This window comes from Maylandia zebra, linkage group LG11 (genome assembly GCF_041146795.1).
Source record: "Maylandia zebra isolate NMK-2024a linkage group LG11, Mzebra_GT3a, whole genome shotgun sequence".
NCBI classification, from domain to species: Eukaryota; Metazoa; Chordata; class Actinopteri; order Cichliformes; family Cichlidae; genus Maylandia; species Maylandia zebra.
In genome coordinates this window covers 20,984,024-21,262,075 of record NC_135177.1, presented here as the reverse complement: position 1 = coordinate 21,262,075, position 278,052 = coordinate 20,984,024, and the positions used below count along the sequence as shown (strand labels likewise).

General features: G+C 42.4%; 18 protein-coding genes and 5 non-coding genes across 41 annotated transcripts in view; 15 read left to right on the top strand and 8 right to left on the bottom strand.

Annotated features, from left to right (window-relative positions):
* Window positions 1-6,871: 6,871 nt before the first annotated feature.
* Window positions 6,872-31,793, top strand: ptpn3 (protein tyrosine phosphatase non-receptor type 3). Of its 2 annotated transcripts, none has more exons than XM_004541355.3 (27): window positions 6,872-7,037; window positions 7,728-7,784; window positions 8,312-8,453; window positions 10,965-11,099; window positions 11,259-11,301; window positions 11,491-11,572; window positions 12,759-12,803; window positions 12,886-12,938; window positions 13,147-13,264; window positions 13,369-13,456; window positions 13,560-13,648; window positions 17,610-17,673; window positions 18,048-18,250; window positions 18,338-18,463; window positions 18,584-18,745; window positions 18,867-18,960; window positions 19,059-19,136; window positions 19,237-19,293; window positions 20,788-20,944; window positions 21,079-21,254; window positions 21,572-21,662; window positions 21,886-21,947; window positions 23,480-23,626; window positions 24,325-24,453; window positions 27,944-28,089; window positions 28,205-28,340; window positions 31,126-31,793. In XM_004541355.3, the coding sequence occupies exons 3-27, from the start codon at window positions 8,385-8,387 to the stop codon at window positions 31,198-31,200; spliced, it is 2,625 nt and encodes an 874-aa protein (XP_004541412.1). In that variant the 5' UTR covers window positions 6,872-7,037; window positions 7,728-7,784; window positions 8,312-8,384; the 3' UTR covers window positions 31,201-31,793. The 2 variants fall into 2 exon arrangements, with proteins under 2 accessions (XP_004541412.1, XP_012780676.1); XM_012925222.3 differs by having other exon boundaries at window positions 7,728-7,788.
* Window positions 31,794-32,967: 1,174 nt separating this feature from the next.
* epb41l4b (erythrocyte membrane protein band 4.1 like 4B) lies at window positions 32,968-57,134 on the top strand. 2 transcript variants are annotated; one of them, XM_004541354.5, is made up of 23 exons: window positions 32,968-33,892; window positions 36,105-36,209; window positions 36,303-36,345; window positions 36,857-36,935; window positions 37,170-37,214; window positions 38,669-38,721; window positions 41,981-42,101; window positions 42,818-42,905; window positions 43,001-43,089; window positions 44,536-44,605; window positions 44,694-44,863; window positions 45,743-45,852; window positions 46,637-46,670; window positions 46,924-46,957; window positions 47,069-47,172; window positions 49,899-50,038; window positions 51,122-51,243; window positions 51,317-51,430; window positions 51,533-51,588; window positions 51,675-51,827; window positions 51,986-52,106; window positions 52,298-52,431; window positions 56,118-57,134. In XM_004541354.5, exons 1-23 carry the CDS (start codon window positions 33,617-33,619, stop codon window positions 56,179-56,181), a joined length of 2,325 nt encoding a protein of 774 aa, XP_004541411.3. In that variant the 5' UTR covers window positions 32,968-33,616; the 3' UTR covers window positions 56,182-57,134. The 2 variants fall into 2 exon arrangements, with proteins under 2 accessions (XP_004541411.3, XP_014267598.1); XM_014412112.3 differs by lacking the exon at window positions 52,298-52,431 and having other exon boundaries at window positions 32,970-33,892.
* A 4,177-nt stretch (window positions 57,135-61,311) lies between these two features.
* On the bottom strand, window positions 61,312-75,250 carry esrp1 (epithelial splicing regulatory protein 1). Of its 5 annotated transcripts, none has more exons than XM_024799028.2 (16): window positions 74,883-75,250; window positions 74,324-74,482; window positions 74,089-74,205; window positions 73,596-73,707; window positions 72,567-72,710; window positions 72,144-72,198; window positions 71,948-72,055; window positions 71,668-71,800; window positions 71,543-71,585; window positions 70,600-70,919; window positions 69,699-69,923; window positions 69,345-69,597; window positions 67,836-68,016; window positions 64,544-64,685; window positions 63,995-64,084; window positions 61,312-62,656 (listed from the first exon to the last, which is right to left on the bottom strand). In XM_024799028.2, the coding sequence occupies exons 1-16, from the start codon at window positions 75,012-75,014 to the stop codon at window positions 62,522-62,524; spliced, it is 2,349 nt and encodes a 782-aa protein (XP_024654796.1). In that variant the 5' UTR covers window positions 75,015-75,250; the 3' UTR covers window positions 61,312-62,521. The 5 variants fall into 5 exon arrangements, with proteins under 5 accessions (XP_024654796.1, XP_024654795.1, XP_024654797.1 ...); XM_024799027.2 differs by having other exon boundaries at window positions 71,948-72,058; window positions 74,883-75,249; XM_024799029.2 differs by having other exon boundaries at window positions 69,357-69,597; window positions 71,948-72,058; window positions 74,883-75,249.
* An 817-nt stretch (window positions 75,251-76,067) lies between these two features.
* virma (vir like m6A methyltransferase associated) lies at window positions 76,068-91,555 on the top strand. 4 transcript variants are annotated; one of them, XM_024799017.2, is made up of 27 exons: window positions 76,068-76,197; window positions 76,639-76,751; window positions 78,611-78,697; window positions 79,635-79,683; window positions 79,773-79,935; window positions 80,076-80,195; window positions 80,993-81,214; window positions 81,764-82,494; window positions 82,690-82,827; window positions 82,918-83,144; window positions 83,241-83,768; window positions 83,874-84,028; window positions 85,242-85,324; window positions 85,545-85,638; window positions 85,768-86,156; window positions 86,245-86,400; window positions 86,488-86,723; window positions 86,818-87,067; window positions 87,153-87,370; window positions 87,507-87,639; window positions 88,332-88,472; window positions 88,568-88,722; window positions 88,938-89,034; window positions 90,037-90,203; window positions 90,297-90,646; window positions 90,855-91,001; window positions 91,113-91,555. In XM_024799017.2, the coding sequence occupies exons 1-27, from the start codon at window positions 76,135-76,137 to the stop codon at window positions 91,370-91,372; spliced, it is 5,472 nt and encodes a 1,823-aa protein (XP_024654785.2). In that variant the 5' UTR covers window positions 76,068-76,134; the 3' UTR covers window positions 91,373-91,555. The 4 variants fall into 4 exon arrangements, with proteins under 4 accessions (XP_024654785.2, XP_076746100.1, XP_024654784.2 ...); XM_076889985.1 differs by having other exon boundaries at window positions 80,993-81,244; XM_024799016.2 differs by having other exon boundaries at window positions 80,993-81,244; window positions 82,690-83,144; window positions 91,161-91,555.
* A 386-nt stretch (window positions 91,556-91,941) lies between these two features.
* rnf41l (ring finger protein 41, like) lies at window positions 91,942-96,108 on the bottom strand. Its single transcript, XM_004541364.3, has 6 exons — window positions 95,704-96,108; window positions 95,396-95,602; window positions 95,096-95,235; window positions 94,225-94,387; window positions 94,019-94,139; window positions 91,942-92,699 (listed from the first exon to the last, which is right to left on the bottom strand). Exons 2-6 carry the CDS (start codon window positions 95,599-95,601, stop codon window positions 92,295-92,297), a joined length of 1,035 nt encoding a protein of 344 aa, XP_004541421.1. The 5' UTR covers window position 95,602; window positions 95,704-96,108; the 3' UTR covers window positions 91,942-92,294.
* A 1,267-nt stretch (window positions 96,109-97,375) lies between these two features.
* On the top strand, window positions 97,376-115,633 carry rad54b (RAD54 homolog B). Of its 3 annotated transcripts, XM_004541366.2 has the most exons (16): window positions 97,376-97,500; window positions 98,391-98,548; window positions 98,687-98,873; window positions 106,322-106,534; window positions 107,436-107,735; window positions 107,845-108,007; window positions 108,145-108,370; window positions 108,809-108,895; window positions 108,986-109,106; window positions 109,191-109,330; window positions 109,421-109,711; window positions 109,828-109,991; window positions 110,100-110,361; window positions 110,882-110,948; window positions 111,038-111,235; window positions 111,328-115,633. In XM_004541366.2, exons 2-16 carry the CDS (start codon window positions 98,402-98,404, stop codon window positions 111,546-111,548), a joined length of 2,787 nt encoding a protein of 928 aa, XP_004541423.1. In that variant the 5' UTR covers window positions 97,376-97,500; window positions 98,391-98,401; the 3' UTR covers window positions 111,549-115,633. The 3 variants fall into 3 exon arrangements, with proteins under 3 accessions (XP_004541423.1, XP_004541424.1, XP_076746098.1); XM_004541367.2 differs by lacking the exon at window positions 97,376-97,500 and having other exon boundaries at window positions 98,404-98,435; XM_076889983.1 differs by lacking the exons at window positions 97,376-97,500; window positions 98,391-98,548; window positions 98,687-98,873 and adding an exon at window positions 102,415-103,288.
* On the top strand, window positions 103,282-106,019 carry LOC101478626 (fibrinogen silencer-binding protein). The gene is made up of 2 exons (XM_004541365.3): window positions 103,282-103,791; window positions 104,449-106,019. Exons 1-2 carry the CDS (start codon window positions 103,385-103,387, stop codon window positions 105,002-105,004), a joined length of 963 nt encoding a protein of 320 aa, XP_004541422.1. The 5' UTR covers window positions 103,282-103,384; the 3' UTR covers window positions 105,005-106,019.
* Window positions 115,634-120,666: 5,033 nt separating the features above from the next.
* gem (GTP binding protein overexpressed in skeletal muscle) lies at window positions 120,667-123,266 on the top strand. Its single transcript, XM_004541368.3, has 4 exons — window positions 120,667-121,552; window positions 121,914-121,990; window positions 122,074-122,278; window positions 122,366-123,266. Exons 1-4 carry the CDS (start codon window positions 121,126-121,128, stop codon window positions 122,647-122,649), a joined length of 993 nt encoding a protein of 330 aa, XP_004541425.2. The 5' UTR covers window positions 120,667-121,125; the 3' UTR covers window positions 122,650-123,266.
* A 1,256-nt stretch (window positions 123,267-124,522) lies between these two features.
* cdh17 (cadherin 17, LI cadherin (liver-intestine)) lies at window positions 124,523-139,340 on the top strand. Its single transcript, XM_024799037.2, has 19 exons — window positions 124,523-124,609; window positions 126,090-126,146; window positions 126,614-126,709; window positions 129,682-129,819; window positions 129,921-130,056; window positions 131,039-131,197; window positions 132,571-132,723; window positions 133,233-133,438; window positions 133,542-133,673; window positions 133,763-133,910; window positions 134,063-134,272; window positions 134,362-134,438; window positions 134,530-134,718; window positions 135,121-135,365; window positions 136,932-137,062; window positions 137,314-137,541; window positions 137,654-137,764; window positions 138,289-138,405; window positions 138,546-139,340. Exons 2-19 carry the CDS (start codon window positions 126,099-126,101, stop codon window positions 138,635-138,637), a joined length of 2,616 nt encoding a protein of 871 aa, XP_024654805.2. The 5' UTR covers window positions 124,523-124,609; window positions 126,090-126,098; the 3' UTR covers window positions 138,638-139,340.
* A 2,767-nt stretch (window positions 139,341-142,107) lies between these two features.
* On the bottom strand, window positions 142,108-153,746 carry pdp1 (pyruvate dehydrogenase phosphatase catalytic subunit 1). 3 transcript variants are annotated; one of them, XM_004541370.4, is made up of 9 exons: window positions 153,625-153,746; window positions 148,202-148,530; window positions 147,954-148,121; window positions 147,098-147,309; window positions 146,101-146,182; window positions 145,460-145,554; window positions 145,199-145,367; window positions 144,896-145,114; window positions 142,108-143,951 (listed from the first exon to the last, which is right to left on the bottom strand). In XM_004541370.4, exons 2-9 carry the CDS (start codon window positions 148,451-148,453, stop codon window positions 143,571-143,573), a joined length of 1,578 nt encoding a protein of 525 aa, XP_004541427.1. In that variant the 5' UTR covers window positions 148,454-148,530; window positions 153,625-153,746; the 3' UTR covers window positions 142,108-143,570. The 3 variants fall into 3 exon arrangements, with proteins under 3 accessions (XP_004541427.1, XP_076746097.1, XP_004541428.1); XM_076889982.1 differs by having other exon boundaries at window positions 148,202-148,466; XM_004541371.6 differs by lacking the exon at window positions 153,625-153,746 and adding an exon at window positions 153,527-153,618.
* A 1,648-nt stretch (window positions 153,747-155,394) lies between these two features.
* Window positions 155,395-173,037, bottom strand: tmem67 (transmembrane protein 67). Its single transcript, XM_012925151.5, has 28 exons — window positions 172,814-173,037; window positions 168,395-168,483; window positions 168,189-168,279; window positions 167,765-167,864; window positions 167,377-167,440; window positions 167,188-167,259; window positions 167,012-167,074; window positions 166,602-166,756; window positions 166,405-166,513; window positions 166,146-166,232; window positions 165,455-165,520; window positions 165,211-165,364; window positions 164,723-164,843; window positions 163,115-163,220; window positions 162,883-162,939; window positions 162,666-162,764; window positions 162,478-162,576; window positions 158,830-158,916; window positions 158,617-158,716; window positions 158,394-158,533; window positions 158,159-158,299; window positions 157,950-158,030; window positions 157,749-157,865; window positions 157,547-157,663; window positions 156,208-156,315; window positions 155,985-156,087; window positions 155,755-155,897; window positions 155,395-155,672 (listed from the first exon to the last, which is right to left on the bottom strand). The coding sequence occupies exons 1-28, from the start codon at window positions 173,016-173,018 to the stop codon at window positions 155,592-155,594; spliced, it is 2,955 nt and encodes a 984-aa protein (XP_012780605.2). The 5' UTR covers window positions 173,019-173,037; the 3' UTR covers window positions 155,395-155,591.
* On the top strand, window positions 170,272-176,720 carry rbm12ba (RNA binding motif protein 12Ba). 2 transcript variants are annotated; one of them, XM_004541373.4, is made up of 2 exons: window positions 170,272-170,429; window positions 174,766-176,720. In XM_004541373.4, the coding sequence occupies exon 2, from the start codon at window positions 174,800-174,802 to the stop codon at window positions 176,513-176,515; it is 1,716 nt and encodes a 571-aa protein (XP_004541430.1). In that variant the 5' UTR covers window positions 170,272-170,429; window positions 174,766-174,799; the 3' UTR covers window positions 176,516-176,720. The 2 variants fall into 2 exon arrangements, with proteins under 2 accessions (XP_004541430.1, XP_004541429.1); XM_004541372.5 differs by lacking the exon at window positions 170,272-170,429 and adding an exon at window positions 173,034-174,584.
* A 226-nt stretch (window positions 176,721-176,946) lies between these two features.
* On the bottom strand, window positions 176,947-185,936 carry si:ch211-197h24.6 (uncharacterized). The gene is made up of 12 exons (XM_012925165.3): window positions 185,829-185,936; window positions 181,921-182,008; window positions 180,395-180,425; window positions 179,438-179,515; window positions 179,203-179,342; window positions 179,000-179,125; window positions 178,676-178,721; window positions 178,418-178,483; window positions 177,965-178,311; window positions 177,760-177,864; window positions 177,404-177,494; window positions 176,947-177,265 (listed from the first exon to the last, which is right to left on the bottom strand). Exons 2-12 carry the CDS (start codon window positions 181,990-181,992, stop codon window positions 177,222-177,224), a joined length of 1,146 nt encoding a protein of 381 aa, XP_012780619.1. The 5' UTR covers window positions 181,993-182,008; window positions 185,829-185,936; the 3' UTR covers window positions 176,947-177,221.
* A 405-nt stretch (window positions 185,937-186,341) lies between these two features.
* tex10 (testis expressed 10) lies at window positions 186,342-200,920 on the top strand. Of its 2 annotated transcripts, none has more exons than XM_004541379.5 (16): window positions 186,342-186,521; window positions 186,770-186,966; window positions 187,459-187,646; window positions 187,740-188,066; window positions 188,157-188,369; window positions 188,483-188,735; window positions 188,836-188,948; window positions 191,472-191,719; window positions 191,800-191,935; window positions 193,678-193,847; window positions 196,917-197,094; window positions 197,870-198,092; window positions 199,610-199,690; window positions 199,909-200,093; window positions 200,173-200,383; window positions 200,482-200,920. In XM_004541379.5, the coding sequence occupies exons 2-16, from the start codon at window positions 186,784-186,786 to the stop codon at window positions 200,602-200,604; spliced, it is 2,832 nt and encodes a 943-aa protein (XP_004541436.2). In that variant the 5' UTR covers window positions 186,342-186,521; window positions 186,770-186,783; the 3' UTR covers window positions 200,605-200,920. The 2 variants fall into 2 exon arrangements, with proteins under 2 accessions (XP_004541436.2, XP_004541435.2); XM_004541378.5 differs by having other exon boundaries at window positions 186,767-186,966.
* Window positions 200,921-200,958: 38 nt separating this feature from the next.
* Window positions 200,959-242,518, bottom strand: invs (inversin). The gene is made up of 19 exons (XM_004541380.5): window positions 242,332-242,518; window positions 241,687-241,792; window positions 235,140-235,239; window positions 234,686-234,852; window positions 233,036-233,209; window positions 232,298-232,465; window positions 232,002-232,182; window positions 230,094-230,203; window positions 229,468-229,639; window positions 228,560-228,715; window positions 228,324-228,445; window positions 226,219-226,326; window positions 226,006-226,112; window positions 225,706-225,915; window positions 223,770-223,981; window positions 221,762-222,329; window positions 220,787-220,938; window positions 201,790-201,876; window positions 200,959-201,707 (listed from the first exon to the last, which is right to left on the bottom strand). Exons 2-19 carry the CDS (start codon window positions 241,687-241,689, stop codon window positions 201,592-201,594), a joined length of 2,913 nt encoding a protein of 970 aa, XP_004541437.1. The 5' UTR covers window positions 241,690-241,792; window positions 242,332-242,518; the 3' UTR covers window positions 200,959-201,591.
* Window positions 202,083-202,155, top strand: trnat-ugu (transfer RNA threonine (anticodon UGU)). The gene has a single exon. It is a non-coding gene; the product is annotated as a tRNA-Thr (tRNA).
* trnat-ugu (transfer RNA threonine (anticodon UGU)) lies at window positions 203,347-203,419 on the top strand. Its single transcript has one exon. It is a non-coding gene; the product is annotated as a tRNA-Thr (tRNA).
* On the top strand, window positions 207,393-207,465 carry trnat-ugu (transfer RNA threonine (anticodon UGU)). Its single transcript has one exon. It is a non-coding gene; the product is annotated as a tRNA-Thr (tRNA).
* On the top strand, window positions 211,201-211,273 carry trnat-ugu (transfer RNA threonine (anticodon UGU)). The gene has a single exon. It is a non-coding gene; the product is annotated as a tRNA-Thr (tRNA).
* Window positions 215,037-215,109, top strand: trnat-ugu (transfer RNA threonine (anticodon UGU)). The gene has a single exon. It is a non-coding gene; the product is annotated as a tRNA-Thr (tRNA).
* A 54-nt stretch (window positions 242,519-242,572) lies between the features above and the next one.
* Window positions 242,573-252,999, top strand: erp44 (endoplasmic reticulum protein 44). Its single transcript, XM_004541385.4, has 11 exons — window positions 242,573-242,737; window positions 248,022-248,094; window positions 248,689-248,728; window positions 248,912-249,027; window positions 249,695-249,879; window positions 249,978-250,093; window positions 250,187-250,361; window positions 250,513-250,624; window positions 250,871-251,012; window positions 252,302-252,404; window positions 252,495-252,999. Exons 1-11 carry the CDS (start codon window positions 242,666-242,668, stop codon window positions 252,603-252,605), a joined length of 1,245 nt encoding a protein of 414 aa, XP_004541442.1. The 5' UTR covers window positions 242,573-242,665; the 3' UTR covers window positions 252,606-252,999.
* A 1,724-nt stretch (window positions 253,000-254,723) lies between these two features.
* Window positions 254,724-268,482, bottom strand: stx17 (syntaxin 17). 3 transcript variants are annotated; one of them, XM_004541382.4, is made up of 8 exons: window positions 268,289-268,481; window positions 267,932-268,052; window positions 265,229-265,437; window positions 265,067-265,132; window positions 260,315-260,641; window positions 259,485-259,535; window positions 257,675-257,761; window positions 254,724-255,591 (listed from the first exon to the last, which is right to left on the bottom strand). In XM_004541382.4, exons 3-8 carry the CDS (start codon window positions 265,349-265,351, stop codon window positions 255,322-255,324), a joined length of 924 nt encoding a protein of 307 aa, XP_004541439.1. In that variant the 5' UTR covers window positions 265,352-265,437; window positions 267,932-268,052; window positions 268,289-268,481; the 3' UTR covers window positions 254,724-255,321. The 3 variants fall into 3 exon arrangements, with proteins under 3 accessions (XP_004541439.1, XP_004541441.1, XP_012780730.1); XM_004541384.4 differs by lacking the exon at window positions 267,932-268,052 and having other exon boundaries at window positions 268,289-268,482; XM_012925276.5 differs by lacking the exons at window positions 267,932-268,052; window positions 268,289-268,481 and adding an exon at window positions 267,765-267,921.
* A 3,438-nt stretch (window positions 268,483-271,920) lies between these two features.
* The window catches only part of nr4a3 (nuclear receptor subfamily 4, group A, member 3), a 20,886-nt gene continuing 14,754 nt past the window's right edge, over window positions 271,921-278,052 (bottom strand). For both annotated transcript variants that reach the window (XM_012925368.5, XM_004541388.6), the window contains 2 exons: window positions 275,613-275,791; window positions 271,921-273,860 (listed from right to left, as the gene is read on the bottom strand). In XM_012925368.5, the coding sequence (XP_012780822.1) occupies window positions 273,598-273,860; window positions 275,613-275,791 (442 nt within the window). In that variant the 3' untranslated portion in view covers window positions 271,921-273,597. The remainder of the gene's footprint in view (window positions 273,861-275,612; window positions 275,792-278,052) is intronic.

The window sequence follows — 278,052 nt, the reverse complement described above, 5'->3', positions numbered from 1 at the left end:
AGAGGTCTATAACTGTTTTTCATAATGTTTAAAGGAGATTTTCCATTTCAGATCAACAACCCCATTTCAGACGTGTCACCATTATGTCTAACAAACAAAGCGAAAGACAAACTCTGACTATAAAGTAAGCAGTGCTTTACATGTAGCTAATAGTCCCAAATGCAGTTAACTTACCACAAATTAGCCAACATGGAATTATAGCTTTATTTTGAATGAAGTTACTGATGCCTCGAATGGGTATTTTTCACTAACAAGAAGTTAATTGTTGATATCAAGAATGGACTTTTTTAATGGCTAAAAATTAAATGTAAACCCTTTACTGAGTTGTTAATATCCACATATGTCAGCTGGTGTTACATTACATATTAATACTGCTGATGTACAAAAGTATTGGGTCATGCCTCTTAATCGCTGGATTAAATAATGCTGTGGGATTGTTTTTCTGGGGGTGAGTATCTGCTGAAGGGAAATCTTGAACGTGAACAATCCTCTGCCTCCAACTTGGTGGGAACAGTTTGGGGAGAAGGTTTTTTCCCTTCCAGCACGACTGTACCCGGGTGCTCCATAAATGAGTGGATGAGTCTGGTCTTGAAGAATATTATTCGCCCACACAGGCTGTGACCTCAACCCAAATGAATACCTTTAACATGATCCAAAGAGGAGAATGTGGTCCAGGACCAACATCAGCATCTGACCTCACAAATGCTCCTCTGAATAATGAACGTCCAAAAATTCCTCCAAACATACTCCAAAATCTTGAAAATTCTCTCACAAGAAGCTCTAAGTGTAATATGTCGGTGGCCCAGTATTTTTGTCCACATAACATGCTGTCAAAATAAGCTCCTGGCACTTGAATGCAGCACAGGGGAATCGTGCGCTCTCAGGCTGACCCTGCAGGGCCCATGTGGTGATGTCAAGGGAACTTTTTAGTAACTTGTAACATTTTTTTATGATCCCATTTACTGCTGTATGGAAGCTTCCTAAGAAATTCCAGCCACCAACATTTAGAAACCACCAGCATGTCATAGAGTGGGTGACAACACTAGTACTGCAACAGTGTTGATACTGTATTTAGAATAGGATAAATAATGGCAGTTAAACTGTGAACAAACTGGTTCATGTTACTCCAGAAGGGCTTTTACTCAGAGACATAATTTTTTATGAGAGCGGAATAGTTGCCCTCGGTTTCCTTTTCAACATATAGTAGCTCAGGGAAACTATACCCCAGTATCATGGCAGCTTTCCAACACATGGCAAGTCGGTCATTCTGTCTCGTGGCTGCTTGATGTCTGAAAAAACTGGCAAGGCCTGCTATGTCGTTAAAGAGTTTTATGCTTGTGATATCTGATCAAACCCATTTCACATTCATAGTAGCTGCTTGTTCCAGATATGATTTACATACTGAGGCTGTGTGAAATTCAAATCTTCCTGTCTGAATTACATAATCTAAATTGATATGAACACGAAATTATATAATGAATGGAAATAGCAACCAGGTGGGTCTGGCACAGGTTGTGGTAAACAAATTCTTATGGAAGAGGCAGAGAGATTAGAAAGAGATGATAGAAGAAATTTAAAAGTGAGAAATCTTTACATGGTATGCTACACTGTAGTACTTGTGAGATGATTTAATAAATCCCGCAGTGTACAGTTACCAGATGGAAAAGATCAAAAGAGTCGTGTCAGCAATGAGAATAAGAGGGTGTGAATTAAATGGGACATGAAGTTCAGATACTGAAATAACTTCGAGTTTGTCCCTCTGTCTCCAGTGTCTAAATTTGGAGCCGTGGGGTTCGGAGTAGAGCTGGTACAGGGTGTCTTGATTGCTGTTACAGAAAGTTGATCCTGGGATAGCAACAGGGGGAGATTTCCTGTGGGGTGGGGGGAGGAAGGGGAAAGCTAGAAACCCTGTCACCCCAAAGTGAACCAGTCTATGCTGGTCTGATGGACTGCCCTCAGTCTGAAACCTCTTGTCCCATCACTCTGACGGCATCGGAACTGATCAGAGCTGGTTTTACCTTTCCAGGTCACACTGAACGCAGGTCACACATCTCAGCACTCCAAAAGCAGTCCTAAAAGTGCGTAAGCCCACAGCACAGACTCCAGATCAGCCTGCCCAACTGAACAGAGGAGGGTCTCTGTGAAGCAATGGAACCGTGAAGCCAGGTGATCATGAAACCAGATAACAAGTTAAAACAGGCATATGCCTGTAACTTGGGAATAAGTTGTGGGAGTAAGTTGTGTTTCCTAAAGTGTATTTGAGTACATTTTCCCTTGGTTTTCTCCTTGGCATTTGCTCTTTAGTACAACACTGAACATCTGTTAATTTTAGGTTAAGTCAGCTTGCCACATGCTGTATGACAAATGTACCAAAAGTGGACACAATGTAAATATAAATTTACAATGAATATACATACAGTTACAGTTAGAAATTTACATCCAGTCATTGTGGTATGAATGTCATAACAACTCTGGTCTCTTAATGATTTCTTTGAACCTTGAGAAAAGAAAAGGAGAGACTGGGTTAATTTATACAAAAGGTAATGAGGGAAGTGGGAGCAGGTAGGGAACACAGCTCCAGGCAGCTAACCAAATGAGACAGGGAAGTAAAAAAACACAAACACAGAGCAGCGCTTACCAAAATAAAACAGGAGGGAAGACAACTGAATGGGGAAATGGGATTAACTTTACACAAATAAACATAGGAATAAGGAAGACAAAAATAACTAACACAACGATGAGATTGAAGGAACAGAACAGGAATGCTAACAGGAACTAATAAACCCAGAGTCCTCTATAACTAAACTAAGAACATGAGGCTAAAAGATAAGGAACCTATACTAAACATGGGGTGATCGTGGCTCAAGAGTTGGGCGTTCGCCTTGTAATCTGAAGGTTGCCGGTTCGAGCCCAGGCTTGGACAGTCTCGGTCATTGTGTCCTTTGGCAAGACTGTTGCCTACTGGTGGTGGTCAGAGGGCCTGGTGGTGGCAGTGTCCAGTAGCCTCACCTCTGTCAGTGCGTCCCAGGGTGGCTGTGGCTACAATGTAGCTTGCCATCACCTGTGTGTGTGAATGGGTGGATGACTGGATGTGTAAAGCGCCTTGGGGTCCTTAGGGACTAGTAAGGCGCTATACAAATACAGGCCATTTACCATTTACATGAGGACATAACAAAACTTAGGCACAAGGAAATACAAAATAACACTATAACAAACTATAAAATAATAGAGAAAATGAACTTCAATAACTTTGCAAAACCGAAAAGAAAATAAAAAAACTCAAAACCAAGAACCTAACGCAGAGGGACCATAATAGCTCTTCTTCCAGGGTGGAATGATTGCAAAGCTTTAATAACTTACAAGAAGCAAAAGTTGGGCCCATAAGTCTGGATTTATTTTGGATTTTCCCAAATTCACAAAGGTTCAAATTATTCACACAGGGTCAGATATATACATATACCCCCATTGTTTGACCACTCTTCTTGGCAGAATTGGTTCATTGAGTTCATTTCCTGGCACAAACCCAGCTTTTAAACGATCCACAAATTTTCAATAAGGTTGAAGTCGGGACTTTGGGAAGGCCATTTCAAAAGCTTAAAGTTAGCCCGTTTTTATCGATTCCAAAACCAGTATTGATGTGTGTTTGGGATCATTGTCCTTTAACTGTCCAAGTTTCAACAATCTATCTATTGATTTAAGGTGAAGCTGAATAATTTGAAGGCAATGCTCCTTCTTTATTATTCCAACCGCTTTGTGCAGTGCACCAGTATCACTGACAGCAAAACAGCCCCTGATCATGGTGCTACCACCACCATGCTTGACAGCTGGTACAGCGCTCATAGGTTTGAAAGCCTCACCTTTACCTCTCCAAACATGCCTCAAGGTATTATGATCAGACAGCTCAAGCTTTATCTGGTCTGACCGTTATACTTTCCTTCAGAAGGCATTTGGATGGATGGTCTATGCAGGAAGCTGAACATTTCAGTCAAGCTTGAAGGTTTAAAATTTGGAGCTTGGAATTTGGCTTGTATTTTGGTTGACATCCTCTCAGTCCATGGTGGTGTAAAACTCTCTTCACTTTGGACAGTGACGCTTGACACATCAAAATAACAATTATTTGAACTGATTGTAACTGTCCCTGAGACAGTTACAATAAAGGTGTTGGTTTTATATGTTTCTGTAATAGATTCATGTTTAATTTAATTCATTTATTTGTTGGAAAGGGTTAAAATTTATTAAATGAGATAATAAAAGTGTAGCATTTATTAAATTACTTGTCTATAATATGAGGTTACAAAATAAGGGTTTGTTAAAGATGTAAAGTGCTGTAAAGTTTGTATGAGGAGGTGTTTGTAATGGTCACATGGCCAGAGTTTGGCTGAGAGCACAACCATGGCATTGTGGGTCAGAACTAGCATGGATACAGAGCTACAGATGCGGCTACAGCCACAACATTAATGTTATTCTGCATGTGGTCCAAGAGGCGCACACGTCTTCACGGTGGCTGAAAAGAATAACAGAGAGAGAAATAAACTTATGAAGACATCAGTATGAAGCGTGGCCATTCTTTGTTGGACGCCTGTAGTTACACTGATGATCCTGGAATGTGTAGATGTTTAGAAATGGCTCCAAGAGACCTTCATAACTTGTGTAAATCCATAATTCTCCTTCTTAGATCTTTGCCAAGATCCTTGAAGTTTCACATTGTTCAGAGTATTCTAGCGATGGCTGTCAAACAAATCCTTTTTTATGTTGGCAAATACAAACTAACTGTTGTAGTCAATCATGTCAATAACTAATGAGAAGTTAATAGGTCATGGGCTCATCAGCTTAAAAGATATTGTAGAACATTCAGCACCGCTTATAAAAAGATTTGAGTCTGTGTATGTATTACAGCCTGTGTATATATCTTTTGACATGTGTGGATTACAGAAAATCCGAAATTAACTGAAACATTTTTATTTTTTAACATAATTAAAGATATCGTACAATCATTCCACCCTGGAAAACAAACAAATAACATTCATGCCCATGCGTGAGACCACCTGCATGAGTTCGTTAATGTTGACTTATTAAGCTCTGCTCTACATTAGTAATCTACAGATACTGTAAACACACACACACACACATATATATATATATATATATATATATATATATATATATATATATATATACTGTATACTGTATAATCACACTGATACTGAATATTGTATGAGGCGCTATTGGTGGAAGTCTGCCCTGAGAAAGAACATATGGTATACAATAACATGGCAAGCTTAGTTGTGCCAGTATATAGTAATAATAACTTGAGTTTAGGTAGAAGTCAGTGAGTGTTGTGGTGTTTAAGTCATGAAGTGTAATAAAAGAGGTGATGAAACATGTATCAAACATATTTAATTCATTAGTTTCGTTGACAAGGCTGCCTCATCCAACTATGAGTCATCTAGTAGCAAAGGGCTGTCAGCTAACATCAGAGGGTGTTACTGAAACAGCATGCCGCTTGTGGTCAGCAGTGTTATTGCTTTGATTTGTGTAATACTCACTGCTGGTGAACAAGCACCTGGTTGACACGCATCTCATCTCTGCCTGTTTCAGCTTACATACAGTACAAAGAACAATTAAAATCACTATGCTGGAACATTTTAAGACAGGTTTTCACACTGTGTGCCATCATTACTTTTTAAATCTCTGTCTGAAGTGGGAATTTCAAATATTTTACACTTGCATATCATTACCATCAAACACTATGACAGTTAAAGACAGTTTTGTTTTTACATGTCTCTCGGATTTGGTCAGTATCAGCTATTGGAAGTGTATTTTTGTTATTATGTATTACTATGAGAGGACATGGAGGAGAGAGCCGCAGTACTTCAAGTGTCCTGTAGATGGTGACATCAAGCCAGAACATTTCTTGAAGCATATAAAGTCTGATGAAGAACCTTGGAGGCTTTTCTTGTTTTTGTAATCCTAAAGTTGGACAAAAAACACCTTTTCCTTTTCCTGAGCGAACAGCTTTATGAAATCATCAGTCTGCTGTCAGAAAAAACGATATATGTGTTTGCACATTGCTGCAGTGCTTCTCCTGTTTTGAAACTAGAGCACTTCATTGAGCTTTAATACAGAATATTCTCAGAATATTTCATGAATATTCTGAGAATATTCATGAATATTTCATGCCAACATGATCTTAAACTTCACATACTCTGAATTACCCTCAGTGGTGCACCTGTCACAAACGAAATAAATTAAAGATTAAAACTATTAAAGCTAATATTGAGTCCTGGATAAATAAATGGGAAGAATAACACTTCTAAACATATAATATGTGATTATGTATAATGCGTTATTTTATTAGGTGGCTGTCTGTCTTAATTTGCGTATATATTTTTAGTTTTTGTGTCTGGTTTGAAAGAGAGATCTCAGACTTAATGAGACGAATATATTATTATCTTATTATTATTATTATCATTATAAAAATAAGACACAGTCACCTTTAATAATCACAAAAAAGGTAAATTGTAAAAAATGTAATCTTTGAGTAGAGTAAAGTGCAAACTTAAAACATTTCATCGTGTATTTTATTTTCATGTCACTTTAAAATTTTGCGATAACGTTTGTTGTTCTGCTTTTAATTAATATCGAATTAATTTTATTTTGATTGTTAAAAGATTTTTCAAGGCAATTATTTCATGATTCAGGCTTTGAGGGGTTAAAAAGATAAAGTAAGATAAGCTTTATTGTTACTGAAGCACAAGCATACATAAAACTGCAAGCTTGTTAATGCAGGGCCTTGTTCTTACAGGCTGTCTTTATATACAGTCTATGCTCCAGACTTCCTCTGCTTTTCCTGCGCGCCTCCCAGCGTGGGCGCGCAGAAAGGGGCGGGGCCGCGCGGAGTCAGCGCAGGCAGGGATGAGAAACTTGTCCCGGATATTTACCTACTTTACCTGGCTCCTCCGACAGGCCCCGTTCCGAGGTTTTCTCCGCGCACACTCCGGAGGGATATGACCCGTCTCTGAAGCGGCACCACTGAGGTAGTAAAGCCTTTTTTAATGTCCTTTAAACCTTTCTCTTCCCAGAAAACACGAACTTGGCCGGGCTTTAGCGAGGACTGCGGTGGTTGGAGGAAAGTTTGCCAGTACTGTGCGTTCCTCCTGTTGGGTGTAGCAGCAGAGAAACTTTAGGCTGTCAACAGGTTCCTTGTTCGCGCTGTGGTACAAAGTACAGCGAGGTCACGACAGAGTTTATTATCGACAGGCTGAGACAGACGGAGCTCAGAAATGCGGGCCTAATACACTGAGACAGGCCCTGTTTGTTAGTGATTTATCAGGTAAAGCAGCACAAACCGGGTTGTTTGAACTTTATCGTCTAAGTTTATCCACAGTACACGTTTGTAACTTGTGTGCTGGTAACGTTATAGCATAAGTATGCCTTATTACCACAATAAAATAGGCTAATTCTTCCCCAGTTCCCTCGTTGGTACGATTGAGCCACAACATATGAGTAATAGGTACAAGATGCAAAGGACGCAGTGAAGCCACAGTCGCCACATGATGATGAATTTGCCTTTAAATCTAACATTTACTTGTTAATTCATCAGAGGTCTGCCTGTGAGCGGGTTGTTATGGAAAACCAGTCATCTGATTGACATCAGCTCTGCTCTAATATATTCAGAGTGTGTCACTGTGTTCAAACATTAACTCAGACATTGTGTGTTCTTTCAGAAACAGGCCTGCCAGATCCAGTAATCGGTTCACCTGGAAATTGAGGACTGCACACATGTAAGTATGTACATACACATGCAATGCTTGCACATGGAACGCAGTGTCAGAGTTGTTTTTACCTTTGAGCGTGCGTGCACACAGACATGTATGAATACATGGATGCATGCATGTGTGCATTTGTAGTGCATGTTTTTGTGTTCATGCATTCCTTCTCTGGTTGGTCTGGGATCAGTGTAGCACTGTCGATGGGGCGTGTTCAACTCTGAAAATGTTTAACATTCTTATCATTCAGCTGCCTGTGAAAGGCGGGGAGATGCAGAGAGAGAGAGAGAGCAGCAGGGAGAGGGAAGGGACATGTTCAAACCCAGGCCAAATAATAAGGGATTACACAAACCATGCACACATACACTTACAGTCACTCCTTCACATTCACAGTGCATTACTCACTGCAGTCTGATGCTCCATCAGGCACATATATTACTCACCACACAGTGTCATCCAGAAGGGAGGTGCTTTCTGTGCAAGACAACAGGCTGGAAACCTCTGACACTTTTGTGTGGTTGTGTGTGATTGTGTGTTTCCAGGTCCCCTCTCGGTGACAGGCTGAGGGCAGGGCGTTTGTCTTGAGAGGGAGGCAGAGTTACCCTGGTAACAGACATGCCAAAACCGGACCTGCTCTGCCTGGTTCAGCTGCTGGACGGCACTATCGAGACCTTCAGAGTCAGTGTGCGTAAGACACACACACACACACGCAAACACACCCATAAACACACAGACACATGTCCTTTCTGAGCAGATTACATGTTACTTCTCTCTGCCCGTGCACTCTATTAATGATTGTTGCGTCACACGTGATGAAGTGGCAGACTATTCTTTCCTGTTCCCATTGATCCACATCTCTCACTCAACAATGCGACGTTGGTTCGAAGGGCATGCTCATCTCCTTCTAGTGATCGCCACACTTGAAGCCTTTAACGCTGTCGGCGTATCACATTGGCCTCTGATGGCAGTATACACACTGACAGGCGTGATACTGCCTTCCAGGACAGGCTCTGTGCAGCATTTTTATGTGAACAATGGGAGAACAGTGAGAGTGCTGTGGTCATAAAGAGCATCCAATTCCAACTCTCCATTACTGTCTTTATTTGGCTCCTGTGCTGCTTCTGTTTGGATAAGGTTCGCCGACTTTCACTGAAGCATTTCTAAGGGAGGCAGAGGCGGTTTAAACTGATCATCACCTGGATTTTGTGTCCAGATAGTGTGCATTGCTACAAAAGAATAACACACCTTGTTTGCCGCAGTTTCTAGTAAACAAGGTCCTCTGGTGATGTGAATATGCTTCCTGTAACAGAAAGCGGGAAGAAAAAGAGAGAAGGAAATGCAGATGAGCTGTAGGGTTGTCCCTCAGAGGGATTCATAAATCAGTGAACAGCTCAAAGTACAGAATGTTGTGCTGCTGATGGGCTTTCTGAAGTCCCTGGATGTGTACATTATAAACATTATCTGATTTACTAATACATGCCAAGACACTCCACAGCAGGGGTCTGCACATGGTGTGCTAAGTCACGTTGGTGTTCAGTAAAAAAAAAGAAAAGCATCATAAAAAAGAAAGAAAAAAGTCTGCAGACACATTTTGGGCTGTGGTTGCGGAGCTCAAAATGTCATGAGCTGTGGCGACACAGGCTATGACAGGTGCTGGGTGTGACACCTGACATCTGGCCCATATGTGGCAGACCTGTGGCTGAGCTGTGGCAGTCATATGCCTCAGTCAATTCTGTTCGTCAGTGTGAAATGTAGCCTAAAGAAAAGTCAGATGTGGGTTGTGTATGAGCCAAGAAGACAGCGCTTTCTGGGTTATGGCTTCAGCTGGACCGGGGGTGACAGAGTAATTTTCTCGAGAAGGGAGTGTTGTAAAACAAAGATGTGTTCTGAGGAAAGGTGGATCTAAACCAAAACCATTGTTAGAATTTGTTGAAGTGCCTAATATGGTGAGAAATAAGCTTGTGGAGCTTGCTGCAAAGCAAAACTTAATAGATCAAGATGATTAATAGTGCCTTTGCCTGATAAGATCAATGGCATGCCTAATATTGTGTTAGCCCCACTTTTTGCTGTACAAAGAGCCCTGAGCTACTGAGACATGGACTCCACTAGGCTCCCTGTAGGTGTGCTGTGGTTTCCAGCACCAAGATGTTAGCAACAAATTCTTTAAGTCCTGTAAGCTGTGAGGTGGAGCCTCTATGGATCGAGTTTTTCCAGCACATCCCACAGATGCTTGATTGGATTTGAGATCTGGGGAATTTAGAGGTCAAGTCATCACCTCAAACTCGTTGTTGTGCTCCTCAAACCATTCCTAAACCATTTTTGCTTTGTGGCAGGGCGCATTATTATTATTATTGAAAGAGGCATCAGTATTTACGGTTTCCATGAAAGGGTATATGGGTCTGTGGCAGTGGTTATGTAGGTAATATGTGTCAAAGTAGCATCCACATAACATAACATTGCCCAAAGCATCACACTGTCTCCCCGGTGTTGCTTTCTTCCTATAGTGCATCCTGGTGCCAGGAGTTCACCAGGTAAGTGACGCATATACACCGGACCACGTGATATAAAATAAGATACGATTAATGAGACCAGACCACCTTCTTCCATGTTGTTCTATGGTCCAGTTATGATGCTTGCATTGTTGGTGCCTTCAGTGATGGATGGGGGTCAGCATGGACACCATTACTATGTGTATTCTGACACCTTTCTATCAGAACCACCATGAACGTTTCTGGTAATTTTAGCTACAGTAGCTCGTCTGTTGGATCAGACCTCCCGGGCCAGCCTTCGATCCCCACACCCATCACTGAGCCTTGGCACCCAACACCCCCGTCGCTGGTTCACCACTTGGTTCCTTCCTTGGTTCACTGCAGACCGGGAGCACCCAACAAGAGCTGCAGTTTTGGAGATGCTCTGACCAGTCGTTCAGCCATCACAATCTGGACCTTGTCAAACTCGCTCAAATGCCAACGTTTGGCTATTATTTCTGCTTCTAACACATGAACAGCGTGTTTACCTGCTCGCAAATAAATCCCACCCACTAACATGTGCACTGATGAAGAGATAATCAGTGTTATTCTCTTCGCCTGTCAGCCGTCATAATGTTATGCCTGATCGGTGTATTTTTGTGTACAGATAAGCAACCGGAAAGTTTGGCTGGTTGTGATGCTGTTTGTTGTTGTTTCCATCTTTCAGAAGCAGGATGAAGGCGTGGTTCTGTTGGACCTAGTATGCGACCACCTGCGCCTGCAGGAGAGGCAGCTCTTCAGTCTGCAGATCAGAGAATCCAGCACAGCCATTGCCTCTATCACAGCCAACACACACTCTCCAGTGAGCTCACTGTTCCTCTGCTGCACATTGCAACTGAGATTGTAATGTACTGCACATGCTGATTGCTGTTTAGTTGATGATAACCACGGGGCATGCTTACATAAATGGTTTTATTTAGCCCCAGTTAGCCATTATACTTAATGAATGCCTTTCTTACAGAGATGGTTGGAGCCCGAGAAGCCCTTGAAGAAGCAGATAAAAGGTATCTCAGTTGTTTTGCCTGCAGAGAATTAACTGTCTTCAGCTGGAATTATGTTTCTAGCCATTTTAAATATAATTTAAATGCTTAGATAAAGAGAGAGTCTAATAGAAAAGAGGAACAGTTTAAGATTGAGGTGAACTTGTGCCCATGGATGTGTTCCACTTTTGATAAGCTGCTATTTCTCTGCAGGCCTCGTGTCCCCCTTTTATCTGAACTTTAGAGTACGATTCTTCATCTCTGATCCCAACTCTCTGCAGGATGAACAGACAAGGTTAGTACGTGACGCTTCTCATAGATGGCTTTCTCATTTTTTCGACTGGGTTTTAGTAGTTTGGCTTACTCTTAAGTTGTGATGATTAGTTAATACTTTTATAATCACTGGGATACAAAGATATGTGATAAACACAACACAAAAGAAGGAATGTAGTGTAGTTGCTAAGAAAACCTGCCAGACAGAGAACATTATATTTATACCAAGAGCAGGATAGGTAGCTAGCAGTGGCTCCCTGGTTTGGTCCTGGGAAGAGATGCAGATCCCTTTGGGGGTTGCGTCAGGAAGGGCATCCGGTGTAAAAAATCTGCCAAGTCAAGCATGCTGAGCTACCTGCTGTGGCGACCCCCTTGTGAATAAGGGAAAGTAGTTTCAGCAGGATAATAGCGAGTGGGAAAATGAGAAAACCTCCCACTGCCTGAGCATTACAACAATGTACCTTAGCCTCTCAGAAACTAAAGGAAAAACCCTTGTTTGAGCTGTTACATCTTAAATGCACACTTAAGTATTTGCTTTTTTTGTGTTATATTGTCATTACAGTATTATACAGTGTTACTGAATAACAGATTTTCTTTGCATCTTGCAGGCCTACTCCTAGGCCAAATAACTAGTTTCATGTGAAGCAGTGGCTCCTCCAAATGATGACTGCACGAGACGAAGAGTCTTGCGGTATTCTAGCAGCTCTGTGAAACTTTGAACTAAATGTTATCGCTGACGGCGCTTATGTGCTCTGTTCGGCGTGAAGCGCTGGATAGAAAAGGGACCAGTTCATCAAAAATTGTTAGGATTGATCCTGAAGGCAACACGAATGTCTGAAAGTCGATTTTCAGTAGCCTCAGCAGTTATTGAAATATTCAAAACAAAATCTGCAACACCAGATGATCCAAAATAACAGATATTTGATGGTTATTTTCTGTGTAAAACGTGTGCTGCCATTCCCATTTGATCCTCAGTGAGAGATTTTACAGCGTAAGCGAAAAACCTGGAACAGTCGGGGGTATTTGTGTGTGAGAAAATCTTTGTTGAAATATTTTAGTGTGACTGGACCTTCTGACTCGTAGCCAGTAAGGCTAGCCTGCTGACATATTTAGCAGTAGCAATAGGTCAAACCGCTTCAAAGGGTTTTCTGTAGGCTACAGAACAAAGGTGTGGGTTGTTAAAAGTTCCTCTTGTCCTGTTCCTCCAGGCACCTGTACTTCCTCCAGATCAGGAGTGACATTAGAGAAGGACGGTTAGTAACAGAAAATCAAATTCAAGTATCCTCTCCCTTGTGCACAGCTTATGTTTAGTGTAATCATCGAATATGATTGCAGGTTGCAGTGCCCACTGAGCGCAGCTGTAGTGCTGGCTTCTTATGCTGTGCAGTGTAAGTCTCACGATCTCTTCCTAGAAAAAACCCAAATGATTAATGGCTCAATAATAACCTTGTGAGTAATTATTCCTGTGAGGATGCTCTCGATCCTCTCAATTAGCAGCTCTTACAGTACACCAGATGTCAGGATACACGGATGTGTGCTGCTGGTTATGTTGTTCTGTGTGGATGGATGCTCAGTGTCTCTTACCAACATCTGCAGCGGAAATGGGAGATCATTGTCCGTCCTGGCTCCCTGGTTACCTCTCAAAATGGCACTTCATCCCTGAACAGGATGAAGACTTCCTATCTAAAGTGGAGGATCTGCATCCACAACACAAGTAATTAAGACAGTTCACTACATCTAGCCGCCACTGAAATAATAAAAATGGCTGCTTTGTTGTGCAGTTAGTTGCTGTTGTTATATGTGACTGCATGTTCTCAGAGGGCTTAAGAAGAGCGATGCAGAGCTCTGTTTTCTCAACACAGCACGGACGCTAGAGTTGTACGGAGTGGAGCTGCATGCTGCCACGGTACTGTGACTAAACTTTTAACATCTTGTGTCATGGTTTGACTTCTACTTCTTCTTTTTAGATTTGATTGTTTTTGTCTTTTTCCTCATCTTCTCTTTCCCAGGACACCAACAATGCCCCTCTCATGGTGGGTTTGGCTTCAAGTGGTGTTGCAATATTTTGTAATATGATTTGCTCCAGTTTCTTCCCGTGGTGAGTGATGGTCCTGCTTATCTTATTTTAATCAAGCTTTTAATTTGGAGTACTATTACAACCTAATGCTGCAGCTTTTATTTTGTTCTTGTGTTTGTTTGTTGTTTTGCTATGTAAATCCAGGTATTTTTGCATTCCCAAAATTTGTTGAGTCAACCCTCGTTTCTTTATATGTTGCTAAGAAAATGTAACGTGTGAAACATGTTCAAACCTAAAAAAAAAAAAGCCAGTATTTGGTACAGCCACCTTTATTCTTCATCACAGCCTGAACTCTGTTGGGCAGCTTCCTTGTAGTCTTCAGCAATAGTTCTCCAGGCTTCTTGAAGGGCATTCAAAGCTCTTCTGTGGATGTTGACTTCCTTTTGTTCCGTTCGCTGTCAACATGATCCCACACTGCTTCAATAATGTTGAAGGTCCTGGTTCTGGGGAGGCCAATCCACAACTCACTGTCATGCTGAAAAATGAAGCTGTGGCCAATCAGACCCTTTCCACATCATATTGCATAGTGATCAAAGTTGGATTGTATTTTTCTGTGTTCATAATTCCTTCAATTTCAACAAGATCTTCAACAACACTGGCTGAATTTCCCAAACCATGACAGAGCTTTACAAATGTCTGCAGACACCCACTGACTTACCTCTCCTCCATATACAGGGAGTGCAGAATTATTAGGCAAGTTGTATTTTTGAGGAATAATTTTATTATTGAACAACAACCATGTTCTCAATGAACCCAAAAAACTCATTAATATCAAAGCTGAATGTTTTTGGAAGTAGTTTTTAGTTTTAGCTATTTTAGGGGGATATCTGTGTGTGCAGGTGACTATTACTGTGCATAATTATTAGGCAACTTAACAAAAACAAATATATACCCATTTCAATTATTTATTTTTACCAGTGAAACCAATATAACATCTCCACATTCACAAATATACATTTCTGACATTCAAAAACAAAAACAAATCAGCGACCAATATAGCCACCTTTCTTTGCAAGGACACTCAAAAGCCTGCCATCCATGGATTCTGTCAGTGTTTTGATCTGTTCACCATCAACATTGCGTGCAGCAGCAACCACAGTCTCCCAGACACTGTTCAGAGAGGTGTACTGTTTTCCCTCCTTGTAAATCTCACATTTGATGATGGACCACAGGTTCTCAATGGGGTTCAGATCAGGTGAACAAGGAGGCCATGTCATTAGTTTTTCTTCTTTTATACCCTTTCTTGCCAGCCACACCGTGGAGTACTTGGACGCGTGTGATGGAGCATTGTCCTGCATGAAAATCATGTTTTTCTTGAAGGATGCAGACTTCTTCCTGTACCACTGCTTGAAGAAGGTGTCTTCCAGAAACTGCCAGTAGGACTGAGAGTTGAGCTTGACTCCATCCTAAACCCGAAAAGGCCCCACAAGCTCATCTTTGATGATACCAGCCCAAACCAGTACTCCACCTCCACCTTGCTGGCGTCTGAGTCGGACTGGAGCTCTCTGCCCTTTACCAATCCAGCCACGGGCCCATCCATCTGGCCCATCAAGACTCACTCTCATTTCATCAGTCCATAAAACCTTAGAAAAACCAGTCTTGAGATATTTCTTGGCCCAGTCTTGACGTTTCAGCGTGTGTGTCTTGTTCAGTGGTGGTCGTCTTTCAGCCTTTCTTACCTTGGCCATGTCTCTGAGTATTGCACACCTTGTGCTTTTGGGCACTCCAGTGATGTTGCAGCTCTGAAATATGGCCAAACTGGTGGCAAGTGGCATCTTGGCAGCTGCACGCTTGACTTTTCTCAGTTCATGGGCAGTTATTTTGCGCCTTGGTTTTTCCACACGCTTCTTGCGACCCTGTTGACTATTTTGAATGAAACGCTTGATTGTTCGATGATCACGCTTCAGAAGCTTTGCAATTTTGAGACTGCTGCATCCCTCTGCAAGATATCTCACTATTTTTGACTTTTCTGAGCCTGTCAAGTCCTTCTTTTGACCCATTTTGCCAAAGGAAAGGAAGTTGCCTAATAATTATGCACACCTGATATAGGGTGTTGATGTCATTAGACCACACCCCTTCTCATTACAGAGATGCACATCACCTAATATGCTTAATTGGTAGTAGGCTTTCGAGCCTATACAGCTTGGAGTAAGACAACATGCATGAAGAGGATGATGTGGACAAAATACTCATTTGCCTAATAATTCTGCACTCCCTGTATACTGATGATGATTTGAACCAAAATCTTCCTACTTTGATTCATGACAATACAAGACCTGTTGCCACTGATTTTCACCCTAGTTTGTCGTACCTCAGCCTTTTCCTCCTGCTTCGATTTTTTACAAATGGATTGTCTGCCACCCTTCCACTGTGGCCATTTCTGATGAGGCTTCAGTGAACAGTAAGTTGATGAAATGAAGGGTCAGATGTATGTCTCTGGATGTTTTTCTTGTTTCGTAAGGACATGACTTGAAAATACTTTTCATCTGCTGCAGTTTTTCAGACCTGTCATTTCTTCTTTTCTAATCCACCTGTCCAGTTTCCTCAACAATTTTAGGCACACAATGTACACTACACCAAGATATGTCAAGTTTTCAGCTAATATGTCTTTGGGAAACAATTTTTTGGTGCAAAAATACTATTTTATGCCTGTCAAACTTTATCTTTTTCATTTTTCATAGATCCGACTAATAAAAATTGGAACAATTCACATGTTTTTGCAACAGCCTGCTAGTAACAAAGAGCCTAAAGATATCACGTAAACTGGTTCTTTGTTAATTTGGCTGTTATGATGAAATGATCATCACATAACAGATGATTCACATATGATTCATAGTTCACTGTTAAGTGGCTTAACAGATAAAAAAACATTGTACCAAAAATGGTCAGGTACAAGAACACGAATGAAACTAAGTGAAAAAGCAGCCAATGCCCAAAGATGTTTACAAAGCCTGGAGAACTATTGCTCAAGAGCACTTTGAAAATTACGACAAAGTCTGGCTGCTTGGAGGTGTCATCCTAGATAGTTCACTTTCCTATAAATCTCACATCAATAATCTCACCCGTTCTGCCTACTTCCATCTACGTAACATTAACAGATTGCTTCCTTCTCTTTCCATCCAGTCTACGTCCATTCTTGTCCTCAGTCTTGTTACCTCCCGTATTGACTACTGCAATTCTCTTCTGCATGGTCTCCCCCAAAAATCCCTCCATAAGCTTCAACTGATTCAGAACTCTGCTGCTCGCATTATCACCAGAACCCCCTCCTACCAGCACATCACCCCTGTTCTTCAGGAACTTCACTGGCTCCCTGTGAAATTCCGGATAATTTTCAAACTTCTACTGCTCACCTTCAAGGCCATTCATAACCTCGCTCCTCCTTACCTTTCTGACCTGTTAACCACCACCTGTTCTGCCCGTTCGCTTCGTTCTTCTTCTTCTATCCAGCTTGCTGTATCTTCCTTCCGCCTCACTACCATGGGGAGCAGAGCTTTCAGCTGCTCTGCTCCCAGGCTGTGGAACTCTCTGCCCCCTGAAATAAGAAACATTGGTTCTCTCCCACAGTTTAAATCCCAACTCAAAACTCATCTGTTCAAATCTGCATATTCACTGTGAATCCACTGTTTGTTAATTTTATCTTGTGCTTTTATTTTATTGCTCCTATTCTGCCATTGTTTTACTAAGTGTTTTATCCTATTGTGAAGTGTCCTTGGGTGACTTGAAAGGCGCTCATAAATAAAAATTTATTATTATTATTATTATTATTAAGTAAAGTTGTTGTTTTTTTAAACGTGTGGTGGCTCAAGACTTTTGCACAGAAGTGTATATGTTACGTTTGCTGTTTGGTGTTGTTTTGATCTTGTCATGTGGCACTTTTTGGGTCTTATGTTTCTATGAAAGCTCATCTCTTTCTGTCTCTCTCTCTGATTTTTCTCGTGATTCATCACCTTTCGACCAATCCCGTCCTTTTGTTTCCACGCAGGGGGAACATCATCAAGATTTCTTTTAAGAGGAAACGCTTTGATATACATCTGAAACAAAAGCACGTGAGTTCCCCTTTCAGTATTCCTTATTAATAGTTTGGAAATCTGCCCTCAGCAAACTCTTGCTCTTAATTACACTACACTCTTGGCTGGCATATCTGTTTTCTCTGTGGCACATGGAGATTTATGATTTATTTTTATTCTCCATTGTGTGCACAGACGCACAGAAATATGGCATTGATTTTAATTTCCATAATTTTGGCACATTTTTCTGCATTTCTCTGCTTGACAGCTAATAAATCATTCAGAAAATATGGCGATAGAAGATTTTATTGCCAGTTAAAACTACAACCTGAGCAGCATAAGTTGATGTGACCTTGAATGCTACAGTTTACAGTATAGAGACCAAGTTAGAGCCTAAACTGTGCATGTTGCAGGGAGAAACCCAGGACTGTGAGATGTCTCTGCTTCTGCCCTGCCCCAAGACCTGTAAGAACTTGTGGCGATCCTGCGTGGACCATCACTGCTTCTTTTCCTCTAACCGCTCTCCCAGGAGCTCCAGGCTGAAAAACACCACACTTCAGTCCTACAGAAAGCTGATCACACAGCACCTAGGCCTGGGCAACAGTAAACCTGAAAGGTGAGGCCTTGGACATCCATGCAATACTTATTCACAGGAAGGCAAAGAAATTTTAAGTTGATTTGTCATTTCTGTCTTCGACTGCAGTGGGCCAGTCTGCCAGCGAGTGGTCGGGGGGATGGTGTGGAACCCAGTCCTGAGGAGGTCGCTGTCATCGGAGCACCTGGAGACCAAGAGTCTGCCCTCCAGATCGCCCCCGAGCACCCCCAACTGGTACAGTCACCAGCACTAAGTTTTCCGCTGCGCTTCATATTAAACCTTTCTTCATTCCTCTTGTGCCATTTCCTGTAATGTGATTTTAAAAAAGTGACTGCTCTCTCCTGTCTGCGGCAGGCGAAGTCCTCGAGTTCGCCACGGCATCCGTAAACCTCGCCCGTCCTCGATGGAGCTGACCACTGACCTGAAAGACATGTCAGAGGGGGAAGATGTCTTCTACACATACCGGGCGTCTGTGAGCAGCTCCAAGACCAGTGAGGGGCAGGGTTCACCTCAGCAGTTAGTATCTCTTATAACAGAAACGCTGTCTAATAAAACAGACCTGCATCAGTAGGAATGTGTCAAAGCTTTCGGTTCATCCAAACTGTTAAAAAAATTCTGTTTATTTAATGTCTTTCAGCATTTCTGGCGATTATAACCCAGCGACAGATGACATTTCACTGCAAGCCGATGACAGCATAACAGACGAGGATAGCTTACCCCAGTTCAATAAGGTCTGTTATCTTACCATCAGCTCTGTGTGTTTTGGTGTATTTATTCATGTGTGTGTATTCAGTATATGTGTGTTGATTATGAGTTATCATCTATGCAGGGTGCTCCCGGTGACGGTGACTTGATGCTAATATGCATTGCCCCCGATAAGGAGGGCAAGTTTGGCTTTAATGTTAAGGTAGGTCTGTGCTTGTTATTCACGACGCACACTCAGAGTTTTATGTTTATTACTGCTGCACTCTTCCTCGGTTTAATTTTCTGATGCCTCCTCCTGTTAGGGTGGCGTTGATCAGAAGATGCCTCTAGCCATATCGCATGTTAAACCCGACTCGCCGGTAAGAAAGCACTCAGATTGCTCCACAAATTTACATGAAAAAACAATGAGACATAAACACGTAATAAAAAATCAGCTTTGGCTTGTGGTTATGTATTTGTAATGAAATAGAGCACTAATGATGAGCTAATTCATCAGATGAAATCTACATTGGGAATATTCTGGTGCCAACTTCTAAAATGTGTTATTAAGTGACATTTTTAATGATCTTTGTCATACCCAACAGAAAGCATAAGGGACCCTGTTATGTTCATTTCTAGTTCCATGTTTCTATCCTGGGAGTTGACAAGTTCTTCTTCCTTGTTATATTGCCTCTTAAGATGACAATATGACAAAATCTGTGCCAAGCATGAAATACTTTGGATACCGAGTGTTACAAGTCATCTCACTCCTGTGTTTTTATCTCATACGGCTACTTTTAAACACGCTGACCACGGTCTTTGAAATGCTGGCCATGTTTAATATGAATGTTTGACACTAACTGTATCAATATGACAGAAAAATATAAAAATGTAATATTTTAGGGACTAGGTCCGAGCTTATATCTATCGGCCAAGTCAGCCGAGAGATATAATCTCTCCAGCATGTCCTGAGTCTACCCCGAGGCCTCCTCCCGGTGGGACATGCCCGGAATACCTCACCCAGGAGTCATCCTTGTAAGATGCCCGAACCACCTTAACTGGCTCCTTTCGATGTAGAGGAGCAGCGGCTCTACTCTGAGCCCTTCCTGGATGGCTGAACTTCTCACCCTATCTCTAATGGAGAGGCCAGCCACCCAAATGAGGAAGGTCATTTCTGCTACTTGTATCCACAATCCCATTCTTAGGGACGTAGATCGACCTGCAAACTTTTACACTCAGCTTTCTCTCTTCGCCTTGATGGATTAGTGCTGCAACCGCATTTCCCGCTCTCCCGAGATACTTGCACTCCTTTACTTGGGGCAGGAACTCGTCCAGTGGGAGCTGGAGTCCGTCACCCGATGAAGCCAACAGAAGCACATCATCCGTAAAAAGCAGAGATGAGATTCTGAGACCACCCGAGTGAAAGTCTTCCACTACTTCGCTACGACTAGAAATTTTGTCCATAAAAATTATGAACAGAATCAAAGGGCAGCCCTGGCGGATCCCATCACACACCGGGATGATGGTATTATGGCACAGAGAACTGCTGCTCCCTGTATATATATTTCTTTCTTTCTTTTTTTTTTTTGAATATTTGCTGTAAACGCTAGAGATGGTTGGGTTGGCTCAGATGAGTAGTTTCTGATATGAACACACCAGCCTGTCTGGCACCAACAACCGTGGCATGTTTAAAGTCACTTTAAGGATCTTTCTCCCACCTTTCTGATGCTCAGTTTGACCATATCTACATGTCTAAATGCACTGAGTTGCTGCCATTGCGCGCATCTCTTGTGGACAAAATGTATGATAGTAAGAATGTTTTTAAATCACTTCATAAGTCAAAGTTTGCTTACACGACTCTCTGTTGTTTGTAGGCAGATCGAAGCGACCCCAAACTCATGGAAGGAGACCTGGTGGTGCTAATCAATGGTCGAGACATTTCTGAACACACACATGACCAGGTTGTCATGTTCATACGAGCCAGCAGAGAGTCGCACACCAGGCAGCTGACCTTGCTCATCAGACGTAAAGGTTTGTGTGTGTTTGTGTGTGCGTGTGTCGCTGTCAGACAAAAGTGCTGAGACAGCATGTGATCCAAGTGTGCACTCTGTCCGTCATGTTTCAATGAATATTTATTACAGCCTTGAACTGTCCTTCTAAAACAGGTCCTGGCCGGGGTACACCCCTGCTGCATTCGCTGCCCACCCTCACGCTCAACATCCAACCACAGGAAGAAAAGCCACGCTCACCTGGCCCGTCAGAGCGCCCCCCCACACTGGAGGAATCCATGAGGCAACTAGAGAGGGGGATACAGACAGGCTCACTCTGTTTCCATTTCGAGGTATTTAAGATGCAAATTGGAGCTGAATACTGGATTATTATTTTAAGGTGTACTATGTTCATAGACGTGAATGAATGACAAGCGGGCACATTTGTGTTATTATTTTATTATTTTAAGCAGGATTTAGTTTGTCCCTCTCGGTTATGTGAGGGATCATAACAAGCTTTTAAGTGTTTGTGTTTGAACAGATGCTGGCCATAATCTTCACTTGAATTTGATCCATGAAGATTTAAAGCCAAGACACCGTGATTGGCCTGGAATTTGTAGTTTGTGTTTGTGTATGTTTCTCGGTGTGTTTATGTGCTTGTATTTTCTAGAATTTATACAGGAGGAAGCCCGGTTTGACACTGAGCTGTGCTCGGATCCCTGAGAACGTGGAGAAGAATCGATATAGGGATATTTTGCCTTGTAAGTGCTCCTGTTTCTTTGTTTATGCCCTGCTGTTGGTCTCATCACAGCCGGGTGCTTCCCCATCCCTCAATTCCTCCCACCACCCACCTCCGTGCTGCCTTTCTAACCTTGATCTGCAAGTTTCTCCTGTGACTCCTCATGAAATTTAATTGGCTGAAGCTGGGGTCTGCTGACAGCTCTGTTGTGACCCTCTCACACTGCTGTCCTCCTCTACTTTCAGATGACACTACCAGAGTGGTGCTACAGGGTAAGGAGGATTATATCAATGCCAGCCACATCACGGTAAATATTACTGATATGAAACTGTGTCTTGTTCATAGATTATATATAAAAAATTGAAATAGCCACTTCCAAGTCTTATTTTTAATTCAAAATTGTGTCTGCACACTTGTTGATTTTATGGATGCAGAAGCGACCGTACAGTACTGTGCCAAACCCCTCATTTCTTTAGATTTTGCTAGGGAAATGGGAAATATGTGCAGTGATTTATTGAAACATGTGAAGCATACATGAAAATACAGTATGTAAGGCAAAAACAGTTCAGTCACGCTTAAAAGTCAATATTTGGATATGACCACCTTTATTCTTCAACACATCCTGACCTCTCTTAGTAAAGATGTCTTGCTATTTCTTTAAGTAGTGTTCAGAAATAGTTCTCCAGACTTCTTGAAAGACATTCACTTTTCAAATGATGGATAATGTGTATGTTCTACCCTATTTTCATTAAGATTCCCAACACTGCTGGCTGAAATGCAGCAGTGTTCATGACACATTATGCTCTCACAGTGGCTGGAGACACTGTTGTACATCTCTCCTGACCTCTTCCTGATTTATCACTGTATCAGAACTGTTGCCACTAACTTTCAGTCCAGTCCTTCTGTACTTTGTCATACCTCAGCCTTTTCTCCCTGTTTCCCTCCCTTAAGAATAGGTTCTTGACAGCCAGCCTTCAATGAGACCATTTCTGATGAGGCTTCAGTGAAGAGTAGATAGATCAGCTAAAGGTCCAGATGCATCTCTCAGGCACTGTGTCAGGTCTTGGTGGTTTCTTTCCTGTTTCTGAAAGACATGACTTTCAGATACTGAACATTTACTGAAAATATTTTTTTAGACCTGTCACTTCTATGCTATTTTATGTCTGTCAAACTGCGCTAACTTTAAATGGGAACAAATCATGTGTTTTTGCAACAGGCTGCTAGTAACAAAGGTCTAAATATATCATTTAAAATTGGTTCTGTTTCTGTTATGTGTAGACACAATACTGGTTCATGTTTTGGGTTATGTCTTTTAGATCAGTGCTAAGTGGCTTCACAAAAAAAGTTTTACTCTCAAAGTGGTCCAGGACTGGATTAAAGATGAGTGAAAAAGAAGCCCATGTCCAAACAAAACCTTTGAATGACTTTCAGAAAGTCGGGAAAACAATTGCTCAACCTCAAACCACCTTAAAAATGACAAAACAGTCAGGCTCCTCAGAGGCGGAAATATAAAGAAACTCTATTGGAACATATGGTTGGAGCTCTAAGTTATGAAATTCATGCCTTGTACAGTTTAGCTTAAACTGACTAAAGAGACCAAAAGTACTTTAATGCTGTAAACATGATCATTTAAGGAGGGGGAAGTCTGTGTGGACTGACTCACTCTTCGAGCAAGCCTCAAGTGGCCACTATAGGAATTGCAGGTTGTTTGGCACTTCCACCTTAGCTTCTTCCATTCGTCCACAGACGTTGCTGCTTGGGCTTGTATCTGTTTGATGTTTTAATGTAAACTCATCCACTCTGTGTGTATATGTGTGTGTTTCCTTGTATTTCTCTCAGGTGGCGCCCCCAGTGTCTGGTGTATGTTTACGTTACATTGCAGCTCAGGGTCCACTACCACAGACCTTCACTCACTTTTGGCAGACTGTTTGGGAGCAACAGACACACACCATCATCATGCTTACGACTCTAACAGAGAGGGGACGGGTATACATCATTTTATGCTTTTGAGCTTTTATCCTGTAACAGCCACCGTTGTAAAGGAGTAAAGAGCGAACAGAGAGGGGAAACGCTTGAAATTACGCAACTCACAATCAGCGGTGCATTAACATAGTGATTACATGCTGTTTCATGTTTAATTTGTCACATGATTGCTGTAATTGGAAGGTTCCGCGTTGATGTTGGCACACAGAAATGATCTATTTTGCACTGTTGTGAGTAATTACAGTGTTTCGCGGTATACAGAATAGCTAAATATAAAGTGCGAGCGGGATGCCAATGAGATAAATAATTCGAGGGTGAAGGCGCATCCACGCCAAGGCAGCGAGATATCAAGGTCTTGCTGAATGCACATGTCTCTGTCTCAGCTTGCCTGTTGCTTGGAAACCAGATGTTCTCATTAATTGATCATTTTCCTGATATTCATCAAGTCTCCTGAGTTTCTTTCTACTTGAGGATTGCACAGACGCACACACGCACACATATTGACTCTCAGTTTGCATCCTGCTCCTGATGAATTGCTTTTGTTCCTCAGATTGCCAGGTGGAACATAGCATACTGCTAATATGACTTTGATTTCTTGAGAGCAGAGCGCAGCTGATGTAGTAGCAGTAGTAAACTCTATCCTGATTCATGACTCATGCCAGAAGTAATTCAATTTGTTGGTGATGTCATACACTTTGCAGACCAAGTGCCACCAGTACTGGCCGCATCCGCCTGAAACCAAGGATTATGGGCCCATGCGAGTGAAGTGCCACTCGGAGGAGTGTAACCTGGCGTATGTGACGCGGCAGTTCACCCTGACACACACAGAGGTACAGTAGCAAAAGCAACTGCAGCGGTTAATCGACTAGTTTTTCTTTTCTCTGTCCTCTCAAACTGACTGGCCCTCCCTGAACCTGCTTCTTTTTGGGGGTTCTTCCTGTTAAAAGGGAGTTTTTCCTTCCCGCTTTCACCAACCCCTTGTTCGTAGAAGGGTTACTTTGCTGTTGGAGTTTTCTGCAGCATCCTATGGGCTCTTTATTTTGGAGTATAACTTGTCTCGATTGTCTTGGCACTATGTATGTAAACCTAGATTAAGTTGCAAACAGCACATTATATGTATTCTAAGTGTTTGTTTTCTATTTTTAACTCCCTAATTACGTTTTATTACACAGGCAGGAAAACAGAACAAGCTAAAAAACACTACTGCAATGTACGAGAGCAATCCCAAAAGTAAGGTCTCCTATTGTTTTAGAAATACAAACAACCATTTATTTTCCATAATATTTACATCATTTTAAAGCTTGAAGACTTATTTATTTTTCTACATAATTGCCATTTCGGTCGATGCATTTTTGTAGACATTGTGGCAGTTTTACAATTCCCATGTCATAGCTGCAGTTTCGCCTTCCGGACAAATGTTCTTTCAACTCTGGGAACAGGTGGTAGTCACTGGGTCCGGACTGTAGGGTGGGTGGGTGATGAAGTTCCAACCAAAGTTTTGCAGGAGAGCGACAGTTTGACAGGCAACGTGTGGACGCGCCGTGTCGTGGAGAATGCTGACACCCTTGCTCAGCATTCCTCTTCTCCAGTTCTGAAATGCACTTCTGAGTTTTTCCACTGTTTCACCTGTCAGTGTTTATTGTGGTCCCAACAGGCAGGAAGTCAACGATACTGTTCGTATTTCTAAAACAATAGGAGACCTTACTTTTGGGATTGCCCTCGTATTTTGACCCTAGATTGTACATAAGGCTTCCTTTGCCGCCGGCATCCTCAGTTCATTGATAAACAGCAGTTTGTTTTTATCGTTTTCTAGTAAATATTTCTGCTGTAGATCTTAGTTCCATCGTTATCAGTGTCCAGTCATTGTTTGAGGCTTGATGATTTGGATTTATACCAAAAAGATTTTGCAGGCCACTAAAAGTATTTTACAAACCAGTGTTTTTAACCACAGAAGACTGAAAGAGAAGACCTCAAGAGTAATGTGGAACCCATATTGTAGTATTTTACTTAGCAGCAAACAGATGTTTCTCCAGAATAACTTTATTTTGGGACAAAACATGTGCGAGTGATTGGCGTCCAAGTCTCAATACTCCCTCCAACATGGCTCTAACAGCTTGGAAAATTTGGTTCTGATATGTGGGATAGTAAAAAAAAAAAAAAAAAAGAAATCTGATATCTCTTGCCAAAAACTCACCACTTCCTTTGAGCCTGTGGATTAGTGTTGTGCACTTAACATTGAATGTCTATCCTGTATTTTCTATGAATGTCTAACTTGAAACGGTGTCCATTCTCTCAATTATTCTGGTTTAGTAATGATGTAGATAGATAAATATTTACTTGTAGCCACTTGGTGTTATTGCCACAGGCTAATGAGGGAAAAGTCACCAGCATCACTAAAGGGGAAACTTTTGCTGTTTTAGCTTCACGGCATGTGTGGCTGGGGTTTTCCCCCCATAGCTGAAAGGTTTGGTGGACAAAGATTTGAGGGAAAATCTCAGCTTGTTTATTTGAAGTTTATGCTTCAAAAACTGTTTAACAAACAACTGTTTTGTAACATAGTTCGTAGTGATGTTTGCAGAGAGTGAAGTTAAAGATAGCAAACACTGAAAACATTGGAAGGTCAGCTTGTTCTTCATTGCGTCATTGCATGGCTGTTTTTTTTTTTGTTGTTTTTTTGTGCACAGTTGGGATTCTCAGTCCCTTTCTTTGCTTTTGAGAGGATCAAGTATCAGTAGTAAATTGATTTGCAAAGTGCCAGCATAGTTTCTCAGTCAGTTCTCAGAGCTTGGAAAGAAGGTGGATGACTTCTTTCAGATTTGTGAAATCTAAGAGTTCTGAAAGCAAATGGTAGAGAGTCCCAGGTATTTAAACCCTAATGGGGGTTGTCCCTACTATTAATGATGTGCCTCATCACATGAGCCAAGGTTTAAATAGAGGTATGGGTCAGTACCACAAGAGGTTTCGTGTGAAACCACTACGAGACTCCTTGAAAGGAGAGTAAGAGGCCATGTATGTCCAATGTGAACGACCACCATGGAACCGAGGGGATGGCTTATGACACCAACTGTCAGACGTCTACAACAGTTTTGAGATACCTTCCCAGGCACCTCGACCCCCACTCACATCTTCCATTAGGTGACTAATAAAAATGTCCAAAAGACAGCTCCAACTCAAAACTTTAAGCCTATGAAACATTTAAACAGGTGAGTTATTTAAACATTTTACTCCGGTACAGTTATCACAAAGGGACAAATTAGCAAAGGAGACTAAAACTGTTTCTGTACCAGGCTGAAGTTGGTCATTTTAACATGGGTTTTTACAGAGATTAACTCACTTTTAGTTGAAGCCTCAAGTGGCTATTCAAGGAACTGCATTTTATCCACAGCAAAGTTCCCACCTGCTCTCGTGTGCACGTGGAGCATGGAGAGGCATGACCTCAGTGACCCAACACATGGCTTTTCTCTTTATATGTTGCAGTAGCATGTATCATGCTCGTGCCATATGCCACATAACGGAGCTCACCACAGGGAGCTGCCAAACTTATCTGCAGCCAACATACAAGTCCCTTCCATGTGGGTGGTTTGGTCTGTATGTGTGTGTGGGTGGGTGGGTGGGTGGGCGGGCATGTGCATTAGCGAATACAGACAAATTACATGGCCCCGTTTGTGTCGTTGGGAGTGGGCAGCTGTGCTGACGTGAGGATCCTTGCGAGAAGTTTGTTTGCTTGATTGTAATATGGCAGATTATCAGATTAAAGGCTTTCACATCACCTTTCTGGGCGAGCAGGTAAATAAACAGATAATGCTCAAGGAGGCATGAAGTATGAATGCACACACATGCGTACACAGATACTGCTGCGTGGGCCCATCTGTTCCTCTGGCGGAGCGAGTTAATCCCTGCATGGAGTCACAGGAGTCACAGGCCACATGCCCATTATAAACTCTCAGCTCAGCCATTCTCTTCCCTGCCTTCACTTTTTTTCCCTTTAGCTCTGGTCTTCTGTGCTCTCTACTCTCCACCTGTTTTCATCTCTCTGCGTCCCTCCCTCGCTTCCTAATCTCGGTGTCACCTACTGGCCACATGCTTGTTTTGCTCTTCTTTTTTTTTTCCACTGCTCTCTCTGTGGTGTTTTGTTTCCTCTCATACTGAGTAATGTCAGAGTATTTGAGCCTGCAGCCCCGTGCCGTCTAATGTGGGCATATTTCCCAAAAGGCTCCATGTTTATCATATTAAATACTGATTATGCGACGCTTTCATTTTCATTTCTCTCATTATCTGTTTGTCATTTGTGTGTTCTGTTTTTTGTACTCGTGTGTTTAGCTGGGAGAGGAACGTGCAGTCACACACCTGCAGTATGTCGCGTGGCCGGACCACGGCGTACCGGACGACCCTTCAGACTTCCTGCTGTTCATCAGCTCGGTCAGGGAGAGGAGGAAAGGTGAAGAGCCACTAATGGTACACTGCAGGTAACACACAAATACACACACACACACACACAAGGTATACTTAAACTGCCAGCATGCCCTGCACCTTCATCTCCTCTAAACTTAATGCCGTGTTTGTTTTGAATTACATTTGCAGCGCTGGGATTGGGCGGACAGGTGTTCTGATCACCATGGAAACGGCGCTGAGTCAGTTGGACCAGGGTCAGCCAGTGTCCCCACTGGACATTGTCAAAACACTGAGAGATCAACGAGCCATGATGGTTCAGACCACGGTACAGAGACAGAACAAGGATTTGTACTCTGTGATTGTTCTCTGCCTCATTAACCTCCTTATTTTATGATTTTATTATTATGATAATCTGTATCTGAAGAGATTTTCTAGCTGCTTTCTGTTTTTCTGTCTTTTCATTGGCTGTTGGACTGTAGACAGCCTAAAAGGTGTTCACAGTACTTTTAGTCACATTTCCATTCAGTTCATTCTGGAGGAGCTTCTGAAGGTTGAACATACTGTTCTCCTGTAGCTTCTGTATGCTGCACATAGGGCAATATGGCCAAAAATATTTATCATGATATATATTTGAAAATTTGCGATAACGATATAACTGACGATATAACTGACAATATAATTGACTCTAGACAAAATACTTTACAACTTCACAACTTTATTAGGGCAATAAACCCAATATATTCAATATATTTTCACTTAAACAAGCAGCTGTTTTTATGTGCACGAAAGCTATATAAAATTTTAACAGTGCAAATGCAAATTCCTTGCTGTGACAGTTTAACCAAAAAGCATGTCCAGTGGAAATAGGCCAACATATCCTGAGCATAACCATGTATAATATCCACAAAACTTAAAAAGAGGTTACACACACACAATACGGTGATATTATGTTGAAGCACAGTACGTATCACTCCGCAAGGCTCCTGACTATGGTAGCCGTAATGATCAAACGGTGCAGCTTCGTAGCTTACCAAAGTCGTATTAAAACTAGTGCTGTCAGCGTTAATCTTGTTAAAATGACATTAACGCCATAACCGCGTTAACGCCCCAAATCTCCGTTAGCGAGTTAACGCGGATCACCCCTTGTGTTGACGCCGTGCAGCCCCAGGTTTTTTGGCCGCTTGGATGTTCTACCAAAAATTGTGTTTTGGTGGGTATCTGACGGACAAAAACCAAACCAGTTCCACACCACTGAAGTTGGCACCCTTTTTTTACAAACCAATTCTGGTTTATCTGTTACATTCAACGATCAGCTTTCGGCCTTCTCATTCTCCATCGCCACCATGTTTTTTCCGCCATGTGTGTATGAAAACAAAAGCACTGCGCGGCGTTTTACACATATTCTATCGCAATATTTCATTTCATACACCGGTATTACCGTGAACAGTATGATATGGCCCAGCCCTAGCTGCACGTGTGTTTACACCTGTGCTGCATCCCTTCTTCAGGCCCTGTGTACTCCTCTGATTCCAGCTCTTATTGATTATACAGATAGCTAAACAAAGCTGTAAGGTAAGGACCCTACAGTGTTACAGAGAAAAGGGAAAAAACTCAACAATCATATGACCCTCTATGAGCAAGCACTTTGGCGATAGTGGGAAGGAAAAACTCCCTTTTAACAGGGACAAACTTCTGGTAGAACCCGGCTCAGGGAGCTGCAGTCATCTCCTGCAACCAGTTGGTGGTCAGAGAGGAAGACGGGACAAATACAAGCTGTGGAAGAGAGCCATAGATTAAAAATCACACTTCCAGGAGGAAGTTCCAAACCTTGATTTCCTCCCCAGAGGGGCCCGGGGTTAATTCAGCGTCTCTTTCTGGTTGCTACATACCTGTAACTCCTTGGCAAGCAGCTGATAGGTGATCGCCAGGATCATCCGAGACACTCCAGTTGGCACATTTCAGCTCAAAAGGACCTGGAGCAGCTGTGCTCCAAGTTAGAGGCATTTAGCTCATTTCTACGTGAGGGTAAAGAATGGGTTCACATTACACGTGCAGATATTAACTGGAAAATAATATTGAGCTTAGCTAGCTGATTTGGTTTATTAGAACCTTTTCGAATCCTGAAAGAATTAGTTGCATGCTTGAAAGTTTTCTCTTAAACCACCTTGTGCAACTCCACAGGAGATTTTAGAAAGAGAGAGAAGACTTGCTGTTTCCAGAATTGCCCTTTTATATAAGCCCACTGTCACAGATGTGGACATCTGCTGGTTTCTGCCATCTGTAACTCTAATTAAGAACCTTGTGACTGCCATTGTATAATACTGATGGCGGCTTATGAGAAGCTTCACTAGCACAAGCTGGGGTTGGAAGCCGTGCTCTGTAGCACCTCGGTGGTAGCTGTCGAAGGAGAGGAAAGGTGTTACTCGTTGCTTCAAGCATACTCCTGAGCCTCTGATGCTACCACTATCACCCTTATTTTGGAAAGGAGAGCCACTCCCTGAGGATTCATCTCTGTGATGTTTTTGTGCTGATGGAGCACTTCCTCAGGTTTCCCCCATATGTTTGTGTATCAGTAATGGAAACATTCAGAGGACGTCCTTTAATGTTGGGAGAGAATGTGGCTGTTATTCTGTGCTTTTGGGGGGGGGGTGTTCTTAAAATCCCATGAAAATCCTCATCTTTCTGGTCTTTGAGGCTTCTTAACCACCCAGACAGACTCTTACTGGTAATGCAGTTCTTTGAAAACAGGACGGATATGAATTTCTTACAAATCAATTACACTATCAGGCGTCTCAGTAGCTGTTTGAGAGCTTTTTATCAATCTCACCGCAGCGCTGTTATTTTACTCACAGTGACATTGTTCTCTCGGTTACTCTTCTGATTTCCCTCTAATGTCACACATGTGGGTTTGAGTTTAATATCTCCTTCCTCTGACTCTTCGTCCTGGTACCATCATCATCAGAACTGCAAACTCACTGAACTGTGTCTTTTGCTAATGCGCTCTCTACGTGGAGTTTTTCTTGAAAGTTATTATTTTGCCAGTATTATCACATCAGAAACTGCTTTGTTTTCTAGTAACTAATAATATTTTGTGTTTTTATTTGTTGCAGTGTCAGTTCCAGTTTGTGTGTGAAGCCATTCTGCGAGTCTACAAAGAGAAACAGGAGAAAGCTGCAGCACCGTAACCCAAATCAGCGCCAGGACCAGACAACCGCACTTTTCTGCCTCTTTTCATAGCAGACGACTTCCACAGAGAGATCTACAGAGCTAGAAAAAAAACAAACAAACAAAAACAGATAAGACTCTTATAGGACAGGAGCACAGACATGGATAATGAGAGTGAACCTAGCTGCACAGCTGTTTGTGATCTGCCTGTCTGTGCAAGAATATGAATCTTACACCTTAGCCGGCCTTAGTTTCTGCTGAAAGTGCATTAAGTTTATAGAGGCTCTGGTCTCCATAGAGACTGATGTAAGACTGACGTGAGCTGCTGCTAATTTCTGAAGAAGAGGCCACTCTGGTTTGGTGCCTCTGCCTATTAAGCTACATGTGCCTTAGACTGATGCTTCTCAGTCAGTGGATCAAACGGAGGGGGGGGAGCAGAAGCTGACTGGGATCATTGTAATCTGTAGTCTGTCCGTGAGTCCAGAGATGAAGATTAAGGCTGACCTTAGATCACTACAGCAGAAAAAGTCATGGTGGTGCAACACGCCAAGTTGAGCACCGTCCATCACTATTAAATTATTAAAGACACACAATAAACACTGATTTATACCCATGTGTCTGCTTTTGTCCTTTACTGTAGCTGAAGAAATGTCTTGTGCACATCTTCCCACAGAATGAATTTGCTCGCCGAGGTAAAAAGGCGGCGCTCTCATTTAAGCTTCAGCTGGCATCACATCAGGGAAGCTATCTCAGCATCACAAATCAGCCCAAATGGTGTGGTTATGACAAAATATTAGCAAACTGTATCACTGCTGGGAGGACTGCGGCATCTCTACTGGTTCGTGATGATGATGATGATGTTTTAATGGGATGTGCCATTCACCGTGCTGTGTTTTGTTTTTTTCTTTTTTCGTGGGGATTCAGTGCGATGCTGTTTTAATCCCCACTAATGAACATAATGCCACAGAATCTGTGAATAGTGTAATCAGAGGATCGTTTCATTCATAAATGCATTCAGAGCCAACAGATCGACTCACAGAACTCATCACAGAAGAGGAGGAATGAGTCTGGAGCTTCCACAGGGCTCATATTTTCAGTCTGCTGTGTAAAGAAATGTATATATTTACAGCAGAGGAAGCTCCAGGGTGACAAAGTGAGGGAAAGTATAGAACGAGGTCATGTTTTAGGAAGTGTAACAGGAATAAAAACACTTGAAAAAGTAGAGCATGTGCACTTATTTCATAAACTCGGAACATGAGAAAGAGTTAAGCAGATTTTGGCTACATTTTGTTCCTTTTCCAGATTTTCATCTTAGCTGTGCAGATGTTTCACAAACCCTGCATCTAATTATTAGTCTAATTAGATAAATAAAATAAAGCAGGTTAAATAAAAGCGTGATGGAGGGTGTGTAATGCCACTGGCTCTTTGCAGATCTGATCTCTTATTTGTACTTGTTGCGTGCGTCAGTCTCCTAATGTGTAACTTATTTGCATTTGTTGGGTGTGTGAAGCACTTTGGAGTTGCATTACACTGCATGACAGATGCTGCACTAATAAAGTTTGATTGAAACTGTGATTGAATTACTTGTAAAGCGGTGGGTAGGACTCTGAAGAGCAGAGGGTTATAAATCACCATCATTATGCTGGGGAAGGCCCCCCCTGGAGCACCGCGGACCCCACCTTGGGACCCGAGTAATGATCTGCTCTGATTTATTCCCAGCCCTGGCGCGTCCATGGCAGACAGGTGGCGCTGGTTCGCCGGTGTTGATGGGTCGGCCAGTCGGGAGGAACAGAAGTTTGTTATGTGCTGTGTTTTTACGCAGGCGCAGATCACGCTGTTTGTCCAGTTCTCGCTGGTTGACTTTTACCTGTGAGGTAGACTAGTTTCGCTTCGCCGGTGGGAATAATCAGCAGCGACCGCCGCCGGGTCAAGTCCGGTCCAGAGGTGGTGAGACTTCCCTCCCCCCCCCTCTCGGCCCCTTGTGACTCAGGGGTCCCCACTGCGGAGCGTCGGACGGGATTTCTCCGGGATTTTAGAGTCGGTGCGCAACAGCGAGCGAAGCAGGAGGCAGGTGCACGGGAGAGGACAGGACAGGAGGAGGAAGAGGAGGAGGGCTGCTTGTATTTCCGCGACTCCTGCCGTTCACATAGGGCTGGATGATTGGAAATCAACTGGTTGGCTGCTCGGTGGTCGATCTGTGGTAGTTTCATTAGTATGCGGCTGGAGTCCCCCCCTGCTGCCGACATCCAGCCCGAGGACTGATCGGCAGCCCTGAAGTCTCCTCCGTGCCTGCTGAGTGACTCCTCGCCCCGGGGAGGAGGAGGAGGTGGAGGTGGTGAAGGAGGCAGCAGTGACAGGACCCCGGCTGCAGTGACTGTTGTGCGGAGCAGTTTTCACGGACGCGGCGCGGACCTCCTCTCATCGTGGATCAAGAAGATGATGGGCTTTCTGCGCCGGACGTTCAGCCGCCGCTCCCTGAGCCGCTTCCAGCAGAGGGAGAGGGATGAGCGGGACGGTAAAGGAGGAGGAGGGGGAGCAGGAGGGGTATCCGGGAACCCCCTGCTCCTGGCCCACCAGCAGCAGGTCGTCCACGCTCCCGCCGTGGTCACCGGGGGGTCGTCGGTTCACATCCCGGCCGCTGGGACGGCGAGGACCACCATCACCTGTCGGGTCCTGCTGTTGGACGGCTCTGATGTCAATGTGGAATTGGCCGTGAGTGGCTCAAGTGGCAAGGCACATCAGTTGTGTATTCCCCCCACCTCCTTTGTCGTGTCTTTGTGGATCTTCCTGGGGGTCCAAGCAAAATAAATAAATAAATAAGAAACGCGAGGCAGCTTTCCTGTCCTGAAAATGAACGAGCCTGGAGTCAGAGCCGTTTGCAGGTCCAACGCCAGCCTCTTAAACGATCAGAGCACAGTAGTAGTTAGAGGACGTGTAAAACTGAGTACTTATTACAGCCTTTTACCACTCTGTTTGTCTAAAAGGCATGCAGGACAAATTAGGACCCGGGCAATTAGTCTTGCTGATTAATCCATGAGGGGGAGAGCAAGATTTTTTTTATATATATCTCCCCTCAGTTTAATTAACTGCCCAAATAAACGTGAAGACACTTTAATTTCTTTTCTGGCTCCTGGTGACTTCTATTGGATTTAGACTTCACAGGGGTCAAGGAAATGAGAAGCTCTGAGACCTCATGTTGGAATGTGGGGCATTGTTTTTGGCACTTTTAACTACACAATACAAAAAACATGACCACAGAATAACATTGTCGTTAGTTGTGCCCTCGGTTCAAACTGAAAACAGTGCGCTCTGCACTTCTTTGGATTTTGGCACAAACCCTTTTACCAAAGTTTCAGTGCCTGTAGTGTGTGTGTGCGTATCTGTGAGCACGTCTCTTCTTATACAGTGAGTGGTTGCAGCTCCAGATGGTGTTATGATCATCCGATTCATCGCATTGCTTCCCCATTCTGACTGTTGGGAACTAACTCAGACCTGAAGCTGCCCCCTCCTGTTTGCTCTTTTGCACGTCTTCCTTTCACTTTCTTTTCTCTCTATTTGCTTGTATCTGATCTTCCTCAAGCAATCTCCCCTTTCCCCCACCTCCCCTCCCCTGAGCCATTCTCCCTCCTAATCTCCTTTTACACTCCCTCTGCTGCCTGCTCCCTTGCTCATCATTTTACTCTTTCACACTCTGCCTCCTCACTCTTCTCCTGTTCTTTCCCTCCTGTGCATCCTCCACCTCCTTCTGTCTCTCTCCATCCATCACCTTCTTCTCCTTTCTCTCTATTCCCCGACTCCCTGATCTGATTTACCACTGTGGGGACGCTGTGTCACAGACGAGTGCTACGAGCTGTGCGAGGGGGTAGGTGGGATGATGAGCGAGCGTGTGGGCCCTTGTGTGCGTAAGTGGCTTCTCATAAGATGTTTTCATTTTCAAGGTTGCGTGTGTCAGCGAAGCTGTTGCGTGCGTGCGTCACCTCCGAAACGCTCGGCCATTGCATTGTGGCGTGGAGAGCCTTTCTCTCGTCCTGCAGCGAGATTACAGCTCCAACACAAAGCCGCCACTTCTGCCAAGGCATTACAGTTGAAAATGACACATGGCTCGACGAGCTGCCGGCTTAGTCACAGGTGTGTTGGAACAAGTTTGTTCATGTGCTCTTGTTGTTCCTACAAGTGCACTGAACGGGGCTGAAATTCAACTAATAAGGCCTTTCAGTGTGTCACCTGAAACTGAGCGTAGGCCCGGAGACAACAGGAAGAACGAGCTGTTCACCTCGCTGCGCGTGACTCTGCGAGGCGCGTGATTGCGCGTCCTCTTGATGGAGGTCACAATCAGCCCCTGTAAACGACGCACGCTGCAGAGAGAATGGGCAGGAGCGATTTCTTTCTGTCCCCAATCCTTTAATACCACTGATTTCCTCACTCATTCATACACCCACCAGGAAGTTTAGGCTGGTTATCAGGATCCAAAGTACAAGGCAGTCATCTTCCTACACACCCACTGTGTTTTATGTGGGTCAGACCAGGGTTAGGTCTTCATCAGGGGATGCTCGTAAAATGCTCTGATAAATTTAACGGCAAACGGCTGCAGTTTGTGCTTAAGTGCACCGACTCGTTGTCTTGGTTGTGTGTTTATAGGAAAGGCCTCAATAAGGGCCTTTCCCTGTGGGGCTTGTCCTTCTCATTTTGACCTGGACACACACACACACCCACTTACACGTCCAGTAAAAGTCATTTCTCCTCCCAATGTGATCACCAGGCCTCTTTCTAATTCACTTTTAAGCCTGTGCTAACAGGTTGACGCCCCCAACTCAATTTTAAAAGCTCAATCCATCCACCGTGGAAGATCCGCTCACCACGACAGGAGAGATAGTGTAAGAAATAACTAATTTCTCCTCCTGTGTTCTACTTTTGCTTTTCCCAGAGCAAGTCCAAAGGCCAGGACCTTTTCGACCAGATCATGTATCACATAGATTTGGTTGAGACAGACTACTTTGGATTGCAGTTCATGGACACGGATCAAGTTTCAGTGAGTAACAAGCTCTCACGTCCATCAATGTGGAAAGCAAGCTGATGAAAATCATTCTCACCTCTCTATTCTTTCTGTCACTCTCTCTCTTAGCACTGGTTGGATATGTCCAAGCTTATAAAGAAGCAGATCCGAGGTAAGCTCAGGTCGCCTCGGGCTGTTTTTCTAATTAGGACTATTTGCATGTGTGTAGGAAAATGTGCAGTGCGTTGTATGCGCATGTGGTAGCAGGTGAGTGGGGAGCAGGTGGAGCATTATCAAATGTTGACACAGTGATTACTATGTGCATTAGAAGCCGTAGCCTTGTTTGCTCACTGGCTTGTAACAGGGGGCCGAATGGTTCACGGGAGGTGGGGAGATGGATGTTGTACCTGTCGGCCGGTCGTTTATTCACAGGGTGGTAGGTCTGTAGCCTGAAAGTAACTCTGATCAATGTGGAAGGGAAGCAGGGAAGAAATATGAAAGTAGGTTAAAGTCAATTGGGAGATGAAAAGATTTCGGACCTCGTGGCAGTGATGGATGCAGCAGATGAAAAGTCGACGAGACTAAACGTATGAAATAAATTCTGAGAAATGTTATTTGATTGAATTATTCTCCGGCCTCGGCTCTTTCTGTCACACTCACATATCTTTTAATCTTTCTCTCAGACGGTCCGCCGTACAAGCTGTTCTTCAGGGTGAAGTTTTACTCTTCAGAGCCAAACAACCTGCGTGAGGAATTTACAAGGTAAAAATACACACACACACACACACACGGTTTTCTCTTGAGCCTGGTGTAAAGGTCCAAAGGGGACGTGGGGCTAATTACTTTGCTGCTATGGGCAGATTTAAATCAAGGACAGAGACTTGTTAAAACAAATTATGTGTCAGACATGAGGAGCGCCTTTGATACATCAATTGATTTATGTTGTCTACAGGCGAGAGTCTCACTTGTTTGTTTTGCGGTTTTGTTCGCCAACAGGTATCTGTTTGTGTTGCAGCTTCGACAAGACATTCTGTCTGACAAGTAAGTTTCATCGTCACAGTTTATGCACACAAATAATTCCAAATAAACCCAGGACGCGCGCGCGCGCACACACACACACACACACACACACACACACGACATATTAAGCACACCTCGTTAGTGCCAGGTTGGGATCCCCATGGCACGGATTCAACAAGGCCCTGGAAACATACCTCAGAGATTTTTGCTCCATATTGACATGATGGCATCACACATTCTGCAGATTTGATATAAAGCTCCTGTTCCACCACATCTCAAAGGTGCTCTGTTGGATTGAGATCTGGTGACTGATAATCTTTGTGACATGGTGTGTAATCCTGGTCGAACCAGAGGATGAGTACAGTGTTGTCAAAAAATGATGGATACGGTCAATGAGAATGAACCATTAGTACAAAGCAGGATGGATCCATAATTTCATGTTGTTCACGCCAAATTCTGACCCAACCATCGGTCCGAACCTCGCAGCAGACTCATCGGACCAGGCCACACTTTTTGTGGGAGCCTGAAAAGGATTATAACCTCGGTTTTCTGATCTTAAGTGACAGAAATCACATCTGGTGCAGTCTTCTGTTGCTGTACGCCATCTGCTTCAAGGTTCGATGTGTTGTGCATTCAGAGATGCTCGCCTGCATATCCTCTTAGTTATTGGAGTTACTGTTGCCTTCTAGTCAGCTCAAACTAGTCTCACCATTCTCCTCTGCTCTGAAAGTCACTGAAGTCACATTTCTTCCCCATTCTGATGCTCAGTTTGAACTTCAGCAGGTCTTTCCCTAAGTGCGCTGAGTTGCTGCCATGTGATTACTTGCAAGCAGTTTAACAGGTTTACCTACTAAGGCATTGTTTTCTTTACACAGGAACAGCTGAATATTTTGTGAATTCTTTCTTTATTGTAGAGAAGGTGAGAAAAACTGTTGCCACTCCTGTTTCGGTTAGCTCAGCTCATTGTTAAGTCACAAGTCATTTGTAGGCACTTCCTCTCCATTTATGAGGACATCCGGCTCTCATCAGCAGCATTAAAACTGGAGTAAACACACTCACCTGTAGCGGCACGCACACAGGTCACCTACACTGGAGTTTGGGAGACTTGTGCACAGTGGCATCTGCTTCTGAGTCACAAACACAGACCTGCCTGCACAAACACACACTTCAGACAGTGTGTTCCCCATCTCCCTCCTCCTGCCTCTATCTGGGCCATGGATCCCTGGAGTCCAGCTCTATTATATAGCTCAAGATCAAGAACAGCAGAGGGCTGCTTATTTTAGCAAAAGGGTTGCGCCTCTCCTCCTTGACATGTTCACACACACACAGCGTAGGGTATTCATCCACTTTTATGTCTCTCTGACACATGATAACGAGTACACATCGCACCATCGGCAGGACAGTGGTTTTGATTTCATGCAGTGTGTCACTCGCACTAAAAACCGCTCACCATCAGCATCTCTCTCTCTCTCCAGGTTGAAATGTCCGTATGACGTGGCTGTAGAGCTTGCGGCATTTTGTTTACAAAGTAAGTAGACTTTGGAACCTCACTCTCAGTGTTTATTTATACTCTTAAGCAGAGATTTATGTTCTCCAAGAACCTCATAAGTTATTCCTCATAGTGTTAACAGTTTTCCAAACCCTGGCGTAACCTGTTAGATTGATTTGGACTGAGTGCAAAGCCATTAATATCCATTTATTTCACTGTGATAGGAAAACTGCTATATATTTGTGGCATAATGCACTTGTGTTTACTTTGACATACATGATATGCATCAGCAGAAGCCCTGAGAACAGTACTACACTAAGCTCCGAATGATTTTAATAATAATAATAATGATGATGATGATGGATTGCATTTATATAGCGCTTTTCGAGACCCTCAAAGCGCTTTACAGTTCCACTATTCATTCACTCTCACATTCACACACTGGTGGAGGCAAGCTACAGTCGTAGCCACAGCTGCCCTGGGGCAGACTGACAGAGGCGCCTCTGGCCATCACCAGTAGGCGGTAGGTGAAGTGTCTTGCCCAAGGACGCAACAACCAAGACAGACAGAGCTGGTGATCGAACCGGCTTCCAAACCCCCTGAACGGTCGGCCCCATGGTTCAATGTGAGATTTTGTGGCTTCTCACATTAAATAAGTCCCTCCAGATGCCTGTCCTCTCATCTCAAATGCCAAAGCTTTTTTACAGAAGCTAATAACCTCAAATATTTCATGCTACACCTACACAAGGGCAAAGAGTGGTTGGAGCAGTTTGACCAAAATTACTGCGACTGTGTGCGACAAACTTGTGATTTTATTGCTTTTCAAACGGTCGCTTCAAAGACGGGGCTTAATCTATGACCACTCGTAGTCAGTCGCTGTCTTCAAAGCGACTGTGGTGCGTCTGGAGGACAATTAAACTGCAATAAGATGCAGTCACTCTGCTAAATTCAGTATATTCGAGTACATACAGTCATTTTGTGATAATGCATTGAAACAAAAATGGCAAAAGTCAATTTGCTGCAATCTGTTGTCGTCTAGTTCCACAAAAATTCACATTAAGTCCAACGAGAACCTCAAGAATGTGAAACAGCCGTCCCTCTGCCAATAGTGACGTCCCATTATTAAAAAGAAACTGAGCTCATCAGCTCAGAGTGACTCAGATTGATTGCAGCGTGTTTGTAATTTGGCTTTTTATAAATTAGACGTCTGTTAGTCAAAAGAGCTTGCAAAGAAAAGCGTCTGGACTTCTTTAAGTTGTTTGAAGACGTTTCACCTCTCATCCGAGAAGCTTCTTCAGTTCTAAGGTCTTCAAGCAACTTAAAGAAGTCCAGACGCTTTTCTTTGCAAGCTCTTTTGACTACGATGACCTGGATGACTGAGAACCTTCACAGACATAGACGTCTGTTACTTAATTAGGAATCGGTCTTAGTCAGACTACAATTGTTTGGAGACAGATTGCCTCCCACCTGTGCAGTCACCCTGCAATCTAAAGTGGTCTCCACACCTTCATGCAATTGATTACTGATAAGCCAAAAAAAAAAAAAAAAAAAAATCAGTGCGGTTACCAGGCAACCACTATTTTTTTTCTCTCATCACAATGAGGTTACCGTCCTAATTTTACCCTCATGGGAGCCAGCCAAGCTAAGTAAAGTCAGTTAATATTAGTGTTGATGAGCGCTCTCAAAAAAGACTAATCAGCAAACTGTGGAGTAATGTTTATGGAGTAATCCACAGTGTAACAGCACCACAGGCATACCAGGGTCATTTTAGGTAAGAATATTTGTATATGTTCATATGTTTGCATCTGTGCGTCATTACTTTGTAAAATAAATCAAAAAACTTTTTAAATTTGAATCAATTTGCAGGGTAATTAATAATATTATGGCACAATGTATATGCTTTTATATTTTGGTTTCTAATACTCCAAACTGGCAGGCGGCACATACGTCTGTTTAAAAATGAAAAGACTAAGAAGGCTATTAAAAATGGTGTTTAAATGCTAATAATTCCAAAATAAAATACTCAATATACACTTTTTATTGATAAAATAACCAAAATGTATAAATACTAACAGTTTAAAAGCTGTTGAGATAATTAAAACTATGTTGTCCAGCAGTTTGTATGTTCACAAATGCCAGGGTGGCACAACCATAAACATTTTATTTTGAAGTAATAGTAGTGAAAGTGATATTTAATTACACAGAGGACCCCTTGGACTCTATGTGGCTGTCTGAAAAGGCTTGTAGCTCTCTCTTAAACTGGATAAGAAACGTATCTCTTATGCAGGCTGGTGCACTTTCCAAGTCAGGTGGCACAACCAATGTAAAAATAAATGAATAAATCTTTATTTCTTTTAAAAATGGTGCTTTTGCTTCCAAATGCAAAAGTTAATATAGGTGTCCAAGCAACAGCCTATTTAAACTGAAAATGGTTCCAAAAGTCAGGCGGCAAAACCAGTAAGTCGAGTGCTGCAGCTGCAAGAAATGCCATGTAATTAAATGATTGATTTTATTTAAAGCTCTAAAATTAGATTTCTTATTAGTTATATTTAAAAGATGATACTTTATAGAATCAACTTGTGCAAGTCATGATCAGACTAAGTGATTTTAAACAGGAATGATGCACTTGGACACAAAAATATGCATTTCATGATCCAGAACCTCCAAAATTAAAGTCCCAAATTTTTGTAAGAGGGGAAAAAAACAGCTGCAGTGTGTTATGGGTGTTCAATGAAAATCAAACTAAAGGAAATTATCATCATAAATGAACTGGAACTGCTCAGAGGAGGCGATGGCTGTTGTGTTTGTGTGGCACATCCTGTCTACCACATCATGCCTGAGGCGTGATGTCCTTGGCTCCATGACAAAAAAAACACGCAAATGTTTCTGAGGTGTCTGAGATTTTTTTTCTTGTAAATACTTTTGGTTTTCTTGGGTTTTGTTTTTTTTTCTTTGTTGTTATTGTTGTTGTTTTTTACTGGGATGGTCATACAATTAAGTGAAAGTCACACCTCTAATTTACTCAGTAATGGCAATAAAGCCAGTGTCTATATAAAGCTTACTAAAAAATGGTCACTGCAAAAATTTCTGGCACAACTTCACCTACTTCCAAGGTGCAATAATCACCTTGGAAGTAGTCACTACAAGCTACTGGCCAAACCAGACCAGCTGAGTCTGTAGCAATTTATTGTGTTGTTGCTTTCTATTGATTAAATAAAGCTTTGTTTGTAAGCGAAGGTCTGAATGCTGCTCACCTGATGTGCGTCTGTGCATGTGTACTTGAATTATCTGTATGCAGGCGAGCTGGGAGACTGCGACCCCTTGGAGCACTCTCCCGAACTGGTGTCGGAGTTTCGTTTCACTCCCAGACAGAGCGCGGCAATGGAGGCAGACATCTTCAACCAGTGGCTGACTCTTAGGTGAGGAGCCTGCTGTGTTTCTAGTCATCTTAAATTTGGGATCTTCTAAAACTAAAACCCAGGACACATAAACATTTTTTTTGCACCAGTTACCACAATACGTCTGCTGTGTCAAAGCAGCTTACTGGAGGGCGTCCAGTTGACCTGAGCTGGTTTCTCTCCTCGTCGGATGGAACAAGTGGGGCAAAAAGTTGAGCACTGAGCAGCAAAGGAAGTCATTCTGCTGCAGCCTTTCAGCACCAATGTTTTCACTGACCGGGTGTCTCATTTCACCGTCCCTCTGTGCTCTCCTCCTCGGCCGGGCTATCGCTGGTCTGCGTGAAGGATTATGGGATTAATTCCCGGAGGGTCTTGATTGATTCCGGGCAGTATTTAACCCAGCAGTGCACTGATTGCTCCCATCTCGGATTAGATTACATACGCGTACGCCGCGCTTCACTGGGCCGACTTAGCCACGCAAGGACAGACCGAGTTCACTGAGTCATGCCTACACACAAAGACTGAATCAGGATGCAGACAGACAGTTACTCACTGAGCGTCTCCCTCAGAACTAACACCAATCTCCAGCAGAGGTCACGCGGCAAGCGTCGATTTTGACGTTTTTTTCTTCTTTTTTCGACTGAGCTGCCAAATATAGTGGCCGGGGCTTCAGGTGATGGAGCGAGCAGTATTTTTGTTGTGAAAACTCACCGTGTTGTCTGCTTTTATTTCCTCAGGGGAAAAAGCCCTTCTCAAGCAGAGATTTCTTTTCTCAACAAATGCAAGTGGCTGGAACTTTACGGAGTAGATATGCACTTTGTCAAGGTGCGTGAGAGAGTTTTATTATCACCAGTGTTGTTTTTTGTGTGACACTGAAGTTCAGGTGTGTTAGAAATAAATGTGTGCTCGTTCGTCCGCAGGGCAAAGATGGAGGAGAATATGCACTGGGTCTCACTCCAACTGGCATCTTGGTTTATGAGGGCGTCAGCAAAATCGGGCTTTTCTTTTGGTAAGAGCACAACTCTCATCTTGTGTGTCCTGAAACGTGCTCATTTACATTTCTTATGTAAATGATTTTAACACAAAAATGTAAGAAAACACAAGCAGTGAATGTGAATGTAGGAACACCGTACATTTCCAAAATTCCTAACCTTACTGATACAATAATGAAAAAACAAAACTGTCGTCATAAGTAATAATTCTTGTGTCACTTATTTGTGTCACTTGTGTCATTGCAAATTTAGATTAGGAGAATTTGGTAGTTTAAACTCACCTGAGTGAAATAAGATGGTTTGAGGTGTCACCCTAGGCTCTGGAAATCCATGAAGGACCATTTGTTTGAAATGGGAAATATGTGCTGCTGTTTATTGAAACACTTGCAAACATCATCGGAAGTACAGTTTTCGAGGCAAAAACAGAGTCTGGACAATTCTGTTGCAGAATTATAGAAACGTCAGTGTTTGGTATGACCGATGGGGGGAGACGGGGGACAAAAGATGCCTAAAGATACCATTTAAAATTGGTCCTTCAGAATAAACCAGTGTTTTGACTCTGATGTTAAGACACAACACTGGTTCATTCCTTGAGTGAGGTGCCGCTGTTATGCTTGAATGACTCATAGGTCAGTGTTGAGTGGATTAGCAAATAACAGAAAAGCATTCCTCTGAAAATTGTCAGGAACAAGAACTGGACTGAAAATAAGTGAAGAAGAGGCCAATGTCCAAAGAAAACCCCTGAAAGACCTTCAGAAAGACCTGGAGAACTATTACTCACCACTGCTTTGGAAGCAAAATGTATATATATTAAAAAAAAGAGCTGACTCAAGACTTTTGCACAGAACTGTATGAAAATAATGAAACTGGAAAAGGGAATCTCACAAACAGCTGATGTTTTAATATGTAGCGACATGTTGAATGAATGTAACTGAAAAATAAACAGAAACAAGAGTTTGTTCACGAAAATTAATTATTTATCTCTTCTGGCAGGTAAAAAAAAAGAAAAGAAGCAGTACCTGTTTAAACTCTTACTTCTTCTGTCTGCTGCTATTCCTCTGCTAATTGAATTTGAGTTTCTTTTTTTTTTTGAACCACGTGTTTCTGGAGAGGCATGTGTCAACATTTACAACCTAGAGCCAATCAAAATGTGGCATAAGTGATAAAACATAAAGTGGGGCACAGGCTCAGCCTGGGTGGAGGGTGGGGACCGTGCAAACTTTGAAGGAAGGGCATGCCAGGAAAAAAGAGAGCTACTGAGAGCTGAGTATTTGTTCGCCAAGGGGCAGGACGAGGTATGGGAAGTGAAAAGAAATCCAAAATCACTCTGCGAGGAGCCGATGTTTCATACTGCGTGCTCTCGTCACCTGTCCCACTCAAACTGTTTGTCTCTTTGTGTGTTTGTCATTCATCCGTGCGTGTGTGTGTGTGTGTGTGTGTGTGTGTGTGTGTGTGTTGCACAGGCCCAAAATCACTCGGCTGGACTTCAAAAGGAGTCGACTCACGTTGGTGGTGGTGGAGGACGACGATCAGGTTTGTGTCTTCACGTTGCATGCCGTGCCCGCGCGCGGTCATCTCTCAGGCGACTAACAGGTTATTATGGTTATTCTCTGTTGTGAAGGGTCGGGAGCAGGAGCACACCTTCGTGTTCGAGCTGGCCAGCGCCAGGAGCTGCAAACACCTGTGGAAGTGTGCCGTGGAAAGTCACGCTTTCTTTCGCCTGCGCCAGCCAACGGCGGGCAGGGCCGGCCACAGTGACTTCACGCGACTCGGGTCCCGCTTCAGATTCAGGTAGAGAGCAGCGACGGCGTCTCGCCACATCTGAGCAGCGTCTAATTGACTTGCTGAAGGGGGATAATAGAAGCTGGCACTCGCAGGTAGTTGTGGCCAGCACTCGTTAGCAGCATATGTGGAATAATGTGTCACATAAAACAGAGCCTTTGTATCTATGGTTACAGGGTATCTATGGTTACACGGATCTGTTCCTATGGTGACTGAGATATTCCCTTTATATTGTTTGTTTTCTTGCAACTATTATCAGACATGGTCGAAGCAAATTCTCTCACTTGAAGGGCACTTCCTGTCATTTGTCGGAGCAGCTAAATCACAGCATTGTAAAAGCACTCTGTGGATTAAAAAAAAACACTTGTGTAACAGGTGGTGGAAGTAAAAGCAGGAACACTGGAACTGTGTGTATTGCAGTCTGACATAACAATCATACTGGTGCCAACTTCTCTAACGAAAACTGTCTTCATTCAGAGTTTTTGTTAGAGAAGTTTTAAGATAAGTATGTTAGAAAGTTTGTCAGTTTAAAAGACTTTAGGCATACTGCAAAACCAACCCAAGGCTTTCTAAAGCCAAAGTCGTTCACGCTTTTCATTTATTAAATACAAAACTGAAGCAGAAAGTCCCACGAACAAGCAGTCAAGCGAGTCTCTGTAAACGCAGCACTGTGCATAAAAACAACTCTAAATTCTAAACAATTGATGAAAACTTTTGGAAAATTCACACCAAAAGGAATAATCATCTAGAAACTCCATTTAAGTCTCCTCTGATGAACTCCATGAATTCGGTCAGACTGCAGCTCAGTGGCACTTTGACATTAGTGTCGATGCTTTTAGTAATAATCATTTCCACTCTTCACCCGCATCTGCTGTGTGTTTGTCTCAGTGGGAAAACAGAGTACCAGGCCACTCACGGAGGCAGACTGAGGAGGGCCAGCACATTCGAGAGAAGGCCGAGCAGACGCTACCCGTCCCGCACACAGTCGCTGGGCAAAAGTGAGTTTTATCTGCTCATACAAAAGACGACCGAGTATCAGCGCCTGATTTGTGTTTTATGTGGCTGCGAGCGTTGTTATGAAGGCTCTGCGCTGTTTTAGTTCAGCGTGTTTTCGGCTTTAAAATGTAAAAATTGCTGCAGAGAGTAACTGTTGAACATATTGTTTTATTTTTCAGAGGAAAGGAAAAGTGGACCCCCCCGCCCCTTTTTCTTTTTTTTTCAAGGGCTGTTCTTTTAAAAAAATGTCCAATGCTAAGTGATAATTTGACAAGTTCAATAGACTTAAAAGCAGCCCTGGTTTCTTTTCTAAAGAAAGTGCTGAGAAACTCTAGGTTGTTAGATTTAAGCGTCACCTTTTTTACTTTGTCAAAGGCACCTGCTGTACTCTTCACTCCTCCATAATTCCCACCTTCTGTGAGCTGCAGAGGCTTCAAAGGTCCAGCAGCCTGCAGCTCACTTTAATCTATCCCACATAAATGATCAAATGCACACTGCAAACTGTATTTACCTTGAGACTGTCAGTATTGACGTCCAAACACCTTTTATGTATTGGATTTGGATTCGTCACGCAGCCCCGGAATACGAATGAACCGAGAGTTGAGTGTTGGTAATAGCTCAGCATTGGAGTAATAACATGTCTGCAGAGAGTCTGGACTGAACGGCACAGTTAGACCAGAGAGGGCATTTGAAAAAGTGCACACAGACTCGCAGATAAACTGCAGAGCTGCTTTTGACTTCTGTATTTTTCTGCTCTAATTGACCTTGTGTCTCTCTCTCCGTCAGTTGCGATTTCTCCAGCCAAGCCTCCACACATCAGGTGAAACAGACACAGACATAAATAATGCACGCATGCACTTTCAGATTATTGCATTCATTCCTCCTCCTCTAACCTTGACCTTAATCCACCTAATGGCCTGGCTAATCTTAACACAGAAACAGCCCTTTGTAAAAGAGAAGTTGTTGCTTTTGAGAGGGTTTGCTTGTGCAGTGCACTCGAAAGTAATATATATGCACCTGCTTTAAAAATAAGTTATGATACACATCTGATATCACTGCTTTTTCCTCCACAGCTCTCACGCCAGCCCCAATCCAAGTCTGCATCAGGTAAGCGACCTCAGTTAACCCACTTTTCAAAATGTAACACAAGCAGCAGAGAGCGGTGTGCTTTGTCCCAGTAGCGACGCTTAATTTGAGCATCTCTTCGATCCTCTCCAGTACCAACACAACATTCCCATTGGTCACGAGCCCTGGCATCCACCCCACCCCACGCTCACTTCCTCAGTTTACCTGCAGCCCTCCAGTCATACATCACCTCACAGGTAAGAGACAAAGGACAGGATTGTTAAAGAGCTTCAGGATGTGTCCACATGCTCTGTTTTTCATCACATTTCATGTCCCTCTTACACCTCATATGTCTGTTTGTCTTCCCGTTTGTCTCGTCTGCCTCCATCCGTGTGTGCGTCCCTTCATCAACCGTTCAGGCCTTCCTTTGAGGCTGAGAGTCCGGTGTCCATCGTTCCCCCCGTCCCGGAGCGAAAGAGCAGCATCGCCAAAGGATCCGTGGCTGTGGTTAACAGGGATAAGGTCATGACCGAACTTTGACCTCCCTCTTAACCCAGGAATCTATTTCAAAACTCACAGGCACAGACTGGCAACACCCAAAGAGAGACGCTCCGGTGACGGAGCTGTCTCCGTTCATCCTCATGAAATGTCCCACGTCTTCATCCATTTGTCACGTCATCTCATGTGTTTCAGTGTCTGCATACTAGACAAAAAGCAAAAAAAACACACACCCCCATCAAGTGCAAAGGACTTTATCAAGCAGGATGGAGGTTTATAATGTTCAAGGGGGTCACGTGGAGGGAGAGCTGTGCAAAGACATCGGGTAAGGGGACTGGGTGGGTGAATGTTGAAGTTATTTATTGTGGTTACGGAGCGGTGACACAGATCACGAAGGCGATCGAGGTAAAGAGCCTCAACACCTCTGATCGTTACAGTTTACTCATTCTGCGAGTCATAGCTCAGTTTATATCATCACATCCTTTTAGACACAGGTTGCCTTCATCTTAATAATAAAGCTGCAATCACAGGCTGAGAGTCCACTCAAAACACTCAGATTTTTTTCCGTATTATTTCCCTGTGATGTCATTGAGAGTGGATGTTCCTGCCTGCTGGTGAAACCTCCCGATTGGTGGGGGCCATTGCAGGTTGTGCACAAATGATTGGGGAAATAATACAGAGTGAAACGGATAAGTACGATTTTTGCAGGAAAAGAGTTTGCTCATGCTAATTTACTGATGTTTAAATAAATAAATTATTATTATTCTTTTTTTAATTGATTGCTTGAAAAACATAAGATTAGAGAGAGATGAGCTAAACAGCCTTATTCCAACAGGATAAACTGAGGAGCTGCACCAAGGTCCAGCATAAGATACATAAGGGTTATTTTCAACTCTAAGTGATGCAAAGCTACAGTAGTAAAATCAAAGAATAACATTATGAAGCTGGAAATGGGCATAATTGCTCCTCTGTAAAGATAAAACAAGAATGTGGTGCATTTTAAAGTCTCTTTGAGGATACTTTCAAATAATGTTCAAAGCATCTTCTAGAAAAATCAAGATTGTGCCTGAAAATTTAGTTTATTTTCATATGAAAATAATCACGTGCTTAGTTTTCTGTGCACTCACAGGGACGTTCAAACAAGAAGTTCTTGAAGGTAACTTTAGGTGCTGTACTAGGTGGCAATTTGCTAAAATATAAATAAACTAAAGGCCAAAAAACAAGCTAAGAATTGTTGAAATAAGATGATATATTTTAATTTTGTTGCACTTTAATATTGTTAGTATTTAATTATGGCTCTAAATGCCCAGTCGACGTAGCTCTTATACTTCTCAAACACTCTGTTCTTTCCATTCAAACATTCAGCATCATATTTAAGGATAAATACAAAGATAGGACCGGGTGTGACACGTTTGTGCCTTGCTTTGCTTGTGGATGTTTTATGTGATTACGGTTGCTCAAATCTCAAATCTGCCTTTAAGAGTGCTTTTGTGTTTGTTTCTTTGTTCGTTTGCAGTAAATCGTGTGGCATCTAAATTATTTAAACTCACTTTTGAAATAAAGTGTTGTGAGTGCTGAATAAAGTGATTCTGAACAGGTGGAAGGGGTCCAGTCCTGCACTTAGTGAATGCCGGGTTAGGGATTAAGCTGCTTTGTGTATAATTTATGGTTTTCAGTGTGAACTTAGAAACATGAAGCTGAATCTTGCATTTGTGGTGTTGTGCTTTCAGAGTGAATGTTTTTTTTTGTTTTTTGAATAAACATTATATTAATGTTACATCAGGTTATGGATTTGCTAAATTAACCAAGTGTTTACAGAAGATGTGGCCGGTGTGTTGCTGTTCTAGTGTGTCGCCTTTTACTTTCGATGTTTACTCCAATCACATTATGCCTTTAGGACTGTTGCCGTATTGCTTCTGAAATAAAGGGTTTATGAGTGAAATGCAGAAATTGCAAAGCCCATTCCTTCATTGTCTTACACCAGAGGTGTCAAACATAAGGCCCGGGATCAGAATCGGCCCGCAAACGAATTCAGTCTGGCCCACTGGATGGCTTTGGAAAATGTAATAAGAGCGTAAATTTTAGACTTTTAACTGTATTTTTTATAAGCTTTACAGCTTTTCCCACTGATAAATACCTCCACATGGTTCTTTGTACTTTACTAATGAAGTAACACAAATGATTCAATAACAGATTTAACAGAAATTACATGTAATTTTACACACATTTTAGGTCCAAAGCAGTGTTTCTTTACCATGTAGAAAAGCAAATGCACTGTTGAAATTGCACTTCTGGTTTTGTGTTACTCAGTCAGCTCAGCATCCACACAGGGAGGGTTACATTGCTGTGAAAAACTCACATCACGAGCTTGGATTTATTACACGATAATTACTTATTTACGGTACTTACACTTTTTGTCATATTTAAGTGGGATTTTGTTTGGGGGGGGGGTTGTTTGTGTTTTGATTGCATGTGTCATCTTCAGTTTCCCGCTGAGTGGGCTCGCTTCAGATCATCAGTTTAGCGTCGAGGAGAACGAGAACTCGTATTCTGGCAAGATCCATCACCGCCACCGTCGGCACACACACAGCCAGGACACGCTCTGCCACACACACAACAAGAACAGTGAGTACTGTCAGCCTGAGGCTGGGCTGCACAAATCTGTGGTGTGTCTAGACGCCACGCTGATGCTTCTTTTCATGCTCGGTGCCGCCTGTTTGTCCGCTCTTTTTGTTTTTGAGGTTCACTTTGAGGACTTTGAGATGTAATGTTTCCACTACAACGTGACGTAGTTTGATTTCAACTTTGTAAAAACAGATTTAAAGATGCACGTGATATGACTGATATACCTTTACCTTTATACTGACTGTGTTGTTTCAAAGCTGGATGATCCGAAATAAAGAATATGGTCCCACTGTCACTAAGTGCTTGCTCACAGGGTTTTTTTCTCTGTATTAATTCACCATAATCTTCCCAGGAGTGGATGTTCCTGCAAAAATTTACCCCAAGGTCCAATGCTCAGACAAGTACAAAAAAATCCAAAGAGCTACATCTCAGACTCTACAGGCCTCAGTTAGCATGTTAAATATTTAAGTTCATGACAGCAAGTCTACAAGACTCCTGGAATAACGTCCTTTGGACACACGAGACCAAAGTGGAGATATTTGGTGAAAACACTTTGAACTTACTCCTCAGTGGTGAAGGAGGGATGATTCTGGTTGCTTTTAAATGTGTCTAAAGCAGTTTTAAATTGGGTTTCTGCTTTTGAGAACATAATTCAGTTGCCTTTTGCTGTAGTGAGCTAGGATACAAGTAAAGTAAACGTGGTTAAACACTGCTAATTTTTCTTGTGTTTGCACTCTTCATTTAAGTGCAGTTGTTTAAGGGCATTGTTTGTAAGTCGAGAAGCATCTGCAAACACATTAATATGGATTTAAAGTATCTCACGGTTCTCAAACTTGCTTTGACCTGCCAACTTTCAAACACCAAAAAGCCCCCACCCAGCCAAAATTGCTGTTAATCATTTATAATATCATCAAATTCTGGTGAAATTAAAGACAGTCAAACTCTTGTGCCAGCGTAAATTGAATTATAAACCTTTTTAGATTATAGTCATTTTCCATCCCTGCTTTGTCAAACCGTCTGTGGTGTCTTTACAGTAAAAACGTGACTTGTTTGTTTTTTCTCATTACAATTTGTCTCAATCAGAACGTCAAGCGCCCCCCTTCCCTGCAGATGAGTTTGACATCTCTCAGTCGCTGCTCAAGGCTTTGGAGTCTGAAAGCGATTCTCCTCCCTGGCCTTCGCTGCACATCAACATCGACAACAAGGTCAGTCACGTTTCCCACACGATGTTTACTCACTGAGATTTAGTCTCCTCACCTCTCCTCGTTCTCCCGGCAGGGAGAGGAGAAGCAGCTGTCTGAAAAGTCTCTGCACCCTCCTGCTTCCCCAGCCATGCTCCCCGACCACCTCAAATGTAACATCCTCAAGGCCCAGATGGAGGCAGCCTTCAGAGTGAGTACCAAATAACGCTCTCCTTTGGCTATTTGACCTACATCCTGTGCACTTGGCGGTGTCACTAACAGCATATCTATCCATTTCTTCTCCACAATAAAGAAAGAAGCCCCAACAACACCCAGAGGGAAGAGCTCAACTGAGACCCTGAATGAGAGGCCAGTAGCTCATCCGCTCTTTAACATGTTTAGACCTCTTTCTGAAAACACAACTTACCCTCCTGAGTAACTGCTCTCATTTCCAGGTATCAGAGCTCCTCCCAAGACTCGGCGGCATCCAGTCTGACAGCAGAAAAGACACCCCACAGGCAAGATCACAACCTGACGCCAGAGAGGCTCCAGCCCAAAGCCAACCCGAGCACCAACCGCAGAAAACGGCTGGTCCGGCAGTTCAGCTTGTGAGTACAGATCGCCTGCTGTGAGTGGAAAATGAACACTCCACAGAGTACTTGAAGCAGCAGCCGTGCTATCTCTGCTCTTTGATAGTGACATCTTGTTCAGAGCGATCTGTAGGTCGTGTAAGCCACTTATAGTCTCTCCATTTGTTGCTTATCAGTAACCACGAAGATGAAGATAATCTCCCTGAAGCACTCGCAGCCATCTCCTCCCAAAGTACAGCAAAGTCGGGCTCTAGCAGCTCATTGGACAGACAGATACAGCCGTCAATCTACCCACAGGTAACACACATCTTCACACATGCGCACACACACACACTTTAAAAACCCTTTAAAACGGGTCTTGGTGTAGTACACTATGCTCCACTTATGGGGGGATTATTTCCACACCTCTCTGCATTATCTGTAATTGTGTGTGTCTGTCTGTCTGTGTGGTGTGTGTGTGTGTGTGTCTACACTGATGTGTATTGCAGGGGGATAATATGCCAGCACTGGAGCTGGGTAGTCCATGCTGTCCCTCTCCTTCGCCCTCCCCTCATCTCTCCCCTTCTTACTACCGTAGCTCCATTCCTCACCTGGTTCCTTACCTTGCTGCCCATAACGACAGGTAAACGCACCTCCTCGCTCTTATCTCTTGGACACTTTTATACAGCGCTGGTTTGCTCAAGTGCTGTATTGAAGCCTCAGGCTCTTGTTTGACGCTTGCACATGAAAAACAATCCCCTGTTTCAGTTAGTAGCTGATGCTAAACCGTGAGGCCAAAGTGAACAACCGTGTGACGCAGACAGGAGGATTTTCAGAGTGAGATTTGGGAAAACTGGCTAATATTGAAAATCTTATTTCCAGCATGTCAAAGCAGTAAACAAGAGCTGTCCGAGACTGCGTACCTCCACCAGTGCTGAAATGACCCTCCACACCATGCATGAATTGAGCCCCTGGATCCAAAAGAATGTCTGGATCCAGACTAGTTTTTGATATTATCTTGAAAATATCAAGACAATATCTCACTATTTTTCCTGCTACAGTATGATTACAGTTATCCTCAGAAGTTTACATCCACTCATCACGAGAATGGATGTCATGATAATTTGGGGCTTTTAATTTCTTTGAGCTGTTGTTTTTCCAAAGTGGAATGAGCATACGGCATACAGCACAAGTTTGAATTTATTATTTTCTCTAATCCACACAGACTTACTTAAATCTTGTAATAAGCGGTGCCGACGGTTCAACAATGTCTTTCAACTTCACAAGGCCAAGACCTTTTAACTTGTCCTTATTGCTCGTGATTGACTGCAACTGGTAGTTTCATTGATTTATTGGATGGCACTCATTAGACTAATACTCAGAACAACTCAGTAAGAATCTGAGGAGAAGAATGGTAGATTTAAAGAAGTTGTGAAGGTCTCTTGGAGCCATTTCTAAAAAACTGCAGATTTCAGGATCATTGGTTCAAACAGCTGTACACAAGAACAAGTTATTCGGATGCGTCTCCATTTTGCAAAGGTCTGGAATAAGTGGTGTTAGCAGTAGCTATTCCCCTGCCAGTGGTACCATCGTGAAGTGGATGGAATAATGAAGAAGGTGGACTACCTCCAAAACTTTTACCTCAAACCAACAGCTAGACAGTTTGAACACGGTTGTTTGTTCCAACAGGACAATGATCCCAAACACACATCAAAACTAGTTTGGAATGGATAAAGCAGGCCAACATTAAGCGTCTGGTACGGCGTTCCCAAAGTCCTGACCTCAACCCGATTGAATATTCGCGGACTAGATCTGTTCCAGGAAATGAACTCTATGGATTCTGCCAAGAAGAGTGATTAAATATCGAGCTGGAATTATGCCAGGAGCTTGTTGAGGCTGCCAAAAATGTCCGGTCGAGATGCAACTTGCTAAATGGAAATTTAACCAAATATTAGTGGGTACATTTGAGCCTCTATGTATACTGTGGACTCTGTGTAGATTAAGAAAATCCAAAAGCAAATTTAAACTTGTGCATCCAATTCCCCAAATATGCTGTACAATCATTGCACCCTGGAAAACAAACAGTTCTAAGAAACCATTAAAAGCCCCGAATTACAGTGACATCACAAAAGACAAACACACACACAAAATCACCCACATATTTATTTATCAGGGTGTAAATTGCAACCTTAAACCAATAATAAGCAAATGACAGTGATTTATTTTTTTTAACAGCTGCAGCAGAAGCTGAGCGTAACGAACAATATCTGCATTTCAGTCAATGAAGTTTGAGATGGCCCCTTCAGTACAGCTTAAAAAATAAACACGTGCACCCTAGAACTGAAAACGAGCCTCCACTGGTTAAGTTAACTTTTGGGGCAGTTCACTTTCGTGCTACTTTAATCTTTGGCAGCCGGGCTGCTTTGACCACTTTATAAAACATAATGCAGTGTAATAAAATCACATCAGCGATTCCAAAACCAATAAGATGATTTGATTTGATGGAAATAGCTGCTCATTTCTTTAGGACGTGACAGAGAAGCTTGAAGGCTGAGCTACACATTCAGTAAAAACTCACTTAAGTCTAATTTTCTGACTTCATCTGTTTGCCCATATATACAAATTCCATAATAAACAGCAACATGGCGAGACAGCCAGCATCACACTCTTCTCCAAAGTCCACGTTACTCAGGGTATGTTACGCTCTAAGCAGTCCCACCATGGACTCAAGCAAGTAGGAACTATAATTGCTTTTCACGGGGTGCTACAATAATCAACTTAAAAGTTACACATAAAATTATAAAGAGCTAATTAAATAATCAATCACATAATAAACTCAATTACGCAACGACATTAAATAATATTGCACAACTTAATATGCACCGCAAATTAATATAACCTAGAAAAATTAAATTAGAAGTGCAGTAACTAATCACACTGGAGACAAAAAGTTGATAAACTATAATGAGAAGTCCCATCAGAAGCAGTCGCAGCCTCTGGCTTCACTGAAAGTCACATGACTTGTGGCGACGTTAGCCTTTTATGAACGTGCTGATTAGACATTTAGCTCATTAGTCATTCCCTGCAGCCTTTAGATGACATGAAGTTCATGTTATCTAACACGATTTACACCCACTGGCCACTTTGTTGGGTACACCTTTTCTTCTGCACATTAACAAAATATCTAATCAGCCAATCACGTGGCAGCATTTGGACATGTTAAAGATGACCTCTTGAAGTTCAAACCGAGCCCCCAAATGGAGAAGAAGTGACTTAGAAGGTGGCATGGTTGTTGGTAACAGGCTGGTCTGAGTGTTCCAGTAACTGCAGATCTTCTGGGAGTTTCCCACACAGTCATCTCTATGATTTAAAGAGTGAAAAAGAGGAAATTCTCTGGGTGAAAACGTCCTGCTGATAGAAGTCAAAGGAGAATGGCCAGACTGCTTTTAGCTGTGGGAAGGAAACAGTTACTCAAATAACCACATGTTCCAACCAAGAAAAGCATCTCTGAAAACGCAACACCTCGAACTTTGAAGCAGTTGGGCTACAGCGGCAGAAGACTACACCAGGTTCCACTCAGCTAAGAACAGGAAAGTGAGGCTCCTGTTCACACAGGCTCAAATAGAAGATTGGAAAATAGAAGATTGAAAAAATGTTGCTGGTCTATTTCTGACAACAGCATGAAAACATTCACATCATTGGTATCTGTGCATCATTTAAACACCACAGCCTGAAGATTGTTGCTACTGTGTCTGTCCGCTTCCAGCACGATAGCGCACCACAGCTCAAATCATCTCAAACCGGTTTCAGAATCAGAATCAGAATACTTAAACATGACGATGAGTTTGCTGCACTTGAATGTCCTCCACAATCACTAGATCTCAGTTCAGTAGAGCAGCTTTTTAATGTGATGGAACGGGATAATCACGTCATGGATGCAAAGCTGGCAAATCTGCAGAAATAGTGCAATGCTATCATGTCATGTGGGCCTAAAAATCTCTGAGGAATGTTTCCAGCATCTTGTTGTTCTGTGCCATGAAGAATTAAAGCAGCTCTGAAGGTAGAAAACTGGTGCTAGCAAGGTGTACCTAACAAAGCATCAGATGAGTGTAAGATCTGTGTATGACCAGCTTAAATTGCCAGACAACTTCTTATCCTGTAGCTGCTGTTCTTTGTCTTTGTAACGCAGACTTTGTGTTGTTTCTGTCATAGTTACTGTTGTAAAATGTTTGTTTTTTTTAATTTTCTGTTATGAAAATTATATTTCACCTTGTTGCAGAAACAAAAGTTCAAGTTTAGAGCTGTTAAATCGTATGTTCGTGTCTGCAGCGGAGAAGAAATTAGGGTGGACAGAGAGAAGATCCTGAGAGCGCTCCTGATGACAGAGCTCTGAGACCTCGACCCGTCAGACGGAAGCTAAGAAGTCCCAAAGTCACTGGTGTCAGTCAGCATTTGTATACTTGCATTGCACATTTAGCAGTTATAAATCTATATTTGCATAAAGGCGGTTGTTATATTTGCTTAACTGTTATTTTAGAAAGAAGGCTCTTTGTAATAACTGAACTGAACCTGTACAAAAAAGTGAAATGGAAACAAGTGGATTCACTCACATGCATTACAGACGAGCTACAGACTGTATTCCTGGTGCTGCCTGCATGATTAATGTTTCCCTAAACGATTATCGGATTTTGCTTTGGACTTCTGTTTATGTGTGAGTTCATCCTCATTGTCTTCATCGCCGTGTCCGTGCTGATGCCTAAACTGTGTTTCAGACAGCGACTGTTGAAGCTTTGATCTCCATGTAAAAAGCACCCCTGAAATGAAAGTCACTCACTTTCAAATCAGTTTGTTCAAAATGTAAATACTCATTGATATCCTGAGAACAGAGCAGGCGTTGTAAATGCTTACCTCAGTACTGTAATTCCTATATCAGATATCCATTTTTTTACACGCAAAAAAACATCAGCAGCGTCTGTGGTTTTAAAGAAAATCCTGAACAGTGTGAGTTGAAAGTGAAAACTGAATATATCGACACCTCAGTCTCCGTGTGCCCACCAGGAGGCGCCAAAGCTCCTGTGGCAGCAGCCTTGATCTTGTGTTACAGGTGTTCATGAAAAACCTCTCTTGCGTCCCTTTGCTGTGTTTTTAACATGCAGCTCAAAACCAAATCTGGCCTCAGAGGTCAGACCCTTGGAAATATTTAATTACTGCGCAAAAAACAAAAACTTCACTTCAGCCCTTCTTTGTCACAATCCGAGGCAGCACATGATCTGCACCTGTACTGTATGTTGCTGATTGAGTTTTCCTACCTTGGACTGGATCTCAATAAAGGCCACATCATCGGTTTGACAACTCTGCAGCAGCATCTTTGTTTCTTTTCTTCCTTCCTGACATGGGAATGTGGCTCGGCCTCGCCCTGCCTGCCGGTTTGTTAGGTATGTGCCTCTCACCCTCCCTGCGACGGAACAAAAGATGTGTGCTGTGCGGGACTTTAGAGAGGTATCTGCCAGTGCGGTGAGTCAGCCTGTTAATTGTACCTCTGTTTTGTGTTAGATAATTCATCTTCAAGGTGAGATGCAGCACAGCAGAAAGAGGGAGGGAGAGAAGAACTGCTTCGAAGTGAATCTGCTCTAAATGATTCAGTTTTTTAAAAATGGGGGAAGCCTGCGCAGACTTCGGCATTTGGCCCTCCCACTGGTTTTGAAACAACTGCAAAATCGTCCTTCATAATTTCTCAGCTCAACCTGCATTACAAGCTTAAATTCGTTGTGGAATTTGTTTTTCTCACAAAGCTGCACAGTAGCAGAGGAGGGGCGAGCAAACACCGCAGTTATGGTGACCACAACAAATGGGATCTTCTGCTTTTCTGGGAATTGATATTTGAGAAATTAACAGGCACAGGAACAGTTAAAGGAACAGAGGTGTTTCTACCATTTTTTTAATGGGCTCAGTCTTTTAAGATTGATTAACATTTAAGCATTAATAAAACAATGATTAACGTTTTTTACATTCTAAAAACTGTGTGCCCTCTTGCACATCTATAGATGATAAAATACTCCTACTTCGATTACAGGGCTTGGTTCCCTCACAAACAAGAAGTTTTACACATGAACAGGACAAATCTAACCTTTTAACAGCTGAGCAGCTGAAGGAAGCCAATCCGGTTGTTCAGTCTGACGTCACTAGCCGTGTCTGGGTCTAAACTCCGCTGCAGGTCCATATATCAAACGATCACTGTGGCATTACTGAGAGTTGAAAAACTGTCTAAAGTTTTTCATCTTTAATAAAATGATCAGCGTTCTGCTCTACCAGGTGTAACAATTGAGTTTAACATCCAGGCATCCATGAAAACGGAATTTATGACATTTAACGGAGTTAGAAGTTAGCAGGGAGTTAGCTCGCTAGCTTCTATCTAAATACAATATAGCATGTCCTGACTGCGGGGTTTTGGAAACAAATTAAAACGTACAGCTCTGTTATCACTTCCAGCATAAATGAAGACAGAAAACTAAACAGCAGTGACGTTTGTAGGGTTACTGAAGTTGGGCTAGCTGTTATATAATGATGTGCTGCGTGACCGCTAGCGACACAGCTACGTTAGCATAATATAAACAAGCTAACTTTTTTTTCCACTCGATAAAAGTTACCGTGAGTGTTCTCGGTGGTCAGGAACAAATGTAATCGCATGGCAGGATGCTGTAAAAGGACCAAACTTCAGCCAGGAGAACAACTGAGATAATCCATCCACAATACGAGGTTAGTCATTCATATACTGCTGCATGGGCTGGGCTGTAGTTACATCCTAAGGTTTTAAAAACTGAGCTTAAATAAATGATTAGCGGTAATAAAAGCCGAGGGAGGTCAACAGGGATCACTGACTGTTTTAGGAGCTTTTTGAGATCAAATAGAAGAAAATACATAACATTAAACATGTTAACAACACAAAAGCCATATTAAACGCAGACTACTTTAGACCCGGAAGTAGGATTCGTCGCGTCATCACTGAACAACCGGATCACGTAAGCTAAAGTGACAGCCACGCCTTTAAAAACCAATATTAAGTGGAGTTTGAATGGTCTCCTGTTAACCACAAAGACAATGTGGTTAAGAAACAAACACCTGAAACTATATAAAACACGTAGACGCTTTTGTTCTGTCATTAAACCCTTTGTTAGACTGCATCGGGGAATAAAAGAAGATAAAGACACTAGGCAGCTTGTTACAGTTAACTGTCACTACATACAAAAAGCTGTTCACTCTTTAATTCACTTCAGTTTGTTTCTGTGTTATTTTTAATCTTCATTAACTATGTTGTACATGTATGTGTGTCAGAGGCAAGATTCTGGAAAGTCAGTACAGGTTTTACAATAAAAACAGAACTTTCTAAAAGCAGCTGACTCACAGTGTCGTGGACATCCACAATAGATATTTGTCTATCAAAGCCTCATAAGGCAAGTTTTGATTCAAATGTTTACCAAACTAACAAACACTAAAATAAGGATATTTCCTCTAAATTAGTTTTCGAAGGTCACAAAATCCTTTCAGTTTTAATTTTTCAAAATTCCTAAACTAAAATGTTTTATATGTTTTGTAGTTAACTATAATAACCTTGCTGCAGGTCACATTGCAAAGACAGAAAATGACATACATGATGTTACATAAAGACAGGCAAAAATAGAAAGCCGACTCCTTCACTTAATGTACTTAATGTACTTAAAACAGTGGGTAGACAGTCGAATACGTTGCCCTCCATGACTCTATATACTAAACCTCCACAGACCTTCTTTACTTCCCTCGTTAGCGATATCTTAATAGACCTGGAGCACTGCAGGTAGACTGTCCATCATATTGCACCATGCAAAGTGACTGCATGCTCATTTTCTGATACCAAGCTTCTGAAACTCTCTGGGCTGGCCTATATACATTTTTTTGCTGAACTTCCAGCCATTCGTTGTGAATGTATGAGCCTTACATGAAAGTCTATGGCTTCTCAAATGAGTTAAAGAACATGCTGCCTCAGGAGCTTAACTGTATCAACTGCAAGCAGACAATGTGCATTGTAGTGGATTTAGAATCCATATTTTGCCACTGCATTTCTGTGTGCACCAACTGCATGTTTTACTCCAGGCTGTAACTCTGCAGACCACTGCAAATCTTCTCTGTCAGTCATGCTGCGTCTAAACTATCAGCGTTTTGAAAATGTAAAAAACTCTCCATTATAATAATAATAATACGTTTTTTTCTTTGTGTCATTGCTTCATCAACCTGACTTTTCAACTTCACTGAAAGAAGATGTCCAGTTGTGTGTCTGCTATTTGAAAAAAGATAGCGATAGCATCCAGATCACATGGACAGTGTTGTGCCAATAAGTGATTTCAGGTATTTGCTGAAAAAATGATTGCCTGTGTTTAAACTGGCCTATAATCTATAAAACATATGTCAAACATACCTTATAAATGATATTAAGTGCTACCTTCTAGACCTGCCCCTGCACAGGTAGTTTATACCTATTATACACTTTTAAATAAACACTTTTATTAACACTAGCTCTGTGAAAATGGCTCCAAAAACATTTCATACTGAGTGACATGGGTTTCTTTGGGTTTGTGGGGACTTCATCCACATAAGTAAATGTTGCAAGGACAGGATATAAGTGTGGAACATGAAAAAGATTAAAGATCATCTCCTGCTAAATGTTAAATAACTAAAATAATCCTCTTGTTATTAAAAAAAAACAACTTCCCTTTTCCTGATAGTTGTCTGTCCCTGACAAACCCTGGATTATTTTCTTAATAAAAGATTTGATTTAATCTACTCTGATTCTTTAAATCTAAGACGTGCTCAGTTCAATCAATAAATTAAAAATTCCCTAAATGAGCTGCACTTATCTGCACTTTTTTCATACCAGTGTAACTTCACTGGATTTCTCCACAACATCTTACAGACAATACATTTATTTTCCAGACGTCAAAAAGGTGAGAAAAACTTTGTCACATGGATAAAAATAAATAAATTCTTCCTGCTGGTTTGGACAGTGTGTGTGTGTGTGTGTGTGTGAGTGTGTGTGTGTGTTTTGTGAGTGGGAGACTAAGTGTTTTTAAAAGAGATTATTTGGGTGGGGTGCAGAAGATTGTATTACACAATGTAACTCTGCCCTGAGGGGGTCTGACATGGTTTTGTCTGCTTTCCTTCTCTCTTCCCACTTCCTGATCTATTTTCTGCTCTTTTCCACGCAGTAAAAAGAGAGGCCATCCTCTCACATAATGTGTTCAGTGTGTCTAGATGACAATAGCTTCTTTGCTATAGCATGTGTATGCGGGCACCGCAGAGGTAATCGCTGAGGACAGTGAGAGGGAGTTCCCACAGTTTCGCCCTGAGCCACGTTGTGTCACGAGACAAGCTCCACCTGCATATTTGCACTCCTGCACTTTAAAAACCCTCATGAGACACAAACAGGCATACTACACGGCAAAGTGAAATGATCAGAAGGTAAACAGTGAAATCAAACAGCTGGAGGATGACAAACTTGACATGTTAAGTTTATTGTTTGTTTTTCTTTTTCTTTTTCAGCATGCCTGCAGTAGGGCGTCCTGAGGAGGATTAAATCCTGCTGTGGCACATGCATACAGAAACATGAAGCCCAAACATCAACTTTATGCTGAGCATAAACGGCATTTAAATTCACATGAAACATATCCGACACGTCCTTCATTTCCTTTCCTTTTCGCCTTTCCTAAAAATCTACAGGTTCAAAAGAAGTACGGTGATTAGATTTCTTAGAGCAACCTGTTTGTTCAAAAACGTTCTCCAATAACAGCGTAGACGGTGGAAAGAAGACAAGGAAAGTGTGATGGACTGCTAAAAATATGTCACAGAAGTGGTCATAAACCGGCTCTGGCTTTACTCTTTGCACAGTAAGCTGAGAGCTTGTGATCTGAGCCCTCTTGAAGAATGCAAATTTGTAGTTAAATTACTGAGAAGTGGGACTGTCTTCTTTTCAGCTGAATCCAAATACACAACAAGGCAACTTTGGCGTGGCGCAGCATGGAAACATACCCTTGTCAGACACATAAAGGAGGGGGCTAATGAAGTGTGAGATGTCACAGTTTTTGTAAATTGAGGCCTCATAACAAGGTCCAGGCTATCAGACAAACTCACAGTGTAACATATAGGATATCATTCAAACATACTGCTATTATTTTCATTAGTAGTCTTATTGATTAGCAGTGCATTGATATTTGGCATTATGTAAACATCTTAAAGTTTCACTACTAACTTCTTCATGCACTAAAGCTTCCAATACAATCACTGTGTACTGTATCAAATGTATATAAACACATACAATGTAATGCATTAACAGATTATGTAATAAAACATCTCAACACAGCCATGCGTAATACTCATTCTCATCTCTTTCACACTCACACACTTTCACTCTTCACAGAAAAGCTTAAACGTTTAGCTCAATTGCTACTAAGTCACTCCTCTCTAGTTTGGCTAACAAATATGTACCGTAATGATTACAATAGAACAGGTTAAAAAATCTCTATAAAGCTTTTAAAATACACAATGTGCAATATAAGATGAGAATGCTATTGTTGGCTAAGGCCACAGAGAATTTGGTATAAAATACATTAATTTCTGTTGCTAAAGATATAAATAACACATCTAAAAGGCTATTTAAAAAAAAATCTAACAAGTCTTTGACATATACCAAATTATCACATGTGACCCTAGAGCAGGGTCAAATCCAAATACTGCCCCCCTGGCTTGGTCATGAGAGCAGGTAGTGACATAAGAGGAGCCTCACTTGAGCTGCACTGACCAATCAGACTGCTGCTCAGGAGGGAAACAGACTCTGCAGGATTCTGCGGAGAGAAGAAGAACAAGGGTGAGGAAAGAGTTTTAGCCCCCAACAACAACAAAAAAAAGAGCACCTGCACCAGACATTACCCATCACCTTCTCAATCACCTAAAGCTGTTATTACCCATCTATTACACTACCACATTGCGACAGCACCATCTGACCGTTGACTAAGCCCCGCCCCCTTAGGTATTGTTGCAATTGTTCTGTAAAGTAATTTTACTCTTCAGCAGGCCAGTTTCGCAGCAGACATTTTGGCGTGAAGCAGCAGGTAATCACAAATGTCTGAGAAAGGACGTTAATAAATATATCTATAAGATTACAGTTAACCTGGTTCTGCCAGAAGATTCTTCCTGCAAAAAGGGAGTTTCTCCTTCTCACTGTTGCCAAGCGCTTGCCCTTAGGTGTGTTGTTGCAGTTCCCTTCTGTTATTGTAGGGTCTTTACCGTTTCAATTTTATTCGTTTCTGTGTTCTTTTTAGTGTTTCTAATTATCATTTGTCAGGTGGAAAATTCTAGAAGCTCAGAACAAGCGTTACAATAAAAACACATGACTCACAGCCAAGTGGATATGGCAGTCTCACTAAACATCTGTGTCATTACCTCCTCAGGATTAATGCATTCAAAAAGAAATTGAGCATAAAGTACAAAATGCTATTTTAGTTAGTTTTAGGGGGAGTTTTGAGAGGGGGGGAGGTAAGTTGTTTTTTTTTTTAATTTAGGTTAACTATATACATTTTCATACCTAGTTTTATGTACCTATAATATCCTTGTATTGATGTATGAAACATTAAAAAAATGTATCTTTAATACTGCAATGTAACAGTAAAAATGAGGACTTATTACTGGTTATCTGGGTAAGAGAACAATTCAAACTTTAAAGCAGCTACTTTCACTTTCACAATATTTTTATGTTGTTCTGTGATGAAAATGTCACCACTGAGGAGTTTCTTGCGCCCGCTATTTGACTTTCACGCTGTCTGGACATGCAGAAAAAGGACCATGCCTGTACAGTCAAAGGGGAGAGGGTTCAGTGGACGGTCAGTCGGCTATGTGGTGCTCAGTGTTTTCATTAAAGGCTTCACGAGCGGACAGAAAAAAGGTTAAACAAACGCCATGTGAAAACCCATGAAATACCTAAAAACCAAGAGATTTCCTCCAATTATTTAACCTAGTCAAAAGGAAATACCTGAAAATTCCCCATTAATGTGGAAAATGGTGCCCTGTAAGCCCTGGTGACCAGTAAAACCACAGCTACAACACCTTCTCTAAATTAAATCCCCCCGACTGATCCCTCAGCCAATCCTTACCTGCCACCTGCCTCAGACACCTTAAATACACACCCATTCTTTGGGCTGCGTAAGCAATGTCCTGGTCGGGTCATGAGTGTGCACGGGCCCGTGGGCGTGCATGAAAGCATCCTCGGGAGCATACTGTGGCATGAGGAAGGGGGAGGAATGATAGAGATGGGGGCTGAGACACATGTAGCCATAGACACTAATCTAAAGGCCTTTAAAATACAGAAAACAAAACCCAGTCTGTCTCAATATATTGCTTAAAGTAGTCCTTATCATGTCATAATTTATCTTCAGATTCTTCGTACTCTTTCAGGTTTAAATAAGATCTGAGATTCTCCAGTTCAAGTTGAAGCAAGCAGCAATCCGTGTGTGACAGAACAGGGAGAGGAGACAGGATAAACTAGTTTGATAGCCTCTGGGCAAACACAGTGGATGCCTGACAATACACACCCATAATACGAGGAGATTTGAATACAACACTTTGGATCCTACAGTGAGGTATGAGAGCTCTGAAGGCACAGAAAATCTCCATTATAGGAACTTCATTAATAAAATGCTAAGTGCACGGTGCATTTGAAGGACGCCACCTCTTACCTGGTAACCCTGCACTGCATTTATGAGCTCTTTGACTCCGTTGCTGTTGTAGGTCAGACCGGGCATACGCACCAGGCCTCCCGGCGAGGCAATGGAGGAGGGGGAGGGGAAGAAACCTAAGGTGTTAGGTGAGCCAGGTGGACTGGAAAAGAAAAAAAAAAGGAAAACAACAAGAAGGGAAAAAGGACAGAGACTGTTATCCTAAGTACAAAACCAGCATAAACATGTATCTTCTCAGAAAACACAACGTATGCAGCAGGATTCAGGAAAAACAAGACTGGGAGTAACTCTGGGTGTTGTCTTTGAGTGAGCTGCTCTCTCAGTCTCTGATGGCTCACCAAAGAGAACCAGAGGTCAATGCTTGTTTACCAAGTACTTTGATAACGCAGACTTCAGTCATTAACTACCCTTGCCCCAGCCTTTCTCCTTGGCAGTATATAATTCAACCAAGTACAAAATGCTCGACCTCTTTTCTTTTTTTCTTTTTTTTAAATGGGAAAAAACCTTTATAGTTATTGCAAGTTTTAGGTGTTTTTAATCACTCACTAATGTACACAACATGTTTCAGTGAAAGTAAAACTATTTTGAGTTTGATTGATGCTATGCAGGCGGTTCAAAGAAGAAGATGACTAAGAATGAAGAAGATCAAGCGTGGATAGCAGTTCCACATTTCTTATGCACATCCTGAACTTTTGCAGGGCTTTATGAGAGAAATATAAATATATGAATCACTCAAGCCCAACACTCAGTCTTTAACCTGCCGGCCTTGCAGTACAAAGTGTGCATATCTTTATGAATAAAGCAAGTAAATAAGTGTCCAGCAGCTCTACACAGGCAGCTCCCTAAACCAAATGGACTATTTCCATTCACAGGGGTATGCCAGGACTGGGGAATCCACCTCTTATGTGCTACATGTGAGAAATGGAAGCTCTGCCTGGATCTGAGAGTTTGTCTGAGAGCAACTTCACCCACCAGTAAACAACCCACAAGTAAACACCACCCGGCAGCCTCGGCTTAGCGTCGGTTGGCTCGTAAATTTCTTTATAGAAATTCAGGAGTGGTTGATTTAATGTGAGAAAGGAAGATTACTTAATGGGAGAAACAACAGTAAGCTCTCACAAAGCATCAAGGATATTTCAGGTAAATGTGTACATACAGTGGGGCAAAAAAGTATTTAGTCAGCCACCGATTGTGCAAGTTCCCCCACCTAAAATGATGACAGAGGTCAGTAATTTGCACCAGAGGTACACTTCAACTGTGAGAGACAGAATGTGAAAAAAAAAAATCCATGAATTCACATGGTAGGATTTGTAAAGAATTTATTCATAAATCAGGGTGGAAAATAAGTATTTGGTCAATAACAAAAATACAACTCAATACTTTGTAACATAACCTTTGTTGGCAATAACAGAGGTCAAACGTTTACTATAGGTCTTTACCAGGTTTGCACACACAGTAGCTGGTATTTTGGCCCATTCCTCCATGCAGATCTTCTCGAGAGCAGTGATGTTTTGGGGCTGTCGCCGAGCAACACGGACTTTCAACTCCCGCCACAGATTTTCTATGGGGTTGAGGTCTGGAGACTGGCTAGGCCACTCCAGGACTTTCAAATGCTTCTTACGGAGCCACTCCTTTGTTGCCCGGGCGGTGTGTTTTGGATCATTGTCATGTTGGAAGACCCAGCCTCGTTTCATCTTCAAAGTTCTCACTGATGGAAGGAGGTTTTGGCTCAAAATCTCACGATACATGGCCCCATTCATTCTGTCCTTAACACGGATCAGTCGTCCTGTCCCCTTGGCAGAAAAACAGCCCCATAGCATGATGTTTCCACCCCCATGTTTCACAGTAGGTATGGTGTTCTTGGGATGCAACTCAGTATTCTTCTTCCTCCAAACACGACGAGTTGAGTTTATACCAAAAAGTTCTACTTTGGTTTCATCTGACCACATGACATTCTCCCAATCCTCTGCTGTATCATCCATGTGCTCTCTGGCAAACTTCAGACGGGCCTGGACATGCACTGGCTTCAGCAGCGGGACACGTCTGGCACTGCGGGATTTGATTCCCTGCCGTTGTAGTGTGTTACTGATGGTGACCTTTGTTACTTTGGTCCCAGCTCTCTGCAGGTCATTCACCAGGTCCCCCCGTGTGGTTCTGGGATCTTTGCTCACCGTTCTCATGATCATTTTGACCCCACGGGATGAGATCTTGCGTGGAGCCCCAGATCGAGGGAGATTATCAGTGGTCTTGTATGTCTTCCATTTTCTGATGATTGCTCCCACAGTTGATTTCTTCACACCAAGCTGCTTGCCTATTGTAGATTCACTCTTCCCAGTCTGGTGCAGGTCTACAATACTTTTCCTGGTGTCCTTCGAAAGCTCTTTGGTCTTGGCCATGGCGGAGTTTGGAGCCTGACTGTTTGAGGCTGTGGACAGGTGTCTTTTATACAGATGATCAGTTCAAACAGGTGCCATTCATACAGGTAACGAGTGGGGGACAGAAAAGCTTCTTACAGAAGACGTTACAGGTCTGTGAGAGCCAGAGATTTTCCTTGTTTGAGGTGACCAAATACTTATTTTCCACCCTGATTTATGAATAAATTCTTTACAAATCCTACCATGTGAATTCATGGATTTTTTTTTTCACATTCTGTCTCTCACAGTTGAAGTGTACCTCTGGTGCAAATTACTGACCTCTGTCATCATTTTAGGTGGGGGAACTTGCACAATCGGTGGCTGACTAAATACTTTTTTGCCCCACTGTATTTACAGATTTTCAGCTGGAACAAGGTGAATTTCTTTTTGAGTTCACAAGATTTTCAGAAAGCTTGACCTCTGTCAAGGTCACTGAGATTTGAACTCATCTGAGATTTTTAGTAGATATTACTATGGTAACAATTTGAAGCTCCTATGTCGCTTTGTTCTCGAGTTATAGCATTCACAAACTTAGGTGTCCAGGCTGCCCGCCCGCCTTGCAGGATGCCGACAATAGCCCCTCAGGCTTTGAAGGCTGAGAGGTAAAAACTGTGAGAATTCCTGCACACTGTTAAAACAATAACTTTCTGTGACCTTTATGCGAACTAATCAGACAAATCAAAACTTTTCAAACAGATAAAATCAAATAATTTCGGCAATGAAGAGAGTTTTCCCTTTGGACCTTCCACTAACAGACCTCTCACCTATTCACCAATGCAAATATTTAATATTTAAACATTTTTGAAAATATTTTCACAAGCTGAGCCATTTAATCTCTGATTCAATAAATCCCTTCATCTGTAAATACCATTGTTTACCTGGGGTAGTAGGCTGCGTAGTTCATGTATAGCTGAGCTGAGGCGGGGTAGTAGGCATGTCCTGGTGGTAGGGGGCGAGGAGCCAGGACCACCTGCCCAATGGGAGGGTAGAGAGCAGCAGCAGCCTCTGGAGGCAGGACAGGTGGAGCAGGTGTGAAGGAATAAGATGGTGGCGATAAACCTGGCGAGGAGGAGAGGTAAAAGATTTTTAACCAGACGAACAGAGACACGCGTGAACAGAGACATGGTGGAGAAGTCTGCAAGGTCATTGTTTGTTTTTTGGAGAGGTGCTCATGCAAATCTACAAACAATGACCCTCCACAACATCACTCAGCACCTGACACACTTTGAATGTATGCACGTGGCAAACAATGAAAGCGTCAGCGTATTGTACACTACGCTGGACCACCGATGGGCCTGTAACCTGTATGTTTCATTATTTCAGTATTTTATTATCACCTCTGTGTAATTTCGGAGCAGGTAAGATGCTTTTAATTCACTCGACAGTTGTCAGTGTTTAGCAGCATCTGGTTTATACTTTCTCATATGCATTCATGCATAAAGCCTTCCAAGTATTAAATATTAGCAAAACAAGAGCCACAGCGCTGTCAGAGAACAGAGACACTGTCTAAATGCAGGGGACAGTGCCGCCTGAGCACTTTATCCTCCTTGCATGGTGATTCTGGCTGTTCCTGCAGTCTGTGTGTGCATTTTCAACATTTAATTTCATCTCATCATGGACCTTTTTAAAACCCGCATGTCTAGCCTTGAATCCCTGTGTTGTGTCCCTTTCACTAATGTGAACTATTTCATATTAAACAGCTCATAACCATTAGACGTGTTATAATCCTCTCTTTTTGAAAACTAAGAGTCCACATTTAAGTCGAAGGACTACACACACAGAGATCAATCCACCATCTACGCACCAGCGTTCAGATATGCCCACAGCCTTTACACAGCTCCTGATTGGACAAGCACAGGAGATGCACACACCAGAGGTGTGCCAGGCCATTGAGGCCTAATCCCACAACCACCTCTACTCATCTGATAAGATTAGAGAGATGTAAGCCATTTTTGATGTTTTATGAAGATAGCTGGAATCAAACTGTCTTGCTTACACTTTCCCAACCCTTTCAGATTTTTATGAAATACTTCAGCAGTGTAAGAGAGTGGAATTTATGAGATCGACAAACATGCCACTAAAAACAAACTACAGTATTTTCATCTAAATGTGTGAACACAGGCAACAACTGAAAAAAGGATGGTTACCCCATTAGGTTTATTAGGTCATGCAGATGGGTAATTTAATCACACTAAATTACAAAGAGGTGACACACTCACATACACCAACACAAACTCTCAGACACACAGTTTTCGATCCTCCTGGTTAGACCAGATTTCCTCATCTTCCCACAGTTTGAGATTGGAGAAAAACCCAGCAACCCTGCACAAGGCAGGAGCCCACCTACCCTGCAGTCCCGAAGCAACCCAGCTCCCAGCAGCACTTACGTCTTGACTTACATGGCGGCGGGCTGAGCCCTGTCCCACTCCTGCTCCGGGTGTGTGTGTGTGTATGCGTGTGCGAGAGCGAGCCTCCCATCAGCACGAGGCCCATCTCCTCTGCGCTGCAGGGAAACACCTCCACGTAGCGGCTGTTTGCCCCACGCTGGCTGGACATCACATGCTTGTGAAGCCGCTGCGAAGCTTGGAGCGCTCGCTCAGCTGATGTCATCTGGATGAAGCAGTCACCTGACGGACGACCCTTAAAGCGGAGACGAATCAGAGATTACTCCGCAACACCTGTAAATTTGTGCTAGAAAGCATGTGAGTCAATGGGTGTGTCAGTGTGGGTGCTGCATGTACCTGCTGGTTGAGGACCATGTGCACTCCATGCGGTCTGATATCCTGTGTAAACTCGCCCAGGAAGGTGAGGATGTCCTCTATGCTCGCCGTGTACGGCAGCCCTCTCAGCCGCAGGCAGTCTCTCACTCCACCAGGAGGGGGCAGAAGAGACACCGTGGGCAGCACAGGCATCAGAGGGGCAGGGGCCACAGAGATCAGAGGGGTTGAGGAGTACCTGTTTAGCACCTAAGACACAGTTTCAAATTACATACCCTGCCTAAAGCAAAAACCTACCGAGTACGCAGTGAAGTTTTAGGAAACCCTTTCTCCTCTAGTACTGACAGGTAAAAGTCACTAACTATAACTCAAAAGCAAACATCTCAAGCAGAACAAAGCCAAGTCCAAGCTGTGTTTAAATATGACGCAACGTCAGACAGGAGCTGGCGTGGTGCCAACAGGACACCAGCGTGTTTGCATTTCTGGAGAGGACCAATAAACCTCGCAAGTGTCTCACACACACACACACCACGAAAGGCCTCTGCATAGATATGTAGGTGGACTGTCTGCTTATCAGTCCAGAAAGATAAGAAAATGAATGCCAAAGAGACACAAAGAGCAGTGGAGCACACGAAGAGCGAAAGAAAGTTCAAAAGAGAAAGGAGCAGCTAGAATAACCGTTTGTAGGGAAACATGCACACACAGTCCACCTTGTTTTACTGGTCCCCACCCATGAGCTTCTCTCCTATAATGCCTACAACTGCCTGAGAAGATAAGAAACACACCCTCACGTTGTCACTCTTTGCTGCTGTGGCCAAATAAACAAACAGTTTTTCTCCTCTAAAACCTACAAGTGAGCACACAATCAAGCACATTTCACTCAACCGCACACCGTAAAACAAAGCGAAGAAACACCCCGGCGTACCTGCTGCACCTCTGCTGCCGTACTCTTAAAAAGCTCGATATATCTTTTCCCCAGGATTTCCTTGTGTTTCCTCAAGGCGCACTGAGCATGTTCTTCACAGGCAAACAAAACAAACGCGTCGCCGGTGGGACGTCCATCTGGGTAGCGAACAAACAGGATGCCGTCCTTTCCCCCGCTGACGGGACACGTCTCTTTAAGTTCATCCTCTGGCGAGAAGAAGGCGAGCACCTGCTCGTGCGTGGCGGTGAAAGGGAGGCCTCGCATCCTCACTATGATCTGGTCCTCGCGGGACAGGAACATTGCTACCTCATGAGACGTACCTGACACAGAGAGAATGACACGGGCAAGCCCGTTCAACTAGTGTTAGTTGGCCTCCTTCTTCTTCTGCAATTGATAAGAGTGATGCTAAATCTGACTTTTCAAGCCTCTGTGATTTTGAGTAATCGTCTAAATCTCTCATCTGTATGACGATAAACTTTAGCTTTATGTAATGAGGTCACTTCTGGTTTCTGGGAGGCGTTCATCATGTGAGTAAAATTATTAATATTCAGGTCAAATGACTCAGTGATGAGCTGTGCCTTGTTGACAAACTTATTGCCCTTCATAAAAGGCTGTGTTGCCATTAAATGGTATCACTGAGTCATAACCAACAGCTTTTTGTGCTAATAATAATTTTTCTTTTAAGATTACAAGTGGCATGAAGGAAAAATCCCAATGGACCTGGAGACATTTACAAAGGTCCTGAAACATTTTCAACTCCTAAAAATCATTATTACTAAATACATGAATTCAAGCTCATATAAGAAGTTGCTGAAGTATTAATAAAATAGCACCATAGAAGATCTCAAAGACTTCAAAAGTCCTCTTTTTCAACTCAGTTTCACTATATACACACATAAACCAGGCGGCTGCACTTAAGCTAACAGATATATGAACTTCCCACCTCCTGCTATCTTCAGGAAGTCATCTCCTGTCGCTTTATAAACCTGCCGATAGAGGGGAACGATGTTTAGTGATGGGACAATAATTTGGTGATGTGGCTGATTCTACTGTGTCCAGACGCCTTACCTCAATATATCTATTCCCCATGTGGTGTTTGTGTCTCTGCAACGCCAGCTCTCTGTGTTCCTCGCTCACAAAGCGAACCAGAGCTTCTCCATTCCTCCTCCCTTGAGCATTCAGGCACAATGCAACCCCTCCTCTAAAGAGAAGAGCACAGCATATGAAGGGGGTTATAAAGCCTCTCTGAAAACCTCTGTCAGCAGCAGCTTTCTGGGTGTCATCAGTGATTAAAAAAAGATGATAAACAGTGTAAAAATGTGCGCCTTTAAAGATGTCAGCAACGTACTTGGCGATGTTGAGGCCTCTGAAAAATCGAGCGATATCCTGGTCAGAAGACTGCCACGGCAATCCTCTGGCTCGGATCACCGTGTTGTCGCACACTTTCTCCATTTTACTGCTGCACACACACACACACACAGGTATTATTACAGTGGATTATCAGGGAACAAAAATAACGTGTATCTTTAATAAATGTTACTCACCAAGTGCCGCTCTCGAACTTCTCACTAACTCTCTCGGGGTTCGAAAACGTGTGGCCTGCAACAGCAAAGTGACAGAGTCACCATGATAACACACAAAGTAATCAAGCTGAGACCGTTTTTAAAAGGCAAAGCAAATGGTTAAAGTCTAAATCAGGTAAGACCTTACATTTCTTTCCTTTCTTAATTACCGGTTTGTTAAGTGGCACGCTCAAAAGTAGTACTATGAATCTTGGATCATCCATTTTTGGGGGGGAAAATGATTAAAGGAAATTTCAGTTATCCTTAAAAGAGGTCCTAATTGATTTTCTAGTTTAGTTCACAGCAGGGTTTTACTTAAAGTAACACAGTTTTGGAACTCATTAGTAGTAAATCGATTTACTGATGTGTTTGCTAACATTACTCGGTAATGTACGTGGTACTTACAAAATGGCTCGGATAGCAGTGCCAGGACAACGCTGGACATAACCTGAAGCTGCTGTGTGGCTACTTCTGCAGGCAAAGGGACCGATGGATCCGGTGTGGCAGAGGGGTCCCACATGGTGGGCACATCAACAGGTATACTAAGAGCTGAGGAGGAGGTGGTTAAGGAGCACAAGCAAGAGAGCGACAGTGTTATTAATCATGAATGCATCGTGGTCCAGCAGGATTGGACGTTTGATTTCTTCTTTTTTTCCTCTCTCTCATTTCCTAAGTCCATTTTCAATTTAGTTGGAGTTGTATGCTTTGGGTGGAGCCCACTCTCTCAGCTTTCTTCTACACCTTCTCTGAATCAACCTGGAGTATTAAAAGGCAGGATATCTGCAAGATCGCTACACTGATCATCATGGCCGTAACCAGGCCCTCTTTGGTAACTGAGTTCCATTTAACCAGGAGGTTCATCTGCATTTAGAGTTGCCAGCCCTCTGTCCTATTCAAAAGAAGATCCGGTTGTATATGAGCGGAGTCATTCGCCTGCTCCCAAATAATTTCTGTTGCTGGTTTAATACATTTTTTAAAACTAGGTCTGATCTGTTTTTTCCCAAATCATGACAGAATAGACAGGTGTGTGAAAAAATGAAAAAAGTGAAAACAGAACAGCAATACACTCACGTGTTTTTCTTCCTATACCTGTGTGTGCGTGTGTGTGTGTGTGTGTGTGTGTGTGTGTGTGTGTGTGTGTATGGGGTTGGTCCTGTTGGGTAAACACACACTCTTTCACTAAGGGCTTAGTAAGGTGCTGCCACTCTTTCCTTATTTGCATTTCAAAACCTTTATCCCTACAGCCAACTGCTTAATGCGTGTGTTGTGGATTTTTGAGGGTAATGCAATGCACAGTATGAGAAAGAACCAATCAATCGGATCAAATCAATCGAGCAAAAAAAACAAATGTCTGGAAATCCATGACTTAGACGGCGTAAACAGGCAACAGGACATGAAATGTTAATGTAAACAGGTGACGTGTTAAAAGGATACACTCTGCCATGGTGTGGACATTCAGAGCTTTGAGGTCAGGAGCGGGGAAGTGCTTCTTGAACTCCTTCCGAAGGTCAAAGAAAGAGTAGAAACAGTCTGGGACCAGGATGTTCTGGAGAGGAATACAGTGTGAGTGAAAGGCCCATCAGCAGCTTCTGTTTTTATTGCTGTGAAACTCATGTTTGCACAGGCCACAAGAGCATGCACTGCCTACTTCTTGTATCATTAACACACAGTTTGAAGGCACTCAGGAGAAATTTCATGAGCATCATGTGTGCCTGTCTTTTATGTGCACGAGTGTGCGGTATACGCATGGGCGTGTGTCACCGCAGTGGCTTCTCCTGTAGATCAGCTTTCAGTGTTAACATTAAAGTTCAGCGAGCAGTGCGGTGCTGACACAACACAGCCCTCTGAGAGCGTCGAAGGCTCCCGCAGCAGTGAGTGAGTGAAACATCCGCCCTGGCTGCTAGGCGTGTTCCCCCGCCCCGCTCACCTTGCTCGCGGCCTCGGGGTGAATCACTTGGCGGATGTGGAGCTGCCCGTCTGTACACAAACACACCGACGTGCCTGCGCCCGCGCTGTTCACCTCATTTGTCAGTTGCAGATGAAACTGTAAAAACATTTAGAGGTATGGACTTTAATACAGCTGCTTTAACCAGTGCTGTAACTGTAATTAATAATCTATAAATGGCCTATTAATGGCTTTCTGGCTACTTTGAAGACATTACCATGTTTAAAGCTTTATCAACGCTCGGTGCTTTGTACACACAGTCTGCTCCAGATCCATTCTCCTGTTCCACGCTCTCCTCCACCACATCCTCCTCCTCTTTTTCTTCTGTCAAGTCTGAGAGGTCAGGCTTTATGAGGAGCTCATTCACCTTGCCCAACTGGTTCAGAGAGGAAAAAAACAAGTCAGCCTTGAAACAGCCAGCCTAGCTAGAAACTCAGAGGCTTTGGAACAATATAATAAAACCAGCATGAAATATGTGTGTTTGCTACATAGATATTATCACAGTGGAAAGCAGCAAAGGAGCAATTTAAACGTCTTACACATAAGGCAGAAGGTTTTTTGTAATTAAAGCGAACAATGATTTCTGAACAGGTGCGCGTAAGGAGGAATCCCACAAAAATCCCCCTGGCACACTTTTTTTTCCTTATTAATATTGGTCTGACATCATGTATCGCTGTTTGCAGTCCACCTGTCCACTCCTTTGAACACCACATTTCCTGCTTTGGAGTCACGATGATTAGCAAGTAAGAACAAGCAGCCTACAAGTGAGTTTTTACCTTTTTGTTCTTTACATCCACGAGCTGCCAAACCAACTGCACGAGCTCCTTCTCGTCAGACCCCAGGAGATCTCCGCTCGCGCCAGATGTGGCGGTGAAAACCACCACCAGGTAGTCTACCTGCGCCGTCATCTGAATTTTTAAAAAAAGAACCGCAAACACACAGAAAACTAATCTAATACTAAACGAGACTAAAAGGGACTGAAGATCAGCGGGATGTGAGACGCGAGCGGGACGCGGGAGGTAGAAACGCCTTTACTCTGACACCTGAGCGCAAAGGTGAGCCCGTAAATCCAAAGTTTTGTCGCCTGTGAGATTTTATGTGAAGCCTCCCGCAGTCACCATCGCGAAGCAATGGCTGAACGCTCACCGCTTTTGTAGGGAAGCTACCTGTGCGACCACGTGACCCCTTTACCTGGCCCGTCCCTCTTTCAAGTGGTTCAAAGTTTAGTACGTGGCAGCTCACGCGGGACAGAAAAGGTAATAAATGGTTATTAGTATAAAACAACAACGAGAAAAAACAAATAATAAATAATAATAATAATAACAATAATAATAACAAATTTGAAGTATATACACTTTAGTTACTATGTAGTCAATTATTAAAATATTTCATAAATAGTAAATGTCTTTATAACAATTCAATAATTCGAATTGTAGTCTTTTTTTTAAATAAAAAAATATTTTGTCTTTTAAGGGAATTGACAACAACAACAATAATAATAATAATAATAATAATAATAATAATAATAATAATAATAATAATAATAATAATAATAATAATGAGAAGAAGAAGAAGAAGAAGAGAAAATGAGTGTGAGAAAAAAAATCTAATTTTTTGCTGAAATACAGAAAGAAAAATCCGTGAAATCAGTTTAAAAAATACTACTACAGACCAAGTGGAGCTATCATGTTATTAAATCATAAAGTTATTAAATTCTGATTTTCTGATATGATTAACTGATTTAAACTTTTTTAAATACAAAATAAAATGTCTTACAAAAGAAAGAAATATCCCTCAGAACACTTTTCAACTTTTTTCTCTCCTAAATCTAAATCGAAGCAAATATGAATTTTCCAACTAAATTTCTCATACCAACAACAACTATTACTACTACTACTACTACTAATAATAATAATAATAATAATAATTTATTTATTTTGTTTTGTTTTTGTAGGGGGGGTGCTTGCTCCGGAAGTATTGACTTTAATCCGGAAGTTTACCCCTGGCCCGGCCGATAGCAGTGGAGCGATGGCGGGGGACCCTTCAACGGAGCTTCTTTTTCTGGATACGTTTAAGCATCAGAGTGCAGAGGTAGTGTTGTTTAACACTTAAACACACGCTTTTATGTTTACTCCATGACCACCTGCATTAAAAGTTAGTTTCAAGCGCGTTCAGGAGTTTTGAGGAAGGATGCTTAACTTCCAGGCTAACGCCGTTAGCTAACCTTAGCAGCTATGTGATGTCATTATCCTGGTTTTAAGCAGCGATTACTGCACAGCTGCCCGTTTATACATAACGCGTTTGTTTGATGTGAATGTAATCCTTATACATTAGTAGCTCAAAGAGTTGCCGTCTTTTGTGTCTTTGCACAGTTTGATTGGTGGTTAGCCAGGTGGCTAATGCTAACTTTAAAGTGTCAGGGAGCATGTTTACCTCGAAGCGGGAGTAAAAGTGACTAATGCGGAAGGCGTAGGTTATAAATGAAACATTTCATCATTGTTTGTATCAGCAATCATGTCTCCTTTGTTTCAGTTAACCAACATAGACGTGGTGCGGTTTCCTTGCGGGGTGCTGATCACAGAGGTGCGGGTCATTCCTCCAGGGATCAAAGCTCATAGTAACCTACCTGACAGCAGAGCGTTTGGGTAAGATTCACCATCCCTGCTTGAAAACACACTCATGCATCTTACTGGCTACACCCAGTCAGGCCAAACGAATTCTAATAGCGTTGCCAGCATGTATATTGTTGTCTTTTTACTAATTTTGAGACTGTACCTTTAAAAGGCAAACACCATTTCAGTGTGGCTACCGTCCTCTTCAATGTAGTCTTCTACTAAAGCAAAACCACAACCTGAGCTTTACATGACTCAGTGGACCATTTTACCTCAGAATTGTGCAGAGAAACCTTTAACTTCTGCATAGAACTGATAAGGTTTCATTTCAGAACACAGATTGCCTCAGATGAATCCATTGATTTGTGCATGATAGTGAGAAAGTGCTTAAAGCCATAGGCTAAAGCACTTTGAGTCATGAGCCAAGTCTGATTCAGACTTCTATGGGGAATCTTTGTAAAGTTTACAACACTCTACATAAATGGCTGATGTCAATGCTGGCATTGACGCTTGCGCTGGTGCATTACATATTAATTACCTTGTAGTGATGTCCCGGTGTTTTATATGTGTTGCCAGCTGATAGAAACAAATGAAATGATGTGACTTTGTTTTGTTTTTTAAAGCCTTTTGTGGGACCTTTTGTCCCTGTAGTTGTTCCACTTCTTTATACCTTCCCTTAAGTCCATTCAGATAGTTTTGGTAATCTCCCTCCAGGAATTTGCTGACATTTTTGAGTCTTTATATCTATGGTTATTTTTTCTCATGCTGAAGTGACAATTGTTATTCTGTCACCAATAAATTCAAAAACTGTCAGGTCATGGCGTATGTTTTCAGCTGAAGCATAAATTCCTGTTTAGGATAGAAAAGTGCCATTTATTGCCCGTTATAGCAATGTGGCCCGAAAGTTGATTGATATCATTTGTACTTGCCACAAACACAACAGTGTTCTGGCTACCTTTAGCACAAAAATATCTGAACCTCGTTGTTGGATCACAGCGTTGGTTTGTTTGCATTTCCATCGTTGCTGAGTTTTAAAAATGGCATGTTTGAGTCTTTTGAAGGCGTCTGACTCATCCAGTGATATCATTCTCTGGCCAATCAATGACATGCAGTCTGTTAGTGTCAGATTTTTAGCTCGACTCAAGTCGTTTGGTACCCTGGCCAAGTACTAAAATGCACCTGGTACTACCACTTAATGGAAACCCCTGAAAACTGGGTAAAGTCAAGTAGGTGCTAGTGGAAAAGAGGCAATACTCAATGGTGTCATCTTTGTCCCAATACTAGAAATCAGAATTATATAAGAAAAGCGAACGTTGAATTGGTTTTGAGTTGCAAAAAACCTTCGGTGTTATTGCTATATTGCCTTTAGAGATGTCTTGGGGTCGCTGTTTTTTTTGTTTGGTTTTTTGCTATGGATACCTGAGATAAATGTGTGTGTCTGGGGGAAATGGAGAAGCTTCTGTGAATAAAGAAGTGTGTGCATTTGACACCTGAGCTCCATTGTTGAACAGGTCTCAATTTCCCCCAAACCTGCTGAGTGATGTAATTTAGCTCAATGAACAGACTCAAGAATGCACAGTCCTCTAGCATTGGTATGCATTGTGGTAGTATTGATATTATGATAAAGTGCATTTATTTTCTGGAAATCCATGAAACTCATGATGTATAAGTAACATCTGGTTCAAAGTTCTGCCATAAAAGCTACTTTTATCATAGCTACTATGATCCGTTTTTTGTTGAATTAAAGGCATTAAATTCTATTTGTGTACCTACAAATGTAGCTACAACTGAGTGTTTAATATCAAATCGCACATCGTATCGTTGATGGGTCACTCAGAGTTATAAGGTCCTCTGGATACTCGAGTCCTGATTCTTTTTTTTTTTGTTTCCAGAGAGACTTCTCCTCATGCCTTCCAGTTGGAGCTGTTCTTCAATAATGTTACCAAACCCAACAGCCCCACCTTCCACAGACTGGGCAGGTGAGAATTATTTTCACTCTCCCCTCTCCTGTTTTGTTTTTTAAACCGTTTCTCGTTCTCTACCTCTCCATTTCCTGGTTCAATCTCAAAAAGTCTGTCTCACCTGTAGAACCAGTCACGGTAGCATCTGAGACCTGTTCTCACGCACGCTCCCATATTCAGGTGTCTTTGTTCTTATGCTTGGTCAACTGGTCTCTCCAGAAACCGTGCCCACACTGCAGCAGAAAAAATGTCAAGGTCTCAGTGAAATAGGTGATTGGTGGAATGTTTGAGTCAAGTATTTTTGTTCTAACCTCATAATGACACAGGTGTATGCAGTAGCACCAGAGCGTAAGCCTGTACTTAAAGGTGGCCATTGTGTCAGCGTTATTAAAAAAGAACAAAAAAACTGTGCAAACATAACACACCCGACTTATTATCCCTACTGGGAAGTTTGGGAGGAGATTTTTCAAACCAATGTGATTGCTTTCATAGTATCTTACAAATTTTTAATAGATGTGAATGTAATATTTATGAACAACATTTCTTAGATAAGAAATCAATCTAACATGAAGCCTGATTAAGACCTGTTTGACTTGTAAAACCCTCAAACTACTGTATCTGCTTGGAATAACTACCATATATGTCAGTATGTTGTGACCAGTTGAACCAGATAATTATAATTTTAGAAGAGGTCATCATGTCATGTGACCTGTCACATAAAAAGGTAAATGCCTTTTATTAGAAGTAGTAAGCAAGTAAGGGCAGAGTGCGATATAGAGCATGGTGCGGGTGTATGTGTGTTTTAGACATAGCTACACAGCAATTATATGCTAGTTTAAACTCACGTGCTGAAAATAAACACAGAGACTCATGAGGAACAAACATATGTTAGTTTAGCACTGGTTCATATCAGCACTCTCGCTTTAACCTGCTCTGTCTTGCTTTCTGCCCTCAGTTTGGAATATGATGAAAACAAGTCCATTGTGTTCAGACCCAGCGGAAAGGTAAATGGTCATTCATGGACGAGTAGGTTTTTTCATTCTTCTTCCCACCCTGCTGATTCGTGGATAATTAAATGGATTTGTTCATGCAGGTGAATACAGATGGCCTAGTGTTGCGTGGCTGGTACACAACTCTGACTGTTGCGGTGTACGGGACAGCGGAGCGGCCGCATGGACACGACCAAGACTCACCTCCTCCCCCTCCACCACCACCCCCTCAACAGCCCAGCGGGCTCAAGAGGATCCTTAAACAAGGTGATTTAAAACTGACCGTCACGAGAAATACATTCATTCATTGGGCAGAAACCTCCCCAAGACTAGGAAAAAAATAGTGATTGCAAACCTGTAAATCTCTTCTTCTCCCACATTTTCCTACTTTAAATTGTGCTTTTAAGAGTGGGAAAAAGATGACCAGTACAATGGCAGCCCACCAAGACCAGCACCCAGAGGGCCTCGCACCCCACCTGGTCCTCCACCCCCGGATGATGATGATGAGGAGCAGGTTCAAATGACGGGTATGAACTATAATATATCTCACTATTTCAGCCACTTTTAAAAAACGTATTTGGCTATTGCTTTAGCTGCTGAGACAGTAATTAGTAATAATAATAAAGTGTTTCTTTATATAGAAAAATTCTCCACATACTAAAAAATGATGTAAAAATATGAAAACATAAGGTCATATAAAACTCATTCTGTTTAGAGTTACGCTCAGTTCTTCCTCCCGCTAAGATAAATTGTAAGTAGGTAAATTATTTATATAGCTCCTTGTAAGACCAGAACCAAAGTGTTTTAGAGAGGTGAAAAATAAATAAATAAATAAACAATGTCAAAACCAAACTTCTTAGTAGATGGGTTTTAACCTGTTTTTCAAAGAAGGCCAGAGAGTCAAGGGTGCGGAGAGAGATTTGTAAGCTGTTCCAGTTTTGACACTGAGGTTATGAATCCCCCGTAGTTTTCAGAAAGGTACGTGGAATCACTAGAAGGCCTCTATCTGCGGACCTGAGAATCCTGCTTAGAAAAATGGGGTGGATAGACAGTATAAGTGGGGGCCTCACCTCATAAGGCTGTTAAAGTAAGAACCAAGACTTTAAACGTATACCCAAGTTTAACCGGAAGCCAGTGCAGACTCTTTAACAATGGGGTGATAAGATTTGTTGGTTAGTGTAAGAGTGGGGAGATAGCTGTGCAGAAGAAATGTAACACATTCTCAATAAGAATGATACAGTATCATTTATTAATGAGTTCTTGGTATTAAATGGGTTGTACTCTGTATGTTTGTGTGCCGTGTGTGTTGTTGTAAAATCTACAGTGGGCGTGGCCAAGGAAGAGCCGACCGAGGGCCGTGACGACTACCTGGAGAACGTGTCGCCTGAAAGATCGCTGCCCGCTGACGAGACGTACTCGGATGCTGAACAAGAAGAAGAGGCCGAGGAGGAGGAGGAAGAGGAGGAGCAGGAGGAGGAAGAAGATACACGGACTGAGGGGAGTGCGCCGGAGGAGGAGGATGAAGAAGAGGAGGAGGAGGATGAGGGTGAGGACGAGGAAGAGGAGATGGAGGAAGGTAGGGGAGTTCTTATGCAAGAGTAGGATTGTCTGCAAACCCAAATGGACGCTTCTCCTCTAGAAAATCAACTCTGCTCGTGGTTGCCAGATATCTCGGGTCCACGGGAGCAGGGTCCATTTGGGACTGAGAGTGAGAGAGTGTGTGCTCTGGCATGCTGCATCCATCTCGAACTGCTGGGTGGTGCAAACTCTCAGAACACCCCTGAGGGCAGCTCTGAAGGCTTATGGTTAGACTTCATAAGCCGACATGTGGATGTCTTCCTGACACGTCCTCACAGCCGTCGCTGAGTTTCTGTCATGCATGCAAAACTAACCCTGCATGTTGTGAGTGATGCTGCCAGGTGGTGCCAGGTTTGTGAGTGTATGCAGCTCTGTATGAGAGGGACTATATAGTTTCCGCTGGCCTCCTTATTCTCACTCGGTTTTATATACATTATTATGAAACAGATGATGCATTTTTATAATGCTTTTACAGTGAATAAACTCCCTCCTAAACAACCTTTCCACCTTCTTATAGATAATGATGGCTATGAACAGATTTCCAGCGATGAGGACGATCTGGATAACGGCAGCTTCAAGTTGCAGAACTTTGACATGGACTACACTCCTGAGGATCTTGCATCTGTTCCACCGGTCCAGTACGACCCATATGAACGAGAACTCCGACCCTTGCTCTACTTCACGCCTCCATACAAAACTCGCTTTGATATACAGTTTGAGAAGGCCACTGTGGAGGAGCCCAAGGAGGCAGGTGGAGCAGAAGGACCAGCAGGAGGAGAGGAAGCTGAGGCTGTGGCTCAGCTGAAAGAACTCTTAGCTAGTATTGGTGATGACAGAGATGCACGATGGGTCAGTGCTCTGGAAGAGGCTCCTGGACTTCTGGCCAAAGGGTTGGCTTATTTAGTTAAAAGGGGAGAGGGAGAGATAGAGGACTCTGTTAGAGTTTTAGTCCAGTGGACTCTCCAAGCTCTCAGTATGGAGGTTGCTCTCAAACAGCCCATTGCCCTTAACCTCAGACAGCTGAAGGCTGGTGCTAAGCTAGCTTCATACCTGGCAGAGTGTCCTCAGGGTCTCACGATGCTGCTGCATGAAGGGGTTCTGAATGTGCTGCTGGAGCTGCTCCATACAGACCACGTCTCCTCCACACTGAAGCTGAGTATCCTAAGAGCTTTGGATGCTCTGATCAGCGCTCCTGCAGGGGTGGAGGCCTTCCTACATGCAGGAAATTCAGAGAAGAGTGGCTACCAGGTTAGCAAGAAATATCCAATCATCATTCATCTACTTTTATTTCCATCATATACAGATGTTCTTGTTGGTTTCTAGAGAATAAATTGAATATTAAACCAGCTTTAAATTATGCACATCTAAATTAAGATGATTGTGTCTGAAATAATTCCTCTGACTGATCAAGTCTGACCATCTATACTTTATCCTGCTTCACAGCGTCTGGTCCAGCTGTTCCTGCATGAGGAAACGGTGAGGGTCATAACAGCTGGAAATGCTATATTACAGAAAAGCCACATGTATGAGGTGCTGGTTGACCTACAGCATGCAGCAGCTGCATTGAGTGAACCACAACAGGTAACAACACCCATTCACACCCACACTTTCATATATGTTTCAGTGGCTGAGAATGTTTTTGTGGTAATCCTGCCTGGCCATCATCCTCAGGAGGAGATGGATGATGCAGAGAGCCCTATGGAAGAGGAGCCTTCGCTAAGCTCCACCGCTCTGAGTGAGGCAGAGCTCGATAGGTTGGCAGGTGCTTTGGAAGAGCTACATCACCTGCTAGAAACAGCCCCTCATTGCATGGTGCAACCTCCTGGGAAAGCCTTCCCCACTACTGCTAGAATTACAGGGCCACAGGAGAGGGACAACCCCTACCCATCACTGTATAGGTACATACTAAGACATAAGCATCACAGTGTAGCATAAATTTAAATATAATTTAGACACATTAATACATGTGTATTTTTGCCCTGGACCTCTTTCAGGTATATGCATGCATGTCATTTTCTGGAGAGCACAACGGTGGTGTTGTCAGCAGCTGCTGCAGCCGGCCATCTTGGGGTCACTCAAGCTGTCAGAGAGCTTCTGCGCTTCCTGTCGCTCACCCAGTCGGGTCTGCTCTTCCTTCTCGCCCAGCCCACACCCACCAACCTGCTGTTGCGCCTCCTGGCGTCGATGGCAGAGTCCGAGGCAGAGGAGAGCATGTGTACTGGGGGAGAAGCGGGTCTGATTGGGCCAGGGTGCGGTGAAGAGGGCTTTGGCGTGTGGCTGATACAGGCCCTGCATGCTCTGCAAGGCGTGTCAGAACTCATGAGCCATGTGGCTACAGGAGGAGACGGTGGTGCAGGCCTAGATGAAGGTGACAATCCAGATATACTGGGCACGCTCCATGCGCTTTACCTGATGACCTTTACGCAGACTGGACGCAGCGCCGTAGCTCATGTTTTCAGCCTGGATAACAACCTTTCCTGTCTGGTCACGCTGCTCCAGCACCACAGCAAGGACGGACAGGGGTACACTTGTTATTCCCTACCATTTCTTCTCCCCAACCTTTTTTCTTGTTCTCTGATTTGACTTCAGTATAAATTCATGTTTTTTTGTCTCTCTTCCTCTGTTAGTGAGGGGAAGGCTCGCAAAGCGGTGACATATAACTACGCCTGCATGCTGGTCTTACTGGTGGTGCAGAATTCTAATGAGCTGCGGATGATGGAACAATATGCCGCTCCGCTGCTCTCTATAGCCAAGGCTGATGACACCAATGCCAAGTTACAGGGTAATTCTCATCAATGTCACAACTATATTTAAGTGCCAGCTCAAATATATTTGGGATGCTGCATGTTTAAAAAAAAATGGGAGAGGGAAACAAAAGACTGGAAAAGTAAGAGAAACAGCTGTAGGAACATTTTGCAGCTAATTAGGTTACCTGGCAACAGGTCAGTAACATGAGTGGGTATAAAAAACGCATCTTAGACAGGCTGAGTTTCTTAGAAGTAAGAATTGGTCTGCAAAAACATGTAAATTGTAAAGAATTTGACTGTCTCATCTTTAAATGATTCCAAGAATCTGGAGAAATATCTGAGCGCAAGAAAATCAGTATCGCTGCCGCTGATCTCAGGTGGCACTGCATTAAAAACAGGCACGATTCTGTCATTGAAATCACTTCATGGGCTCATGAAGGCTTCCAGAAATGTAAACACATTTCACCATGCAGGTTAAAGCTCTGTCATGCAGTGAAGAAGCCCTTTGTGAACATGATCCAGAAACACTGCTGTCTCCTCTGGGCCAAAGTTTGTTTAAAATGTACAGAGGTAAAGTGGAAAACACGGACACCATGCTCTCCAGACTGAAGAGATCATCTAGCTTGTTGTCAGTGCTCAGTACTCGCTTCCATCTCTTATGGTATGTCAGCTTACACATCAGGAAAGGTACCATGCATGCATGCTCCCACCCAGATGATTTCTTTTTCAGGGAGTGCCTTTCATTTTTCAGCAAGACGATGCCAAACTGTTTGCTGCATCTGTTACAGCAGCATGGCTTCATAGGAGCAGAGTCTTGGTGCTGAACGGTCCTCTCTCCAGTCCAGACTTCTCACCAAATTAGAACATTTGTAGCATCATGAAACCTAAAACGCCGCACAGAAAACTCGGTGCTGTTGAGCTGCTAAAATCTTATGTCAAACACGACTCGGACAACGGCTGGGCTCATCAGTTTCAAGATTATGGACTGCTGTTAAAAGAGGGGATGTTACACAGTAAACATGTCTCAACGATGTCCCCCAAGCCTTAGTATATTGTTTACATTTTTTGTGATCTTGATCCGATTTTCTCCAAAATGAAATCAAGCTCATTGGTTTCTACCCTCACATATGCCCTCGGGAGGAGAATAAAATGTGCGTTTATGAGATTTGCTTTGCAAATCATTGCATTCTGCATTCTATATAAGACAGTTTTAATTGTTTGAGTGTCTTTGTGTGTGCGTTTCTTTAGAGCTCAGTAAATGGTTGGAGCCAGTGGAGAAGCTTCGCTTTGAGATTGGCAGCATTCCCACCCTTATCGACTATATCAAACAGGTACAGAGCTCTCACTCATTAAACACTCTGCAAGGTAAAGTAAATGAAATGTTTTTTGGCTTATAAGCATCTACACCAGCTGGTAAGCTGACTCACATCTCTGAAATCCACAGAAAAATCCAGGGGGATAAAAAAAGTTAACAACTCTTCACTGAAGTGCTCTGTGATGTATTTTTCAAAGCGGTTTGTCATCCTGAACATGGTTTTCTTTTGACTCCAGAATGTAGAAAATGTGTTAACTGCTGAGGGAACCGGGCTGGTCACTGCTCTGAGGGTCCTCTGTCACATCGCCTGCCCACCTCCTGCTGTAGAAGGTAAGGACCCCAACCAAACTTTGACCCCAAATATGACTTTGTTTTTATTCTGTTTGCTTTTTTATAGTTTTCACTTTATGTTGAGATTAGATTAGATGGTTTTTCAGCAGCTCCTTCTCCACTCCACAGGTCAGCAGAGGGATCTGAAGTGGAGCCTTGCAGGAGTCCAGCTTTTCTCTGGGGAGGGTCTCGATACGTGTGTGCGTGTCCTGCAGAAGCTATGCAGCGTGTTACTGCAGCCGTGGCGCGTGCACGGGCACATGGGTCCGACGCCGCAGCGCTGCATGATCCTCAGTATATGTATCAGCACGCTGCGGTTGCTTCGCACCATGCTCACCGAGCTGCTGCGCGGCGGAGCTTTCCAGTTCAGGGACACTCGCGTGGCCAGCGTGTTGGTGACGCTTCACATGATAGTGTGCTCCATTCCTGCTTCTGGGCGTCTTGATGGGGAGGAGACCAGAGTGCAAGTGCTCATTGTTGACGTCCTGCTCACCTTTACGCAGGGTGTTAATGAGGAGGTGTGTGCGGCATCAGATAACAGTTTTGATACTAAATGGGGCTTCAGTTGAGATTTTTAAGAGACACCATGTTTGTGTCATGCTACAGGTGACCCATACAGAAGAGACTCTGGCCAGCAACACGTGGTCTCTGATGCTAAAGGAGGTTTTGAGCTCACTTCTCAAAGCTTCTGAAGGCCTTTTCTCTGGTCTGACACTGCTGTCTGAGCTTCTGCCTCTTCCACTGCCAATGCATAGCACTCAGGTAACTCTCTCTATCCTGCGCTTTAACCTGCTCTGATATTCTTGTCTTCATACACACATTAATATTAGAAGGCCTTTGGCTCCACAGGTGACATCAGTCCAAGATGTGGCTGTAGCCTTAAACACAAGGAAGCTGTGGAGCATGCACATTCGCGCACAGTGGAAAGTGTTTTCCGAGGCATTCAAATGTGTGTGCACCACCACCTGCCCTCCTCTCCTGGCCATACTCAGGAGAGTGTGCGTTCAGCTGGCAGACTTGTCTTCACCCACTGCAACACACATCATGAAGACCCTGCTGGAGCTCCTGCTGGAGGAGCTGCAGCCGTGAGTGAAGGATGCACAAACTCACACATCAACATAGCGTCTGTGTTTTTTCCTGTAAATCATATTTCAAATGTCTGTAACCTGTTACTTGCAGGGCAGAGGGAAAAAGCGTCTCCTGGGCCCAGGTCCTGCGGCTCCTTTCTTTGATGGATACTCTGGTGTCTCAGAGAGCCTGTAAGAGTGCAACACTGCATCTGCTGTCCGGGTCAGTTTCTGGAGATGAACAGCTGGCCGACCTGTTCCCCTTGTTGTTGTCTCTGTTGGTTCCTCCAACGGATCACTCCATACATCAGCAGCAGTGCAGTGTACTAGTGGGGACAATATTACAGTCACTGTGTGACCAGGTAAAGCTGGAAGTACACAAATTTAAAAAAGAAAAAAAATCTTTTAATGGAAAAATACTAAAAACTGTAAAACTGTCTTCACCAGGACATTTCTCTCGTGGTGTCTCCACCTGGTGAAAGCTGTGTGTCAGAGGCTGAGCAGCTGGCCAATGCACTTCCGGGACGAGAGATGATGTCATCGGTGTGCAGTTCTCTGTTGGAGGTTTTGGGGAACGCAGAGAGCAGCGTGCCCCTCCTCCTCACCTGCATCAGGACTTTGACATTCCTCACAGAGCACGACTACGGACTCTACCACCTCAAAGTGTAAACAAGAACCTTTTCTTGTTTATTTGGCGTAACTGCTTCCCCACCAATACCACCCTGCCATGTTGCTACGGCACACTGTGCCTTTGTCTTAGTTAAAGGAGACGTTGATTACCTCTGATTATCTCTGTTTCAGTGCTCTGAAGAAACATGGCGCTGGGCTGTGCTCGCTGCTGAAGAGGCTGGTGTTGTCCTTCAACAAAGACTCAGCAGATCTGCTCTCATCTCTGCTCGACTTTCTCAGGCAGATCCTCCACACAGAACCAATGGTAAGTACTGCTTAGATGATCATTAAAATCAGGATCCTGTCCCTTTAAACTAGCAGAGAACAAAGCAATACAGCAAACACAAATCACAACATAATAAATAAAACTGTATATTTGACAATAAAAACAGAAGAAAGGCTCAGCATTAAATTAAAGGTAATCTGTTTGAGAACAGAGCAGTTTTTCAAAAAAACAAATGAAGCACTGAAGGAATACGTACAGCTAAATGATTAGTCTGGAGGAGCCCTGAACAATAAAAGCAAACAAACAATCCTCTTTAGAGACGGAGTCATAAAGAGGAGCCGATCAGAGTCGGTTGGTGTTTAATCAGAAGTGTAAGCAGCATCATTTTTTTTAAGTAAGTGTTACTTCTGTGAAAAATATTTGGACAAAAGACTACAAAAGAGACTACAGCAAGGACGTCGCTTCTTTGAAAGCATTCCTCCTTGTCCTTACGTGTTCATGCTAGTAATTTAGTTTTCCTTTTCTAAGAGTTTCCTTCTGCAGCCGCTTTTAAAAAGCTCTATTAATAATGCATCACCTCACAGAAATGACTGGCTCTGCATAAAGGAAAGGCTTTTTCATTGCATATTTTGTCTTGTCCTTCTGATAATCGCTTCTTTTCTCAAGCTTTTTCCAGCTTATCTCCAATCATATTTGCTCTTCATTCTGTACCTGTCCTCGTTTTAATCCAGTGTGCTGAAGAGGGTCACGGCTCGAGCGAGGATCCTGCTTTTGTTCCTCCACGGTTGCTGTCGGGCTCTGAAATGAAAGCTCTGCTCCAGTGGGAGGAGTCAGAGTCACATCCAATACCTGCTTTGGAAAAACAGATAGCGGTATGAAAGATGCACACAAGTACATTGTGTTTATCAAAATAAAGGTCCGGGCTGCCTTGACCTCAAACTTTCAATGCTTTTGTCTATGTCTTTAGAAACTATGTACAGATGACGATTCCCTGGAGACCATGTTGGAGAACGTGATTGCTCTGAGGCAGACGTTGCAGGCGGCCACAAACACGCCTCCTGCAGCTGACACCGAGCCCACTCTGCCAGCACCAGAAACACTCGGGGCCCAGTTTAATCACAGGTTGGTCCTCCGCGTGACGTATTAATACTGAATCATTTTATCCTCATCACTTCGAGTTGTGAAGCTTATACAGCTGGAGCGAGGGAGGATCGCAGTTTGCGGTGACAGATTGATTGAATCAGATATTCATAACAACAACCACTTACACATGAGCCATGTGAAAAATTAATGGGAACGGTAAACTGATCATTGCCCTGGGCCTTTATTGTCTGTAGGACGGTTTTCATTCTGTCTGAAGCTCTGGATGAGCAGCTGAAGGCTCTGTGGTTCTCTCCGTTCCAGACTGATGACATTGAAACAGACCTTGATATGGTAAGTGTGTGTGTGTGTGTGTGTGTGTGTGTGTGTGTGTGTGTGTGTGTGTGTACATTTCCAAGAATCTCTAGAGCTTATGTTTGGCGTGCACATTTATGGTTAATCATTTTTGGATGAAAATTTGATTACAGCTTCTGTTTTATTCACGGTTTTATGCGTTTTTGTATTATTGCTTTTTTTTTTTTTTTTTTACTTGATCTTTGTTGATGTAGAATTTTTTCACATCACCAGCAGTTATGAATCCTTTTCTGCTACTGAAACTCTGGTATATCGAGTCAAAAAGAAATATTTGTTGCTGTTACCGTGTTAGCTTAGTGGGAGCATCATGGTCTGTAAAAAAGTATTTGATTCACTGTGCACCATATGGGTGTAACTACAAAATTGCAGTTGTTGTGGCTGGCCCCTCCCTTAGTGATGGGGTGAGTGATAGGGAGTGCAGTTGTTTGAGAGGCGCTCCGACTGGAGCTGCTACTCCTCCACATCTAAGGGAGCCAGTCCAGGGGGTTTGGGCATCTGACGAGGATGCCTCCTGGGCGCCTTCTGGGTGAGGTGTTCTGGGCATGTCTTACCTGGTCTGGCGAGGGAACTCCTCGATAAGCTGGAGGGAGTGGCTGGGGAGAGCGAGGTCTGAGTTTCTCTGGGTTCGTGACCCAAGATAAGCAGAAGAGGATGGGATGGATGTAAAATGACTACTATGACAGGAAGATTCAATAGGATGAGTCCTATATTTTGGATATTTATATTTATCTACTATCCACTTCTTAGAGTCCTCTCACATATTTTAAGTGCTTTCTGTTCAGTGCTATGTTCTTCCTCTTCTTTTTTAAGTAAACGTTCTTTGCTTCTCTATCTTTAAGGGATTTAAAGGATTTTTTTAAGTTGAGGTTCTTTGCTTCTCTGGCTTGTAAGGAATTTGGAAATACCACAAGCAACAACATTACATGGTCTGTTTATGTTTTCTATATAATATGTATGATTACCTTTTTGTCTGTGTGGCAGGTGAAGGTGGATCTGGTGGGTCTGGCTCAGGAGTGTTGTCCAGAACTGGACCTGAAGGCGGAGCTGGAGCGCTCCTTCTTGTCTGAGCCGTCCTCTCCGGGTCACACAAAACCTACGAAAGGCTTCCGGCTGGGCAAACACAAGCATGAGACGTTCATTACGTCTAGGTACAGCGTCATTGTGATTTCTATATATTTTTATTCGCACAGAATCTAGTTTAAGATCAGTTTCATGGTGTCATCTTGTGTTTGTCTCTGCAGTGGGAAGTCTGACTACGTCGAGCCTGCAAAGAGAGCTCACATCATGGCTGCTCCTCGTGGCCGAGGAGGTCGAGGAGGGTTTGGGCAGAATGTCTCCCGACCGCATGATATCTTCCGCCTGCGCAAACAGAATACTTCCCGTCCTCCCAGCATGCACGTGGATGACTTTGTTGCAGCGGAGTTTAAAGACATTACGACCCCTCTAGGGCTTCTGCCTCCTAAACGACCTCCAAAAAGCGCCCCCAAACCTCCCACCAGAGGGCTGTTCACTGGTAACAGAGGCAGAGCTACTTTCCACAGCCAGACTCGCTTTTTCACTCCACCACAGCCTAAAGGTGTACTGCTGTCAGGTATGTACTATCAGATACGCACGAGTCTCATAGTTGCCAGGACATTGTCATAGTTGCCTCATCATTACATGCAGCACACAGCAGGGAATCCTGGTCATTATCCTGGGAAATACTGTGTTTCGTTTAGCCCTGCACAAACTGCAACTAAAATACATCAATTGTCCAGCAGAGGGTGACAAATCCCCCCCTTTTTTCCCCCGTTCTGTAGGAAACTACACTCGGAGAGAAGGAGGCCGAGGGTCATCGTGGAGCGGTCAGGTTCCAGCTGTTACTCACAGAGGGACCTACAGTGAACCCCGCGGAGGACAGAGCAACTTCACTCGAGGGCCACTGCCTTCTCGGCAATCCCCTGCAAGTAAGGACCACACACACAGTTTTACATTTTATACCGCTCTCTTTTTCAGTCTTTTATGTTCTGTTTTATTGCATTTGTTTTACTTTTTTATCGCTTTGACCTGTATTAAAGGTGTTATAGGGGGAAAAAAAAGTTTGATTCACTCGTTCCACACTTCAGGTGCGTATCGGCTGGCTCTTCGGGATCGAGCTCCACGCGGCAGAGGAGGTACTGGCCTGTCGTGGATTAGCGGCGGAGGAGGTGGCGGTGGTGCCGGGGGAGGCGTCGGTGGAGGCGGTGGAGGGGGAAGAGGATCTCAGGGGAGCAAGTTCAGCGGTGGAGGAGGGAGCGGAGGTGGGAGGGGCAGACATGTTCGCTCCTTCACCAGGTAAATCCTCCTGGACAATGACTGCAGCCTCTCACGGCAACAGAAGCGCCAATCAGGATATTATATATGCTGTCTCCATGGAAACGTGGTGGTATGATGTTGTCACAAATAATGTACAGACTGTGTTGATGTTTTCAGTTTTGTTATTATTAGCTGTATTCAGAAAATAAAAGTGATAGCAAAATGAGGCCTTTGTGTGTGTTTTAAGGGAATGTCAAATAAATAAATCGTCTGTGGTTCTCAGATAAAATGTTTAAAAATGCGATCCCTCTTGTGCTGTCTATCACTGTGTTTGCAACGGCTGCAGCTGCTGCATTTTTCCCGTTTTTTTGTTGTTGGTGGTGATTTTTTTTATTTCTAAGGCTGATCTCATTCGCAAACCCTGAAACTGTTCGAAAAGGAGCACAAAACCAGTGGTATACAGACACGGTTGGTATTATGGGATATTATGGAAACTTGAACTATGTGGTCATGTGGGACTAACATTAATATATCTTAAACAGGTGGAATATGTGACCGTTAACCCTTAAAAGTCGAAACCATGAAATAATTGCCAGAAAATTCATATTTTTTGAAAATTCCGTTTTTATTGAACGTTCTCTCCCATTGAAAAAATGAATTCAACATATATTTTTTTAAACTTGTCTATTTTTTTACATTTCACAAAAACTCACGCTGAATCGTTATGTGGTTAACCTCAGGTGTAAAAAAAAAAATATACGTTTGGGGATTCCAACTTCTTGAAGCTCACTGACGATACACTTAAAATGACGTCAGGTGGTTCAAAAATCCAACACACAAAGAGCTGATCTTTAAGCATTAAAAACACAGCGTAGCAAAACCTTTCTTTTGTAACATGTTTTACCCAAACCCTAATTTTGTTGCTAAATAATACAAAAATAAAGATTTCATATATTGCAGCTTTTTCAGATCACTGTCACCTCCCTGCTCTTCTTTTTAATGCAGTCCAAGGTCAGACTCCGGGTCCCACCCTTGCGCCCTACCTCACCCAGCTGTGGTGATGGGGGTGGGCCTGATGCATGTGAAGCCTGGGCTGAATGCAGTGACAGACTGGAGGCATGTGAAGAAGCCTCTCTCTGTTGATGTCTGGTTGGCTCGGTGTGGAGTTCCCAGCCTGATGTCTGCACCTCTCCCTGATGCTGGTCCCTGGCTGCCTGTTCAGTGGGATTCTGGCTCCTGGTGGGCTGCAGGTCTCTGAGGACCTGTAGCAGTTCTCTTTTCTCCAGCTCTGCCTCTGCCAGCTCTTGTCTCCTCAAACGCTCTGCACCTAGCAGTGCACGCATGTCACACATCACACGGGATAGCTGACCCTGCACAGACAGGATATGACGTGAAGCAATAGAGTAGTTTTATGTGTGATGCCAATTTCAGCCAGGCTTTAGCTCCTGGACAGATGTCCTCGCATTTGACTCTAGAACAATTTAGTATACAGAGGAGTTCACGGTTAACTCAATGATTACATTGTGTATTCCAGTGAATACAAATCCAGCCCAAATCATCACCCCACCACCACCGTGCTTCTCAGTTGGTGTGACGTGTTTGTTTTGATTGTGTTTGACTTCCAAATATTCACCTCATCTGTCCAGACAACATTGTCCCAGAACTCTTTGTTCAAATGCATCTTTGCAAACTTAAGCTGTGCTGCCATGTTCTTTTTAAAGAGAAGATGCTTTCTCCTGCAACCCTTCCAAACACGCCATACTTAATTGTGCTGTCATGAACTTCAACTTTTAATAAGTTGTGGCATGTAGAGTCTGGAGGTAGTTTGGTTTTTTTTGTTTTTTTTTTACAGTTTCTCTCAGCACTGCACAGTCTGACACTGGGATATCCACTCCTGGGAAAACTGGCAACTGTCTTGAGTGTTTTCTGCTTGTAAATAATCTTCCTTGCTGTATAATCAAACAGTTTGGAAATGACCGTATAACCTTTCCCAGATTGTTAATATCATTACTGATGTTAAGCCTCATTGGCATTGTCTTAACACACATCTTAATGCTCCAAAACAGCAAACTGCCTGCTTCTTTAGAGATTGTCATGCCAGTTAAGTGCATTTGATTATCGGCACGTGGCTTCAATTCCCTCTTAAATCCTTTGTATCCAGTAAAACTGTACATACACTGCTTCTGCATTCTGGCTTAGTTTTGTTATGTGATATGTCATTTAGCTGTGTGGTTCACCTGAGGTTGTATTTATTAATTTTAGAACCTGCTACGAACCAGATTATTTTTTAAATGACCGATAAGTGTACTTTCTTTTCTTTTTTTTTTATTGTGATTTTATGGACTTAAAAAAGATCTGTAAACTGCCACCATTTATGGGCCTGAGAAGGTGTCCTGCAGTGTGAGGAATCAGATATAATTTTCAGGCCTTGCTTATTTCAAAAGGACAGTGAAAAAAACAGTTCTCACTGTTTTTAAAAAATATGGCACCCGAGCAAAAAAGTCTGAATGCTAAGATGACATTCACACAGTTCAGACTTCTAAAAGCATTTTGCCTTTAAACTTTCAGCATTTTTTAAATGATTTGCAAAACACTGCATTGTACTTTCATAGTAAATGTATCCCATGGTCACAAATCTGTGCTTTAGTACTATCTTCTGTTGCATTTATGTGGTAACAGGACATTTTACCTTGAGCTCCTCCACCTCGTTCTTCAGCTGAGACTCTTTCTGCACCATGTGTCTCCTCTGCGAGTCCAGCCGAGACTCCATCTCTCGTCTCACCTCTTCCACCTTGCACAGCATCTCCACCCTACAGTTGACATTTAATGAGACCAAGTCATGATGGTGGTGTTACCTCTGAGTTCAGGCTTAGAAGAGAGCACAGAAGAGCTTACCTGAGCATCTCCACCTCAGTGCGCAGCTCCGCTACACAGTTATGTTGTGTCTGGTCAATGGAGAGCAGCGTGTGGCCGCAACCATTAGGACACTCCCTGCTGCGAAAGCTACATTCTGACAGGTGAGCCTCCAAGCCCCGCCTCTCGACCTGCACGGGACAGCCTGAGAGGGAAAAGTCACAAGGGTGCAAAGGCCTCGCATGGAACCACCACGTTATCAGTGTATAAGACAGGCTTCTAAAGCATCTCCACAAAGATGAAATTTATTTGCAGGCACGAATTTTTCCATAAAAATCATCTGTGTGTACAAAGAGGAGATAATCTACTAACACCACCAAAAATGTACTTTGTAAACACTTTGTGTATCTAAAGTAGAGTTATTAAATCTACAATGTAGTCACAGATCACTGCAGTCACACAACAGCAGAAATTTCAGGTGATTTTAGTGACTTAAACTGCACACCGCATGCACACACACCGCATGTGATTCAACCTACCACAGTGGTAACATATGTACTCTCCACCTGCCAAACACGGGTCACAAACACATGGTGAGCACAAAAGCGCACACTTGCATGTACATGTTTCAAACAGACCTAAAAATCACTCATTAAAGAATGAATGAAAGCCGACTCTCACACAGTGCTCTCTGTGTGAGGCTTGTGGGAGCTTTCAGTCCTAAAAGTGCACCTGTTCCTGGGGTAGCCAAGACAACAACAGGGCCCACCTGTTGTTCACCCCCACAGACGTGTCACATTACAGTTGTAACATACACATCCATGAGGATTGCAGTTTGACTTTTACTGTCATAAAGACTTATAAAAACACACTGCATGAATAGTGTTTTGTCCGGTGTGATGTTGTCATGTACCTGTGTTAGCGCAGGATATGAAGGCAAATTCACACTCGTCCTCGTGTGAGTGGAGGCTCTCCAGGGAGCAGACCACCTCACACCCCTGTGCTGCATTCACACAGCGGATCTGCAGACGGTTCAGATCATTACGCATGTACCTGCAAATCAAACCAACACAGACAGAAACTCTTAGAGTGAGAAAAGCAGCATACTGTTATAACGCTACTGACTTGCATGAAAACTTATCTGCAAAACTTAAGAGTGCATGATTACGAGGAAGTGAAGCAAGGAGCACAACTGCAGGAGACGGAGACTGACCTGTACAGTGGTTTGAGGCTACCCACATCCAGTGGCAGTCTGTCCTCAGGACAGGAGTGGTGATGGACCAGCCAGGTGCTGATGCAGGAGCTGCAGTAAGCATGTTCACAGGGTGCCTGGAGGGGGCGCTCCAGCACATCTCGACATACACAGCACAGTAGACCCTCATTCACGTAACCTACAAACCTCTCCAGATCATAGCCCATCCTAATAAAAAAAGAAAAAAAAAGTTAAACAGATTAAACAACACACGGGTAAAGCAGGAAGCAGTCTTGTTTCCTCATTTGTTTCTTTTCTTTTTATCTTACCTCAGATGTCAACTTTCACTTCAACCAACTCCTACTTCCTTCTTTCTGCAGGTTTTGACTCCACTCTTTCCTCCACGGGCAACCTGCCGTCCTATCTCTGCCACATCCTCACTCTTAACACCATAAAGGTGAGGGTCTCCTCTCCTTTGAAGCCCTCCCCTACCTTTGAGAGTGCGTCTCCGTGGAGAGGTAACCCTGACAACAAGGGTTCAGGACACAGGAAGGCAGCTGTCAGACGGGACCAGATCAGATGAGAGAGACAGGCCGAATTACAGTAAAACACTGAACACCGAGTCTAAAGCAGACAAGTTCTGCAGCAGTGTTGTTGTCTAGCTATTAAAAACCTGTGTTGCTGTTGTGAAGCATTCAGAGATTACTGCTGTCCTTCAGCTGTTTTTCTCTCTCTTAATGACCCACCCTATCCTAGGTTTCTCCCTCTCTCCCTCTCCCTCTCTCTCTGAATGTGGGATTAAGATGGATTACACTCTCTCCCTCCATGATTGGATTACAGACTCAATATCAGATGGCACAAGAACGCATGATCACAAAAATCAAAGAGCACACCAAATGCCTGGACTCATCATCCTGTTCGCTTTATATCCTCTCAGTAAGACTTACAATCACACAAACAGTAATTCAAAATGACCCCGTACCAAGTAAAGCTCTCTTATGCATACAGTCCTCTGAAAAAGTATTCCCCCCTTCCTGGTTTCTTAGTTTTTTGTATATCTTCACACTTAAATCTTTCAGATCATCAAACTAATTTTAATGTTAGACAAAGATCTTCGGGATGCCAGTGTAAATAAAGTCATTTTACATCAATCTTGATGATCCTCAAGACAAAAATTTAACTTTCTGGAAGGGTTGAGTCTGGTTACCTCTGCATAAAACTAACTGCATAAAACTAAACTGCATAAAACACTTAATTAAAAAAGCATCATATCAACAGTTAAACAAGGTGGTGATAGTGTAATGGTCTGGGGCTGCTTTGCTGCTTTAGGACCTGGATGATTTGCTGTAATTGATGGGACCATAAATTCTACTGTCTACCAGAAAATCCTGAAGGAGAATGTCCAGCCATCCGTTCTTACCCCGAAGCTCAACCTCACTTGAATTATGCAGAAAGGTTTGGAGGTTTGGCTAGTTTTTTTCCCCCCTTAATAAATGTCCTGTCAGTATTATCATTTAATATCAGTATTAATAATTAATATTATTAAATGTCAATATAATTAAGTATTAGCGAAAATAACTTAATACAACTACTATATAAGTATTACTTTCAGGTACCCTCAAATTGAGTAATTTGCGGTAAATTTTGAAAAGTTGACACGTTTGCCTTAGTCTTGCAAAAAACATGTGAGGCGAGTTTACTGTGGTAGCTGTGCTAGTGAAACAAAATATTACGATTAGCAGCTTACTTAAACGGTTATACCAATATTTAGATTTCCCAAATATTCCTCCTTTCACGCTTTCACTGTGATTTAATGAAGGGATGAAGTGAGTAGTAGGTGAGCTCGATTCACAAGTTATCGATCGACCGGTTGCTGAAATTCAAGCGGGATATAAACTACATTGAATGCGACGGCTAAACTGTAGGGACAGAAGAACCAAACGTACCCTTTCGTTTTAACCACGCCCATTTGTATTGGTTCGACGAATCAGATTCTTCAAACTGTTCAGCGGGAGAAACTGAACCGCTGCTAGAGTCACTGAAGAGGAAAGACAAGACGAGTTCTGTTGCAATTGAGTTAAAGGCTGCGATGTCAGGTGTTTTCTTCTAACTTTTAGCTCGTCGGGGTATGTACAATACGTTGTCACACGTTATCTGACTTGATAATAAAGCCTAAATTAGACTTCCAACCGCGTTATTATCATCTTTATGCTAGTGTTAGCTAGCTGGCTGTGTAACAGGTTCATGTTGCTATCTAGAAATTATCGTGATATGCCGATTATTCCAGCATAAACAGGAATTGAGGACGTGAAAAAGCTAGAAAGCCATCAGAGGGATAGTGACCCCAAGGATTTATGTATGATAAAAAAGGATTGAGTGAGTTATTTTCGTCTCGATATGCACAGTTTACCCAGTGCAGAATTTACATATGCAAATAATCCAAGTTTTCAATTTTTTGCTATTAATAGGGACAAATCATTAGCTAGATGTGTTCATATAATGCTAAAGGACTGTGACATTAAAAGGAATAGTGTTGGAGTTGGATTTGTTTTGAGCGGACGAGATAGTTTTTGCTACATGCCTCACGAAGTTATTAAAGTGAGTACCTTTGAGGAAGATATTTTTGTTTTCTTTTCCCCCCCTGATTTTAAACCACTCAAAGGATATTAAACCGTCTGTAATAAGCGGTAATCATGCAGTAACGCCTTAAGGCAAGTCCAGGTGTTTGTTGGGATTTTGTGTCAACCAAATGTTACTGTATTTGTATTTTATTAATCTGCTTGTAGGATCAAGGTTCTTTATTCATCACATGTATAGTTATACAAGTATAACACACAGTGAAATGTAACCTGACACGCTCCTCGACTTGTGCAAAGGGGGGACATTATATATAATATATACATTAGGTAATGTACAGTAGTAGCATGTATGCAGCAAGCAGGTGAATTCTGTACATTAAGTGAATTAAATAAGAATAGACAATCTGACTATTGTATCGGTTGCTTTTTGTCTTTAGGAAAAAGAAAGATGCGGCGCTCTGGAGCTCCCAGCAAGCTCTTGGGTAATGCAGTGAAAAAGTCTCGATTTGTGCCACCTGGTGCATGTACTTCACTTTCTGTGGCTCAATCCAAGCCTTTGACCCCCAAACTTGGTTCAGGCAATGCACTGGATAAAGTAATTTTTTTTCTCAACATTTTTCCTACAGTATTAAACCCTCAGTATTTATAATTCTAATTTGATTATTTTCCATTATTTTTTTAATCACACTTCCTCATATTAAGAATTCTCTTTTGTCCGTACCTCATTTCGCAGATCCAGAGAAGCCTTGCAACACCAGGTGCAAGTAAGACAGAGTTTAACGTCCAGCCTGAAGCTGCCCCAGCCTTGTCAAAGGTTCTGGCTCGTGTTCTCAGTGCAACTGAGAGTAAGGAAAATGAGGCTGAGACAAAGCATCAGAACCCTGGATTAGGAGCCTCTGCTGAAGACTATAAACCAGCAGGTAAAAAACAAACAGCCATGTAAAGCCTTGCCTTTTTCTTGCCCCATCTTCTCACTTCTTATGCCCAATTTAATAATCATAGCAGCAATATGAAAACTTACAAATGTCAGTTGATTCCTGGAGGGAGATTCTCATAGTTTCAGCAATGTATGTCAGGGAATGTGCAAAGACAAATATGGGGACAAATACGTTTGCCTCATATGAGAGAGAGAGGAAAAAAAGACCACAACAAAGAGTGGAAGGCCAGGAAGGAAAGGAGTCTGATGAATCAGATGGACATAACATTGCTCATGATGACTTTTATATTTCTTTTAATTAAACGTAGTTATTTTTTTAATCACACCCACAAATAGTGAAGGGTTGATGGTGTGATCACTGAGTTATTGCTACAACTTAGAGGTAGAGTTTCAGATAGGATTCTTCTTGTACCATGATTTAAGTATTCCAGCTGTGCCTCCCACCATTTTTCTTGACCGTGAAGAGTATACCTGCGTGTCTTTGCTTAAAGTTAATCCAGCAAGCATTCCCCTCTCCTTGAGGAGACAAGGAGATGCAACGTTTGAAAATGAGAAAAGCTTCAAGATTTCCACCAGAAAACAAAATCATGGTTCCATTACAAGCTGTTATTTAAGATGGATAGCTCTTAAACCAAACAAGACTTCCAATTAGTTTTTAATTAAATGCAGGTGAGATTAAAAGCTAAACCAATTAACCCTGTGTGTTACAATGACAAAGACAGTGCAAGCCTCAGCATGCAGCATACCTGATGCCTCATTAGGTTTAGGTAGTTTAGTCATGAAGATTCTACTGAAACAGCCGTTTCTGTTTCATTAGCGCTCAAGTGACCAAGCTGTGGGCTCTGTTATATTTTATACATTAATATTTTTTAATGGGACTATTATTGTTTTTGATAATTGTACTTTATTTATGACAAATATTCTAAAATGTCGTTAATTATGGTTTTCAATCGTTTTTAGCCTCAAGGCGTCTGGAGCAATAAATCTATGCAAGATTTCATTTTGCTTTATTGCTAATCATTTTTTTTTGCATATTTGTCACACTTACATGTTTGACATCATCAAATACATTTTAATATTAGAAAAAGACAACCCAAGCAAATACAAAATGAAGTGGGGTTTTTTTTTAAATGATGATTTTATTCATTAAGGGGGAAAAGCTGTCTAAACCTACCTGATGCTGTGTGAAAAAAGTAATTGCCCTTGAACTTAATAACTGCTTGTGCCATCCTTGGCAGCAAGAACTGCGATCAAGTGTTTGCGATAAGTAGCAATGAGTCTTTAACATCACTATGGAGGAATTTTGGCCCACTCTTCTTTGCAGAATTACTTTAGTTCAGCCACATTGGAGGGTTTTCCAGCATGAGTGGCTTGTTTAAGGTCATGTCAAAGCCTCTCAAACACATTTAAATCCAGACTTTGACTAGGACACTCCAAAACCGTCTTCTTCTTCTTCTTCTTTTTTCTTTTCTTTTTTAAGCCATTTTGAGTTGGTGTGTTTTGGATCAATTTCCTGCTGCAGAACCTGAGCTTAAGCTTCAGGACTCAAAAAGATGGCTGGACATTCTCCTTCAGGATTTTCTGATAAAGAGCAGAATTCATGGTTCAATTGCAGCAAATTGTCCACGTCCACGTAGACATCAGAGTACTGTACGACCACTTTTGACTGTTCGTACGATGCTCTTTTTATGTAATGCTGTGTTACGTCAGATGTAACAGGATTCAAACCTTCCAGAAGGCTCAACTTTTGTGTTGTCAGTCCACAGAATATTTTCCCAAAAGTCTCGAGGATCATCAAGATGTTTTTCTTTGGCAAATGTGAGACGAGCCTTTGTGATCTCTCTGGTCAGCAGTACTTTTCTCCTTGAACTCTCCTATGGATGCCTTCTCTTTGTTATTGTTGAATCATAAACTCTGACCTTAACTGAGGTGAGTGAGGCCTGCAATTCTTTAGATGCTGTTCTGGGTTCTTTCGTGACCTGCTGGATGACTCGTCGATGCACTCTTTGAGTAATTTTGGTAGACCAGTCATTCCTGGGAAGGTTCACCGCTGTTCAGTTTTCTTCATTTGTGGCATTTGTGGTTCACTGGAACCCAAAGCCAAAGCCTGACTGACAGTTGTGAGTCAGTGACTTTGTTTCTCAGCTGTTTCTTTAGATCGTGGCATGATGTGTTGCTTTATCTTTGAACCTACTTCACTTTGTCAGACTGGTTTTAGTAACTCAGCAGGTCTGGCATTAATCAGACTCGGGTGTAGACAGAGAAACGGAACTTAACTTTCTAAAAATTGTGGTTAATCAATTCATTTATGATTTTACAAAGGTGGCAGTTAATTTTTCATGTAGGCTCGGATAACTTTCCCCCCTTAATACATTATAATTTAAAAATTACTTTTTGAATTTACTCAGGTTATTTTTGTCTAATATTTAAATTTGTTTGATGATCTGAAACATGTAAATGTGACAAATATGCAAAAGATGAGGAAGGGGGACAGACGTTGTCACACTGCTGGCAATTTTTTTTTTGCCTCAGGCAAAAAGCATCATGTATATTAATGTGTACATACAGAACAATACTGATTCTGTTGTCTTTTTAAAAGAAAGATAGAGATGATACAAACACTGTCACCTTGAACACAAAGCTCTGCTGTATATTTACTTGAGCCACACCATCTACTTTGCATTCACAGCCACCTGCAGTCCATATCAGTACAAAAGAAGAAATATTAAATAATAAATAAACAACACAAAAATGTGCAGTGACTAGAACACAAACCGGAAAATCCTCCAGGATTTCTATAAACAACATAATTATAATAATATACAAGATAATATATCGTGTTTCTAAATCCTTTAAACCCTGAACCATAAAATAACTTTCCAACTTTTTGAAAATGTAGCGTACAATGACCCTTCTGACAAAAAAAAAAAAAAATAGTAATTTGATATATGAGATTAAATTTGTATCATATTTGCAACATCGGGCATTTTGCTTTTTATTTTTTGTAATTTATTCCTTAAAAATGTGTCGTGCAATCTATTTTGGGGTTTTTTGGGCTACATTTGTATAATCGGTTAATCGATACACAGCATTAAAGGCAGGGACGTTACTAATTACAAATATTTGGCTTGAGGTTGTCGGTCCTAAATGGATCATTCAGGACCTGAAGCTTTTTCATGTTTGCTGTGTAAAATAAGGTATGGCTGGTCCCAAAAGAGAGTTTACAGCTACTGGCCTGTCCATGTAATTTATAACACTGCAGAGCCAGTGTTATAAATTACATGGACATCATCATCATCGTCATCACCACCACATTAGCGATTATTCCTCATAATGTGCCCTACACGTACCAACCACTGCTGTTTAAATTCGCTGTTATATTGCAAAGTCTAACTCGAGCAAACCCCGCGCAGAAACTTCAAGCAGACACTATAATGAGATATAACGTTTATATAAATAGCATTCCGCTCTGTCTAATAATAACACGCACACAGGATAGATGTTAAACCGGGCGGGCGAAGGCTGAGTGACAGCAGGTCCAGCATTATGCAAATTAGCGGCCAGATTCGGACTGTGCTCGGGATCAGCGTCTCCTTCTCCTCCCCTTCCTCCTGTCGGAGCAGCCAGTGCTTCTGTTTTACTTCCTGAGACCGCGCGGCGCGAGCACGCTTTCCTGGAGCTGTTTTTGCACGCGCCCCACACACGTATTTAATCAACGGAGTCGCCGCGTGCGCTGCGGAGCTGGCGTTCCCCGTCTGCATTCATTCTACACTGAAGCACGGCCAGAAGCGCGGGTTCCACGGACATGCGCAGCGCGCTCACAGACCCCTCCCCCCCGGTTCAGTTAGTTAAGCCGGCGCTGATTCAAAGCATCACTCATTTTAGGACGTTAGACATGTGACACTTTAACACCTTACAGTGTGCTGTTTGCAAACTGTTGTGGCACATGTGCAGAGGGCAGTGTCCCTCTGCAGCACTCCCTTTGTCACACTGTAGAGCCGGTGTATCTCTGCTGTGCTCTGTGCTGTGCTCGGTTTGGGGTTTAGAGAGACCGAGCTGTAAGTAGGTCGGGCTGGGCTTAAGCGGCTTAGCTACGTCAGCCTAAGCTGGGAGGAATTCATCCAAAGCCCTCCGCGGTAGGCGGGGGCCTAAACGAGGCTGGCCTAGTTAAGCCTGATTCTTATTGTGTGCAGCACAGCCTGTTTTTGTTGTGCAACGTAGCTGAGAGGGAGTCCAGGAGTAGTGTGAGAATCCATGCACTTGTTAGACATAGCCTATGTTTGATTTGGAGAGGAAGAAGACGAAGGGGGGAAATGTGACATGTCTCTGAGTTAGACCAGTGTTGGTGTGTCACCGTGGACCAGGAGAAGAGAGCGGCGGGGACTGAAAAAAAGACAGGTGGGAAGAGAGAGAAGCCCACACCACTGAGTGTGGTTACTAAAGGGTGACAGCCATAGGCCAGACTTGGTCTGCGTGAGCCCAGTATGCTAGAAGATGGCATCCAGCTCTGTGTTTTTGTCCAGTATGGTGGGTAAAGCCCGCTCCTCCAACTTCACCCTCTCTGAGAAGCTGGACCTGTTGAAGCTGGTCCGGCCTCACATCCGAATCCTGGAGGAGCACACCAACAAGCACGCGGTCATCGTGGACAAGAACAAGTGCTGGGACACTGTTGCTGAACAGTACAATGCCCTGGGAGGAGACAGACCCCATCGCACAGCTCAGGGCCTCCGGACCCTCTACAAGAGACTGAAGGAGTCAGCCAAGCAGGAAGTGATGCAGAGGAGACACGCCCAGCCAGAGTACAGAGCAAGCATCTCCGAGCCAACCAGGAGAATTATGGAGATGATCCCTCACCTGTTTCACCACGTGCCCATCCACGAAAAGGACCAGGCGCTGCGCAGGTACGGTTGCACTTATGAGAACACATACACACACAAAGATAAAGGATAACACAAGTCACATGAGAGTTTTGGACATACCGAGGGAGAGGAGGGGCTGCCGTTCATGCTCCCAAACCCAATCAGATTACTCACTGAACACTGTCAGGCTCAAGAGGACATACTGCATGACCTGCCATCATTTACTGGCGGCTCATCAGTACATTTGGAAAATACATAGGTCTGGTTTTCACATTGATAATTCTATCAGAAACTTGGCTCCAAAACAATTATTTATCTTGTGTTCTCAGCACTACAAAAAGTAAGACACTGCTAAATATCCTCATGCTGGATTAAGAGAGTACGCAGAGGAGAAAAATACACTGAATAATTCAGATTAAAAGGCAGTCATCACAGTTAGAAATCCTAGTGATGAATAAGAGTGGGATCAAAAACGCTTCACACGTGTGAGGTTGTAACCACCAAGACTTGTTGCCAAATCCTTTAATTTCCTTTCACTCCCTTTAATGTTCCCTGATCATTCACCTAATTCTTTGATTGATTTACCTACCTGCAGAGGTTTCAACACACTTCACATAAACAAGATATAGTAAATGCTGCTTAAGCACTCCAGGCTCACTTATTTATTTATTTTTTTAATCCTGTTTTTCCCATTTGTAGATTAATATACAGCAAGCACAACTCTCCTATCGAACATCCTGGCAGCAGCTCATCTCTGGCTGGACTTCAGGATTACTCTGCATCTGTCCCAAGTATCCCCCATGAGGTGGTCCAGCTGGACGCTGAACAGGATGTAAAGCCACCGCCAGACCTTCCCATCCTCCCAGCGCACACAGGACCACGGCTGGAAGGAGGCCAGGAGCGAGAGGGAGAGCAGGACTTGGGCAGCATCCATGATTATGAAGCGTCGTTATCTCCAGCTCCTTCCTCTGTTAACATCCCTCTCTCCACCTCGCCGCTGCCCTTACGCCATGAGCTCTACCCCAACGACATCTACCCTCACCACGAGCCGGACAGGTTTCGGCCTCTGCAACTGGCCAAAGAGGAGCACGAGCTGGTGCTGGCCAATCACAGGAAGGTGGCCCTGTACCTGGAGGAGAAGAGAGAGGGGCTGAAGAGGAAGCAGGAACTGGAGGAGGAACTGCTGCGAGCCAAGATCAAAGTGGAGAAACTGAAGGCAACCCGACTGAGACACGGACTGCCCATTTCTCTATAACAAGTATCAACATGCACTTCTGTGGTCACTGTGAGAAAGGGAGGGGCTCTGAGTAGTACAGTTTTTAAAAAAAAGAAAAAGGAAAAAAAGTGCTTTGGAGCAGTCACTAATTTTGTTTTATTTTGGTTGTGTGAGATCAGTTTCAGGACTTGACTTTCTTTTGGAAACATAGTGCCTCGTATACACACAGATAACCTGTTTACGTCCTGCAGGATAATTAGGATAATAACGCCTGCTGCCATCCGTCTTTGTGCTTGTCTGTGTTAAAAATGCATCATCGTGTCCATGAGTACCAAAAGTGGGGACAAACATCTATGTAATAAAACAAAGCTCACATCAGTAACACTGTGACAGGCCAATATGTATAAAAGTCCAAATTTTGGAAGGGAATATTTGTAGTATTGACTGATAATGTACCTCAGTGGTGCTCTTCCTGCCTACACCTACCACCAGTCTCTAATTACAGGAGTGCCAGCAAGGCATTAATGATCTTTATTGTCTAAGATTGTTGGAAAAATATGAATGTAAGAGTTAAAGCACTTGATGTCAGTGTGAGCGACGTGTTGTTATCTCTGTGTAAAGAACATTTCCACCCATTCTGGCATCTGTAGAAATCCACTTTCCACTAGAGGTTTTGGTTATCAAAACAATTTTTATAGCCGCTTTTATTCATTCTGTAGACTTCGTACAAAAACCATTCATGTCGCCACAAGAAAGCACTCCAGTAGCAAATTTTAGAGATACCAGGACTGAAGCACAAGGTAAACTTTTGAAGGCCTTAATCTGTTATTGGGATAACAAAAATGTTCGAGTGAGTAATTCTCGCTGGTTGCTGAACTGTTGACCGGCTGCGCGAACAAAAGAAGGGAGGGGCCCTGATGGTTTTTGGTGTTACTGCTATTTATTGTGAGTTCAACATTGATTGTATTGTACTGTTGTTATACAAGTGTTGCCCATTTCTCTTACTGTTTGTCTATGCGTTCACGTGTTTGTATTAAAAAGAAGATCCATTTTCCTCTGGTCCTCTGTTTATTTCCAAGTCACGTGTTCCACTTTTATAGGAAATCATCTTTAATCCGTCTTGTAGAAGCTGATGAAAGATCATAAGGTGACCGCATCTGCTGACATTTGCATTGTTTCACGGTGCTAACTGTTTGAGCCTTGTACATGTTGTATTTTGTTTCCATGATAGGTGGAGCCAACAATGGCGTGTAGAAGCCTTTATGCTGAAAAGCTTGATGCGACAGTGACCTCTGCTGGTCAATTTCCCGTGTACATCTGGTGGATCTGACTTTGTTTTATGTCTTTGTGTTACAGGAGTGAATGATGGCCCTCCTGGGTCTCCCCAAACCCCTCAGCCTCCTGCAGGCTCAGACTCTGGCTGCAGTCAGGACGGGGCGCGTTACTTCAGTGTGGTGTGGTGTAAGGCCAGCAAGAAGAAACATAAGCGCTGGGAGGGAGACGCAGTGCTGGTGACAAGAGGACGCACAGTCACTCTTAAAGATATGGAGGGGAAGGATATCGGAAAGGGTAAGACGGACACCAACATCAAATTTTAATTCGTCACCTGTATAGTTGTTGCTTGTATTTAAAATGACAACTGCCCAATTTTAATATAATACTATATACAAAAAGCCTTGAGATAGCCTGCATTTCTTTATATTTGGCTTCCAAGGAGCTAGACTTGTAGTTCTCCAGGCTTTCTCGAGGACTTTCAAAGTTTTTCTTTGAACTTCAGCTACTTTTTCACTCATTTTCACTGCAGTCTTGTAAATGCAGATCTATGAATCATTCAAGCAATAAAAAGGCACCTAATTCGAAGGATGAGCCAGTGTTACATAACAAACAACTTGGCAAAGACAAGTACTTTATCATTAGCAGCTTGTCAGAAAAATACATAATTTCTTTACATTTCTTTTGTCTAATCTAACAAGAATATCAAAGGTGACAGAGTGTGAAAGGCATAAAATGTGATTTTTGCACCAAAAAAACTCCATTTACACATTTCAGTAAATTGCTGAACCTATTTATTTCACATTTTCCTTGCAAAATATAAAGAAATTAAGACTGACTTAAGACTCAATGAAAGCAAAGTAATCAGTACTGTAATTAAAATTATTTACCTGACATTTAATTTACTCAAGATCAAATATAAAAATAACAGGAAAATACCCAGGCTTCTGTCAAGGTATTATTGCCTCTTTGCCTTAGTTGTGCATAGTCAGCCCCAGAGGCCTGTTTTTGGATCATGAAACACTGGAAAATAGTTAAATACTCAAATCTTAAATAAAATTCTACAAGCATACTTTTTACACTTAACTGAAGCTTACTGCATTAAACATTAAAATATGCTAAAGGGCTAAGTAGGTCAATACTAGTTGATTTCTCCTACTACACGTGATCCTGACAAGTGTGCATATCTGAACTGTAGGTAGTGGCTACAAGGTGTCGGAGCTGGCCTCGCTTTCCGAGGGAGAGACTCTCATGATTGGTGGGAAAGAGGTGGAGGTGATGGGAGTCATTTCTGCTGAGGACTTTGCCAAGGGGCGCTGTTTTCAGGAGGTCCAAACAGAGCGAGTGGAGTTAAACACAAAGTCTGCTCCACCACCCTCCTGCCGCTTGGCATTCAAACCTTTTTGCCCTCCAACAATGGTGGGCGGAGCGGGCCACAGAGAAACAAAACCAGAGGAGGAACAAACTCGCAGACCTCGCCATGACCCCCTCGCTCCAGGTGTGTGGATAAAGTTGGAGTTTGATGATGCATTAAGTTATTACCTACATAAATTGGCAAAAAATATATTTATAATGTATTTTAATAATATTATTTCATATCGTTTTAGGTGCACTGGTGATGCCTCGCCCTTCCGCCAACCACCAGTGGTTAAATAACAAGTCAGGGCTTCCTATGGTCGATGTTGTGCTTGACCCACACCTGACCACACACCTGCGACCGCACCAGAGGGATGGCCTGCTCTTCCTCTACGAGTGTGTCATGGGCATGAGGTGACAGTGCTGTTTGGCTATCATGAAATGCTGTGCAAAAAACCTCTTAATTAATCTGTTGTAGCGCCACACAAAAAACAAAACAAAACAAAACGGAGCCACTGGTTTGATGTTGTGCTTATGTGTCTGTGCTTCAGAGCTGCAGGTTGCTACGGTGCGATCCTGGCCGACGAAATGGGTCTGGGAAAGACTCTCCAGAGCGTGGCGCTGTCTTGGACGTTGCTGAAGCAGGGACCTTATGGTGGGAGGCCAGTTGCTAAGCGTGTGCTTGTGGTTACACCTGGCAGCCTGGTACAGAACTGGGCCGCAGAATTCAACAAGTGGCTGGGCCGTGAGAGGATCAGTGTTTTCACTGTGGATCAGGTTATTCTGTTTTATAATTACAAGTCCTTGGTTCAGTTAATCATGAAACAACATGATTTTATTTGGAAAGCGAATGTGAACTCACTGCTTTAGTGCATATGTATATAACCTGTTATCCATTCTGTATTAAAGTGCATACAGCAACAAGTCACACTGCTTAAAACTCAGAAGGAACCCACATGCTCTTAGTTACATGTCTGTGGTTTTAAAAAAAATCCATCCATTTTATTATAAGCTTTCTATTTTATTCTATTGCAATAATTCTTCTCTCTTATTCAATAACTTAATTATGTTACTCCATTTTTATTGCCGGCTTTTCTTGATTTAATATCTTTTTTGTAAATAATTAAAATGAGAACAAGTATCTGAATGAATCATCTACTTTAATCTGGAGTTTATTAAGTAATTCCATTTTTTTCTTCATTGAAATGTATTTAGGACCACAGGATAGAGCAGTTTGTTTTGTCCCCACTGCACACCGTTCTTGTGATAAGCTATGAAATGCTGCTGCGCTGCCTGGAGCAGGTATGTTCTCCCGATGTCTCATAGCGTGCTTTTTCCAACGAAGCTGTTTGATCTTTGTACTCTTATCTTGTAATTTCCTTCTGTTTTCAGGTCCAGAAAGTTGATTTTGGTCTTATAATCTGTGATGAGGGTCACAGATTAAAGAATAGCAACATCAAAACATCATCAGCCCTCAGCAGCCTCAAGTGTAATCGCAGAGTCATACTTACAGGTGAAAGCGATAAGGGAGTTTCTGAATGGCAGCTACAACTGCTTGCAGATGTTTTATAACAGACTGTTTTTTGTGCTTTTGAAGGCACTCCAGTTCAAAACGACCTGCAGGAGTTCTACGCCATCATTGAGTTTGTGAACCCTGGGATTCTGGGCTCATCGACTGCTTATAGAAAAGTATACGAGGAACCAATCCTGCGCTCCAGACAGCCCTCATGCACAGAGGTAATCCCATCTCCTTTCTCTTTCCTGTGCAGTTGTTATAAAAATGTTATCTGGTGTTAAACCTGATCTTACATCTTCCACTGCCAACAGGAGGAGAGAGTTTTGGGAGAGGAGCGAGCGACCGAGCTCTCTCGTCTGACTGGCATGTTCATCTTGAGGCGGACGCAGGAAATCATCAACCGCTACCTGCCTCCTCGCCTCGACTGGACGTTGTTTTGCGAGCCGTCCCCTCTGCAACGAGAGCTGTACAAGCACCTCCTCTGCCACAGAGTCTTCAGGGCCTGCCTTCAGGGCTCCACTCAAACCCACACACATCTGGCTTGCATCACCGCACTGAAAAAGCTCTGTAATCACCCCGGACTGCTCCACGTCACTGTTAAGGTTAATTTTTTTATGAGCTGGCTGGGGGGACAGAAACCTGTGATCATAGTGGAAACTATAAATATATAATCGTGAATCCCAGTCCTAACCATGAACATGGGTTGTTCTGTTGGTAGGAGAGGACAGATGCTGGCTCTGTGGAGAGTTCATTATATGAGGGGCTGGCAGATCTCTTCCCAGAATCCTATTCTTCAGGAGGATTCACCATGGCTGACTCTGGAAAACTGCTGGTTCTTACGGACCTGCTTGCCGCCATTAGACAGCTGAGCTCTTCAGACAGGTGTGTTTTTGTGTGACGCTAAGATGCTATTGATTGTTTGGATCATCTGGATTTTTTTTAAACTTTATTTATCAAGCGTCACATTTGATAGTAGGTGTGCTCCTGCAGGGTGGTCGTAGTGTCAAACTACACTCGGACACTAGACTTGCTCCAGGACCTGTGTGTACACATGGGCTACACCTTCTGTCGGCTGGACGGACATACCCCCACGAACCAGAGGCAGCGACTGGTCGACAGTTTCAACAGTCCCTATTCTCAGAACTTCCTGTTTCTGCTGAGCTCTAAAGCAGGTGGGGTTGGGCTTAATCTCATTGGCGCTTCCCACCTGGTGCTATACGACATCGACTGGAACCCTGCCAACGACATTCAGGTAAAATACAAACAGTAATAGTCTGAAAAGGTAGAAAAACTCAAATGTTGGGGTTGTTTGAAGTTTAAAAGTGCCTTTGGTTTTATTGGTATCCATCGTGAGCTGTATGTAAAAGATGGACATGGTAACCATGACACAGAAATATTAAAAAACAACAGAAGTGGGGGAAAAAACCCCACGATGAAAATAAAAAAAGAACACGATGGAAATGACAGGAACCAAAACATGTGAAGGATTTCACTAAGACACACTTAAAAGAAACTGAAAATTATCAGTGTTGTTATCAGGGAGAAAAAGATCAAATAGGTATTAAAAAAATAGGCATTTCTAATATGGAAATCTGTGAGAACTGATTTCCTTTGACACACTTTGGCCCAATATTTATGGCCCGGAGGTCGTTGCTTAGGGGAGATGAATTGAATCGAACAAGTGTGAAGCTGCCCTTGTGTACGAGTACATGCAAATCCAGCAGAGGGCACTGAATACGTGTGTGTTATCCTCCTCCCTCTTCTCTGTCCAGGCCATGGCTCGGGTGTGGAGAGATGGACAGAAGAAGACTGTGCACATCTACCGTCTTCTCACTGCAGGCAAGAACACGTAAATACAAATTCCGAACAAAAAAAAAAAAAAGTGCACCATATCAACAGTGTTTTAAAGTTTTGTTTCTTTCTCTCAGGCACCATTGAGGAGCGTATATTTCAGCGACAGGTGTCCAAACAGGGACTCTCTGGAACCGTGGTTGACATGGGGAAAGGGGCAGAGCACACGAGTTTCTCCACCAGTGACCTGCGAGATCTTTTCAGCCTGACGGAGACGCCCTGCCTGACTCATGACCTGCTGAACTGTGGCTGCGGCATGGATGGCACACTCAGCGGTAGGCTCACATACACGCCACACATGCTGACACCAGAGCACGAAAAGACTGAAAATCATGCCTCCTCACATCTTTGCGGTCTTCATTTTCAGCTATCACAGAGGAGGAGGAGCTGGTTTCCGAACGGCCCTGCCAGCTCGGTCGTCAAGGTGACCGTAAGGGGGCGACACAGAAGCATCTCAGCATGTCCGAGCTCATGCAGTGGAGACATTTCTCCGGTGACACACACTCCTTCTCTGACCCCTACCTCGATCATGCGCGAAACAACATCACTTTCGCCTTCCAGACCACCATCTCTCACGCAACCCAGTAAACAACCAACTCGCGTGACGCACACTCGCATAGCTTTCTGCACAAACCTCTTCAGGTCCTCTGGACTTTGTCAGCCTCGATTTGACGTATGAATAACGCTCCACCACTGCTGCACGTTACGCTATTTCCAGTAGTTTTAAAACCGCTTTGCTCATGAGATTCTGTATTGCCCTAAAATATTCACCTTTTGTTTATTTATGCAAAATAATTCACTGTATAATTCTATAAAATAAGCATAAATGATTAAGAAATGTTTAACATTTGTCAGCGTTTGAAAAGTTCTTGCTGGTGGAAGAGGCGCATATAAAATACAGATTTATATCATGGGTACGGCCATTCAACAGACATTTCTATCCAAGGGAATATTTATTATGTCATTGGTAGGATTTATGTTTCTGTGGGGTGCCCAGTGAATGGAGAGAATGTATTTACATTCAAAAGAATTTGTTTACAGCAGTTTGCTTAGTGAGAATGAGCCCCCACCCCCCACCCACCCATCCCAATGGGAAGGGCAAAGCATCTCTGGCCTCCACTGTCGTGCTTTAATGTCAGAATTTGTTATGCAATGACCACACACGTTACTGTGGAGTGAGCAAATCTGCTGGGCTGTCGATGTGGGCCATACTGCAGTCTGTTCAGTCTATTATTTTGGATGACACTGGTCTGTTCATGCTCTACAACACATAGCTGCCGCGTGGGAGTTACAGCATGTAGTTTCTGCGTGTGAGTGTGCACACCCAGAATTCACATATGATTTGAGTCTCGGTCTGTCAGATTGACTGTGCTCTAGTATACAATGCATTTCCATGCAGTGCAATTATCATTTATTCGAGGATCACCACTGTGCGTGATTGTTAAGCAACTTTGTTGTATAATAAATGGGTCTCTGGGATGATAACTTTTTTGTATGCATATGACAGTTGGACGATTACGCACACACCTGCTGTTATTCTGTGGACACAATGGGAATTGAAACACAACACTTCCTGTGCCAGGATTCGGCCTCATATGAACGTTGCATGTTGTGCAATATATTAAATATGTCATTTTGCTATCAAATGTAGGCCCTCCGGAAGCTCATCAGTTTAGGATGTAGAAATCACAAAGAGAAGTGCAAGTATATGAAAGAAAACAGCAAAATGAACCTGCCTAAGTAAATGTGTGGATGCTAATTGAGATGTGCAGGTACTCGATAACTGACTGGTGTTGGGAATACAATTTATAGATAATTGGCTTCTACATACAGAGCCAAGATGTACACAGATATGTGGTGTTATACATTATTGTTTTAGTATGCTAGTGCTCCTCAGAAACTTTCATATATTTTATTTTCAATAAACGTGAGGTGAATATTTCAGTGTTAGTATAGCCAGTTTTGAACGCCAGAGATCGGAGCGCCAGGACTTTCACCTGGGACTGCCATCTGATCTACTAAGCACTGAACCCACATCACTTTTTTGGGCTAAGGCCTAGCCACCAGGACCTCGCGACACGGGGCAGTCGCTGGAGAGATTATCTCATCTGGCTGGCTTGGAAACATCTTGTTGTCCTCCTGGAGGAGGTGGCATATTGGATGTTGTCAGAACCTTGAGGCGACAGGTTTGATTTGGGGCTAAATAAATAAAATTGAATCACCCATTAAAAAAAGATTCAAAGATTTATTTATTTTTATTGTTAGTGCTCTATGTGTACAGGAAATACCGGAGAACTGAATAGTTCCTGAGACCTTTTTTTTTTTTTTTTTTTTTTTTTTTAAAAAGAGATTAACAGGAATGTCCAGCTTCTGAAAGGTATAATTATTTATAAGCTTACTTCTTGGTTGGAGCTCCTTTACCACAAATTACTGTGTCAGTGTGTTGTAACATGGAGGTGATCAGCTTGTTGGACTGCTGAGGCGTCACTGAAGCCCAGGCTGCTTTTACAGCAGTTTACAGATCATCTGTATTTCTGAGTCGGATATTTTTCATCATAGATCAGCAGTCAGCAGATGGAAGCATTAATTCTCTGAATCTAAAGTTTCCTGGTTAAATGCTTCACTGACTTTGGATTTGGTAAAACACAGAGGAGCAACCACTGCAAACATCAGCAGATGACCCACTGAATCACCAAACTGCACTGGATTGTGTCCCTCTCCACAGTTCTTCCAGACCTTGATTTCAAAATGAAATGCAAAGTTTACTTACCTCGGATCATTGAGCAACAGTGACGTAAAACTGTCTGGTTCAGGAGTGGTTGGATATTAGGAATATGACAGCCACAGCTCCTTTCCTGAAGACATCTGTGCTGATGGTGCTCCAGCACATGCCTCAGTCAGTCTTAGTGAGCCTCTCCCAAGTTCTTGAATTAACTTTTCTTAACAATCCTCTCAAGGTCACCATCACCCAGGTTGCTTTTTGCACTTTTTCCCTTCCAATGAACTTTCCAACAACAGGCTTCGCTGCAGCATCCTGAACAGTGACTTTGTGCGACTTACCCTCTGGGTGGAGAACCGTCTAGATCTTAATCTGGACAGTTCTCAAATCTGCAGTTTTCCCACATGATTGTAGCTGCATGTACTGAATTAGGCTGAAGAATACCTACATACAGTATTTATACTGTTTAAATAGTAATTTATAATAAAATATGAAACGCAACACTCTTGACTTACAATACTGGATTTCTGATTTCCGTGAGCTATCTGATTGTTTTCTGCTTCCTCTGTATTATTGTAAGGTCTTTACCTTACAACCTAAAGCACCTTGAGGCTGATTACTCCTGCTCTTCTGATTAGTTTTAGTCCTTTTAGTAGGTGAATAATAGAACCAAGTTAAAAAAGAATTCTACTGATATGTGTAATATTCCCCAACTTAGTTCAAGCACCATTAAACAAAATTTCAGGGTAATCTGCCTGAAAACTTGGTAACCTCGTAAAGTAAGGACAGCATCTTCACCACAATTGAAAGTCCCTGAGTTCAGACATTAAAAAAAAAAAAAAAAGAGAGAGACCTTAGACAGAAACCAGTGGTGGCTTAGCAACTGTCACCAAGCAACTTACTACGGGTCCTGCTGCAGCTTGGCTTTGCTGATGTAAGATGCTGTTTGTTGTTTCAGAGTAATTGTATTTTGCGTCGCATCTCCTCGCTATTGTTATCGGACACGTGCCGGACTGAAGAGTGTCACTCTTCCAAACAGGATATTGATCCTAATCAGGTCTTTGAGGCCATGTGCTGGTGGGTGCGTGAGGTGGAATTTGTCTGTCTCTCTCTTCCTCTCTCTCTCTCTCTGTAAAGCTCTTACTGGCTGCCGCTGGCTGAACCTCCAATCCCCCTTTTAAGCCGAGTTCCAGCTCGACGATTTAAAGGGTGAATGACTTTCCGCCGCTGGAGGGGGAGGAAGGGACACGGTGGTTTTGATGAAGACAGATTGGGCACTTAGTCCTTGTGATCCCAGGACCTGAGTGGAAGATCTAACTACACTGTCACAGCTGGATAGCCAAACCTCTGATGTAACCCCCACTGAGGTTGCATTTCCCATATTTCATTCATTAATAGTCAAGGTGTCTCTGACGTCAAAGCTGGATAAATGTTTCAGAAATATTCCGACGCTTGTGCATCAGCATGGACACTAGATGCCATCTGTGCTTCTTATTTAGGATTCAGGATGTGAACTCGATGCTTGGTGGCTCCTCTGTGGACGCACTTGAGCTTGAGCAGATTTATGTGGTTGCTACCTAGCAAAGAATTAACAGCTTACATTGTTGAAAAGCAGACTGCCCTTCTGAAACAAATGTTCACCATCAGTTAGCTGGAATCCAATCCAATGGACAATATTGATCAACCTACTTATTCTCTGATTTTCTGTGGTGCTCCTTTTGTTATTGTTCCTGTACTGTTCTCTGTATAACTTTACAGGATTAGAAATAAAAGGCATAAAATATTAGTTTAAAATCTTTAAACTAATGTCTTTAAATTTAAATCACAGACAATTTTTTGTGTTAGTCCTTTTAAAATTTAAATATGTATTCTTGCAGCAACTGCATAAGCAGAAAAGCCAGTTAATGTTAAATTGGTTTATAAAATGCATAAAGCTTGAGATCCACATATTTAAGATTGTGCGCCTCCATCTGGTTTCTCTTTATCTCGCTACTTAACAGCTTACACACAGATGTGATTATCCCTCAAACCTGAAGATAATATTCTTTGTCTACATCACAACACTTTTGTGGGTAGCATGAGGTTTGGGAGATGTTGCTCCAGGAAGGGGTTGGGTTCGAATCCAAGGCGGGTCTTTTGTGTGGAGAGTTTGCATGTTCTCTCCAGGCCTGTGTGGGTTTTCTCCAGGTACTCTGTCATCCCCTCACAGTACAAAGACATAAATCAGATAAGGTTAATTAATTGGTGAATTAACTGCAGGTATAAATGTGAGCGTGAATTGTTGTCTGTGTTTATGTGTATTAGTCCTCCAACTGAAGGTCGAACTGTCCCAGAGTCTTCCCCGCTTCTCGCCCTGTTACAGCTGGGATGGACTCCATCCTCCCCTTGAGCCTGAAGTGGAGAAGCAGAAGAAACAGATATTTTGGCACATTTATGCATCCCTTCTATCTCCTGTTGATGACAATTATTGTGCCGAGGAACGATTTCACACACAACATCACAGATTGACAAACAGTAAATGCAGTACATGCCGCCTGACTTGTACAGGTTAATAATATTGTCAGATTAAAACCAGTTGACACATCTAGACAACAACAAAAACTCAATTCAACTTCAGTGTAAATTCCCAAAAGCAAATATTAAAGCTAAAACTGTTTCCTGGTCTTTTATGCGCAACTGGTTTCTCCTCAGCCTCCACCAGCATTTACATTTCATTTCAACTTTGACTGAATCTCCCAGTTTTCCAGGCTGCTCCTTATTTTAAGGTGCACGTCCATCTTCTAATTTCAGGTACATGACCAACTATCATTACTATACTTCCTCCAAGAGACATTCTCCCCAAGTGTAGTATTTGTCTTTAAATTGTCTGCTGCATCACGTTTTACACCAAAATGAACCATCAGATCAGACTGGGATTAAGCCGGGGTTGAACTGGGCAGCTTCCGTGTATGAGCAGCACCTTCATCAAAATCTGTTTTGTATTAGGCGATAGGAAAAAAAAAAATAGGTCACTTCTCACTCTCTCACCATCAACATCACCCTGCCAATCTGCAGCCCGCCAAAGTGTAACCCTTCCCTCAATCCCCTCCTCCTGACCCTGGGCCTGCTCCAGCACTTAACAAGGATTTAATGTTTCCCAGTCATCTGTCAAGCAGATCAGAGCTATAATGCAGAGCAGCAGGTCCCGCAGATGAGAGCGCAGCCCGTCAGTCCCGAAAGTCTGGAAAAACAACAGTCGGGGGTGGGCTGCATAATCCAACAATTACTGTAATAACCCTCAGTCGCTCAATCCCTCACTCAAAAAGTGCTTTTCCTAATGAGAATCTCATGTTTGCGAGTTGAATGCAGTTTACAAGTTGAATGCAGTCTCTCTGGACATTTGCATATGTTGTTAGAGAGGTCATTCATAAAATACTACTTTTTACAATCCGTTGGCAGTATGCTGCTGCCAGCTGATCTCAGGGCAGCTTTTATTTAGACATTTCTGGCAGAAAGAGGATTCTCTGACAGAAAACAGAAAATATCACCGTACGATGATAATGAGGGTGTTTGACATGATAGTTATCAGTTTCTTAACCCAGCGACTGCTGAATTGCAGCTAATAAATCTATGTAGCCAGGGTGTGTTGATTCTGTGATATAAAACTCCGTTATCAGGTGCAGCCACTCCTTTTCCTTCAAAGCTTGTTCAGCGTCTGGTGCAGCCACATTCACTGTAGTATTAGTGCTAATTAGATGGAACAAATCTCTGTTTTTGTCTTGCATGTGCTGATAAAATGTAGTGAATTAATAATTAGTTAAATATTTTTTGAAATATTGCACAGCTTTTGATATGTGATTAACCTAACCAGGAAGTTTAGTAAATTAAAATAAACCCATTAAATGCTACTTCTTAATGTTTGATATTTATTAGCTGCTTTATGCCATGTTAAAGGTCTGTATTGGGGAAAAACTAGGATTTGGGAATAAATCGCGCTCCCTTTGTTTGTTCCATGATGATATGTCTGTTAATCATCTGCCAGGTTGGCCAGGCAGCAGCAGAGGTGTGGCTCATTTATGCTCAAAGAACTTTCTCAACGCTGATACATGAATAATGGTAATTACTGACTCGTCCATATAAAAAATAAGCCAGCATCTGTTATAGTTTAGAGCAGAGTTGAGCAGACACAATGCAGATTCACCTTCATTTTGTACTCACAGTTAAAGACTGTTGTTTTTGTTATCAGTTAACCTGTTACTGTATTCTATAAAAGGGGATCTCTATTTACAGTCATGTTGGACAAAAGAAAGTGGCAAAAGTTAACACTAAAGATAATTTTTTTTATCATTATTTTACATTTCTTTAAATTAATTACTAATAGCTGCAGCTCTGGTTCAGTTTAATTCAGTTCAAGAATATCCCACATGTCAGAAGATCCCCTATGAGCAACAACTCGGCAACAGTGGAAAGGAAAAACTCCCTTTTAACAGGAAGAAACCTATAACTGAACCAGGCTCAGGGAGGGGCGGCCATGTGCCGCCACCGGTTGAGAGTGAGGGGAGGAATACGGGACAAAGGCGCACGGGCAAAAGCCAGAGATGAATAATAATCACTATAAGCACAGTGAGTGAAAAAAAGAAAGTGAAGAAGAAACCGCGCATCAAGGGAAGCCCCCAGCAGTCTAGGCATAACTAATGGAGGATTCAGGGTCACCTGATCCAGTCATAACTATATGCTTTATCAAAAGGGAATCTTAAAAGTAGAGAGGGTGTCTGTCTCCCAAATCCAAACTGGGCCCAAGCCTCTGCCTCCCGTTCTACTTTTAAATACTCTAGGAACCACAAGTAAGCTGGCAGTCTGAGAGCGACGTGCTCTGTTGGCATAATAGTACCATAGTACTGAAGGCTTTTTGTGTTCTTGACACACGCCTGTTGCTTTCAGATGGTAAAAGTGTAGGTGGAAAGAACAATACTAGTGGTTGTTCCCACTTGCTTCTGAACATTGCGGCAAATATTGTGTACAGAGAAAAACCTTTTATGTGAACCGGTTGCTGTTAACATGTCGGCTTTACAGTATGCTGTCTGCAGGGTAAGAAAACAAAACAGAATGTCTGAACGAGTCGCACTGAACAGCATATTTACAGTATGAAGGACCGAGCTCTTCATCGCGCTGTCTCCCTCCATCTGTTATCCTCAAGGACGTTCGATCAGACCAAAGCAGTTTGGATACGCTCTATTCATGAGAGTTTTTATTATGCTTACAACTGTGACCTGCATGCATGGGCTTACACAGTGCTCCCATATTTATATAAACTACACCTGAATGCACTGCATGCATTTATTTATTTATTTGAACAGAAAAATGTATTGGTAAAAGCTTGTTTTCATCTGCAGCCCTTCACCAGTTTCTCTTAATGAAGTGCAGATAAATTTACGTTGTTTAGATTCCAAACATTAAAGATAATAAAACTATTGATTAAAACTTATGTAATCTTTTTTTTCTGACCTTCATCTCACAAATTACAGATTTCACAAAAAGAAAAAGCTGGAGGTTCACAAGAGAGAATGATCACAAGTGATTTCACCACCAGGCATTTGTATAAAAGATGTTTTTCACAGCAGACACTTTTTTGGTCATATGATGGACGCAACATTATAAAACTTGAGCATCCAAATAGTCATTTTGATTGTTTTATGTTACCACTGAAGTCTAGATATTGTTGTTTTTATTGTAGCTGGTTTTAATTCTGCTTGTGATGGTATTAAATTTAAAAGAAAAGCCATTTTAGTTGGGAACATACATACGCTACTGATTGTTTTACATTTTTCAATAATTCAGTTACTGTATTGATCTAAACCTATGAATCCTTCAGAACTGAAGAAGCTTCTCAGATGAGGTGAAACGTCTTCAAGCAACTTAAAGAAGTCCAGACGCTTTTCTTTCAAAGCTCCTTACACTTTACACTACGATGACCTGGATGACTGAGAACCTTCACAGACATATGGATCCTAATATACTAACAAGTTTATTCAGAAACTCTAGGAACAAAAGGTTTTATTTTTTATAAACTCTGAATTTTCAAAGAAATGGTGCAAAGTGAAAGCGGTTGCTCTTTTCCTCTCTTTGTTACCAGGCTTGATGGATCCATGCTTTCATGATATATACCGAGTTCTAACCCTACCTTCTGAATGTTGCTGAAGAAATTGAGACTCATCAGACCAGCCTAAGTTTTTCTAATCTTCTCTTGTCCAGTTTTGGCAATCCCAAGCCTTAGTTTCTTACTGTTAGCTCAGCATAGTGGAACCCAGAGTGGTCTTCTGCTCCCGTAGTCCATCTGCTTAAAGGTTTGATGTGTTCAGGGATGCTCTTCTGTATATCTTGGCGGTAGCGAGTGGTTATTTGAGTTACCGTTGCTTTCCTATCAGCTCAAAGCAGCCTGGCCATTCTCCTCTAACATCAACAAGGCATTTTCCCCTGGAGAAATGTGGCTCATTAGATATTTCCTCTTTTTCAGATCCTTCTCTGTAAACCTTAGAGATACCTTACAGATAGCAGATCAGCAGTTTCTGAAATACTCAGACCAGCCTGTGTGGCACTAACAGCCATGCCACATTTGAAGTCACTTAAACACCTTTCTTCCGCATTCTGATGCTCAGTATTGCGCCTAAATGTATTGAGTTTCTGTCATGTGACTGGCTGATATTTGCAACATGTGCAGTTGAATAGGTGTCCCTAACAAAGTGGCCAGTGAGTGTAACTGTGACAGTAATCAGAAGCAGATTGATCCTGGATTTATAAACTTTCTAATACGAATTGGGAACGTGTCACAAACCTTTGGTTGAATCCTATAAAATAAATTTCAGCAGTGAGGCGTCTCTATAGGAGCATATCAGTGTTACAGGCTCTGCACACGTGTAATGCGGTGGTGCTGAACCGTATGTCACTGCCGCACAGTCATTTTAATATCATCTGAGCTGCCGCACACCGTGCGCATGAACCAAAACAGTGAGTACCCAGCACATCACGGCTTTGCATCCACTCTCCCATGCTCTACTTGTGTGACCTCCCCCCGCCCCCATCCGTCTATATAAACTGCAGGGAAACCCCATCAGGGCATTAAGAGACTTCACTCAGCTGGAGATTACCGAGGGATGAGGCTGCAGACACATCAAGAAGGCAGAAGCTGTAAATTTCGCTCCGGGATTTATCCAGAAAGTGTGTTTTATTTGTATTTTTGGAAATGCACGAATTAAACTTTGAAATCGGTGTTCCGCAGAAACAGGTTTAAGCAGCATATTGAGGTCTTGGGCCTGAGTTAATGCAGTAGACACCAACAGAGGGTAACTTCTGATTATCTGAGACTAAGTTTAGTCACCTTTAATCCCAGAGAAACGAGACGCTTCTGGTTCACCTGAGAAGGATAAAAAGCTTCTGAAGTGTCTTTTAAGAAGTAAGAAGGCTGTTTGTATGTGCTGGAAGAGGTTTAATCCCACCGCTGTGTATAATCCAGTCCATCCCGATTTTGCTGCCGGCACCATGCTGTCCAGTGTGCGCCGTCACAGCCTCCGCCTGCAGAACGAGCTCCACCGGTGGAGCATCTGCGACGCGGTCAGCCACCCGCTCTCGGACAGCCTCCTGGCGAGGGTCCCCGCCTGCATCTCTCGCTCCAAATCCTGCGCCAGCTCCGCCGGGGAGTCGGACGGGAGCAGAGGGAGCTGGTCCTCCTCGGACTCAGTCATCTCCACCGACTCCGCCGGGGAGCACTCCGCGGAGCCCGGGAGACCGTATCGGGTGGTGCTGCTGGGGGCCAGCGGGGTCGGTAAGACGGCTTTCGCCAGCATCTTCGCCGGTGCAGCGGACAGCATGGACAGCGACGACTGCGAGCTCTGTGGAGGTGAGAGAAAGACCTTATTAAAGTGCCCGAGAAAGTTACACTTCTATTCTTCCTGTAATACTCGTGTATATATTGTTATATGAATATATATAAAATAACATAGTAATAGAAATCATAAAGTAGAAGAAATAAATTGTATTTATTCTACTTTGTATAGTGCATATTTGTCTTCTATTTTTGCGTTAGCTGCCCTGCTATAACAATGTAAATTTACAATAACAATGTAAATTTCCCTGCTATGGGATTAATAAATCTTATTCTATAATAAAACCTTAGCACTGCAGTTATTCTAATAATAATGCTGTTTGACGTTTTGCTGATTTAACTCAGATCTAAGTGTTTGATTCCTGTTTAAATTCAGATGAAGTGACTGAAAAGGAAATTGAAGTGGATGGAGAGCCTGCCTCTATAACTCTGATTGACACCTGGGATTCAGAGGTGAGTTTTTTTACAAAATGAATCAAAGAAGAGACTTCACCTGCCTGTGTGTGAGCATACTAAGCCCTGTGTGTGCTTTTCAGACTGACAGTGAATGTATGTACGAGCGGTACATGCAGACTGGGGATGCCTACCTGTTGCTGTACTCTATAACTGACCGGGCCTCATACCTGAGAGCATCTGAGCTCCGGATAACCCTGCGTCGCTTCCGCCCTGCCCAGAACACACCGATTATCCTTGTGGGGAACAAGTGTGACCTGGTGCGACGCAGAGAGGTGTCAGTGAGCGGTAAGGAGGCCTAATCTCAGTCTGTTTATGCTTCTCTTCTTTTGATAAGATGATCAAGTGCCTGAAACTGTCTCCTCCCTGTTTCAGAGGGTCGCGCTTGTGCCGCTGTGTTCGACTGCAAGTTCATCGAGACTTCGGCCGCCATGCAGCACAACGTCTGGGAGGCTTTCCGCGGCATAGTGCGACAGCTACGTCTACGACGGGACTCCAAAGAAGCCAACAAACGCCGCAGGCACAGAAGCTGCACTACCCGCCGAGAGAGCATCCCTATGAAAGCCAAACGTTTCCTTGACAAAGTGGTGGCAAAGAACAACCCCAGCGTGGCGTTCTGGCTGAAATCCAAGTCCTGCCATGATCTCTCTGTGCTGTAGGAGCCTGATGGATGAAGCCAGATCTACATCACACCTTTGAGCAGGAGAACAAGTTACTAGGTGGAGGATAAGCCTACATCTGAGGTGGCTACAAAGTTGGATGGTTCGCACGCAGCCTTCACGGTGTTCACATCCACCCTCCAAACAGCCGGGACGGTGTTAGGAACGCGTTGCAATCCGGCACAGACTGAGAGGACTCGGCTTAGATTGTCTGCCTTTGAAATGAACTTTGTTAGAGGCCTCGTGTCTGTGTGACAGAAATGTCTAAGATTAGAGACCAGCTGATGGAAACTGAGAAAAGGAAGTTATTTATTTATTTATTTTGTTGTTTGTGTTTCGAACAAACGCATTTTAACAGCCTTTTCTCTCCTTTCTTCTCTTTTTTCCTGATCAGTTTGCTCCGATTTTTGCCAAATTTTGACTGTTGATCCCAAAGTGCTATGATTTGTAAGCTACTTTGTGCAGTTAATGTCTTTGATTATGTGTACGATGATCTTTTGACAGTTACTTTATTTATACGTGTCGTATTTTGCACTTGTTGTACATAAAACCACATTGATAATGTATCTTTTTTTTGTTTTAAGTGTTGCTTGATTAAATAAAGTGACATAACAGCTTTTGGAAGGGGAAAAAATAACACTCTTTTGTCTGCCATCTCCACATCACTGATGAGAAATGATAATGGGTGACTCAGCTTTGACACAAAGGAGACACACTTGGACAAATAGGGTCTCGCAGCAACACTGCGCTGATGCAGGATGAGTCAGGTGGTGACATTAAACCTGAACTTACTTCAGCAACATTAGTCCCCTGCGCGTCTGATTGGGTACGGTGATTTGGCTCCCAGTGTGGCACCGGACAAGCTCTCAAGCTCGGTGTTGTTGGGAAAACGGTCAAATGCAGAAAAATGTGTTGCCAAGGTAACATTCAGAGGAAGTGTGTTTGGTTCAGAGAGCGTCGGGCAGATGGTGTTGGCCGCAATACCGGGCTGTGTGCACATACAGAGCCACGCTTTACATAACAGAGTCACTTCCAGCTTCATCCGCTGAACCATCGACTCTCCAGTCATAGGTTCTGGTTAAATAGCGAGGCCTGTGAAACAGTGACTCACTCGCAGCCTGTTTTCCTACAGTCGCACAGTTTTGTGGTTTGTGTGTCCAAGCAGCTCTCCACAGCTTGTAAACCTCTCAGCTCAGGATGACTTTATGCATCAGGTCATATAACAGATAATTCCAGCTGATACGTGTGAGGTTGGGTCATAAAGATGAAGCCTTTAAGACACACCTTCTTTTTCCTGTTTTTACAGTTTCATGTGCGTCTTGACCTCCTGAATTGACCTCAAAGCTTTGCATTCCCATGAGGCAGTGGATTGTCAGTGCAATCAGGGAGTCGGTCCTATTGTCTACGCATAGCTCCTTATCAGGCGCTGCTGCTGATGGAAAATCTGCCAGGAAGCACAGCAATGGTGCATAGGTCAAAGTCTAAGAGGTAATCAGAAACTTAAACAATGAGCAGCGAAGAAATGAGAACGATTACACAAATTTCCCCCCCTCGTTTTCCCCGCTTCTTGTTCTATTTTTGTCCAGAATTCACGTACATGCCGGCTAAAATTCACAAATGCTTTGCTGAGACGTTCCCTTTAAAGAGTTTGTTGTTTTACAAACACTAATCAGTACTCTACAAATCCACAAGCAGTTGAGTGTTTCAATAAAACCCCCATCTTACTTTAATAGACAGGTGTTTTATTGAATTCTTTATTTATAATTGTTCTTTTCTTCCTGTCTTTGTTGCTTTTGTCTGCTTCTTTCCCATTGGCCAGCTTGGCAGAAGGGCAGGGTGATTAGACAATCATTAGATCCAATAAAACATTGCTGGTTAGTGGCTGGTTAACGTTTGACCAGGACAGGATGGAGCTGCTCAGATCAGTCTGACGAGTGTCTCAGTTGCTCTCTCCTCTAAGGTAAGCCACCTCGCTCTCTTGTCTCCCAAGTTTCAGGTTTGTTTCAGGAGAATTTGGAGAATTATTTTTCGGGTGTGTCGCCAGAAACAAACAGGACTGCTTGTGTTGGTTTTTATAGATTGTGCGATGACGGGTTTAAAATGTTCTCAGATTATCGCTGAAGGGCCATGATCTTGACTTGACTTTGGCAGGGCCTTAGATAAGGTGTTGGCATATTTTACTGCCTTACTGCTCTCCTTCTTCCTGGGTTGTTCTCAGCATTTTAGAATAGGAGGAAGGTAAGTGAACGGGACTTTAAATTTGGTATCATAGCAGCTGAATATAGCCAGACAAAGGTCATCCAGCCATTGATCTAAGAGGATAAAGCGAGAGGGGCCTGTAGCTTTGGATCCATGTTTGTGTATTTATCCCAGCTTCAATTTAATCAAGTGTCAAACGTCTGTTAGTTTCTCCTCTGCATACCAGTTAAGTCGCTGTAGGTGGACGTTTAGAAACTAGTGACACTGCTGAGGGACTTGCCAGTTAAAGGTCTGCTTCGCAGCAGATGTTAGTTAACAACATGGAGACAGATATTCTTATAAAATGCAGAAAACCTGCAGATAAATAAGGTGTTCAGACAATGGGGTGACTTCAAAAGTGTCCTTTGGCACAAAAAGGTCATTTGGCTCGACTCAATGTCACCTTCACTCAACCCTTTGGCTTTAACCTTCTGTTTCGCTTGAACTTTACAGCTCCAGAATCTCTACATATCTTATTTACCAACTTAAAAGAATTAAAAGTGTGATTTTTCTTTAATTGTCAGTAGCGACTGTCACATTATTTCTTTAGTAAACAAGCATTACTCTGGCCTTATAACTTGGATGCTTCTGCATTCAGTGCATTCTGTGTAGTACATTTTTTTCAGGGGAAACGGTTGCTTTAAATGCAAAATGCAGGAAAAGCTACAGATTCATTGAAGTTATGTTTATTCAAGCGTCTGAGGAGACAGCCGTAAAGTCATTGCACTGGTTTGGTGTCATATACATATACATATGTGTACACCCACTTTACAGAAAGAGAAAGACTCGGACACGAACACCTGACGCTGCTTTAAAAGGCATCGACTTTCATTTTCTTCTGTGCACTCGGGTGGGTGGTTAACCTGGAAGGTGTAGGTGGAGTCCCATGTGTAAGCACTTCAGCACAAAGTATGCACAAAGCGAGATACAGTGCACATGTGCAGATTCAAGGACAGAGGACACGCTTTCTTTGTGACACTGTGGACATTGCACATCAATGACACACTGCACTGAACGGAGAAAAGGGTTGAGAGGGTTTAAAGATTCCTCTGTGGAATTGGTAATAATCCACTACATGGGTTTTTTAGTGTTTCCGCAACAGTAGAGCACAGTGAATATTTTCCACAAAAATGACACAACCTCTGAAACCTCCTTAAACATTTTTTTCTAACCCTCCTCCTCGTCTTCCTCTTCCTTCTCAGGCTGTGATAATGACACCCATGGTGCATCTGTTGTTGCTCCCGCTGCTGCTCAGCATTGTGAGTACACGAGCGCCGGCCACCTGCTGCTGCTGTTCTTCAATACATATTCAAATGCATGAACCTGTTAAAAGATCTGTGAAATAGTCAGCGTTGATAAATGCTACACAGGGAGCGCATGAAAGAAAACACTTACAACTATCAGCAAGGTTAACGAAGAGTCTGTGAAACAGCCCTCAGTGACTCATTTTAAAACACTCACAGAAAGGGTTGCTAAACGGAGCGTGGGCCCTTTGTCTGTAGACTTTGCTCTCCCATCATGTAGTCGAATATAAAAGTTCCTCCACTGTTAAGTCATTTTGGTTCAATAAATAACTGGGCTGTAAATACTGCCCTCAATGCTTGACTGATTTCACCGGAGCTAAAGCTAAAATGGCAAATTTAGGTATGAGTGTGAGAGGTTTTCATTTTTTCTTGCCCTTTTCTGTACTCGATGACCTTTAACCTTTATTTCTGCGCTGTAATAGGCTGGTGGGAAGGATCTGGAGGAGAAGAAGGGCCCCTTTGAGAACACAGTGCTGGATGTGCCAGAGGCGACCCCAGTGCCCTATCCTTTGTTTCAGGTAATATAAGCATGGCAGCAGCTGGTGTAATATTGTCCATTTTTGAGGTGGATGAGCTGCACATGTGCCACGCACTCCATTTATCAAACACCTCAGTCAGATAAGTGTCACTAAACCAGAACCTGCACCTGAGAAGTTATCTTATCTTAATCAAGATAGGAAAATAATAAATAGTAAAAAAGAAAAACTCTGAATATAAAGTATTGTTGCAGATCTTTGTTGCTTTGTTATTGCTCCTCTGTCGGCCATCTCACAAGCCTTCACGTTTACTGTAAAAGTTTGGTAACATCATCATCATATTGTTTTTTCACTAGCTGGGAGCGTGTTCTCATTTTAGGTTTGACAGTGTTTTAGTAGATAAAGGTGAATGGCTTGGATGTGAATTGAGGCCTCGAAGGGGACTTGTGGCAGCTCCTAGGCCTACCAGATCCCAGTGTACTAAATACAAGTGAAGAAATTAAAGACTTAAAAAGGGGAGGGAGGCTGGGGCACGTAAATGAGAATGAACAGCTTGTAGAACTGGGGGAACATATATAGATAAGAACCGGAAGGAGCGTGTTTGGAGGCATGGTCCCGCTCCTGAAATTTCGATACTTTATCTCCCATAAACTCTCGCTCTCCATCAAACCTCCATTTTAATCAATCAGTCATCTATTTGCAGCAGCTGTAGCTTTGCAGATATTTAACACTTAAGTTGGGTTTCTTGGATTTAAAGTCAGACTTCCTGCTGGACTTTGATTAGCTCCATCGGTTCGATTGGTTTCATTGCCATTTCTTGCATACCATGCAGTCAAACTATTCCCACAACAGCTGCTGTACTTCACCTGCCTGCGTGTGGTTACCGGTTTGAGGTCCGGTGACCACGCTGGGCACTTCATAATGAGCTGACTGCTTCCTCTCGAATTGTCGTCACACAGTTTGGAGCTGTATTTGGGGCCATTGTCCGGTTGTTGGAGATAACTGGCTCCACCGGGTAGCCAGTTTCAGACGTAACTCTTTATTATTAGCAGGCCCTAAAAGATTTTTCCTTTCTGTTGACTCTGTGGGTTTTGTAGGTACCATTTTAGCCTCTAGAGAGTCCGAACCAGTTTGACCTGCTCTGTGAAAAATAGGTGCTACATCCATCTCCTTTTTTGTAAATGTCCACATGGAATTCATTTTTACTTCCTAGAACAAGAATACTCTGACTGGCTCCAGGGGAAAGTTTTTCTTTAACCGCTCTGAGTGCATAATCACACCCACAAAGCCTGCGGTTCCTGACGCTCAGCACTCAATCAAATTTATTAATAAAACAAGAAGCAGCAGAAAGCGCAATCCTCCACCAAGGCAGCTCACTCTCTGGACAGTGGTTACTTTTATGGGAACTTTATTGGATTTTGTATATATTCATTATGTTTTCTCTTCTTCTTTTTAAAGTACTTTAAGAAATTTATAGTTCAGTATAAATCAGAGAAAAGTGGTATCACAGATGCTTACTTTGAATACACAAACATTATGTAGCAGTAGGTTATGGATAATAGGCATTGATTTAAATAACTAGACATGAATAACCTGAGCTTGTTATACAATATTACACTACAATTTATTTCTAGATAACTAGGCAGCTTCTTCTCTTTCTCATCAAACACTTTCTTTAGCGCATTATGGAGTGAACCTGAAAGAAGGGCAGATGTGAAATGAGAGGTCAAAGGTCCACATTAATCTGATATTTAGAATGCCCATATTTCATTCTCTATGTGCCCTGTATACCTTGTCATCAAGACAAACAATGGCAGTAAGAAACATAGTTATAAACAGCTCTGCATTATTATCACTTTGACCTTCAGATCAGTCCATTTACCTTTAAGGAGAGGTCAGAGGTCAAATGTGACATTATATTTGAAATCTTTATACAGTGGTTTCTATATGTTGACACAACACACCACACTTGTGAAAATAATATTTTTTGTCAATTTTTGATGATTAAATCTCAAGATGACCTTGAAGACCTTGGTGGATGTAAGCCAGATTTTAACTGATCGTTAACGTGACCCAAATCTATATCCCTATGAAGTTTTATCCAAATTCATTAAAAACTTTTCGAGCTATCATGTTTACAGAGAGAATGACGTGGCAAAGTTAAATCATTTTTACATTTACTAGCTACAGCTGTCTTCAGACGCACTAATGTAATCGGATGGGATTTAGATCGATTAGACTTTTTTAGAGAGCAGGTGGGGGGTCTGACTCACAGCAAACGGTTTGGGCCAGAATCAGACCCAGAACTCAGCAACCTTTTGGCATATGAGTCATCTGTTCAGCCAGGTGAGCTGTAGCGGTGCCCAAATGCAATGAATTTTCATTGAGTTACAATGAAGTGGGGCTCTGTACTCTGTACTCCTTTACAGATACCTCAGTAATGCTTCACGATTAATGTTTCCATGAATCATTTTAGGCATTTTGTGTGAGTTTTTGGTTAATTTTAATGTTATTTCAGTTTCAAAAACAGATACATGCTTCTTTTAAAAATAGAGATATTTCTAAACACCCCATTCTTTTAGTGTAGCCTCTGATCTGGAAACCACTGGACCAATGGCAACAGCAGCTGGATGTTACTTATGTTACAGCGGTGATACATTAATATAAACATTTAACATTGATCACTTTTACTGTTGTGCACTTTTACTTCAGTGGGGTTTTTACAGCGGATCCTTGTGTTTTTATTTGAATATGTTGTATTTATATACTGGTTTAAAATGCAGAAGAGTTCTTCTTCCATTAATGCGTGCAAATCAGAAACTTGCAGTCATACTCAGATTAACTGTCAAGTATGTGATCTTTTAAGGAAGTTATGGTGTTTTCCCCTTTTTGTTCACTTAAAAAGTTACCACTTTTTTTTCTGAGATCAAATGAAACTCAAGAAGCGATGAACAGACCTGTTTTTTGTGGTCAAAGTGTCCTGATTTTTCTCGTCTGCTTCTTTCACTCCTTAGTTTCAGGTGACAGATCCACATGTTAATAACTTCAGGCTGAGTGGAGAAGGTGGGCAAGACATTAGTATTTCAAAGGATGGGTGGCTTTATCTGGAACAACCTCTGGACTGGTCGCGAGAGGAGCACTACATTATCATGGTAACACGATATCTTTATTCAAACACATGGAAAACCGTGCTCACATTGCATTAGGCACACGGGACACACACTCGTGCATAAAAACTCATGTTCGTGCACAGGTGGAGGCACTGGCAGATGAAGAAGTGGTGGAGGGCCCGATTTATGTGACCATAAATGTTTTGGATGTCAACAACAAAGCACCGTACTTCAACCAGAGTGTCTACACAGCTGTGGTTCGGGAGAATACGCCAGCAGGTTGTGCACACTTCTACCTGTTGTGACATTTTTGCTTTGCATATATTTATTTTTTATCCTTGCTCGCTCGATCTTTTTTAAAGTACTTATGATAGAACAGGTGGCCTTACGTCTAGTTCATCACGGGCAGTAATAACAGCTGCCCCCTGTTGATTTCAACACTTTCATCTTTTTTAAGTAAACCTTTATGCTGAAGAGTACACGTGATTTAAGGAGTTTGCATCTTTTAGTCCATAACCTGCAAATTACATGTGCTATTCATTTTAATGAGAGTGATTTTTCAAAGCAGATAAAAGAATTAGAGCTTCATTTCTCCCCTTCGAGGCTTTAATTTTACTTGATTATGAAAGTCAGCTTGCAGAGGTCTTCAGTGCAGTCGGGCAGTCATCACAGTGGATGTTTGATCTTTTTCATTTTGCCACTGAATGCTTTCTGCTCAAACCTGGGACTTTAAACTCAAGCTGTGACACCAAGTTTGTTTAGATCTACACATTTGAGTTTTAAACGTAAGTCAAAAATGAAAGAGTTTTGGGACAGTAGTGTGGCGTGGCGGTAGCACCTCACAGCAAGTAGGTCCTGGGTTTGAATCCTGCATCTGACCTTTCTGTGTAGAGTTTGCTTGATCTCACCAAGTACTCCGGCTTCCTTCCACAGTTCAAAGAAATGCAGTTAGTTGGGTTAAGTTAATTGATCATGTGACATATTGTCAATAGTGTACCCCGCCTCTCTGCTAATGGCAGCTGGCTCCAGCCACCCTACAACCATCAATTTGAGTACATAGTAATATGTTTGGTGTTAAATTAAAGTGCAGCTAATGTGTAGCTCAAAGGATAAAGCGTGCACCACTGTATTTGTTTTTTCAGAGAACCCTTTAAAGGATTCCTTCTATGCATGTGGGTTAAGCAGTATTTCTTTAAGTAGACAGTGTGAGTCACCATACCTGTCTCTATGACTTTAACGTAAGTTTTCTGTGTGGCTCTAGCTGTCCCATTTACCCGAGTGTTTGCGACGGATCAGGATGACCCGGAGACTCCAAACGCTCGTCTGAGATACAGCCTGGTCAGCGAGATCCCCAGCATACGAGACACAAAGCTGTTTCAGATCAACCCCGACACTGGAGAGATCTCCACAACAGAGCAAGGTAGCACCAAAGTTCTCACAGCTCTCCCCCCGGAGAGGGAAGCAGTATGTAATCAGTCTGTGTGTTAGCAGTGCAGCATCCACAGTTTTACGATTATCATTCAGTGTGATGGTAAATACCAATAACAGCTCGAGCTGATCTGATTTTAGTGAAAATCAGGTGAAGGCCACACAAAATGTGAAAATCAGGAAAATCTTTACATTACCCATTGTTTTTTCAAGTTTAACAACAGTTTACTAGGTCAGTATCTGGGTTGGTTAAGCATTTGACCTTGACTTTCATTGTTAGCACCCAAGGTCAAAGTTAAGCTTGAAAGAAAATTCAAGAAACAATATTGAGTAATATATCATTTGAAAGAGCACGAAGAGAGCTGCACAACACGCCTTTTATTTCTTCAGTAAGAAGCACTACGACATCACAGTGAAGCCACAACCAGGCGATGTCTTCATATTGTAATGAAAACATCAAAGTTTTAGATCAGCTTCAGGGGGATTTGTGCTTCTAGTAAGTATTTATTTTGATTTCATTTTGACTTTTTGGTTTCCAGATTGGGTTTTATGATTTTACCTTATTTTTTATTGTTTTTTAAAATGTTTCATTTTTGTTTAATTTTTATTAGTTTCAGTGTTAATTTCGTCTTTATTACTTTATTATTTATAGCAAATACCAGAGGCAAGATTTTGGAAAATCAACTTAGATATTACATTTTTAAAAGCAGTCAACTCACAGGGTTGTAGACATCCAAACCTCAATAAAAACATCCATCGAATCCTCATCAGGCAGTTTGTGATACAAATTTTACCAAATTAACAAGTGAGGACATTTCCTCTGCACACCTGACATGTGTATATATGACCGGTTTATACAGGGAGAAATAAATATATATTTATTATAACCTCTGCACACTTCTTCACTTACCACTATTTTAATGGATTTAGGTCATAATATATATATTTTAGTAAGTTTTCCAAGTTTACAAAATCGTTTCAGTTGGTTTTAAATTTTTTTCACAGTTAAATAAAATGTTTGGGTTTTTTCACATCTAATTTTAGTTTAGTTTTAGATTACAACAATAACGTTGGGTTGCACAGAGACCTGAAGCCAGCCATAGAAGCACAGAACTCTGTGTGGCATCCTTGGAAAAGTCTTTAATCTGTGGCCACCGTCTCTGCCTGTAATCTGGCAGATCATCTTGTGTACTCAAGATTAATGCTGATTGAAGGCAGGTTGCCTAAATGTGTCGCGTGACGCTCATCACTGATTACTTTGAGTTCAATTAGGAGTTTGTTTCCCCTCTTAGATCACCTGAAGCGCGTCTGCGATGTGTGTGAGCATGCTCGCTGGTGTTTGATGCGTGTGTGTTGTTTTAACAGGGCAGCAGCTGTTAAAGGCAAGGGAGGGCATCCAGTATGCCAGGGGAGAAGATCGGAGCATTGAAACTCTGAAGAGAAAGTTCGATGACTACTGTTCGGTGCAGGAGGTCCCCTACGAACACAACCCCTTCTTCACCTGTGTGCAGAGAGCAGGTTTGTTTCCAAAAGACTCGTCAGTAAAGCTGAACAGTTAACGCTGTCAGTTAACAAGATCTGGGCATAATCTCACACAATTTTCAGACGTTTTATAGTCAAGATGAACAGTTTAATGGAGCAAATACTCATCTAAACGATTAATATTGAAAATAAGCTTGAGTTGCAGCTGCAACAGTGGAGAAATTTCACGATGAAGGACGAAGAATAATAAGAACATAGACAACAACATCTGGGCTTTGATGGTGCTCTTTAAAGTCGGAGCATATGATGGTGCAGATTGAAGGATTGTGTTAATGTAGATAAACAGACTGTAATGAAGAAGTTGCTGTCAGCAATTAGCGCTGGGTGCTGAGTTGATGAGTTCAGTTGGGGAGAGAGGTTTAGTCGCGTCCATCGGACTCAGCTTTTCAGAATAAGAGATTTGCTGGAATGTTTTAGTGAGTTTTACCCCAAAGAAAAACTCCTTGGTTCAAATTAAAATATTTATTCTCCACTTGTGGTGTCAGAGATGAGACGGCAAAACTTGGACCCCCTGGAAGACCCAGACTACACCCTGTTTGTGCGCGTGCAGGACCTGGAAGGAGCTTCGCAGAATGCACTAAGTGGAAACAGCAGAGTCCAGATTGCTGTGCAGCAAAACCTGTGGAAGAATCCCGGACCCATACGCATTAGAGAAAACTTAGAGGAAACATACCCACTAACCATTGCTAAGGTGTGCTGAGATTCATATATTCATACTCCTAACTGCCTCTCATCTTTATCCATCAACTGACCATCCTAGTCTGGACCCTGCCTGTCTCTCTCTCTCCATCCAGGTCCAGTCTAATGACCCTGATGCCAGATACGTACTGGTCCAGAAGGAGCGAGAGCTGAAATTCCCCTTTGAGATCACACAAAATGGAGAAATAATGGTGACAGAGAAGCTGGACAGAGAAAGCAAAGAGAGGGTAGATAACACATTTGTTCAATAAGTTATATAAAAATAAAGACGCACTTCTAGGAGTTTTTCTTGAGCTTCAGTTGATTCCGTTTCCAGTTCATCCTGGTGGTGCTCGCAAAGGATGAAAATGACAACGAAGTGGATCCACCCATGGAGATTTACGTGTTGGTGGACGATGTGAATGACAACGCACCTGTGTGCGATGAGGAGACTGTGTTTGAGTTCCAGGAGAATGAGCCTGTAGGTAAGGATGCCTCCGTCGAGGTGCGCAGCATCCATATGGGTGGTGGTTTCTTCACAGGCAGCCTGTTGAATACAAGAATATTTCCAATTTGTAAAAAAGTTTTTTCGAAGTTTCATGACAGACGTGAGGGATTCTCACTGCATCTCCTTCAGGTGGCCTCGTAGGAGAGCTGCTGGCTCATGATAGCGATAAAGAAGGGACACTGAATTCTGTTTTGACTTACACCATCTTGTCCCAAAATCCACCCACCGCCTCCAAAACCTTCTCCATCGACGAATCTTCTGGAGCAATTCGTACACTGCACTTGCTGCGGCGAAGGGAAAATGCGGTCTACAACCTCAATGTCCGAGTCAGTGACGCAGGTAACATACTGTATGAAAGCACACCTGTAGGCTGAGTTTAGTTAACGCTTTTAACTTTGGATGAAGTTTTTATGGCTTTTCTCTCACAGAATTCAGCACAAATTGTAAGGTTGTCGTCAAGGTCATTGACGTCAATGATGAGCTGCCCAAGTTTGAGAAGAATGATGTAAGTATGGGAACCTTTCGAACGCTGGCTCTTGTTCCTCATTCTGACTGGCTGGCATTGTTACTGTGTCTGTTTCTGTGTCCATATGCAGTACGGCAACGAGACTCTGACAGAGGACACTCCTCTGGGACACACACTTCTGACCATCAAAGCGACAGATAATGACGACCCAGACACCGGCAGCTCGGAGATCCAGTTCATCATCTCTGAAGGAAACACCGACGACGTCTTTGCCGTGGAAACTGACGGCAAAGGTGTTGGTTATCTGGTTCTGGCTAAGGTGGTGATCTCCATTCTCTCTGTTTCATTTCTTGCAAACTTTGATCTTTAAGTAGCTGCTCCAACATTTCTGGTCCCTTTTAAATAGTTCAGATTATTAAATTCTCGTGATGGAGTTTTTTGTTGTCTTTGTATCTTTTTTTATATTTTTGCTTATAATTGTTGAAAATGAAAGAGCTGAAGCTAGTAGTCATCATGCATGTAACAGCAACATTAGAGTTTGGTCATACATGATTTTATGGCCATAGTAAATGATCCTTGTTTACCCCTAAACCTGCATGTCCATATAACTCATTTGGATTTTAGTGCTTTTCAACACTCTGTTGTAAACTTTCATCATCATCTCTGCCTCTCTTTTCTTTTGTGGTTCCTCTAAAACCTTTTTTCTCCTCCTTCCTAACAGCCTCTGGACTTTGAGACCTCTCCCAGTTACAGGCTCCAGATTGATGCTCGTAACCCAGAGCCGCTGATGGAAAGTCTCAAGTATGGCAGCGAGTCCACCGCCTTTTTCTCTGTGTCGGTCATCGATGTAGACGAGGCTCCAAAGTTCAGCATGGACATCCTGGATGTGACCATATATGAAAACATCACCAAAGGATCCGTGCTGCTCACTGTGCATGCAAAGGACCCAGAGGGCAAAGAGATCGGGTAAACACACCAGTGACTGCTCAGTGTCTGGGTCCTAAGTACTTAAAAAGTTGTAGCTGTTTAAAGATTTAGTGAAAGCTGCTACATAATACAGGAAATATACACAGTGTACAGGAAGATGCAGCTAAGGGTAATGCCCCTCTACCTAATGCCAGGGGTTAAGGTATGTGTAACATTTTAAGTCAAAACTTGTGTTGCAATTTTTTTTGTTGTTACAATTACACTGTATTCCCAAAAGTATTCACTTATCAGCCGTCATACTCAAATGAACTTGAGTGACATCCCATTCTTAATTGATAGGGTTTAATATGATGTCAGCCCACCCTTTGCAGCTGTAACAGCTTTAGCTTGTCTTGGAAACAAGTGTTTACAGGGAATTTGTGAGGTCAGACACTGATTTTGGATAAGAAGGCCTGCCTCACAGTTTCCACTGTAATTCACCCCAAAGGTGTTCTTGGCATCAGGTTGAAGTCAGGACTGTGCAGGCCAGTCAAGTTCTTCCACACCAGCCTCACTCATCCACATCTTTATGGACCTCGCTTTGTGTACTGGTGTGCAACCATTTTGGAACAGGACAGGGCCATCCCCAAACTGTTCCCACAAAGTTGGGAGCATGAAATTGTTCAAAATGTGTTGGTATGCTGAAGCATTAAAAGTTCCTTCATTAGAACTAAAAGCGCAACTCCTGCAAAACAGCTCACACGTTGGCCCAATGCAATCAGACAAGTACTGTTCTTTTGGGCACTGCCAAATCCATTACACGAAGCTCTCTTTGCACTGTTCTTGAGATAATCTGAAGGCCACATGAAGTTTGGGGGTCTGCAACTAACTCTGCAGAAAGTTGGTGAACAATGTGCACTATGCACCTCAACATCGTCTGTCCTGGCTCTGTAATTGGATTGCTCTTATTCCCAACTTTTATTTAATACCACTAACAGCTGACTGTGGAATATTTGGTAGTAAGGAAATTTGGTAGTAGGATCTTAGCACGGTACCACGCTGGAATTCACTGAACTCCTGAGAGCGACCCACTCTTTCAAAAATGTTTGTAGAAACAGTTTTCATGCAGTCAGTGCTTGATTTTATACCCGTGGCCACGGAAGTGATCGGAACACCTGAATTCAATTATTTGGATGGATGAGTGAATACCTTTGGTAATATAGTGTATATTTCAGTTTTGTGAAACTTTGTAGAACGGAAGCAGCTGAGAGAATTCCTGACTTTACTTTAATAAACTTCCTCCACAAAGCGTGGTCTAAAAAACAAAGTTTCACTTCTTTCACACAGTGCATTGCTTTTCAAAACTGTTTTTCCTTAACTGATCCTAATCTTCCTCTTAGCTGATGCATGAAGTGGCTGGATACACCACATGCAGCGCATTGATGGCTTTGGCCTTGTTGAGCACTGACTGCTAGTTTGAATTATCCTCTTCTCTGACTACCACATGTACAGAAAACAGACCATTGATTCGTTTTGACTACCGATGTTTCCCCTGGCCACCAGCTCAGTGTGCGCTTCATCATTGACTGTGCCAGACCGATGATTGATGATTGTGTTTGTGTGCAGATATAAGCTGGACGGTGACACTCAAGGCTGGCTGGAGTTGGATGCTGCCACAGGAGAGATCAGGACCAAAGAAAAACTGGACAGAGAGAAGGTGGACTCGTTCAAAGTCACTGTCACTGCCTTCGAAAAGGGTGAGAGAAGACACTGCTCTACAGCTTTTCCTTTATAGGCCACACAGTGTGAGACATATCGGCTAAAATAGTTTGAAACACAATAAGAAACATCTGCATACAAACACTTTCATTACCTTTCAGAAGCTCCTGTAGATCTTCATGTGTTTAAGGCTTTTGACCATTAAATACTGACCGCTGCTCGCCTTTATAAAACAAACTACTTGTGGGTGAGACCACATTTTTCATACTCTCTGATATTCCCTCTGAAGCCAACCCGGAGAAGGCCACTGAGCGTGACCTGCATGTAAGGCTGTTGGACGTGAACGACAACGTCCCCAAACTGATGGAGACCCAGGCCTTCATCTGCATGAAGAATCCCAAACCTGTTCTCATAAAGGCCGAAGACTCAGACAGCGACCCTTTCTCCCAGCCGTTCACTTTCAGCTTTGGCACCAAAACCGGGAAATCTCCCAACTGGGAGCTGAACCAAGTTGACGGTACGCTTACATCTGTAATGTAAAACGAAAAACATCAAACTAAGATGTAAAGATGCACGTTTCTGTGTTCAGCTTAGAACATTTTATGTGTTTTTCTTTGTGTGTCACACAGATACAACAGCTGAACTGAAACTGAAGAAACCACCAACTCAAGATAAAACCTTCTCACTTCCCATTACCGTTAAAGACAAAGCAGGTGTGGGAGTCCCACAGGCATTTGAGGGTGAGTCACATTTGTAAGCCTTACTTCTGGCAATATTCTACAGTCACGGCAAGAAAGGCATCCCTTCTAATGTTTTACACACCAGGACATAATAAAAAAATATAGTTCTTATAAGGTTTTAAAAAAAAATCAGGAAAATCCAAAATCACGCAACATGTTCATTAATTATTCCACATAATCTACACCAAAATGCAGAAAGAGTGTGTGAAAGCCCTTCCAAACAAGCCACACTTCTTTTACTTTTACATTTAACATGCTAAATGAGACATGTATAGTCTTTTTTTTATTATTTCCTGATTTCTAAAATCTTAATTTAGAGTTTAATCTGGGTGTTTTTTCTTTTTACCATAACTGATTATCTGCATCAGTGCCCAGTTTAGTGCTGTATCCAGTAAATCACCCAGTTCATCATAGGCTGCTGATAGAAAGCTAAAAGTTAGGAACAAAATAAGGAAAAGTTGAGGATATTTTAGTGTAATCAGCTGGCCCGTCATACTTTACTTTCCATTTTGTCTCCTTCACAGTGAAAGTATGTAACTGCACAGAGCTGGGCTACTGCTACATTGCACCAGAAGGAGCGGCGCTCAGTTATGGAATGGGACCCACCATTGGGATCCTGGCTGGCATTCTGGGATTCTGCGGTAATTCTAACAAACCCCAAAATAAATCTGTTATCTGATAAAACCAAGTTTCACACAAACCGTTAGACTGTCCAACAGTGTCAGTGTGAAGTTTTGTGTTCCAGTGACTGACTTCTGTTTTATGTCTCCTCCTTTCGCAGTTATCGTGTTCGTTGTAGTGATCAAACGCATCAACAAAAAGAGCCAAAGAAAAGCCCAGGCCAAAGGGGACGAGAGCAATGCCATGATGTAGACACGATGCAGATGGTTTCCGAGTCTCTTATTTATATGTGCCAGTAACACAAATCAGAAATTAGCCTCCAAGAGATCAACAGTGTGTACAATGTTTGAGATAGGAGGAAAATTCTCCAACCAGAGCCTTAAACCAGTCTTCCTGCTCGGTCCTTATCTTAATTATAACTTAGATTCTTAAAACCAGACTAGACTACACACACAACTTGGGATTATTTAGATTTAAATTCTCACCTGCCTATTAAATAAGATAGGACAGGTACACTGACCCATAAAATATCTGTGGTAAAATACTCCAGGCCTGAAACTCAAATGAGTCCTCGCACATCTACTTTAGCTTATTTTATTATATTTACAACATGAACATTATTAACAAATGCTGTGCATCCCTTAATTAATCTGTTAGGTGGTCCCATGCTAATCACTCATTTGTTGAATAAATATATTATGATTTCACTGCCAGACTCTGGCCAGTTCATTAGCTATTTCATCATCTCCCACCATTTAATTATATATATTTTTTGGGCCCAGACACTTTGTGTGTTACTCTCTTCTCTACCTTGACTGTAACAGCTAACCATTAAACGTTGTTTAACATCAAACTCAAACAGATCACTTGTGTCACGAACAACTTTGTTGTTTTTTTTGTTTTTTTTGTAAAGTTCGTTTACTGTTTCTCAATAAACGACAAAAACTGGGGACCACTTTGGTTTTCACGGCATCGTTTTTTTCCCCCTACACATCAGGGCAGACATGTGGTGCAGCAGGTGATGGGTGACGTAAGGTACAGTATGTGTGCTATACAGTATCTCTGTCCTGTGGAAGCCCGGGGTTGGGATTGCTCTGCTTGTACTGTTGCGTCCCCCATCCTCCTTCCTGCTCATCTGCCGCTGAGCAGTCAAGGCCACGATGCTGCCTCAGAGAGCGATGCTCTGACTCATCTCTTTGTCAGTGGGAGACGCAGATTGTTGACGGTGCTGAAAGGGGCATGGCATGATTTCTTTTTTAGCTTTTATGCAACACAAAGTGGTCCAAACAAGCACAATACTTACATGTGAGAGCTGAAGGTGGGGATCACATGTGCTGCCATGAATATTGTATCCCTCCGATCCATGTGCCATGTTTTTGTGTGTGTGAGTCATCGAACAGCCTGTTGCAGATACCAAAATCCAAACGGGGGAGTGGGCTGAGCTTCATCTTTCATGCTGATGAGGATGAACTTGGCGTGGACCCTTTTCAGTGTTTATGTCTGCACTCTCTCCTTGTCGGTATCCCAGCAACACTTTCCACAACATACACACACATGGCTCACACACAAACACACACACTCATACAGAGCTGGGGGGAGAAGTTCAAATGTTGAGGTACAGAGGAGACGAGGTGGAGGGGCAGACAGTTGGACCTAACGGTGTGAATTATGATGACCACCTCTGGATATCAAGCCTCACCATCAGCACACACCCACCCACACACATGTTAAAGTCCCTACTCTACAAGAGGAGCCTTTTCCCCTAATATAGAAGAATTATATTGATGTGTTCCCGCTTAAATCAGCTTATTTGTACTGCACATGTATTCCATAAGCCTAAATCAAACATAAAATCAACTTTAGTATGATGCCAGCTGTCTAATAAATCAACTATATGTGTATGAAAACATTCAAAGTACCGCAAAGTATGAATATCTGCTGCCAAAGAAGTTAATAAAAATGTCTGTGTGGGTATTCCATACATACATATGTAAGTGCAAGTTTCTCCTTTATTTCTTTACAAGCCCCGAACAGAAGTTCACCTGCTTCCTGCTTCAAAATTTCATTCATTGCTAATCTAGCTCCATGACAACAAATGCATAAAGATTATAAGTGAAGCTGTTGCCACTCTTAGCGCTGGATAGGATTGATTTAATTGCTTGCCTCTGTTGTAATACTGCACTCTGGTGAGTCAGTTTTATTATGAAGGGTGATTTGCATTATAATTTCCGTAAAACAAAGGCACTCACTCATCATTTACACACTAATCTGGAAATAACGTCCTTGGAGCAGCGGAAGCAACGTGTGTGACTGACCAAAATACGCAGAGGTGTTTATTTCCAGTAAAGTGGCTAATGTCACCTATGCACACGAGTTCTTCCAGACACCCACTGAGTGTGAGCGCAACAATGAAATAAAATGCTTATACAGTAAGGCATTCATCTCTCACTGACTCTTTGTGACATAGCAATTCAGTTGAAACACCAGTTCAGAACAAGTCTCCTCAAAGTCCTTTATATTGAAAGGTAAAGACAGATCAGACACACACAATCAGATGACTCCATGTGAGTAAGCACTTGGTGACAGTGGGAAGGAAAAACTCCCTTTTAACAGGAAGAAACCTCTCTGGCAGAACCTGGGGGTGAGAGCAACAGCTGCTCCTGGACAATTGTACATCAGGGTTTGATGACACAAGCCATGCTGCAATGTTCACGACCCAGTCACACAGCCTGTTGTACCCTGGAGGCGGGGTCATTATCATTCCAAGTCTTAAAAACGCTGAAATCGTTTTATGGTGCATCCAGTGTAGTAACAACTTTACAAGGCTGCTGTGTTAGCTTGTGCTTGTGTGTTCAAGGATCTTTTAAAGGATTAACTAAAAGCAAGTAAAATGCAGATTTATACAAATAAAGATTTTATAAAATCATTACTACAATCCTCTTTTAATATGTTGATCTTCTCCATGTGAAAGGAGTGGGGGGAAAAAAAAAAAAAATCAGAAGAAAGATTAAAATTTTGATTTATTTTAATCACAAGCTACAAAAAAAAAAAGAAGATATTTTTGACTTTTGCATCTGAATGCTGCATTGCTCACCGGTCACTTCATTAGGTCCAGCTTGGTAATACCAGATTGAAGCTTCTTTTGCTTCGGAGCAGCTTTAATTATTCATGGCACTCAGAAATACTGAACTTAAATACTCAAACCAGCCCATCAGGAACCAACAACTTTGCTGGGTTCATAAAGAGTTAAAATCATTCAGTTGCTCCGTTTCAACTACAGCAGAGCACCCTGATGTGTCTACATGCCTAAATGCAATGAAGTTGCTGATTCATCAATATTTGCATTAACGAGCAGTTGAACTGGTGTCTCTACTGAAGCTGGCCCAAGTGCATCTGTTAACTTATAGGACACAGCTGTAGCACAAATCTCCGACGACAGCATAGCGACAGGTTTGTGTTGTAGTTAAACCTCCTCTGGCCTCTTTTTGACACTTGGCCTGTTTGGCGCAACAGCACCACCTAGTGGCAGCAAACACAGTAAAGCTCCAACTGTCCCATGAGCACTGCGCCACATGTAACATTTAACCTACCTGTGTGTATAGTGACGACACACCTGAGGCACACTGACCTTCCAGGTGTTTGAAGGTCAGAACCTTCCTGGCTGAAGCACTATTCTGGTGGCCTTCTTTGTATAACCCAAAACAAACCGAACAGTACCAGGATTTCTGTATTTGGCGTTTTATTAAAGCATTCCATATACAAAACTCAACCCACATAAGTTAAAATTTATACATACAACAGAAATGATGTGTCACATACTCCAAAAGCTGAATAAATAATATTTACTATTCAAACAGCTTCTTTCAAATGTACATTCTGCTCATTCAACAACCACAACCCTGATTTCTAAGTAACAGGAGGGGTTGGTTTGCTGCTTTGATTCTTATTAATCACATGAATGATAAACTTCCAATCTGCAACAACCTGTTACACTATAAATGACCTGTCATATGTATATGGTTTTTAACCCTTCAATATTTGGAAAAGAAACTCAAGGTAAAAAAACAAACAAAAAAAACAAACAAACAAGGTCAGTGTGTGCATTAAGGTGCACATTAACAGGAAGTCTGACTTTGATCCTCTATTATCAGGGATACAAAGCAGCATTACATATGGAGAATAACTCCATTTGTTAGTAGACAGGTAAATATCAGTGTACTCATACAGCTCAGATCTTCAGTGAGGTGCTTTTGTCATTGCTCTGTGTGAAAGTACACTGGATTCAAAGTGAAAACGATCACTTATGTCACCAGCTCCTGACCTTTCCAGTTTGTGACCTTAAGGATGAAAAAACATCTCTTCTTCCCAAGTTAAGCCTTTAATGCGAGCAGCGAGCACTCAAACTACAACTCCTTCCTCCCTAGTTTCTCTGTGTAACAGAATGACTTCCCTCTAACTTAAACTGTGAGCCCTCAACTTTATTTTGAGCCGTATGAGGTTTAAGAGTTGGCTTGTAGCCTACATTCTAGAGTATTTACCTCCACATTGGACGTGGACATCAATGTGAACACCTTAACACTCTGAAATCAGTGGAGTAGATCTCACTGTAAACACAGAACAAAGCATCTGTGTTTAGATTCACCAAGAACATCTCATACAATGTCACAGGGTAAAAACAAGTCAATGAATCAGCCCAGGTCGTAACAACAGTCCCTCAGAAACAAACTACAAAGAGAAATGACTGCATCCTGCTTGTAGCCGAAAACGAGAGCACGCTACAGTCGGGGCACAGCCTATTTAAAATCCATAATAGAACAACAGGTGGAGTCAGCCCTGTTGCTAAAAGCCTCATTGCTTTTTAAGCCACTCCCACGTCCTTTACCCTTTTTGGAAGTTTCTAGATTTTCAGTTTGTAACAGTGTCTTATTACAAAGAGAAGTGTACACGAAAATGGCAACGAGCGGCAGCATAAATAACACGTTATAAGAAACGTCATCCAGTTTTTAGCTGACATCTTAATAAGAAACCGCAGCACTGCATACAGACAAATAACACTCTTTATATAGTGTTAAAACAATGATATTTACCGGTGGACAGATACTGAATATGGCCGGTTTGTCCTCGGTGTGCTTAGATACAGATCTGCTGTGTGTGTGTGATCAGTGTTACATGGCTAATGAGCAGCTCATGACTGGCCTTCCTGTCTCTGTGCTCCAATCACATGAGGGTTAAACTGCGTGATGATGATGGTGATGTCATCGCGGTACATGCGAGCCAGCTCCTCGGGCAGTGACAGCATCTTTGACAGCCTCTCGTGGTCCACTGTGCCAAACTCGTTGTTTCCCACCGCGTGGCGCATCAGGTGGGTGGCGGCATTCTGATCTTCAAATGCTGAGGACGCACGAGCCTTTCGCTCCTCGAGCAGCCCCTGCATTTGTCCTAAGGTCACCCTGTATCCTCCGACTTTGAGCGGCTGATGCTGGTGGACCCCAGTCAAATACTCCCCGACGATACGAATCACTTCCTGCCTGTGGAGGGTCTCCCAAAGGCCATCAGAGCCAATCACCTGCCGAGAGAAGAGTCATATAATTGTATATATAATCTACCGAAAGAAATCATTAAAAGACCAAAATCACAATGAGATTCATGCCCATGATGAATGTATTTACACTTAAAACCACAACTGTAAGTCAGAAAACATTCAAGTGTAGTAACTGAAGCCGGCATGGGAGCTGTAGCTAACATTATTCATTCGCTTGGGAAAATACTGGCACTGAGAAGAAGTCATCTAAACCTAATTATTTCTTCATAAATACAGCCTTTGTTTGAAAAGGTCACACAGCATGCATTAGCTAGATATTTCCTCAAAAGAAGAGCTTTCTTTTTAATTAAATAAATAGCACAGCCCACTTTTACATGCAATGAAAAAAAGGTACATCTGGAGGATGGATGCCTACTTTGAGGAGAACAATGGTACAAACATCAGGATTCAGAGCACATTATTCAGTTCTCAGAGTTAATTAGATGTGACTCATAAAATCTGACATTATTCAGCCTATTGACATAAAATATAGACCCCAGATCCATAATGTGTTTAATTTTATAAATAGAATAAATGTCCAGGTGTCAACTCTTTGGATCAGTTCCTACGTCTCGGATTTATGCGGGGCTTTAAATCAACTAATGCTGGGCCCTTTAACCAGTGAAGAATGAGAGCTTTATTAAGAATGGGGATGATGTTGCATTGATCATCATGACTGTAGACATACAAGTTTTCAAAATGTTGAAGGGCAGTATATTTTTGGGACAGATGTGGAAAAACGATAAGACTGCCAGGAAATAAATGTCCTGATGTAAAACACATTGTATGTATTTTGTATGACACAGCAGCGGGGGTTAGGTTAACTGACAGGCCGGGATCCTGTGACAGCTGGCATAGGCTCCAGCTCCTGAACTGGATAAGCAAAAGAGAATGGATGGATGGGTGACAGCACCGCCGCTGCATCTTACCAGGAAGCGATCCTGTGGCCTCAGCTTGTGATACGTGATCTCGGGCTCAGCGGTCAAGTAAGGAGGGGTGTGATAGTTCGGGGGGATAAACTTGGTATGCTCATTTTCGTGAAGCTGATCAGGTCCGGACTCCAAGACGCGCTTCTGCAGCTCAATGCTCCACTTGAACTTCACATCCCCGAACGCACGGAAAGGCATGAGCAAGCCGAGCAGCCGCTCCTGACAAAGAAGAAAAATATGGTGGCGAGGTTTTAATAAAGGTTGTAAACACAATCACAGTGAGCAGATTAACGAGTGCAGTACCTGACGGATGACCGTTTTTCTCTCTGATGGAGGGTGTTCGCTCCGTATCCGAGCCACCTCGCTCTCATTCTGGGCGTTATGGTCATTGGAGAATGTGTGAGCGCTGAATGAACCATCCTCTTCTTGGACACCCAAAACTGCCCGAGCATCTCCTGCATTGGCTATAAAGCTTCAGAAACAAAGAGACAACGTTACAAAAAAATCTATTTCATCCCTTTAATGTTGCTATAATGCATTAAACCATGTATTTATTGTTCATACAGGTCTGGTCCATCAATGTGAGCCACACAGGCTGTTGCTCCAGAAAAGGCCACTCTCAGAACCCAGTAGTGCAAAAAAGCATTTGGGTCTCCAACCTGCAGAGCAAAATAAAGCAGGAAAGGACTGTGCTTACTAGACAGGCAGGCACTGACACACAAGCTCCCCTTTGAGCCAGAAAAGTTTAAATTTGGATGCTCACATTTTTTGGCATTGCTGCTGTGGAGAAATGTTATTCAATATGTGGCTTAATGTGTCAAACTGAACTCAAGTCTTGGCACAATTTAAATCAGGCTAACATGTCCGTGATATTCTGAATTTGTGCTCAGCCAATATCAGCTTACACTGCATGCGGGCACACTATGAGGAGGACTGCCCTGGGCTACAACTGCAATAATAACCACTGCAAGTTTCATAATGAAGCTGAAATAATGTCAGACATGGAAAGTAAATCAGGGAGATGATAAAAGGCCAGAAATTACTCTAATGATAAAATGAGTCGATGACACTCAGGGTCTCACTTGGGAGTTAATTCAGAGCTCCTAAGTTTGCCTCCTTAAAGTAAAACTTGGAACATAAACTAGTCACACCAAACTGTATTAGCATGTTCACAAGGCACACCTTGGATTTTTTACAGTTCATACCTGAGCTTCCAGTGAAATATCATTGTCGAGCCTCTTGAAGGCATTCAGCAACGCCTCGCGGGTGTCTGGAACGTCACCTGGGCTGAAAACAGGGAGAACACTTGAGTGAATCGGATAAAAGCAGGAGGCACAGGTCGAGAACAGAGACCAAAAACAGCACTACTGGAAAACAACACACCGGCCTATGTTGGTGTGGGTGTGCTGCTACCAGGTAAAGATGAAAATAAAATGAGAAAGAAGGAAATGTTTGCCAAGGCCAAACACTGGGGAGAAAAATTACACTTCTGTGAATCAGAACAGATGACGGTCTACTAATGCTTTTGACATACTGGAAAGGCCAAAAGACAAAGAATGCATTTGTAAACATCATACATTAACTGGACATTTTATTAGGTACACCTTGAAGACAACAGAAGATGCAGGCCACTACGACTCCTCGGGTAGGCTGCAAAATGATGTTTATGCTAAGGGGGCCCAAACTGTGCCAAGAACATTTCCCCTATACTATTACACCACCAGCAGCCTGAACCGCTGATGCACAGCAGGATGGATCTGTGCTTTCATGTTGTTTACACCAAATTCAGACCCTGTCATCCAAAATGTCACAGCAGAATTTGAGACTCATCAGACAAGGAAAGCTTCTTTTGTCCAGTTTTGGTGAACCCATGCAAACTGCATCCTCAGTTTTCTGTTACTAGCTGACACCACTGGGCGGTCGTCTTGACCATGTCTACAAGCCTAAATGCACTTAGCTGCTGCTGTGTGATGATCTGATTAGACGTACCCAGTGAAAACCCAGGCAATGAACACACATTTGTGAGGCAAACGCTGAGCTGAGTCCAGCAGAGGCTGCTTGAGAAAGTTTGAGAAACGAATTGCTCTCATTTTAATACAAAACGCCCGGGGTGGGGGGGGTTCTTTGTTTGTTTCTTTGTTTTTTAACACAGTGGCCTTTAGACGTAGAAGTGTGTACTCTGCTGACTTTCACATTCCTCACCTGGTTAGATCGATTAATTCCTGCCAGTAGGTTCGAAGGCTGTTGAAGTAGAGCCTCTGAGCCTCCCTACTGAAGTAGTCGTTGGGGTGTTTGTGCCACTGCAAGATGGGACTAAGAGCCCTGCCGGCCTCCACCGCTGCCTCAAGCTCACACAGAGTGTTGTGGGGCAGCAGTGACACTGCTATGTAGTAAAACAACCGCTCACTCAGCGCCTGCAGAGAAGAGTTTGTTGCACAGGAAACAGTACAATTGCATAAAGACACACAGTGGCAAACATAACACAGAAAGGTGCATCGTGCCCCAACAGCTGTGCAGCCTTTCAAATATTTGCACAAAATGAAATATTTACACATTGTTAGTTTGCAGATTGCACCAAAAAAAATTCAAGCTGGGATAGGCTCCAGCGCCCCCCGCGACCCTGAAAAGGAGAAGCAGAAGCGAATGGATGGATGGATAGTTTGCAGATTGCACCAAAAAAAAATTCAATCACAATCGTTTGGATTTGCAAGCTACGCCTTTAGAGCAAAGAAAGCTAATCAGTTAAAATGCTATGCAGGATAACTGTGTCAGAGCTAGTGACAATAAATGTCACTGAGGAAAAATAGACCACAAATTATCGACAATTATGAGGTTTTTTACTCAATCTGACATGTCTGAGCATTTTCTTTCAATATTCAATTCAATACGAGCTAAATAATCAACTTTCTGGATAAAGTTTGATGAAGAAAATGAGGGTCTGCCAAGAAAAACAAGAAAGAAAAAAGTAGTAAGGTTTGAGTTTGAGTCCAAGCTACGCTGCTGGAGAAAAGTAAGATAACCAGTTAAAATGACACGCAGGCTAAGTGTCCCAGTTTACCTGTGCACAGGCGCAGCCAGCGTGGCCGTCAAACACGCCGAGCAGCATCCCTCGCGTCTGCAGGCACGTGGCTGCGCTGCGGCGATCTTCGATGGGAGCGTTGGCTGGCAGCTGATTACTTTCGAAACCCATCACCGAAGACACATTTTTCCCATCAAACTCTGGCACCTGGGATTACAGCATGAATAGTAAACTACAGCAATGCTACTACGGATGGCAAAATGCATTTTATCTACAACCCAACAAACCTTAAAGCTGTACTCGTTGGCTTTGAGAATGGAGTTGACCTGCGGAGGGGTGAGGATGTAGCTGTGGAGAACTGAGGATGTCTGGTAACTTCTTGATGGCTGGCGTCGTTGCCACATGTGAGCCGACTTTCTTGAGGCAGGTAGGTGAGCTACAGGCCCAAACTGGGACTGGTGTTGTTGGCATGGTAACAGACTGGAGGCCAAGACCTTGGAGCGAGGCAAAGCCCTGAGCAGCTGAGATGTCACAGGCATGGCTGACGGTACCCTGCAGGCAGGCAGGCAGGCGCGCACACACACACACACACTCTGCAGTGCTGATGTAACCACACCTATTGAAGAGGTACAGCGGTCAGAGAGCAGCAGATGGAGGTCCTTTTCTTTAAGCTGCATTCATCAGCAGAGGGGCAGAGTGTCCCTGGCATAGACCATTAAGCAAACACTGTGCAAACAAACTGGGATGATGTGACGAGATTTTGCAGCTGGTCGTAAGCTTTATGACAGAATAACGTAAAAACAGTTTTTCCATAGTAACTGCCGACATGATACTTGAAAGTTAATGTTCAGACAAATCCTTTAAACCTGACTCCTGCAGTGACCATTCACATATTTTGCCTGTGGGCAATTCAGATTAAATCAGTTCGCTGGTTAAATGTTGGGCTGTTGATTGACTGCTTGCTGTACTGGAAACTTTATGGAGCCCAACATTACTGTGAAACAGAATAGGTCAAAGTAAGGGATCCATGTAAAGATGATGCAGTAAAAAAATACATGAATTTCAATACTTCTGTGTAGGGCTGCTCGATTATGGCAAAAATGATAATCACGATTATTTTCACTGAAATTGAGATCGCGATTATTTGACGATATTTATTTAACCCTTTAAGACCTACTATAGAACCAAGTCCGCCAGAGCTTATATTATTTTTTTACATGTTGTAGTGCCATTTGTGGGAGCATTTCAAGTTGCTAAATAACTGTTATAGCCCATATTTTAATAATATGTATGCATTAAGTCCATAGTAACTACATTAATTGCAAAAAAGTGCAATAAACTACAAAAAAATTGAAAATCGTTTTTGTTTTGTTTTTTTACATATATTTCTACTTGGAGAAATTTAAGAGGCTTATCCTTCAAAACTTTAAATACAAAAAAGTTGCAAAAAATAGTTTACAACAACAGGAAATTTATTTTGAGTGTCTTCATAGTTTTATTTTGGAGATACACCAATTTTTATATACACTGCAGGTAAAACAAAAAAAACAATCCTATGATGCAAATTTGCAAAGAAAACAGCACGTGCATCAAAATAAACTATTTCCAGCAGTGCAATTCGAGTTCAAAGCATCCCAGAAACTATTCAGAAAAGTCAAACATGACCAGTAGAGGTTTTTAAGGTCTACAAGTAAAAAACTACATTTCCGCGAAAATGACGTCACTTCCGGTTTCGGCCAGGAAATAGCGGACATGCGACAGTTCGCGCTGACATCTGTTTCACTGTGGGAAGTGTTATGAACAGCTGATCGGATCGGCAAAGCGTGTTTCTGGAATATTATGTTTTTGTTCCTGCAAGCGCTTTTTATGCAATTTTTGCAAAGCTTTATGTGGAAGGAAACCGTGACCGAGGACAAGCTGATGGCATAAGTTGTAAGTACAACTCCTCCGGTTTCATATGCAAAACAAATTATTGCGCTAGCTTACATGGTTCAGATTCTACAGGGATTTAAAAGTAGTTACACAAAACGGAGCGTGCTGCTCTGACCGGATCTAAAGGGTTAACAATGACTTTAAAAAATAATATAAAATAGTGTGCAACACCACTGAAGTTTTTTTTTTTTTTTACCTCTCTTTTCAACCAACGGCAGTCACTCTCCTCTCCAAATAACTTCTGCTTAGCTTTCCGAGCTTCCCTCGGGTCCTCTTAATCAGCGGTCTCCAACCTTTTTTGCGCCACAGACCGGTTTATGCCCGACAATATTTTCACGGACCGGCCTTTAAGGTGTCGCGGATAAATGAGGGAGGGGCTAATAATCGGCTCAGTCATTTTTAATGATCGTTGAAAGCCCAGATCGTAATCGTGATTAAAATTCGATTAATTGAGCAGCCCTACTTCTGTGCTCAGGAATAGTTGTGTTGAGGAGGGGATCTTTAAATAGTTGTGATCTTTGTATCGCCATTTCTTTAGCGCTTAAACACACAGCATGCTGACCAACTACATACTGGATGAACAAGTCCTTCATTGTTTGAAATAGGGCTGCCACAATTAGTCGACTAGTCACAATTACGTCGACAATCAAAATCGTTTACGACTGAATTTAAGAGTGTAATAACGGACTGAAACAGAAGATGGCAGCGCTGCCCAGAATTCATAGCGCAGCCCAGCTCAGTTTCCAACAATGGCAGCAGCTAGTTAGTTTTGATATTACTCTTATTGTGTGGATGCCCTCAAAGGGCATCCACACTATTGAGTTCCTGTTTCTATTTATTCCACTATATTCTAGTTGCTTCCGTACACTTTTTGGCACTTAACGACTCCCACAGTTTTTATCCGATTTTCGCCATTCAAACTTTTAAAAAATTCTGCTATTTCTGCTAATGCGGGCTATGACTTTTGGTGCTCATAACTTCTATACTTTTTGAGATATTGAATTTTTTTGCAATATTTTTTGCCCATTTCTGCCATATTATCAGTGGCCTCACTGATTTTCCTTGCCAGGATGACCTGTGTTCTAGCTCAGTGAGATGAGCATCCGTTCTCAGACTGGGAGGTCCGGGTTCAAATCCCGCTTATGGCAACATTTCTTTCAGTTAACAGTTAAACTTTTTTAACTCTTTTCAGCAGAAATTCTGCTAATTGAACTCTTTTCAGCAGAATTTTCACCTCTTTTCTGCCCAAATTCTGCTTAATTAACCTCTTCTGAAAAACTTTCAGCCTTTTCACCTCTTATTAGCACAAATCTCAGCTGTTTTCAGAAAATACTCTTTTCAAAAATAATCTGTGACTAGTCGACTATCAAAATAATCGTTTGTGGCAGCCCTAGTTTGAAACAATAGAGAAAGAGAGACAAACAGAAGGTCCTTGCTGCATAATGTGTTACAGTAGTGCAGGACCACAAAGCCTCAATTTGAAGTAAAAACATTTATGAGGCTGGTCACTTTATTAGGTACAACTATTCAATCAGACGATCACATGGCAGCAACTCACAAGCATCAGAATGGGGAAAAACGGTGATTTTAGTGACTTTATATGTGGCATGGTTGATGGTGCCAAAGGGATGGTTTTGAGTATTTCAGAAACTACAGATCTACTGGGATTCTACCAAACAGACATATCTAGGGCTTACAGCCAAAGGTCTGAAAAAAGTAGGTGAAAAAGTAAGTGGGTGAAAAGGCATCAATGCCAGAGGTCAGTAGAGAATCACCAGACTGCTTTAAGCTTATCGGAAGGCAACAGTAACTCAAATAATAACTAAGGTATGCAGAAGAGCATCTCTGCATGCACGAAATATATCAAACCTTGAAGCAGATGGGCTACAACAACAGAAGACCACACCAAGTGTCCCTTCTGTCAGCTAGTAACAGGAAACTGAAAAATTCACACAGACTCATGGTGCCTTGTATTAATCCTTGTGGTGTGGGGGATGTTTTTTTTTCTTTTTTTTTGCACACTTTGGACCCTTCAGTACCACATGAACATTGATAAAGCGCCTCAACTTACTCGAGTATTGTTGCTGATCATATGCATCCCTTTATGACCACAGCGTACCATCTTCTGATGGCTGCCTCCAGCAGGATAACACACCACGTTCACTGCACTCAAATAGCCTTCACAGTCAACAGATCTCAATCAAATTGAGCAATTTTTGATGTGGTGAAACCAGAGATTCAGATCATAGATGTGCAGCTGACCAATCTGCAGTAATAGTCTAATGCCACTGTGTCAATATGGACCAAAATCTCTGACAAATGTTTCAGGCACCTTGTTGAATCTGTGCCACAAAGAGTTAAGACAGTTCTGAAGGCAAAAAGGAGGTCAAAACCAGCACTAGCAATGTGTACCTAATAAAGTAGCTCCGGTGAGCGTGTACTCTCAACAAAATTGCTCTTATTCATAAATTAAATTTGCATGAACACTGTGTTGAATATTTAGAGAAGAAATGTCAACTCTCAAAGATATTGTTACAGTGATTATGTCCCATAATCTCAGATAGGGGCAGTGTAGAGCCTCCTTCAGGAATAATAGAAAGTGTTTTAGTTTCGTTTATATAGTTTGACGAGGTTTAACCATTTCTGTCCTGAAGTATTGAGAAAAACCTGGATTAGAGATAGCGCCACTGGAGACGACATCTGCCGTGAGTTGTACTCTGCACTCTTCTCTATAGGTCAGCAACTCTGCACACTGACTGTTAAAAATAGCCCTGGCAGTAACTCGCCCCTGACATTTAGTTCTTGAATCTAAATGACTGGTCAGGATGACCCAGTAAACCGGATCCTCACTGCAACTGTTCATAAAATCTGCCCTCATTTAATAATTTAAGACGAGTCACGAGAACAGGGTGAAAAGAGAAACCAACAGATATGAAACTTCCTCAGCTGATTCTGAAAACAGTCAGATACCTTTATGTATTTAAAATGGTAAGAAGCTACATATCCAGACATGCAAATAAGGCAGTGTGCATACACTTCCAGCAGTCAAACCTTAATAGAATAAACAAGCAAATGTGTACTTTGAGCGTTTTCTTTCCACTAGTCTAAAAAAGAAAAGAAAGGGGGAAAAAGACCTGTATTACGGAAGTAAAATAGCGTCAGAACTGTAAAAAATAAAATTACCAGCTCCTAAAAAGACGTTTCCGCTCTATGTTTCGCCTGTTATATCTACAGACCATCAAAATGTGGAAAAACTCTTAAAGTGTGCGGACAGTGATGGAGCAACAAAGGTGATGGATGCTCGGGTAAAAACGTACTCCTTACAGTGACGGCGTCTTGCAGGCTGACCCCATATGGAGAAAGCCCAAACTATGTGTGAGGCACACAGACCACTGAGGGCCCGTCCCAGCTTGGATCTCTGCAACTAAGTTGCCATGTTTGTTGTCATCACTAGCCTTTCCTTGCTAGTTGCAAAGCAGGTCTGTAAACCAACCAGCCAGTATTGGAGGAGACCGACTAAAAACATGGAGGCGTAGTCTCAGAGCCACAACATGACAATAAAATAGGAACAGGAAAGCTGTCAAACAAGGTTAGTTAAATGGGTACAGTAGCCAAATTCATGCTAACGGCTGCTAGTGGTGTCCAGGTTACACCCACCAAACTGGATACGGTTTGCTTACATAAGACGCGACTACACCCGGGAAAAATCCTCCGGACTTCAACGCATCTTAACCTGCAAGAGTGAAAAGTTCAAACGAGGTGCAAAGTTATGGCTTACCTCAACCAGCGGATGTAAAGAAGTTATTTGAGCTCATGGCTTAACGCCGACCCCTCTGTGTATCATTCGGGAGCGCCACCCGGTGGAGTGAACTCTGATTGGCTAAGGGCTAGCAGACGTGATCACGTAGAAGCATAACCACATGCACAAAGTCAGGATGTGCTTTTTAAAGCCCCACTTCTAGATAGGATCAGAACTGCTGTGACCCAAGAAAAGCGATCCGCTTTTTAGTTTTTAGTATATGTAAATTTTATAATTTAATAAACAATTTTATAATCTGTACATTTATAATGTTTTATTTTGTTTCTGAATTTACAATTTGTCATTTGAAGAATAAAAGAGTCTTAAAATAAACCAGAAAAAAAAAGAAGATTTGTTAAGTACATCTGTTCCTCTTATCCTTCTAAATATCCACTCAGGCAATCAAGTGGCAGCAACTCAATGCATTTAGACATGTAGACATGATCAAAACGAACTGCTGAAGTTCAAATGGAGCATCAGAGTGGGGATGAACAGTGATTTAAGTGACTTTGAAAGTAGAATGGTTGGTGCCACACTTCTCCGGGTTTCACAGCGAGTGGTCCGAAAAACAGAAAACATCCAGTTCACTAGGTGAAAATGCCTTGTTGATGTCACAGGAGACTGGGCAGTCCGGTTTGAGCTGATAGGAAGACAACAGTAACTCAAAAACCACACGTTATGCAGGTATGCAGATGATAATCTATGGTATGTTGAAACTTGAAGCAGATGGGCTACCTTGGTTGGGCTATGGATGGATTTAAATTTGATGTCAGCAAGACGTTTAAAAAAAAAAAAAAAGGATTCGGTCTATTTAGCACCGCACTGCAATGCTTCTTCTTTTAAGAACACTTTGTGTATTAATGAGCCCAGTTTCTGTACTATTGAAAGAAAATTATTAATATTTTTTCTTGAGTTCAGCAGCTTGGAGGTGTTCTAATGTCTTCACAAGTCTGGAATCCAGGCAGGCCAGGTTAGTCAGTTAATCTATGGAACCACCATACTGTAAATCATGCAGTGCAGTTAAGCATTACCTTGCTGAAATATTTCCCAAATTTTTTTTCAATGCACCAAACCTCTTTGTAGGAGTTACACCACTCATCATTGATGGAGTCTTCACAGATGTAACACCATGTGTACTAATGCAATACCATACCATGGTAGCATGAACAGTGCACTGGTAGTGTGCCGGATTTGGAATATGCAACAGCAAAAGGCAATGAGAACATTCCCCACTATGCCTGAGGTAACAGAGCCAGACATATTTCAGTAAAGCATCTGCATTAAAAGGCACACAGTCAAGAAAGAAAACCAAGACAGAGAGAAATAAAAATAAAAGATTATAACTTTTTCATGCTGGCCAGTGTTTTTCTAGCTTCAGTCAGGAACCTTCCTCTATATAATTAAAATTCTGTTTGGATTTACATATATATATATATAAACAAAAGAAAACAATCCCCCCCCCCCCAAACACATATTTCTTATGGAATAAAATAAGGAGACTGATTTTTTAAATCTATGAGCATGTTTGATTCATCTAAAATCCAGTGGTGACATGTAATAGCGCTGCTTACTGTCAACAAGAATCCACCAACATACCCAGAGATGTTAAATATATTGTGTTATAAATAATATTGGGTTCATAAGAATATGAGCATGTACATCATCCTTTGTTTATATAGCTACCGGATACGCTACTATTCTTTACCTAAAAAATATAATAAAATTTAATAAAAAACAGGATGATTATCATGTCATAAAAAACATTTAATCATCAAAAATATGTCAAAAAATTTGAATATTTACATCAAAATCAGCAGTAAAAAACACTTATTACAGAACCACTTATTAAAATAAGTGCAAAAAGGACAGAATCTGTAAATAGTAAACATCTGTGAAAGAAATGCAGCTAATTAACAAAGATGATATCAACAATCTAGCAACGAATTTTAAATTAGGAACCTCTCATCCACCAGAGTCTTGTTGGCGAGGTTCTTCCTTCCCAAACTGTTACGCAAAAAGCGAAATATCTGTAAAGAACGAGAAGGTTGATTACTGCGAGTACTTTTTAGGCGGTGCTGAGAACATGCAGTACGGACAGCAAATACTGACCACTTGCTGCACGTATGTAAGCACAGCTGCAAGCAAAAAGCTCTGGGATCCAAGGTCGACGACACAGAAGAACAAGGTGTCAAAGATCAGCAGTGTGGCCTCGTTTCCATAATACAGCACGTTACTAAAAGTGTGCGCCTCATCTGCCACGAGAAGTGCAAACAGACATCATGTACACACACGTAGGTGGAGACAAACAAACTGAAATGTACTCTGGCCCAGACCATCACCATTGTAAAAGATGCTCTTCTCAGTGGGTTCAAGAAACTCCATCCCTATGACACTCTCAAACATCAGCTTGTCCTTCACTATGTAGTCCATGTCAGAGTGGGCCTTTTCAAATGATACGACATAAGACAGAAATAAGCAAACTGTTCTACTAGAATCAGGTCAGATCAAACTCTGCTGCTTTTAGTTTGCTGAGTGAGTTTATTCTTGAGTGTTTGTACTAACATGGTCAATAACACATCCCAGGAAGTGGTTCATGGCTTGGTAAGCTTTGAAGTGTGGCTCGAGCGAGCTGAGCGTGGATGCGTCTGTTAGTCGTGATGGCTGGTTCCTCTGGAGGACAAGACACAATCAACTCCTTTAAAGGCACTTATGAATAAAAGTTACCAAACTGATAAAAGCTCTGAGAAAACCCCCCCAAGAAAACCACTGCTTTGACTTCATATGGTAAATGGCCTGTATTTATATAGCGCTTTTAATAGTCCCTAAGGACCTCAAAGCACTTTACATATCCAGTCATCCACCCATTCACACACACATTCACACACTGGTGATGGCAAGCTACGTTGTAGCCACAGCCACCCTGGGGCGCACTGACAGAGGCGAGGCTGCCGGACTCTGACCACCACCAATAGGCAACGGGTGAAGTGTCTTGCCTAAGGACACAACGACGAGACTGTCTGAGCCAGGGCTCGAACCGGCAACCTTCCGATTACAAGGCGAACTCCTAACTCTTGAGCCACGATCGTCCCACTCATAAACATTTTCATATCCAAAATGTTTATGAGTTGTACTGCAAGGACAAGACCTGAAGCTAAAATTAGTCCGTGTGATAGTTTAGTGCAACACCACAGACAGTATAAAACATGGGTGTAGCTACCATGATGTCGCCCACTTGTTTGGGGAGTCCTGTTGCCATCTTGGTGTTTTGAAACCAGATGTGGCGAGTGGGGATGGGTCTGACTATTAAATCTGATGCTCATTGGTTAACGACTTGTCATTTCCAGCTCACTGTCAATGCTAAAACACCCTTCCTGAAACTTAGAATGACTCAAAGATACAAAACAGACTGAATGTTTTAGTCAGTATGACCTGAAGTCAGTGACTGAGAACTTAACAGTGAACAGGAAAGTGTTTAGGAAGATTTGAACAGAGGGTCTATTTTACATAAACTTTTTACAACCACATCTGTCACCCCCTGGTGGCCTTACAAAAGAATGCAAGCTTAAAGTACTTCTGTGTTGGCTTCACTTTTAAACCCCGGGAACCACATTTTATATGATTTGTGTAATACCAATTTCTACTACAAGACTGTGCAGTGATATTTGTGATGCAAAGAAAAGAAGCCAAATAAATGTAAACATCAGAGCAGCTTTTCCATGGCTGTCTGTCATTACTGGTAGAGTACATATGTTTAACAAGTTCCGTTCAGACAACTGCTTTAAACACTTTTACTCTCTTATTAGAGGGATAGGCAGCTGTACTGATCAGTCTGCAGACTAACAGTACCATTAAACAGAACATTCATAGCTGAGGTGCAGACATGACTGTGGTCAGGACTTACCCTGCTGATTGATTCCTGTATTTTTTTATAATGCATCCCCAGACGGCTGGTAAGAGACACCTGAAAGGTCTGGACTTCTGTGTTGGGGAGTAAACCCCTCTGAGCACACAGTGACTCCTTAAAAAAATAAATTAAAAAAAAGCATGTAAGTCAGCTGAAAACACTAGTGAGAGGTAGACTAAAAGCCTGTTGGGGTACATACGGCTTCTCTTCTCAAATTGTTGTTCATCTCCTCCATGTTTGTATCTGCATGTCCATGAACCGAACGGCCATGAATGTAGTATCCAAAGCAGCGATATGATAAGATAAACACAGAAATCTGCACAGAAACAAACACAAAAAAAATGTTTATCCAGGCCATAAAGACAGAAAAAAATGGCTTCATGCAATGCCCGCTACTTACATTACTGACTGAGCAGAGATCTACAAACTGACGGATTTTGTCCTCCACAAAGTGTGCATAAAACACAGTGAAGAAAATCACCTGTAGAGTTTAAAGGACATCTTTTAAGGGGTTCAAAGGGGTACATTTCACTGATACCTTAGGAAAGAATGAGGTGAGAATGGATGTGAAGGAAAGAAAAGTTAAGTGAGCAAATGGAGGCTGTGCACCTGCAGAAGCCCAATGCAGAGCCACAGCAAGGCTGCCACACCATAGCGCAGTGTCAGGCTGTATGAGGGGGTGTATTCTTCGGGAGATCGCTGTAAATTTGACCAGGGGTCCCTCAAGGCCAGGTTTGAGAAGCCCAGCACCTAGATAAGACAGGATGGCATGTCAGCAACAAGAATTTGAGATGTAGCAAAAGCTGAAAAATGAACAAAAGGGCCATAATTGTGGGAGATGTACCTCAAGGAAGAAAAGCACAGTCATGATCTGAAAAGTCGGACTGATCTTGCGGATTGTCTGAATCTCATTCCATTCATTGGCCACAAAGTAAGTCCTCCAGATGCTGACTGGCGAGGTGTCATGTTTTGATTCGCCACTCACTGAAACAGTAGTCAATGTGGATAATTATTTTAAGCAACTAGTCATTTACCACTTATGAAGCTAAAAGTAAGCATGTTGATACCTGGCACAGATCTATTAGTTTTAGTTCGTGGCCTCTCCCAGTCGATGAGAAATATATCAACCGTAACCTGCAGGGCCAGCTTATGGAGAAACTGGACAGCCTTGGATACAATCACACCAAATAACACATTTTCAGTATTCCAGATTGAAGCATACCATCTAGCTTTCAGCAAGGATACTGCTCATTGTTATATCTGCTCAGCTGGTGTCTAACCTTTAGAGCAAAGGCGCAGCCGATGTATGTCACAAACTGCTCCTCCTGAGCCGGCAGTGGTAACAGGACTGACACAAACTGTTGGGCCTAAGCAGACACAGACACAAATAAGTACCAGAAAGCAGCAATCACTACATCTAAATATTAACAGTGCTGATAAGGAAAGGTAGAGGAGGAAAAAAACTTGCCTTTAATGTCTACAGAGTGGAGAGAAGAAAACAAAAGCTGTTAAAAGCCATGCAAAAAGACTGAAGTGGAAAAAAAACTAGAGAAAGGAGACATTGACATTCATATTTCTTTAGTGCGCATGCGCCAACCAGCGTGCAGCCTGTTACAGTCGCTCCTGCTTTTCTCTTAGTTTAGCTCTTTTTTCATACGTATTCTTTTTTTTTTTCTGACTTGTATTTTCCTCCGTTGTCTATCTCTTACACTATCTGACTGCCACACATCTGTTCGACCAACGCCAGTTGATCTAAACGCCAGTTGATCTGGAACACCGGCTCGCTGGCCAGGCCCGCAGAAGTGCCCGCAGAAGTACCAGCTGAAATTTGGAGGAAAACACATCGGGGATGCAGAGGTCAAGGACAGAAGAGAAGAAAAAAGGTGACGGTGAGACAGCGGAGGCTCGAAGCGAGGAGGAGGTTTAAACCGTGTCTGCCGTCTATCGTGATGGGAAATGTGCGATCGTTGGCAAGTAAAATCGACGAGCTCTCAGCACTGGTACGGAGTCAGAGGGAATACCGAGAGTGTAGCCTGATGTGTTTCACCGAATCATGGCTGCACCAGGTCATTCCCGATGAGAATGCTTCCGTGGAAGGCTTCCACACTGTTCGGGCGGACAGGGACAGCATCGCTAGCGGTAAGCGTAAAGGAGGTGGGCTTGCTGTTTTAGTTAACAACCGGTGGTGTAACCCTGCCAACATAACAATCAAAGAAAGGATTTGTTGCCCGGACACTGAACTGTGTGCTGTTGGACTCAGGCCGTATTATTTACCCAGGGAATTCTCTCACGTCATCTTGGTGGCTGTTTATGTTCCCCCCTCTGCTAACCCCACAGCTGCATGTGACACTATCCACTCTGCCATAGCTCGGCTACAGACTCAGCACCCGAGTGCCTTTATTGTGATCTCGGGTGACTTCAACCATGTATCACTGGACAATACACTACCAACATTCAAACAATATGTGGACTGTCCCACCAGGGGAGAGAAAACTTTAGACTTACTGTATGCTAACGTCAAGGATGCATACAGCTCCTCCTCCCTCCCCCCACTTGGTAGGTCAGATCATAACCTGATTCACCTCACCCCCCGCTATGTGCCAATTGTGAGGAGGGAACCTGTGACCACCAGGACTGTTAGGAGGTGGTCAGAGGAGGCAATAGCGGAACTACAGGGCTGTTTCGAGGTGACCGACTGGGAAACACTCTGTGAGCCTCACGCCGAGGACATCAATGGGCTTACTGAGTGTATCACAGACTACATAACTTTCTGCACCGACTCCATTGTTCCAGCTCAGACTGTTCATTGTTACCCAAATAACAAGCCGTGGGTGACTAAGGACATCAAAGCCCTCCTCAACAACAAGAAGAGGGCTTTCAGAGGGGGCAACAAAGAGGAGGTGAGGAAGGTCCAGGTGTTACTAAAGGACAAGATCAGAGAGGCTAAGGACAATTACAGGAGGAAGCTGGAGTGGAAACTCCAGCAGAACAGCATGAGAGAGGTGTGGAGGGGCATGAAGACCATCACTGGATTCAGGCCAACCAACAGCAGGGGAGCTGAGGGAGGTGAGAATAGAGCCGACGAGTTGAATCTGTTTTTCAATAGATTCGACACCACAGTGTCTGCTCCCACCCCCACAACCTCACCTGCAGTCAGCCTGGAATCCAGAGCCACACCACTGTGCCAGCCTCTCTCTTCACATGTTGCCTCCTGTGAGATTCCTGACACCCCTCCCCCACCCATCACCTTCACTCAATACCAGGTTGAGATGCAAATGAGGAGACTTCACTCAGGCAAGTCTGCTGGACCAGACGGAGTGAGTCCCCTTGTCCTCAAGGCCTGTGCCCCCCCAGCTGTGTGGAGTCTTTCATAAACTGTTTATGCTGAGTCTGAGTCTGCAGAGGGTCCCGGTGATGTGGAAGACATCATGCCTCGTCCCTGTACCAAAGACGCCTCGTCCCAGTGGCCCCCAGGATTACAGGCCCGTGGCACTGACCTCCCACATCATGAAGACCCTGGAAAGGCTCATCCTGGACCAGCTGCGACCCATAGTAAGACCACATCTGGATCCCCTTCAGTTCGCTTATCAGCCTCGTCTCGGAACAGAGGACGCCATCATCTACCTGCTCAATCGTGTCTACACCCATCTGGACCAGCCGGCGAGCACTGTGAGGGTCATGTTTTTTGACTTTTCCAGTGCTTTCAACACCATCAGGCCGACCCTCCTGGGTGATAAGTTAGCAGCGATGCAGGTGGATGCTTCTCTGGTGTCCTGGATTGTTGATTACCTGACAGGAAGACCACAATATGTACGTCTCCCACAGTGTGTGTCTGACAAGGTGATTAGCAACACAGGGGCACCACAGGGGACTGTCCTCTCCCCCTTCCTCTTCACCCTCTACACCACAGACTTCAGCCACTGCACAGAGACCTGCCATCTTCAGAAGTTTTCTGATGACTCTGCGGTGGTTGGATGCATCAGCAGGGATGATGAGACAGAGTACCGGGCTGTGGTCGACTCCTTTGTCACGTGGTGTGAGCAGAATCATCTGCAGCTCAACGTGGCAAAGACCAAGGAACTGATCGTGGACTTCAGGAAGACCAGGAAACACTTGACCCCTGTTTCAATCCAGGGGGTCAGTGTTGACATTGTGGAGGACTATAAATACCTTGGAGTACACATTGACAATAAACTGGACTGGGCTAAAAACACCACAGCACTTTACAGGAAGGGCCAGAGTCGTCTCTATTTTTTGAGGCGACTGAGGTCCTTCAACATCTGCCAGAAAATGCTGAGGATTTTCTATGAGTCTGTTGTGGCCAGTGCGATCCTCTATGCTGTTGCATGCTGGGGGAGCAGGCTGAGGGTCGCAGATGCCAACAGACTTAATAAACTGATCCGTAAGGCCAGCAATGTTGTGGGGATGGAGCTGGACTCCCTCAAGGTGGTGTCGGAGAGGCGGATGCTGTCCAAGATAAAGACAATGTTGGATAACACCTCCCACCCACTCCATGACATGTTGGTCAGTCACAGGAGCTCGTTCAGTGAGAGACTGAGATTACCGAAAAGCACCACTGAACGACACAGGAAATCATTCCTGCCTGTGGCCATCTCCCTGTACAACGCATCCACTTAACACACTGTTTGCTGCTACAACTACACATGTTTCTTTTCCAAATATTTATTTATAAGTGACTTATGTATGTATGTATGTATATATATATGTATATATTGTACTATTCTTAGTTAGCGTATTGTCTGTCTTGTCTTAATGTTGGTTTAAAATGGAGCACTGTAACAAAAAATAATTTCCCCCAGGGATCAATAAAGTATTCTGATTCTGATTCTGATTCTGATTAAAGAGCTCACAAGAATAGAAATAATCCTATAAAAGAAAGACCTGCTGTTTAAGGGAATGAGACATACTTTGTAAAAGATAAGCCAGTAGAGTCCAGTTCCCACAGTGACAGCAAAGAAAACATTGGCCAGGTCACCAGCATAAAACAACAGAAACTTCACCATCGTCTGAAGAAAGACAGGAGAAACCAACATTACTTCATGTGGTTACAGAGACAGATAGTTCTGAAGTACATTAAAGGATAAAGGCACAGGACCTCCAGATCAATGAAGGAAGATGCAATCCTCCTCTTCCAGCTGATGGTCTTCAGCAGGGAATAGAGCACGGCCACCCCACCCAACACACCCAGAGCAATCTAAGCAAGAAAAAAAAAAATCAGAGTTGATCCTGCATCGCTTTTTGCTGTAACAGCAGCTGCATACAAGAACTCCTCCCCTGTGTTTCATCAACATTTCTTTCAAACTTTTACTCACATCTGTCTTTAAGCGAGCCTCACTCTGATCCATCTCATACTCTACAGCAAAGGTTGTCTAGAAGAACACAAATTAATTCAGTGCAAACACTCAAAAACTTGCTTCGAGATAAACAAATCAACTAATTTAGTCAAACTTAACAACTGAGATCAAGGGATTAGGTGTAATCGTCAAAATTAAGCTTTAAACGAAAGCATAATGACAACAATGTGCGAGTGTGCGACCCACTCACAGCCACAGTTTGAGTGTTGAGATCCGTGATGAGAACATCTGTGTAGGTCACAGTCATTAGAGGGGGAAACACCTTCCCTTCCTGGGTTCGTGGAACCAACTGAAACCTACCAAACACGTCTCATCAATACCAGCAAAACCAATCAATCAATCAATCAATCAATCAATCAATCCTTTATTTGCCACATGCAGGTTGCCCTGCAGTGAAATGGGACCCCCCTGACCTTACACACACAACACAGACATTAAATGGGGATACAAGTCAGAGATCGGTAGCGTTACAGAAAAAACACTGAAATATACACAACAATGGGAAAGTACAAGAGGACAAAAAGAGACCTCTACTGATGCTGTGCTTCCATGGTAGGACAGCATGAGAACAGGAAACAAAAAAACTCCTCTGCACAAAAAGCACATAAATGTCCACAGCACAACTTGTGAAAGACATTACAAGCCACAGGATTGGGTGGGGGGTGAAGAGTAATCCGAAGCGAACACAGCAGCCGCCCTGCACAGCGCTACCATTCCAGCGCCGCACACAGACCCGCCGTGTTCCCACGCAGGAAACAAGCATCGAAGGCGTTTGGAAAGGGAGGGGGATGAGTGCATGTTTATCAGTGTAAGTGTATGTGTGTGCGTGTCCAGAGTTCAGCTGAGACAGTGTCCTCCGCCCTATCAGGCTAAGTAAACAGTCTGCCAGCCAACCCAGGTGGCCTTGCATTGAATGGGAAGAATAGTCAACACACAGTCATTATCTGGGAGTTTTTGTTCGGCTCCAGCCTTGGACACTCCGACACTGGTCTCTCAATCTCCCGTTGGAGAACCGCGAGCCTCCCCATGATGGTATCAAACTTCCGTTCCGTGGTGTTGTCATTCTTTTGACTCTGAGACCCCACAACTGCAGTGAGCCGTTCTGCGATGTGATCCAACTTTCGCTCAAAGATGTCATTTTGAGCAGGCCTCTCCTTGATGTATCCCAATATACGCTCAATGGTGTTATTTTGAGTCTTCACAGCAGCTGTAAGCGTCTCCAAGGTCTTAACCATGCTGCTTTCGTTGTGAGAAGTCGCGCCTCGTCCCATCGTTTCAATCCCAGCGGGCAGCCTTGGGGTGGTTTGAACAGCCGGTTCCGCTCTCTTAATTCTCCGATAAGCCAGGGCCAAACCAGCTCCGATCAGCAAGAACCCTGTTATCATGGTTCCGAATAGGCAGATATCTTCAGCGTCCTCGATCGACAGTTCCGCCAGGCACACGGTCCTCCAGTTCTGCCACCCGTCCATCGTGTATCCGGCAGGAAAAGTCCCTCCAGGGCACTCGGGCTCTCCCGAGCCCAGACTTCTCGTTGAGAAAAGGGTGTCAATAGCATTCAGAGACCAGTTGATCAAATCCATAATTCTCTTTTAGGTCTTAGAGAACGACAGTGAGAGACTGTTCCAGGGAAAGTAATACACACAAGACAGGACAAGGACACAAGAGGCTAAGCAGGGAAGATAAGGGGAAGGAGGAGGAGGGAAAAAGTGCGACCGCCTTCGCCGAGAGCCAAACGAGAAACCATCATTAAGAACTCATAAAAAACATGAGTTTCCTTATTTCCACAGCGGGAGCCTACCTTATTTTAACACTGCTGGCTACACGGATGACTTTAGGCTGAGAACTTGTGCTCTTTTCTCTTCCGCTCAGGGTGTCGACGAGAAACATTCGTCGAGACAAGTACCAGTTGTTCATGCTCTCTGTATAAAAACAAAATCATTTGTCAAAGAAATGCAAGCAAAAACACACTTATAGCTGTGAAAAAGTATTTACCCCCCTCCTTCTTATTTTTTGGCTGCATATTTGTCACACTTACGTGTTTGAGGTCATCAAACAAATTTTAATCAGAAGAAGAGAACCTGAGTAAACAAAAAATAAATAAATTCTGACACAGTGCCAGGTAAGGTCGGATAGCTTTTCCCCCCCTTTAATAAACCATCATTTAAAAACTTCATTTTGTACTTACTCTGTCTTTCTTTGTTTGATTATTTTTTGTTTGATTATTGGAAACATGTAAGTGTTTGTGGGGGGCAAATGCTTTTTCACAACAGTCTATATAAATCCAACCTTGGTTGATGAATCTTCCATTGTATTGCTGGTTCTGGATCAGTGTGGGCAGGGGTAGAAGTTTTGTGTTTTCTCCTCCACCGAGGTCCAGGAAGACGTCATAGAACAATGGTTCGGGGTGGGTGGCAAACAGCTGTGCTACTGAGAGAACACACTGCGCACACACAGACAGCTTATATTACCACTCAGCATTTTAGAGAGTTTGTATTCTTTTTCTCAGTCAAGTGAAATAAAAGAAACTCACACTTTCTTTGTAAGCTGTCCCAAAGCTGAAGGCTGCTGCCCGTTTGGTTTTTGGCTGTGGACAAAGCTAAAAGAGCGAGGAGAGGAAGACGACAACATGCTTAACACGGAAAAACTCCAACTCTTTTAGTTAGGTAAGAATCACAGAATAAGTTAACAAAACTATCGGAATACTTCATGTAAAGGATAACATCATGACACAGTGATTCTGTTACACTCGATACATCGCAAGACAATAATCTGCAATACAATTAGACATCTTTACAGAGAAACAAAAACTAACATTAAAAGGCAAAAAGGGGAATATTCACTGTTTCGTTTTCTTATTAGTAATAAACTCACAAAATGTCCCAATTTACAATTACAATTTACATTCACTGGACACTTTAAATAGTCTTAATTCTTCATGGCACAGATTTGACAAGGTGCTGGAATCATCCCGTAGAGATTTTGGTCCATATTGACATGACAGCATCGCACAGTTGCTGCAAATTTATTGGCTGATAATACATGATGTGAATCTCTGGTTCCACCACATCCCAAAAGCGCTCTACTGGATTGATATCTGGTGATTGTGGAGGCCATTTGAGTACAGTGAGTTCACTGTACTCATTTGGCTCTTAAACAGCTTCTGCAAATAAGTCTAATTTTCTAAGGGGCTGTGCTGTAGAGTAGTATTCAAAGGGTTTTACCTGCAGATTTTGTCCTCCCACTTGCTCCCATCTGAGGAACTCTCCTCTGACATTGTAGACAGCAGCAAGCAGTCTAAAGTCTGTGTTCTGACAAAAAACACACACAACAAAAATGTCAATTAAAAGAACATTTACTTTTTAATTTTACATCTCAATTTAAGGTGCCAAAAAATGTTTATTTACTGCTATCATTGTCTTTCACAGTTATTTTCATTACTATTCTGTTTTAATGTAAAGAGGCTTAAAGTCAAGTACTTACCTTGTTTTTACCTCTGAAGCTAAACCCAATTGGAACAGGATCAGTCTGAAGCACGCGAATGGCAACTCCTGGTTCATCCCCGTAATAAAGCCACGGCAGATTAGCTCTCCTGAAGAGTTGTGAGCATTCACTCAGGGTAAACTACAACAGGATTCATTCACGTTTACAGAAAGGTCGCATAATTTATACATGATTACCAGTAAGAAATGCCTTGGGTTGAGCTCAAAGCAGCCCTGAATCTGAAGATGTTGTTGAAGAGTGCACAGGCATCTGTAGATGCACTGCTGAAAGAGTGCATGTTCATCACACACATGTTTCCAAGAGCCTGACACGCCGTCAGGTTGGAGAAGCCCTGTAGGAACACGACTTGTTTACACAGCACTGCTAAATACATCAGAATAATACCGGCACATAGCACTCGTAACAAAGCACATTACACATATTTTAAAAGCCACCTCAGGGGTTGGCTTTAAAAAAAATCTAATGATTTGTGACAAGTGACATAGTAGGGACATTGTTTATGACAATATTGGAATGTGACTTAAACTTGCTTCCCATGATTTTAGATGAAGAATTACGTATAAAATACATAAAGTCTTGGATTTACAAGGCAAGCTGAGGAAGAGGAGTAGAGGTTTTCCAGGAACCAGGCTGACTGGACACTGAACTTCTGCAAGGCGAAAAACAGATCAGAGTTTAAAAAAAAATAAAAAAGACAAAGAAAAAAAGAACAAAAAAAACCATCAAAAAATTTACCAAGAAATCAGAGAGAAGGAGACTCACCAACTGAGAATAAGTGACAGTGGGATTGACATTGGTGGAGATGATACCAGGAGGGAAACATAAACCTCCTCCCTGGGGAGAGAGAAAAAAATAAATCACAAAACAATCACAGATGCAATCCTATAGCCTCTTAATTTAATGATGTGGGATGTTTAAGATGTCAAAAGGGTCAAGATTGTCTGGACTCACCGGGACGTTAGGAGATTTACATGCACAAGAGGTATTAACGTAGGCAGCCAGACATCTCTCACACCTAAAAGGCAATTTTAGGTATCACTCCATTTCTCACATACCATACAAGCAAGATCTGCAGTCAAGGCAGACTTTACTACAACTCAGACAGAACTAGCAGGAGTAAAAACAAATGTCTGTGCATACAAAAAGAACGCTACGTCCAGATAAACAGAATCATCTTTTTGGGATCAATATTGGACATTTTAAAATCTCTAATGCTGCCTTTCTGTGCCACAGTGGAACAGTGAAATCATCTGTTTCGTTCAAAGTACAGTCTCTGAACGAAATGAGACTGTACTTAATTAATCTCTTCAAATATGCAGATTTTAGTCAGACAAAACACCTGTCTCCATTCCTGTTTGGTACCGACAAAGCAGGACTGTCTTCATCGCACGTTTCACACCTGGCCTCTTCCAAGAGGGTTCCATTGAGATCTCTTTCCACTGAAAAACAAAAACAACCTTTCATGCAGCAAATGCACAATTATTACGGTTTTTCATTCAATTTATTAGCTTATTAGTTTGAGAGGGAGATTCCCTCTGCACAGGTTGCCAACACAGGGTCACAGACAACCATGCACATTCACATTTCATGTCTTCGGGCTGTGCGATGAAGCTAGAGAGAGCTTGCATAAGCAAAGTAAGAACACACAAACTCCACACAGAAAGGTCCCCAGCTGGACGGCAGATTCAAACCCAGTACCTTCTTCTATGACAGTACCAACGACTGTACCACTGTTTACTGCATTCCTATTACCAGTGACTCACCCAGGACATCACCAGGGGGGCACTGGCACTTTCCGTCATTACTGAGGCCGCCTGGACAGCGAATACAACCGAACCCATCTTTTGTGACGCCCTGTAAATAAAAACAGAGAACACTGTAAGAGCTCACATAACCTAAGATACAAACTATCTTACATCAAATTAAAAAACAAAACAAAAACGAAATAAAAGTGAAAAACTATACGTACCGGTTTGTTTGGGAGACATTTCTCACAAGAAATGGACGCTTTATCAGTGGTAACAGTTTTGTACCCACTCTGGCAGACACAGCTCAGTCCTGAAAACAGTAAGAAACCCAATTTAAACTTTGAGGGAACACTGGATATGTTGCGTAGCTTTCAGCTCAGAGATATTAATGCAATGACAACCCCTCCAAAATGTTTTAAACAATGTTTTAACAGTGTTTTTATGTGGTGTTTATGCTGTATTTGGTTTGTTTTTTTGTTTTTTTACAAGTAAAGACCAAGCGAAGAAGTGGCCCTGCCACAATGTGTCACAAAACAATGACAGGCACACATCCTTCTAGATTGGCAGGTTTAGTTGCATGTATCTCATTTTCTTCAGTCTTTTTTTTGTTCTTTCTAAAGGAATTGTTTCTGCAGTTTCTGCAAACAGAATAAAGAGCAAATACACAGGATACAGGATGTGATTTCACAAGCTTTGATCTACACATCCTCTACTGAGTTTTCTTTTTTTTTTTTATGAAAAAAAAGGGGATGACATTTATCTTCCCCTCTAAGCTTAATGCTATCTGTAGGCCAAACTACAACGAAATGAGAATCCAACTTTCACTGCCAGCACTCCTAAGTAGACTGATCCTGTATCCTTCTAAACCCACACTGATCCATGCATAGCTCTTCAATCAGCAGCAAACAAGTGCCAGCAGACATTTGGAGCATAAAAACTACCCCTGGCTAAGTAAATGAAAGCAATTCAGAGCAGCAGATTGTCATATTTTGTCATAACCCTGGCCGTGGCTCAGGGGGTTGGGAAGCGTATCTGTAACACGAAGGTCGCCGGTTCGATACCTGGGCTCTCTGTCCTGGTCATCGTGTCCTTGGGCAAGACACTTTACCCTACCTCCTACTGGTGTTGGCCAGAGGGGCCGATGACGCAATATAGCAGCCTCGCTTCTGTCAGTCTGCCCCAGGGCAGCTGTGGCTACATGTGTAGCTGCCTCCACCAGTGTGTGAATGCGAGAGTAGTGGAATTGTAAAGCGCTTTGGGTGCCTAGAAAAGCACTATATAAATCCAATCTATTATTATTATTACTGAGTGTCAAACTGATAATCTACATCAGAAATTTGTTGCACTGTTTGTTGGCTTTGAAAGTGATGGCATAACTGCACTGATGTTCAGGAGGGGCAAACACACTCGAGTGTGAAAAGATTAACCCTAACCACCCCGTCACTCACTGTATGAATCAGAAGTTAGAACTAAGTCCTTGATGCTGGATTCCTTTAAAAGCAGACAGCTTTCATAGTCTAGATAATCTGCTGTGGTCTAGTTCTCTCTTAATTTAAGTACTGTGCAAAAGTCTTGAGGCACCCCTCATTTCTTTATATTTTGCTTCCAAGGAACCAGATCTTCTTGTAATGTTTTTTTAAAAGCTGCCTTGAACAATAGTTCTTCAGTTTTTCTCAGTGTAATCCTTATACCCAACAATTTTAAGATGATTCACATATGAATCATTCAATCATAAAACCCCCCACCAAATGGTATTTCAGTCAGTGGTGTCAAAGAACTTGTGAAAATTGAAGGAATTCGGAACACAGAGAAGTACCATCAGGTACAGCAATGTCATTAATTTATTTTCTGTGGTGCCTATAACGGGAGACGAACCCAGACGTGCCTGAAAGCGAGAGCCACGTGTGAGCTACCGATGACGATTTTTAGTTAACAAAAACCTCCATGTTTTGCAAAAACAGGCAAGAAAACTGTCCCCACTAAAGCTGGAAACGACAAACTTGTTTCATCAAATGAAGCAAAAAACAAAAACAAAAAAACAAAAAAAAAAACACTGCATGAGTACATAGAGGGTGTGACGGCACAGGAGGAGGAGATACGAGCAGCTGGAGATGTGCGACACAGAGTAAACAAATTACTCAACCAAGTGCTGTAGCACTCGGTAGCTTCACTTCATGTGACAGGAAGAGCAAACGACGGGTTAAAATCACTGATTCGCAGCTGGTTACAAACTCGACACAGGATACAACATCCCAGGTAGAAAATATTTCTTCAGTTTTTAAATTTTAGTATATGATAACATTGTACAGCTCCCAGAGTTACACGGTTAAGTTACTTTTGTTATTGTTAAACTAAAGTGTTGGGCAATCGTGTAATAAAGTGAAAGCACTACCCGCTATGCTCTTTTTCCTTCTTACATTTGATTTATGTGGTGACTCTATAATGCTGCTGCTGCTGGCACTTTGTGGGAAAAGATTCACACTTTCGGTTCAATGGTTTCAGTGTCTGATTTGGAAAAGGAGGGAATAAAACATTCAACATTTCTCATTGCTTCATCTTGACAAAGATGAAGCAGCAAACATCCAAAGAAGAGCTTTAAATGTCCTCAAAGAAGCCTGGAGAACGTTTCCTGAAGAGTACTTAAGACATTACGAGAACGTTGGTCTAAGAAAGTTCACGGTGTGATAAAGAATAAAGGTGATCATAATAAATATTGGCCTTCAAGCTGGTTAGAATTGAATAAACTCTGTTTTTGCCCTATCTGAAGTATTTTTATTTTGTGAAAGATTGAGAAACACCGTCAAAAGTGGAAAAAAAGGACCTAACATCCAGTCTTTTTATGGTTAAAGTGATACATAGTGCTAAAACAGAGTTTATCCATATGTAATTTTGCTAATAGGGAATCCTACTTAATTCTTTCTAGAACATAATCAAGAGTAAACCTGATCAATATGATGAATGAGAAAATGTGGTTTGAGTAATAAAATGGTTTTAATACTTGACTTTTGCCTAGATTCTGGGCACATTGTTACAACTACGGTGTGTCCTTGTCTCTCTCTATGCGAGTGAGAGCACTAAGCGGGCAGCGCGTAAAAGACAGAGAAATGTGAGTCTCTGGTCCATCATGCATGATTTTGAATAAAAGAATTATATTGAGTAAGTTGCAATTGATAAACACAGAGTCATGAAGACAAAAGGTATATTCACATGTGACAGAGCTGAAAAGAAGTAAAGCAGTTGAAGTGTCATGATATCATATGTAATTGAGCTAATGAGAAATCATGTTTGTGTACAACATAGAAAAAAAGAAAATGTAACTATCGTGATTAAGTGAGCTTGAATTTGCCTTAAATTATGTGGGTGAGAGGTCAGAGAGAACGGGAGAAACAATGGGATGGGCCTCAACAAGCAAGCCATGCTTGGTAAAGGGAGAGAAAGAAGGGGAAAAAATGGGAAGAGAGAGAGCAGGTGAAGTGCCTGACAAATGAGTATAAAAGAGGGCTCTTAGGAAGGCTGTTCTTCCTCTAGTTTCCTGCAATGGCTAGAGAAAATTAATCACTGCATCTTTTCCCATTTGACAATAGAAAAACCCCCAAAAACAAATAACAACAACAACAAAAAAACAACGATGGTCACCTTTTCCACATATACATATATCATACACCCATAAAGTTTGGGGAAAGCATTAGATGAGCACAGGCACTCTGGGATCTAGGATCAAGTGTGTAACAGGATCTTTTATTTAAGACAGTTTAATTACAACCTAAAATGTTGGAGACAAACTTAGTGAGGCAAGGCTGAGATGGTTTGGACAGAGGGTGGATAGTGGGTACAATTGACAAAGAATGCCAAATGTGGAGCCGCAGGGTAAGAGAAAAAGAAGAAGACCACAGAGGTTATTGATGGGAGAGGACATGCAGAGGATTGGTGTGACAGAGGAGGATGCAGGGACACAGTGAGATGGCGGTAGATGATCTGCTTTGGTGACCCCCTAAGGGGACCAGCTAAAAGAAAGAAGGAAAAGAAGTACAACTAAAATGAAGACCTATATGTTACAAAATAAGGTTGAATTGGCAATAAGATTTCTTTATGATCAAAGTAATCCACAGTAGTTGAGAATACACAGCAAACGGTAACTGTGGGAAAACGGAGGCTTCTAACGTGAACGGTGCTCATGTCAGAAGCCGTCATTAGTTTGAGAATGATAAATTATAAAAGAGCCATCTATTTAGCTTCCTCTCAGATTATCACAAGTCAGAAGGCTTACAGCAAGCAGGACTCCTCTGTAAGCAGTGTTTGTGTCCTCCTGTGCTCTCCAAGCGCACCTGGCTGCTTTGTGCTCTTGTTTGAAATAATATTATTTGCATGTGATCAGCTCTGTTCAGCATTACTTGCATTTCAGCTCAAACCTGCTGTCTAACTTTACTTAACGTCAAACAGACTCCGTGCATACCTCTTTATCTCAGCAGCGTGCTAGCTCCTGAGCTCATTATTTTTGCACCGAGCACCCTAGCTTACTTTGGCTTCTTTGTGGTTAGACTTAAACTTTATTTGATTAACGGTAAGACACTTTTATTTTCAAAGTGGCGTCGTTTGCTCGATTCCGGTGATGCGGTGTGATGATGGTGAGGTTAACCGACCTGTTGTGCTCCGCCGCTGATTTGGACCGCACCTCACACACGACAAACTCGAAATATCGAAAAACTCCTCCGCGCCGCAGTCTGATGGAGTCCTGAAGGGGATGGTGAACGGCTGGCACCGCAGGACGTCGATGTACATTAAAATAAACAACGTTACAGGCACTTTGTGTCTGTTAACGACAAACTGTAGCGTCTCCGTCGCCATGGTAAACAACGTTCTTCCCTTTTTTACCCACAGTGCTTTATGCGACGTGATGACGTGATGACGCAAATGAGTAAAAAAAACAAAAAAAACCAACAACCCATACCTGAAATAAAACAGTTAAATTCATTTAAAAGATTTCTATATAAAATACTTTTTTTATTTTAGGGGAAATTAATTAGTATTAATCTGACCATTAGTTTAGCTCCATTATAAATTCATAAAGTGGATTTTCTTCATATATGAGATGTAACTTTATTTTAATTTGATTGTAACTTTATTCAAATGTGTACTTAAATGTAAATGTTTCGAATTCTGTCCAGTCCGATCCCTCCCAGTGAAAACGTTAATACCTTTAGCTCTGGTCTCCTGTCTTTTGTAAGTACAATAAATCATAGCAGGTCTGACGGCAGTCTTCTAAACCTTGCCACCTCCCCTTTCACACTTGCTGCTCTACTTCACCCTGTCTGGACGCCCTTCTTTACCTCTCTTGTGCACGGTCTGTTGCTTTGGATGGTTAACCCAAAGTATTTAAACTCAGCTTTAATTTTTACACCTGCCTCCTACATTGTTCTAAATAATATAAAGTTACTTTGATCTGCTCCTTTATTCACAAGAGGCCACCACAGCGGGTAGTTTAAAATAAAATAAATAAGGGTGTTTTCACCGATTTCACTGCAAATAGGCACATTGAAAACCTTCACTGCTTAAGGTACTGATAAACACAAGCTGAAGATCTAACCAGCTTTTCAGAAGAGCAAGATTTTAGAAAATACACCTATTGCAAAGTAGTAATTACTTGTTTTTGTTTGGGTTTTAACGTGTGAGTCATACGGGACTTTTGACAGGAAACATAATCTGCAGCTGCATCTTGCATTTCCACTTCCTTACACAAAGTACGTATGTTAATATATCGGCATAGACCTCAGGGGAGGAGAGACCGCACCTCTTAGTGATCAAGTAAGATTTTAAAAATCTAAAGATTTAAGTGAAACGCTTTAAAACAGGAGAGCAGATAGGAGATGCACAAGCCTTACAAAGAGAGTTCAGGTAAATAACTGAAACTTACTCATTTTCAAATTCATGACGGATCAATTCTTAGTTTAGGAAACCAACACTCAAGGTATGTTTTTTTTTCTAGCTTTTTATGGATAAATTACTAATTTTATTTAATAATTTGCACTTTAGTAATTTGCTGAAACCACTTTTGCTCTTATTTTATTTGGAAAAAAACAACAACAACACACACATAGAAACGGGGATATGTTTAGGCTCACAGGACATGATTGTGTTGAATCAACGAGGACACTGGAAAAAAGAGAGCTGAGGGCAATGTCATGCAGATTATTTTTGATGTACAGTGATGTACCAGTTCTCCCAGGAGTTACGCTCCCCTCCAGCAGGTGGCGGTAAGTCTATAAAAAATCAACGGGGTAAGGGGTTAAGCGGGAGAGGCGGGACAAAAGAGATTTTAAGCATGGGTCCATGACTAAAAGTTTAGTCGGGTTTACAGCAGTGACAACGCCCTCCATGCCAGCTTTTAACCAGTATCTGTTGTGAGTGGCTGTGGTGAGTATTTGTTCGGATTTCAAGGAAAGAAGAAAACGTGTTTTTCCTGCGCCTTCTCTTTTGCTTTCCACCAGCAGGACACGTGTTCTCACTGAATGTGCGTTTCGTGGTCGTATGCTAACACACAGCCCATATTTTGGCTCATTTCAGCCGTTTTCCTTCTCTCTCACTTTTTTTAAAGGTATCTCATAACTTGGTGACCTGGTAGCAGCAAAATGACCATAATCCTGCGACTGAAAGGTCTGGATGCCAAGGCGGGTATTGAAGATATTCGGGCTTTCTTTGGCTCTGTGCGAATTCCTGATGGTGGAGTGTGCATTGTGGGAGGAAGGCTCCAAGAGGCCTTTATTGCATTCAACACAGAAAGAGAGGCCCAGTTGGCCATGCGGCTGACTGGAAATGTACTCAAAGGCTCTAAGGTGACTCTGCACATAAGCAAGATGGAAGAGCTGGAGCATAGATTAGAGACAGTTTTAAAGGAGAAGAAGAAAGCCTCCCACCATGCTGTTAGACTGCGACCACGTGCCGCTGTAAATCGCATGAGTTCAAATACTAGGCCTCGCGATAATACTGCAAGTCTTTCACCTTCTTCTACATACCCAGTTAGTCGTGCTAGTTCAAATCTATCTGTGAAGGCACAGAATGTTCATCACAGTCCTGCAGATATACAGACTTCAGATGCACAATCTCTTGATCCCAGTGCAGCCTTTCTTCTTGGGATTTGTACTGTTCTCCAAGGTCTTCAGCCAACCCACCAAAGAGATGTCCTCATCGCAGACTGTCCTGCTGCTGTAGGGAAAGAGGAGAGGACACCAGAGCAAACTCTAAACTCACAGCCAGGCTACGTCAGGCTCTTTGGTCTGCCACCCTCAACCACAAAAGATGATATCTGCCATTTTTTCAGAGGGCTGACTGTACAGGAAGCCATAGTAAATGTGAGGTTGGGATTAAACCATGGCTGCCTTGTGAAGTTTGCTACAATGCAGGATGCAAGTGCTGCTCTTAACTTTAACCAGCAATCACTGGGCCCCTTCTGCGTGGATGTTCGTGGAGCGTGTGAGAAGATATGGAATAGCGCGCTGCAGGAATGTGAAGATGCTGTTGATGTTGAGGCGATACAAGAACGCCACCAGTACCCTCTTAAAGAAAGTGTAAACCACAGGCAAAAATCTGCTTCTGTACTGCGCCCCAAGAGGAAGTCCATCAACCAGCTGCTAACTAATGGACCAAAAAAGCTAAAAGTTGACAGTGAGTCAGGAACTCCAGCTGTGGAGTACATTGTTATGGTAAGCAATCTGCCAAAAACGATGACCAAGACTGAAATAAAAGAGTTGTTTGGATGTGCAACCATTCCACACAAAAATGTACTGCATCTGCTCGACAAAGAAGGCAACAGAACAGACACTGCTTTTCTCCTTTTTAATCGAACTGAAGATTTCGACTATGCAATGAATCTCACTGGCTGCCACGTAGGCTCCAATACTATTACAGTCTCATCAATCACAAAGGAGGCAATGAGAGAAAAGATGAGCAAAATGCATCTTAAAAGTCTCAAGCATCGTCTAAAGCCCAAAGACCCAAGAACGAAACCAAATCTAAAGAGGAAATCTGGCCTAGTTGATGCCTCTGAGGGGTCACTGGGTGCGGACATGGGCCTGGAAGCTAAGACTTGCCTGTTTATAAGAAACATGCCGGCAGATGTGCAGAAAGATCAAATCAAAAGCCTTTTCAGCAAGTACAAAATAAAGAAGGACAACATTGCGTTACTGCGCAACAGTGAGGGAAGTGGCATCGGTGAGGCCGTGATTCAGTTTAAGTCAAAGAAGCTTGCTGCGCTGGCTCAGAGGCTCCACGGGAAAGACTTTCTGGGGACGAAGGTGCTTCTGACGTGCATTACCATGAGGCAGATGGAGGACATCTTGACAAAATAAGTTTGACAATTTTTAGACAGCGCTCTAATGTGGACAGAGCTGTGCGAGACTGTTCAAAGCTTTATTCATTCATTCATTTATTCATTCAAGTTTTTGACCAGTTCTGTTTGTGGCAACATTTCTTGCATGAAACATGATTCTGCTTTTCTAATACCTTCCTGTTCATAAATCATTTGTACTGTTTAAAATAAATCCTGAAATACTTTGTTGGTTTATTTATTCACCAAATACAACTGCCAATGGAAAAATCCCTGTTGGATGGAAGATGGAACTTTCAGAACCTGCACCCAAGATGAAAAGAAACCAATCGAGCTAGTTATTTGTGTCCGATACTGCACAAGGAAGGTCTCAAATACAACTTCCTAACCTAGAGGATCCGTCAGCATCTGGAAATACTTTGATGGGGACATGAAATCAACCACAAACATATCTTTATGTCCATTAATAGCTTTTAATCGCTGTGAAACTTAAACTAAAATGATCAGGTAAAGTTGCTGGATACAACAGCAGACATGTAAATCCTTCCACGTTATAAATCTTGCCATATTATGAAGAAATAAACATAATTAAAACAAGGACAGCAAAAGACTGAAAACCCAGTGCATGAAAATATATATTTTTTTCAAAAGTACATGAAATCAACATCTGGACAATGACCCCTGTGCATGTAGTACAGAAAGATGAGAAGACAGACTTGTTGCATCTCTTATTTGTAATACCTGGGCGGACCGTCATTGTATCGGGATGGACCTGCAAAAAAAGCAAACTATTAATAAGTGGACAGCAAAGAATGATGCCACACACTCCTTTGGAGTCCTTCATTTAACAGTCCTTGATATTTGAGCCATGGATCCGTCATAAAAAGTCTGGGAGAAGGTGCATGTATACCTGAGAGGCCACCTGAGAATCGGTTGCTACTGCTTTGCATTCTAGGGGGTGAAGAGAAGTTTGTGGAACTCAATGATAAGCTGTTGGGCCCCTGAGGAGGAAACAGATGCCACAAAATAAATGTTTTAATCTGAGGGACAAGTGAAACATCTGAAAAAGTAAATCTGGTTTTGCTCATCCTTTCAGAGCAAAGGAAACCTAGTGCACACAGCTGAAATGGTTAAAATTAAATTAGAACTTTAGTACTCAGCTCGCCAAATAAGGTTTGAAGGCTGATCTTTAGTGTTTGGTTTCAAAATTATTTCTAGGATAGATACTGTTAAAAAAAGAAGAAGAAGCAACAACTCAAAACACACCCCTGAAACACTCCTGAGTCGATACTCCATCAGCACATCTGTTAGTTTCTGCGTCACCTTCAGCACCAGCTGGGCATCGCTCTCATTCTCTATCCTGAAAGTATCCTAAAAACACATTTTGTAAAATTACTTTCTGAATATAAATATGAATATAAAAAAAAAAGAAAAAAAGATGCTGACTTTAAACCTATTGTAAGAAACCTACCAGGTATGTGAGCAAAGTATGGGGAAGGCTGCTAGATTCTGGAGCTGCCCCCATTAATCCCGGCCTGTCCATTGGTCTGTCCATCAAGCTACTACCCATCCGGTTGCCCTGGTACTCGCCTGAATACATTTTGTTTGGACGTTCATCCAGCAGTCCACTCCTTCTATAGGTGTCTCTTCCACTACCTGAACCGCGACCCATATTATCCATGAAATTTCCCCGATCCATACCAGAGTCAGAAAAGTCTTCCCTGGAGGAGTAGCCTCCAAAGCCGGACTCCCCAAATTCATCTACGGGATAATCAGGATGAAACTCCCCTGGGAATCTTGATTCAGAGAACCTGGGACCTGTGAGATTCAGGTTTATTACATTTCAGTTCACATATTTTTATTTTAATAGAACAGAGATATTCATGCACACTGAGAAAATTAATGTCAATCACAAAGAACTCGCCAAAGGGTGGCCCCATTTGTCCCATTCCTGGAGCTGGTGAAGGCCCGGCTTTAGGAATAGCAGAGCCTGTGATGGAAGGATGTGTGAAATTAACAACTAATGCGAAATAATGGAAATCTTTTAGTGTTGTTGAATGCTAAGCTAAGCTTTGACCCCAGCTAAGTAGGAAAAATTGTTATTTATTTTTTAAACTGAGAAGCTGATCTTAGTTTTTGAGAACTTAAAAACATTGGATGCAAACAGAGCAGAATAACTTACGTAGTCCTTTAAAAGCAGGAATGTCAAAGGGCTCCCTGAGGATCACCTAAATGTGACAACGGGAACAGAAAATGATCAAATCCAACATATTGTTAAGTGCACCCACCCCTCGAATGTAAACATGGGAGACTTTTAGCCCCATCTGCAATATAAAAGTTTTATGTGGACCAAACAAAGATGAAGTTATCTGGCAGTACCTTGGAGACAGAATTTGAACTTTTGTCTAGTAAGAGAAAAGTAAAAATCCCAGAGCAAACACACCAATTCAGCAGACCAACATTACATATAACATAAAAACTGAACTATCACAGGTGTAGCGCTCACCTTGATTTGTCCCCTCCCCTCCGTCTTTTCAAATTCAGCCGCAGCTTCTTTAATGGATTTTCTGATAGCAGGGTCTTTCACGGCATCTTCCTCCTCATGCGTAATCTTGTCAGGGTGGGTCTTTTTCTGTGTGAAAATCAGAATAAAACAATGCAAATGATTCTGCAACCTCGTGTGCAGACTTTGAAACAGACAACACTCACCATGTATCTATAGCAGTGTTTCCAGCCTTTCACATGGTCAACAATGTCATGCTGCAAGCTGGCCATGGCGCACAGTTTGCACTGGTAGTGTGGAGGGACAGATTTACTGGGGCTGCGGTACTCCCACACATACTGAAGGCCTGCAGACACAATGATTATTGATTATTCACTTCTTTATGCAAGAAGGAGAGGAGGTAAAGTAGATAGATGTGAGGAAAATCCCTACGCTGCTTACCAATCACACAGTCTGTGATACCCTTCAAGATTTTGTTGAGCGAGGGCACAGTATGGATAGAAGATCCTTTGGAGAAAACTGGGAAAACATAATAGTGGTCAGCATTAAGTAGAGGCTGAATTTATAACTAAAACAAGACATATCCTGAAAACTAGTAAAAAACTAATTGCAATTATACTGTACTGTTTCACAACCTGCAATGTTTAATGGACTGGAATTTATTCCAGATTTTACATGGATGGATCAACCCAAACTTCCCATGTGCGCTTGGGAGAAAAAACAAACAAACAAAAAATAACAGGAGCTCTAAGTTAACCCCCATTTAGGCCCAAACTGAGCTGCAGAACAACACATCCCGTGATGCACTGCTTCTCACCGTGCGCAGCCGCAGAGCGGTAACTTCTGTGTTGCATTCACCAAAGCATTCCTTTTGCAAACGCACGATAAAATTAACACATAATTTAAAAACAAAGTCAAGCCAGTGTAACACAGGCAACTGGTAAAAAATTGATATTGCATTCAGCAGTATTAAAAAGAAACAAGTGCATTAAAACTTAATTAGTAACCAGTGCAGATGCATGGTAGCATAAGCCATGTGTCGTGCGCTTTTAAGGATAATGGTGCTGCTCTTCAGTGTAGCAACATCTTAATGAGACTGGGTTGGGTTGTTATTAAAATTATTTAGAAAACGTCCAAAAACCATTCCGAAAACTGGACTTCTAAATAGGAAACTTTTAAGCAGGAAATGTTTTGCGTGAATACTTTTGCAGTGATCTCCAAAGACCAAAACAGTAGACTGCACCACATAAGACTCACCACCCCCATCCTCAAATCTCTGAGGTTGTGAGCCTCACTGAGTGGTGAACATGCCACCACACGTGACATGAAGCATGGAAACCAAGGTCTCAAGCTTCAACTCTCAACACTGGAAGTGGCACCGTGTGTAAAAGGACTTACCTATATCAGCAGAATGCTGCAGCTGCCTTCTCTGTCAGCAGAGGGAATAAACCCACGAGAAGGAGAGAGACACACAGGAAATTAGTGACAGGATGACACTAAGCAGAGGACTGAACTCCTTGTCCAGGTCCGCCACACAACCATTACGTTCTCATCCTCTTTGACGCCTGCATTAAGCAGTGACAGTCACAGGAATGTGTATAAATGGTGTCTAAATCCTCACCAAGTGAGAATGTAGACCAGCAACAATTTGTTACTACAGGGAAGAAACTGGGTTGTTACACCTGCCGCAGTGGCCGCACTGAGGGAGGCTGAGGTCAAGACCTCAGCGATCTGACAATGAAACTGGTAGAAGAGAACATGCTCTTCTACCACCGTGCACTGTGGTCAGTGTGATGTGTTTGAAAGCCCCAAATTTGAGCTTGACAGACAACAGCAAACAGAAACCCTTTGGAAACAACTAAACATACACCCCCTTCAATGATAAGAGTGATGTCAGCTGTGTGAAATATGGAGGTGGTTCCCGTTAGAGGCAGGTGCTGAGGTGGACGCCACTTCATTTGAGGATACCTACTAATAAAGAAAACATATTTCCAAGCATACAACTTTCTTCAAGATAAGCAAAAGGAGATAAGACAGACATAAGCAGCCAAAAATTGAAGACACTGAGTTTAGATTATTGAAGTTAAATATCTAAGCAGAAATGTAAATAATCACTGTAATTCCTGCAGTGATTTACTGTTTTGCAGCTAATTTACATTTTAAGTAACTGCATGTTACTGATAAACACCAGGAGAGTGTGGTTTGGAGATAGAAATCCAGGACTGAGGGTACTCTGCTGTAAAGTACTGACTTCACCAGTGGAGCTTTGTTCACTGGTGGGAGATCATAATTTTTGTAGCAAATAATGAACCTTTGAGTTTTTAACCTCATGCACAGTGGTTGTACAGAACGGTGACGTGTCTACTACCTGCCGTTTAATTGAGCAGTGATGTAACAACGTCTCTTAGGGAAAAACTGGACTGGATATGTCGCCATTGACTTTAAGTCCTCGAGGATTTGAATCAGCAAGTGATCCGTGACTACCACTTTTGAATGTGACAGCGCTCAGTAGTAAAAAATGAGTGGCCTGCCATGTGGTACCGTTTAAGAGAAGCCAGTTTATCTCACTTTAGAATATATTCGGAACACCAACGTGAATAAAACCAGTGTTAAAAACAAACAAACAAAACAACAATTCTTTAAACCACAACAGGTTTGACAGGCCGCAGACGTGAGGCCAGAGCCAGTGAATATTGTCTTCAGTAACAAGACTGCAAATGAAGCAGGCCTGATGGCACAGGAGCAAGCAGGAAGCCCACAAGTTCAGGGCTGCTGCACCCCGGCACTCCATCAGGTACCACAACAGCAAAATTTGGGGAGGATGGGGGGATATTATAGGAAATCCCACATTTTTACTTTAGGTTTTTGATACTGCACACTTGGGCTCATGTGGCACTGAAGTAGAGCCAAGGACTGACACTTACCTTTGGATTCTTCTTTGGATTTGGGGGCCCACTTTGTGGTGGAGGCTGGTTTCCTGAATTCTCATCCTCCATTTCCTCAGCTTTGTCACTACAAGACAAATGATGTCTTATTGCTGGTTATCAAATCATTACACATACTAGAACTAATTGCACAGTTAAAACTAGGGATGCGTGCAACCAGTTGACTAATCGTCGCTGTGTCACTAGTCAACATTAAACATACTCGTTGTTTAATCTAATTGTTCTAAATTAAATTTTTTAAGTGATGCCCAATGCTGCTAAATTGTTATGCAGCCATCTGTCACTAGATGGAGCATCGGTGTTGAAAAATGCCACAAATCTGTTACTCTAGGTCTGATTTTTTGTTAACACTATAATTGTTAATTCTTTTAAAGATGAAAGAATGAGACTCCAGATACAAGTGGCAGAAATGCGCTTTCTCTGAAAAGTGGATGAGCTTTTCTTTAGTGATAGGGTGAGCAAAGTAGAGCTCTGAACTGGGAATTTTAATTTACTAAAAGCTGCTGATCATAGAGGTATGGGACATGGGATTGTAAGAGATCGGATAAATAACTTGGAGCAAGCCCATGCAAGCACTTATATGTGAGAAACAATATTTTAAAGAGGACCAACATGCTATGTAGCAATTTAAAAGGTTATATGATAATTCTTCCAACTATTTCTTGGGAATCAACTGGTACATGGAATCAGCAGCATTGTGAGCTAACTGCAATTGTAACAATTATGTTTTTCTCAGTCCAAAATACACTATATGGACAAAAACATTTCCTAATATACTATAACACCACTGCAAAAGTCAGTTTGTGAAATTTCTTCCCTAATAGATATTCCACAATCGGTGACCATGTAAAGTTACAGAGCAGTATCGCTGAGATGGATAGTGTGTAAAAGCCACCAGTGCTCTGCTGACTCAGTAACTGCAGAGCTCCAAACCTCCTGTGGCATTGACATCAGCATGAAAACATTGCCCAAGGGGCTTCATGGTATAGGTTTTCCATAACTGAAGAGTAGTACCTCCTAATTCAGATCAAGGTAATGGCTCAGTCAAGAGTAAAAATATAGAGCAACCTGATTGCAGCTACTAAAAAACAACCAAACAACTAAAACCTTAACACCGCATGGTCGATGTATTAAATATTTTCACATTCTGCAAGTTGTGGTGACTAGATGCCTGCCCAGAGTTGCACACCCACAACTACTTTTGACCACAAGGTGACTGCACAGGTCTGATAGAAGGAAACCTTTCTGGAAACAGTCACACTCTTATTTGGACTGACAGTAATTACTCTCAGAAAAACTGCTGAAGCTTTACAAATAATTACCATTTAATTTATAAATGCAGACAGATTGGCAACATGTTGCCCATCACTCTGAATGAGTCTGTGTCAATGAGCACAATTCGAGGGTACTCGACATAACTGACTGCAAGCTGGTTGTAGTCTGCTTATATTCTTGTTGGAAAAAAAGGTTGCTGAGTATAAATGTAATAGTTAAATGTGAATTTGTGCCCATGTTTAGGCAGATACACGATTTTCACGATTTCCAACAATTTACCACAGTTAACTGCTGTGTTATAAACAAATTGCATGTAATCAGTAATAATTGACAAAATGAATAGCAATACTTATAGCAGGTTTTAGTGACGCTGTTGTATGTTTATACAATCTCAGTAAAAATTAAATGAAGTGAGATAACTTCATTTTGTTGGATAAAACATACTGACAATCACAATAGTATAAATACTCTACGCGAGCACTCAAAGCTCTTTTACACAACATGCCTCATTCACCCATTCAGCACTTTTTTCTACACCTGCTTTCTGTCCAACATACACACACACATTCAAACTCAAATGAACGCATCTGAGAGCAACTTGGGATTCACCGTCTCATCTGGCATGCAGATTGGAGCAGCCAACCTGAGTAGATGATCTCCTCTACCCTCCTGAGCTACAGCCACCACAAAATATGGTGGCTGCATTAGTACTGTGATAAGATCACGGGGACTTCACAAGGGTGAATACTCAAATCTTGATGTGTTAATCACTCGTCCTCGGATCACACTATATGTTGTAAGATATGTAACGTCTTTTAAAATATGCAAATCTATACTATATTTTAGAGTTTGATAATGTTTATCTGATTGCAAAAAACAAAAAGGAGAATTTATAAATTTATAACATTTTCTCTAAGTTGCGACTTTCTGATCCAGCCAGGTGATTAGCTGTTAAATTTGTTTTGGGAAACGTGCTACACCCCATCTACATGTGCTTTCGAGGACTAGCCATTCAAAACAAAGGGCAGTATTGTTACTACAGACAATACTTTTTAAACGATCTTAGATTTCTTTTTTCAATATTTTAATAACTTTATCAACGAAACAGAACAGCAACAGTACTGGTGAAAACACCACCGTTATTGGACTCATCTCGGACGGGGACGAGTCTGCCTACAGGAGGGAGGTTGAACGTCTGGTGTCCTGGTGCAGCCACAACAACCTGGTGCTGAATGCCCAGAAGACAGTGGAGATTATTGTGGACTTCAGGAAGCACACAGCCCCACTCCCCCCCATCATCCTGACTGACACCCCCATCACCTCTGTGGACTCATTCCGCTTCCTGGGTACCACCATCACCCAAGACCTGAAGTGGGAGCCCACCATCACCTCCGTCATCAAGAAAGCCCAGCAGAGGATGTACTTCCTGAGGCAGCTGAAGAAATTCAACCTGCCAACACGGACGATGATGCAGTTCTACACTGCAATCATCGAGTCCATCCTCACCTCCTCCATCACCGTGTGGTACGCTGGAGCCACTATCAGGGACAAACAGAGACTGCAGCGTGTTGTGTGCTCTGCTGAGAAGGTGATTGGCTGCAGACTCCCATCTTTGCAGGACCTGTACACCTCCAGGACACTGCGGCGTGCAGCTCTGATCTCAGCTGACCCTTCTCACCCTGGACACAGTCTGTTTGACCTGCTACCCTCAGGCAGGAGGCTCCGGTCCATTCGCACCAGAACCTCTCGCCATAAGAACAGTTTCTTCCCCTCTGCTGTTGGACACATGAACAATAACCATATGACTGTACCCGCCACTAACACATGACCCTACGCTGCGTCACTGCATCATTCCATGATTGGCACTGATCACCACCTGCACTCATGTATATATCTTTCAACGTAGCACTCTTAATTCTTATTCTCATGTATATATCTCATGTATATCTCATGCACATATCTTTCCACGTAGCACTTTTAATTCTTATCCCTACTTTTATTTTTTTCCATGTCTATTTAAATGCTATTTATGACACTATGTTTGCACTGAAGCACCGCAGCAATTTCCTAATGTTGTAAACCTGCTCAATATTTGGCAATAAACCCCATTCTGATTCTGATTAGGTAGCAGCGTAGGCGGAAATAAATCTAAGTAATACAAATACAAAAGAAGAAAGGGCCACCTTTAAAAAAAATCTTGTAATATTGAAAACTCAGTTTTAATTATCTTATATTTGTATTTAAGTAATTCATATCTATTTTGCTTATAATTATCATTTGAATGCAGGAACAACAACGAAACAGGGAGTCTCAAAAGTGTTGTCTTTTAGTTAAATATTATCACCAGAAACACAATTTTCTGCAGTATCGCCCAAACAAACTTCAATGCGTCGTAGTTTTATTTAAAAAACAAAAAGATTTAAAGACGTCTCGTTTCTTTAATCATCAAATGTTAGCGCTGTTAGCTGTGGGAGGGCCACAAGCAGAGCCTTAATTTACATAAATTATTTGAAAAGAAAATGTGCCTGTAAGACACATCTTAGCGACCGCAAACGCCACATATGATAGCTATCCACATAACGTAATCAAGTGTATTATATTATCAAACTTACACGAGATAATTAAGTGCAAACCGCGAGTTCCTCCTAGCTCAAGGTGAAAGGAGAATACAATACAAACCGAGCTTCGGGAGAAGATTGTAGTCTGATGAACTCGCCGGTTAAAAAAAACCAAAACCAAAACATGATGTAGCGCTATTTTGTGTCCGCGCTTCACAGAAAGACCTAATCTATTCTCTTAGAGGAAACAAAATGACAATTATTATCATTTATTTGTGCTTTCAATTTTATTATAAACTATTAAGTTAATTGTTCCAAGGCATCTTCGAGGGCAGCTTTTTTTTGGTGCGTTTATTTTATACACCGCATTAGCGTCCAGCAGCAAAATTGAAGAGAAATAGTGAATTACCTAAGAAAAGAAGGCTTGTGTTTTTCATTTTATTTCAAGTTTGCGCACATGATGACGCTCGAGCAGCTATAAACTCGCACTTTTCCCCAGTTTGATGGTTTCATTTATTATAAGCCCCGCAGGAGCAGCAGCTGAAGTGCACACATCTAAGGCGCACTCTTTGTGACCATGTACACACACATAATCAAAGGACCCAATGTAGCCACACGAGACCGAATAAAGATCATTTTCTTTGTTTATGTGTGTGTATGTTTAGTCGTTAGCCGGGTGGACACATTTTAATGGATGCTTTATGTAGTGTAAATTTCCGACTTTAGACTGCAGACATTTTTATTGTGGTGAGTACAATTAACTACTACCGCTAAAAACTGTTGCAGGGAAATGATAGATAAGTTAGCAAAGCAAGCTAGCTGTGCTGCTGAGTATCGAAATGTACTATTGAGAGTAAAAATAACAATGTTAATGGTCCTGACACAAATTATGTTATTATTGATACGTGTTCGATTTACCATAGGTTTATGTGTCATTAAAATGAGTGCATTAATTCACTTCCCGCTACCTTCATGTGTCATTACACTGACAGCAGTCTAGACTGCAGAGATGAAGGCCAAAAAGAAGAAGAGGCAGGATGACTTCCAGAAAGTGAAGCTAAAAGTGGGAAAGAAGAAGCCCAGAGCTGATAACGCCACCAACACCAACTTTCGGTCCAAGGGGATCTATCTGTCTGAGCAGCTAAAGAGAGACACGAGTGGACCCACAACACACAAACAGCTCGGTATTAATGTAAGATCTGAGATCTTTTCAGATTTTAGCAAGTTTAAAAAAAAGCATGCTATAGGCTTGTTTCATTGAATATAACAAGTTCGTCTTCTTCCGTAGTGAGAGTAGAGAGCAAGTAGAAATATGTTGCGGACGGAAGAGGAATGAAAGTCATTAGAAGCAAGACAGAATAAATGTGTGTGAATGAGAGTGAGGCAGGTGGAAAGGCGAAGATGCAAGGATTAGAGGTTGTGAAGGTGGATGAGTTTAAATACCTGGTGTCAGACATGCAAAGCAACAGACAGTGTACATAAGATGTGAAGAAAAGAGTGCATGCAGTGGACGGAGATGGGTGATTTTTGACTGAAGGAAAGCTGCAAGAGTGCTGTGATCTATGGTTTGGAGACATTTACTGTGAGGAGGCATATGATCACTGTGGTGACCCTTAAAGGGAGCAGCCAAACGAAGAAGAACAACAGAAACAAATTTATCTCATTTTATTCCCTCCTTCCACAGGACCTCCTGTCTCAGCTGCACCATTACAACGCGAATGTGAAACACAGTGCCTTGTTAGGTTTGAAAGAGTTGCTGTCCATCAGTCCCTCTTTGTTAGAGCAGCATCTTTCACGCTTGCTTTCAGAAGTGGCAGCTGTTTTAACAGACAAGGATCACAATGTTCGTGTGGCAGCTGCACGTGTGCTCAGGTTAGACAAGCATGTCAAAACTACAACAAACACATTTTTTTTCTTTGTTTAAATGTGTCTAAAGTAAACAAACTTGTTTTAACTTGCTTACAGGTATATTGCACAGTGTGTGCCTGCAGAACGCGTGGCACCGTTTTTCCCCCTCCTCAGTGCTCATTTGTCTTGTGCTATGACGCATATCGAGACAGGAATCCAGGAGGATGCCATAAATGTCCTCGACGTGTTCCTAGAGCACTACCCTGCTCTGCTAGCCGCACGGCCTGCAGTTCTCCTCACTAACTTCCTAGAGATGATCTCTCACAGACAGAACAGTGGAGGAGCCAAAAAAGCTTCAGACTCCAAGGCTTGGACCTGGGCGCTGTCCATCAACCCTAACAGGGCTGTGACGAGCCAGCAGTGGCGGCTTTCTGTTCTTCTCAGGTATGGAAGCTGCATGTAAACACAATCAGGAAAAATCTAAGTGAATAACTCTGAATCCCAATCTTCCTGTTTGTTGTACTTGTATCTCAGGCTTGGGCGCTTTCTCCAGGCAGTTGTTGAGGAAAGACCAACGGAGGAAAGTGATATGTCTGTCCCAACTGAAAGAGTTTTTGGTTCTAGTGGAGAGGGCCGATTTACACCTCTTCATCTCAACTGGGAAGAGCTAACGTACAGCAAGGTTGGAGTTAAGATTTATGAACATTCTGGGGCCAAACCAACTCCACACTCCACCTTTAAACTTAGGTATGAAATCTCTGACTTTAGTAGCCGTCCAGAAATAGTTCAGTTTAAGCTTCTTTTTTTTTGTTTGTTTTGTTTTTTCATTTGTTTTTTTTTTTTATTCTTTCACTGTGCAGACCTGAGCAGGATCCAGGAGCTACAGTAAGTGAGGGTCTAGACTCAGCTGAGACTGTTCAAAAGTTTGCAGCTACTCTTGTGCCTCTCCTGCTGGAAGTGTGGGTCGAGGCCAGCACCAATGACAGCCCGTGGAATAACACAGAGGGGGCCCACCTACTCACTCCAGATGCCATGTCAGTAATGTTCCAGGTCTTGTCTATTCTGCAGTTGCTGAGAAAACTGGCCCCACAGCGGGAGAACCAGGATGCACTGGTGAGATGTGACTTGCATGTCTTTTGTTTTTGTTTTGTTTTTTCATTTTATTTTAATGTAAATGTTTGATCAACCTCACAGATATTTTTGTTTTCTTTAGGATGCGTGGTTCCGTAAAGAATACCTGGGAGATTTTAAGCAGCACTTCATTAAAAACTTTCCCTATGGGAGCCGGGATACACCCAGACATAAAAAGAAAATTGATCTCAAAAGGTAAGAAAGTTCATTCTTGGCATTCTTTTTATCTTTGGTGTTTTTATTAATACGTAGCTGTCATGGGGTGAGAAGTGGGGTACATCCAATCCAGTCCAATCTAACTTTATTTATTGAGCAGTTTAAAAACAACATAGTTGACCAAAGTGCTTTCCAGTAATTAAAAAAAAACAGAGATAACAGTTAAAAAAACATGCATTAAGCAGAAAAAGAAGTATATATAAATAACAATAAAATAAATACATAAGTGAAAAAAGGAAGATAAAAATAAATCAGTATATATTAAATATAAAACATGAGTAAAACGGACAATAAAATATACAAGGAATAAAATTAACAAAATAAAAAGATTAAGAGTGACCTAAAACTGACTAAAAGCTGACTCTAGTACTACTCCTAAAAAGCCTTGGAAAAAAGGTGTATTTTTAAAAGTGATTTGAACATTTCAAGTGTTGGGGCCAGCCTAATATGGAGGGGCAGCTTATTCCATAATTTAGGGCCCACAACAGCGAAAGCTCCGTCCCCCCAGTGTTTCAGTCTCGACATGGGGACAGCAAGGAGTGACTTGTCAGTTTATCTGAGAGACCTTTGTGGAGTGTATAGGTGTAGAAGGTCTATCATTTTAAAAGGGACAGGCAACCACTGTAAAGACAACCAGTGTACATCCTGGGCCGGTCAGCAGCCTGTTGATCGGCTGACACAGAAGGGCAGACAACTATTGAAATTTATGCCTACAGTCGATTTTCTGTGGACTCTGGAAGGAAGCTGGAGTACCCAGGGAGACTGTGGCTAATGCTTCAGTTGGAAATTTACGCCATAACTGCAAACCCATCTGAAACCTTATGGCGTAACCTGACGTACATCTTGCTGGAAATGTAACTACACGGCAGTTTGACGCAGCCTGCAGCTGCCTTGATTGGCCTGTTTAGTACCGTTATTTCCTTTTGTGCATTTATGGCTCCTTTTTTGCTACAGTTTTTGAATTTAACAATCATTGCCTGTTTATTAGGAATAATAACCCTAGCATCACTGTAAGGACTCACAAATATCAGAAAATTACTGGAAACTATCAGAATGGACGTGTGAGAATGTACAAAAAAGTCTAGAGGGACAAATCGGTTTGCCCAGAGAAATCTGACCACAACAAAGAGCAGGCCAGGAGAGAAAGAAGTCCCAACATTTATTTATTTTTTTCTATCAGCTGACACTGCTTATTTATTTTTTTAGCACCTGGCGGCTCTTTTTTTTACTTCTCATCCATAAATAATCTGCTCTTTCACGTGATTCAGTTTATTTTGAAAAGTCTCAACAGGATCTTGAGCTTTATTGTGAAAGGTTTATGTGGTACATAAGCAAGCGGACACGCCATGGTGTTACTGTCGTTGTTGCTAACCACAACGCATAAAAACAGGCGCTTGTCCATCAGTAGTGTGGTTATATTAAATATAAGAGAAAGAGAGAACTTTAAGAAATTAATATAGCCACTACAGTGACCATCAGAACGGTGAAAAAATATTGCCGTAAACAGTTTATTTTGCGACACCATGAAACAAACGATAGCGTAAAATGAAACGATAGACGTTTTTATATCGTCATTCGATATATATCGTTATATCGAACAGCCCTAACACAGAAGTCTAAATCAGGCCTTAGGTGGTAGAGTCGGCTGTCTACCAATCAGAAAATCAGTTCAAATTGTAAATGATAAAGTATCCTCGCGTTGCCGCGGTGAATCAGTTTGAGTGAACGTGGGAAAGTGCTTAGGCATAGATGTGTGTGATTGGGTGAGTGAGACTTGCAGTAAGAAAGTGCTTTGAGTAATCAACTGAGTAGAAAAGAGCAAAGAAACCACAAAGGGGTTTAAGCCCAGAACCTACTTTATGTGAGGCAGGTGAGTTCTGTTAACCTGTGGGGACAGCTGTAACCACTGTGCCGCAATGTTGCCTCTTATTTATTAATGACATTAGATTTAATGTTATTAATAAATAAGTTAGATGCCTCATTGCCCAAGGATGCATCACATTACACTTTTCCTCTGCCTGTTTCACACTTTTCTCTTGACTCACAGCTTGTGATAAGATGCAGGGAAGCTTAACGATCTGCCATCAAAGGCACTGATGAGGAACACAAACATGATATGCTTAAAATGTTTACATTTCTCAAAATATTTAAATTCACATCTTCTTTTATTTACATTTGTATTAATACAAATTTGTATTTTTTTTGCCATATTTGAATGGATAATAGATGTTGACTTGTTGGAGGCTGACTGCCATCTATTTAAGAACTTTTTTTTTTTTTTAATTCATACATTTTTTTTTTTTGTAAAGTTTTGGTTGTTTTTTTTTCTTTTTCACCTATATGTTTGTGCATAGCTCTAAACTGCAAGTTTTGAGTTCTTCGTTTTAAAAACTGTAAAAGATTTAAGCAGCCAATACAGTCTGATCCTCTACTGGTGGTTATTTACTGTGTATGAAATTCAGACTAGCTAAGATTGCCCTCATCTCACTCTGCACTCTTCAGGAGCAAACAGACAGCAGCCCTTCCTGGTCCAACTGTGGATCCTCTTGCCCTCAACATCACACTCTGCCAGGTGATGGTGTCCCTTAGCCAGAAGCAGGGCGTTGGCCAAGAGGCAGATGGAGACTGGCTGACACCACTGAGTACGTTTGTCCGAGACACTCTGGGTAGCGGAGTGAAGCTGAGCTACAGGCAGCTGCAAATGCTGCTGGGTACCGTGTGGAAGATGGTGCTAACACAAAGAAGCAAAAGTAAATATATATTTATATATTTATATATATTAATTAGAGAGAGATGTTAAAACTGTGTCATAATGTCCATGTTTGTGCAGCAGTGACAGAGGACCTGTTGGCAGCAGTGTATATCTACTACAAGCAAAGAAACCTCCCTCTGCAGACACGATCACTGCTGCTATCGTTCTACAGCAAGCTTTACCTGCAGGAGCAAGGGCATGCACACCTAACCAGGTAACTTGTTCTTACTTGCCTTGCCTTAACAAGTAGGATTTTTGAACAGCTGTTTTCCAAAAGTTCATGCACCACATGGCATAATTGTTGGAGATATAGAAGGCAGGATGATAGCATCAGCATAAATAATCATTCATTTGAGTTTTTTGTCGTATTTTTCTACATAATTTAGTAGTTTACACTTTGGCCAAACAAGCAAAAGATCCCTGGTTCTCTGCCGTGACAGGACAAAAATCTGGTTTAAGGAAAAATATATTTTAAATTGCAAACACAGAGCTACCTGCTGTAGCATCCACTTATGATTAAGGAAGCAGCTGAAAGTAGTTTCTCCTTCATCATTCAGGCATCCCCTGCAGTGACTTTATGCCCAAGCAGTTGTCCCAGCTCACATTTTGCTAGCTGCTGATTTAGAGTTCTTGTATACGGGTCATTCCATGTAAAATCAATCAAAGCCTCTCACGATGAAGGCTCTGGAGGGTCCCCGGATCAGGACTATGAGGTGACAGGAGCTTAGTAAAGTGAGTAAAGGGGACATGCCAAAAGAAAATAGTCACGAGCTGAATAGGCAGTAAAGCAACAAATGCAAGGAGAGTATCCCCCTGGCCCTCTGTGATCCAAGCTCAAATTGCAGGGAAAACTGTTATAAGAGTGTTATAATGTTAATTATATTACAGGTTATTCTGATAAAGAAGAAAACTTGTAGGTGAAAAGTAGAGCTTTAATATGCTGTTGCCCAAAATTGTCTTTTTGAAGTTTTCTCCAGTAAATCAGCAAACAGATAAAAGATCTAGAGTACAAATGCTTGTTACTCCACATCAAAGCCAGTAAATTGGATCAGTTCTGCTGCTGAACTTTGATATATCCCATGATATTGATGCTCACTGGTGGTCATAGAAAAAAAACTGTACTGAACAAGAACCAGAACTGGCTTTAGATTGCGGCATTGAAGTGTGTGTAAAATGGAGTTGATTTAAAGAGTTTAAGAGAGTTTAAAATAATTTTCCAGCCCTGGAAATTCCACTAGGATATCTTTTGCGCTCTATAAGTTATAAGAGCTCTAAAAATACTAGAAAAAATAACATAAATCAAAACGAGTCATATTTCAGCCCTATGCTGTGTACTCTAAGGGCCCGTAAATAGGAAAAAAATTGTCTTATTGTGAAAGGAAAGTTTTTCATGCCTTCATTAAATATTCTAGCTGATTCTGAGGAGGTCGGAATTGATTGATTTTATTTTTATATGGCGTGACTGTGCAGCCAAATCATGTAACTGTCACCACAGCAAAAATAAACTCATGTATCCCTCTTAACACATCTAAAACATGGAGTAATTATTAAACTGTGAAGCACTGCACATATACCACAGTCCTCTCCTACAGCTGCATTGTTTCTGAGTTTCAGACTATCCATTTAACTTGTTCTGAATAAAAGATTGTAGAAGATTTATGATGATCATGTGTTGCACAGTCCACATGAAATTATGCTTTTTTTTTCATGTAATTGTTTCTTAACTGTCCCAAACTACAAAGAACAAAATCAAAACTAACCATTATCACATCTGTGGCTTCCCTGAATAGCTTTATTTTTGCTCGTAAACAAAATGTAGTGTAAAAATAAATCTGTCTCACTTTTGTGGTCACATTAACTTGTGCTCAGATGTAAGAACTGTGACAGTTGTGTAATAACATCAGGCCTTGATGTGGTGGCCTTGGGTTCACATGCCCTTTTTGTCTCTCTCTGAAGGAGCAAGGTGCTGTCTCGCTGGTTGGCATCTCTTCCTGTGCAGTTGTCCCAGTTGGGCCACCGTAACCCAATGCTGTCTGCGCAGCTCATCCTTTCCATCCAGGCCGCTGCTTCTCGAGGCAACAAAGACCTGCTCAGCAGTCTGCAGACGCATGCCTGCACGCTGTATGGTGAGCATGAAAATGCAGTGATCATAATGTTTGGGGCCGCTTGAGAAATGTTTTTTGGGGTGGGGGAGCAAATGCAGCAATCATACTTGAGAACTGAGACCCCTGAAGTGTGTAATCTGTCATGATGTGACTCCTGCTACCAGAGATCTGCACAACGAAGCAGGATTTGGACTGTTAAAGGTTCCCTCAAGTTTAGTCCTGAGTTTTCAGTATTATGGAGGTGGTTCACTTATTACCAGGATACATCGCCATGGTTATTCATGATGCAGACCTAACCAGCACAGATTATGGCTACGTCCAGACGTACACGGATATTTTTGAAAACGCAGATTTTTCTATGCGTTTGGGCCTTTCGTCCACATGTAAATGATGTTTTGGTTCACTGAAAACGGACATTTAAAAAAAAACTCCTGGCAGGGTGGAGATTTTCGAAAACTCAGTTTTTGTGTTTAGGTGTGGAAACGGAGATTTACTCACGCACACCTTATTGTTTACATGAAATAAATTATATAGACAAAATAGTGTTGCTGTTAATCTTACTATTTGCAGTTTTTCCACGCTTACATATACACGGAGTTATTGTCCCTCCATTTAGAAAGACAGAGGCATCAGAGTGAACTTCGGATGTGGCCTCTACATTCAACACAGACGCTCTCACAACCCAAATCCCAATGTCGGTTTTGAATAAATAATTATTTTTTTTTTTAATTAAATTCATTTATGCTGTATGTATTTTGTTCATTCCTAAGTTGTGAGTCTACACAACAGCCAAAATACTGTCTTTATTATTAACATTTGAAATGATGAAGGCACTTGAAAATGGCACTTGAAAAGTAACACAAAATTATCTGCCGTTCCAGAAAAACAAAAACTTTTCAGAAGTGCTTAAGGTTTTGTGAGGGCACAAAACCCTGTTTAGTCTTTCCCTCCCAGGCTTCTGATTGGCCAACCTTTTGTTTTTAGCGTTTACATGTGGACGGAGATATTTTTTTCAAAACTGCACATTTGGACGGGATTTTTGTTATTTTTATTTTTTATTTTTTTTAAGGAAACAGAAAATCTCCTTTTTCAAAAATACCCGAGTACATGTGGATGTAGCCTATGTTCCAAATTGAATCAGTTTTCTGAAATATAATATCACTGTTGCGCATGAAGATCTTTTCAGATCACGAAAGTCTAAAGTTTTTAATTTTTTTTTGTTTGTTTTTTTAAGAGTGTCTTTATGTAAGGCCTATCCTGGGGGACACCCCCCCCCCCCCCCCCCCCCATCATCTGGATGGGAACATGTTACCCTAAAACCTGTATATACCTTTCAGTGTTGATTGTCCCTTTCCACATGTGCAAACTGCCATACCATCAGAGATGCTGGCTTTTAAACTGAGCACTGACAACAAGCCAGATTATCCCTCTCTTCTTTATTTTGAAGGACATGGTGTCCATTTTCTTTTTTTTTCCCCCAAAAAGAATTTTCAATTTTGATTTATCTAACCACTGGACTCTTTTCCTCTTTGGATCAGTCCATCTTAAAAGACTGCAGTGTTTGTAGATCATCTGCACATATGCATGACAGGGCTTTAACCTGCACTTGTGGACGGTGAACTGTGTTCTTAGACAAAGATTTCTGGAAGTGTTCCTGAGCCGGTGCAATCATTTCCATGATGGAATCACACCTGAGAGCACGGGCCTCCAATATAAACAAACGTAGTAATTTAACGTTGAGGAACATTTTTCTGAAATTTTTCCAGTTTGTAGACATAGGTTTTTTTTTTCCAGGTTGATGAACCTCTGCCTCTCTGAGAGGCTCTTTTTTTTTAAATTAATTAATTAATTTTTTTTATACCAAATCATATTACTGACCTGTTGTTAGTTTCTCCGTGTGTGTGGTTTTTTTTTTGGTTTTTTTTTTCTCTTCGTTCCTCAGACCACATGGTGGAGAGGTATTTAAGCCCTAGTGGGAGTTGTCCCTTAAGAAGGCTGTTGGCCCGCTGTTGAGCATGTGTCTCATCACATGAGCCAAGGTGTGGAAAAGGGTGTGGGGTCATTATCAGCACAGGTTTCGGGTGAAACAATCATGTGACTTATTGAGATCAATTGATGCAAGATGTGAGTGGGCGTTAAGGTGCCTCAAAACTGGATTGTAGGTGGCAGCGGTTCATGTCGCAAGCCACCACCTCTGTTCAAGGATGGTCGTTCACAGTGGACATAGATGGCTTCTTTCACTCCTCTTTCAAACCATCTGTCTTTATCCAAAATGTGAACATTGGCATCCTCGAAGGAGTTTTTATTTTTACAGTTTAAATCTGTTCTATAAAATACAAATTCTTGCAGCTCTTGATCGACTTTAGTTCACTTGAACTTTTGTGTGTGTAAAAGACCAAACTGAGGGAAGAACACTCCGAGGTTACAGACACATCACGACCAGGGAAAAATACTGTAGGTGTAGAAATGCATTAATTTGCAATCAGAGGTTGGAATCACAAAATTAACCTAAAAGAAGAAGTGTAGAAGCTTTTTTTTCCTGTCATTTTCCTTATATTCATATGTTGCATGCATAGGTCTAGCAAAGGTATACAGACCTCCAAAAATCTGACTCTCTAACTAGAGTAGTTCCCATAGGAGGCACTACAACGCTGTGTTAGCCACTCCAGGCAACTTTGTACATTGCTGGAAACCCGCCCATAAGAACAGCTCAGAGAATGGTCAGATAGTTAGATAGCTGGTGTGTAACAGAGGGGGTTTGGAAGGGGAGGAGGGGGGGTGTTTCTGATAGAAACTGCCGCAGAGCCAGCAATTCACCATCACAAGACTCCTTTTGTCTGAGAGCTTCTGACATCAGCATGTGCGTCAGAGACGGGCAGAACACCACACACACAGACGCATTATCTGAGCCAATACTGTAGTAGTTATGTCTTTCGTCTTTCTCTTTTACTGGTCCCAACATAGTCTGGTTTTCCAAGTATTGGTCCTAATTTTCCAGATAGAGCTCCTCGTTAAATCCCCACAGGGTGCACAGCATTGCTGTCTGTCCATAATTACACGTGACTTGTGCATCTCTGTTTGTCTGTGAAGATCCACAGGATGGGGTTGTGGTGCTCTTACCATCAGAGTCCCAGCAGCGAATGGTGCAGCTGCTCTACTTCCTCCCCAAGATGTCCCAGCCTCTTCTGGCCAATCTGAGCAGCTGCTGCACTGCTGGACGAATCTCTGCCGGCCTCGCCGCCTCTCTGATTCGTATCATACATCTTAGGTGAGCTTTCAGACCCGCTTTGGAAAGCACATGAACACAGTTGTGTTTGACAGCAGATGGTTGCTGGCACACAGGCACACAAACGACGCTCTGCCTGATCACCATCAGATGGCAGTGTTGTTCTTTCACAGACAAATCAGTGACAGCTTTTATGATCTATTACCTGCTTGTTGACATAAACTGAGATGAATATTCTGTATTTTTGATATTCAACTTCCTTGTGACAATTAAACCACTTTTTTTTTATTATTATATTTTGTTCTATTATCATCCCCAGTTAACCTTTCTCTGTGATGATATGTGTGTGCTGCCATGTTTGACCTTATTCTTATGTCAGTGGGGCAGTGTTATACAAATTTTGAGTGGTGGGAGTACTGAGTTCATATGGGATGGAGTGTGTGTACGGGTGTGTGTGTGTGTCTCGAGTGTTGTACAAAGAGCTCTTTTTGAGGCTGGAATGCAGGATCGTCATGGAGTATTGAGAAGATGGTCTGCATGTGTCTCCCGGGCTTTATGAAACACCCTGTTATTCACACACATTTCTCACTGTTACAAATCTATATTCCCCCACAGGGCAAGGAAGAAGTTTTCATAATTATATTTCAGTGTGCTGTTATTCTTAATATTCTTGAAAATAGAAGAACACTGAAATCAAATCCTGAATAATCCTAAAGTGTTTGAAATGTGAGAACTTTCAAAATTTACAAAGCCTGAGATTCAAATAACAATTCAGGGTTTTTGATTGTGTAACATGATCACTGATTATGTTCTCCAGGTCCCCTCTGAGCAGCTGGACAGCTGGGAGCCAGGAAGCGGCATTGCAGCACGTGGACTATTTCAGCTTCCTGTTCTCCACCCTCATAGGCTTCTCGTCCGAACAGCTCGCCTCCCTGCAGGAGGCAGAGGATGACAGTGTCCTGCCTCCCGTCGCTCTTTCACCTCTCAGCCTCTACCCCACCCCGCTGGAGCAGTTCACACACCACTGGGACATTGTTGAGGTGTGTTCACTGTTCACCTTTTTAATCCCACACCTAAACCCTTAATTTAACATTAGAAATAAATCTGGAGGAGACCCAGACTTGCAGGTGAAGGAAGGGGTAGAAAAGACATTGTTTTGATATTCTGGACACAGCTGTGGTCTGTCGGTCCCCCCGGTCTCTCTTCGTCTCTCCTATTGAGCTCAGAGGGTGGAAGCTTTATCGTTGCACTCCGGCTGAGAGGGGAACGTTTATCGCGTTGCGCAGGTTGGAGATGCGTGGTTATCGGGCATAGTGGATATGCACAAATGCTAATGAGAGCCCATGGCATGATGGGAGAGTGACATTTCTGCACAGAAATTACCGTTAACGTAACTGTGCCCTGGGGCAAGAGTGTGTGAGTGTGTGAGCAAGTAGGGGGCTTATAATCACTAATTCAGCTCCTCAATTAAGGTCTCAGATCCTACCTCTCTCATCTCCCTGTCTGAGTCAATCATAGGGAAGTGGAAGGAAGAGGGAGCGGAGGGGGACGCTTGGTGAGGATGGAAGGAAGGGGGGGCGGCATTAAGGACGGACTGTGTCAACTCCAGTTCGGCTAATGAGATGGGATTGTTTTTAATGACGGCGAGAATGCCAACAGGTGCACCGTTCAGACACCCACCGGCTCACACACACGCACCTAAATTTGATAAAAGTTAATGAGAAATTTGATTTGGATTTCAAGTTAATGACGGAAAGCTGAGCCTTATTTTTCACTTTTAAAAAGTTAGTGGCATGTCGGTGGTTTAGACCTGAAACCACTCGCTTGCTGACAATCTGGAAAGTGAAAATAGTGAAACTGAAACTAAAAGTAATTTGTATGTCACATCTTTGGTAGTCAAGTGACAATCGGGAATATTGCATTCTTTCTGTATGCTTTCTTTTTTTTTTTATGGGCCACCATGGAGTTAAAATATTTTTTTAAAAATACGTTGGGAGGAGGTAACAAGGGCAGTGCACACTGTTATTTGGAAGAGAGAGTAATTTTTCTTTTTTGTACAATTATGAGCAGTTTACCTGTCAAAGATAAATACTTATTAAGGATTTTAGCAGTAACCTGTAAAATCTTTAAATCTGAACCCCCAGCTGAGAATAAATGGATTGCCATAGTGAGTAATATTCAAGAAACTGAGAGAATTACTTTTTATTCAAATATTATGGTGATCAATTTACAATAAACTGGGAGAAACTGATGTATGTAATCCAGTTACATACTTAGTTTCCTTCTTCCTGTTTTTGTTTTGTTTTTGTACCTGTATTTGTGAAGAAAGCAACAAAATAAAAAGTTGTTTTTTTTTTTTTTGTTTGTTTTTTTTTAACAAAAAGATGAAATAAGAGCAGAAAATCTGTTGATGGAGTGTGTATGTCTGTTTTAGAGCTCGTGTGCTTACATATCTGCAGTCAGATCCCTCAGTCACACATTCGGACTTTGAAATCATTGCATCAGTGAGACACATGTATGAATATGGTCATAACCAAAATAACTGTTTGATTTATAGGAAGTGTGCCACTGTCTGGAAACTCTGGGCTCAAAGTCTCAGTGCTTTGACATCTTACAAACTGGCATTTGCAACTACCTGGTAAGAGACTGTTGTTATTAAGCATGCAGTAAATCACACTGATTTTTTTACATAAAGTTTGTTTATGGCAGTTTTATTTTATTTATACTTTTGGTGTGTGTGTGTGTGTGTGTGTGTGTGTGTGTGTGTGTGTGTGTGTGTGTGTGTGTGTGTGTGTGTGTGTGTGTGTGTGTGTGTGTGTGTGTGTGTGTGTGTGTGTGTGTGTGTGTGTGTCTCAGACCAAGTTAGAGGTGGTTTCCGACAGCATGGCGGCCGGGCTGCTGAGAGCTGTATCCAGACTGCTGGATCTCTCAGTCCTGCCCCTTGAGCCTGTGTTGCGCTTCTTGTCACAGTGCTGCCTCAGCCTGTTGTCGTTGCTCCTCACCCTGCAGCAGGAGGCACCTACTGAAACCAACCACAAAAGGTGTGCTTGAAACTCTTTCAGTGATCTGTGCTGATTGATTTTGATCGAATGTGTTAACACCCTTGCTTGACATTTGCAGGGAAGCAATTTGGGGTGCTTGCGTGACAGCGCTGAGCAGCATTCCTCGCCTGCTGCGGGTTGTCCTGCAGTCGTTGCGCGTTGCCAATCTGAACGAGGAGGAGCTGCCGCAGCTTGGACAGATTCTCTCCATGCTGCTGCAGCACACGTCGCTCCACAGCCAGCTGCTGGCCAACACCACTCTGCTGCAAGAAATCCTCCAGCACCTCACGGTAAACGCGCCCACACAGATGCAGGCATATTCAATTGAAGGTATTTGAATGACACGGATGGAGATTGATCACCAGATTACTTTGTACGTGTGTTTCAGAGGTTCTCCCGGGGTGCAACCAGGGAGCAGTGGCTGACAGACCTGCTCTACTGTTACAGCGTCACCGTGGCTCACGGCTCGTCTGCTCACCGTGGTAATCTGGGCCTTCGAGACATATACTAACGGATGCGCCCAACAGTACGTGGTGTATTGCTCAGTTTAGCCTCCCAAACATGTTACAGTCACAATGACAACACGCAGGGCTCAGTAGTGACAAGTACACATGATCACACTTTCATACAGAAGACAATGAGAACTTTTTTGTTTTAAAGTACTCCACATTCTTGTCCTTTCTTCTTTACTGTTTTTTTCACAGCCCTGGTAACTGTGTATTCTCTTTTTTGAGTGTTAATACTGAACGGTCGTCCAGTGGCTACTTAAGTGACTTTGTATTAAAAGGAGTGGTGGGTAAGCAGAATAAAGGCAAAATGAAGTTAAATCAGAGGACTCTTTCTTTTGTTTTAGTTTTTATTTTTCACATTTTTTTTAATAACACATTTTAAAACATCCAGTATATATTTATAAAAGTACATAATAAAGATTGTTCTGTGCAAATAAAAAAGAACAGCAAAAACAGCATAGTTCACAAATAATACTTTTGAGAGGGAAAGCACTTTAAGACTAGAGAGTGTGTGTGTGTGTGTGTGTGTGTGTGTGTGTGTGTGTGTGTGTGTGTGTGTGTGTGTGTGTGTGTGTGTGTGTGTGTGTGTGTGTGTGTGTGTGTGTCTCGGTGGCTGCAGGTGGGCTATCTCTATGACTGGCTGTTGATAGACTGCCTCATTCTCCACAACGGGAGGAAAGGTTATCTCAGTGTGTGTGCGACAGCAACGGAGAAGGAGGGAGATGGAGTGTGTATGTGTTCCTTCCACAATGGATGAAAGGTTATCTTTTACACACACCATTTTCTGTAGACTTAACCCCACCCTGTGAGGTCATGGCTCTGATGTCATATGGCTTAATTTTAGAAAACTTGGCACATTGAGTGAACAATGCGTAGAGTAATTCTATAGAGGCAAGACTATCAGCCAGCTGAGAAAACATCAAAGAACATGGTGTGTGTGTGTGTGTGTGTGTGTGTGTGTGTGTGTGTGTGTGTGTGTGTGTGGTTTTTCAATGTTTTCCCCGGCCTCGTGTCCCCTGTCCTGCGCTATGTGGTCTCAGGTGGTAAGAGTAGAGCTTGGCTTGATTCATGGTGTCAGTCAAAGGCACACAGTCTATACCGCTCACTAAAAAAGACAAGCATTTAATAACTTTTGTAGAAACTTGTACTTGATAAATAAAGGTGTGTTTGTGTGCACAGGCACTTACACTGGCTCTGGGTGCGTTGAGGGATGTCCAAGAGCAGCTGAGACTGAGAGTCCCGAAATGAACGCCCTCGTCTGGACTTTGAGTTGCCTAAAGGGCAGTAAAGTAAAGAGCTGATGAAATTAAGCTGTCCAGCTACATAATGTGAATGGTTTCTGAACACAGGTAGTTGATGTTGGATACCAAAGCCTGGGGCGCTCCTTTAACTGGTTGATCTAGTCCAGGGCTCACACCCTTGCTTGTTCTGTTGTCCGGTTGTCTTTATGTAGTGTATCCATGGGTGTTACTTCAGCAAAGGCCCTATAGCTCAGTGGTTAGAGCACTGGTCTTGTAAACCAGGGGTCGTGAGTTCAAATCTCACTGGGGCCTAGCAAACTTTTTGGTCCTGTAAATATTTTTTTACAGGACCAAGGTTGCCAGACCCTTAGTGGAATCTGCACACAAGCCAGCAAGAGGCTTAAGACCCCTACTAGAATAGGCCAGGGAAATTGCTCGAACTAACCAGTGGAAAAGGTGCTCTTTAGGCACAGGCTTTTCTATATGTGGTTTAGCGCAAGCTACAAACAGCTGGTCACTTTGTCTAAAACTCTGGGTTCTGTCCATATAGATACGCAGAGCACAGACTGGAAACAAGGTATGCAGCCACTGTGGCATACCTATTTGGGGAGAACTCATTTCACAACCTCTACACTGAAAGAGCGTGGATTTCTCCTACAAACGTAGCTGAAGCTAAAATAATCAATAGAGCTATCTTCAAGCACAGAAATTTTACCTTCTTGGCTGAAACCATCCCCACGGTAACAATCTGAGACAGGAAATCTTGTTTCTTACACTCGTGGAGCACAAATGAACAGTCTGGAGAGACTCTCACATGATGGTGGCCGTCACAGTGAGGGTCTAGTCCCTGTGATCCTACCCACTTATGAAAGTCCCATGTTCAGTGGCATCATCACTACAAAGGAAGCTAGCAGCCTCTGGGACTGTTTGAGGATAACTTGGGTTGCCTCTGCGAAACAGTGCTAGGGATGACTGTATGGCCAATGTTCTCTTTGAGGACAGAAATGCTCTCACCCAGAGACGTCTAGACCTGAGCCCTATGAAAGTAGTGCGTTGAGTTGGTCTCAACGTGCTCTTTTCCACACTGACTGGAGGCAGTTGGGGTCTGCCACCAGTCAGTCGTTGAAGTATGTGGCTACCCGAAAGCCTTTTCCCCGAGCAGGGCCACTGCTGCCTCGGTGCATTTTACAAACACCCTTGTGAGAGGCCAAAAGGCAGGACCACAAACTCATATGCTATCTCCTGGAAAGCAAATTTTAGATACTTTCTGTGTGGGGGGATATATGAGGATGTGGAAAAAAACATCCCACAGTAAAGTGTGGGTGAAATTAAAGTTTCCAGCAATGCAATGTGAATGGTCTCTGAACACAAGGCAGCTAGTGTTGGATACTAAAGCCCTGGGCACTCCTTTAACTGTTTGATCAAGTTCAGAGTCCACACCCACACTTGAGCTATGCTACGGTTGTCTTTATGTAGTGTATCCATGGGTGTTATGTCAGCAAAGGCCCTATAGCTCAGTGGTTAGAGCACTGGTCTTGTAAACCAGGGGTCGCGAGTTCAAATCTCGCTGGGGCCTAGTAAATGTTTTGGTCCTCCTCTAGGTGGACACATAAGCCCCTTTTCCCTTAGAACCTACTCAGATCAACTCGGAACGACTGGTTTTTCATTACAATCAAGTACCACAGAAAGTGCGTTGTTGTCATTATAGCAACTCGGCTGAGCATCCCATGACGTAATTGGTATGCGTAACAAACGCTACAGCAAAGGTGGACGTCGAGGTCACTGTATACCTGCTGCTCGGTCTGTGAGCCCTTACAGGCTGGCTAAGTGACGCCCATGTCAGGAGAGGCTAGGGCCTCCCTATATAATAGGCTGACATAGCATCAGATGTAATTCAAAACAAGCCCACCTTTTCCTCACTTCCCTAGCAAAGAGGGTGGTCTGGTGAAACACTCGCTCATACTACTCATAGAACCGGGGTTATAGACATAACCTTAAGTTCTCTTTCATAGCATTCATTTTGTGTCACACTAGGGGGACAAATACTAACTCCCGGATTGCCAGACATGCATGTTTAGAAGACAACTGTCCCCAGTAGTACTTCACAGGGAAGAAGCTCCCAGCTGTGAAGAACATGCACTGAGGACTGAATGTGCCTGGTTAGGTGCTGTTATATCTAGCCTGTAAAATCTAGCAAATGTGTGAGGTGAGGCCCAGGATGCAGCTGCACACATCGCCTGGACAGAAACTCCCTTAAAAAGAGTCTTGATGCATTCTTAATCATCCAGGTAATTAAATCTCAAAAGGTTGATTCTGTTCATCTGGACGTAGCAATGTAGCAACAGTTCTGATACTCCTGAAACATAGGGGATCACTACGTGTTTTTGCTTAGGCATCAGTTGTCCTTCTCTCCTGAAGATTTCTGATAAATGTCCAGCTGGGATAACCACATTTACTCAGGGCCTTCTTGACCTGCTGGTCTTCTGCTTCCGTGGCTGCTGTGTCTGTAGGGATGGTGTTCGCTCTATGGTGTAGCGTCCTGATGACACCCAGTTTGTGCTCCAGTGGATGATGAGAGTCAGAACTTAAATACTGATCCGTATGCACAGGTTTACAGTACACATTAGCTTTTAAATGTCCCCCATTACTGATGGAAATCTCCCAGTCTAAGAAGGCCAACCTGTTGCCCCAGCAGACCACACTATAAAAGTTGGCTGAGGTAAACACAGAGTCCTAGAAGGTCTTCAGGAGTGGGACCTTCACTCCAAAAGACCTGAGCAGGTGCAGCCTGCTCTTCCCTTTTCTGTAGAGAGCATTTGAATTGTGTCCAGTCCAGTTTATTGTTTAGATGAACACCAAGGTACCTGTAGCTGTCTACAGGTCCATACCTTGGATGTTTAGTGGTTGCAGTGGAGGATGTTTGTGCCTGCGGAAGTCTACCACCAGCTCCTTGGTTTTTCTAGTGTTGATCTGGAGGTAGTTCTGCTGGCACCAGTTCACAAAGCCTTGGCTCAGTTCTCTGTAACCCTTGTGGTCCCCATCAGTGATGAGGTCAACTATTGCAGAGTCGTCAGCGAATTTCTGCAAGAAGTACTGGGTGAAGTTGTGAGAGAAGTCTGCAGTGTAGATGGTCATCTCTCACCTTTTAAACAAAACCCAAGGTGTTCTGGGTGTGGTGTTCAGAGCTGCCTACCCCAATGGGTTGAGGATCGAAGCCAGAAACTTAGAAATATTATAGGTGACCGAGTTGATCATACAGACAATTGGTCTTAAAGGTACACCGTGTTTATGTATCTTCGGTAAACCATACAGACTTGGTGTAGATTCCCCTGGGTATAGCCTGTGGTATGAGGTCCGGTCAATAGCATTGTCTTATTCTAACTGCTTCAGACAATCTATCACCCTCTTCCTGTAACCACTTCCTGGGTCTCGTTTCAGGGGCTCATAAGTATTTTTGTCACTGAACAGTGACAACATTTTCTCACGATAGTCTTTCTGATTTTAGCAAGACTGTGCACCTACCCTTGTCTGCCGGAAGGATGATTATGTTGTTGTCATTACTAAGTGGTGTGAGTGCCTTCCTCTCCTCCATCCTGATGTTGGATGCTTGGGGATTTGCATTGCTGAGACAGGCCTAAACTTTCATCCCTGGTTGCTCTGCTTCCACATCTACAACATTGTTGTTTGAAATTTCTGTTTCTGTGGCTGTGATCAGTTCAACTCGTGGATTTGTTTCAGCATAACAGCAAAGTTCAACCTTTTTGTAAGGATGATTTTCGCTGCTTGGGTGAGTTGTATGTCAGACAAATCTTTCACCTACTTGTCCACATCCTCGGTGTGGCATCCTTCTCTCTTATGGCTGCTAGGGACACTCTCTGTATTTTGCTATGGTTTCCGATGCAAAACAAGTAAGTTGATCAATGGTCTTTGATCAGTGGGCTTTGATCAGCGGTTGTTGATCAATGGTCATGACAATTTGCATATTAATGATCAAGGAACTGACCTCACATCTCATTGTTCATTCAGCGGGCTGGTTTCAGTTATTGTGCAAAGTACCGTTTATAAGGTTGGGGAAACCTGCAGCCAGCTGAGACTGAAGAAGTCACTTGGATGAGTGACGAAACGTTTCTCCCATTGAAAATGCTACGTCCAGATGAACAGAATCAACCTTTTGGGATCCCTTAAAGCAGGGGTGTCCAACTCCAGGCCTGAAGGGCCGGTGTCCTACAGACTTTAGATGTATCCTTGATGTAACACAGCTGATTTAAATGACTAAATTACCTCCTCAATATGTCTTCAAGTTCTCCAGAGGCCTGGTAATGAACTAATCATTTGATTCAGGTGTGTTGACCCAGGGTGATATCTAAAACTTGCAGGATACCAGCCCTTGAGGCCTGGAGTTGGACACCCCTGCCTTAAAGAGAGTCCATGAGGTTGCCAGACCCTTAGTGGAATGTGCACACAGGCCAGCAGGAGGCTTAAGACCCCTACTAGAATAGGCCTGGGGAATTGCTCCAACTATCAGTGGGAAAGACGCTCTTTAGGCACAGGCTTTCCTATATGTGGTTTAGCGCAAGATACAAACAGCTGGTCACTTTGTCTAAAACTCTGGGTTCTGTCCATATGAATACGCAGAGCACAGACTGGAAACAAGGTATGCAGCCACTGTTGCTCCTCTTAAGAGAAAGGCAGCAGGTAAAAGGCCGGCAGTTCCATAGGGGAAAATATCCAAATAACTTTTGGGGAAAAGGTGGTGTTGAGTGGCATACTGACCTTCGTATTATAAGGGGAGCACTGAATGCACAACCTCTACACCGAGGGAGCGTGGATTTTTCCTACAAGCTTAGCTGAAGCTAAAACAATCAATAGAGCTGTCTTAAAGGACAGAATTTTTACCTTCTTGGCTGAAACCATCCTGGGGAAAAAGTCTAGGGAGACTCTTACATGACGGTGGCCATCACAGTGAAGGTCTAGTCCCTGTAAGACCACCCACCTCTGAAAGCCTCATGTCCAGTAGCATCGTCACTATAGAGGAAGCTAGCAGGCCTAGCAGTATCTGGCACAGTTTTAGGATAACTTGTATTGCCTCTGCGAAACATTGCTAGGGTGTATAAAAGCATTTGAGTGACAAGCCACCCCATGGCAGTTGGGGGCTGCCACCAGCCAGTCGTTGAAGTATGTGGCTACCCGAAAGCCTTTTCCCTGAGCTGGGCCACTGCTGCCTCGGTGCATTTTACAAACACCCTTGTGAGAGGCCAAAAGGCAGGACCACAAACTCATATGCTATCTCCTGGAAAGCAAATCTTAGATACTTTCTGTGTGGGGATATATGGGGAGGTGGAAATAAACGGCCCACAGTAAAGTGTGGGTGAAATTAAGGTTTCCAGCAATGCAATGTGAATGGTCTCTGAACACAAGGCAGCTAGTGTTGGATACTAAAGCCCTATGCACTCCTTTAACTGTTTGATCAAGTTCAGAGTGCACACCCACACTTGAGCTATGCTACGGTTGTCTTTATGTAGTGTATCCATGGGTGTTATGTCAGCAAAGGCCCTATAGCTCAGTGGTTAGAGCACTGGTCTTGTAAACCAGGGGTCGTGAGTTCAAATCTCGCTGGGGCCTAGTAAATGTTTTGGTCCTCCTCTAGGTGGACACATAAGCCCCTTTTCCCTTAGAACCTACTCAGATCAACTCGGAACGACTGGTTTTCCATTACAATCAAGTACCACAGAAAGTGCGTTGTTGTCATTATAGCAACTCGGCTGAGCATCCCATGACGTATTTGGTATGCGTAACAAACGCTACAGCAAAGGTGGACGTTGATGTGACTTTATACCTGTTGCTTGGTCTGGGACTTTTTGTTAGAGTTGGGGACAACAGCGTTAATTTTTGTAGCCATTTTTCTCCGGTTTCAAAAATGGTGGTTTTGAGTTTCATAAACGAGATGCTCTAATCACTCACCGAACCCTTACAGGCTGGCTAAGTGACGCCCATGTCAGGAGAGGCTAGGGCCTCCCTATATAATAGGCTGACATAGCATCAGATGTAATTCAAAACAAGCCCACCTTTTCCTCACTTCCCTAGCAAAGAGGGTGGTCTGGTGAAACACTCGCTCATACTACTCATAGAACCGGGGTTATAGACATAACCTTAAGTTCTCTTTCATAGCATTCATTTTGTGTCACACTAGGGGGACAAATACTAACTCCCGGATTGCCAGACATGCATGTTTAGAAGACAACTGTCCCCAGTAGTACTTCACAGGGAAGAAGCTCCCAGCTGTGAAGAACATGCACTGAGGACTGAATGTGCCTGGTTAGGTGCTGTTATATCTAGCCTGTAAAATCTAGCAAATGTGTGAGGTGAGGCCCAGGATGCAGCTGCACACATCGCCTGGACAGAAACTCCCTTAAAAAGAGTCTTGATGCATTCTTAATCATCCAGGTAATTAAATCTCAAAAGGTTGATTCTGTTCATCTGGACGTAGCGTTTTCAGAGGGAGAAATGTTTCGTCACTCATCCAAGTGATTTTTTCAGTCTCAGTAGACTGCAGGTTTCCCCAACCTTATAAACAGTAGATTGCACAATAACTGAAACCAGCCCACTGAATGAACAATGGGCTGTGAGGTCAGTTCCTTGATCAATAATATGCAAATTGTCATGCCCATTGATCAACAACCAGTTCAAAGCCAATTCGTTGATCAAAGACCACAGATCAATGGCCATGAGTACCATTCACAGAGAGTTGGGGAATGGCTGCAATCACAGCATTTTAAGATGGCAAAAGACGTACCATTAGGTCCCCTCCTTGATTCAGAGATGGTCTTTCCCTTTTCACGTAAATGGTAGGGGTGCAACGATACTCGTATCGATATTGAACCGTTCGATACAGTGCTTTCGGTTCGGTACGCATATGTATCGAACAATACAAAAATTTTAATTTATTTTATCAACTTTCCTTCTGACGATGCTGTCTGTGTTGAGCGCTCAGTGGATCTGCGCTCGACAGTGCAGCCTAGGCGGAGGAGTCGAATGCAGATTCACTGAGCGCAGGGCAAGCTAGCGAGACAGAAGTTAAGCTCTCCTTGCAACATGGCAAATTGAACCTCCCCCACCCTCATTCAGATCTGGCGTTTGGAACTATTTTGGTTTTCATGTGAAGTATGACCCTGAAGGTAAGCGCGTCATGGACTAAAGTAAAACAGTATGTTGGATGTGCCACGCAATGCTCAATTACATGGGTGGGAGCTAGTGTGTTAGCGCAGTTAGGCAGTTAGCTCGTTAACGTGTTGGCTGTCCAGCCCCACGCACGGGGCGATCTGCGGTAGCTCGTTAACGGAGATTTGCCGTGTTGTGGCGTTAACGTCATTTCAACGAGATTTTTTACACTGACAGCACTAGTGGGAACACAACGAATATGACTGCACATTTACGCCGACATCATCCTAGTGCAAAGACAAGTGGAAGCAGACAAAAACAACAAGCACGCATGCTACAAACTTTAACCGAGTCATTTGGACAGCCGTTAGCACAGGATTCTCCTTATGGGGACCTGATATGTTTAATATGCTGCTGAGACTATAGCCCAGAAGAAGCGTATAGTATAGCTTTTATTTTGGAAAGAGCCATTTCTCTGTAATAAACACTCTTTTCCAAAGATGAGTGATTCCTCAATCAGATACAGGGCTCGCAAAATCGCTAGCCCGACGTCCCGGGGCTAGCGATTTTTCCAGTCGGGCTACCAAAATCTATCTCTGCCCTGCCCGTCGGGCACTGTCGCACTGACAGAGGCAAGGCAGCCGGACATTGGCGCCACCGGGCCCTCTGACCACCACCGGTAGGCAACGGGTGAGGACACAACAAAGTGACAGCCAAAGAAAAGCTCACCACAAAACGGAAAAGTTATGACAAATCAGACTATAAGGCAAAAAGAAAGTGCAGCTTTATGGTTTCATGGACAAAGAATTTCTGTGGCTGCAATATGACAAGCTAAATAACCAGGGCTGCACATAAGTGGTCTGCAGGTGCGCATTCGCTGTCAAAATAAAAAACGCGCACAAGATAAGAAGTTGCAACGCGTGTTTGCGTACATAAGATTTTCAGGAGGAGGACAGACATTTGTTTAGAACTCTTAAAGATGTCGAAGAAGCTCCTTTAAGCAATTACTGTGATGTTCCTCCACCTCCAAAGAAATGTCAAAAGGAGTCCGAACCACAAAAGAAGCACGTATTCTCGGAAAAGTAGTTGCAGGAGGTGAGCTGGCTTCAAACAAATGATGAACGCACAGAGATGTGGTGCGGAATGTGCCGTGAAAATTTAATAAATGACAAGTTAAAAAGGCATGAACTTTTTTTTTTGTATCGAAAAAATATCGAACCGTGACACCAAAGTATCGAACCGAACCGTGAATTTTGTGTATCGTTGCACCCCTAGTAAGTGGCCTCCTTGACTCTCCGTTCAAACCAGCATTCCTACCTGTCCAGGATGTGTACATCCTCATCATTGAAAGAGTGTCCACTGGTCTGTAGGTGTAAATAGACTGCGGAGTCCTAGCCTGACGAGTACTACTTTAGAACCGGGGTTATGTTTTGCATTTTGTGTCACACTAGGGGGACAAATACTAATTCCCGGATTGCCAGACATGCCTGTTAAGAAGACAACTGTCCCCAGTAGTACATCACAGGGAAGAAGCTCCCACCTGTGAAGTCTCATGTCCAGTGGCATCGTCACTACAGAGGAAGCTACAGCTGCTAAGCTATCAGGCCTAGCAGCCTCTTGCACTGTTTGAGGCTAACTTGTGTTGCCTCTGTGAAACTGTGCTAGGGATGGCTGTATGGCCTTAAGATAGAAATGCTCTCACCCGGAGAAGTCTAGACCTGAGCCCTAAATGTAGATGGTCTCAATGTACTCTCTTTTACTAGGTAGAGGATCATCAGGGGGTCCTTTGTCCCTCTTTGGGGGACCCACTGGGTTTAAATCTGGGACTCTCCACCATTTGGATGAGAGGTGAAACATCTTCAAGCAACTTAAAGAAGTCCAGATGCTTTTCTTTCCAAGCTCCTTAGACTACTCTCTTCCACGTTTATCTGAAAGCCCAAATTCCCCGGGTGGTGTATAAGAGCATTTCACTGACAAGCCACCCCCTGGTAGTTGGGGGCTGCCACCAGCCTGTCGTCGAATATGTGACTAACCGAAAGCCTTTTCCATGAGCAGGGCCACTGCTGCCAAGGTGCATTTTACAAAACACCCTTGTAAGAGCACTCCTTTAACTGGTTGATCAAGTTCAGTTCACACCCATGCTTGTGCAATGGTCTGATTGTCTATATGTAGTGTATCCATGGGTGTTACTTCAGCAAAGGCCCTATAGCTCAGTGGTTAGAGCACTGGTCTTGTAAACCAGGGGTCGCGAGTTCAAATCTCGCTGGGGCCTAGTAAATGTTTTTGTCCTGTACATACCCCCCCGTCCTCCTTTAGGTGGACACATAAGCCCCTTTTCCATTAGAACCTACTCAGATCAACTCGCCACAGCTTGCCACGATTTGGATCAACAGCCTTTACTGTTAGCTAAATGATGCCCATGTTATATAGGCCTTCCTATATAATAGGCTGACATAGCGTCAGATGTAATTCAAAAAAGCCCACCTCTTCCTCACTTCCCTAGCAAAGAGGTTGGTTCGGTGAGACACTCGCTCATGCTACTCAGAGAACCAGGGATAAAAACATAACCTGAAGCTCTCTTTCATAGCATTCATTTTGTGTTTCACTATGAGAGAAATAGCGATTTAGTTAGTATTTTGTGCTTAGAAATATTAACTCCCAGATTGCCAGACATGACTAGAGATGGCACGATACCACTTTTTTATGTCCGATACCGATACCGATATCATAAATTTGGATATCTGCCGATACCGATATGAATCCGATATAGTGTTTTTTAATCAACAAAACTGTTTTTTTAAATATCTTGCTGCATTTTGTATAAGTTCATACTCAAGTTTAAAACAACAACTACACTAAAGCTATTCTGTTATACCTGTATGCAAAAAAAAATATTTCATAGTTCAGCAATACTGATCAATCTAATAAACTTAAACCTACACCATCCTCCCTATTCTGGTATTTTAAAGAGTACTTAGCGTAAATATTAAGCAACCTAACTAATAGGGTTCCAACTCCCAGCAACAACAAAAATAAATAAATAAAAAATAGGGAACCACCCCTCACGCTCCACCTCATGATGCTTAATCGACGTAATCAACCTTAATTTGATGCAGTGTGAAAAAAAATGCACAGAAATCAATTATTTTTCAAGAAATATTAAATAGATTCAACATCTTTCTTCAACAAAATTGCAGACTGCACAGATGGTACCTTCCCAAAGGAAAAAAGTACTATAGCTTACTAGGGTATATATATTAGACTTAATAGTCACTATATACAGTAATTGACTTCTATTCCATCCATCCATTTTCATCCGCAATAATATGCAAATTGTCATGCCCATTGATCAACAACCAGTTCAAAGCCAATTCGTTGATCAAAGACCACAGATCAATGGCCATGAGTACCATTCACAGAGAGTTGGGGAATGGCTGCAATCACAGCATTTTAAGATGGCAAAAGACGTACCATTAGGTCCCCTCCTTGATTCAGAGATGGTCTTTCCCTTTTCACGTAAATGGTAGGGGTGCAACGATACTCGTATCGATATTGAACCGTTCGATACAGTGCTTTCGGTTCGGTACGCATATGTATCGAACAATACAAAAATTTTAATTTATTTTATCAACTTTCCTTCTGACGATGCTGTCTGTGTTGAGCGCTCAGTGGATCTGCGCTCGACAGTGCAGCCTAGGCGGAGGAGTCGAATGCAGATTCACTGAGCGCAGGGCAAGCTAGCGAGACAGAAGTTAAGCTCTCCTTGCAACATGGCAAATTGAACCTCCCCCACCCTCATTCAGATCTGGTGTTTGGAACTATTTTGGTTTTCATGTGAAGTATGACCCTGAAGGTAAGCGCGTCATGGACTAAAGTAAAACAGTATGTTGGATGTGCCACGCAATGCTCAATTACATGGGTGGGAGCTAGTGTGTTAGCGCAGTTAGGCAGTTAGCTCGTTAACGTGTTGGCTGTCCAGCCCCACGCACGGGGCGATCTGCGGTAGCTCGTTAACGGAGATTTGCCGTGTTGTGGCGTTAACGTCATTTCAACGAGATTTTTTACACTGACAGCACTAGTGGGAACACAACGAATATGACTGCACATTTACACCGACATCATCCTAGTGCAAAGACAAGTGGAAGCAGACAAAAACAACAAGCACGCATGCTACAAACTTTAACCGAGTCATTTGGACAGCCGTTAGCACAGGATTCTCCTTATGGGGACCTGATATGTTTAATATGCTGCTGAGACTATAGCCCAGAAGAAGCGTATAGTATAGCTTTTATTTTGGAAAGAGCCATTTCTCTGTAATAAACACTCTTTTCCAAAGATGAGTGATTCCTCAATCAGATACAGGGCTCGCAAAATCGCTAGCCCGACGTCCCGGGGCTAGCGATTTTTCCAGTCGGGCTACCAAAATCTATCTCTGCCCTGCCCGTCGGGCACTGTCGCACTGACAGAGGCGAGGCAGCCGGACATTGGCGCCACCGGGCCCTCTGACCACCACCGGTAGGCAACGGGTGAGGACACAACAAAGTGACAGCCAAAGAAAAGCTCACCACAAAACGGAAAAGTTATGACAAATCAGACTATAAGGCAAAAAGAAAGTGCAGCTTTATGGTTTCATGGACAAAGAATTTCTGTGGCTGCAATATGACAAGCTAAATAACCAGGGCTGCACATAAGTGGTCTGCAGGTGCGCATTCGCTGTCAAAATAAAAAACGCGCACAAGATAAGAAGTTGCAACGCGTGTTTGCGTACATAAGATTTTCAGGAGGAGGACAGACATTTGTTTAGAACTCTTAAAGATGTCGAAGAAGCTCCTTTAAGCAATTACTGTGATGTTCCTCCACCTCCAAAGAAATGTCAAAAGGAGTCCGAACCACAAAAGAAGCACGTATTCTCGGAAAAGTAGTTGCAGGAGGTGAGCTGGCTTCAAACAAATGATGAACGCACAGAGATGTGGTGCGGAATGTGCCGTGAAAATTTAATAAATGACAAGTTAAAAAGGCATGAACTTTTTTTTTTGTATCGAAAAAATATCGAACCGTGACACCAAAGTATCGAACCGAACCGTGAATTTTGTGTATCGTTGCACCCCTAGTAAGTGGCCTCCTTGACTCTCCGTTCAAACCAGCATTCCTACCTGTCCAGGATGTGTACATCCTCATCATTGAAAGAGTGTCCACTGGTCTGTAGGTGTAAATAGACTGCGGAGTCCTAGCCTGACGAGTACTACTTTAGAACCGGGGTTATGTTTTGCATTTTGTGTCACACTAGGGGGACAAATACTAATTCCCGGATTGCCAGACATGCCTGTTAAGAAGACAACTGTCCCCAGTAGTACATCACAGGGAAGAAGCTCCCACCTGTGAAGTCTCATGTCCAGTGGCATCGTCACTACAGAGGAAGCTACAGCTGCTAAGCTATCAGGCCTAGCAGCCTCTTGCACTGTTTGAGGCTAACTTGTGTTGCCTCTGTGAAACTGTGCTAGGGATGGCTGTATGGCCTTAAGATAGAAATGCTCTCACCCGGAGAAGTCTAGACCTGAGCCCTAAATGTAGATGGTCTCAATGTACTCTCTTTTACTAGGTAGAGGATCATCAGGGGGTCCTTTGTCCCTCTTTGGGGGACCCACTGGGTTTAAATCTGGGACTCTCCACCATTTGGATGAGAGGTGAAACATCTTCAAGCAACTTAAAGAAGTCCAGATGCTTTTCTTTCCAAGCTCCTTAGACTACTCTCTTCCACGTTTATCTGAAAGCCCAAATTCCCCGGGTGGTGTATAAGAGCATTTCACTGACAAGCCACCCCCTGGTAGTTGGGGGCTGCCACCAGCCTGTCGTCGAATATGTGACTAACCGAAAGCCTTTTCCATGAGCAGGGCCACTGCTGCCAAGGTGCATTTTACAAAACACCCTTGTAAGAGCACTCCTTTAACTGGTTGATCAAGTTCAGTTCACACCCATGCTTGTGCAATGGTCTGATTGTCTATATGTAGTGTATCCATGGGTGTTACTTCAGCAAAGGCCCTATAGCTCAGTGGTTAGAGCACTGGTCTTGTAAACCAGGGGTCGCGAGTTCAAATCTCGCTGGGGCCTAGTAAATGTTTTTGTCCTGTACATACCCCCCCGTCCTCCTTTAGGTGGACACATAAGCCCCTTTTCCATTAGAACCTACTCAGATCAACTCGCCACAGCTTGCCACGATTTGGATCAACAGCCTTTACTGTTAGCTAAATGATGCCCATGTTATATAGGCCTTCCTATATAATAGGCTGACATAGCGTCAGATGTAATTCAAAAAAGCCCACCTCTTCCTCACTTCCCTAGCAAAGAGGTTGGTTCGGTGAGACACTCGCTCATGCTACTCAGAGAACCAGGGATAAAAACATAACCTGAAGCTCTCTTTCATAGCATTCATTTTGTGTTTCACTATGAGAGAAATAGCGATTTAGTTAGTATTTTGTGCTTAGAAATATTAACTCCCAGATTGCCAGACATGACTAGAGATGGCACGATACCACTTTTTTATGTCCGATACCGATACCGATATCATAAATTTGGATATCTGCCGATACCGATATGAATCCGATATAGTGTTTTTTAATCAACAAAACTGTTTTTTTAAATATCTTGCTGCATTTTGTATAAGTTCATACTCAAGTTTAAAACAACAACTACACTAAAGCTATTCTGTTATACCTGTATGCAAAAAAAAATATTTCATAGTTCAGCAATACTGATCAATCTAATAAACTTAAACCTACACCATCCTCCCTATTCTGGTATTTTAAAGAGTACTTAGCGTAAATATTAAGCAACCTAACTAATAGGGTTCCAACTCCCAGCAACAACAAAAATAAATAAATAAAAAATAGGGAACCACCCCTCACGCTCCACCTCATGATGCTTAATCGACGTAATCAACCTTAATTTGATGCAGTGTGAAAAAAAAATGCACAGAAATCAATTATTTTTCAAGAAATATTAAATAGATTCAACATCTTTCTTCAACAAAATTGCAGACTGCACAGATGGTACCTTCTCAAAGGAAAAAGTACTATAGCTTACTAGGGTATATATATTAGACTTAATAGTCACTATATACAGTAATTGACTTCTATTCCATCCATCCATTTTCATCCGCTTTGTCCGGGGCCGGGTCGCGGGGGCAGCAGCCTAAGCAAAGAGGCCCAGACCTCCCTCTCCCCAGCCACCTCCTCCAGCTTATCCGGGGGAATACCAAGGCGTTCCCAGGCCAGCCGAGAGATATAATCTCTCCAGCATGTCCTGGGTCTGCCCCGGGGCCTCCTCCCGGTGGGACATGCCTGGAACACCTCACCCAGGAGGCGCCCAGGGGGCATCCTTGTCAGATGCCCGAACCACCTCAGCTGGCTCCTTTCGATGTGGAGCAGCAGCTGCTCTACTCTGAGCCCCTCCCGGATGGCCGAACTTCTCACCCTATCTCTAAGGGAGAGGCCAGCCACCCTTCGGAGGAAGCTCATTTCTGCCGCTTGTATCCGCGATCTCGTTCTTTCGGTCACTACCCACAGCTCGTGGCCATAGGTGAGGGTAGGGACGTAGATCGACCGGTAAATTGAGAGCTTCGCTTTTACACTCAGCTCCCTCTTCACCACCTATCGGCCCCCCTGGCTAAACTTTGCTAGATCCGCCCCTGCACAGTTACCAGCGTCAGCTACGTAGAAAAAGATCCTGGTGTAGAAAGTAATATTAAATAAATTCTAACAACAGCTTATCAAGCTTAAACATGCTGCTGTTGTTCAGCCGCTGGTTTCCTCTTTCTGGTGCAAAGTGGGCCAAAAACAAACAAGAGAGACGGACTCGCGACAGAAAAGCCGATCAGCTGATCATTAAGCAGTTTCATGATTGAAGTAGCAGCAGGAGAGGCAGTCGCTTGTTAAGGTTAACGCAGGAATGCTTTACAAACATTCAGAGATGGACTTACACACTTGCTTTACTTCTCTCGGGGATAACTTTGTCGGAGATGAAATGCCGGGTTGCTAGCGAAGCTCCACATGCTATCCAGACCACCGACAGGTCCTGCATGCCACAGCCGCTCTATCAGGTGATGCATACTGCTCCGACGTGCTAACGTTCTGAGGTGAGTTACGGCGTGTTGCAAGTTTTGTGAGGTGCTTTCGTGATATTTAATGGATCGGATTACATTTTTTATTTTTCTCCGATATCCGATCCAGTAATTTAGGTCAGTATCGGACCGATACCGATACGTAATATCGGATCGGTCCATCTCTAGACATGACTGTTAAGAAGACAACTGTCCCCAATAGCACTTCACAGGGGAGAATGTGCCAGGTTTGGTCCTGTTACATCTTGCCCATAAAACTGAGTAAATGTGAAGACCCCTGCTAATATAGGCCAGGGCAATTGCTCCTACTATGCAGTGGGAAAGGCGCTGTTTTGACATAGGCTTTCACATATTTGGTTTCCTTCGTGCTCTCAGTAGACCTAACCACTATCTACCAATATAAAGCCATCACCACCTATTTAATTGCAGGCTAACATAAAAGTTTCAATTTTTTTAATCGCAAGTCGTAGACTCCTTCCAAGAAATACCTGGAAGTCAGCCAAATACAGGTTAATCACTTTGGAACCCCATTTTATTGGCTTGTAGGTCATAGTTTTAAAGGACAGGTCAGGGAGCGGCACAGTGGCCCAGGACAGAATCTAGTTTTTTTTCTCACTGAGCTCCACTTGTTGTATGCTTACTACTCCACTTTTCATATGTACACTCTTTAGGGAGGGTGGGGTTTGCAGTTTCACTTGCCCACTTATTCTAAGGTGACTCCAGGACAGATTTTTACAAATTTCCTTTACAAGATCTAAGGGTTGAGACCAGCTCTAGGACTCTGTGGCGGGGTTTGTGTCCACTCATACAATTCAACTGGGGAGCTTTCATGTATGAGAGAAATACATTAACCACTACCAGTCTTGTTGTCTGGGACGTTAAAAATAATATTTAAACACATAAGTTTTTTATATTAGCAAATTAAACAAGTAATACATTTTTTTTTATCTGTGATGAAAACAAGATCTTGTTCTGACACAGATTTTTTAGATATAAGAGTGTTGGAAAGCTATTTTTAAAAATGGTTTATAATAATTAAGCGTGCAGGTGATAGCGTCCACAGTTCATACATCTGTCTACTTCAAGATACGAGAGACGGAGTAATAAAATGACTCTCGTGTGTGTGTGTGTGTGTGTGTGTGTGTTTGGGAGGGGGGGTGTTGTTAATGTGTGTGTTCAGCAGATAGCTCTACGCAGTCGTCTGACATTCCCCCTGACAGCTCTGAACTTTTCACAGTGCCAGCACTGTCAGGTAGAGAGGGAGGAGAGGCGAGAAGGGGGAGGGGAAAACAACGTCAGAAGACCGGATCGGACCGTGAGCAGAGAGGCTGTGCGGGCTTCTGTGTTTTGGCGCAGCAAGGCTTCTGTCTGTCCTCCCATCATCACCTGGTGATGTGTTAAGAAGGTCAGGCCTGTCTGTGAGGGCGAAACCTTACCAGAGCTTCCACGCGGGAAACCAGGCTGATACCGTCCCGGCGTGTGGATTGAAGCATTAGCCAGACATTTCCACGGGTCGCTTACAGTGTTTCTTACACAGCTGGATTTGTAACTTCTTCTTCTTTTAATCTTACAAAATCTTCAAATGCTAAAGCTTTAATTCATGCTGCACATCCGACTCACTGATTTCTCAGCCACTATTTTCTGCTAACTTAACCGAACACGAGTTCAAGGTTTAGCCAATTAAAAACATTCCTAATAAGCATATTTAACTCAGGAGTTGCAGCGTGCACGAGCTGCTTTAAAACTGCAAAGGGTCAGTGCACACCAAGAGTTCATCTACAACTATTAGAGTTAAAATTAAAGCTGCTTTTCCTACACTTGATATCCATTGTTTCTAATGTGGCAAAGTTGCAGGTGATAATTTCTATAACATGTTTATTAGCATGGCTGTCTTTTGGCCATTATTGCTTGTTTACAAACTGCAAGGTGCCTGCTTCTGTTAAGAGTGCTTTCCCAGCATCCTCATTTCCTATCATCTCTTTGCTCGCATGACAACACTCCTCCCCAAAAAAGTGTTTTTCGTGTTTTGGTGTGCACTCAGGCAGACTCACAGGTCACAGTGTTGCATTTGTTGAGCTTTTCAGCCACTAGAAACATTAAAACTTAATGTTTGGAAATTGAAAAGTCATTATTTCAGGGTATTTCAGTCAGCAACTACACTCAGGTAAGCTGCAGCATTTAAATGATGCTCATTTGATACTAAGGGGTCCAAAGTATGTCAAGAAAATATCACCCACATCACAAACAAGAGCAGCTTGAACCAGTGATATGAGGTAGGGTGGACCTGTGCTTCCATGCTGTTTATGCCAAATTCTGATCCTACCATCTGAATGTCACAGCAGAAACCAGGATTCAGTGGACCAGGCATGTTGTGTGCTCAGAGGTGCTCTTCTGCATACCTTGACTATAATGAGTAGTTAACTGAGTTACTGTTGCCTCTGGGCATTCTCCTCTATGGAAGCCCGTTTCCGCCACTAAAAAAAAAAGTATCCATAACTCGAAATATCGACTTATTAACTCAAAATTTCAACTTATTTTCTTGAAATTTTGACTTATTAACTTGAAATTTTAAGAAAAGTAACTCGATATTTTGAGTTATCTCTGCCATCAGTAATCTACGTGGACTGCACACTCAAAACCGGATCGCAACAAACTGGCGCTTTCAAGAGTACGTTTGCTGATAGTAACACCATGTGATTCAGCTCATAACACAAGCATTTCATCATTTGTGACGCTACGCTGAAAATAATCAGCAATTTGTGCATTCATGACTGGCTGTTATACTGGTAGCTTAACTGTAGCATTTGTAGCTGAGGGCTTCCGCTTCCGGGTAACAAGGAAATTACGTCATTCATGTAGATTACTGATTATTAACTCAAACTTTTGAAAAAAGTCAACATTTCAAGCTACTTTTCTCAAAATTTCAAATTAATAAGTCAAAATTTTGAGAAAGATAACTCGAAATTTAGAGTTTTGGATACTTTTTTTTTTTTTTAGTGGCAGAAACGGGCTTCCATACTCCTCTGACCTCTGGCATCAATAAGGGATTTCAAACTAGAGAACTGCTGCTCACTGGATGTCTTTTTTTTTTTCCAGTCCATTCAGAGATGATTGTGTGGGAAAATCCCAGAAGATCTACATTTTCTTTAACACTAAGATCTTTCTGTCATTCAACGTTTATAAGATATTGCTTACGGTCTGTTCTATACACCTTGATTTGTAGCTTCATCTGCTTTTAATACCACTTTTAATTAAGACGGGCAGATGCTCAATTCCTTAAACATCTTTAATAACACCACTGTTTCTCACTCATTACCTGACCGTTTCCTCTCTGACTTACAGTTTTGATCAAGTGACAATGATATTAAAACGCTCTGATCCATAGAAAAGTAGGCTTTTCATTCATTTTGCCCTTAGAGTTTGACCAGCCTGTGAAGTGTAGAAAATAATTTTTCTGCCGTATTTTGATGATCAGTTTCATCTTAACCAGGTCATCTTGACCACATCTACAAGCCGAAATACACTGAATCGCAGGTGTGTGATTGCCTGATTAGATATTTACATTAATGAGCAGGTGTGCCTAATAAAGTGTCTGGTGAGTGTAAATAAAGCAATAGAATGATTCGGGAAACTAAAAACAGTTTTGGGGCAGTATGCTGGTGATCTTACCGTAGATGCTTTGGAGCACAGAGCTCTTACTCTGTGTTGGCTTAGCAGGTTGAGCTCGGATTTCCACCTTCTTCCTGTTATGGGTGTAGTTTGAATGTCTGGACTCCACCTCTTCATGGGCTTTTACCTCCCTCCGTCTGCGTGCACAAAACCTGCAAACACACATCCACACAAACACATGCACGCAGTTCTATAAAAATCATCTCTAACAGCGTTCAAAGCTTTAAAAGCTGGCAAGTCCTCGCACTAATTCTCACTAAGCGTAAACAAAGTAAACAGTTTACTCAAGGAAATTAATAGGCAACATATACACAATATAACTGTGAAGCTGAGGAGAAACAGAGGGCCTCCTGCAGTGGACTGGCATCCACTAAGAGAAACGCAGTGTGTGCAAGACAGAGAGAAAAGCAACGAGAGGCTTCTGGTAGCTATTAGAGCAGCCCGGCTGAACTTTTAGCCTCTTGTTAAAATACTATGAAACTTCTAGATTACAGCCTTTATGTCCCACGTCTTCTTGTCTCAACCCTCTCCCACGCTCTCCCCCCCACTGCTCCACTGTTCATGGCATCCAGACTAAAGACGGGGGCGGGAAAGTATTCACAAGGGGGCACATGTGGGTGCCACATGGCACTGCCCCAAAATTTTGAATGCTAAATGCGGTCTGAATCGCTTCAAAAAAATTCATTTGTCCCAGCATCAATCAAGCATTTAAATAACAGTTTTTAAGATTATCTGCAATGTGTGTATTGAATGTTGTGATAGGCCCCTTTTTAAAATCTATTTATTAATTTCTCTTTTCTTTTAATGTTTACTGACTCTTAGTGAAGGCAGCTTCTGTGACGGCACTTGAGTCCACAAAAAATTTCCCTAAGGTGACAATAAAGTGTGCCTTATGATATCATACTGCGCTGCCAATCTCCCCCAACCCTCCTGGTACAAACACAAACACGATCAAGGAGAAAAATGTAAACTCGCCTTCTCCAGGCACGCTGGATGATGCGTGCAGCCTCGTTCCTCCTCCTGCGATGCTCCTTGTTGTACTCCCTGTGTGCACGTGTTGACATTGGTGCGTGTGCGGCAGATTGAGCCTTTCTTGGGGGGCTTTTGTGATCTACAGATGAACTCCTTCTTAATGAGGCTGAGCGAGTTTGGTCTTTGGTTGTGGCCTTCTCTGAAGTACGCGCCTTATGTCGTCTGTGTTTTTGTGGAGAGGTGTGGGCATTGGTAATTGCCCGGGCAGTCTGCACGCTCATGTGAGCATTACTCTTTTTTAGAGGCATGCAGTCTCTTCTACCGGCCTCAGTTTGGTCCACAGAGGAAACCGCTGTGGAAGGACTGGGTGAGTTTGACAAAAGTCGTTCCCTGAATTTGGGCATGGAGGGAGGTGTGGGTCTGAAGCCGGAAGGGGAGAGAAGTTCTGTCAGCCTTGTGGTCTGCAGAGCATCGGGGGAAGCATCACTGCTCACATGACTGCAGCCCAAAGCTTCAGGACAATCATGCGGTTCAGCTTCTTTACCTCTTCTAGAGGACCTGCTTTTGTGAACTGGTTGGAGTGGAGTTGAAATGAAAAAATAAAGATCATGTAAATGAATAAAACACCACTGTCTGTACTGTTTAGTCAAGATGAATGCATTTGCTCAATTAAAAGTTCATTTTAAACACCTAAAAAGTGTTTAAAATTAGTGTTTAAAAGTACACCTCTGTGCAATATCAATTTAAAGTCAATGATTCAAAATGCATTATTTCACAGAGTTAAATACTCCAGACTAAACTGACTATACAGGCTGCTGACCAACTAAATTGAGTCCACCTCTGATTTCTAGTTAGTTAATTGCATGAATGAGTTTATGAAATTAGCTTTGAAGACTGGAACTTCTCTCATTTTGGATCTGATGTGCTGTGCATATCTGTATATTTGCATCATGATTATACAAAATAATTTTTTTAGTGAAATTAAAAAATCTGATTGTCATCAAAAAGATGGTAAAGGACACGGGAAGATAAGTGAGCCACTAAAAATCAGCAAAGACTGAGCTGCAGCTGCAGAAAAGAACAGAACGAGCCACAAGATCACTAATCAGAAGTGTGGTGTAGTGGTTGTCCACAGACAGCGTGCTACTGCACAGCTTTGAAAGTAATTCAGACACAAGGGAGTCAAAGCTTTGTTGACAGCTTGGACAGTGTAAAGGACTGTCTACGATGGAGTCCAGCAAGTTCACTGCAAACCTGAGCGGGAAACTCAAAGGCAGTGGTTTGATGATATCAGACTCCATGATGGCAACAAGTATTACAGAAAATTATCAAAACAAATGAGCCAAATATTCCTGCATCACAAAGATCCAAAGCACACTGGCAGAATCGGTGTAAAGTAAAGTAAAAACTGGCCAAATGTGTTGCATGGCTTGAATCTAACAGAACACATTTGAGGTATGAAGGTGAAAAGCAGAGGAGCACAATCCTTTCCGCAAAGACCAGCTGAAAAAACCGTCCCAGGAGAATGGCAGAATATATCCTCAAATAAGTATGCAACAGTGACATCCATCATTCTGAAGAGGATTCAGTGTCTCATCAAAAAGAAAGGCAGACTTACAAAGTACTGATAAAACACTTTTACTGACTTCTGTTGCAGTGTGGTTTATATTTTTATCTATCTATCCATCCATCCATCCACTGACGCTTATCCTTTTTTAGGGTCGCGGGGGGTGCTGGAGCCTATCCCAGCTGTCCTAGGGTGAGAGGCAGAGTACACCCTGGACAGGTTGCCAGTCCGTCGCAGGGCTAACACATAGACAGAGACAACCATTCGCACTCACATTCACTCCCGCATTCACACCTTGTTTGTTTTTTTTAACAGGGTAAAATAAAGACAAGGGATGTGATTATGGTTAGTTATTAAAGCGATATTGCACAGGCGTGTCCTCACTTGTAAGCGCATTAACACTTACACTTCAGACTAAATTTGAGGATTTCTGTATTTTTGTACCTCTGTGTCTCTCCTCTTTGCTCTTAGTGCGTTCAGCTTTGGATGATTTCTTTGTTTCCACAGACGAATCATTCAAGGATAAGTCCTCTATAATGCTCACTAAGGACAGCTTTTCTTGCTCTGCTTTCACGGGTGAAACCCTCCGTTTCTCTGCTGTGGCCCCTGAAACTTGCTGCACGGCTTCTCTCTTCCGCTGTTCCTCTTCTCGCTTTCTAAACACAAAGAAAACCAGGCAAAAAATGCAAAAGAAACCTCGTCATTTGGTACAGGCAGTATTGTAGGTTTCTGGTTATTTTCTAACTCTGGACCTTTTTTTAAGAACATTCCTGGACGTCTTCTATACAGCTTGAATATAATCTGATAAGGATATTAGCTTATCATTAGTAATATGTGGAAAAAAAGCTTTGCTTAAGAGGCATGTCTAAATAAAACTGCCTGCTTGGATTACCATAAAAACCTGAAGTCAATGTGCCCTCTGAAAACAAATTTACTTGTCAAAAGTGTTGTTTAAGAGAATAAAGATGAGACTGGTGAGCAAATGGCAGAAGAAGAACGAGTCGGAAGAGGCAGACAGAGAGGAGACGTATGTGTGTGCTGGGCTGACAGAAAGAAAGATAGATATGGAGAGAGTGTGACTGCTTCAAAGGCAAAGTAAATGTAATTTGCGAGACACAGTGTGAGACAAACAGAGGGATGTCAGTGAGTAACTTCTAATGAATATAAACACCATGAAGCCATGTAATCAGTGATTACAGCTTAAGTGTGTGGTGGTTCTGGGTTTGTCTGGGCAACCAAATGTTAACCAAACCAAATGTGTTAATGTTCACTAAATAATAATATTTTCAATTCAATTCAGTCAGACACCTGTTTATATTGTAGGGTAAAGACCCTACAATGTTAGAGAGAGAAGTCTGATGAGCCCCTATGAGTAAGGACTCGGCGACGGAGGGGAGGAAAAACTTCCTTTCCTCTGAGTTTGAGGTGAAGCTCACTCGGATTTTAACTCATCCAAGAGTTTTAGGAGATCGACCTATGATGTCAATTTGAAAATCTTATGTCACCTCATTCTCGATTTATCATATTCATAAACTTGGGTGTCCCTCAGCTTTTCACAGAAATGCAACAGAGGTATGCAGATGCATGCTCCATGTATCCTTAACATATACCTATGGGGCTTGATATTTCAGATTGATTATATGAGTAGAAAGATTCAAGAAGCTAACATGGGAAAAATATGTAAGTACACTCACTGCAGCATTCTGGATCATCCTTTCAGGGTGTTTTAGGACAGCCCGATAATAATACATTCCAATAGTAAAGCCTGTATGTTTAATATGCGCACTGAAGGACATATCTTGGTCAAAAATAACTCCAAGATTCCTCAAAGTGTTATTGCAAGGCAAGATTATACCATCCAGTGAAGAGGTCAGATCTTTATGTCTTTAAGACATGCTTGTAGTTTAACTAGTTGCTGTGTGTCACCTGGCTTCATAGACAAATATAGCTGGGTATCATCTGCATAGCAATGAAAATATATGTAATGTTTTCTCATAATGCTTTCTAAGGGAAATAATATAAACAGTATTGGTCCCAGCACAGGACCCTGTGGAACTCCCTCAATAACCTTTGCGTTTGAAGAAGACTCCCCATCTACATGAACAAATTTGAGTCCGTCAGACAGATATGATTGAAACCCCTGCAGTGTATTTCTTTAATACTGTGTATTCTAACCCATGTATACAATATTGTGGTCAACAGTGTCAAATGCTGCACTGAAACCTAGCAGAACAAGCACAGACATGAGTCCACTGTCAGATGCCATAAGGAGATCACTGCTAGGCTCTGTTAACGCTGGTTAATAAAAGCTAGTTATGCCAATTCCTTCACTTTACCATTATACCTATAACTCTGGCATGACCCTATATGTGTCTCTCACTTGGCTGCATCCTTGCGCAGTTGCTCGTGTCGCATGAGGAGCTGCTTTCTCTCCCTGAAGGCCTTGCGGACAGTGTAGCCCTTGTAGACCGCCTGGATTGAGGCGGCAGCGATGTCCTGGATAGCTGCTATGGACAGAGCACCATGCTCCAGCATGAACTGAGTCACCTCACTGTGCCCCCCCAGCAGAGCATAGTCCAGAGGGGTGTACCTGCACAGCATAAACAGTGTGATTCATACATCTATTTTCCTACTTTTTAAGCTTCACCTCGGCTGCTTTCATTGTGGTCTCAGTTCTCACCTCTCCTCACTGTGCTCCATTTGATTGGGAAAGGCATTGTAGCCCAGCAGCAGTTTCACAGCGTCAAGGTAGCCATTGTTACATGACCAGTGGAGAGCGGTCCGGCCCTGGACCCCCATAAAGAAAAAAACAGCATTAACGTTGTATGTTTAAACCTTACAAAAAAAAGTCAGACATGAAAGTGTATTCAAGCAAATACAGGCAATTTCTTACCTCCTTGTCCTGTATATTAGGATCAGCGTGGTTCTCCATGAGAACAGCCATGCAGGTGATGTAACCACCGTAAGCTGCGCACTGCAGTGGAGTCCTTCCTGCATGATCCTGCAAAAAGTTTACACAGCAGATCAGAAGTTTTGGAGCTACGACATAGACAGCTTTGAAGTTCACAATGATCAGCCATATGCTTTACGCTGGACACGAGAATCCAAACTGTTTTTGGTCGTTAATGAGGACAAAATCCAAAATTCATGTTCAGTATGTAACTAGGAAGTCACTCGGTGCTGTATTAGATTATCCATAACAATGTTGTTTTATGATTATTAACCAGAGATAGTTTCTGTTGCTCTAAAGAACGGAACACACAGGTGAAACACTACCAAATGAAAGCAGTTTAAATGAAATAGAAGTAACTGTAACAAAAATTTATGACTAAATGTTTCCAATTGACCATGACAATTTAATATGACACACTACTGCAGCAGCACGTTGGCTTTGGTTAAACTTTATTGCATTTTGCTGCAGGGCTGAGGTAGAGGGTGAGTGGTCACGCTTCATATTAAAGAAAAAAACATCCTTTCATCCCCTCTCCTGCTCTAGTATGTTCACTGTAACCTTTTATTAACCTGTAATTTTAAACTGAATTTGGACGATTTAATCCTAATGGTTACTTTATCAGTTATAGTTATCTAGTGTGTGAAGGAGGCTATCAGTAGGCTGAAACAAAATGAACCTATCAGACAGATAGCAAAAACTTTAGTAGAAGCCAAATCAGAAACCTGGTACATTCTTAAAAAGAATGGTGTAGTGGTTAACATATAAATTAGACACCTGAAGGGTCGCTGGTTAGATTGCAGTCGGAGACAAAAATCCCTTTTGGGGTTGTGTCAGGAAGGGCATCTGGTGTTCCACTCTACCAAATCAAACTTGCAGAGATACCCATTTTGGCATGGCTGCCATGTTGTGAAACACCAAAAGGACTAAAAACTAAAACTAGAGTGTGTGATGAGGATTATTTCCAGGATTAAGAAAAACAACTTTACACCACCTATCTGAATCAAGAACACACTTGACGAGGTAGGAGTATCACTTTCCAAGTCCACAATTGAAAGACACCCTTTATGAATATGAAGACAGAGGGTGTACAACAAGGTGCAAACCATTGGTTACACTCACGAACAAGAAGGTCCGATTACACTTTGCAAGAAAACTATCTAAAAGAGCCAAAACAGGTCTGGAAGAATTCTAGGATGGATGAAAGCAAGATGAACTTGTACTAGAATGATGTGAAGAGAAAAGCCTGGAAAAAGAGAGAAACAACTCATGATCTAAAGCATACCACATCATCTGTCAAACATGGCAGAGGCAATGTTATGGTATGGGCATGTATGATCCAGAGGAACTGGGTCACTAGTGTTCATTGATGATCTGGCTGCTGATAGAAGTTGCAGGATGAACAGTAGAGTGTACTCTTTGCTTAGATTCAGCCAAATGCTGTCAACAGATCAGACACACTTCACACTGCAAATGGATAATGACCAAGTTATTTAATGGAGAGACTGACAAACAAGCAGCACATCTGGTGGATCATCATAGGAGAGGAAACACAACATGTCTATGGCTTCTTTTGTTTGTTTTTAAGCCTTTAAATAGTCTTACCCCACCCTAACTAAGCTCTTACATGTGCACTCACCATGCTGGTTGCTCAGGTCAGCTGATCAGCTGCTCCTAGATAATGCGAGGGCACAGCAAAAGCTCAGAGGGAACAGATCTTTTGCTGTGGCAGCACCTAAGTTGTGGAATTCGCTGCCACTGCATATTAGACAGGCTTCTGCACTGCCCATTTTAAGTCACTTCTTAAAACCTACCTCTTTTCACTTTCCACAGTGTGAGAGGTGATTTTCATTGTTTTAATTGTTTTTGTATAAATGGTTTTGTATATTTATTCTGTTCTTAAGCACTTTAGTCAGCACTTGCTGTTTCAAATCTAAGACAGCTTAGCTTAGCTAGGCTTCTATACTTTAGACGCCCGTTGCCTGCAAATGATTTTAATCCAAGTATTAAAAACAACTACTCCCTTAGTGAAATATGTTTATGCATACCTGTACATTGGGACTTATCCCATTCTCCATCAGTATCTGACAGACTTCAGCGTTCCCTCCTAGAGCTGCCCAGTGTAGAGCAGTGTGACCATCTACGTCCACCAGGTCAACACGTGCAGAACCTTTATTCAAAACATTCGCATGACTACAAAGACCACAGGAAAACTGAAAAAGGAAATAAGACTTTCCCGAAATTACTGAGAAAGTGTAACTAACATATGTTAATGAACACTCACCTTTGATCAGTGTTAGTATGACATCTCTGTGTCCCATCTCACAGGCACGAAACAGTGGTGTGTGTTTCATGACATCCAGAGAGTCAACCATTGCGCCCTTCTCCAAAAGCAGCTTCACTGTGCTCTCATGGCCTGACAGGGAGGCCGCATGGAGCGCTGTTTAAACACACACACATGCACATGATAAAACATGATGTCCTGAATCACTCCTCAGGTCTGTCCCTTCTTTTTCTCCACATCACTCCTTTGACTGATGCTCCTGTTTGGGCTGTGGCTAAAGCCTGGTCAGTGAAGGGTTAAACAGGGGGAGACATTTAATGAGGAGTGGTGCACTTAATCCTCCTTGTGGAAATCCCACCTTGCCCTCACTCCAGTCCCCAGACAGTACAGACTGGAGTCAAGTGCATGGAAGTGATTCGGTCATTTACACTGCCCTTCACACTGTCTAATTAGCATGATTCAACCGTTGCATGTAATTCATGCATAAACAATGACCGTCGAGCAGAGGGGCTATCGCCATGGAGATTATAGGTTCAAATAGCCCCGGGGGGTCAAAGCGTGGCGGGAAGTCATGTGCGCCTGCATGTATGTGTGTTTGTCAAAGGACAGTGCTGGCAGTAGTGCGTGTCTGTGACGAGCTCACATTAATTTTGCTCACAGTATCACTTCCCTCTCTCCTGTGATCTCACTGCTTCTTTTGCACTTTTGGGGGAATCCCCTGTGACATCATCATCCCAACTTTAAAACAAGCAACCAGTAAGGACAAAGGTATGTATGTATGTGTACATAGAGCATTAAGACCAGGGAAATTATGTCATCATTCCCTCGAAGCACACAGAGGACAGGGGAAGTGGGCCAAAGCAGTTCGGAGGAGCTTTAGTTCCTCCTCTGGTTTGTCAAGTCCTCACCAGTGCCACCGTACTTGTCTGCCATGTTGATGTCAATGTTTGGGGTGAGGGCCAGCATGGTGCGAATGACATCGTCACTGCCCTTCCCAGCAGCCCACATGAACGCTGTTCTCCCCTCTAGATCGGGCTCGTCTTTCACCGACGGATGGGACAGGAATACGCCAACTGTCTCCTTCATGCACACAGAAAGAAAAACGCAGGTTATTTGTGTTGTTTTTTGGACCAAGGTGAAGATACTGAAACATAATTACAACAAACTAACAAGATGAAGATCTGGTTTATTATTCTGCTGTAATTTAAAACAGGCGTTTGAATAATCAAGCGTTTAAACTGTCTGGTGTAGGACTTTCAAATATCAGTAACACTTGTAAGAGTCTAAGTTAAATAGTTTCTCATTTATAAGACTTTTTGTCAATTTTCCATTAAGGGGACCTTGAAGACCTTGGTGGATATAAGCCAGATTTCAATGGATTGTTAACATAAGCCCACTCTACACCCCTACAAAGTTTTATTGGAATTATTTCAAAACTTTTTGAGACATCGTGTTTACAGACAGCACGACAGGAAAACACTACCAAAACACAACCTCCTTGGCGGAGGTAACAATATGTGAGTCAGTGACTCACAGCATTGTTGCTTTGTGCCCCATAGTGCAGAGGTGTTGCCCCTTGGCTGTCTGAGGGAATAGTGCCTGATGTGTTCCTCTCCAGCAGCAGGTGGACAATTTTCGCATGGCCTGAAAAAGACACGTTTTTCATCAGAGGGACATGCTGGGAAACAAGGATGTGAAGCGCCAGGACGACAGCTCAACCACACCATCTTACAGATGCAGCGTGTGTTTTTGTTTGTACAGTTAACGTGACACTAAAGAAATAAACAGGTCACTATCACACATGCTGTCACTCAGAAGTTTGGAGTCATTTTTGATGTAAATAAAGGCTATTCTGAGCGACAAATATATGAAAATACGTCACAAACCAGCAAAAAATTGCTTGTATGACGACTGTTTAATGATGTTTTCAGTTGTGCCCCTGTGAGATGTCTTATTTTAAACCACAGACGTGGTTTTGCACCTCGGCCTCCCACTTCTCTTTCTGTTCTGGTTAAAGCCAATTTTGCACACTTTTGAGACTACTGAGTAGTTCCCACTTTTCTATGAAATCATTTGTTTGTTTGCTTTAACTGGTTTTTAAGTACAAGACTCAGTTTCTCAGAACTTGTATATTGTGAAGTTTCTGAAGGAATTTTATTTTATTTTCTGTGTGACTATGATCAAACCCATTTAGGATGATTTGCCACACGCCCAAATAGGCACATTTTTTCCTTTTTTTAAAAACAGCACATTTGCTATCTGCTGTGTTAACTTAATCGATTCAAGTCTCAGTTAAAAATGACTTATGATTAATGACAGTATTAATTTTTGATGGTCACTTATAACATTTCTGATCTAAAAAGCACTTCAAACTTTTGAGTGAAAGTGTAAGATAACTGGAAGTGTTCACACAATAGGACTAAATAAATAGAACTGCTGGAGGAACCAGAGAAAAAGTCAGGGTGTTGCCTTCACACCACACATTTTAATGCCATTTTATCTGATCCATTCTTCTTCTTTTGGCTGCTCTCACTAGTAGTCATGAAATCTGACCATGTCTCTGTCACACCAACCCTCTACAGGTCCTACCTTTCCTACATCCATGGACCTCCTATGAGTACTTCCTCCTCTTCCTCCTGTCTGTGAGCTCCAGCGTCAACAACCTCTGTCCAGTATACCGACTATCCCTCCACTGCATATGTCCAAATCATCTTAGCCTTGCCTCTCTAACTTTGTCTCCTAAACATGTGACCCCAGCTGTCCCTCTGATGTTCTCATTTCTAATCTTGTCCATCCTTGCAACTCCCAATGAAAATCTTAAATTCTGCCACCTGCAGCTCGGCTTTGTGTCAGTGCCACCATCTCCAAACCATACATCATTGCAGGTCTCACTACCATCTGCACTCTTGTTGCTGTCCTTCTGTCAAAAATCACCCCTCATACTCATAACACCCACTCCACCCTATCCCTACACTCTTCTTTACCTCTCTTGTGCACTGTCTTTTGCTTTGGATTCGGATTGACCCCAGGTATTTCACCTCATCCATCTCCACTACCTCTACTCCTGTATCTTTACCTTTCCACCTGTCTCCCTCTCATTCACACACATGTATTCTGTCTCGCTTCAAGCATCTTTCATTCCTCTTCTCTCCAGAGCATACCTCCACCCTTTTACCTATTTTTCACCTGCTCCCTGTTCTCACTACAGTGTCATCTGCAAACACTGAAATGGAGTAAATGGACACTTCTGCCTAACCTCATTTGCAAACCTGCCCATCACCAAAGTGGCTGAGAGACTGAAACCTAAGCTGCTAGAAAGGAAAAAATGTGGATTCTAAATTCGACTGGTAGTTTAGCTTTTAAGGATATAATTTCTAAAAAGCCTGAAATTCTTGCAGGTTCTTGTAATAATAAACTGCATATAAGATGTGTGTCAACTCACCCAGCAAAGCAGCCCAGTGCAGCGGTGTTCTGAAGAGGTTATCATAAGCTGTTACATTACAGCCCTCATAAGACGTCAGCACCTCCACTACTGCCTCGTTGCCATCAGCAACGGCAAAGTGAAGGGGCGTCCGACCCTCATAGTCCTGCCAGTTCAGCAGGGACTCAGTGGGTGCTGCTTCCTTTACACAAACACAGACAGTAACAAGAAAAGATGCAAACATGCAGGTTTGATGTGTGAGGATGGGAAATGAAGACAAATGAATTTGTGATCGTGTGTGTGGATATGGCGTGTACCAGTATACAGCGGACAGTTTCTGTGGCACTGGGCTCCTGACTGTGTGCAGCCCAGTGCAGGGGGATCTTGCCTTCACTGTCTGGGATGCCGATGTTGGAGTCGTGCTTGATCAGAAGGCGAACGTGTTCTGGTCGGTTATAAAAAGCCGACCAGTGAAGAGCAGTTTGCTGTCGACAGAATGACGATAAAAGATGACACAAAGATTTGTCAATGGTGCTAAAATTAAAATGGGCAGTCGTAAGACTGGGTTTGAGGTTTCCACTTCAAAAAAAAAATCACTACACTATGATACAGCCAGGAAATATGAGGGAACGTGCTACACAAAGCTCATATTGAAGATCCACCAGTGAGCTGAGATTTAAACCTAGATGCCGACAACTGAGCTATTCTGAGATTTGCTGAAACCACTGTCATCTGACACGATGATGCATATTGGATTATTACAAAACTAACTACTGATGTCAGATACACATCAGGTTGAGCAGACAGAGAACACTGTGTGTTTGTGGTTTTATCAGCAAGAACACAGGACAAAGCTACAGCTTGTTAAGCTTTTCACTGAACGTGTTTATGTATGTATGACTTAATGTGTGTATGACTTAAAACCGCCGCTGCATCTACCAAATGGCTTTGAGTGAGTCTGTTTGAAGGTTAATGGCTTGACGCCCTGGCTGGCTGTTTTGTGACTGAGAACAGTTATAAAGACAGATGGATATTTATGCACTCTACTCCACTACCTTATTCTTGTCCTGTGTGTCAACCTCTCCAGGTCCAATATGTTTGAGGAGCAGGGCGAGCGCTTTAGGTGAGGGGTGTCTGGTGGCCAGGTGGAGTGGGGTCATTTCCTCTAAATCTTTCTGCAGCCAGTTAGCACGCCTGGACAGCAGCAGCTTCAGGAAACGCACGTTCCCCTGCAGCAACCAAGAGGGACAAACTGTGCTGATAAGAAGCTCAGAAATCGCCAATTCTCCTCAACATTAGTCATGAACCAGCAACAATGACACACACACTCCCACACACACACACACACACTCCCCGGGCTTTTAGCCGCGTCTGGTTCAATCCACAGGTCATCCATCTTCGTTCCCTCCTCCTGCGTCACTCCTCAGTGTGTGTGATGAGCTGTTAAACAGTAAACAGCAGCACTCTGCCTGCCATCCCCTCCTCATCATCGTCATCATCTTTATACTCACTTTTTTGGTCTTTCACCAGCAGGCCACTGGGTGCAACAGTGGCCACACAGCAGCAGTGCGAGGGTGAACATGTGTGAGGGTGTTTAGTATCGTTCTGTGACCACAAAGCCACAGACTGACAGATCTATCTCGTGTGTGAGCATGCATCTAGACTCTAAGAGAGTGTGTGTGTGTTCCTGTCCTCCTATTCTCAGTCCAATTAGATCAGTAATCCCTTGCCTCTCTCGCTGTCTCAGCCACTTATTGATCAGATGTCAAAGAGACAGGGCTTCCCATCACTAGCATCCCCCAACATACACACACTCCCCATCTACGAGACAGATCCTAGTAACCTATTACCTTCCCTCTCCCTTCAGTGATATGATGATCCTGTATCAGTACACTCTAATAAAAGAAGCTGCCAATAAATAACAGAGAGGTAAAGAGATATTATTAGCACCACATCCCCGTTGTTCTCATCACTCTGGAGGTTTTGTCATTAACTCTTTGTCTTCATTGTCCCTAAGTGTGTAGATTGAACTCAAAAGAACATCAAGCCCCTCCTCTTTCACACGTTTGTGTGTCTAAAATGCTGTGAAACAGCAGAAATACTCCATGCAGAATAATTCTTCATGTACAAGCATGTGCATAGGAAGCTCATAGCTACACTGCTTGTGTCTGAGGCCCATAAATCAGGTCATATTATCTTCAATAAGCCCTAAGGCAGGGGTGCCCAATCCCGGTCCTCGAGAGCTACCGTCCTGCAGCTTTTAGATGCATCCTTGTTCCCACACACCTGAATCAAATGAATGGCTTGTTATCAGGCCTTTGCCAAACATGATGGCATGCTGAAGAGATCAAACCATTTGATTCAGCTGTGTTGGAGTAGGGATGCATCTAAAAGCTGCAGGATAGTAGCTCTCGAGGACCGGGATTGGGCACCCCTGCCCTAAGGCCATAATTACAGCCACTAGGGGGCACTGGCTTCCCATTGGAGCTGACAGACTGTCAAAATTTCTCTGTTATTTAACTTCTATGAGATCACACCTTGGGTTCATATTCATTTCACTTTAATAAATCTATCCAATTATGGCCTTTGCGAATGAATTTTGTCAGGATAATGACATAAAAAGGGCCGACATACGTAACTGATGACATTAGTGTGCTTTATGTGTGTGCTCCAGTGTTCACCTGCACATCTGCGAATGCCCGTACCTTCTGTGCAGCAAGGTGCAAAGCGGTTCGCTGGCTGAGGTCGGTCTTGTTGACCGATGCTCCGGCTTTCAGCAGAATCTCTGCGCAGTCCAGACGGTCAGCCAGCACGCAGTACATCAAAGGGGTCCGGCCGAACTGGTCCTCACGGTCCTTCAGCAAGGGCTCTGCTACATGTGGACACACATGAAGCACAACAGAAGGTTTAAGTCAGAGGTTAAGACCCCAATAGAGACCACGATTTTGGTGAAAATCCACAGAATTCATTCTTGTAAGTTCTTGTACTTAAAGAGAAAAAACTATTTATTTGGAGCTGCTAAGAGTCACAAGGAAGCACTTTAGCACTCATAACCTGCATCCTCATATTTGCCCTCTTATATTCTTTTACTGCACATTTCTAATTTATGCCACATGCCATGACTCGTGTGACTTCATGAACCTAAGATGTGCTGCTTACCGGTGATGAGTTTGAGGAGAGCGCTTCTGTCTCCGTTGACAGCTGCTGCATGAACCTGCGAGCCCAGAGAGGCAGGTCCCGGGCTGGACGTCGCTGAGGCCTGCAACACAAACAGATGGAAGGTCACAACTGGAGCTGCAGCAACACATATACACACACACAGTTTAACAAAGTGACATTAAACTGAGTCTAGACAGTTTCCTTTGCATTCACTTGACTCAAAGCACACCCTCATTACTGGACACACTCACAATTAAGTGCTTCATGTTCAGTATAATATCATATTGTGTGACAAATAAATATATTCTAAATAAAACTGCGTTTCTCGAGATCAGAGAATATAGACACAGTTTTTCTGTATACTAAGCAAACAGTGATTGAGCCATTCAGGAGGCCATTACTATGTTACACACGGATCGTCTTGCGGGCAGATAATAAACACCTGAAGCTCCACAAGCAGTCGATCGTACAGCAAAATGCGTACAGCCAATAACAAAATCAGGGAGCTAATGTGAGCTGGCAGTAGGGACTGCGAGTGTGTGTGTGTGTGTGTGTGTGTGTGTGTGTGTGTGTGTGTGTGTGCTCCCGCTGAGGGGGTTAAATCTCTTCCTGGCCCCACTTAACCAGAGCGCAGTGAAAGCTGGGTAACGTGCAGACAGGAAGCAGCTGGGGAGGGGGAGACCCTGTGTGAGCGTGTAAGAGGGGGGTCTCTCTTCATGTCTTATTCATGTCTCATTAATACTGCAGCATGCCTTGCCGTGTTTATATCTGTGTGTGTGTGTGAGCGCGCATGCATGTGTGAGTTTGTGTGTTCGGTTTGGAGATGTGGGACAAGCCCTGCGGAGCGCAGCACAGAAATCAATTATTGCCCTTAAACACATAAATGCTGGAGGCACAAACTGATGCCACAATCAGAGTTTTCTCCGAGACGTTTTCATTAACTCCCAGATCTGATGCTACCCAAAACTGACCATCTAAAGAGACTTCATGCCGATACAGCAGAGGGGAGTTACTGATAAGTGTTAAGCATTCGCAGCTTTAAAAACACTTCTAAACTTTTGGTCGGGGAGGTGAGGGAACACTGCGGTGTCTTCCATCCATCGTTTCTCATCCCCCTCTTCCTCCCCCTAGTCACCTCGTAAAGAGAGCTCCCGTAGACACTGCGTGCAGCACGGCAATTACCCATCATGCTCCTGCTTTCTCACGCACTGCCAAGTAGTGGCAGAGACTTAATACAAGTTCGTTACAACATTTACTGCGAGGTAAGGCTATGTGTGAGATCAAGCGGGTGGTGGTGGTAGTAGTGGGGGAGCGGCACCTTGAAGGTGTGTGTTAGTGTGTCAGCGTGTGTGTTTGGCACATGTGCCATGTCATGGGAAGTGATTTTCCGTGAGAGAGAGTTTTTACATGAGCTTTACCAAAATCAACCACAAACGTCTCTAATTTAAAGTCATTACCCCAGTCAGTAATGCAGATGGAAATGCTCACTCAGACACTCACAGAGTCTGCAAATATTTAACTTAATGCACGCACAAACAGCAGATATTCCAGAGCTGCACAAACAAGTAATACAATTTTATTATTATGATTTCTTTTATACAAAAAAAAGAGATGATCACAAGACCTCCTTTAAGTCGTGCACTCAAGCCAAACTTCTTTCCTTCTGTCCATTAATTTTTATCCTTTTCTACACTTCTCAAGTCTATTTGAAAGCCCCCAGCAGTCAGACTAAAATATGAATTGATTTATGAATAATATTAGATGCAGGAAAATAAATAAATAAATAAACAAAAGTTATAATTTGGCCAAACAGCAACATGAGGGACACGAGTCAATATCTGAATCTATGCGAGGGACATTCATATCACCAAGAGTGGGCAATTAGAGTTTTATGAGGACCTGAGTGTTTTGGAAACACCTACAGTGCATCCAAATTTGGCTAAAAAGGCTTTTGCAATGCAGCGTCTGAAACTAGACAAAGGAGGGTGTAAACACAACACAAGGTCCTGTTGAGAGGTTTGGAGTGGTCTCATTTAGCCATTCATACGCGTTCCTCAGGGAGCACTCCGCTTGTTAATATGAAGACAATAACTCAGAGTAAACCATTGATCATGGACTGAGGTCCAGACCAAGTGATTGTGCATCTGTATGAGTATTGATTCATGCTGATGCTGACATTATTTAGTCTTTATTCATATTCTGCCTCATATAACTGCAGAGATTTTAACAAAGAATCTAGACACTCCGACGAAACCTTTCAGAAACACGACAGGAGTGCTGCAAACATACGCGCTGCTGCCTCCTGACAGACACACACTCACTGAAAGTAACGCTTCAATTGATGCCGTTGAGACAAACAGGTAAAAAAGTGTGTGTGTGTGCTTCTCTACTTGTCTGTCACTGTGAAGGTGTCTGCTTTTGATAGGCGACATGACTAGGGCATGCTGGGTTAGCAATGGGGGACAGAGCCTGAGCCTGTGGCCTTTATTTCATTTCTAGAGCACGCACACACACACACGCAAACATTTTTATTACCGTTTATACAGTTAGAGCAGAGAGCCCTTAGCTTCTTAGCCATCACGGGGTTATTATGGGTTCCTACATGCATGTATCTGATAGAAGAGAGAAGCTTCAGGGGTCGGTTCCTCGATTTTTTTTGACTGACAGGTATAGATGTTGGAGGAAGGATAATATCAGCCCTTAAGGATCCCCAATCTGTAAAGCCCTATTTCTTGGGGACTTCCTGTTTCCCTAAGGACCAATGAGCTGGCTCCCTCAGCTGGGGGCCGAGCCCTTGGGCACAGCGGGGCCAATCAGCAGGAGGGAAGCAGGCTGAGTGACACATAGATCTGCTAATTTACATCATTACCACAGTGCATCCTGACAAATGAGCCCCTAGGGTGTGAGCCAATCACCTGGGAGAGTAATGCAATTAGGTGGGACCACAGCTGTCAATCTCACAGCCACGGGGGTCAGGTAGTGACGCCTGTGGCTAAAACACCCCTGCCTGACTGCCGTTCACTCAGACACACACCAGCGATACACACACACACACACACACACACACATATGGTATATGTATAGAGATTAGTGATGCAGATATGAAGTGTAGGATGGAAAGGCGTGTGTGTGGGCAGAGGCACATTAGAGCCTGGCTCTCTATCTTCCTCCTGAGATACTCAGAAAGCACAGAATGTGTGTGTGTGCGCACAACTGCTTAAGGGACACAGAGATTGGCTTGTGCCCTCTGAGAACTTACACCTGAGCCTAAGTGCGTGCATATCTGCATACATCAGGGTGTATTTTTGTGCGTGTTTACATTCGCCCATGTGTTTTCATCCACTGGGAAACAGTGTTGTTATGCTCCGTGCAAAGACTACGACAACAAAAGGGGGAGAAAGAGGGCGGGAACTGGTGCAGCCCTGAATTTGACTGCTGCTAGTGAAGCTTATCTTAGTGTCATTAGGTGTTGTGATATCACACTAAGTCGATAGGGTTCTGCCCAGCTTGTGATTGGTTTGTTGTGTGTGTGTGTGTGTGTGCACATTTGTGGGCTGATCAATTCTGTCTTGAGTGGCAGACTGTCAACATTTTCACTTAGCCTCTTTTTAGCTTCAAAGAGAAGAAGAAGAAGAAGAAGGGATGAAACAACAACAATAACAAAAAAAACAACAACAGACAAGTTCTCTAACACTACCAGCAGAGTCCCCATAACCTTGTCTCTGTAGTTCAGCCACTGCTTGAGACACTCTGAGAGTTAGAGGAGCTGTGTGTTTTGTGTCATCCCATTATATCACTAATGAGCCACCCTCAGGAGGGAGGGCAGAGAGACAGCAAGGCAGACAGAAATAGAGAGATGAAGAAAAAAGATAGAGGAGAGAATGAGAAGGCAGTGTAGGGAGGGCAGAGACACCAGCTTGGGGACTTTTTCCTCTTCTCCCCACCATCCTCTTTTCCCCACACCTCTGAGTCTAATTGGACTAAAACTGTGATCTAATTAAATGTCCAATTAAAGTGCAGAGAGCAATGTGCCCACCGGCGAATCAGAGTAGAGGGACATAATCAGCTGGAAAAACAAACAAAAAAATCAATGGGAGCAATGCGAAATGGAAAAAAGATGGAGAAAGCAGAAAAGGGAGGCGAGGGCAAAACAGAAAGCAGATGGACAGAGGAAATCAGATCGGTGTGAGAGTGTGCTGCATTACTCTGCAGCTAGTGTGACGACAAATTACATTGTCAGATGAGGACGCTGAAAAGGGTTAACATGTTCACTGGGGTTTCCCTGCATGTAAAAAATTTTGGCACCCAGAAAATGAGGGTTAGGTCTTTCCACCAAAGGACATTCACCAGAACTGTTATAAAAATACTTAAGATTGAACCTTTTTTTTTTTTTAAAAAAGAGGAAAAAACGGTGAGATCATTTACAAAGCTATATATATACATATATATATTTTTAAGAAATGCAGACTTCTGTTAAGACAATGTGGAGCATTCCCACTTTGAGCCTGGAAACACCCTGACACGCTGTATGTTATTAGTCATCTCGTACCCTTATTTTCCATGCCTCACAACATCACAGCAAGCTGAGATGAACAACAGCACATGACACCATGACATTATTTAACAAAAACTAAGCCAAAACACAGAAGCAATGTGTGAAGTACACACAGTCATTCAATAGCTTACTGAACCCCCGTTAAAACCAACCTGAAGCAGTCATTTTCTGTGTGACTTCATCTGTCTCTCACATCGTTGTCGAGGAATTTCGACCTACTCTTCTTTACAGTGTTGCTTCAGTTCATTGAGGTTCGTAGGCATTTGTTTATGTACAGCTCATTTAATATCTCATCACAGCATTTGAATCAGGCTGAAGCCTGGACTTAAACTTGGTTATTGCAACACCTCATTCTTTTTCTTTTCAGTCATTCTGTTGTAGATTCGGTGTGATTGGGATTAATTTTCTGTTGCATGACCCAGTTTTGTCAAAAGGATGGCCTATATACAGAGGAGTTCACGGTCAACTCAATGAGTGCAAAGTCCCCAGGTCCTGTGGCTGCAAAACAAAACCAAATCATCACCTTTTCACCACCGAGCTTGACAGTTGGTATGAGGTGTTTGTGCTGATGTGCTGTATTTGGTTTTCATTGTACATTATGGTCAAACATCTCCACTTTGGTCTTGCTGTATGTCAAGCACATTGTTCCAGAAGTCTTGTGGTCTGTTCAGATGCAGCTTTGTAAACCTAAGCTGTGTAGTAGCTCAGTTTTTTCTTCAGTCTTTCTGTCATGAACGTTAACATTTAACATGCAAACTGAGGCCTGGAGATTCTCAGATGCACCTCTTGGGTCTTTTGCAGTTTCATTGAGCATTGCACAGTCTGACCTTGGGTGAATTTCCTGGGACGTCCAATCCTGGAAAGATTGGCAACTACCTTGAATGCTTTCCACTTGTGAATAATCTTCCTCATGGTAGAATGAGGAACTTGAAAATGTTTTGAAATGGCTTTATAAGCCTTCCCAGCAAGCCGCCAAAACATCTGCTTTTATAAAGGTGCTCACCATTACCGATGATGAGTAAAACAAGTGGATTTGATTAGCAGCACCTGGATGCTAATCAACCTCTTAACTCCTATGGAAACAATACTTTACTTACTGTGTACTTACTTCTCCACACACAGATTCTGCTTTTTGGCTTAGTTTTTGTTAAATAAATAATGACAGTTTAACATATCTGGTGTTGATTATGATTTTTTTATGTTCTGATATGTACAACTCTAGAAATGAGAGAGGGTATACTTTCTTTTTTGTGACTGTATGCAAAACATAATTAAAGTTCAACAGCAAAGTTTTTCACAAAAATAAGTAGTTGCAACACCCAAATTATTTATATATTGTGGCGGACCACCATACATACCTCCACAATATATTCATTTTTCCTATGTCCTTCTGTTCAGTAGTATTTAGTTAATTGACCAATATTCAACTTTTACATCATTACCTCTTCTCAATGAGTAATTTTATATAAATAACATATAATATTTTTGCTAAATTAAAATAACAGTAAAAGTTGTTTGCTCTTCAAAACTTTGATCCAACTTTAATTCACATTATTAATCATCTATGAGCAAACACAGTAAAGACAGTTTATCAAAGGATTTTTCATACCTCATAACTACATATATATACATAAAATGTGCACTGACACCCAAAGGATATGGAGCTCCTCCCTCTCTTTATCACTGAGAAATCCTCCCCACTCCATCTGCGAGTTGCTCGCACACTGTGAGCCCCCTATGGACAGCTTTAGCCCATAAAATATTAATGCTGGGATTCAATTCAACATTCCAGCTTAATCTCCTTAACAATTAGGTTGCTGCTGCACACACACACAATTAGCTTTGTTACACACGGTCTTGACTCTAGAGAGAGATTTAAAGACCGGGAGTTCAGCTGAGACACTAAAGACATTACCAATAGAAAAATAAACTTCAGGGATTTATACATCAAATTAGACCTGGTTAACTGCACTAAGTGCACCGGAGTCTTACCATATCTGCGTTAAGGGGGACACTTCAGCAGATGTTTCCCAGTTCAGAGCATCCTCAGTGGGTGTGAATGTGCATCCAGGTCCCCTACCTGTCCTGATCCTGACTCCTGCCAGGGCAGAGAAAGAGGCTCGCTCACATACTGAGATCAGCCCACCTGTTCAAACAAATAACTGCCAGCATAACACTGTACTGATTACAGGCAGGGGAGACATGTCTCAGAGTAACAGATTGTTTATAATAGTTATAGCTCTGAGTTGTTAAACAGTGATTTAAAAACCAGCAATTAACCACAAACGGTCTTTTTTCCTCCTTCTTGTTCTTTATGGAGAACATTTGCAGAGGTTTTGGAGAGTTGTGAATCAAAGTAGGTATCTAAATATTTAAAAAAGATTTGTGCAACCAAGTTTGTTTTAGCTGGAAAACATAAAGCACATAGCTAGACGGTGAACAAAGGAGTATTGCAAAAAACTCAAGCATAATGATGCAACTCCATCGTGTTCAGAGAAATCAGTTATTCATAATCGCACTGAAAAAGTCCAGAGGAAAAAAACTGTGTTTGGCAATGGATCCGCTCAGTAAAACACTCGTGCCATAGCATTTTAACAAAGTGCTCCCTTCACTCCTCTTCGTCGTCGTCATATTTACCGTTTGGTTTTCTTTCGGCGAGGATGAAAATCTTTGAAAAGTTTTCTTCCAAGACGTCCCGTTGAATCGCCACTGTCTGTGTTGACAAAATACTACAACTCCCGTTAGTATCGTAAAACAACAACTCGCCATAATTTGAGTTTTCTCTTCATTCAAGTGAGCCGCTTGAAGGTACCAGAAAAACTACAGTATCCACAAAGCCTAGCAACTACCAGGAAGTGTCGCTCACGCTTCCGTGGTCACCGTGAGATTGGTTCGCCGTCGGCTTCCTGCTGCAGTGAGAAGAGCGGCGTCGAGACATACTGGGAAGACTTAACACCACCACCTCCAATAAATGCACCATACAATGAAACTGTTAGCACTACCTCCCTCTGTGGATGTCCGCTTTGTCACGGCTGTACTGCTGGTATGTATTCAAATGAAAGCCGTGGACTGTGCACGGTAACCGCAGGCTGTTGGTAGCTTCCATAGCTAAGCTTAGCTAAGTAATTGCCGCTGGTTAGTTAGCTGCTAGCTAAGCGACGAGCCTCTACTGGCATGGGACGTGGCTTATGAAGTGACTGAGTTGACCAGTATGTACGCTGTTAGTGTTGCAGATGTTTAGCAGGTTCACAGGAGGCCTTCTGGCTGTGTTTCCTCCTGCAACCCTCAAAACTAGTCAAGTTATCCGGCTGCAGTGTAGCCGGTAGTGTTGAACATCACTGTTAGAACTAGCTGTAATTTACAGTATGTGTTTGAGTTGCAGTAGCTATAATCGTTAAAAGCTAGAGTTTGAGTGCAGGTAACTTTGTTAAGGTGTAGGAGTGCATCAAGCTAGCATTAGGCGCTACCACACATTGACAGCAGTTAGATAACTTCTAGTTGCTAGCATTGTTAATTTAAGAGATTTATGAAGGTTTGCTGCGTTTGACCTTCTTTAATATTAGCTCCTGTATTGACGCTGAAGTTAATGTGGGACTATTCGTGTTTCTGTATGTGTCTCTGAATGAAGCTCGCCGGTTGGTGAATTCCTCTGTTGTGGCTCATTCTCATTGGCTGACAACCCGGAACTAGCCAGAGAGCAGTGTGCCCTGAAGTGAAAACTTAAAACTTGTGTGCGAGCTTCAGACCACCGTGATATCGAATATCAATCTGGTGCGGTGCCTTCTTTGAGGAAGTCGTTACCGTTTTTGATGATGTGAGCTGATACTTTGGTGCTGCTGTAGTTTAATCGGTCAACAAAAGGATTCATTGTGCTAATTTCAAATAAATAAAAACATTACAATTTGAATTAAAAAGGAAAACAGCTGGGTAGCATGAAAGCTTAGTTACATATAAGCAATAGATAGATGGAGACCAAACGGATGAGGTGCCGAGTTTTATGATCCAGACATATAGCTAAATATTGGGTAAATTAACATAATTAAGTAGAACTCCATAAAATATAAGGAAACTGGTGTTAATAGTGAGTGATTCCTTTTGGGAGGCGGAAGGGAGGTGGGCCATAGGTAATGGAAAACTAGTCACATACACAAGAAAGTCAAAAACGAACCTGTATTTTTTTTTATTATTATTTTTTAAAATCTGGAATATATTTCAACAAAGATGATGACATAATGATGTCACAAAGTAAATTACTGACATGAAGACACAGTTTTGACATTTATCAGTTTAAAGCAAGGTCAGCTTAAATGAAAGCGTGAGGTCTTTGAAGTCAGGGAAGACATAAATGTGTCTGAATGAGTCTATGGCCATGACGGGACAGTCAGCTGGAGTTTTCTGGATACTGAGCAGAGGATGGCGGAACTTACTTTAGTCCATGTGAAGAAAGTTTATTGACCCTGTTGAGGAAATGTCAACATCATTAACACTTGTGTCACTTATATATAAAAAATACTGGGCTACATCATATTAAGCCTGCAGGAGCTGTTTGGCTATGGAAACCTGTACCATGAAGCTCATGGTGCTTAGTTTCTGTGCTGATGATGATGCCAGAAGATGTCTGGAGCTCTGCAGTTAGTGATTCAGCAAAACACTGGTGACTTTTGCACACTCTGTGACATTGCTCTGGAGCTTGGCACAATGTTGTAGCTGAGTTTCTTTGGTTCATAAGCACTTTCACTTTGAAATAATACCATTTACAAGTGATCTGGAATTTCCAGGAGGGAAGAAATTTCAGTGATCTCTTTAGAACAACCCACTCTTATCAAATGTTTAAAGGAAGCGTGCATGACTAGGCACCTGAGCTTTATAAACCTGTGGCAATGGGACTGATTAAGAGGTATGGCCCAGCACTTTTGTCCATGAGGTGTATTTAGCTTAATATTATTTGAGACATGGCTGAAACATCCAAGGCCGATCCCCCCCCAAAAAGTGAGACCAGTGCCACATTTACATGTTGTTTAAAGTAGTTTAAAATCAATTTAATTAACACATATGAAGCAAGATGGATGGTGTCCGTGAAGGGATGGTACCTCACCTGATCTGCCTGCCTCTGTGTGCGGAATTGCTGTGATAAATAAGGGCCGATTAACAAAAATAGGTTAAACACTGAAAAATTGCACGTCACAACTTCTCAAATGTGAGAAATTGTTTCCTTACTTAAAATTATCAAATTAAAACTATATTGTGTTAGCATTTTTTTTTTTTCATTTAGGCCTGATGAACATGTGATTTAATGACAGAAGAAATTGGTTGTTTGCGGCCCTAATTTTGTAGGATAGTCTTTTTTTGTTTGTTTTGTTTTGTTTCTTTAATCATTATTTATTTAAAGTAAAAGGCAGTGACGGCTTGTGTGCGAGCAAACGTTAAGGCCACTTGAGCTGTGTCACTCTTTACAAGTTTGTCGACTTCCTCAGAACTGGCCGACCTTCACGTATCCTGTTTAAAGAGGATCTTAAGTCAGCAAAGATAACAACAGATAACTAGATGGTGTGTTGTAATGTTACGTTTTGACTACAGTGGCTCTGGCATGGAGATCCACGAGTAATATCTGACAGCCTTGATGAAATAATTGGTAAAAGAGGAAAGTTTTGTCTTCTGTCGTAACATTTGCATGATTAAAAATAGGCTCATTTAGTAACAGTTTATTCTAGCTACAGTTTCCTTTTATATTTGCATCTGTGTGTTTGTAGTTCCTCTCGCCATTTTCCACAAAGTAAAAGTAAAATTTCCCATGTGTCAGTGCTCCTGTACATTTTAAATGCTTTGACATTTATCACAAAGTAATCTAGAAACCCGCAGGGTGTGAATAGGAAACCTCGATTGTACTTGTATCTCAGAAACCTGGTCTCACCTGTTCTGCACCCTGCAGAATGTGAGACCTGGAATATCGCTGTAATCCGGTTATGCACATGTTGTAGTTCCAACCCGTGTTTTCTTCTAAGCGTTGTCAAATATTTGACGACAAAAGGATGTTTGTACAAAAACGTACAAAATAATTGTTTGCAATGAACACCTTTGAGTGATGAATAAAACATTAAGAATTGGCTAATATTTTGAGGGCTCAAGGCAAAGAAAGAAAGTTATGACACTTATTTTCACACCTTTGAACCATAAAAATAAAATTAAAAAAAAAAAAAAAAAAAACCTAAAAAGGCTGAGTGTTTTGAGGCTTAATCTCGGAAGCGACTCGTATAAAATAAATAAACACAATAAAAACCCATCTCAGTGTAATGGTTCAATGTTCAAAGATCTTTATTACGTCTACATTCCACCATTATAGTGCATTTTGGACAGTGTGGACAAAAAAGAAAAATAGTGCTTTTCCTGTATACTGTGTTCCATATAAACCTTAGTGAATTAACAAAAAATCCTGGGAAAATAAATATTTTACTCAGAAATCCAAGGCCACTTTGAAGCTTGCACTTGATACCTCCCATTTTCCTAGACATTACACAACAGCGACACATGTGATCTCCCCAGTGCATGCTCTCTGCGATGTCTGGTTGCGCTGATTTGTGCCAAGAATGATAATCCAGGTAATTCACAGCTAACGAGTGGTCGTAATGTGTCTTCTGCGCTTTACTCCGGGCAGCTCACAAGCATAAACTGAGTGGAGAGAAATTTCCTGTAAAAAGGACGAGAATTACATGAAGTACATATTATGTGCTACCTGTGAGAATGGGCAACTCCAGATGATATCCTCACGTAATTCACCCGACATTTTCCAGATTTCATATGTGGAAAAATCTTGAGAGCTCTGCAAACAAAGCAGGGCAACAGTAGGAGTGTGCACTGTATATTTAGCTCAGTACCAGGAATTGCAGGGAAGAATTCTGGGCAGTCCCAGGAACAAGAAACAGTGGAAAGATGACACTCACGCTCAGTTTTCTTGGGGCACACTGGGAAAGTTTTTGGTAAAGGATCCACTGTCATGAAGCTCTACTTTTATCTTTACTTCCACCTGGAGACAATTTGTTGTACAGTCAGCAGAAATCACCAAACACACAGTTATTAATAAACTATAAACACAACATAAAAATGCCACAAAGATTTAAAAATCCAACACTAGGCGAGAGAGAGACCTGGGAGAGATGAGTTTTTAATTTTTGTCCCACATGTTGGCATATCGCATCTGGAGCCAGATGGTAGCACCTTGAACATCATAGACGGAGGATGGTCATCAAGGACTGGCTGGTTCTTCTTCAGCAATCATAGGAAAGTCATTCAAGGTCATACCTGCAATTTTATTGCAATTGTGTTACGTACATTGAGAGCAGAGAAGTAACCAGCACTCAGTTCCTTGTGTGTCTACACATAATTGGCCAATAAAACTGATTCTGACTCTGATCTTCCCCTCTGTATTGTTTTCGTGTTTTATTATAAGAAGATATTTAAGCTGATTAGTCTTGATCATTTATCGCCACAGGAGAGATGGTTCTAGTCTTAGTTCTGAAATCCACAACCATCCCTTCATTTTCAAATGGACACGTTACACCTTACTGTGAATTCTCCAACTACAGGGTCATAAAAAAAACACTGTCACTTAGTCATCTGGGAACTTAACAACATGGTGCCATGCATATTTGCTTTGGCAGCCATGAGCCAAAAGTACATTTTAGCTGATTGGCTTGGCTCAACCGCTCTCCAAAACGACCCAGGTTTTCTGTGTGTGGCCCTAAATTTAACCTGTTGGTTGTCGGCGATTTCAGGTGTAAAATTGTGTGAAGCAGCACTGTGGTGTGCTACGTTTTAAGGAAGGAGTGTTCAACTCATCCTTATTAAGGATGAGAATTGAAAATCAATTCCAGTTGCGCTTCCAGATCACAGAAAACAGCTCCAAAATTATCATTGTGGTTTTTATTTTATTTTATTTTTTTGTTTTAAATCACATTTTATCGTAAGCTGTATTATTATTAATAATAATAATAAATTTTATTTATGAGCGCCTTTCAAGTCACCCAAGGACACTTCACAATAGGATAAAACACTTAGTAAAACAATGGCAGAATAGGAGCAATAAAATAAATTAATTTTTTTTATTATTGATGTGGTTGCAGATCTCTTGCACACATGAGTCACTTCATAGCCTTTTTTCTGCTTATTTTTCATGCAGATAATTGATCAGTAAGCAAACTGAGCTATCACATCAATAAAATCTGATCTATGTCCTTCCCCAGTCATAACACAGATGGAGATGTAGCGGTCTTACTCGGCATGTGTGTTTTAAGTTGTAACTGCTAATCCGTCCATTCCATGTGTGTCTGTAGGTGATGGGCCTCTCTACTCCCGGACAGGCAGAAATCGTCAGCCTGGACTCGAACAACATTGACGACGTCCTAAGTAAGACGTCACGCTTTATTCTTCACATTTGTCCTAAAGCAAACATTTATATAAAAGGGAAAAATATTTTAGAGAACGATGATAACATCCTCAAATCTACACAAGTTCAAACAGTCTCTAGTCATTTAAGTGTCGACAATAAAGTAAATAAGTATATTTCTTTATTTATTAAATTGGTAGCAAAGGAAGATCTTGATTGTTGGTTTTGCATCTTAAATCTGTGTTTTGTTTTTTGTGTCATCTTACTGTCAACACGTTTTGTAGTGTCGCACAGTCACGTCTTTCCCAAAATCTCTAGATGTGTTTGCTACAATACTCAGATGACCTGGAAATAAGCAGCTCGCCACTGTTATGGCCGTTGTTTGATATTCCTCGGCTCATCCACTTTTCATTAAGCAGCATTTCATTTTCCTGTGGCTAAATTGTTCTCTAACTGCTTTCTTGTTTTGTTTTGTTTTCTTCCATCAGTCACAGAAAAATGACGGGGTTCACATTTAATTTGGTTTCTTAATTAATTTTACTAGCTGCACATACTTTCATTAGAGCAAGTAATACATAGAGGCTTACATTTCTTCCCTGTTTGTTTCCTTGCAGATAATGCTGGGGTGGCATTAGTGAATTTTTACGCAGACTGGTAAGTGTGTTGTTTCTCTCTGTGTCATTGGACCACCTCATTATAATGCCAGTGTTTTGCTAAAGTTCCACATTTTCCTTATTCATTTGTAAAGGGTTTTTATGCACTGCTTTCTGTTGTAATGTAGGAAATTCCTACAGTTAAAGTGGGAATAAAGAAAACACTTTCCTGATCATCCCACAGGTGTAGATTCAGTCAAATGCTCCATCCAATTTTTGAGGAGGCATCTAACATAGTGAGGGAGGAGTTCCCTGATACAAAGCAGGTGGTGTTTGCTCGCGTCGACTGTGACCAGCATTGTGAGTAATACTTATAATTTTCCTTTCTGACACTGACATTTGCTGATGATTTGTTTGTACCTGTATTATGAAAATGGAGCCAACTGGTTCGTGTTTTTGGTGATCTAATACCTCAAACTCTTAACGGCATCATTCTGTATACAGGAAACAAAAAGGCGCGCACACACTCACACGCGCGCTCTTATACTTTTACTATACTTGATGCACATATGTACACATAGATGCCCGACACACCAAAGCACAGCCACATAAACCACCGGCCTCAGCCTTTTGAGATAAAGCAAATTAAAGGGAATTATTGATGACCTGCAAACTGTTTGAAGGCTAATGACAAAACTGCTGCTTCCTGTGAAGACCGAAGGCTTAGAGACCGCCTGCTGGGAGATTGACACCTGCCCCACACACACACACACACACACACACACACACACACACACACTGTGTGCAGAGAGAATATTTACTCTTGGTGGGGGGGCTGCTTTCATGTGGGAGATCAGAGCTCAGAGCTGACTGAAGGCACTGTTTTCAGACTGAGGTTTAACTGCTGTCTCCGTCGCCGCGCCGCTCCCCATCCACCCATCCCCATGTGTTTTTACTCTTCTTCTCACTCTTCATCAATTGATTTCTTTCTTTGCTTAACTTCCTCTCCCCCTCTGCCTGAGCGCAGCGGACATAGCTCAGCGCTACCGCATCACCAAGTATCCAACACTGAAGCTGTTCCGCAATGGGATGATGATGAAGAGGGAGTACAGGGGTCAGAGGTCAGTGACGGCCATCGCTGACTTCATCCGCCAGCAGCAGGTCGACCCAGTGAAAGAGCTGCCCTCAGTGGAGGAGATTAATTCTGTGGATGTAGGTGGAAGTTTCTGTTAATGTGCAAGTTTCCCCTTTTAAAAATGAATATCATTTAATTATACACACTTTTTTTTGTGTGTGGGGGGGGTTAACAGAGGAGCAAGAGAAACATCGTTGGTTTCTTTGAAAACAAGGACTCTGACAACTATCGAACATTTCAGAAAGTTGCCAACATCCTTCGAGATGACTGCACATTCTTGGCCGCTTTCGGGTGAGACACAGACACCAACTAGATCCACCGATGGTCCACGGTTTCAGCGTTATTCTTCCTTTCATGTTTATATCCTTAAATTGACTGTCCTAGTGAGGTGTCTAGGTCCGAGCGCTTCAGTGGAGACAATGTGGTCTACAAACCTATGGGCGAGGGCATTCCTGACATGGTTTACCTCGGCTCCCTCACCAACTTTGACCTGACCTACGCCTGGGCCCAGGACAAGTGTGTGCCTCTGGTTAGGGAGATCACCTTTGAAAATGGAGAGGTTTGTTACCTGCTTTTGCTTAGTTTTTATCTTCTAGATGTAAGTATATATTTACATTCAAAAAACAGGAGGGTTGTTGTGGAGTCTGTGTGGAACTGCTGAGGCCTTAAAAGGTTCTGACTCCATCTGTTTTTGACTGTGTGTTTTCCAGGAGCTGACTGAAGAAGGAATCCCTTTCCTCATCTTGTTCCATCTTAAAGAAGACACAGAGAGCTTAGAGAAGTTCCAGCATGAAGTGGCTCGCCAGCTCATCGGTGAGAAAGGTGAGTGTGTGCACTTTGTATCTGTCAGGGAAGTCATTTTTCTTTTTATACTGTATTGACAAGAATCGGGCCAGTTCCATTGCCTCGGGTTTATAAAGCCATTTGTGAAAGAAAGGCTCTTTCTAAAGAGCTTGCTGAATTTGAGCGTGGTACTGCAACAGGGTGCATTCATTGCAACAAGTCAGTAAATTCCTTCCCTCCTAGATATTTCACAATAAGTGGTATTACTGGTTTTTCCTCCCTCAGGGTCAATAAACTTCCTTCATGCGGACTGCGATAAGTTCCGCCATCCTCTGCTCCATATCCAAAAAACGCCAGCTGACTGTCCCGTTATCGCCATAGACTCATTCAGACACATGTATGTCTTCCCCGACTTCAAAGACCTCAAGTAAGTACGACGTTACTCTTCCCATATGAGGCAATCTTGTTTTAAGTTGATAAATAAGAAAACTGTCTTAATTTTAATAAATTAATTTGGTTTGCGATATCACCTCATCTTTGTTCAAGTATATCCAAGATTTAACAAACAGGAATATAGGCTCATTATTGTTTCATACAATAATAAAAAAAGAAAGAAAAAGCAAATGGCCAGCTACAAATGAAACCTGTCCACGACTGGACTTTACTTTGTAATTTACAATTGAATCATTCTCGTGTTCAATCAGTTTCATAACCAGCATTCTTTTGGATGTTTTGAGGAATTACTGTTGGATACTGATCAGCTAAATTATATAAAATTTACCTGTATTGTTATAATGTTAATTTCATAATGAGACCTTCTCTTCATAAGACAAATTTTGTTACACACACACACACACACCATAATCCTCTGTCCGCTCGACACCAGAGAAATGTCACACCTCCTCAAATCTGTCCTTTATGAATGGGCCAGGACACTGGAGCTAATGTGACATGATTTGGCACGTGCAATAAGTGCTAAACTAATCCAGTCTAATCTAATTTAATCGTATTTATTGTGCCCCTACCATTATGCACCCCCACTCCGTCCCCAATCAGAGTCTGATCAGATAGACAGAAGCCCCGAGGACTGACTAGCCCTCCACAGCCTAATTACATCACATCACCACTACATGTGGCACATGGCTTGTAATTGCATTAGCACAGTGTACATTTATTTATATATATATATATATATATATATATATATATATATATATATATATAACACACACATACATATATGTGCGTGTGCACACTGGGTTACTGGTGACTCGGGACCAGCGCTGCCTGTGTGACATGACAGCAGCTCATGACCTGTCGTTAATAGGGAGACTTTACAGGGCGGCGTAGATATGGATTAATGCTGCTTGATGACATGTCCGCAGGGACTGGTGTCCTCTGCTGCTGCTGCGTCTCATATTAACGTCTGATCATCGCTGTAGTTGAAGCAGTTCTTTTTCCATTGTCGGACATTGTGTGTTGGAATGCATAAATGATCCACCGTATTAAATTTTTCCTTTTACTCTTTAGCTCTTTACCCCCTGAAAGTCCTTTAGGAGTAACCCTTGAAGGTTATGGTAACAAGCCTCCTAAATAAGTGGGGTTTGTTTCAGCTGTATTAGGGATTATTTTTGTTTGTTTTTTTAGGAACAACTGTACAAACCTCAAATTGGATAAAAGATGGTTGATGTCCAACATGTGTTTCTGTGTTTTTAGTGTCCCTGGCAAACTGAAACAGTTTGTTTTGGACCTTCACTCTGGTAAGCTTCACCGAGAGTTCCACCACGGGCCCGACCCCACGGACAGCACGCCTGGACAGGTTAGTCACCGGAGGCAGTAGAGTCGCTTTTTTTCGGGGGAGTTCAGGCAAAATTTCACCATTTGTTTCAAATCCGATTTCTTCTCTCAGGAGGAGACGGGCGGAGAAGCAGCCAGCAGTCCTCCAGAGAGCTCGTTCCAGAAGCTGGCACCCAGCGAGACACGCTACACCATCCTCAGCCGAGACCGTGACGAGCTGTGACCTTAACGGCCTTCCTGTGACTCAATGCCACGCCCCGGGGTCAGGGAGGGGGTTAGGGTTGGGACAGGCTAGTGGGACAGAACAGCAACACCCAACACCCTTACTGAAGAAAAAAAAAAAAAAAAAGAGACGACGAGGAGAAAGAAGAACGGGAGGAGGAGAGTGGAGTCCATGACACAACCATGTTGGGCTAACCTATATTTTCATAACACTTTCACAATTTTTATTTTGAATCAAAAACGTGGGTGGGCTAAAGAGGGACAATGTGTGTGTGGGGCATTGGGACATCAATAGAAGTGTTTTTACTTTTATTCTTTGGAGGTTGTAAATATGTTTGAGCTACATTGGACTCTCAATGTTGGTCTAAATTAAATGCAGTGTTGTTGTTTTTTTCCTTTATTTTATTCCTTTACATCACCCTGCATTTTTTATTTTATTTTGTGTTTTGTTTTTTTTGTTTTTTTTGAGGGGAAAAAACTAAAAGGAAAAACAGAACAGATCCCTCACTCACTCCGGTTGTGCGGTTCTTATCTGTGGGTAGTCCAGTTCAGCCTGTCTGACAGGAGATACTCGTTTAGTCTCACTGACCTCATGGCTGCATCTCAATATGACCAACTCAAGTGTAACTCATTTGTATAGCACAAGTTATAACTGTATACCTGTTTGAAGTAGCTTTATCTCCATATCTTCTACACACACACACACACACAAACACAAAGAAGAAATAGAAGAATATTTGGTAGGGGTAGCATAACTTTAAATCATGGCTTGAAGATAAAGAGACTGAGCTACTCCAGCCTATTGAGATGCACCCCTTCTCTCCCTGGTACGAGTGGTACCATGGTCATTGATTATGATGTCCCTTACTGTGCTTATAAAATATCCCTGGGGTCTTCTTACATTATATTTTTTCTTACCGTATTGTGCCGCAGTGGATGTAGTTAGGTTTTTCTTTCCCTCCCTCCACCACCAATCAAAAGGATGTCATACCAGATTTAATGTTTTGTATAAACGTAGCACAAATCTGCACCAGAAATGCACCATCATCCCTCTTCATGAAGCCTGGTGGTGGCAGCATCATGCTGCATGGAGGCCCTCTCTGCAGCAGCCGTGTGATCTTACAGAAGGTCAAATGCATGTCGCAAAGAGAAATACTTTACAGAAAACCCTTCAGCTATGTTATTTCTTTTAGAGGAAGAAGAAAAAGCAACACACAGGCAAATTAACAGGAACGTGACATTTTCTTTTGTAATTTGATCAACCAAAAAAGAAAAAGTGTGGGAAGCTGTAGTGTCCAGACCTGAGGCAGCAATCCGCAAGAAGCTGGAACTGCTGCTGACTCAGAACGAAGTCATGAAGGATACGAATGCTTGGCAGATCTGTCCACTCCACCCTCTAAAGCATCTGAAGATGCTGAGAAACATCCTGCAGTCAGAACATTTCTAGCCAGGATCCTTTTGTTAGAAATCTTTTAAATCCACAGACATATGGTGAAATCTAAAGGTCAAAGGGCAGGCTGGGTACTTTTCATTGGGGTTGTTGTGGCAGTGACACCTTGGAGTTCTGTTCCTGGGAGTCAAAAGTAAAGAAGCTTTTTTGAAATACTGTACTTTAACATGATGATTGTTGTTGTTTTTTGTTTTTTTTGTTGTCATCTGATAAATGTGTCATCGTGCTGGGGGAGAAGAGACTTTCCCAATGCTAAAGTAAAAAGGCCAAAACATGAGGGGAAAACCCACATGATGAACGGTGGAAATTTAGTCTGCCACTTAAAATTGAGTTCTCTTAAAATTGCTTTTCTGTCTTTATACGTCTACAAGTTTTTGGTACTAGATCCTTGAGAATCCACAGTTGGAGCTCTTGAATACGGGGACCCATTGCTAAGTTTGTACTGCGCATCCTGCCCTTCCCACAGAGGCCAACAGATACCTGCATAATGACATATCAGCCCACATACAGACCAACAGGGGGGAGTGTGATGCCATTTCTTAACCTGTCATCTCAGAGGAGAAGAAGAGTTAAAAAAAAAAAAAGTAAATTAAAAACCATTTTACAGGATGTTGTCTACAGCTTTGTCATTTCTGCGGTTCATTCTGTTTATCCAATGAAGAGCCAGTGTTAAAAAGAAATGTTTTATTTGGCAGCAGCAGGATAAGGTATGGACAGTAGCACTTTGTGCATCAATATAATTTATAAAAACCAAGTATCACTTAAATTTACACAAAGCTGTTCACATTACTATCTGCATCAAACAACTGAGGCATAGCCATCGGTAAACCTGAACACCCTGGAAATGAGCCTAAGCAACATGGATTAACTGCTCACATTATTGGTAGGGTCTAATAAAACCGTCTTAAAGTAATTTGATTTGAGTGCTGAACATTGTTTTTAGTAGAGAGTTGTGCTCAATAGTCAAAAAGCACAAAAAAACAAAAAACCCTGAAGTATAAACTGGTGCTGTGTTCAGAACATAAAATCAGTGGTGTATAAAACAAACATCCCCACAGAAACACCATTCACCCTGGAACATCAGCAGGTGACTCTTAATTAAGGCCGTCATTACATAATTGTTTTACACAGTGCTTGGTAACAGCGATGTTTAAGGCGAGCACCCGACATTCAGTCTCTCTGAAGCTCAACAACACCAGAGGTGTTCATTGGTCAGTCAATACAGGACCGTCAGTGATAGGTCAGTGGAACACCAGGGGCTGATGGGTCATTTGTCCTTCCTCGCCTCTGGTTCATCTGTTGGTGGTGTTGATGGTGGCGGTGATGGCGTCGCCGTCAGCTGTTTCATCTGTAGATCCACTTTGGCTCGGCGGTGTTTCTGGACCAGGTTGCCACCAGCAAACCCCAGGGCGCCGCCTCCCAAGGCGGCAGCTACCCCTGCAGCTTTAAAGCCAGCCAGCAGGCCAAGTGGGCCTCCTAATACACCGCCCAGCAGCGCCCCGGCAACCGGCAACACCGCCAACTTGTAGCCAACTGCCTGGAGAGACAGGAAAAAGAGATATGTTCTAGTTTAATTTAACACCGCTACACACACACACACACACACACACACACACACACCTTTCTTTGGTGGCATTAGTACTTTGTGGCTTCAAGACAGCGATAGAGTTTGGATGCGTCTTTCATGATCACACATCAACTCACAGAAGAAGGGAGAAATTAGAAAATAAATACACAAACAGCCTTGCGTATGTAAATGTAAACCGTCACTTCCACGGCTGCATCAAAGCGTTTTCATTATCTCCATTTAGGAAAAAAAACAATCAGAGAGATGTGGGCTGTGTGTGTTATTACAGCTGTTATCATCAGAGTGGAAGGTGCTCTTTGCTGATGGCAATTAATGACTGATTCCCTGACCAACCTCACACACACACACACACACACACACACACACACACACACACACGCGGACACTCACTTGATTAACACTTCACCATTAAATTAATCTAGTTCAAAAGCTGGCATCGCTTGTCCCCACCCCTGTGGCAGTTGAGGGAATGTTAATTTCATCTGAGCTGAGTTAAAAGGACTCTGGGTGCAGGTGTGGAGGGTGGAGGAAGCGTGGGTGTCGTGTGTGACTATGAGTCTGTGTCTGTGTGTAATGCCGTTTGACCTGATGACAGATTACAAGCTTTCAAATGCGTTAAAACATCTGACGTCCTTCGCACCCGCCTTATCTCTCAACAACCTCCTCTAATGTGCGGCCCACTCCATCTACCCGTGACCTTACAGAGAGGTCAGCTTTCGTTTAGTTTATTTGGGTCAATTTAATTTTAAAGAAACTGCTTAAAAAGAATGCTTTATTGAAAAAAAGTTTAAAGGTCAGTGTGTCCTGACTGTTAACAGCACAGGGTTTTTGTTTAATCAGTCTGTATGCACAGACCCTGATGTAGAGCTCAAATAATTTACAGAGATGTTTTTGTTTGCTTTTTACTTGGTTGATTCACAATTTAAAGTCCACTTTAAGGTAGAAAATCTTAATAAAATAATAAATTTTGCCTGATTTCTTCCAAAAGATGCTTTTGCTGCTAATCGAATATCCCTGATTGTACTGTTTTAGCAGTACAATCAGCCTGGTCTGGGTAATTTAATGACAATTTTCATACATTTCATACACAGACTCATTAGCTAACTGAAAAATGATAAAATTATGAAAACAAGATGCCTGTCAATATTGTTCTGACCCTTTATTTAAACTCAACCCTTCTGCAGATTACTGAGTAGTGTTAGCTGTGCTAGAGAGGCTGATATAATACATTTTTTTTTCTACGTCATGATCTCAAAAAAAGAAATTTACCCTGACTGTATTTTGGTGCTGGCAGAAAACTCAAAAGCAAGCAGATAGTCCTAAAGGAAGCAAAAGAGGAAAGCAGATGACAGAGGGCTGTTTTTTTTAGTTATGTAAGCATTTACAGGTGTGACTGTGTGTCATCACCATCTCTGAGTGTTTGTAATTGCAGTCCAATTACTCCACAGTGAGCTCAAACAAAGACAAACATGGATGGCTTCTTAGATTTCTCAAACTAAATGTAAAGTCAGGAAAATCTGTACCGAAAAGCACGATTGTTCATTTTCATCGTGCGCGTGCGTGTGCATGTGTGTGCCATTTGACAAAAACAGGTGATTCATTCTGGGTATTACACTCAAACCTTTCGACATTTCAAGTGTGTGATACGTGTGAAGGGCACTGAGTCGTCTGCTGACTTACACTCAGCGCAGAGCAGTGTAAGGGCGTGCTAAGCTAAAGGCAGTGCTGCTCCTGGAAAACTATTAAACAATCATTTAAACCTCTTCTCAGTGCTACACACACACACACACACACACACACGTGCAAACATACAAACAAACTTCTCTTCTTGTCTCTTGTCGCCCCTCTTATCCCGCCTCTCTCCATCCCTCTCCTCTCTCTATTTCCTTAATTGCAGCTTTCCTCCGTATTCGAACAGATCAATAGGGACAAACGCTGTGGAATGGCTGGGAGGCAAAGTGCCATCGATCTCCCCATCTCCCAAACACATGCACACACATCAGATTATCAGCACACACACATTAATACACACCTTCCCCAGGCTCTTGGTCCCCTCCTCCACGTTGGCAGCGGCTGTGTTGACGTTGTCCTCTATGCTGTCAATCTTCTCCTGCTGGGACTGATGCGCAGGGGTTAGACACACACAACACGTATTAACACACACTCATATGCTAGCAAGCAGATTCACTTACAAACACGCGCACACAGACACACGTGTAAGCACAATTGTTGTGCAGATATTTTTTTACCCATCCAAATTCTGCTCCGCAGGACAAGTTAACAACAGAGGGGTGTGTTTGGAGGCTGCAGGTATATTCAAGGGAGATTTCAGTGAGGGTGGGGGTCATATGGTGTGTGCGCGTGTGTGGCATTGTGTAGATCTCATGAAATATTCAGAGTGGCAGCTGTCTCTCTCCATGTGAGGGTTGGATGGACACAGTGACCAAATAACAACCGGAGCATTTTTCTTCCTCAAAACGGTTTCTTTCTTTCTCTTTCTTTCATTCTCGCGAACTAAAAATCCGCTTCTCTTATGAATACCCGCGTGAAAGCTTCCTGTTATTTTGTGATGGTTTTCGGAGATTTTAAACCTGTAACCCTAGACTTAGAGATCGTGTGTTAGATTTTTCACATTTTCATTTTCTGCACCATTCTTCTTTCCAGCTTAAAAGCTGCAGTGGCACAGAGAATTGGGATAAAATGAGCGGCAACAACCAATTATTATAATTACTCTGATTAATCAAAAATTTGCAGATTTGGCTTTTACTAATAATTTAACCAGTAAAATGTCAGAAAAAAGTGGGAAAAAAAGCTTTAGCTCCTTTTTTAGCTCCACCAAAAGTGCCAAAGCCCAAAACTGTTAATGTAACTCTCCCATTAAAAGTGATCATGACCCACTGTTCACTTTTATTTTAAAAGAAAAATATCCTAATATAACCAGATATAATAACAGCACTCACAAAAGAAAGAATCTTGACTAGAATAGTTATTTGACGTTAACCATGTTCTGACTGTGTTCATGAGTTTTGGTGAATGTTTAAAAGATCCTCGTAGCTGTTAGTTTATAACATTTAACACCAGTAATTCCAAAACAATCAGACAGCTCTATTATTATAATACTGTAATGGGAATTAATTTCATGCCGTGTTTCTGCCTCAGTACAGACACAGAAACATACAGATAAGCCTGAAGGCGCCCCAACATCGGAACAGACACAAACATGACGCATGTACAGACACAACCACACACTCACACTCACTCAGTATTTCCACTGTGGCTGAGTGCTGGAATATTACTCCCCTAACGGCTCCTTTCACCCTTGAGACACCACAACATGTCTATGCTCTTTCTGCCACACCCCCTCCCCGTGCCTCTTTGTGTTTTTTCAGCCTAGCTACATCTTTACCCGCCCTCCTCTTCACTGTTAATCTCTCCTTCACTCAGCCTCCCTCCATCCCTAAGGATAAGACTGATAATCTGAGCCGTCTGTTCTCCACCTGCTCCGATGTATCCCTTGTTTCCCCTCCTCTCTCCTCCCCCTGTGAAAACCTGCCCCCCCCCCTTTCTCCCTGCTTCACTCTCACTCATCTACTTCTGAATCTCTCCTCCGCTGAAGGGCGTCTGGGGCCCCAGCACTACTCCGGAGCTGCTCTGTGTAAGCTTGTCTCAGTGGGGCCTTACCAAGCAACGCAAGCGAGCACGCGCACACAGACACACACAGGTCAAATACACACCACCCACCTCCTGGAGGTGCTCAGACCTCTATCACATTGTTTTTGTTCACAGGGGTGGCTGTGCACACATGTAGACAAAGAAATGCAGAGCTGAGCGTTTGTACTCACATGGACGAGGATAGAAAACTCTGTCACCAAACCGCTCAGCTCCTTCAGATCCTGAAAGGGGGAGAAAAAAAAATTAATTAAAATGCTGTATTGATTTGTTTGAGGTGCTTATCGTACAAATCTACAGCTACAAAGTGTCCAGACTGTCAGTGAATGGGATTCATAACTGCATTAACGAGACTGACTAATTAGGATGTGCTATAGATCTAAATGTGTCTGCAGGAACAGATATCATGGCATACATGTGAAATAAATCATGAATTTAAATTTAGCTGTGTGAGTTTCAGGGTTCTCGTACCATGCTGATAACTATGACATGTCGCCTGTGAAAAAAAACGCCCGCTGTGTTGCTTTTAAAGTCTTTTTCCAGGTGAGAGTTCATGCATACGAGAAACCCCTCACCCTCGCTTCTCTATCAGCACACTAAAAAGGACCACAGAACACCACCCAGTCAGTAGCAGCGACTGTGGATACAGCAACAAATGTAAGGCATAGTTTTGTTGGTTTGCTATTATCCTATTAGGCCTAAAAAAGAAGAAGAAAAAAAAAAAAGAGAGATTGAAATTGCATGCCTGAAACAATAAATCGACTTCTTTGTTTGCTATGAGATCACAGCAAAGAAATAAGTCAAAACTTGTAGGATAAAAACACCCCACCATAACAGACAAATGATTTTTTTATTTATAATCAACACACAGGCTTAAAGCACGACATTTGTGAATATTCCCAAGGACTTCCTTCATTCATACATACATACATACAGCTTACCTAACAATTAGAACATATCTGACTATGACTGGCAGACTAAAGCTTGTTCCAGACGTGCATACCTCTTCCAGGTTATCCCAGGACTCAGCTGCTCTCTGATCAGGAGGGATTTCTGGGAGCTGGACCTGGCTTTGCCTGCCAAATCCTGGTACGTCGCTCGTATTGTCATCAGTGTGGCAGCTACTGGATGCACAGCTGGATGAATGAGTGGCAGGTGGTGACGCTGGAGCGGGCTGAGGCTCGGGGTTAGAGTGCAAACGGAGGAAGTCCTGTGCGGCGGCTGACGCCCTGTCTCTGACCGGCTTGATGAGTGCTTCCAGAGCGTCGGCGTCTTCAGCACGGACCCGAGTGCACAGCTTCTCCATCTCTCTCATGTTGGCTCTCAGCTGCTGCAGAGGCGCAGAAGAGGAGAACATTTTTCAGTTTGAATGACAGTGAGTGGTATGAATGTGAGGGAGAAGGGACACTTGGACGGCCAGAAGGACAAGCAAACCTGTGGTTAAATACAGCCGTCACTGCCAAAACAAAAACATGCAAGAAAAAAAAAAAAAAAAAAAAAAAAAAAAAAATAGAAAATGTGACGAGGCAGACGTGGCATAACAAATCCAAAATCTCCAATCTGGAAATAGTAACATCTCAAATCATCTCAATATCAAACATACATTTTCCCTCTGGCATGCAGACACTCCAGTTGTAAAGACTGTTTGGATGAGAGTTGTGAAATTTCTTTCTTCCCTCATTTAATGGAACTAGATGGCATTCACTCTGTGTTCAAAGCACAAAACATGATCGGGTGACATTTAAAAAAAAAAAAAATAAATAAATAAATAAAACACACTACTTTCTTTCTGCTGTCTACATCCGCCAGCTAAAGGAAGCTCACAGCTACCTGACATTATAGCTCAGCCGATGGGAAGTCCTTAACGTTTACATTAAATCCTGTCACTCTGTCAAGAGCACAAGCACGTCATCATCAGTAGATGCACTGTGATACGTCTGCAGGGTGTAGTTCAGTAACAATTAAAATGGTTCTTGGTCACAATGTTAAGTTTTCTGAGCAACCAGGTCATGATTTATATCACCCAAAAAGAGCACTTTGCTCTGACTGCAGGTTTACTTGTGGTTCCCAGAATATTTAAAAGAGGGGGGGCAGAGCCTTCAGTTTTCAGGCCCCCTTTCTGTGAAACCAGCTTCCAGTTTGGATTTGGGAGACAGACAAACTCTCTACTTTTAAGATGATACAGCATATAGTTAGGGCTGGATCATGTGACTCTGAATCCTCTCTTAATTACATTGATGGGGGCTTCCCACGATGAATGTTTCTTGTTGACGCACATTTTTCACTCATTATGCGTTTACACACCACTATGGTTACTTTGTCCTGTCCCCCTCCCCTTATCCCGAACCAGTGGCAACAGCTGGCCGCCCCTGCCTGAGCCATCCCTCTGTCGCCACAGCACCTGCTCATAAGGGGTCATATGTTAGTTCTCTGTATTATGGTAGGGTCTTTACCTTACAATATAAAGCACCTTGAAGCAACCGTTGTTGTGAGTTGACATTATATAATTAAAAGTGAATTGAATTCAATGATTTCTGTGAAGAAACATGCTTCTGATGAGATTTTTAAACTTTTTTTTTCCTTTGGTGCTTTGAGCAGGTGCCTTACAGTTCACTATATTCAACTCACAGCTAAAACAATCATATATTCCATCACTGAAACCAATTCTGCCCAAAAACATATGATTTTTACTTTACACATAACATCAGTTGAATTCAAGAGAAAACACAAGTTCTTGTTCATTTAGCAATTGGCTAAATGAACTTCTTTGGCAATACAACACACACATATTCAGTGTGTTGTATTGCCAAAATGATGTGAACTAGAGTATTATGCAAAGGTTTTGAGCCTTCATATTTTACTTCCAAGCAATCAGACTGTCCTGTTATTTTTTAAAGTCATCTTGAACAATAGTTCACCAGACTTTGTGAAGGTCATTCAAAGGTTGTCTTTGGACTGATTTTACTCCGTTTCAGTCGTGTTCTTGTACCTGTCGATTATCACTGATTACCACTCAGTGTGTTAATAGACCTCTCTGCATTGAATCATATTTGTTATTAATCTCTGTCTCTCTTCCACAGCATGTCCTTTATCCCGTCTTCCTCCCTCATCCCAACCAGTCGCGGCAGATGGCCGCCCCTCCCTGAGCCTGGTTCTGCTGGAGGTTTCTTCCTGTTAAAAGGGAGTTTTTCCTTCCCACTGTTACCAAAGTGCTTGCTCATAGGAATGTCATATGATTGTTGGGTTTTTCACTTTATGTATTATTGTAGGGTCTACCTTGCAATAAAAAGCACCTTGAGGCAACTGTAGTTGTGATTTGGCGCTATATAAATAAAACTGAATTAAAGGTTTGTTTCTTAAACCACTTAGCACTGACCACCGAGTAATTCAAGCATAGCAAGGCCCCAAACTCAAGAGATTAACTAGTGTTGTGTTTACACATAAATTAACTAAGTTGTCTGTTAATTTAATTGGATAGAAAAGCAAACATCACATCACTATCAGTCACGGACTGGCCTCCCCAGAACCAGCACCTCAACCTTATTGGAGCAGTGTGGGATCACCTTGACAGAGAAAGGAAGAAAAGGCAGACAACACCCAAAGAAGAGCTTTGAATGAGAAGAAATCTGGCTAAGAGAGTTCAGGCTATGTTGAAGAATAAAGGTTGTCATACAAAGTATTAACGTTCAAGCTTGTTAGAACTGTACAAACTCTGATATGCCTCAGATTCTGTATTTCTATGTACGCTTTCATGTATTTCAATACATTGTTGCACCCATATTGTTTTTGTTTTTTTTCCTACCAGAATATAAAAGAAGAGTGGTGCAAGCTTTAGATATGAGGCTGAGGAACATCGCAGCGATCATCCCTCCAGGCAGCAGCATGACCTGGGTTCACAGGTTTTTGTCTTTTGTTTTGTTGTCAGAGATGTGCCAATAACACATTCTGCTAATTACATGACATGAATATGCATATCCTTGTTCACAGAAGCAAAAAAAAAAAAACAACACACTAAAGGTCATGTGCCTTTTAGCCTGCAAATTAACTGTGACTGTATGTAGTTCAAACACAAATGCCGCAAATAAAAACAGTACAGACTCTGCTCTCCTGTGTTAAAGTGTTTGCAGTAGCTCGTGTGGCAAAAGTGGGGCTACTGAGGTCTGTCTGCAATCTTCTCTTGGGTGTTCGCTTGGTGCTAGGCTAGCTAGAGAGTATGTTATGGTGATGGGTGGGAAAACAGGCTTTTTTCCAAACAGATAAAATAAATCAACATAAGCATGCAGTGCCAATGATCAAAATAGGAACTCTGAATGACATAAACCAACCTATTTTCCTATGTTTGAACATTAAGCACACAGACAAACATCTAAAGCAGGGCAGACAAACTCCTACTCTGGATTTACACCATGAAGACATGGGAAAGCACTCTGTGTGGACCCCTGAGGGTTCGCTGGGTAATGGTGAGAGGATAGATGTGTGCCTGTTTGGAGTTATTTCACCTTCAGAGACATGGTGGCTTCTAGGCAACAACATCCCCTGAGGCATTTCACACTCACTATGTGAACAAGTTCACACACATGCGGACACAACACAAGAAAGATGGATTCTAGGTTTAGCAGCAGCTCTTTTCTTGTCCTGATTTAGTAAATTTATATAGATAACGCTGTTTCCAAAAGTACGTGTTTGTGTATATGTACACATGCTGTTAATTCCAGCTGAACAGATTTCGTTGCTATTGATTTGCTCAACAGGAGGCAATTTTCTTGTCATCAACATCATGCAGCGTAGCTGGTGACATAGAGAGGGAGACTTCAGTCTCAAAAGTGGTTTCTGCTGTTGGATACTTCACTGTCAAATCACCTCCATCACAACTGTAAAACAATAAATAAAAAAAAAAAAATACTGGCAGTGGCCAGTGGTACCCCTCAGCCTCCTAGTACACTGAAGGTATGAATTCCAAAACCCCACGTCCCCTCGTTCTCAAGGTATTGCATTCACAAGACTTTCAGAAAACTTGACCTCTCACCTTCAACCTTCAGATCAAGGTCACCGAGATTCAAAGTCATCTGGGATTTATCGATACCTACGGTATCAATTTAAAAGTCCTACATTGCTTCGCTCTCGAGTTATCACATTCATAAACTTGGGTGTCTGTGTTGCCTGCCTGCCTGCCAGCCCGCCCAGCAGAGTTATAGCAATACTCCATCAACCCTATCTGCTGAGGAAGAGCAAAAGGTGTGCCTGAAAGTAGCTGGACCTTATGTTGAGTACTTGTCTCTGCGAAGCTGCTGTTTTTCTGTTGCTCAGTGACTTATTTCACACAAATCAGTATTCGTTTTAATATACTGGCACGCTTCAAAAGGCATCTGTTTGAGTCACAGATCATTTCAAACAGGCTTGGTAACGATGACTGACACATTTCTCCTTCATTCAGACGTCACAACAAATGCTGCCTGTTTAAACACTGGATAAAGACACTGGTTGCTGCCCTTTTACTCTGTCTTTACTTCGATCTTCAAACTGGAACAACATGACAGGCACAGATCAGAAACATCAAGATCCGATATTTAAAGAGGTCATGGGGTGCACATTTTGGAGACAAAAAAATATAATACGCAGAGTCATGCTTGTTCAGGAATTTCAATAGGCGGTGAGTCATGTCATCCTCTAAACAATTGTCACATTCACTAAACAAACACATACACACAAACACGCCTCTGCTTTTCTATTTACTTCACAGGTTATCACTTCATACCTGAACAGTTCTGCTGGCATTAATATGCTCCTGATGAAGGCGATCCCATTGCTGGGTATGCTGGTACTGTGAAAGAAACTAGGAGTTATTTATCTGAAGGCTGGAAGTAAGAGTTTGAAAGTGAGGTTGTGATCCTGTGTGCAGCCAGATTTGAGCCGTCACCTTCAGTATGTTGTTATGGTGTTTCTGCAGTCTCTCCAGGTCTGTGGGCAGAGCCACTTTAATGAACTTGTGGATCGGTGCCTCCAGGCGCCTCAGTGTCAGCTTGTTGCCTTCCTCTGCCATGTGTCCCGCTGACTGCCCACAGCCAACACTACTGCGTAACTTTGACAAGACACCTGCTCAGCTTTATCTCGCTGCGCCCACAGATACTGTAAATACCAGCAGAGTATTTTAATATACAAAATTAATAAACTCAGCAGCACATGTAAGTCTGAAAAAACTGCCACCTCAAAAGGCCAGCGTCCGGCGGCATAACCAGACAGTTTGCACAAGTGTGGCCATGATCAGACCATTACTTACACTGGGGTGTGACAGAAAATCATATTTAACTATCCTTTTTTTAAAAAACAAAACAAAACAAACAAAAAAAAAAAAAAAAAAAAAAAACAGGCCAAACTGTTGTACACCAAATAGTTAAGCTTAAGTCATTAACGTTTTGCATTTGTTTATGAAAACAGACATGTACAAGCCATTCCCCTCTGTGTATCAAAGTATTCTAGATTCAAATGTGAGGCCATCTGTCTGACAGATAAAGCCTGGCCCAAATTGGTTCATGCAGCAAGACAATGACCCCAAGCACAGCAGCAAATCCACAACAGAACAGCTAAGAATGACAACAATCAAGCTGAGGCAACAGCTCAAAGTTAACCTCAACCTGATTGAAATTCTGTGGTGGAATCTTGGATCTACAAGCTACTGGATCAAATGGTGTACTCAGTTTTCCACAGGACTGCATAACAGAAGTGTTTACACAGTCAAAATGTTTTTAAGTACAGTAAATACTGTCATTAAAAAAAAAATGGCAAAAAATAAATAAATGATAGAAACAAAGCAAACAAAAAACAGTGACAGTTACTAGATAAAACTCCAGTTTTTCGTGTATATTAATGTTTAAACTATCATTTGAAGACATGTATTTGGGCTTTGGTGAGGATAACTAGCTTGCAGCTTTGTATTCACACTGTACTGTAGATGTTTATAATAAAACTGATATATGTATAATTCAAGCATATCAAAGGCACTAAATCAAGTGACGAACCAATGGCATGCCTTCAGAAAACAGACAACTTAGCAAATAACCAATTTTAAATTAAACATTTTAAAATTGGTTAAACATTTTTACTGGCAGTCCCAAAAATACACAATTTGTTCTCGTTTTAGTCGAATCTAGGGCTGTTCGATATAACGATATATATCGGATGACGAAACGTCTATCGTTTCATTTTATGCTATTGTTTATTTCGTGGTGTCACAAAATAAACTGTTTACGGCAATATTTTTTTTTTTCATCGTTTTGATGGTCACTGTAGTGGCTATATTAATTTCTTAAAGTTCTCTCTTTCTCTTATATTTAATATAACCACACTACAGACGGATAAGCGCCTGTTTTTATGCTTTATGGTTAGCAACAACGACGGTAACACCATCGCGTGTCCGCTTGTTTATGTTCCACACAAACCTTTCACAATAAAGCTCAAGATCCTGTTGAGAATTTTCAAAATAAACTGAATCACGTGAAAGAGCAGATTATTTACGGATGAGAAGTAAAAAAAAAAAAAAGAGCCGCCAGGTGCTAAAAAATAAACCTTAGACTCAAACGTTAGAACAGCCTTTTCCCCGCAGCACGCCGTGTAATAAATACTCACAAAGAAAACGGCGGCTGTTACAACTTATGGCTAAAAAATGTATCGTTTCATGCATCTGTTAAAACACTCGACTCCAGCTACATGACGCGCAGCTGTTAACACTTCCCGCAAGTCAAGCTGCACGAGATTCACAGAATTTACAGAAAATGTTACATATCGTTATCGGGACGATAGAATTCTTATATCCGGATATGAGATTTTGGTCATATCGCACAGCCCTAGTCGAATCCATGAGAAAAAATACAAAATCCAATGTTCACACAGTTTGACAGGCATAAAATAGTGTGTTCGCACCAACATGGTGATTCCCAACAGCCATTAGGTAAAAACTTGGAATATTTCGGCATAGTGAGCAGTGTATCCTGAGAAAGAAATAAATGAAATTGGTCCTTTAGTTGAGTCACCAACTGTTCACTGAAGCCTCATTAGAAATGGTCTCAGTGGAAGGGTGGCTGTCAAGAAGCCTTTCATACGGAATAGAAATATGGTGAAAAGGGCAAATTACACAAAAACCAATTTGTGAATGTATGTATGTATGTATGTATGTATGTATGTATGTATGTATGTATGTATGTATGTATGTATGTATGTATGTATGTATATTTGCAACAGGTGTAATGGACTCATGAATACAAATTTCAAGGGAGACAATCATGAGTGTCTACATTCATCTGTAAAACACACTGGAGGCTCTGTCGTGGTTTGGGGCTTGGGATATCTTTAAAAAAAAAAAAAAGAAAAAAAAAACCTAAAAAAAAAAGCCATAGGTAATTAATTTTTCAGCAATGACATGAATCCCAAATACAATGTCAGATTCTCCAAAAGCATACCTGAATAGAAAAAGCACAATGGAACAGTCAGTCCTGGATTTTCTCCCCAGAGGCCCACATACAAGTGGCTCAAAACTTTTGCACAGCAATATAACTCTTATTAGCAGTTCATACCAAAACAAACAAACAAAAACAAGAACAAGAACAAAAACACCAGGTTATTTTACTTGTTGTTTCGTTTGTTCCAGCGTTAATGGCAATTAACTTCGGAGTGACGTAAAGTGTTTGATGACGCCTTCTACTGTTCCCTTCAGTCCACATTTCGAGGCCACGTCGCACGAACTGTCCCTGAACAGAAAGTGAAATCACTCAGTTTGGCTAATGACAGCAGACTGGCCCAGCAGGTAACGCTAAATTAATCCATTAGTGTCACTAGCTAACTGCTGAGGACGTCAAGAGCTTTGTGAACGGCAGAAAACTTCCCAGACGGAGTTACTAGCTAATTCAGTAACTTCACCCGGATACAGGGAGCTATCAGCCCGCTGCTGAAAACATAAACTCACAGGGCGCACATCGACACTTACCAGTAAAAAGACAACTCGACAAAGTCATTTACACTCGCTAATGACTACTGCGAGCCTCCATATTGTGAAGAAAAACTTAAACGTTCAGACAACAACTCGCTGCCTCTTCGGACAGAGGTGTTGTTTATAAACAGCTCCCAGTACGTCCGCGAATAGTTTCCGACCACAATCAGCAGCCGCAGAACATAATGTTCCTCATCACTACCCCGTGATCCCTGTTCTGATAGCGAATCAGTGACATGTTTCTAAAATAATACTCCCGCTGACGGTAGTGTTTATTTCCCCCATCTGTCACATTTTATTGCTTCAGGAAAATGACTGTTTACCATCTGTTCTTCATCTAAAAAAAATTAAAAGATTTGCACACTCAATTTCTTACATTAAAAAATTTAGGATGCAGTAGCCACTAGTTTCACCCTGCCCTCCAAAAAGCCTTATTTATCTGAATATTGTTATTAGATTTAAAACAATATATTTGATGTTCTTTGTTAAAGATAAACGATGACATAACAGCGAAACTGACCAGTTAAATTAACACAGATATCAACTTTTTGTGGCTACTTAACATTTCTAAGCTGGTTGGGGTTTTGTTCGGGCGTTTGGACTTCACAGCTTAGTCATTTCCAAGCTGCTGGCCTCAGCCCTGATATGTGGTCATACTGTTTTTTAAAATACACCGTGAAAGTGAAAATGTATGACATTTCAAAAATGTGTCATGGCCCTTTCTTTTTTTCTTTTCTTTTTTTTTTTGCCAGCCAGACATTTAAACTAAAATGAACATGTGCTACAAATAAATAAATACAAGTTAGAAATGCTAGATTGTTCACACTTGCGCGTCTTCCACACCGCTTTTTACCGTGCGTGAAACAGCATCAATCCTGTGGAAGGAAACATTAGATGTGATATTTTTTGTCTGTGTTGCGTTTGGAAGAAAGACTGGGGTTCCCCCTCCTCTACTGTGAGATCAGCCAGCGTGAGTGGGTCTATTGCATGTTTCCACTTCTATTCTTCAGCACCTTTTACCTTTGACATTTAGGCCAACCCCCCACACACTCTTCCCTCAGCGGATGCTCCAATGCGAAGGGCCACAGCACACAGTCCCCAGCTACAGGGGATTTCCCCTGGTGCTGTACACATGTTGTTAATGTGTGTGTGTGTGTGTGTGTGTGTGTGTGTGTGTGTGTGTGTGTGTGTGTGTGTGTGTGTGTGTGTGCTCATATGTGTTTGCTTGTGTTTATGCCAGTGTGTCTGTCCACTTTCAGGGGACTCCCAGACTTGCAGACTGAGGGGGAGGAGGGAATAGAGCTGACAGCCTAAATAGCAAATCATCATCAAAAATGTTTCTGTCTCTGTGTTTGTGGAGACAGAGAGAGAGAGAGAGAGAGAAGGAGGAGGAGGAGGTGTCTGAGCGTGTGTAAGTTGTACCCTTGATGTGGGCACATCAAGGGTACTTACAAAGAAGAAGCATGTCCCGTTATGTAAATCATTCAAGTCTAAGGTGAAGACTTGCTGTGAGGTTATGTTTATGTCAGGGATGTCAAACTCATTTACATCAAGTGGGCTGGACCAGTAAAACTGCCCTTTCTGTCAGTTATAATATACGAACATTACATGAAATTTCATCAGCAGTTCCCAGTTTTTCTACACGATAAAGAACGGCTGCTGTAGGAAATGAAAGAAATGTGTCAGCATGACTCTTTGGGCTTAAACTGTAAGAAATAAATCTGTAAAATTACAGGAAATGTTCTGCTAGCTTGTTGCTCAGACTGTGATTTAGGTATAAAACAAAGAATTTTTCCTTTTTTTAAAAAACCATTGTAAAACACAATTTCTCTTTCACATTTTCCAAAGCTGTCCAGTGGGCCGGTTTAGAGTCTCTGATGGGCCAATTCTGGGCCCTGGGCCTTATGTTTGACACCACCGGTTTAAGTGAATAGTCGGAATCAGTGATTTGGCGTGAATGAAACACCACCGTGTGTGTTTAAACATGTGTCGTTTGGGGTCCCAGGAGGACTCAGGTGCCATTTGTTTCAGTCTAATCCGGGAGGTCTGTCAGCAGGAGAGGAAGCAAGCAGGGAGCTCCGTTCATGTCTTACCTCATGAATCTTTACTGGTTTTTGTTGTGGCAGGTGTGATTAGCACATCCTGATGCCTCGGTGGATATGGGCCTGGTTTTTTTTGTCATGGTAGACTTTGTGACAAGTCATGGTAGGAAAACACAGGTGTTTCTAATAACATTAACTATGGCAGGTGGTCCAATAAGCCAGGACACTGCTTCCACAAAAAGCAGACATGAACCTGAAGCTGCTACATAAACATAGTCATGATTTTAATTTCCCTGCCCTCTTGATGTGTACATGAAAACATGCTTGCTGTTGTTTATACATGGCTTTATGAAAAGAACTTATGAATTGAGAACCAGAAGAATACATGCTTTGAATCTGTGAGTGTGTGTGTGTGTCTATATGTTCTAATGGGACCTCTAATTAAGACTCTGGGTATCTGCTATCTGTCAGCACTGATCGATCGGCTTGGAGAGTGACAGCTCAGCGTGTGAGTGTGTCTGTGTGTGTGCGTAGATTTTGCTTTTCATGCTCTCTGCTTCATGTCATGTTATTTTACATGTAAGTAACACAGTTGTAGGAGGAATATTAACACTTCATTCATTTTCTTTCGCATGTACACAATCACACCACTTTTTTTTTTAAAAAGAAGACAAAAGTGTGAATGTTTTTTTCCTGCATACTCATTAAAAAACACATCACAGTCCCCACGCACCTTCCCCCAAACCAAAGGAGGGTGAAGTGTTGGACAGATATTTGTTGTTATGTGCCACATGCACTCACAAACACACAGAATTATAAGTAATAAACTGATAATGTTTATGGGCATTTCCAGGTTAGTATGTGTCACTGAAAGCCATTGTGCTTCATCTTTCTAAAATGGTTATTTTATTCACAAAGGGGAAAGTTTAAACATCATAAAACAGAAGAGGTGGTGGTGCGTGCTCACTCTTTACTTTTTTGTGCACTTTCTTCTGCTTCTACCCACTTCTTCTTTTTTCCCCGCACACATGCACAGGTAGAGCTGTTCACAATTGTCTAACAGTTGCTATCAATCACCTGGCTGTTAGAGACAGAGAGTGTGTGTCTGTGTTAGCGGTAACGCTGTTGTGCAGGACGGCAAGTGAGTGATGGCGGTAACAGTATAGACGGCATGTGCTGTGAAATGTCACCGTGCCGATCGATGGTGTTTAACGAGGCTGGAGGCTGATCTGGACCTCATGCTAACATGAAGCTCTTCTCCCCGCCCTCTTCCTCCCCCTCCTCACTTTCCTAATCCCTCTCTACTCTCTGTGAGAGCCCGAGGGTCCCCCAGGAGAGAGACAAGGCCTTTTACCTGTCAAGAGGCTTTTGTGTCTGACAAGTCACACACACACACACACACACACACACACACACACACACACACACACACACACACACACACACACACACTTAAAAAAAACATGTAAAAATGTGGCTGAAATTTGATGTTTTGTTACCTTATATAGAAAACAATATTTTGTTTGTGCTTTTTCTTCTTTTTTGTCAATGAATTATAAAGAATCAAAACACAAGACACAGCCGGGGTCAGAATAATCAGAACTAGTTTATGATTTCAAAGTGCTGAACAGAAAATCCAGTGAACCAAAGAGAAAGAAAAAACAACAACATATCGAACAGGAAACTCTAACCAAAGAAGGACATTGAAAAAACAGCAACTTTTTTTCTCTTTTTTTGTTTCTCTTCAAAAAACAATGCACAACTCGTACCACAATATTTGAAAAAGCTAAAAACACTTCAAAATATTAGTTTTGTATATATATATATATATATATATTTATATATATTTATATCTATAGAATTTGATTTTTTTTATTTATTTTAAAACCGTCGTCATGAGGGTGTGAGTGGGTGGTGGAGGCCCTGGGGAGATTCCCATAGAGCTGCAGTCTGAGACACAAACACAGGTCGAGCTGTTTTGACAGGCTATGCCAGCTCTCGACAGCTTATAACACACCATGCATATGATCCTGGCTTGTCTAAGCGCACACACAAAGACGGTAGGCGATCATGTCCTCCACACTCACACAGCCGCCGCGATATATAAAACGATAAAGAAAAAGAGCATGAACGTGGAATGTTTCACCCCTGGACGTACAGCTGTCTGTCGAGCACCCTCCTCTCCCTGTCCCCCAGGCGAGCAGGTAGGGTGTGTGTCTGTGCTTCTAGCCCCTCTCAGGGTGTAAGTGCTTCCAAAGCCAATTTCTGTCCATGTTCATTCCTCCACACTTCTACTCGACCTATGATTTCAAACTGAGTTAATAAAACAAACAAACAAAAAAAAAAAAAAAAACCACATAGTAGAGAAAGTTCAAGTCTGGGTGACTCAGTCATCGATCGTTAGTGCACAGTATCTCCTCTGCTGTCTAAAGCAAGATGGGAGACTGTCTTTCTTTTTAGCTACTGACAGTACAGGACAAGTTTTTGTATTAAAATAATTTAGAGTTTGAAATTAGATTTCCCCTCCTCCTCCATCCCTTCCTCTTGTGGCGCGATAGCACTTAAGGAATTGCACTTGTAATTAAGAGCCCGCCTCAACAGCCACTTCCATGTGTTTATGAAACACCTGTGTCCTGCGTCGTAACATTTTGGCCCACCTACGCCTACGCCGCTCCACCTCTGACATGTCGGCACATTTCGGAACGATCACCTCCCCCTCCCCGCACTCTCTCTTTTACATCGCCACCTCTCCCAGCCCTCCTTTCTAAATGGAAGTCCTCAGACAGAACGAGCCAGGCCGAAACACAGATAAACAGTACTCATAAACGTCGGTTCTTTCTTTGTTTTTTTTGTTTTTTGTTTTTTTTGCCGAATAAGCTGCAACCCAGATGGAGCGAGGACAGTCAAAAAAAAAAAAAAAAGTCACTTTTCTCCTGTCCATCTCAGCCTCATCATCCTCCCCCCTCCTCCCAGCGTGGGGCGAAACAGGAGGACCAAATAAAAAGTGGTAAAGCGTTTGAGTAATTGTCTTTTATACAGGTGAAAAGCATTTAGCTGGTAGTCCGTTTGAGTGAAAGGCGCTCTCGTTTGGTTGTCCCCGTCGAGTCAAAAATATTAGATTGGCTCTCCGTGCGCTGCATCAGTCTTGAGAGAGAGAGAGAGTGCCTCTTCTCTCTCTTCTGGGTGTGTTTGCATGCTCCTTTGGGGAAAGGCCTTGACAGGACGTGACGTGGGTTCATTTTGCTGCATGGTTAGCCCGAGTCGTCAGTAGGGCAGAGTGTCCAGGAACCTGTCAATCAGTGGCGGAGGCGCTACCAGATCCTCCAGCTTCAGGTAGAAGATTCGCTGAAGGCCTTGGGTCCTCTGGGAACGAAGCTCTTCCCTTATACCCAAAATACGACTCAGAGAAGGAGCGGCTTTGGACGAGGAGGATGAAGGACTGCAGCCCAGGTGGTCTCTGAGACAACAGATCACTTTATTCTGCAACTCCTCAACCCGCTTTGAGTCCTTCAGACCGGGGATTTGCTCTGTAGATTCGCAAGAAAGAAAGACGGAGAAAGAGATGTTAGGAGAATAATCATTAAATGGCCAAAATAAAGTCAGTGGGGAAAAAAAATACACACACATATACATACATCAGAGCTCATTCAGCTGAAAGAGCATTAGCTACATCTTCTTTTATATTGAATTCCACCTCATTAGCCCGTATGGCTCATGTTCTTAACAGGCCTTAACCTGGCTCATTCACTACAGATCAATACTCAGTCTAATCTAATAAGCCCCCTTCTCACTGGTGTACGTCCACATGCACGGCTATATGAGCACATTTTTTATTTTATTTTTTTAAACATTTGCACAGAAAAAAAAGTCAGTGCAATTTCAGAAATTAAGACAAAGAGCAGAACAGAAGTGCTCAACAGTTAGCTGATTATGTGGCCCTGTGAGCAGCAAAATGAAATTAGAAATGCACACACTGCTGCCCATAGCAACTCCAGTGGCACTCGTACAAGGCTTAATGTGACACTAACTCATTCTGCAGAGAACAGGGTGTCCAGCCCCCCAAACACAAACACACACATACAGGCACACTACGAGCTGTGCTGCAGGGAGGCTGCCACTAAGACCCGTCTCACTTTGAGGTATCCATTATCCGAAGCTTATTTACTGTTTGTTTATGTGACTCTTTTGTTTGTTGTGTTTGCCGCTGCAGAGTCACTCCGGCCCTCCTTTCAGCGCGGCTTTCAGACCTCTCGCCACACAATTCCGCTTCCCTGTCTTTCTTCCCGCTCTCCCTACCCCTTCTTTCTCTATGAGCGTGAGCTCCCGGGGAGAGATCGATGACTGCCTTTCTGCACAGGCCACTCTGAAGCGGTCGATCGCCTGGTGGCTCTGGTGGCTCTGTCGTGGCTTTGCGCTGTGTGCTTTGCCGAGGTGGCAGAGCGCCACTGAGAACACCGCAGACGCCATTCCAGAGCCGCGCTCCACGGTGGGCTGGTCGATCAGGAACAGAGTTAAGTGCTCCCCCAGAGGGTGAGGATGGGGTTGGAGGGCTCAGACAGAAAGAGGTTGAGGAAGAGGAGGCGGCGGGGGCAGGGTGAAATAAGGAAGCTAAAAGCAGGGGGAGGGGGATTTTTTTATTTAATTTAATTCTTTTTTTTTAGCTACTGCACATTACTTTACAGCATCCAACACCCTAAAACTGTTTTAAAAAGATGAATATAAACACTTAACTGCAGACTAGTCTCTGTCGCCTGATGCATTTTACTTAAAAAACGAAATCTGCCTCGCCTGCAGCGTGTGTGCTCTCAGAGCAGGCTGCGATTCTCCTTTCATTTTTCACACATGAACACTGATTAGAGGGCCAGGTGTGTGGCAGGTGCAGCAGGTGCTTCTGGGTATCAGGTTCTTGTTTCGGGGCAGAGATGTGTGGGAACACGCATGCACATGTGTGTCTTTAAGCGTGTGTCTGACGTTAGAGGATGTGTCCACCTGATCACTGTCACACTGAATCACCAGGAGGCAAAGCTCCGGACAACAGGAAGATGCTGTGTGTGTGTGTGTGTGTGCGTGCGTGCGTGCGTGCGCGCGCGCGCGGGCGAGCGAGCGAGCGTTTTATCTGTATATTCATGTTCAGCTTAAATGATTCGCAGTGTTTATGAGGAGTGGAGAGGCGATGTTAATAACTTTGAGCACAGGTGACTATATGCAACCACAGAATTAGGACCCCTTGATTCTTGTTCCTCTCGCTAGTAAGCTCGTGATTGAAAATCTGTGGTTACCTGTGAGCAGCACAAGGGCGGCCAGGCAGGCGAAGGCAGAGGTATCCAGATTTAGGTTCTGGAGGTGAGCGGAAAATTCCTGGATGGAGTCCAGCCACTCTCCGAACCCACGAAGGCACTGGAACCTGTGCAGCACCAAGCCGTTACAGAACACTAGTTTATCCTCCGACAGCATCGATCTGAGGAACCGAGAGAAAGAGGAAGGGGGAAAAAAAAGAAGGAAATGGTGGACTGATTAGATCGCCGTTTTCCAGAGAAAACTGTATTTTCCCTCATGTATTGTAAATATAGCTTGAGATGCTGGGGCAAGGAAACAATTACAATAAAAAACAATGAGAAACCTGGCAGTGTGCGCACTCACGCAGAAACGGGACACACATCAAACACAAGCATGCAGCTGATTAAGGTTGTGTTTCCAAATTACAGCATTTTAAAACATTCCTGCGTTTCCTTGCGGCAGGGTGGGGTGAAGGGTTAGGGCAGAGGGTTGCTCTGTGTGTGCGTGTATATTTGCAGATAGATAAACTGTTATGGCTTTAATGTGCCCAGGCTGTGGTGTGCAGTGGAAACACAAGGTTTTAATAAGGAAATGAAAAGTCTTCTCAGATGTATTTAACCATCACTTACTCACGACACACAACATCCCACTTCTTTGACATCAAGCAGAGAAGGAGGGAGAGAGAGAGAGAGAGAGTGCAAGCAGAGGATGATGGAGACCTATGACTGGTCTCTATTAGTCTCTAAAATAGGAACCCGCTCTTCTTTGGAGAGCTGCAACTGTGTTTAGTTGAAGAAGGATAAACTATGAGAGATGGAAGATCTAGGGGAGAAAGTGTGTACTTGGAAAACAGATGATATTAAAGAGAGAGAGAGCAAAGAGGGGAATTAGTGTGGAAAGGGAGGAAAGCCTCAAATTGCACCCTGCACAAACTTTGGTTTGGCAGTTATGAGGATAAACTGCAACGCTATTTGTGTCTAATTAGACTCAGTTCAAAAGAGACACGCCGTTAGGCCAGACACATGCACATACATGAGAAAGCATTAACAACTAACATCAAAAACAATTAGCACCAGCGATCGGGACCAAAATATTCTTTGTACTTCCAGGAAATCACAAGAAGAGAGCACAGAGAAGAAAGTGAATAACAGGAAGAGGTTGAGAAACGATGCCCCTCACCTATTCTCACCTATTGCTGGGGAAGAACAGCAAATTTGTTTTTGATTTCGATCCCTCGTATCATCTCCTCTAGGCTGAGGTTGAAGTCCTGACTTCTTGTCAAACATCTCTCACAGAACAGATTCACCTAATTTTTCATTGCTGCACGAGGTGCGACCTTAATGTTCCGCATGTGAAACTCAAAACTTGTACTTGGCTGATCAAAGTTATATCATTGAGCACCCTTGAAGCCAGCGAAATTCATATTTTTAGATCACTCCCTGGAAGTTCTGCTCTGAACTCCTGCACCTGTGCGCCTGCGATTACACCCGGGGCCTCAGACTTGCACACAGACCACTTAACTTCTGTGTCAAACTGGCCCCACGGTCATGTTGGGGCTCATCGCTGGTGATGAAAGCTGGATCTTCTCTTATAAACAAAAAAGCAGTTTTTAGTGGAAAGGTCTGCAGCATTCAAGACCAAAGGTACCGCAGTAGACGACTGGAGGGATGATCGTCGTTTACGTTCCACATTCCCCATGTTGTGCCTCGTGAATTTGCAGGATTTGACTGTAATGCACTGAAGGCATCTGAGGGAGGAATATTCAACACAGACAACCAGACCAGCACAGTCATTGCTCACTTTTCCCCGAAATAAAATTAAAGCTGAAGTGTTTCTGATTTGATCGAGCGTGTATCACAGGGGCACAGGAGCACAATGTGATTTGAGGGACTAAAATCAACAGCATTGCTCCAGAACACCTCTTGAAGGGGAGATCGGTCAAAATTCAAAACTTTATTAAAAGTTTAGCGTCAGCAGGGTCATTTTTGGAGAATTTCGCGAACATGAGAGTGAACAGTCCTTGTCGATGCACGTTTGGTGATGTATATTAGTACCTGTTATTTCCACAACATACCGGCTGTATTTCTGTGCTTAAGTAAACACAGAGCTGACCAAATAATATCTCACAGGACCATTTCACCCGTGTGAGATAGTGCCACTGGAGCAAAAATACACAGACAGGCTGGTAGATGCGTATCTAGGCAGATGCACGCACGCACACAAGCACAGGTGGATGTCTGCCACACATTCCACTTACCCCTGACTACGCTGTCACCACGGTAATCGACCAATAACCACAGAAACTGTTAGGTAACGGGGTGCTTACAGCAATGCCGGCCCAGAAGAACGAAGCAAATTTACTCTATGCACTCTGAGCACACACTCACAAGCACACAGACGCACGCTTGAGCGAGGGTCTGCGGGGCATCTAGGTTCAGCACG

What these genes read in the sequence shown, in the direction of transcription:
- erp44 (XM_004541385.4), top strand. Translation starts at nt 242,666, where the DNA reads ATGCACCATACAATGAAACTGTTAGCACTACCTCCCTCTGTGGATGTC. An exon ending in TTGTCACGGCTGTACTGCTG is followed by an intron (nt 242,738 to 248,021) that starts GTATGTATTCAA and finishes GTGTGTCTGTAG; the next exon opens with GTGATGGGCCTCTCTACTCC. An exon ending in TCACCTTTGAAAATGGAGAG is followed by an intron (nt 250,362 to 250,512) that starts GTTTGTTACCTG and finishes TGTGTTTTCCAG; the next exon opens with GAGCTGACTGAAGAAGGAAT.
- pdp1 (XM_004541370.4), bottom strand. Translation starts at nt 148,453, where the DNA reads ATGCCTGTGACATCTCAGCTGCTCAGGGCTTTGCCTCGCTCCAAGGTC. An exon ending in CTGGCTGCGCCTGTGCACAG is followed by an intron (nt 147,310 to 147,953) that starts GTAAACTGGGAC and finishes TCTTCTCTGCAG; the next exon opens with GCGCTGAGTGAGCGGTTGTT. An exon ending in GAATTAATCGATCTAACCAG is followed by an intron (nt 146,183 to 147,097) that starts GTGAGGAATGTG and finishes CCCTGTTTTCAG; the next exon opens with CCCAGGTGACGTTCCAGACA.
- gem (XM_004541368.3), top strand. Translation starts at nt 121,126, where the DNA reads ATGTGCTGGAAGAGGTTTAATCCCACCGCTGTGTATAATCCAGTCCAT. An exon ending in CGACTGCGAGCTCTGTGGAG is followed by an intron (nt 121,553 to 121,913) that starts GTGAGAGAAAGA and finishes GTTTAAATTCAG; the next exon opens with ATGAAGTGACTGAAAAGGAA. An exon ending in TTGACACCTGGGATTCAGAG is followed by an intron (nt 121,991 to 122,073) that starts GTGAGTTTTTTT and finishes TGTGCTTTTCAG; the next exon opens with ACTGACAGTGAATGTATGTA.
- invs (XM_004541380.5), bottom strand. An exon ending in TCTCCTCAAACTCATCACCG is followed by an intron (nt 234,853 to 235,139) that starts GTAAGCAGCACA and finishes GTCCACATGTAG; the next exon opens with CAGAGCCCTTGCTGAAGGAC. An exon ending in TGTGCTCCAAAGCATCTACG is followed by an intron (nt 201,877 to 220,786) that starts GTAAGATCACCA and finishes ACTGCCCTTTAG; the next exon opens with GCAACTCAAAGTCCAGACGA.
- ptpn3 (XM_004541355.3), top strand. Translation starts at nt 8,385, where the DNA reads ATGCCAAAACCGGACCTGCTCTGCCTGGTTCAGCTGCTGGACGGCACT. An exon ending in AGTGACATTAGAGAAGGACG is followed by an intron (nt 12,804 to 12,885) that starts GTTAGTAACAGA and finishes ATATGATTGCAG; the next exon opens with GTTGCAGTGCCCACTGAGCG. An exon ending in CCCCCGAGCACCCCCAACTG is followed by an intron (nt 18,464 to 18,583) that starts GTACAGTCACCA and finishes TGTCTGCGGCAG; the next exon opens with GCGAAGTCCTCGAGTTCGCC.
- LOC101478626 (XM_004541365.3), top strand. Translation starts at nt 103,385, where the DNA reads ATGGCATCCAGCTCTGTGTTTTTGTCCAGTATGGTGGGTAAAGCCCGC. An exon ending in AAGGACCAGGCGCTGCGCAG is followed by an intron (nt 103,792 to 104,448) that starts GTACGGTTGCAC and finishes TCCCATTTGTAG; the next exon opens with ATTAATATACAGCAAGCACA.
- rnf41l (XM_004541364.3), bottom strand. Translation starts at nt 95,601, where the DNA reads ATGGGCTATGATCTGGAGAGGTTTGTAGGTTACGTGAATGAGGGTCTA. An exon ending in ACTGAGGTGGAGATGCTCAG is followed by an intron (nt 94,140 to 94,224) that starts GTAAGCTCTTCT and finishes TGTCAACTGTAG; the next exon opens with GGTGGAGATGCTGTGCAAGG. An exon ending in ACGAGGTGGAGGAGCTCAAG is followed by an intron (nt 92,700 to 94,018) that starts GTAAAATGTCCT and finishes CTGTCTGTGCAG; the next exon opens with GGTCAGCTATCCCGTGTGAT.
- stx17 (XM_004541384.4), bottom strand. Translation starts at nt 265,351, where the DNA reads ATGGCAGAGGAAGGCAACAAGCTGACACTGAGGCGCCTGGAGGCACCG. An exon ending in CCTGGGATAACCTGGAAGAG is followed by an intron (nt 259,536 to 260,314) that starts GTATGCACGTCT and finishes TCCCCCTTTCAG; the next exon opens with GATCTGAAGGAGCTGAGCGG. An exon ending in GGACCAAGAGCCTGGGGAAG is followed by an intron (nt 255,592 to 257,674) that starts GTGTGTATTAAT and finishes CTGTCTCTCCAG; the next exon opens with GCAGTTGGCTACAAGTTGGC.
- tex10 (XM_004541379.5), top strand. Translation starts at nt 186,784, where the DNA reads ATGAAGGCCAAAAAGAAGAAGAGGCAGGATGACTTCCAGAAAGTGAAG. An exon ending in GCAGCTGCACGTGTGCTCAG is followed by an intron (nt 187,647 to 187,739) that starts GTTAGACAAGCA and finishes ACTTGCTTACAG; the next exon opens with GTATATTGCACAGTGTGTGC. An exon ending in GCTAACACAAAGAAGCAAAA is followed by an intron (nt 191,720 to 191,799) that starts GTAAATATATAT and finishes ATGTTTGTGCAG; the next exon opens with CAGTGACAGAGGACCTGTTG.
- tmem67 (XM_012925151.5), bottom strand. Translation starts at nt 173,018, where the DNA reads ATGGCGACGGAGACGCTACAGTTTGTCGTTAACAGACACAAAGTGCCT. An exon ending in TACAGGAATCAATCAGCAGG is followed by an intron (nt 156,316 to 157,546) that starts GTAAGTCCTGAC and finishes CTTGTCCTCCAG; the next exon opens with AGGAACCAGCCATCACGACT. An exon ending in TGGGATGTGTTATTGACCAT is followed by an intron (nt 156,088 to 156,207) that starts GTTAGTACAAAC and finishes TCATTTGAAAAG; the next exon opens with GCCCACTCTGACATGGACTA.
- virma (XM_024799015.2), top strand. Translation starts at nt 76,135, where the DNA reads ATGGCGGGGGACCCTTCAACGGAGCTTCTTTTTCTGGATACGTTTAAG. An exon ending in CCCTACCCATCACTGTATAG is followed by an intron (nt 83,145 to 83,240) that starts GTACATACTAAG and finishes GACCTCTTTCAG; the next exon opens with GTATATGCATGCATGTCATT. An exon ending in TACAGTCACTGTGTGACCAG is followed by an intron (nt 87,068 to 87,152) that starts GTAAAGCTGGAA and finishes TGTCTTCACCAG; the next exon opens with GACATTTCTCTCGTGGTGTC.
- epb41l4b (XM_004541354.5), top strand. Translation starts at nt 33,617, where the DNA reads ATGATGGGCTTTCTGCGCCGGACGTTCAGCCGCCGCTCCCTGAGCCGC. An exon ending in ACTGAGACCCTGAATGAGAG is followed by an intron (nt 51,589 to 51,674) that starts GCCAGTAGCTCA and finishes TCTCATTTCCAG; the next exon opens with GTATCAGAGCTCCTCCCAAG. An exon ending in AGCCGTCAATCTACCCACAG is followed by an intron (nt 52,107 to 52,297) that starts GTAACACACATC and finishes TGTGTATTGCAG; the next exon opens with GGGGATAATATGCCAGCACT.
- si:ch211-197h24.6 (XM_012925165.3), bottom strand. Translation starts at nt 181,992, where the DNA reads ATGGAGGATGAGAATTCAGGAAACCAGCCTCCACCACAAAGTGGGCCC. An exon ending in AACACTGCTATAGATACATG is followed by an intron (nt 179,126 to 179,202) that starts GTGAGTGTTGTC and finishes ATTTTCACACAG; the next exon opens with AAAAAGACCCACCCTGACAA. An exon ending in TCCTGCTTTTAAAGGACTAC is followed by an intron (nt 178,484 to 178,675) that starts GTAAGTTATTCT and finishes CTTCCATCACAG; the next exon opens with GCTCTGCTATTCCTAAAGCC.
- rad54b (XM_004541366.2), top strand. Translation starts at nt 98,402, where the DNA reads ATGCGGCGCTCTGGAGCTCCCAGCAAGCTCTTGGGTAATGCAGTGAAA. An exon ending in GTGTTTTCACTGTGGATCAG is followed by an intron (nt 108,371 to 108,808) that starts GTTATTCTGTTT and finishes AAATGTATTTAG; the next exon opens with GACCACAGGATAGAGCAGTT. An exon ending in TCGCAGAGTCATACTTACAG is followed by an intron (nt 109,107 to 109,190) that starts GTGAAAGCGATA and finishes GTGCTTTTGAAG; the next exon opens with GCACTCCAGTTCAAAACGAC.
- rbm12ba (XM_004541373.4), top strand. Translation starts at nt 174,800, where the DNA reads ATGACCATAATCCTGCGACTGAAAGGTCTGGATGCCAAGGCGGGTATT.
- esrp1 (XM_024799027.2), bottom strand. Translation starts at nt 75,014, where the DNA reads ATGACGGCGCAGGTAGACTACCTGGTGGTGGTTTTCACCGCCACATCT. An exon ending in AGAGGCCTCAACATCGCCAA is followed by an intron (nt 71,801 to 71,947) that starts GTACGTTGCTGA and finishes TCTTCTCTTTAG; the next exon opens with AGGAGGGGTTGCATTGTGCC. An exon ending in CTTCCTGAAGATAGCAGGAG is followed by an intron (nt 70,920 to 71,542) that starts GTGGGAAGTTCA and finishes TCTCTGTGTCAG; the next exon opens with GTACGTCTCATGAGGTAGCA.
- cdh17 (XM_024799037.2), top strand. Translation starts at nt 126,099, where the DNA reads ATGACACCCATGGTGCATCTGTTGTTGCTCCCGCTGCTGCTCAGCATT. An exon ending in GTTATCTGGTTCTGGCTAAG is followed by an intron (nt 134,719 to 135,120) that starts GTGGTGATCTCC and finishes CCTTCCTAACAG; the next exon opens with CCTCTGGACTTTGAGACCTC. An exon ending in AGTCCCACAGGCATTTGAGG is followed by an intron (nt 137,765 to 138,288) that starts GTGAGTCACATT and finishes TCTCCTTCACAG; the next exon opens with TGAAAGTATGTAACTGCACA.